The 288,358-nt window shown below is 43.0% G+C and overlaps 5 protein-coding genes and 2 long non-coding RNA genes across 11 annotated transcripts in view; 3 read left to right on the forward strand and 4 right to left on the reverse strand.

The window, feature by feature from the left end:
- Window positions 1-2,545: 2,545 nt before the first annotated feature.
- Window positions 2,546-11,256, reverse strand: LOC139826498 (uncharacterized). The gene is made up of 3 exons (XR_011736597.1): window positions 8,814-11,256; window positions 4,427-4,501; window positions 2,546-3,286 (listed from the first exon to the last, which is right to left on the reverse strand). It is a non-coding gene; the product is annotated as an uncharacterized lncRNA (long non-coding RNA).
- On the forward strand, window positions 4,796-8,685 carry LOC139826499 (uncharacterized). Its single transcript, XR_011736598.1, has 2 exons — window positions 4,796-4,969; window positions 8,466-8,685. It is a non-coding gene; the product is annotated as an uncharacterized lncRNA (long non-coding RNA).
- A 60,508-nt stretch (window positions 11,257-71,764) lies between the features above and the next one.
- On the reverse strand, window positions 71,765-218,265 carry ARHGEF28 (Rho guanine nucleotide exchange factor 28). Of its 5 annotated transcripts, none has more exons than XM_071802036.1 (36): window positions 217,964-218,265; window positions 210,654-210,697; window positions 191,086-191,233; window positions 188,981-189,271; window positions 176,833-177,016; window positions 174,641-174,821; window positions 171,261-171,330; window positions 167,168-167,214; window positions 165,523-165,583; window positions 145,237-145,367; window positions 143,819-144,120; window positions 141,111-141,255; window positions 139,729-139,840; window positions 115,566-115,605; window positions 114,832-114,955; window positions 113,482-113,614; window positions 113,048-113,103; window positions 111,557-111,608; window positions 110,856-111,003; window positions 110,630-110,751; window positions 108,888-109,028; window positions 108,173-108,423; window positions 107,141-107,263; window positions 106,632-106,749; window positions 105,678-105,932; window positions 104,627-104,703; window positions 103,764-103,942; window positions 102,992-103,077; window positions 102,260-102,442; window positions 99,454-99,585; window positions 98,670-98,755; window positions 95,098-95,136; window positions 94,961-95,008; window positions 92,699-93,178; window positions 89,210-89,510; window positions 71,765-72,870 (listed from the first exon to the last, which is right to left on the reverse strand). In XM_071802036.1, the coding sequence occupies exons 2-36, from the start codon at window positions 210,684-210,686 to the stop codon at window positions 72,710-72,712; spliced, it is 5,040 nt and encodes a 1,679-aa protein (XP_071658137.1). In that variant the 5' UTR covers window positions 210,687-210,697; window positions 217,964-218,265; the 3' UTR covers window positions 71,765-72,709. The 5 variants fall into 5 exon arrangements, with proteins under 5 accessions (XP_071658137.1, XP_065716490.1, XP_071658138.1 ...); XM_065860418.2 differs by having other exon boundaries at window positions 188,978-189,271; XM_071802037.1 differs by lacking the exon at window positions 94,961-95,008 and having other exon boundaries at window positions 188,978-189,271.
- A 9,018-nt stretch (window positions 218,266-227,283) lies between these two features.
- Window positions 227,284-239,348, reverse strand: UTP15 (UTP15 small subunit processome component). The gene is made up of 12 exons (XM_065860641.2): window positions 239,130-239,348; window positions 236,335-236,427; window positions 236,066-236,250; window positions 234,743-234,921; window positions 233,803-233,928; window positions 233,072-233,207; window positions 231,884-231,968; window positions 229,578-229,727; window positions 229,284-229,385; window positions 228,946-229,079; window positions 228,378-228,436; window positions 227,284-227,941 (listed from the first exon to the last, which is right to left on the reverse strand). Exons 1-12 carry the CDS (start codon window positions 239,217-239,219, stop codon window positions 227,718-227,720), a joined length of 1,563 nt encoding a protein of 520 aa, XP_065716713.1. The 5' UTR covers window positions 239,220-239,348; the 3' UTR covers window positions 227,284-227,717.
- A 28-nt stretch (window positions 239,349-239,376) lies between these two features.
- On the forward strand, window positions 239,377-248,662 carry ANKRA2 (ankyrin repeat family A member 2). Its single transcript, XM_065861252.2, has 9 exons — window positions 239,377-239,473; window positions 240,464-240,865; window positions 242,870-243,028; window positions 244,579-244,644; window positions 246,687-246,784; window positions 246,932-247,057; window positions 247,450-247,516; window positions 247,608-247,688; window positions 248,100-248,662. Exons 2-9 carry the CDS (start codon window positions 240,577-240,579, stop codon window positions 248,153-248,155), a joined length of 942 nt encoding a protein of 313 aa, XP_065717324.1. The 5' UTR covers window positions 239,377-239,473; window positions 240,464-240,576; the 3' UTR covers window positions 248,156-248,662.
- Window positions 248,663-265,479: 16,817 nt separating this feature from the next.
- BTF3 (basic transcription factor 3) lies at window positions 265,480-273,037 on the reverse strand. The gene is made up of 6 exons (XM_065861704.2): window positions 272,873-273,037; window positions 272,526-272,594; window positions 269,572-269,685; window positions 269,174-269,375; window positions 266,361-266,417; window positions 265,480-265,842 (listed from the first exon to the last, which is right to left on the reverse strand). Exons 1-6 carry the CDS (start codon window positions 273,017-273,019, stop codon window positions 265,796-265,798), a joined length of 636 nt encoding a protein of 211 aa, XP_065717776.1. The 5' UTR covers window positions 273,020-273,037; the 3' UTR covers window positions 265,480-265,795.
- Window positions 273,038-282,977: 9,940 nt separating this feature from the next.
- The window catches only part of FOXD1 (forkhead box D1), a 7,104-nt gene continuing 1,723 nt past the window's right edge, over window positions 282,978-288,358 (forward strand). Inside the window, exons 1-2 of the mRNA XM_065861605.2 lie at window positions 282,978-284,328; window positions 288,353-288,358. The exon at window positions 288,353-288,358 is cut by the window's right edge and continues 1,723 nt beyond it. Of these exons, the coding sequence (XP_065717677.1) occupies window positions 283,056-284,306 (1,251 nt within the window). The 5' untranslated portion in view covers window positions 282,978-283,055 and the 3' untranslated portion in view covers window positions 284,307-284,328; window positions 288,353-288,358. The remainder of the gene's footprint in view (window positions 284,329-288,352) is intronic.

Here is a 288,358-nt window from a genome sequence, read left to right on the forward strand (position 1 = left end):
CTACAAAAATAACTTCCCAACTTTCTCTCATCTCACCTTCCTGCAAATGAGACAAACAGCTGTCATAACTTCTTCAAAACACAGGTAGCACCAACAAAGGAAAGATGACACTTGGCTGTCCTGCTGTCATAGCTAGACCTCACTCTCAGCCTGCTGTCACTGAATTACATTACACTGGCAGGGTGTGCTCAAGCGTCTCTGAACAACAGAAAAAAAAAATAATAAAAAAATTCTGCTGCTCGAGGAAAAGGATGCAATTACTTCCTGGCACAAGATATGTGTGACATGTTCCCCTCCACCCCCGCACCCACCCACACAGCCCTTGTTTCCTTCATGGCATTGAGTAAATTGTCTTCTGCCACATCCCCTCCACCTGGAGCAATGAATCTTCCCCTGCTGCAGCAGCCCCCGGCACACTCCCTCATACCCTCTCTATTTGCAGCCTCTCACTCAGGTGCCTTCTGCACCCACTCTTCAGGCCCAAATGACCACACAATGTGCCTCAACTTAATAGCTAAATCTATGGACAAATGGCTACTGACAGCTGTCAGTGTGTATAATCAAGTAGGCACCTGCTACTGCTTGGCTTTCAAGTTGGCTGTGGTCTTCTGCTTGTTCAGGAACTTCCAGTGGGCTGTGAAAGCCAGCCCATGGTGGTAATGAAAATCAGAGGGGTGAGGGAGTATGTATACAGAAATAAATATTACCCTGCTTTTAACAATCAGAGGGTCACAAGGAGTTTTCTGCAAAGCAACTCGATGATAAGATATCCTGTGGCTAGAATGGGAATATTGTGTGAAGAAGCTGCTTGAAATTATAATGTGGAAAACACCCCAGATGCCATACAAAGCTGAGATATAAACCATAGGATAGCTTTTAACTGAAATCTTAACCATGTTAATGTGTGGTCCTGAAGCACAAAAAATTTGGACATAATGCTCTGTCATTTGCCATTGAGAATTGATGTTCAGTGTAGAAGAGGTAAAGCTACCCCCTTGCAGAGGTCATACCAAGGTGCTGCTTGTCAGGGCACCAAAAGCCAGTGCTTTCCAGCAGGAAGGCAGAGGCCAGGTGCTCAGACACCAGGACCAGACTGTGCACCGGAGTACGAGCAGACACCTGCGTCAGAAGCAGAGATGCCAGAGCTCTTGCTTCAACACCAGCTCAGGTGAGGAGACTGTTAGCCCAGCAATGGCCCAAGCTGATAAAACCTTCCAAAAGTTAGGGCTTACTATTTTGACATGGACTCCAATCTGACACAGCTAGTGAGCGACAGCCCTGCACAGCCAAGCCTGCACCGTCCCGTACTGCCCAGTGCATCCCCAGAGCTTTCCCTGTCCTCCCAGCGCCAGTCCTGCCATCCTGCCATTCACAGTGAGCTGTACTCTGTGCGTGACACACTGAAAACCATGTTCATGTGCTTTTCTTTCCATTTCTGAGCTGCTGCTACTGAAGAAAAATAGAGCTGTAAGCACTTTGCACTTCGGAGAATTCTGGTTATGGGGCCAAATGACTGGGAGCACACTTCCTGACTTCACCACCTCTTGCCAGCATTCCTCGCTCCCTTGCCTGCTGGGTTGTTGTGGTTTGGGCTTTTTATTTGTTTGGTTTGGGGGTTTTTGTTTGTTTGGTTTGTTTTGTGTTGTCACACCACTAAATTTCAATGTTAATCCCTACAAGGAGTAAGAACAAACAGCCTGCCTCCGTAATTCACTGATCATCAACTCGATAATCACCTCATGAAAAGAAATTCAGTAAGTGCATTATTTCTGTCCTAATGAAGTCCCGTTTTGGTTGAGTTAATGGCAGTGCACCCTTAGCCCACCTTTGGTTGTCCTGACCTTTTCAAGGTGCCCTGTCTTGGAGACTGGCAACTACCCCAAAGCAAAAGCACTCTGGATAGACCTCTGCAAACCTGCACAATGAGGAGTTCTACAGCCAATCAATAAGCCATCAAAATTAATGTTCAAGACATCTCATAGGAAACATAATTAGTTTTGTTATAACATACATGAACTAATAGTTGAGTGTCATAAAGAGATGACACTATCCTCAGAGGTTCCAGTGAAAGCAATTATTTAGCTGCTGTTATAACCAGCAATATATGCTGTGTGTGACATAGCTCAATGTTTATATTTCTGTAGCCACATGAAGCTTGGTGTTAATTTTTTGAGGTCTTCCTCTCTAATCACTTCTCCACAGCACCCAGCAACACTCTTGTGTGGATCACTGTTACAAGCACTATCGTGAGCTAGGAACTATTTTTTTTTTAATTGTTGTATTAAAAAAGGTGGTACTTTAAAAGTGCAAGAACTAAGCTTCATTTACCTAGCAGCTAAGGCTGAAAATTATAACCTATATGAAATGCCATTAATGTCTGTATGTCTGTTATTATTATTTCTTTATATGCATAAATGCGCATAAACATATGCACATTTGTATTCATTTAGTATCTTGTGAAAAGAAGCAACTCCTTCAGCTTCAAAGAATGTTCTGATCCACACCAGCCAAAAAAAGTTTAATTTGGACAAAATCCATATGCAGTTCACAGCTGTCCCAGTTTGTTTCAGCAAGAGAATCCAAAATGCCAGGTTTTCAATGGTCTTTCTGTACAGTTTCCCCACATAACAATATGCCTGAATCAGGGTCAGAAATCTCTGAATTTATAGCTTCAGTTTAAGCTTTTTGTATGTGTCTAACTTAAACACAGACCCAAATTGAAGGAAGCGTAAGAGGTTTTCTTCTTCTCAAGATGACAGAGTTCTCACAAATTCAACAATTTCTCTAGTATTTTTATTTTGGAATGAAATCTGACAACACAGATTTTGAAATTTTGATAGGATTAAGTCCTTGTCTCAATTCAGATCTGAGCCTTAACCTACACCAACTTCATACAAAGTCACATTCAAATGCTGCCTTATGTCAAAGAGGAACAGAAATGTTTTCCAGTCCTAGTTTAGGACATTATTCCATCCTATCTCACAGACTTTTGCTGTGATATTCATTAATGCTCTGACTTCTCTCTCTGACTATTCCTATAAGCCATTTCAGAATAGCCCCGAAACCTGCTTTGCTATGAAACCTCAGGCAAGTTTCCTCATCATAATGATGGCATAATAGATTTCTTTTTATCTTCTCTATGACGGGAAGTAGCAGTTATTATTAATGATGGTTTTGTGTTGTGCTGGCTTTCTAAATAACCTTTTTATCTGATGGTGGACAAAAAGTAGCTCAAAGTATGATATTTCATTTGAGATCTTCTGATCAGAAAGGACTAAGTTCCAACCTGCAACACACAAATAAATAAATGGAAACATCAGTAGAAGTGAAAAAATACTTTGCACTGCTAGAAAACATTTTACCAAAAATCATTAGCTATGTATTTATTAGTATTTATTATTATTATAATTTGTTGATTGTGCATAACTTTTCTAAAGAGCATCTGGAAATAGAAATGGGCCATATACAGACAATGCATAGTTTTTAATTCCTAGAATTCAAGAACCAAAATCTACAGGGCACTATTTCTACAATTTCTATTGTTTGTCTGCTGGGAATCTTGAAAGCGAGCATTTGACAAAGAACCATTGTGCTATCTTAATTACAAGTTTAAAACAAAAGCCAAAGAAAATTTCTGGCAGCACTCACAGTGACAGGAAATTCAAATGTCTTCAAGCACAGAAGCCAATGAAGCTGCTGATACTGAACTCATTTGGCACAGGACTTTGTTTTGATGTGTGTGAGATGAGCCTGAGGCTGGAGGTGACTGTGTCAAACAGAATGAAAGACAAGGAGCAGGAGGAGGAGGGTGAGGATGAATAGAGCACCAAAACATGCTTTTTGTGTGAGTGTTTGGTGAGCATTTCCATGCCCAGCCTGCTGCCTCCCTGCACCTCCTGCATCTCTGCACAAGTCGTTTGTCTTTGGGCATGATGCCAGCCCTGAGCAGAGTAGCTGGGACTTGCCCAGCAGGAAATCAGCATTTCCTGATGCCCGTTGGGCAGAACATGCCCACACGCCTGGCATAAATTCTCCTTCTTTCCAATATTTGCCAGCTGCTTGCAGAGACTGACACTGTAATTTTACTCCCTTTCCATGCTTCCTCTGCTTGACACATGGTATACCACCTCTTCAAATTGTTAATCATCAGTACAAATTCCCTCTGGCTTTCTCTCAGTTTTTTTAAAAAGATCCTGTATTTTTTGATCTAGCTGCATATTTATTCTTCCTGATCTCATTTGCATTCATGCACATACACAAGCACACATCAATTTTACAACCACTATTAGCATCAGCTTAAGGTGAACTCTGGCAGCCAGACAAAACACAGCCCATTTTGATCTGCCAGGCTTAAATGAGCAGAATTGATTGAACTGAAAGCAGTGACAAGAAGATAACATAACAGATTGGGAACAAAATCTCTTACATATTGAGTAAGCTGAGATTATTGGGGACCAACCCACTTGGAAAACGAAAATGTGCGGAAATCCAATTTGCTTCCCTGAGGTGGAAAAAGAAAATAAATGTTAATTTCACCATCAGAGAGCTATTCAGTCCTTTACTCACTTTCAATAACTTGACTCAGGTATAAAACATTTCATTTTCTATGGCCATTGTGTTCTTGATACTGCATTTACATGCTCTACACTCTGTCTTGGCTACAACTAAGCATTTTCTCTCCTCACAAATAAAGCAACTACATGGTTCTTTCCTTCCTGAAAGAGACGGACAGCTGAAGGACTATTTGAGCTGAATTAGCAAGCTTAACTAGTGGCTCACAGCAAAGTGAGAAGGGCTTTGCACAGGCAGGCTCCCTTCACACTGCTTCATTCGCAAGAACTGGCAGCAGTGTCCTTCACGGAGCTCCCATCCGCTTTCTGGAAGGGACACAACTGCAATGATCTGTGGGCCATTTCTGCTGCTGAACAAGTAAAGCTGGCAGGGCACAAGAAGGGCTGCACCCTGAAAGGTAACTCAGCTGGCACATGCTGCCCCCTTTACTCATAGGAAATTTGGAGGGCACCCAATGGTAGGGTGCTTGCTCTGGGCCTTGAAGATGGAGGGGTTTAAGGAGGTGCCATTCCTTTTAGGAAAAAGCTGAGCTTCTAGTAGTGGAGGAGGTCTGCTGAATTAGCATTTTAAAATATTATTAGTAGAACTGCCCAAAATGAGGCGTTGATCCCTCTGCATATTCCATGTATGGACATTGTTGAAATGCTGTCACAGCAGCCATAATGTCAGCGTCCAGAAAATCACGGTTCCAAATCCTTGAATGACCAGATCTTAGCAGACCAGGAAAGACGACCAGGTAATTTTTGTGTTCTTCAAATGCATAAATATATTGCTTGTATTGTAGGGAGCAAGTACTGCTCTTGACTGGGCTGAAACCAATGAGCTTGCATTTCTGTAACATAAGACACAAGATCCTTGAACTTTTTCTCTGAGTCAAATCCTATTCTGCTACTTTCTGCTACTTGATGCTTTTCTTCAGCCTTGAAAGAGTCAAATTGTTCTTATAGGGACAGTGATAAATGTAAAATTCAGGTAAGAACAGGTTCCTTTACCTGAATTGCCCTTTTCCACCTTGAATTGCCTCCAGTCTGTCTCAGCCTTCCCTGGAGGAGCAATCAGCCCTCAGCGTTGCCACTGACTGGCAGACCCTGCTGTTCCCCAGCTCTCATGCCTTAATTCCCACCTTCTGCTAATCGCTGTCTTTCCCAAGCTCTTCAACAGCAGAATAATACATGCTTTGCAATTTGGTTTGTTTATGTCTTTAATTAAATCTTCCTGTTCTGCCGAGCTAATCTCACACTTTCTGCACCCTGCAGATTAATTTGCTGTTCATTTCCACAGCTCTCTGACGAGACAGGCTCTTTTTCAGGTCTGTGATATTGCTTTCATGGCTAATTTACTTTCCTCTGTTAGAATAGGAATTTTATGAATCTACTCACATTGCAAATCCGCTTCACTGTGTTTTTAAGGATTTCCAAACTTCCAATAAACAAAACTGTTCCTCTCTCTCTCTCAATTTAATAAATTTTACAATTTTCTACAGCATATTTTACAGTGCACTTATGCAAGAGTATCTGTGGCAATATGTATTTATAGGACACCCATAATTCTATAGCATTGTAGCATTACCCAAAGAATGGGTCTGGGGAAAATGAGGATGAGAATACAATCACCTACTTCTCTGATTACTTCTCACAGTTTATAAAACACTTGGTGTCCAGACTCTAACTTCGGCGGGAGCAGAGGGTTTGCTCTGCAGCCAATGAAAGCAGGTGGAGCTCGAGCAATTCCAGTCCTTTCATCTGTGTGCAGTAGCTGGGACTCACTCACAAGTCAGAAACATTTGGCTTCCTCGGAAAGAGACAAAGTCCTGCTCTCAAAGTGATGCTCCATGTTGTGTTTTCCAAAACAAACAAACACAGAAGGGGCTGAGGTTCAGCCTGAATCACTGACCTGGCATCGAGCATAGTCCCACGGTTGTCACCGGCCCAGCAGGGAGTGCAACCAAGTTATTTAGGGATTGGGATGAGCAGGCAGAGGCAGGAAAAGGTGAAGATTTCTTAAAATCTAATGTAAAAAGGATCTACACCCGCAGTCAGGCCAGGAGAAGAGCAATTTTTCTCCTGTAGTAAGAACTGGTGATTTAACTCAAACACACTGAGGGTCCAGCAGTTGTGACTGCTGCATAGCACAAGGCAGAGATACAGCTCAGGTTGTGCCATTCCTTCCAAAAATTGTCACAAAAGTACATTTACTACCTGTTAATAATATTTTTTAAAATGTGAGATTTTGTTCAAAATAGAGGTGAGGGCTGGTGACTTTGGGCAGGACTGTGGAAAGGGTAACAAGCAAAGAAATTCACTGGCAGACCAGAGGCCCAGGAAGAGCACAGTATGTCTATACAGAATCCTAAGCTACACAAGCTGTATGTGCTACATGAGCAAATGCTTACGTGCCTCTAAACAATCTTCTCCTCAAGAGTTCCCCTGGAGCTCATAATCTCAGTTTATGAGGGTAAGGATTCAGCACCAGTCTGTGAGTTGTTGTCCTTTTGATTCCTGCCACCTCTCCCAGCTGGGCTTTCATGGAGAACCTGGATTTCCAGAGGCTCAGCTGGTACAAACTGAAGAGGTAAACGGGTCCCTCGTGGGAGGCTAAAGACCGAGGGCCCTCCTGGTGCTTGGGAGTGTTGCAGAAGAGTGAGACCAACTTATTCAGTGTCCTAAGAGCTGCCCCAGAGGTCAGCAATGTTGGTCAAGACTTGCAGTCAACAGCCATCCACCTGCTCTGCAGGAAGGCAAAGCAGCCGTTGTGAGCAGCACCTCGGCAGCCGAAACCGGCCAAGTGCTGGCAGCCGTACAGACCCTGTGCTTTCTGCTGGTACCTCACCCCCTCCGGCCACTTGTGGTAGCATTCGGTGCAGGGACTGGCTTTATAGTGAAGTGGTTGACAATGGTTTTGCAGGACTTAATGGTAGCTGTGCTAGTGCAAGTATCTCTCCTGCTTGGCTGCTTTGAAACATCAAGCGTTTGCTTGCAGTGGGTGCAAAAGTCCTTGCTGTAGCACTGTCTGCCACAGAAAGCTAGGAAAGGTGTCAGAGTGCAGCAAGGCTGGGATAAAATCCAAAGCTTTCAGCAGATGAGAGATCTGTAGTGCCCTAGACAGTGGCTCCAGGGGTCCCTCATGCCTACAGGGAGTCTGGCATCAGCCTGTTCCACTGGACAGCACTGCATTTACTTGCCCCCTTGGCTCTGCAAGGTCTTACTGCTGAAGAAACCGCCTTTACACAGCTAGATTTCACTTCTGTTCCTAGCCAGAGGCATACCCCTTCGACACTTCACATTTATAGGCTGAAGTGCTGCTGAAAAGGTAAATGTTCAAGGATTCGGTCACTCGTTTGCCTGGGGTGAGAATGAGGTGGCAGCTTTTGCAGCCCCGTTCTGGCCATTTTCTTCCTGTCAGGGTGTAAATGCCAGCTGAGGTCTGGCACCTTGTTTTATTGTGTGAAGACTGGAAAGAGATTTCTCAATTATCTTTAAATTAACTGCCTCTTGTCATCATGAGCTCCCTGAGGATGGGTGCGAGGGTTTGCTCAAAAAGGTTTTTAGGCACCTGTCTGTGTGTCCACTATCTGGGCACCCAACAGACTGTGCCTGCCGTTTCTCATCCCCAGGTTTAAAGCTTTAATTAGGAACCTTTTGCACGTCCAGTCTTCACAAGCACCATCTGGCACGATACAGAAAATATGCTCTGTTTTCATTACTGGTAAATCCTAGGAAAGCCATTTGTGCGCGTTAGAGGCAGGGACTGGAGGGGCAGAGGATAGGCGTAAAAACTTCCAGAGCACTGAAGAGTGAAAAGAATCTAAAGGAAAAATGAAACCTGCATCCAACCTTGGGTTTGCACTTAGAATATTTATGAATATTAAGTTTTGCAAACGTTTTCGTTTTCAGGACTCCGGGATATGGACGTGCTGCAGCATGCTGGAGCATGACCACATTTACCACTTCCCAAGCCAGATCTGGAAAATATGAGGCTTCTTATTTATGGCTTTGCTTTTCAGCATGCATCATCATCGAGATTCAACATTTTGTTTCCTCAGAATTCACAGCCACACAAAATATTTTGTTACAAGTTAGAGTGAGTCTGATTAAATGCAAATCCTTGAACTGACTCTGTTGCAATTTCATAATATACTGTACACAGAAATGTCTGTAATTTTTTCATATTAATACATGCATCTTCCCTTTCTCTCTCTCTTCCTTGTGGATTGCTAAGGTGTAAATCATCATTCTACATACCCAGTTGTAGCTACTGAGACACAACTCTGATTAACAAAATGGTGAATGATGAACAGGGCAAAATTTTGAAACTCTGTCAGAAGGTTGTTGCCCAAGGTTGCCTGCAGCACCTAAAAGAGAACAATGACATTTTCCAAAGCATGTCTTATAAACATTGCAGATGAGGACCACCACAAACTATGAATTGTATTCATAATGCCTCTTTCTCTAATAGTCCACTGTTGAGATTAATTGCAATTGCTTCAGCCCTGCATGCCACAAAAAATACATGGCAATAAGACCGAAGTGCATCCCAACCGGAGCTGGGTGCTAGAAGGCCAGAATTATCCGTGACAAACTCAGGGACAGCAAACAGCACAATGAAAAAAACCACTCAACAGGTCTGTCTTCAGTGTTGCAAATTGAGCAAGAGGAAAATCTGGAGTTTTAACAGCTCACTTCTCCTTTAATAAAAGCAGCATAGTCCAACTAGCAAGGTAAAAGGAAATACAAATAGGAGAAGTGAAGTTTCATGTATCTGTACCAACTCAGCTTTTAAGAGATAGAAAACGGCGCAGAAACTTAGAAAAATAAATAGCACTTACAAGGAATGGTGGCAAAATAAAGACCCAGTTGGATTAGGTTTCTTACTGTGGGAAGTAGTTTAATAGGTGTCTCTTCTTGCAGTTCATATTGGACCATTATCTCTGCATGGGGCTAGTGAAGACAGCTTTTGGATGTGTCAGCTTTCACAAAAAGTAGCGCAAAAGTTCTGTTTACTAGTAGTCATTTTGTGTGGCACCTGCAGTGCAAGTGGAAGCATTTAGGCTAAATTACAACTGAGCACCAGTTTCTCTCAAATTTCCTTCTGCTTGCGCCTGTTTGTTTGGGTGTTTTTTGTTGATCTAAAATCTGGTGTAATGTTGCTGCACTGCTGTATTTTATGCTGGAATTGGCTGCATTTTCACAACGAAATTACAGAGGACTGTAGGGTCATTAGCCTAATGTATGCTGAAATATTACTAATGTTTAATTTGGTTTGAATTTTGGATGCAAATTCCAGTCAGTGCTTATTCCATGGGAACCATTGGCCTTAACCCTCAGGGTTTAAATCCCCAGGTGATAAGAAATGCCATATAAACTTTAGCACTGAGGAAACTGAAACACACAGGGCCATTATTCTTTGCGGTTGCACACAGAGAAGGAGGAGCTACTGTTTTCTCATCCTTAATTTGGTTTCCCAGGATCCCCTGTGGAGTGGTGGGGAACCACCACAGACACACCTGGGGTGTCCAAAATTCACCTTTAGCTCCTGCTTACCAAGCATTTGGAGGGAGGCTTTTCAGAAACTCCCACTGAGAGCAATCGGGAGCTGGTGGGTGCCTGTTCACTCCGTTGGGAACGCGTCCTTAATTGCAGGCAGTGAATGTTCTGGCAAATCTGCCCCCCTCTCCTCCCCTGGAAACTCTCATGCTTTTGAACTCCCTAGAGACAATTACAGGTCAAAGTCTTTGTGGCCAATCCTGACATTACGGTTTCAATGGATTTTGCCTGGGGGCATTAACGTGTTCTTCTCTCAAATCTAGCTGAGAGAACGTTTATTAGCTTGTAACTGTTGTTTTGTTAATCTAGTGAATGGCTCTTTAGGAAACAACAGAGCAAATGCTTATTAATGGTGAAAGCTTCATCCATTATAAAGGACCATGCCTCCAAAGAGATCAGAAGATGGTGGAACCTAAGAGGAAATGTTACTTTATTCAAACCCATCAGTATTAACTATTTGCCATATCACAAGTTTTGTCGGATCCTCGGAGAAGGTAAATGCCAGCATCTCACAGGCCCTGCTTTTTCCATAAGTAGGGACAGTAAAATGGTTATTGAAATCAGTGGTTTTTTCACTGAAATCACATTCGCTGCTGTGTTTGGCTAGAATACTGCACTGCACAGATAAATTGTTCTGAGTTAAATGCGGGCAGAGAATTGGATTTCCTGTCAAGGATATTCTGAGAAAATATCATAATTACTTTTTAAAAGACCTAAAATGTACTAATGTCGCCTGAAAAAGAAAAAAAAAGAAACATTACTGGAATGTACACCATTTTCGTAACTCACACAGCACTTAGAGTACTCCTAGTTCTTCTAATAGGAACAAATAAAAGTAAAATTGCTCCTTACCTTCTACTCCAGTATGTAATTTTGCATAAGAGTCTCTGATTTATCACACTCTAACATAATGACTCAGCTGCATTTCTTTCGTACATGATTCTTTTCACCCTCAAGAGAAAGAGGAACCAATGTACTTGCTGTGCAGAGACCTCTTTCAGTTACAGCCACTGAACAATTATCCGTACCTCATTAGCTTTTGTGGTTCCTTGAAAGCAGAAAAATCCAGATTTTCTTCTCTCCATCTGCCACTGTTATTCAGCACAGACGGCTGAGTAAGAAGCAAGTTGCTTTAATTTGAACAAAATCTTCAGCGCAGAAATCCATGACTACTAAAATGAACGTCCAGATTATTCTGCTGCTCCCAAAATGACTAACTTGGAAGCCAAAATTCATTTGTATACTGGTAATAAGACAGGCAACTGCTTTATTTTCTCCAGGGCTTTGGGGGGTTTTGTTGTTGTTTTTTGTTGGATTTTGCTTTTGGTTTTTAACAGTGGCATAAGTAAGACACTTGTGTGAACCCTAGAAGAGACAAGGCACAGCTTGTGCCACAGATGGCTGGCAGGACACATTGCACTCCTCCTACTCCTGAATCCTGAACTACAGGCCTTTTGGTAGCTGGAAACAGGGGCATGAAGAGTGTGCAATGGCCCCAGCTGAAAAGCTGAGATTATAACCCTGTCTATATTTAGGCCACGTATATAAGTGAATCAGGCACCTCTGAGTTTTCTGAAAAGCATGGTTGGCCAGCACCAGGGCTGAAAGGGGAAGTGCAGCATGTGTGTTTTTTGGCTGCAGGCATGGCCAGGCATCAGACAGCACCTACTGACCATCACAGGAGATGTAGCATATGTCTGCACTGCACTGGGAGGTGGGTCTGCAGCACCCAGGGCTTTCCAGTGCCAGCGCTGATGTACACTAGCAGCAGAAATGACATTTAACAGACATTGACTCAGTCTTAGAAAGCCCTTCAAAATGTGCTTCTGTATGGGACTTAGGCTTTTATGGTCCTTCAGCACATTAAACATCTATGAGGTCACTGTAAATGAAACAAAGGATCATTACAATATATTTTGCCCTCTCTCTCCACATTTCTTGAATTACACTGAGTTCACTCCAAGTAAGGTATAGTAGCACTGTGAGTTAGGAGGACAGTTGGCATATGCATTCCTAGATAAATTTATTATCAACACTCTCAATGGTCTCAGTATAAGACTCGATGTCATTGGCTAGAGCTTTTCTCTGGAGCATCAAGAAAAACGGTAACACTGTTCCTCAAATGAGGCATTTCACTACTGGTAAAGTTAGTGCCTTTCAGATCTTGGTATGCAGCTAGGCATAGCTGTTTAAAGTAACTGTTGAATGCTCTGGATCCTTCCTTCTGAGCAGGTGAATACAGCAAACATCCCAGTAGCAGTAAATGTTCCCAATACAGTAAGGACCAACACATTACTCTTTACATGCCAGTTTCTGGTGAGGGATGGTCTCCTTGGGATGTACAGCTGTCCTCCAGCTTATTGTGCTATACTCCTACAAAATCTAGCTGAGAATAATTTCACACCTGCCTTTTTCTTCCATACGCCTTTAACCATGATCAGTCTTATTTAGGACCTGGTTGAGTAAAGTGTGTAAGAAACTAGTTATTTCAAAGCAGACATATATTGTCATTGGTTTTAAAGATCTGAGGTAAAAGTCAGCTGAACAGGCCTAGTAAAAATATTCATTTGAAGAGGATACAGAATAGTTACTAAAAAAAAAAAAAAATTTCGACAAAGTACAATGAAAAGGCAAAAAGATGAAAGTATATCTATTTTTACCCTTTAAAAAAGGAATTAAACTGTTATATTTCTGGAGTTATAGTTAATTTGCAGAATTTTCTGAGTCAAGAAAAGCAGCTATTCTCATTGTTTGCTGAAGATTAGACTCTCATCTAGCAGAATGTTACTATGGTGACAGCTGCTCAAGGAAATATTGTAAGAGACAGTTAGATATTTTTTTTTAAGTGAACAAGATTTAACCTTGTGGGGAGCAGGCTTAACCACAATGACTTAAATAAATTACTCCTGTAAGGCTGAGCTGGTGAGTGAAAACTGTCAGACTCTGAATGCCCCCTTGTCACTTGTCCTCCATTACTTGCTGGCTGGCTGAAAGGGTAAGATAAAGTGATGCAAGAATTGTTAACTACTAAATACTGGGAAAAAAAAAAAAAAAAAATTAAAAGCTTTCTCACCCTTGCAGACTGTTGGAGCTCTTGAAGATTGCTATAGATATATTGGGATCTTTCTGTGACACTGCTCTTCACACCATGCTTAGGGAAACTGCAGCTGAAATGACTCAAGAAATCCTTCTCGGTCTTTCCAAACTGCAGCTTTCTGGATATAGACAGCTCCTTTTACCCACCTCTCCAGTCATAAGTTTTAACATTTCTAATAAGAGTAGCAGGAGACTAGGTATCAGTTTCACCAAAGTAGCACAGCTCATGGTTACCATATTTATTTTGTTTACCCAATTAAATGTTCAGATGCAGGTAAAAAATCAGCAGAAGCAGCAGCATTGCACTGTATATGACAGAAGATATGCAATTAGTTTGTCTGTCTGGAAGCTAAGAGGATATCAGTAATTGCTATCAAAACCAGAATTCACATGGAGATCATTACAATTCAAACAGCTATTTGACCTGACTTTTAAAAAGACCAGAATAAAGTAGCCTGATTGGATTCCTGGGGGAATCTAGCATTCAGCTGGGAGAGGCTTTAGCTTTGTTAACTATTTAAGCACTGGCAAGTGTTTAAACTGGAATAAAAAGGTTTGAATTTCCAGGGTCAGCAGGCCAGTGCAGAGAGTGCATTTTTAAAAGAAAAGCATGCTTTATAATGCAATTAATAGAATTCAGACCTTAAGGTGGCATCTGTTCCACTTATTCCAAGAAAGGTATTGCAGAATATCAGCAAATTGCCTTATTTCTTTGTTTGACTTCATTTGAAAATGTGTCTAATTGTAAGAGTCCCTGGAGGACTGCCATCAGGTACAGCAGTCATATGTTATTCTCCTGGGCTTTACTTTGTATGAGAACCATGAGATGCATTTCACTGAAACTGAAAACCAAACCTGCCCTATGAGTGTGACAGCCACACATTGTCACTTTCGAGTATATTTGTATTACCAGACAAAGCAAACTCTTGTGCAGTCCTAATTTATTAAAAGAACCACTAAGTCTTGTCTATTAGTATTTCCTTTCCTTTAATTTTAAGTTATATTACTCTAGTAAGTTTGCAGAGAAGTAGCATTGCTGGAGATACATTTTTAGGACATAGTGTGGCAAGAACCATAATTACATGGACATTAAATTTCCTAATCAGCTATGTCATTTCCTCCTCTTTTTGAAACATTAATCTCTGGCTTGTTTCAATATCAGTTACACTGTAACTTTTTATACACAACCTTTGATCTGATCCACTGTATATATAGATCCACTGTAAGTCAAAGGCAGCTTTAGGTAACCACAGAGTAAGCTGCTTCTCCTTGCATGTGCTGTAAATGCCACAGAGCCTGTATAAATCAAGTAAACTACTGGACATTGTCAGGATTTAGGTTTGTGCTGCTTTTCTCACTATTTCACACTTGCAGAGATTATTTCCATCTGAAGGACTCAGCCAGCAGTTAAAATAAACAGCATTAACAAATCATTACAAATTTGTAATGGAAAGTAAAAAGCAAAATAAACATACCTTTTTTTTGTTATTATTTTAGAAATCTTTAGTTTGGATTTCCCAACCCAGCTGGGTTGTGATCACTTACATCACCTATTTCAGGCTCTGACGCAGATTTAGCTGCACTGCAGAGACGGCAACTAAATAAACAACATGCATTTATAACCTGGCCTCTACACCAGAGCTTGTGGAAGACATTAGTGTGAGAAGCCTGTGTGTGGGATCTGAGGGTCTGCGCAAGTGAAGATCAGAGAACATTTTCAGAAATATCCAGTATGTTGTCTGCAGGATCTGTTTCGAAAATAGACACAGGTACCTCTTGCCTGTTAAACTCTGTGTAACAAGGTACCAGAATATCTTCTCACATTTTTACCTAGTTCTTATGGTGACAAACATTGTATAAGAACAAAGTATAAGACAGTCCACTTGAACTGGTGTTACTGAAAGTGTTTATCCTGTTCTCTCAACTGAATCAGATCTGTTCCAGGGCAACTGGAAACTGTTACAATGTCCAGCCAAAATTTCTGTGCAATAATTGACACTAGTAAGTCTACCAGCGAAAGTGCTTTATGTGGAATGAACTATGACTGAAAATAAAACTGTAATACCTTCATTTTGAGTTATTCTGTAAAGTCTAGCTAGAAATTAAAAAATAAAGGGTTGTTTTTCAAAGCAATCTGGAGTAGTAAAATCCTACTCCAGCGAAAGTGCTGTTCAGAGCCTCAAGACAGTGCTTTTCCTTTTTTACCCTTTGAAGATAACTTCTACTAATCTTTGAAAAGTGTCCACCTTGGGGATTATGGTAGTTCAGATGTGTGTGAGCCTGCTTGGAAGCTGCAGTATTTACCTGCTAGTCATAAAAGTCTTGAAGAAAGCTGAAATCAAACACCCAAAGAGTAGGAAGAATTTTGATTGCATTTTTTTGGAGATGAGATAAATTACATGCAAAGTCATAATGGGGAATGGGCTTTCTGTGGTTAACTAACCTTATATCAACAGCTTTTTCTCTTGTAATCAATGGCTAATCCTGCCAGTGATGTTCATAACTCATTATCAATAATTTATTCTTCTGAAAATTGGATGTAGAGGGTCAGCTTTGTTCAGCATTTTTTTTTAAATCTCTCCTTCTGCGTTAATTGATCAAAGTTGCCTCTCAGTCAAGCTCTGTGTTCACAAGAAAGTACAGAATAGCCTCCTGTCATAAAACATAAAAGTATCTGACGTTTCTCCTACCTGAGAAAACAAACAGCTTATGATTTTAGAGCAACACGAAGCCCGAGGCCCGAGACATGAACTTCCTTCTGTGTAGTTTCAATGCTAACCACACAGCATCTTCCTCATCTTCCAGGATGGGGCTGTTCAGATGCAGCTGTCAGAGCATAAGACTCCTATCCTTCCCTTTTGTCGTCTCAACCAGAGTCATCAGGAGTTAAAGTGAAGGGCACTGGCTTGACACAAAGAGCTATGATTTTCAATTGTTATCTTCAAAGCAGGCAGCATCTCGTCACCTGCTGTCTGTTTTACCTGCCAATTAAAATAAGACACATTCACTTTGATGTTTAAGGTTGGCCAGCAGCATAGCTTCTTCACGGCATTGTTCACAGTATGAGGAAATGTTAAATTCAAAGCTATTTGGTGTTTATTAATAGAACAAAGGAAAACACACCCATGTCTCACTTCTCCGTGTACCTAAAACATTTCCATGGCATTGCTGACCTGTGAATTGCCTTTTAAATAGCATCAGTCACCTGACCTTGAGGACAGTGAAATGCCACTGCAAGTTAGGAGCTGTTACTCCTCAGGACCCTTTTCCCCAGCCTGAAAGGGAAATATTGTCACTTCCAGCACCACAAGGAAGATGGAACTTTCTGAACTTCTCCAAATACTGACATGAAATGGAAGAGCTGCTAGTCGTTTACCTTTTCCAGATGGTACTGCAGCTGCAAGGTTGCAATCAATTTCACGGCACAGAACAGATCACATCATTTATCCCATGTGAGCTGCTGGTTGCTCAGCAGTTTCCCAGCCTGGCCACTTAGACACACATATGAGAATTTTGGATGGCAATTCGAAGTGAAAATTTCCAGGTATATTAGTAGTACTACTTAATGGTTGGATCCTTATTTATATTTGCTTCAGCAGAAAAGCTGTATCCAGGTATGGAAACCTTTGATGAAAAACTGGTGTTGTCCCTTAAAGGCATGTCCCTACATAGAAATAAGAACTTGCATGGGATCTGTAGCACACCCACATGATTGAGGAATGACATGAGGTTCTTTCAGAAGGTGCTCTTTCCACTAACCACAGCCTACAGCCAATGCAAAAAATTCTGAGGGTATAGCATGGGGGTTTGTGTTTAGAGGATACCAAGGGCCAGCAGTGCTCAGGATACCAGAACTTCAGCTGTGGCCAGCACTACGGATGTTAGTGCAAGGACAAAATTCTTCCTATGTTCTCTTTCTCCTGCACACATGTGAAACTTAATCAGTCCTGACTGAATGGCATCAGCTGATTGTTGGAAACAGACAAGCACAAGGTAAATCTTTAGGTCTCAATCTCACTGTGATCACAGCCTTTAGGAGAGCATTATCCATCCTTCCTGTGTCCCATCTGGGAGAGAGAAATGCCATGTTAATTTCTGGAATGAAGCCTTCCCTACATGTTTTAACCTTTCTAGCAAAGTTCATGCTAGGATATTTGCAACCTTGGTGTCACTGCAATAACTTTTCCTTTGAAATCTTCAAATGAAAGGAAAGAATTGATATTTTATGCCCTTCAGCTCTAAATAGCAGATTTAGAAAATGAGTTCCACTTAAACAGCCTAATAGAAAGCATTTGCTACTTCTGTCATATCCTATTATGATTATCATAATTTGATGTGTTTGACTTGCAGTGGTCCTTAAGGAGTCAAAAAAGGAGAAGGCACCCCACTGGGCCTCACAGTGCTCTTGGGTACAGCACACGGGTCTTTGCTGCTCCAAGTGTTCTATAATCTAAGTCATGTTTCCAAAAATAGCATAAAATGTGGTGCTCGAAGTTATGGTGGAAAATCAATAACTATTATATTCCTCAACACAAAGTGCCTGTAAAGAAAGATCACACTTGCTCTGTACTTACTGTTCCCACTCTCAGGTCCTGAAACCTCAGAGCAAGCAGCACAGTTTTCCATGAACTTCAACTCACCTTCTGCATTGTACGGCACATGAAGCTCTACTGTTAAAAATATTGTCCAAATCTGCCTTGTGTAAGAAATAATGGTAGTTCCCAAGTATATCATATGTGGATCTAGCACCTCAGTTTCCAAAATGCTGCATGATGGGAGGATGAATGAATCTTTACAATACGCACAAGATATGTATACTACATAAATATTGTCCCTTATTCAGTTAAGGAAGTGGAGACGTTATAGAGTTAACACAAGTGGTCTCCAACAGGTCCACAGAACCATGGCTCTCACAGTTTAATGATAAAAATGGCTGATTACCTTGGAGGAATCCCAGTTCTTCATCCAGAAATTTTGGGAACTACTGATCTGTCATGTTTGTGAGAAAGATCTGATTTTATTTAGAAGGAGTTCAAAGAGAAAACAACCTATGTAAAACTGCTGTAGCCAGTGCAACAAAACAATAGGGTTTATTCTCTCTGCTCTGTCACAGATGTGTGAGGATCTCTCCTGGTATCTCTTCAGGAGAGGAAGCAGATCTCTCTCACAGCATTTCCTATTCATCACCTCATAACACAAGTACAAAATGATAGGTATTTCTCCAACTGAAAATTGTACCCGAGTCATTAGGAACAGGAGTTCATTATTATCTCTACAGTAAAACATAGCGGATATCATTAAAATAGCATCTTTACCTGCATGATATCAGAGCATCTTGTGTTTCAGTTCTAGGTAGAAATCAAGTTCACTGCAAATAGTTTGGATGGTGGATTTTACTTTTTCAATGTAATGCCCCTTGTGAATATTTGTTGTTATCACTATCACTTGTACTAGTTTCCTCACAGTAGAAAAAACAAGTAGTTGTGAGATAACCTGGGAAGTTCCATGTAAATGGAATGACTGGGAGAAGCAGGACATTCTAAAATTCTTGTCTTGCCATCCCTGCTGCATGTTGGACGGTGAAAATACTGAGTGGGAATGGGCTGACTCAGGGACTCCAAAGTCTGGCCAAAAGAAACTCTCTTGCTAGGCAAGACCTCTTCACTAGTGTGTCAGGTCACTAGGCCCATAGCAAGCAAACCTTCAGGATTGGAAAAAGTACAAAAATCCTGCATAATGGAAATGTATCTGCTCGTTGAGAAGCCACAGTCAGATTGTGGTATTTGTCTGGCTGTAGGGAGAGGAATGAGTACAAAGTGACTGCCTGCCTCTCAGGCAATTAGTCGTCTTCCCTTTTCTCTTATTTCTTGTTAGGGTGTTTTTAGTTGCATTTTTATCTTCTTTTGGCGGACTGTAAATTGCAGTGAGAACCCTCTCACTGACCAAATATTTCAGGATGGAGACAGCAGGAGTAAATCCATACTTCCCTCTTCAATCATTTGCACAGTGCCATGCTTCAAGAAAATGAGACAAAATAATAGCCAGCCCTTGTGATCCCTCCTCCTGACAAACCCTGCAAGCCACTGCCACATTCAACACAAGCCATCATTTTTGCTCAGTTTCTCTCTCGATATAAGCTGTTGCTTTCATACCGTGGCTTTCACAAAATGAAGCATGTGGCCAGTAAATAAAGGGAGATCCTTAGCATTGTACCAGCAGCTCTTTCTCCAATAAAAGATGCTGTATGCAGCCAGGAGAGAAACACAGCCAGCCCAAATGGGTTAGACCAAAATCCCACTGCATATCTGCCTGTCTTCGCTTCTGGTGGGTGGCAGGACAGCGGCACAGCTCTTGGTGCCTGCCCTGCGATGCTCACCGTAGCTCTCAGGGCATATGCTTCGCTCTGCAACATCACCCGTTTCAAAGCCAGTGTGACACTGATGCACCGCAGCCCTTGAAAGCATGTTCAATGGTCTCATTTTTCACATCTTACACTGTTGTTAGCATCCTGTGGCCCCTTCAGTATTTATACTGACTCTTAGCAAGGCAACCCACTGCCTCTCACCACCTATAAAAGCTGCAATAATGGAGAAAGCAGAAGCCTCATGACCAGCTGCAGCACCAGGACTGTTGGCTGCCCTTTGTTCATGGCCCCAGGGCAACCCTGGGATTCCTCAGCCTCCCCAGTGCTGGATCAGGGGTGGCAACAGCATGTAGCCACCTCAGCAGGATGCCAGGTGTGGGGGTCAGAAGAACTATATTGTTCAGCAGTGACAAAACATGAGGAGCTCTGGAGCATAATTCAGAAAAAAAAAAAAAAAAAAAAGACATTATTTTAGCACAATAACCTCATCACATTATTGGGATAAAATTAATATCTCCATTCTTAATTCTCAAAGAGAGTACTGCAGAAACAGATGCTTCAGCTTAGAGGACAGTCTCTGTCCCCCCCAGCAAAGCCCAAGGAAAAAGAAGTATATTTAAAAACTCTTTACAGTCAAGAGATTCTTGAAAAAAGCTATTTTAGCCTGAGCACCAGAAAGCCATAGAACAACGCAGAGGATTACCTAATCTATATCCACTGCCCAAGGTGACAGAAAGACTGTTCGTGGTGAGTTAAAGAGAGGCACCCATGATGCTCTTAGTGGCTTTACCAGCATCCCAACTCAGAGGTGCCTCCCCACAGAGGAACATCAGAGAGCAGCCGCAGCTCTGCCAACATGGAGGAGCTCCAGCTGAGGAGGTCATTACCTGGTGTTTGCATTGGCTATGGTCATCCAAAAAGGGAGAGGAGCTCGACTTTTCATTTTCTTGAGTATCTGGGGAGAAGAAATGAGAAAAAAATATGGGCAAGCAGAACAAAGCTCTCTCCCAAATCTCCCAGCTGGCAGATTTGACAGGAGAGTTAAGAAAAGGAAGAAGAGCAACCAGAAACTGGGAATCCCTGGAGCAGACTTATAAAATGTCTGGAAAATATGCTGTCTTGGCCTGAAGTGCTCCTGCCTCCCACACCTGGTATAAAGAAGGGAAGCCTGCCAGGAGCTGTCTGTGCTGGAACAAGGTGGTGGAGGATTCAAGATTAGCTACTCAGAGATGGGTAAGGATGTTTCTGACCATCCTAGAACTGCTGGTTTTCAAATGAGCTGTTCAAACAGTGCTGTGGCTGGCCTTTCCATGCTGAATCTCAGGCTTTGCTGCTGTGACTTTGATCCTCCCTCATGTGGTCCCATGCAACATGTTTTCTCTCACAATCCATGTATGAATAAAATGTGAAAAGATGACTCTTGTCTTCACACTGCATTTCTTGGCTAGATGTAGATACTTTGGTGCAAGTCCAGCATTTGGTCTGAAAGAACAACCCAGAAGGAAGAAAACAAGAGCCATGGAGTAATAATACTTCGCATTTCCATAATCCTCCAATGTCAGTCAATGGCTTTCAAAGTGCATGTGAACGAGATTCAGAGATTTGCTGCTACATGTTTCTTCTTCTACCAACCAGCATTATTCTGTTATCAATATTCTGCAGGCAGCTGCTCTCAGCTTTTGTATGTGTGTGCCTACATTGAGCACCACCACTCCCTTCCCTGGGTATGGCTGTAGTCAAGCATAATTATGCAAATAAAACGTGTCAGCTCACACAGCAGCAATCTCTGAAAAATGAAATTCCTACACTTGCCTCTTAGCATTAGGAAGATCACAACTCTTTGGTGTTTGATCCTGATCTCACTCTTCTTCCCTGCTAATGGAATTTCCTTGACTTCAAAGCAGACATGATTTACGCTGGAGTGAGATCCTCATATGGCCCCGCGAGTGTAAACTTCTCTCCAGCAGTCACACATATGCTCTCCTGGTCCAGCAGGGTAATAATTGCTCCCAGACCAAGTCTTCCACTCCTTCCGTAGCTAACATCCCACTGAAAGCTTATTAACAGCAGTGAGTATATGTGAATCCTTCATTTTCCAGTGTCTAACACTGAATCAGCACCAGTAGCATTAACCAGCAGGCCAAATCAGAGCAAAAAGTACTAGGATGTCAGATTTTAAACCTGGCCTCAATGCTGTGAGATCAGTGCTCATTTCTAGTGGTAAGCTACAGGGACAAACACATGAAAGAAGTCTTAAAATGGCTTATTATCACTGACATTAATTGCAGTTTCCATCTCAGGAATTATTGATATGGTTAAGCATTATTATATGCTTGTCAAAAAAAAAAGTCACCCATGAATTAGTAATGGCAGGAAAAAGTAGAAGCTCCTCCAGGTAACAGCAGGATAAAAGTGTGAACAATTTTCTTTCCAAGTACATTGTTTACAATGTTGAAAGAGTCAAGGGAAATCTTTTATCCCATTATCTCAGACGTATGAATAAAGACAGGGCCATTAATGAGGTGGATAAGAAAAGCTGGTTTATTACTGTTTTCCGAAGCTGTGTTTCCTACACTGGGAGTAGGCACATGGCAAATTTTAGCGAGTCATAATACCCTTCCTTGTGAGGAAGCAGGACATACAATATAAAGCCAAATCTTTATCAGATAAATTATTTTACAAGTGACTGAGTACCTGCATCTAAATATTTGGTTTTCTTTTTAAAAAAGAAAAAACCTTTAGCAATAGATGCTGATTAAATTGAAGCACTGGAGTATCAATTTGAGACAACAATCTAGATTGAATCTGATAGCTGGAAATTTCCACAATGAAATTTACACCAACACCATTTTCGTAAAATCAGCATGACAGCAACACAGCAGGCTACAGGAAAAGGACAGTAAGGAACAGCAGAGACTGATTGTGAGGCTTCATACTGCAATCATGGCCAGATGAGCTTACAGGCAGCTTTCCAGACCCCACATTATGACACACAAAGACAGAAGAGCACTCCATTCCCTGGGGCAACAAGCTGCCTCCCATTTTTTGCAGGGAGCCACCAGACAAGAGTGTGCAGAGTTTCCCTGGCACAGCTGATGCCCTGCCAGCTCATACTCTACCTTATGCTGTAGTGACTTGTTCCCACTCCAAGAGCTACTTTGAGTGTGAACTGTAAAACAAGAAAGGTTGTCTGCTGCCTGCATGAGCAGCATACCAGCATTTTCACATCTTTGCAAACCATGAGAGATCTTCTGAGGGGAAAGGACAGCTGAGGAGTTGTTTGCAGGCAGGAGATGACAGGAGTGGGCTAGCCAGGACTCGCTGCTTCCTCCACCCAACCTCTGCCAAGAGTGCTGGCTTGCTGCAACCCAAAGCTGGTAGGAGGGGAGATCTTCCCCCAAAACTTTCAGGGTAGCACCGTCCCAATGTTGTTGCTTGGTGAACCCCTAGCCTGGGAGATGCACTTTTTCTCCTTGAGAGATGGTGTGTTTCTCTGACACCGCAGCTGGCACTGGTGTGGGAAAATGAAGGATTCATGTATTTGTTCTGGCTGGAAAACAGTGGGGAAAATGCATGATAGTTGGTGGGGGACAACAAGCACAATACTACCTCCAGTGTTCTCTGCTGGCCTTTCCAAACTGGATTAAGTTAAATGGCAGCAAATCATCAGATCAAACTCTATGCATACTATAAAATATGCATAAATGTTACCTGCATTAAAGGATAGGCAGATTCCATAACACGCATAACAGGGAATAAGCACAGGATTAACGCAAGCATGGAAATAAATATTAGGATTTCGAATTCTTACTTTTGCCTTTTACACACTAACAGTACCCTAATTACCTCATATAGCCCAGCTCATAAACCAAACACATTAAGCAACCAATTTTGTCAAACCTTCCCACTATCCTAAAGTATCTAGTTTTGATAAACCCTAATGGTATCACTTTCTCTGTTTTTCCACAGTGTTTGCCAGTGAGGAAAGGAAAACCTTAACTTCCAACTACAATAGCCTTGTCAGCTTTTAAATAAGATTTCCACCACTCAAAGAGGTTAGAATTCAGCTTTCTAACATTGCTGCAAAAGCAGCGTCCAGAACCACAGTACACTGAAGATTCAGCTCTGTGCTGTGGCATAGTGTGGTGGGTATTTTTTTTACGTTAAGGGTCTCAGAAACCCCATGGAATCTCTGGGGTAGCTCTACAGAATCTTCAGAAGGCAGCTGAGAAAAGCAAGACTGTGTCAGCAGGCTGAAGTTTGCTATATAGGCATCTGTGCCTTCACTGAAAACAAACAAACAAACAAACAAACAAACAAACCCCACAACAACAATGACAAAAAGTGAAAACCACTGGTATAGCACAAATATAAACTACAATGACTTTTTTGTCTTAGTGTGCATGCATCTGTTTGTTTGCTCTTTAAGGCTAATAATAATCTATGGTTCATGTCAGAAATTAGTGCAGCATAAACTATAGAGGACCAATTGTTTGAGTTTTGTTGACACCTGCTTATTTTGAGGGATTTCAATGTCTAGGACACTACGTGTGACTTGTGCCTCAGGCAAACAGCATATGCTAAGGGGGGATGGAGCAGTTATTTGGCTGCTGAGAGTTTAGCTTGCTGTTGGAGTGATCCAAGTGGTTTGAGTTCAGCTAGCCTAATGTTGAACTGGATTCAATACCTGAAGAGAGCAGAGATTCAGAGGGAAGCAAAAAAAAAGCAAAATGGACATATTTTTGGACACAAGCATTTCTTTTCAGCTAAGCCTCAGTTCATCTACAGTACAGACACAGCAACATTGCAATGAAGCACGTGGAGACCATGAGCAGGTATTCACTGCTGAAATGGCTGCCTCTGCCTTCATGGACTCATCTTTGCCTTGTTCTCCTCGCTGCTGCTGCCTCCAGCTCCCTCCTCCTGCCCCACAGAAGCCGGAGCTGTGAACAGCCCCCTCTCCATCGGCGCAGCCTCCAGAAGTTGGGCTTGCAGTCAGTCTGAAGTGGGCACTGTGTCAATCAGAGAGTTAAAAATAGAAAGAGGGCTGGTTTGTTTTCCTCAGTAGTCTATAAAACCTGTCAAAAATGAAATGGCTTGTTCTTAGGCTAATGTTTGCGCACCTGTATTCCTGTGCAGGGCAGGTAATTGCTGAAACCCAGGTTTGGTCTCTTAGCCTACCTATTACAATGAACCAAGCAACCCATGATAAGGTTGTTACATATTTTAGAGCAGGTGTAATTTAGGACACAAGGAAGGAAAGGACAAGCTGAATGTCAGAATTCACACCTCTCTTTGTTTAAATCCCGGTACAGAGGAGCTACTCGTGCAAATACTTCAAAGCATGTCAAAGTGTGAGCAGCTATTCAGGACCAGCTAGCACTGTATTATTATTGAATAAGTAACAGCATGTTATCAGGCAATATTAATGTTGGATGGTGGGTGGCAGAAAGCCATTATGGGCTTTCTTGTTATTAGTTTGCATTGAATGACTTTATCCCCAGCAATGCAGAATATATTATTTTGCCTTAAGATGCAAAATGCCCTCAGAGACACTGATGTGTTTTATTTGTGCTATGGTCCACTTGACTTCTCTGTCCTCCTCCTCTCTCTTCTGGTGTGTCTTTAGATGTGCCTGGTGATAGGGATGTGGTAGAGGGTAATGGAGGGGAAGAAAGGATGAGGATTTAACAGTCTTAGACTGTGTAATCTCGCTGTCCAATTCAGTGTGCTACCACTCACTCAAACTTTGATATGATAATTAGCTACTGGCCCATTTGTAGCCTGCTCTGCTCTGCTTAACTCACTGGAGATTTTGAAGCTTGATGCTGGTCTCTCCCTCTCTCATTACTGCTGCTGCTGTCTGAATGCTAACTTGCAATCACCATAAGTACGAGGACTGGGAGAGTCTGGGCACGCAGAGCCAAATCAATCCAAAGGTTATTTGTATCACATTAAATTTTTCCTGCCATTTGCTATATACAACAAGAAGAGGCTCTCAAATGAGGTAATGCACATGGAAGGCATTGATAATATATTATGACAGGTATAGTAAATTAATTTGAAGACTACTATAAACAGTGTGAGAACACATTTTATTGCAGTTTCATCTGTGGAAAGATGGCAAAAATATCTCTTTTCTTGGTAACTTAAGAGACTGTAGTTGCTTCCAAAATACTTTGATGAAAACTTCAGCTTCTTAGACAAGGGAGACTCCACTTGACTGGCCAGAGTCCAGCAGAGCTTGAGCAATTTAAACCAGCTGAAACCATGGCCTATAATACTGTGTTTACACCCTCAGCCCTGGAGAACATTTAAACAGGATAGATCCAAGTTTCTGCAGCCAGTGGAAACACTAACATTAATGTCAGAGCTAAACTGAGCCATTAGCCAAACAGAGTTGATTTGTTTTAGATGAAATGGAGGCACATACAAGTCAGATTTTCAGTATCGAAAGCACAGGTTTCAGTAGTGAACTAATTAGTGAGGCCAGTCAGGCCAAAGAGTTGTGAGGTACTTCAGCTGAAGGAGATCTACAACTTATTTTCAATAAAAACTGCAAGGATCTCTCTGGAATTCATTTCACAACAAAGGAAGAAAAATTGCAGGAAGGGGCTGTAGACCAAAATACATGGAGAACCACCTTAGAAAGTCCAGCACAGCGTCTACTTGGAAAGGAGGAAAGAGCTAATCAGCAAAGAAAATTTCATTTTGGAGGCCAGGAAGCACAGGGCTGGAGTAAACATTGCCAAAAGTCAAACCCAGTTAGAAGTTTGCAGAGGAAATTAAATAGTAATAATAAAAGGAAATCATAAAATGTTATTCAGTTATTGAAACACAAAGATTTTTAAAGGAGAAAAGCAGTGATGTTTTAATACTGAGAGGATTAGAGGCGGAGTAGGTCTGTGAAAGTGCTAAATGAAACTCGCCCTTGGTTTTCTGTAAGAACATTAAAATCTGGAGAAAAGCAGGATAGATATGGGATGAGTGTCAGGAAATTGAAAGTATCTCCTCAGGGGAGAAGCGAAACTCTGAGAGCTGGATGCACTCAGCCAGTGGGGAGCAGGTTCCTCACCACAGGACACTTGGAGACCTGGCAGCCACTCCAAATAATTTTGTCAAGCCATTAAGGAGAAGGATGCACAAGACTCGAGAATAGCAAATATAGTAACCATAATTAAGAAAGTGAACTTGCATCTAAAGGAGCATTACCTTGATTGCAATAGTATGCAAGAGTACAGGGCAAAATTTAAAGGAAAGGACGAATGAATGATGTGATGATTAATGAAGAGGGAAAGAAAGAACAACAGCCTGGGCCTGCCAGCTAGAGGGTACCAGGCAAGCCTAACTAACGCCTTTCCTGGCAAGAGAGCTGATTGATTGCTTTAAGGAAGGCAATCGCAGCTGAGTCCTTGTGCTATGGGAAATCAGTTAAAATAGAGGGGAAAAACAAGGAAAAACACATTAACTGTAGCAAGACGGTAAGAAATGGCTGTAAAGGGAGATGATAAGGGGTAGTGCTGAAGGAGAACTCAGAGCATTTCCCAGGAACTGAGGAAGAGGGATGTTTTTAGCTGTTCCCATCAAGAACTATGGTCAAAAAGGTAAGTGCATGTTAAAGAAATTTGTTGATTAGGTCCTTGCAGGAGACAACTTGGCACAAAAAGACATCTGAACATGGTACAGATACATGGAGTAATAGTAGCAGTGTGAAATTTAGCACCCATTTCCAGATCATGCCTTTAGTATCTAGCAGGAGGATTTCTGCTGTAGTCTGGGAATTCACCCAGGGGATTCAGCACTACATTCCTGCAGTAGTCTGGGGCAGTGACAGAGATGGAGAAAGAACTGGGAATTTTATTTGCCTACAGGAGTTACTATGAATCACCAGGGTGATATGGCTGTACAAAATGCAAATGAGATCCCAGAATTTGTTAGGGGAAGTACTTCCAGCAGATGTAGGGAAGTGTCCACAGACTTACACACCACATTGATCAGTGTTACTTGGAATATCAAGAAAAAGACTAGTAATCAACATTCAAGAGAGAGAAATCCATATGGAGGAGGTAACACGAAACACCCTACCTCATGTCAAGAGACTGGGAGAGTTTAACATGCTTAGAAAATGGAGGCCTCTAGTATGCTTGAAATAACAATGCATTGGTTAAGCACAGGATATAGCCCAATGTGCATTTTGGGTTAAAACCAAGTATCCTTGCACATAAGTTTTCCTAGGGATCAACCCTCATTGTCTAGTTTTAATTTCCTCAGAAAACCTTGGAGGTGGTACCAACGTGAGGGAGGGGTATGCCTGATGGTGTCTATCTCCATCTCTGATAAGGCTTATCCTATTTTCTATCAAGTTTAGACTTACCTATCACACAGGGAAAAAATGAACAGACACCTTTGCTTTTAAGTCTGTCATCATACCCTTCTTGGTACGTGCAACCAGAGGCCTGTCTTACAGAAAGCTAAAGGTAGGAGACAGGAATGCTACATTAAGGGCTATATCCAAGGGTGTGCTTTCTTATTCTAAGAAACTGAGGTGGGGAGACTTTGAAGGAGTTTTTCACATAATAGCTCAATTTCTAAAGTACTTGGCCAGGTGATGAGTGAGGTAGGCTGAGTACCCTCTTCAGCCTAGAAAGCTCAAACCCATTTTTTACTACATCACGTAAGAGAGGGTCCTAACCTATTATATAAGCTGCAGGTGAATCTTGGGTATGGAGATAGTCCACCTTGTGTTAAAGCTATGCCACTGAGCATCTCAAAACTAAATATTTGTGAGGCTATGAAGGGAGCAAGCAAGAATGAATGCAGCTTATTAAGAGCCCTTGACTGAGAGGAAGATAGACAGGCAGAGCAAACATCATGAGCCATGTTCCCTTAAGGAACTGGAATAAATAGTAATTTAAGTAAACAGTGTGCTTTTTCCTGGAGAGAGGATTGCAGCCAGTCATGTGACCTTTGTTATAAATGGGTGTTAATTCCTGAAAAGACCTGGAGGAGAAATACTTGTGTTCTTGTCCATAAGATCACATGGTGAAATGAGGTCTGGATCACATCCCTCAAAGGACTTACATGTAAGGATGCACAGCTGATAAATCCCAGACACACATGGGTATGTAAATGGGTGCCCATCTGGCCAGCTTATCTGTCAGTCATCTGGGTTAGCCCTTCAAGTGGAATTAATCCCACTTGGTCAACATGGGGCATCAAGTGGAAGCTAGTTCTTTAGGTGCCCCCACAGTCAGTGAAAGGAAACAAGTGGTTCAGCACTCCTACCCAGTGTGTTCATCCCACACCAAGGCAGACTGGACTACTGTCTTCACAAGTATCTCTGCTGGTTACAGACACACCTGGATAGCCAGCGTAGATGACAAGTTGTTTCTCAGAGCTAATATCGGGTGGGACAAATCCTACCATGCAGGGCTTAGCACACAAAGTCCTGGGGACTTGGGCTCCTCTGGGGTTCAGATGCTTTTGGGAGCATCTGGTAAAAGGATGGAGAAGGAGGATCAGCTTACCTGTGAGACGCTTCAGGCCAAACAGCTGTGGATCAAAGAGTTTAATAGCTCCATTGACAAAGATGATAGATTTTTGCATGTTTAGCAAATCTAATCTCTTGATTTAACTTAGAAAATTTACAAGCTTTCCTGGTGCACTCGGGGGAGCTTGCAACATTTGTGATCAAATTAAGCCAATGGAACATATGTGTTATGAGTGCCAAGTAGTTCAGATGTTCCTTTCTCTCTTTATTCCATTAAATCAGCAGAAAAAATAAAAGTAAAAAACTACCATTAAGATTCAAAAACAGAGCATTCAAATTCCAGGAAATCTCCTAAATCAGAGATCCCACTGCAGAAATAATTCTGTCCCACTTATCTTTCCAGTTTCTTTAAGAAATGTTTATCATCAACATGGTGCAAGACCACAGAGATAATAATTGTTCTACAGTTGGCAACATTCATTTCAGGAATACCTTTCCTGTTTCAGGGCTTGATTTCTCAACCTGATTTTTTTCATTAACTTTAATGCTTCACTTTTCATTATCCTCCCGTTGGGAAATGATTTGACACAGTAATTAGGAATGCCAAATTGCCGTAGGAGTTCACTTACCACACACCTACTCATTTTCCTGTTTGCATTTGTGTAACATGGCTCTGCACATGTAGTTAAGCAAAGAAGAGTCCAGTAGGCCCACGAATAAGTCAAATACAATGAAAGAAGCAGATAAGCCAAGCTAACTCCTTATTGCCAAGTAATTCTGAGCTTCTTGGACCCATCAAATGTTTAGAAGGAGCTGAAGTGCATTAACAAAGAAAATGCTATGAAGGAGCATTAGGGGGAGTCAAGCTTACTCTGCATCCAGAGGGCAGCCCTGGTGGCCCCAGGATGTTTCAGACATAACACAGATACAGCAGTCCTGGGAAAAGATGCAGCTAAAACCAATCTCCTGGGCACGCAGGACCCCTGCACTCAAAGACCCCCAGCAAGTGAGCCCGCTGCCTACACACACCTCCGGTAGCCACAGGCAGTCTGTGCAGGCTGCCCCTGAGGTGGGATGGCGTGGGAGGCATGGTTGCTCTGGAGAGCATTTTCCAAGGTGTTAGAGAGCTTTTGAGTACAGAGTTTGATTGAAAAAGGCCCATCTTACAGAACACTTCACAGGGAAAAGCAATAGCAAAGGCTCAGCAGGGTTTAAGATACCTCTGGTACCAGCTTCAGAGATTCCACACTGTGAGGAGAGGCTGAGCCAATGCCCAGGATAGAAAGAGATTAGCCACAAACCTTTTGTGTGGGCATAGGAATACCCGGCATTGCAAAGGTGTCATCAAAGAAGGAAGAAGCATCTTTCACTTATGCTTCTTTAAATTTTCACCCTGCAATACTTGTGAGGTTGTTCTAAGCAGCAAAACTCTTGTGCCTTCTCTACCTCTTGTGCTGAGGTACAGGCCTTGCACACCCTGAAACACCTCCGGTATTTATGACACATTGTTTAACTGAATGGAGCCCAGGGCCATGGCCATTTCATAAGCACACACATTTCTTCAGAAGGGATAGTAGGCTTCTAGGAGTCAAGATCTGTGAATGTTTTCTTGAACTGCAAGTGTGACTGTAAGACCAAGGATGTCATCATGAGAAAGGAGACACAGATTTAGTGCTGTGAATTTTAGCTTCTGTCTGGGGTGAGACATGAGGTTTTCTACATGTCAGAGATGTCAGGCTCTGTGAGCCACATTGAGTTCATTATTAATTAGGGCATTTGAATGTGGAGCTAGATATGCATCATCTTTTCCATAAATTCCAGAAAAGATCCTAACTAGAACTTTGATTTGAGCTTGCCTCCAGAAAGCTTGTTTTTTGTCTTCACCATCTAAATTCAATTTTGTATTTATTCAGTTGTTTTTTCCTACGTGCTTATGCATACACATGCACATATATATTTCTTTTATGCCCTTTTTTAAGAACTGCCATCTTTTCGTAACTAAAGATCAGGATGTATGTCTGCATTTGATAGCTCACAACTGACGAGCAGACAGACTGGTTATTTTTATTTCTATTTCACTAATCCCCTAAGAAAGAGAGATTTTACTACCTTTCCCTTGAACCATCTTTTCTCTTTACTTTTGAGCTCTCTGCCAGTTACAATCACATTTGACAGGGACAGAAAGTCTTAGTTCCTAGTTTTGTTAAAATCAGGAACTCCTTGGAGGAGAAGATTAATTTCTCCAGTGAAGGTAAGAATTCAGGGCATCAATTTCTCTACCAGCCAGTACATCTCACCTGAATGCCAACCCCCCAGGCTATCTGCTGCTGGGGAGTGGCAAGGACTTGAGAAGGGAGGACCTGGGGGGTGATAAGTGGAGGGTAAAGGAAGGACCTCTAACCTTTCTGGGGACCATGACCATGAAGTGTTAGTGGTGTTGCTCTGAGGTAAGGGTAGGCTGTTCTTATATGCTGAAGTTCATTTTTAGGATACACTGCTCATTTAATTCAATAAGAAACATGCAACAACATAGCCACATTATAAACATGCAAAGAAAATGGTATTGCACTCATTTCAAGGACATGTTAGTGTACCTGAACATTTCCCAGTGAGTGTTTCCACTCAGCCAAACAAACGCCCATTTATTTTGGTAGTAGTAAGAGAAGACCAAGGGTATACCACTTTGAAGTGATTTTTCTATTTCTGAATTTTGCCACTTCTGCATCTTCCTGGCTGGTTAGATTTACATAAAAGCACCTGGTTCCTGTGGCTAAACTGCTAATTAACAAATATCCAAGCCATCAATCTCTCTCTTTTTTATGTATTTCTGTGGAGAAAAAATAAAAGACTTCTCATTGGTCACCTGATTTTAGCTATTTTTAAAATGAAATTAAGTGCAAGGGTCTCTTGTGCTCCTCTTTTGTAATGGATGGCAGGAGGACATTGCTGGCTGGTAGATCTGTTTCATGTCAAGTCTCTTACAAACTGTACAACCCAATGTTAAAGAGATCAAAACTACTTTTTAGTTCTTTGTGTGAAAACGGGTGTGTTCACACTTGCTCCCTCTGATTGATGGGCTCAAATATTTTCTGTTGCTGCCCATAATGAGCTCTGATACAAGTCTAGGCATCAGCTACAGCACTAGTGCTCTTCAGGACAGAATTGCTGTATTCCACATCATTCGGACCATGAGCTCTTTTGCTCTTAGCAACCTGGAGCCCAGCACAAACAGTTTTGTTTCCTCCCAGCAGGACAGCATTTTTCTGTGGACACATAACAGTCCTTCCACACAGCCACAGAGGAGACCTGTCATGGTCAGCTGCAGCATTTTCCACAGTGATATAATTAATGCTGACAGTAGGTCCCATTATTAGCGATTGAGCTAACTCTACGGGGAACAGGTGAAAGGCAAGTGCCGTGATTTTATCACAGCCACAACATGAGTATAATCACAGTCCTTTTTTTCTTCTCTCTCTCCACTCTGCCACAGTTTCATTATGACTTTTGAAGGCCCAATATAGGGACATTTGTAGCCTGTTTGGTCTGAGTTAGTGATGGCTATGTAAAATGTGTGACAGCTTATTTTATTCTTAGTAGTGGCTGAAATTCACTTTTGTTCATAGACATGCCCTCACATCAGGTCCCAGGCATTCTCCCTGGTACACACATCTCTGGCTGTTCTTTTATGTGCTGCATCCTGCCAAGCATGAGCACCCAAAATCATGAGTCAGGCCTCAACACTGTGTGAAAGTCTCCTAGAAAAAACAGTAGTTCTTGGTAATTTTACTCTTAAGGAACTTGTGGGGACTTATGGCTTGCAACCTCTTGTACAGAAATGTAGGAGTGTTTTTCTTATGTTCCTGTGAGTCAGGTTGCCCCAACCCCATACAAGCCCAAGCATCCTGCTGTTTTCATTGCATCCTGGTCTGAACCCAAACTAAAGGCAATGGAGAAGCACTGAAACCCCCCACAGCGCTTTTTGCTCTGTCCTGCTCTGAGGATGAAGGACAGTGGGACAATATGATAAATTTTTACCAGAGAAGGCTAGAGAGAGGATCCTGGGCTATCTAGCTGCCAGATAATGCTGCCTTGGCAACATGAAGTTTCATGGGTAATGGCCTGTGCTTGAATGACTTCAAGAAGAGATGTAATCAGCCATTCAGTACCTTTCTTCTTTCCATTAAGTTCAAAGTATCATATAATCACTTCAATTTTCTTTCAGTGGTGATAAGGCTCAAGTATAAACCACAGATCCTGAACTCTTAGTCATCCTCCATGTTTTATCCTGGATCTATCTTCAGCCATCGTCAGGTGCTGTCTTTCTGCCTGACCCCATATGGAAACAGGTCTCCAAGGAAGGTCAAGTATTCACTTTCGTACTCCTCTGTGCTGAAATGCTTTTCTTGGAAAAGCTCCCCAGGGCTCCAGGACTTGGCCTTTCAGAGTCTCCAGAAGGTACCTGACCACACCAGAAAGGACATGGTGGGTAGCATCGTGCTGGCCGGGGGCTCCTCCATGCTTCCTGGTTTTCCCGAGAGGACGTGCTTAGAGCTGAACACTCTGTTCCACAGCACGGGCTGCCGGATTCGGGTCCTGGCAATGCCGGAGAGAGGCACAGCAGCCTGGCTGGGGGGCTCAATGGCCACGTCGCTCACATCCTTCCAGCACACGTGGATGGCAAAGGGTGAGTACCAGGAGCACGGTGCCACATACGTGCACAAGATATTCCAGTAGGCAGATGGGGACCATGAGCTCAAAGCATCCCAGCAGTGGGAAACAGCTCCTGCTGCAGCAGGAGCATCTCCCAGACATGACCTGGCCCCAGGCAGAGCTGCAGCAGCAGCAGAGACTGAGAGCCAGCTCCTGCGCTGCTGCAGAAGTGTGAAGTCAATTCAAACGCTCCAAAAGAAGTAAACAGCTTTTCATTTACACTCCAGGTTATTTCTGCATTCATCACTCTAGGAAGCACGTGTCCGACCAGGCCGGCAATGCAACCATGGCTGGTGCTGTGAACCATCTGGGCACAGCCGCTATGCAGCCAAACGCCGAGGCCATGCACATCCAGAGCATTGCGGCAACGCTGGCCTCTGAACGTGCTGCTGGCAGCTGCTGGCATGAGGAAGGGGTCTTGCCCCAGCAAAACGCTTCTTCCAGCAGCAGGGAGGGAGCCACAAGGCTGGGAGGAAGGAGCTGGGAGGACAACGTGCCCCCACCATGGCAACTTTACTGCAGGAGGTGATTTCTGCTCTTGGCACTGAAGCAGCTCAGCACTGGGTACAGAGTATGAGCTGGTGAAAACCAGGGAACTGACTTTGCTCTTTGCAGTTCTGGTATAAGGGTCATTTGATGCTTCAGGGAGCTGATTCAGCACATGGAGCAGGCAGAAACGAGCTCACCTGCTCTTGCTGCTGCTTTAGTGAACTGACTTGGCTTAGCAAATAATGAGAGGAGAAGAAGTGGGATAGGGGAAGCAGTGGGAAAGCACTGCCTGGCTGTCACAGCAGACTCCTTTCCCCATGGCCCCCCATGCCCACCTTCCCAAGGGACCGAGAAACCACGGGACATCACCATGAGCATTAAGAGAGACAGGACTGGTGGTGGGAGGCCAAGCAAGGAGCCTCCTTGTGACACAGGAGGGCCAGCTGCTCCACAGGAGCATCCACCAGGAGAGGTCAACCCCTTTCCTTAATGAGACAAGGGAGCTGGACTTGACTCGTCACCTGCACCTTCCCCACAGTGTCCTCACACACCTCACCGATGCAGCATAGAGCAGGATCCTGGCTGCCTTCACCCTCTTGAGCACCACAAACTTCCCTTGTATGTGTCCAAAATGGAGTCCACCAATGCTACCACATTACTCAGGTCAAATATTTCCAATTCCTACTGCATTTCTCTCCAGCATGCAGGAGAACTGAGGATCTCAAGTTCCAGAAGCTCTGCACAAAACTATGTGGACATAACCCTTTTGACACTGGACATGGGGCAGCATTCTAAAACGGATGAGGACCGGGTGGCCTCCTGTGCCCTTAGGGAGAAATTGGTGTGCTCTGCTCACTCCCTGAAATGCCTGTACACCAATGTGCGCAGCATGGGGAATAAGCAGGAGGAGTTAGAATCCTATGTTCGGTCGGGAGATTATGATCTGGTGGCAGTTACAGAAACGTGGTGGGACAGTTCACATGACTGGAATGTGGTCATGGATGGCTACGCCCTTTTCAGGAAAGACAGGCCAGCCAGGCGTGGTGGTGGAGTTGGTCTCTATGTGAGAGAGCAACTGCAATGTACTAAATTCTGCCCAGGAGCGGATGAGGAACGAGTTTAGAGTGTGTGGGTCAGGATCAAGGGACAGGCTGGCAGGGGTGATACGGCTGTAGGTGTCTATTATAGGCCACCAGATCAGACTGAGGAAGTTCATGAGGCCTCCTATGCGCAGCTGAGAGTGGCCTCACAGTCACAGGCCCTGGTTGTTGTGGGTGATTTTAACTTCCCTGATGTTTGCTGGAAGGACCATTCAGCCAGCCAGCCACAGTCCAGGTGCACTGCTGGATCTCATCCTCACTAACAAAGAGGGCCTCGTCAAAGCAGTAAAGGTTGAGGGCTGCCTGGGTTGCAGAGACCACGAGATGGTGGAGTTCAGCATCTTGTGTGGCAGGAACAGAATAGCAAGTAGAATTGCAACCCTGGACTTTAGCAGGGCTAACTTTGGCCTTTTCAAGCAATTGCTGGGGGAAATCCCATGGGCAAGACTGCTTGAAGGAAAAGGGGCCCGAGAGAGCTGGATTGCATTCAGAGATTGCTTCTTCCATGCTCAGGATCAGAGCATCCCCACATGTAGGAAGTCGAGGAAGGGAGCCAGGAGGCCTCTGTGGTTAATAGGGATCTGTTGGGTATGCTCAAGCAGAAGAGGAGAGTTTACAGGTCATGGAAGCAGGGGCTGGCCACTTGGGAAGAATATAAGGCTGCTGTTAGAGGATGTAGGAAGGCAGCTAGGATAGCCAAGGCCTCCTTAGAATTACAGCTGGCGAGAGGGGTCAAGGACAGCAAAAAGAACTTTTTCAAATACATAGCAGATAAAACTAATACCAGAGGCAATGTAGGCCCACTGATGAATGAGGTGGGTGCCCTGGTGGCGGAAGACACAGAGAAGGCAGAATTACTGAATGCCTTCTTTGTCTCTGTCTACTCTGGTGGAGGCTGTCCTGGGGAACCCTGTACCCCTGAGACCCCGGATGAAGCCAGGTTAATGGAGGAGTTTGCTTTAGTTGATGAGGACTGGGTTAGGGAGCAATTATATAGTCTGGACATCCATAAATCCATGGGTCCAGATGGGATGCATCCCCAGAAAAAAGCACAGGGCTGGGGACCCCCTGCTCACCCCATAGCACCATGGCGTTGGTTCATGGGATATTAGGAAAAAATTCTTCATGCGAGGCTGGTGAAGCACTCTGTTCTTTCTAAAGCAGGAAGGGACACAGCCAATGTCTCTGTGCTGCAAGTTCCTATTGCAGCCTTCAACTTGCTGAGTTTCTGCAGAGCTCAGAAAGAAGAAGCCCAATTTCTCTCATTTTGAAATTCAGCTTTTCAGCTTTTTCCAAGAGGTGGATGGCCCCAAAATGCTATGGAAGAGAAAAAACTAGGAGTTAATTCCACCTCAGATACTTTCCATACACACCCTGGACGTGGTTGGCCTGCAGGTTCTCATCTTGGAAGGCAGCTCAGGAACTTTTGTCACTGCTCTGCTTGGCCTGGCTTATTTTCCCCAGCAGGATGTGGCGGCATGAGCATTGTCATTTTGGACGCTGTCCCCAAGCTCTTCGGTTGAAAGCCCACCTCACCAAGTTGGCCAGCCTGCGGCCAAACTTTCCCTCGCCTCTTCTAGACAGGTGGATCCCTTACCTCTCTAACTGCTTCTAGTCATCACAAATATCCCATTGTCAGCCAACATCCTTCAGGACGGTAACAGCCACCAAAGAAAACACCAGCACAGGTTAAGGAGCTACTGGGCTCCGAGGGAGGTGTGGGGCCAGGGTCTGTGCCTGGGACTCCCCACAGGCAGGGACATGGCTGCTCACACCTGCCCTCTCTGTTCCCACAGGCCTGCAAGAACTAATTGCAGCACAGGATGCCAAAGCGCACCAAGGAAAGGATCATCTGGCTACAGGTGCTGGCCCGTGGGTGCTGGTGGCCCAGGAGCTGCCCAAACTCCAGGCAGCTCCTGCTGGGGATGTGCCCAGGGGACCCATCACCCCACAGCTCTCCATGGGCAGTGAAAGGGGTCAGGGGTGCTGAGACTCCCATACCCCAGGGGTGAGGATGGCTGCCGGGCATGACAGGATGGTTGGGAAGAACCGCTCAAGGCAGCATGGAACTATAAGTGGTTGGCTTTCTGAAACTGGTGAAAAGGCAGGTTAGTACATCCACAACCACCATTGAGGGGGCCACCCCCATCCCTGCTGCGCAGCCAACACCAGAGTGCCCATGCAACCGAGGTGCGATGTCACGGCCCGAGTTCCATCTGCAGCGCTGGTGCCCGGCAACGACCACAACACAGCGACCCTCTCCAGAACCCGCCACAACCTGTCTGCTCTCCCCTTCTCTATTCCTTCCTGCTTGCCCTGCTCCCGTTCCAGCCCTTCTCTCCCATTCCCATTGCCTCAGCCACTCAACCCAACCCTTCTCACCTACACCCTGCACCTCCGTCCCTTCTTTCTTCCCTTGCTGTGTTTTTCTACAAGGAGACCGCTACTACTCGAGGTCTCGCTCCATGGCTTTGGGCACCTCCACTGCCCAGCCAGGCTGGAACAGGCACCGCGAGGATGGCGTGGGGTGGGGAACCCACTCTGGGGAGCTCACAGCCCAGGAGCTCAGATCGTCCTCTCCACCCACCCCTGCAAGGCCATGGGCTGGGAGAAGCCCTTCTGGGCTGCTCGTCCCCTGCTGAAATCGAGCATCCCTGTCTGGGGGACACGTCTCCAGGGGAGCCCAGGGCACCCTGGCCTTGTGCTGGAGGGATGCTCGGCGGGAGCAGGTGGTGCTGCCCAGAGCCTGAGCCTGTGCCTTCTCTGCCACTTTCCAGGCTGGAGCCAGGGCAGCCCAGCCCTGCCCGGAGAGCAGTGCGGAGCCAAAAAAAACACCAGCACAGGCTAAGGAGCTACTGGGCTCCAAGGGAGGTGTGGGGACAGGGTCTGTGGCTGGGTCCCTCCACAGGGCAGGGACATGGCTGCTCACACCTGCCCTCTCTGTTCCCACAGGCCTGCAAGAACTAATTGCAGCACAGGATGCCAAAGTGCACCAAGGAAAGGATCATCTGGCTACAGGTGCTGGCCCGTGGGTGCTGGTGGCCCAGGAGCTGCCCAAACTCCAGGCAGCTCCTGCTGGGGATGTGCCCAGGGGACCCATCACCCCACAGCTCTCCATGGAGAGTGAAAAGGGTCAGGGGTGCTGAGACCCCCATCCTACAGCTCTGCTGGGCTGCACAGGGCAGGACCAATGCAATTTCTGCTTGGCTTTTGCCTTAGGTTACACCACACTGCGCACAGCACTGACTTCTTAAAGGGAAGAGACAGAAGATGGACCTAGATTGGAAAGACCAAGAATACATGGAAGTGGATGAGCAGGTGGTGGCAGAAGAATACATGGAAGTAGACAGAGGGCTGAATGATGCAATGGAGGTTGATGAAGGTGTAGGAGAAGCTATGGAGGTGGATGGGTAGTAGACCTATTGAAGATGGGTTTGGCACCAGCCACAAAGCCAGGAGTTAAGATGCATTATACATTTCTGGCTGCCCCATTTCCTCCCAATGCTAGAAGGGAGGAGAAGATGACTTGGACAACACTTGAATTCACTGGCACCCCAGGGCTTTAGAGTCTTCCTTGATTCTACCCAGGATCTGCCTTGCGCTGCAATTCGTGCCCACATGGAAGAGTGGCTGTGCTGTACAGGGGCAGAGCGAGATCAGAGCCTACAAAGGGATGGCCATCAACACTGAGGTCAACTTCAGCTACTGCAGCAACCAAGTGGAGAAAAACCTTTCCGAGGGGTGAGGATGGCTGCCGGGCATGACAGGATGCTTGGGAAGATCCGCTCAAGGCAGCATGGAACTATAAGTGGTTGGCTTTCTGAAACTGGTGAAAAGGCAGGTTAGTACATCCACAACCACCATTGCGGGGGCCACCCCCATCCCTGCTCGCAGCCAGCACCAGAGTGCCCATGCAACCGAGGTGTGATGTCACAGCCCAAGTTCCATCTGCAGCGCTGGTGCCCGGCAACGACCACAACACAGCGACCCTCTCCAGAACCCGCCACAGCCTGTCTGCTCTCCCCTTCTCTATTCCTTCCTGCTTGCCCTGCTCCCAGTCCAGCCCTTCTCTCCCATTCCCATTGCCTCAGCCACTCAACCCAACCCTTCCCACCTACACCCTGCACCTCCGTCCCTTCTTTCTTCCCTTGCTGTGTTTTCTACAAGGAGACCGCTACTACTCGAGGTCTCGCTCCATGGCTTTGGGCACCTCCACTGCCCAGCCAGGCTGGAACAGGCACCGCGAGGATGGCGTGGGGTGGGGAACCCACTCTGGGGAGCTCGCAGCCCAGAAGCTCAGATCGTCCTCTCCACCCACCCCTGCAAGGCCATGGGCTGGGAGAAGCCCTTCTGGGCTGCTCGTCCCCTGCTGAAATCGAGCATCCCTGTCTGGGGGACACGTCTCCAGGGGAGCCCAGGGCACCCTGGCCTTGTGCTGGAGGGATGCTCGGCGGGAGCAGGTGGTGCTGCCCAGAGCCTGAGCCTGTGCCTTCTCTGCCACTTTCCAGGCTGGAGCCAGGGCAGCCCAGCCCTGCCCGGAGAGCAGTGCAGAGCCAAAAAAAATATCAGCACAGGCTAAGGAGCTACTGGGCTCTGAGGGAGGTGTGGGGACAGGGTCTGTGCCTGGGTCCCTCCACAGGGCAGGGACATGGCTGCTCACACCTGCCCTCTCTGTTCCCACAGACCTGCAAGAACTAATTGCAGCACAGGATGCCAAAGTGCACCAAGGAAAGGATCATCTGGCTACAGGTGCTGGCCCATGGGTGCTGGTGGCCCAGGAGCTGCCCAAACTCCAGGCAGCTCCTGCTGGGGATGTGCCCAGGGGACCCATCACCCCACAGCTCTCCATGGACAGGGGTCAGGTGTGCTGAGACCCCCATCCTACAGCTCTGCTGGGCTGCCCAGGGCAGGACCAATGCAATTTCTGTTTGACTTTTGCCTTAGTTTACACCACGTTGTGCACGGCTCTGGCTTCTTAAAGGGAAGAGACAGAAGATGGACCTAGATTAGAAAGACCAAGAATACATGGAAGTGGACCAGCAAGTGGAGGAAATGGAAGTAGACAGAGAGGTGGACGAAGAAATGGAAGTTGATGAAGACCTAGGAGAAGATATGGATGTGGATGGGTAGTTTGAGAAATACAAAGGTGGGTGTTGAAGATGGGCTTGGTGGGGTGGGGTAGTCTAATAAAGAGGGAGTTCTGTCGTTTGTTCTATTTAGCATGCTTGTAGTATTTGGTTTGTAATATTTTCAGGGGGTTCTTCTGTAAATATTTCGCTGTAGTTCAGGTTTTTTTCCATATGTAATTTGTTGTAGTTCGGGTTTTTTTCTGTAAATATATTTATTCATGTTTTTTCAGACCTGTGCTCTCTGACTTTTTCTGGTATTTGCAGAGTTGTGGTTTCCGCTCGCTCTGGGTTCCTGGGGCTGGAGGTTGCTAGGGGTGCTGGCACGGCCACTCTGGGGACAGAGGGGTCCCACTTGCAGAGCTCAGGGCACTGGGCACCACTGGAGTTGGTTCATGGGCTGCTGGAAAGTGGTGTCCCCAACAGCAAAGCTGTCACCAGCAACAAGTAAGCTCTGACATGACCAAGCCCTGCATTGATACCATCACAAGAAATACAGAAGGACTCATGGGCAACGGGGAGGTTGCCTTGGGCATAGTGACCATGAAATGATTGAATTTTCTGTTCTCGGAGAAGTTAGCAGGGTGCTCAGCAGAACTGCTACCTTGCACTTCTGAAGGACAGACTTGGACCTGTTCAGGAGGCTGGTTGGCAGAGTCCCATGGGAAGCAGTCCTGAAGGACACAGCAGCCCTTGAAAACTGGTCTCTCTTCAAGAAGGAAATCTTAGAGGTGCAGGAGCAGGCTGTCCCCATCTGCCTAAAGATGAGCTGGCGGGGAAGAAGTTCTGGCCTGGCTGAATAGAGAGCTGTGGCTGGAACTTGGCAATAAAAGGAGAATTGATAACGAGGGAAAGGCTGCGGTACTAAAAGTCTTCTTTGCCTCAGTCTTTGAAAGTCAGAGCAGTTGTGCTCCAGGTACCCAGCCCCCTGAGACAGGAGACAGGCTTGGGCTGCAGAATGAAGCCCCAGGAATCCAAGGGGAAATGGTTAGCGACCTGCTACACCACTTGCACACCCACAAGTCTAGGGGATCAGATGGGATGCACCCAAGGGTCCTGAGGGAGCTGGCCAAGGTGGTCACTAAGCCACTTTGCATTATCCATCAGCAATCCTGGCTAACCAGGGAGGTCCCACTTCACAGGGAGTTGGCTAATGCGACGCCCATCTACAAGAAAGGGTGGAGGAAGGATCTGGGGATTTGTCAGCCTGGTCTCGGTGCCAGGGAAGGTCATGGAACAGAACATCCTGAGTGATATCACACAGCACATGCAAGAAAACCATGTGATCAGGCCCACTCAACACGGGTTTATAAAAGGCAGGTCTCGCTCCACCTACCTGATGTCCTTCTACAACAAGGTGACCCACCTAGGAGATGAGGGAAAGGCTATGGATGTTGTGTCATTAGACTGCAGTAAAGCCTTCGACACCATATCCCACAGCATTCTCCTGGAGAAGCTGTTAGCTCCTGGCCTGCATGGCTGTACTCTTCAGTGGATAAAGAACTTCTCCCCGGGTAGTAAGAGACAGGACAAGAGGAAATCGCCTTGCGTTGTGCCAGGGCATGTTAAGACTGGGTATTAGCAAAAAATTCTTCACGCGAGGCTGGTGAAGCACTCTGTTCTTTCTAAAGCAGGAAGGGACACAGCCAATGTCTCTGTGCTGCAAGTTCCTATTGCAGCCTTCAACTTACTGAGTTTCTGCAGAGCTCAGAAAGAAAAAGCCCAGTTTCTCTCATTTTGAAATTCAGGGGGTCCCTGTGCACAGAAGGGTCCCACTTGCAGAGCTCAGGGCACTGGGCACCACTGGGGTTGGTTCACGGGCTGCTGGAAAGTGATGTGTCCCCAACAGCAAAGCTGTCACCAGCAACACGTGAGCTCTGACATGACCAAGCAATTCCTTTTCATTTCAGGACATCCCAAATAGATGTTCTATTAAAAAATCTACTTTAAAGCAATTATTTTTCTCATTTGCTGTAGGTTTATAGACTGAGACTATGTCCAGGCTATTTTTACATTCACTGCACCAGGTAAAAAGCCCAATTATTTACCCTACTTGAGGAAAAAATAAAATAAAAATTAAATTAAATTAAATTAATATAAAATAATAAAATAAAATAAAATATATCTATATATATTTATCTTTAAAAGGCATTTACAGGATATTGCCAAAGACTCTTCTCCCAGTCACTATCTGGTCAGAATCTGTAGTGTAACTCAGAGTTAGATCCAGTAAAAGCATTTAGGCCTGCAGTTCAATTAAGTGCAGTTTAATTAAGTGCAAATTAAGCAAAATTTGCTTTATTCCTGCATTTTATATTGAGCAGCCATTGATGAAACATAGAAGCGGGGTTGGCAACAAAGGCTGGGATTTTCCATTCCCTGAGTCCTCATCACAGGGCACTTCTCTTGATCGCAGGTGAAAATCAGTTCCTTTGCCTTTCAGCAGCAATAGGCACAGGGGAACAGGAGTCCCACCAGATTTCCTGTAGCCTAGAGCAGGGACATCAGCTGGGACAGTCTCTTTAGATGTGGGAAACAAGGGTTCATACCTTTATGAAGAAAGTATTAAGCACCTCCTTCCTGTGTGAATGTCCTTCCCACTTGACTTTCAGTAAGTTTGTCATTTAAAGGTGGGATCACAGTTCTGGATGGTTTCTTCACTGTGCCTGAAAGCCTGAGGCACTGCTGCCTTGCAGGAACTCACTCACATGGTGATGTTTTGCTGGCCCAGCCTCCCCTCAGCCTCTCAGGCTGCTGGACCCCACAGCTCCTGCACCAGACCTGCACAGGGCAGCTGCTCCTGCACCCCAGACCCAAATGAGAGCTGGGGCTGTGCAGGCAGGTGTTTTGGCTCATCCTTCACCCAGTAATCAGAAAAACAAGCACTCACTGATGTACATAGCAAATGTCCTCAGCATGGCAGTGATCCTGCATCACTTTGAATGACACTGCTCTCCTGCCTTTCTTTGCTGCAGCCCACAGGAGGTATTTCCACATCTATCTCTGATGCAGCAGTTGAAATGCCAAAATATGGTCCAGCTGCCCCTCTCCCTTGGCAATCCTTCCCCCACTGTTGGAACACACACAGTGCGTTGCTGCTTGGGCTGTGCCTCCTCGCTCAAAGGGAATATCTGGACCCCAAGGCTGTGCCCTCACCTTTGGTGTGGGAGGCACCACGAAGGAGCTGCTGGGAGCAGCAAGAGGCATGTCGTCTCCAGGGAGCACGGCAGAGGGGACAAACCCTCTGCTCTTAAGCTCATTGTCTAATGTCAGGACACAGTCATAGCTCCAAAGTGAAATCAATCATGTGGTAAGTATCTCCAGCATCCTTGCACACACGTGTGTGTATACATGCATGCTCACGTGTCCCTGCATACACACACTTTTTATTCTTTACTCATACAGGTACAAACTTGTGCACAGCTGGTGAACCACAGTAGCTAGAGTACACCCCAAAAATGAAATATAGATATGTATCCACTTTTCAGTGACTTGATCATACAGAGAATGAGGAAACTTCTTGATGTGTAACAACTTGACTGGACGTGCAGCAAAGACATAGAGCGCTTGCAAATTGCTTCAGAGTGGTGAAATCAAGTATTACAGGTAGGACTGGTAGCTCTACCCAGTCTTAAAGTTATCACATATATCCCATTGCAAGACCCTGTTCTTAGTTCCATATATACCAAATTTTGATCATGTGGACTGATATTTACATGTACCAGATGTTTGCATCATGTTTCTGCAGTACTGGTTTCTGTAGTTGTAGAAAAAAACAGTTCTGGCATTTAAAAATACAGAACTAGGGAAGATACGTTGCTTTGCCTTTGTTTAAAAAATTTTCTTAAGGCCTTTGCTCTGAGCATCTCAGGATGTCCTCTCATCTTTGGGAAAGTTTTGGTAAGCTGAATAAGACTGCAGTCACCCTACACCTTTTCTGCCATGCTGTGAAAACATTTCCAAATTTGTCCAGATTGTAAGATTAAAAAATCACTACTATTGAGTGGAGACCTTGATTTCATCAATTGAAATCCTGAAGACTATTCAAGCAACATCTGGCCTGCATACATTGTGGTGTGTACACACCTCTAGAGTTCTTGGGTCTTCTGTCCGCTCACATTCAGTGTTCAAGTGACAAAGTCTGGTGGGGAGTACAAAGTCAGCTTTCCTTTTTGCCTGCCATGATCAGGAACTCGAAGCCCTGACCACTGGACACAAGCAAAAAAAGCCAATCTCCACCCAGCTGTGCCACACACACCCCAGCACCTCCTCTGACCCTTCTGGGGACAGAAGGGACCTGATCAGGCCAAGGAACCTGCTTCAGCTGAGGCAGCACCAAGGGACACGTGTCTACAGGAAAGAAGGGCCCCAGCTCTTGGGGGCACCACAGATATGCTTGCTCATCTGGGATCTCACTCAGACGCATCTTAAAAGTACCTTTCTCTCCACAAATCACGGGTAGAAAGCCACTGCATATTTCTCTGATGTTTAAGCACCTTCCTCTAAATTACAGTCTAAACGTCTTTGTGGGAAGTTTGTAACTATTTGTTCTCATGCCAATGCTGTCTTTAAACAATGAGTGTCTTGCTTAGGTGTTTTTTCTTGGCTACGTTTGTAGACTGCTGCAATCCTGGTAGACTGAGCAAAGACAGAGCTGGGATGAAGAGCTCAGAGGGAGTTTCAGCACGGGGAAAAAGCCTCCAAAGCAGAGATGGGATGAATGGCATAAGGTCTAATCCCCAAACTGGAAGTCCTTACTGATTGTCCTCTACTGGCTACTAAACATTTAATCTTCTGCCCAAGGGGACAAAAAAATAAAAAAATAAAATAAAATAAAATAAAATAAAATAAAATAAAATAAAATAAAATAAAATAAAATAAAATAAAATAAAATAAAATAAAATAAAATAAAATACAACTCTAGCCCAAAAGCAGTGGGCTGTATGGAAGACTCTGTTGACATCTGGGCAGCAAATAAGCAAGCACAGCACAGTACAAACTTCAGCTACATAGTCACAAACAATTTTTTTCAAAAGCATCCAATGTGCAGGGTAGACCAGCTTCAAGGGTGAAACAAATGTTATTCCAATCATAACACAAAAACTCTGGCTATAAATAGTCTAGTATTCCATGTACTCCAAAGCAAAGGTCTAAACTTAGGAAATAGTTCTGATCCTAATCATTCTGTGCTTCAACTTGCCAGTTCTAAGATGCAGATAACCCTCACCATCATCCTACAAAGCTAGTGGGAGGATATATTCATTGTTTGTGAAATACTGAGGCTTCATAATGGAAGATACCACAGAAAAAACTATGAAGCAGTTAATAACTTCAACTTCGAGGTAGGATTTATTGGGATGAGTAATAAATAAGGTATAAAGCCTCATATTAAATAGCAAGGGTGGAATGAAGCACTATATAATTGCTCACTAAGGGGACTCATCTGCCCTGTATACTTAATGAGGGATAGGTATATGGAAAAATTAATATGTGACCTTCTTAAAAATGTGCATCCTGTATAAGGTGTGAGAGCAACAGAGGTAAAAGCATACAGGAAATCTTCATTCTGGCATTTCCTACACTTTGATTAACCTTGATTATGTGCTTTAGCACAGCTACTTGTCTGTGTGTGTGTTGTGATGCAAACATAGAGGAAAAAAGATACCTGCACATTCACCATTACTGCCCTTTTATTCATCTGGAAAGCATTATACAGGGTTGCTGCATAAGGTAGCTCAGGTTTCCAATACAATATCCTGGGTTTCGGTGCTTGTCCCACAGAAACATGTTCCAGACTGGGTCTCAGCTTGCTCTGCAAAGCAGAGAGTGAGAGCTGCAAAGCTGTAGACTTTGTTAAAGCCCTCTCACAGAAATGAGACATCTGCCCACAATGTATTTCTGAAATGCTTCAGAAAAAAGAATGAACTGTTAAAATTAGCATTTTGTCACTAGCTGTTCTGCCAGCAACTTTCATGGTGCTGGCTGCCATCTCTGACCATGGTGGCTTTGCTGCAAATGACAATGACAAGTGCATGCCTCAGCTGTGAAACATCTGAATATTTTTTCCCCTGTCCAGTTATGGAATTGACATTTTCAACTGCTCATTCTGAGTGAAAACCTGTGAAGGGGTGAGCAATGTAGGTTATTGATCTGTGCTCCCTGCTGTGCCCAGATGTGATGGCAACAGATGGGGCCCAGTTTTATCTCACCAGAGTGTGGCATCCCCTCCAGCTAGCACAAGCACAGGCAAGAATATGGATCAGGGCTGCAGGAGAGCATGATCTGATGGCTACTGAGATTTGCAATATCTAGAAGATGTCCCGTAGCTGTATGGTGTCTCCTGCGTATTGCTCATCCCGACAGAGCTGTCAAGTTTAAAATAAAAACTAAAATGGAGTATGCTATTTAGTTTTCCATTAATACAAACTACATGCATTAAGCATCAAGAAGGCCAAATATATAACTCTTCATGCACATACATATACATATATACACACAGACATATTTATATATGTCTCTATGTGCTTTATGCATAGGACAATAACAGCACATAGCCTATTAAGGAGGTGTCCATGGTTATGCAAGAGGCCAAGGACATGCCTGGATGGAGCAGGCAGGTTCCCTGCTTCCCAGTTCAGCCCTGTCCTGAGGACTATGCTATTTAGTATCATGGGAAACCAGCTTGTAAATGATACTGGCAACCTGCAACTCAAGCAGCCCACTGTAATTAAATGATGACTGTCTCCTCTGCTCCAAAGAAGGACAGAGAACTTCAGCAATGCACAAAGAGGAAAACGCTCACCCTCTCGCTAGCACACACAGGACCTCAGGAGCAACGATATGGACACAGTTGTCCGAGTACACAATGCTAGCTCAGGTTTCCAAGGCAATATCCGGAGCTGAACATGCTGATGTCTCAAAATACAGGTCCCGAGCAGCCTAGTGCAGTGGTATAGATTCAACATTGTGTTTAAGGTTATTTTTAATATATCTCCTTTACAGTTGTTTTTTGCCCTTTCTATTTGTTCTTTTGTGCCAGAATACGTATTTTATGTGGTTTCTTTGTTTTCATTCTGAATTTTATAGTTGTGGCTTTTTAAAATTATTATTATTGTTGAACTTCCTGCTCTGTTGCAAGTTATTAAATTATTCCTGTTTTTACAGAGTGGCTTGCATGGTTTCCTCTATCTCTCTCTGGAGATCAGAGTTTCAATAAATAACATTTCACATGGCTCTTACAGTGTTTCTCTTTTTTTTATTTTCTACCCAGGAGGTGAAGAAAAATAGATCTGGAAATCAAAGAACACATCCAAAGAGATAAGTAAATGTGGGAAAGAGCCACATTCCCTCTGGAACAACAGCATCATTTCCCAGTAACCCCTGAGCAGGTCCTTCAGGAGCAACACAAGAGATGAGGCGTTTATAACAGTTTATACCTAGCATCACTCTCTCTCCTTTATTTATGAGTTGCTGGTTGTGGGCATTTATTCAGTTTATTTCTGAGCAAGTTCTTTCAAACTTCTCAATAATTTATGTTTCAACAGTGAAAACTGACATTCAAAGTACCCCCATAAATTCACTAATGACACTTCAGCTTTTGAAAACTGAGACCACAAAATCCTTCCAGTGACACAATTTAATGCCAAACTCATAACTTCTTGAGATCTTTCTGAGACTTCCCTGGACAATTTTAATTGTTTAGCCTGGCTGACTGAGCCCTGGACAAGGAAACAAAGCCCTCTTTTAGAGCCGTTTAAAGCTTTGACTGAGGACCATCCATACCAGGATGCACTGCATAGGTCTGTGCTTTTGTGGGCCTCTCCTAAGTCCTTTTTTATTATCTCCATCTCGGTAAGAAGCCCTGGCCATTGGCAATACAATGTGACTTTGTGTTGCCTCTCTTTCCCTCAGCCTCAGATGCAGGTGAGGCCATTCTTGGCAGCTGCCAATTCAGATGACGAAGCCTCCCTGACACAATACAACACATCATCTCCACAACATAGAAGTTGTGAGGAAAATAAATCTTTGCCCTGACTGATTCCATCAGGTATATTAAAGAGATGTATAAAGATATAGCAGGCTGTGTATGAGATCTCTATGCTGCATATTGCTTGCAGTACCTAATAAAATATGGAACATTTAATTACAGTGAGTGATTATTCTAATTTTTTTGGGACCCCTAGAGCTGTGGTAATTTAATGAGGGAAGGTTTGAAAAATGATGCACGAGAGCAGAAATTATGAAACACACTGCAATAAAAAAGTCTGCTACCTAAGCAAAGGCACTGCAGTACCTTTAAAAGAAACCTCCTAGTTTTAATTCAACATAAAGGCATCTCCTTCAAAAAGAATGACATGCTTCTGGACTAAGATACAACAAACAGCACTGGTTACACTTACAGGTTTCTCTGTGGATTTATTACTTTTCAGGATTAAAGCAGACTCACCAGTAAAATCCAGTGAGATGTGATCTCTGGATTTAATCAAAACTTACTCAGTTGAAAGTCTCCTACAAGGTAGCCTCACTCTGTTATATCTCCTAAGCCTTGCTTATGCCTTTAGATCATCAGGGTTACAACAAACGTGTCAGTTACTGTGCTATCGCACACGAAGATGTTTTAAAGGGGACTTAAGTGAGATGGAGCTAAATCAACCAGCCCATTTGGCTCTTGTGCAGAAGAGTCACAACCCTCGTCAGGTCTCTGAGAAGGGTATGAAGGTCTACAAGCTGGGAAGGACATGGAAGACCATATTACAGTCCTTTGCAGAGCATCCACACTGATGTGGCAGCTCTGAGGAGATGGCCCCAGTGGCAAGGCAGGAACGAGAGTCATGGAGGATGATAACACTGCATTCACCTCTCTCCTTGGGTGAGCTTACCTTTTTGGTCTCCCTTCAATTGCAAAATACCACTAGCTGATGACAACTGCTGAACAAGAGCACAGTCTGTTTCTTCACAAGTGATGACTTGGCTTGTGCACATTAATCTACCTCTAGGTATGCAATGTTGAGGCAGGGCAAGAACAGAAGCAGCTACAATTGCTTTCAAATGCCAGTTTCTCATTTAAATGTGGTAAAGCTATGCATGCTTCTGAAGTGGCGACTTACAAGTGAGACTTGTAATGACTCAGCTTTGCAAGGAATGATGCAGCTGTGATGGCAGTTGTCCAAATATCCTTAATGTTCTTCATCTAGCTACTAGGAGATCTAGTTCCTGTTTCCCAGGGGTTCTGCAGACATCTGGGATCTCGACTGTGCCTAAGGACCAACCTCTTAACCCTGAGGACTCTGGCATACAACCACAGTGCAACATCTGCCCAAAAGCCCCTCTCCTGTGTTCCTCAGTTCGAGTCCTGGCTCTTGAGTGTAAGTACATCCTCACCCAAAAGGCTGAATCTTCTGTCCTATGAAATCTCTTTGTGAAGCCTTGAACAGAAAGGCTATATAAATAGCCTTTGCAGAGACTGTGTAAAGACACTGCTGTGTTTCTTTATGAAATAAAACACAAGAGACCAGATGTCATCAGGTAAAATAACACAGTCCTTCAGTGTAAAATCCCCCAGTCCAGCTACCCTCTCCTCACTGACCCTTGGGACTCAATCAGTCTAATTTCTCCAACACAGAATGAGACCCTAAGCTGAGTTTTCGTAATCACCAAGTTGATACCTGCCTCTGGTTTTAGATTCCCCAGTGTCACTTACAGTGATATTTTCCAGTTTGCCTCTCTTTGTCTTGAGGTTGGAAATTTTCTTGAGTCCTTCAGACAAGAGGAAGGGCCACCTCCCACCAGCTTTGGCAAAAGCACTGTCCCCAAGCCTTTCACCACCTATAGGTGATGATAGAGTTCATGCCATCACCTCTGGCTCCGTGCAGACCTGTCCCAGCTTGCCTGTTTGTGCAGGTTACTTAGGTAGTGAAAAGTACAGCAGTTCCTGGGGCAAAAATCTCATTGTACCTGTCAGGATCCACCAGCTGTTCAAGGGGGCTCCCCAGACTGCCACAGCAGTTATGGCATATTAACTGCATCTTTGCCTAAAAGGCCACAGATTCCAGACATCAGTGGGGTTTCTTAGCCTGGCTTTGTCATTTGCCTCTTGAGTGGGATGTACATAGTTTAACTGATATATTCAAAAAGGTAAATATATATATTTTTTTACAAAGATAGCACAGCTCTACACCACAGGCAGTTCAACATCTAGCTGACCAAAAGATGCTGTTAAAAGAACCTGAAATTGCACTCTATTATCAGAGAAAAATACTGAAGCCACTGCAATGTTTTTATGAGCTATTTGCGTTTTGTTTTGTTTTGTTTTGTTTTTATTACACTGAAAATATGTGTGAGACATGATCTGCTAGATCATATCAGATATATTTCTGATTTGTTAATGTATATCTTATTTTTATTGCACTACAAAAATGGCAAAGGGACAGCATTTAACTTTATTCTTGCATTAGGCTGAGGTACTTTTACCTGTATGCCCACAAGCATAATGTAATTGTACAGACTAGCCTTTTCAGGAACGAGTTTCAGTGAAAAATGCCTTGTCTTTTATACAAATAAAGATCAATAAGCTTTCTCAGTGTGAGTTTGACATACAAGGAAGGTAGATACACTTCAACTGCACTGTTAATATCGCTCTATGGTTATTTGTTATATGTGTTATTGCAGCTCTTGTAAGCTGCAGTCCCAAAACAGGAGCTAGCACAGACAAGCTTTATCCCAAAGACCTGGCAGGCCAAATATAAAAACAAGAGACATCGAAATAGGTGATAGAAAAAAGAAGACGGTGCTGTACAACATCATGTAGGCTGGTTGCATCTCACTGGCAACCTAACATCTGTCATGTCTTTGCAGGACACCATGGAAAGGGGGAGTTTTAAAGAGGTCTAGCCAAAATTTTAGCTTGGACTGAAGGAGGCGGTTCTGCAGCACAGCTGTAAGCTCAGGAAACACTGCAGAGCTAACAGGGTTAAATTTATATTCCTGGCTAGGACTACTCAGAGATAAGAGGCAGGGAGAAACAAGATGGCAACCAACAGCAGAGCTGTACAGGGTACCACAGAAAGTTGACAAGGTATCATGAGCATCCCTTGAAGTATGTACCTTGCTGGGTAATTAGGGGATGACAAATTACAAGGGAATCAGAGGAGGATGTTCTAGTTGCATCATTAGTGTTAAGACATATTCTTTAAATGAAAAATGTTGTTTAATGGGCTATGAGGTAGTTTGTTCTAAGGATGATCACCTCCTGCAGATTTGTGCCAGTAGGCTGTATGATCAGATACTCTCTACACCAGTTTCAGGGTGATTACAAAACAGGAAATAAACTGCAGAGAGAGGCTGATTACTTATTTTTAGCATTGCTACTTAAACTGGTTAGAACGGCAGAATGCACTTATTTTCTAAGAGGGGTTTTCCTATGATTTAATCTCAAACAGAACATGTAAAGTACACACCTATTGGCCACCACAAAATCTTCTTTCTGAGCCCCACAGTGCTCCCTTTTCATCCAAACTTTACAACCTTTGTAAAAGCTTATCAACAGGTTTCACGGTGTTGTAATTTTATAATTTAAGATCTTGAGTGCTTGGTATTTGTTAGTCACAGGCTTCACTGAGGTAAATTTGCTTTACCACAAGGAATGTACATACCCAGACGATTTCCTCCCACCTTTCCATCACACGTCTAGGCAGGCACGCAGTTTTGGAGATGTGGAATTAGTCATGTGACACTGCCCATGGCTATTAGAAAATAACTCTCACATCTGTTTTTTTGGCATCAGACAAAAAATGCACTTACACATCTGAAACCTGGCTCCTAGGAACATTAAAGGTGTGCACAGTGTTTAAATCTAACTGCTGCTGTTGAGGCAGCTTTTGATGTTTCTCTTTCTTGGACTTCATGCTCCAGCTGAGTTTTCCCTCTAGTGAAAGGAAGCCTCACCCCCAACATCAGGGCCCGCTCCTATTGAAGTCAGAAGGGAACAGGCCATTACCTTGGGCTAGAGTCTCAGACCGTATAAATCTGCATCACTTTTGTCTCTGCTATATGGGAGATATGCCAATTCACACTGGTTGCAAATCTACCTTTGCAGGTTCGTACATCACTTGCTCTGCAGTTTGCTGAATAAGAACAGGAAGACCCTCTCAGAGGTGATGGGTGCAGTCCTAGCACTGCATGGCACGGCTGTATTTACCTTGCAGTGCTAGACAAGCTGCAAGCCAGCAAGAAACTGACGTCATCCAGGAGTAAAAATCTACACGAACATGCCAGTTTTCTGCTATATCAAAAGTAAGGGCTTGCACTTCTCTTTCAGGTTCATTCACTCCGTGACATGCCAATGTTGGTAGACTTTAAAGTCTCCCATTTTTTCTGTGAGGATCAGCAGTTTCTCACCTCAGGGTGGGATGAGTAATCAAAGCTTTGTAAGCATGCCATACCATTTACAGGAGATATAATTCATACAGAAACAATATATATGATCATGGATTTGATTTCTGAGCTTTCTGCAGTCCATAAGAAATTAAATAAGAGAACTAACGTAAATCTCACCAATCTGATGTGACATGTTTCACAGACAGAGCTCACTCTTCCCAAAAGTGTAAATAACTGTGTATGATACAACCAGGTGAAGGAATTGCATTTAATATCTAAGAATAACTACTGAAGGCCTAAGTCTTAATGTATGCCCCATTGATAAAGCAAACTCTATAGCTGTCTCCAAGCAACTTTCTGCCCACTTCAGCAGCATTTGCAATATAACTTCTAATTTTAAAATACCATGCAATAAGACACTACAGTCAGTTACTCCAGCACAACTGAGACACATAGTCTGTTGACCACACCCTTCCCTCAGACCCAATGCTTGGGTATTTTTTCCCTGCGTATTTCGTGTCAACTCTCAGCATTTGCATTTCCCCTGTAACAATCCCTGCGGAATATGTGTAGTGGCAACAACTCAAATTACTTCAGACAAGCCCTAAGAAAACTAAACAGAACTATGGTAGAAGTGAAGACTTGTGTCCTGGTCCTTTATGATGACTTAACCACATGCAGTGCACGTTTTTACCCTAAACGTCCCTCTTCAGTTTTTCCAGAGGGGGAGCCATTTTCTCCATACATCTGCCTCATGTGGGAGTTCAGTCCCAGCTTCCAGAGTAGCACAGAGAGGGACAATTGCTTACTCAAGCTGGAACAAACCCAGCCTGGCATGGCATGAGGGGCTGGAAAATGGTTTGTAAAACCAGGAGTTGACTGGACCGAGTTAAATTTTTTATCACTCCTTTTCAGGCTGTGTCAGGACTTCGGTCCCCGTGGTAACGAGTGGCAACATTCCTGCTGACAATCTGCAGGGCACAGGCTTAACCCAACGAGGACCATAACAGACCATTCATTTCCTAAGCCAGCAATGAAATACAAAGACTGAGCCACTTTGCCATGTTGTCACAAGTCAGGGGGAGGAGGGGGGAAACTGATAAATGCATTTAAAGAGCACCCACCCATATGGAAATAAGATGTAGAGGTGCTGGGCAGGCACGCATCCATGCTGCCTGCACATGGGTTAGAAAAACGTTCAAACCCTGCCAATACAACCCAGCACTTTTGACTCAGCTCCTGATATGTGGAAAATCTTTGTTATGGATTGAGTTGAATTCATTCCTGGAAGAAAGAGGCCTCTGAACTATCAAGGACTCTTCCTGAGGCTCTCAAAGGATCTCCTCCTCCTCAGAGATATCAGTAAGATTACAGAATCATAGAATGGTTTGGGTTGGAACGAACCACAAATGCAGCCTAGTTCTAACCCACCTGCCATGGGCAGGGACACCTTCCACCAGCCCAGATTGCTCAAAGCTTCATCCAACCTGGCCTTGAACACCTCCAGGGATGTGACATGCACAGCTTCTCTGGGCAGCCTGTTCCAGTGCCTCACACCCTCATGGTGAAGAATTTCTTCCTTATTTCTAATCTACATCTACCCTCTTTCAGTTTGTCATGCATCAACAAACCAAGAGTAGCAGAAGAGATGCCCTCAAGGCCTTATGATCATCAAATTACAACAGTATTTTCCAGGATTTTTTAGTCGCAAGTTATCCTGGTGAGGAGGGCAAACTGCTGCTAGGCTTCTTTGCTGCCATAGTATTTGTTTGTAGGGCTGTGGCAAGCCCTGCTTCGGCAAACAAAAATTATGCCAAAGCCTGTACTGAGTAGAAGCACAGCCGCCTGTCCTGGAGATGACTGACTATGAACTTAGTCAGCTCATCCCTGAACTGATCGTAGACTTAGAGCTCTTGGTCTAAGCCTCCCCTAATGCCTTTCAGCTGGGTTGGAAGAGCTGAGGATCATGTCTCCTCTTTGTGGAGTCAGGATTTTTAACCTGCTTTTGTCTTCCTTGTGGCTACAACACTGTACAGCATCTGGTTCACCCTGGACATTCAATATGCAGCCACAGCGCAAAGTCTGCAAGGCAAAGAAACATCCAGGTACCAAATTTGCAAAAGAAGATTGTGGTATGGGACCCAAGCAGGCAGTGGTTCCCTGTTTGCAGTGTCACAATTTTCAGTTTGGGGTGATGTGGGGGGAGATGTTTGGGCTGGGTTTTTTGTGCTCAGGAACAACCCCACCACTGAAAGGGCACAGTTCTGCCCCTGATTCCTGCTTTTCAAGGTATTAAACGGAGGTATGCTGCCTTGACTCAAGCAATTAATCATGTTCCTTAAACATTGTCGACAGAGGCTTGTTTCTCATTAAATCACCTGAAAGCAGATCTACTGACAGTCCCAGGAGGAAAATAAAGAAGAAAGGTATTTGTTTCCAGACACAGTTCAAAGGCAACAAAACTAAGAACTGCTGAAACATAAACAATTATCGTTAATTTTTTTTCCACAGCCTGAGATAAATTCCCCAAGTGATATCCTACTGAGGGAGAGCAGCTATTGAGATAGTACTCTACTATTTCATGCCTTCCACATGGGCTGATAAGAGGCAGCTTGAGAAATGGCAAATTAGTGGAACAAAAATCTCACTCTCAACTCCAGAAATACAGATGGGCATGAGCTCATAGAGGTCAAAGATACAGTTACAGGTTTGTACCAACATAATCAAGACCGGCCTCACAGCTGCTCAGTGAAGTATGACCAGATAAACAAACATGGATGTGTTTAGCCAACAGATGATAGATAGATAGATAGATAGATAGATAGATAGATAGATAGATAGACAGACAGATAGATAGGTAGACAGACAGATAGAGCAATGCATCTGCATTTCACATCCCCTCTCTGCCAGCAGGACCAGCCGAACCAGTGCAATGCTGATCTGACTTAGCAGGGCAGTGAACAGTCAGAAGCATCAGCTGTCTTCTGTAAACATCAAGTTAGAGGCTTGATGTTGGCTACAAGCCTGGTTGGTTTTTTTTTTGTTTGTTTTTTGTTTTGTTTTTTTAATTTGTTTATATGTATTCCCCCCATATAAGTGAAATGCACCTGTTTTTGTGAAAAGACACAGCTGCACTTCCTCAGTCTGGTCTTTGAATTCCTTGTTTCCCAGACTGTACCTTATCTCTATGCTTCCTGAAAAATTGCTGCAGTCTGACATGCCAAAGAGCTAGGCTGTGATCAGGCAGATAGGAGAGTCATGGGAAATCCATATGGAAGAATTCTTGGCTGTTAGCCCTTCCATGGCCTCAGTAACTCCATTACAACTTTCCTGGACCCTTGCTTTTCTAGCATACAGTATTTGTGGCCTTCCAATGGCTCTGTGCTTGGGAAGGGTTGGCTGCATGGCCATGTGATGAGTATGACCAGACCTCTGAGATCAGTCACGGGTGTTGCTGAAAACTTTGTCACTGAATGGTTTAGTAGATCACTGCTTCCTCAGCTCCCACCTAGAAAATGGAAATAAGCCTCCCTTGCTTCAGCAGTTCCATCCATTGGCTCTGCAGCAAGACCTCCAGATAACCCTGAAGGGAAATTGATGATGTCCCTTTATTTCCTGCAGGCAAGAAGCACTGGTTGGACACATGAGGAATGGGGAGGACAATCAGGAGTGAGGCAGACACCTCCCCTCTCTGTCCTTCTGCAGTCACAGAAGGACTGAAAACACGAGGTCCCAGGTTTTCCTCTAGCTCATGGATGGTTGAATGAGACCTCAACACTAAACCACTTTCTCGTCTTTCTCCCTTTCTCATCTTTAGTCCACTTCGGCCTGGAGGGGAGAGGCATGCAGCTATATTGGCCAGACTCCCATGAATCTTCAAAGTTTGTGTTCCAAATAATTTTTCCTGGCTGTCAACAGGAAAAGTCACTCAGATCCTGGTACTAAATTGTCAAAATAAGCAGTGACATTTAAGAAGCTGAACAAATGGGTGCATCATCCTCAGATGTGACAGATGTGAGACCTGCCTCCCTCAGTCTTTGTTCTTTCCTTGAGCAAGGCTGAAAAAAAACCCTAACTTTCAGGATTAGTGAGAAAAAAGCATACTGAAAATACCAAATACTACATCATCTGAAGTCACTGTAGCTCTAACATCCTTCTCTTTATACCAAGGAATACCAGAGGTGGTTTGATTTTCCAAGAAATTTTACTAGTTGCTCTCAGTTTGTCAGAAAGCTCGTTATCCACTCTCTGCTATTATTTACTAATCAGCTGCATCCATTCCTACAGTTCATACTTGAAACATCAGACAAGAACAATTCAGTACCCAAATGATGGAGTCTTACTGGCATGCCCTTGACCCTTAGCAGTATCTTTCAGTGCCCATGTGCTGACCCCAAGGTTAGAAATTGCACATTGTGGAAGGAAAAGCCTGCAAAATTTCTCCCTAGAAGCCATGCCAAGACTCAGTACAGCATCTGGCATTTGTTTCGCTTCACAGTGCTAGATGCAGCTCTCAGGCTCTGTCTTTTTCAATTGGCCCCAGTAGCACTGGCCAAACACTTTAACCTCCTTGAGAAAGAAGCGCCTTGCATGCTGGACATCTGTTCATTAAATAATAGGATTTCATTCCCTTCTGCCAGCTCCAGATGGGAGCTGACGACCTCCATGCCGCTTCTGGGAGGTAGGCGCTCGCCTCCCCTGAGCCATGGCTGTGGGCAGCAGTCTCGGTCAGCCCCACCGAGTCAACAAAAGAAGAACCAAACGCCCCTACCCTCTTTGTCACCCCATGTGTGACACACTGTGTGGTCTGGCAATGGCTTTTGCACCGCTACTGATGTGTCACTGGTAAATAAAGGGACACCTGTGTGTCTGGCTGGCACCTTTCCCAAGTCCTCACAAGGGCATTTGTCCTGGGCCTACTAAAGCCAATGTGTCTTCCCCTTAATTTCAAAGCGCTTCTTAAAAACCTTAAAGAAAACCACACGTAACCTCAAACAGTGCAACTGAAAGAACTTGAAATTCAATCCTCTGCATTTTAAAAATAATTAGTAGGATTTAAATGATAAAAAAGAGACACAAATTGCTTTGAATATTTATCATAGTTTGTGTGCCAAAGTAACTACTGAGATCACACATTTTCAGCAGCCAATTCTGTGTTAGCTAAGATTTTATTCTACAGCTTTGATAAACAACTGAAACAATGTGTACTCATGTTTATCATGTTTCAGATCCTCTGTGCCTTAGGTATTATTTCTAGACAGCATATGAAGCCAAGACTTTTGTTCTTCAGTCCAAGAAGAATATTTTAAGAAAAAATACTCGAGCCCATCTCCTGAACCTACCACCTGCAGAAGATGAGCTAAATTGAAGGTGAAACAAAACAAATAATCCCGAGAAACAAAACTCCTTTCTGGTGTTATAATTAAGGTAACACAAGTATCATCCCCTGCAGAAAGCAGCAAGTGTGTAACACAATCCAGAGTAAAGAACAGTGACCGCTAGAATTGTATTGATAGAAAAAAAATGTGTAATTGCAGACTATGGAATTTGAAATAAGAGTAGAAACCTGGCTGTTCTCAGCAATAAAGATCTGTTATATGCCTTCTAAGGCAGAATAAGATTGAAGAAGGTGGTAAAACTGTGGCAGGATGCAAACTCCCCTCTCTCCCCCTCCCTCCTTCATCATGGAAGGAGCAGGCACATCTCCCTCTCTCTCTGCTGTTTGAGGCTGACGGCTTCTTTTGTTTGGCCCCAGAGCACCCTGGCCAGGGCCGTTAGGAGAAGGCAGTGCCGAGGCGCCAGGGAGCCGCTGGGCGCCCACAGACAGTGTGGGGGATGTTTGGAGGCTTCAAGGGCACCCACAGCCAGTGTGGGGGTGCAGAGAAGCTTCTGGAATGCCTACAGTCAGATCTGATCAGCCAATAGAAAATGGGACTCTCGTCGAGACTCCGCTCCTTGTGGTGGAGCTGGCGGAGCATTTGGAGCGCGAGCGAGATGCTGCCGCCGAGAGCCCCGCCTGGGATGGAGACTCCGCTTGCCTTGCTGCCACAGGTGGGAGTAAAATTTCTCCTTGCAGGATTGCGAGTGTATTTACTTTCCGTGCACATATGCACGTGTACTTTCTGTGCTCAATATGAGCACGTGTAAAATTAATCCTTGCGTAATCGCGGGTGTATTTTCCTCCTGTGCTTCCACATAAGCACATGTAATATTCCAGGCACATTTGCATGTGTATTAACCCTCGCAGGCTTGCGAGTGTATTATAAATTTACCCTCGCAGGATTGCGAGCGTACACTTTCCATACTCACTATGAGTACGTGTATCTCTTTAAAATAATCCCACACCATGTTCAGGCAAGTGTGTACTCCTCCCAGACTCAGAGATGGCTCCGGCATTGTTTTGGTGAAGCCATGTGCATGCACTCTGTGGACCGCCTGTTGTATTAGTTGCTGCCCCTTAATAATTTTCCTCAACTGGTATCTGAACCTGTATTTAAGTCACTTTCAGAGGGCTAAAACCCTGTTTCTCACCGGTTTAATAAAAGTTGTTTTGGACCCTGTTGTCCCTTAAACTAACGTAGGGGTGCCTCCGTGACAAAAACCCAAATGAAACACTGAGGCTGTAGTGGAGCAATCCAGATGATAAAGCTTTTATATGCTACTAGGCAGGATACCACCAAGGATGGAGATGCCACAACCTCTCTGCACAACCTGTCCTGTCATGGTGAAGGCTTTTTCCTTTAAATACAGTAGGAATCCCCCTTTGTAGCTATTTGTATCTACTGCCTCCTGTCCTTTCACTGTGCTACTCAAAGTCTGGCTCCATTTTCTCTACAACCCCACTAGGTAGGTGAGGGCAGCAGTAAGGTTCGTCAGCTCAGCTCTCTCTTCCGTGAACTAAGCCATCCTGGTTTGCTCAGACTCCCCTTGGATAGCCTCCACTCCATCCCCCAAAATTCCAGTTTTACAATAACTGTCTTGCACTGAGTGACAAAGCTGGACCTTAACATAGCCTCACAAGTACCCAACAGAGGGAAATAATTTCTTCCCTTGACCTGCTGGTGATGCTTTTGCTGTAATAATATGGTTGAATTTGCGGCTCTGCCTTTGTCACTGAACGGGTACATTGCTGGCTCAGCTCGACTGGTCCAGTAGGGCTCACCACTCCTGTTCTAGTTCCCCAGCGCCTGCAGCTGTCTTGTGTTACTCCAGCACAGATGCAAGACTTTGTATTTATCTTTTATTGACAAATGCCCTGCTCAATTTGGTTTCAAGAATTAGAGGAAAACACATATCAAAAGCCTTGATGAAGAAGTGAAGTCATAAATTCAGTAATAAGTCTAGGAAAAGCAATTAAGGCATAAATACAGAACATGAATACCCATTCCTGCCCTATTCCTGAGAAAGCCCTAGGCTTTTTTGACCTGGAACATGCAAAACACCTTAACAGCATCCAAGCTCTCTTTCAACAAGTTAGTTTGGATACCACAAACACTTCAGATGCAGCTGTATGGCACTCACTACAGATCATTCTCCCTGCCAAGGAGTTTAGCACACATGGGGCTTGAAGTTGCCACAGCTACATTTTGTGTAGCATCCAAGCTGGTTGATTTATACGTAGCAGAAGGCCCTTAATGGTGTTGGTCGGTGTAGGCATATTCCAGTAACTTCCAGATACAAAAAGATCATTTAAAGAGTTATCATTCAGTTATTGTTTCATTAATGAAGACAGACAATTAAGGATCACAGGGAAAATAAAGATGAATTTGAAGGTCAGAAAGGGAGAATGGTATGTGATGATCTAATAAGGAATTGTAGGAAGAATTTCATGTAAATATTGTAAAAACATACCAACATTTTTCTGTGTATTACTAATGAAAGGGGAAAATAGTTTGTGACAGAAAAAGATGGCAAATAACTGTAAGATCAGCCAATAACATAAAAAACACCAGAGCCAAGGAGCAGGGATCAGGGGCAAAAATGTATTTGAGAATCTACCTAAAAGTAAGAAAGCATCTAAATTACCATTGAAATCAAATAGCTGGTAATTAAATACATGTATTCAGAAATTATTTATATAAGGAGTAAGATATTAGGAAAGTATGCTCTGGATGAAACTATTCTATGTCTCTAGAGTGTCATATCTACGTGTACTTAGAGGAATGGTACAGGTTTCATTTGCTTAAAGGATCAGGACTGTGGCAGAGACGAGCATATTTGCTTGAACTAAATTCACCTGAATGTCATCACAAATCTGGGGACACTCCTGCTAGATGGTTCATTTGATTTCTGACTTCTCCTAGTGACATGGTAGCTAAATCAATACTTCTAGTCTATTTCAGTCCTTCTTATTTAAAAGGTTATCTATGTTTAATTTAAGCATATTCATTTAATCAAAACCATTCAGGCATTTATGCTGATTTTTCAACTTTCACTCAAAGATTTATTTTTTCACATTGTGGATTAGAGTCTACTTTTCTTTCTGCAAAAAATGTTTTCTAAATCAAAGTAAGAACAAGCAAGCCTCTCATTAGCAACAAGAAAAACAGAAATAAATCTAGACTCATTCAAAAAGCAGGCTGTAATCTTTTCTAATTATTTCCATAACCTTAAGGAAGCCACATTTCCCAAGAGAGCATCTGAGATAATCCTTGAATATTAAGAAACGAGTGGAAAGTGCAGCAGATTTAGCAGGCAAATTGGAGAGAGAAAGAAAGGATTGAGCACCTGGGAAAGAGACATGCTTCAGCACTCATTAGACCGGCTGTTATTTCTCACAATCTGGAAAAAAACATCCATCACGTTTCATTCCTCAGTCACACAGATGATTCAGAGAGTTTTACACTACAAATAATACTATTTCAAAAAATATTTCAAGTGCCTGATTGTTATATGAGCAGCAGACTCAGGTATGAAATTGTGCCAAAAATGCTTATAAAATAATTTTAAATAGTATCTAGGATGAGAATTGTAGTACAGAAATATTTTATTTAATAGCTCTCAGCAAGTTAACATCCTTTATTTTGCCCTCTATGCCTTTAGATGAAAATGCTTAATTTTGTCTTAATAGTAGGAGTGGTAGGAACACATTTTCTAATGAAGAAATACTGGACTCTTGTCCTTTTAAAACATGCAGCTGTTGAGATTTTGCAAAATTTCTCTGGTAAACATTGTGAAGACTATTCTTCCACTGTAGAAAATGTGTGCCGTTTTGAGAAGCTGCTTTTTTTCAATTAAATGCTGCTAGAAAACACTATGACCACATTTGCATTTCTTTTTCAAGCATCTACTGTGTCAATGCAACCAGTTACTCACAAATCAACCACGTCTGTTCTGGAGTACTGTATTCCCGCATCTTAAAGGCTCAAAAAAACAAGTTTGGGTAACGTTTTATTCCATTGGACAGCTTATGACATTTTTCATCCTTCTTGCTTTTGAATGAGGCTTTGAAAATTCAGGGCTGTCCATCTCCACACATGAAGGTGAAGGAAGAATGAGAGCAGTGGCAGAAGCACAGATGCCCACCACCACACCAGTCTCCTTCTTTGGAGGATGCCACTCCTATTTGTGGTCCCTTATCCCCCCAAAATCTTCACCATGAAGCTCAGAGCACACACTGAAGACCTAGGCACTATTTAATGTCATCTCAAAGATTTTAAGCCCTGCAATAGCAATAGAACATAGTGAGAGAAAAGGTGTTTGAAATGATGTTTCAGTGCTTCTTTTGATCTCAGCAGTACCCAACAGACTTGAGTAAAGCAGCAAGGAGGCCTAAATTTTACATACACATGCATGTGTATAAGTCATCCCCTTTCTCTTTGCATGCATAAATTTATGTATGCATATAAGTGTGCCTAAAAGCTATGATATGTTTGAGCCTTCTAGGCTGACAATAAATGCTACTCTTTCATCTTAAGCAATTTAACAGGTGAACCGGCTCTTCTGAATTCCTAAATTTTGTACGAACAAGGAAGGAAGCTTGTGTCTTTGATTCTGGCATTTTCATATGAAACATGATGGCCCATCTAGGAGTTGAATTCAATAGTCTCTTTTTTCTTCCTTTTTTAATCTGTATTTTTAGCATGTGTAGAGGCATCACTTTTCATATACCAATAATTCATTTTACCTGAAAAGCTGTCACGCATAAATTAAGGTGGGTATCTCCCTCTTGCCTTGCTTCTCACCCCACACATGCACACATTAATTACAAGCAGAAAGCACAAATGACACTACATGCTACACAGCATCTGTTCGGGCCTTAATTAATCCAACCTTCAAGCAGTCCCCATGGCAACGATGCTTAACAGACTCCCCTAACTTGGAATATTCAATAGTGAATCTTGCGCTACATATTTTATTCAAATTATGGCCACAGAATTAATTCTGTGTTAGCAATGTAGTGTCAGTGTTGATGGGAACGGAACAAGTCCTTGCTCTACTTGACCCCTCCTCATGTATTACCTCATTAAAATGTATAATGGTGCTCAAACTAAGTCGCATTAAAGCAGACACGCTCTTTTTCAATGCCTAGAAAGAAACCCATTACCACTTTTTTATGTTTCAAAGAAACTCTTGGGCTTCAGAAAATGAATAGAAATATTTTGCAGTGCTGCATCTGCAACTCATAGGCAATTACGAAAAAATCAGTAGCAGAAAGGTGTTTCCTTGGTGTACTACCTATCTCTCTAGTACTGGTATCTTATCAGCTTAGTCTCCAAGCATGAGTTTTGGCAATGTGCGATCCCCATTATTTAAATGTTAGTGGAGGCTAAAGTAACAATGACTGTTACAGCTAATGGAAGCTCATTTCTTTTGTTAGGTGGGCAAGGGACACCCATTCTTGGTTTTTGGCTGCACCCTCTCCAGCTATGTTGAACGAGGCACTAGACTGGATGTCTTCACCATGATGGTGACAGGATGCTGCCAGCCGGGTGGCAGGACCCCCTGCTTCCCAGGAATGAAATGCTTGTCTAAGCCCTCCAATGAAGGTAGTCCTGATGGCCGAAGTCCAAGAGCCAACCCAGTCTCTCCCATAGCCAGCATGGCATTTGGATGTTGTTTGAACAAAACCTCTTAGGCCAGCTTCAAATAGGGAAACACAAGCTGTCCCTGCTGTTTTCCATTTCACGTGTGCCCAGCAAGCCTCTTCCCTGGGGACAGCTGTGGGAAGGGGCTGGCAGAGGACCACTGTGACCCCAGGCCAGGCTCCCTTGGTGGGGCTGGAGCGGGGTGCTACACAGGGCCAGAATCACATGTACCATTTAGCATCCTGTAAACCCACAAATTATCCCTGTAGAAAGAAACAAACAGGAAAAAAGAAATCAACCAAAACAAACAAAAAAACCCCATAACAACATGACAAGTGACTTGAGAAGAGACTTGGGTGCAATGACAGGTCAGGAGGAGGCAGGAGCAGGTGGCTTCAGGATATGACTGTGCACCAGTGACAAGTGGATGGAGGACACATTGTCTTGGAAAAAACCTCTGCATGTTTGTATCTCATACACTGCCATATCTTTCCTCTGGGTATTGAATTACAACTTTAAACACTGACAGCATGCACACACAGAGATGAAAAGAATTATTTTGCTATTGTATGCAGACAGCTATGAAGGAATGTACAAATTAAATGTTAATCTGAGTCCAGGGATAATCTAATTATTGCTTCCTTTTGAAGTAAGAGAAACAATATTTACTGTCTAAATTATGGACCTCTAAAGGTAAAACTTGCTTTGAAGATTAAACAACACACATGTTGTTAGTTATTACAACCATACTTGACCGTTGTTGCTTTGTAAAGTTGTAAATGAATATTGAGTTTTCACAGAGATGTTGCATTTCAGAAAGCACAACTTCATATCCTTGTCCAATGTCTCTAAACAGTAGCTAAAATGGCAAGGTAACAGCACCAAATATATGAGAACCTGCTTGTGTGATACGTGTAATGCACAGCTACTCTGAAATCCAGGAGAAACCCCCCCTTTTAGCACACAGGGGACACCCGCAGCATGGGGAAACTGACCTCACCACCATGGCCATGGGCCAGGCCTGAAGGCCAACTCTCCACACACTCACAGCTGCCCCTGGGCACATGTGCCCAGGTTAGATACCCAGTGGAAAGGGCCCAAAGAATTCTGGTTTTGTGTTGCAGGAGGGCGGTCATGGCATAGTGATAGACCTGAAGCCAAAACCTGGCACCTCCGGGAGAGTATAGCAGCTCCAGGAGGACCAGACAGTGCAATCTCACAGGCATCCTCTGCCAGTTGTGGATCCTCGGTCCATGAAAAAGCTTTCCATGGATGAAGGTCCTGCTACCTGACTGTGAATTGCTATACCTTGTTAAACCCAGTTCATCATATTCAGCTTTACTTCCAACACTAGAGCTACCCAGTAATTTAATTCTATGCTAAACCCCAATTAACAAAATGCCAAATCAAAAATAACATATAATTGCTATAATAATGTAATTTCATAGACTGCCTATAGGGATTTTTTCATCAGTAACTCCCTGAACACTGTACGAAGGAAGCAGTTTCCACTATCTCTTGTGCTGTTTATTTCCCCAATTACTTATTCTTGAGTCTGTATCTTTTTGTCTGACAGTTCATAAACTGAGTTTGAAAAACATCGCATTGAAGTGAAATATTTTGTCTCAGTCTTTCAAACTTGGATTCAGGTCTTGATGTTCCAAATATCTGACGGACTTTTTTTATGTTCAGGCCCATCTCTGTAATTACCCCAGAGCCGCTAACAGAAGTCGCAGAAATAATAGGTTGTAAACATCTGAGCAAAATTTAGGGAAATGTTTCTGCTTATCAGAAGGCAATCAGGTGAGCACTAATTGAGTTAAATATCATTAAAATTATAGATGGAAGGACTGCATTCTGGGGAATTTCAGTTGCCCAGATGTTCTGAGCTCCAAATTTCCCAGAAGGAAAAATGTTTTGAGTTTGGTGTCTGTAAATCGTGCTTTGCTAGTCATGTTCAGAACATTCGAGAATAATGTTGAAGCCCTAGCCTTCACATGGGGTTTTTGGTTCATGAGACTCCAACGCAGTCCTGCCTGCAGGACAAGCAGAAGTGATGAACCCCTTTCAAATACATAAAACTGCTTTCCTTCTTTCAGCGGTCTCACACAATGCTGATATACTGTGCTTGAAAGTAATTTCCTGATCTCTTTGGTGAATTATGTTGTAAATCAAATTATAGCAGCTGGAATCAGAATCAGAAATTGAACTATTTCTACTGTGCAAACCGAGATTTCCAGTAAAACAGCTGATGCACCCTAACCTTTGTCACTAATTACTTCATATTGTGAAACACCCTTCAATGCTTAGCATTCATTTCACATGCCAAGAGGGGTTTCCCAGTGCTATAAGCCACCTTTCACAAACTGTACATAACCATTCGACCTGAAGACAGGTACTGAAGAGGATGAGAGCCAGACGGGTTCTTCACTCGCTGTGCACCAAAGCAAGGTTGAATACGCAGCCAGTCCCTAGCACAACATGTGGCATCAGCTTCAGCATCACTAAATGGCTTGGTCCTCCCACAGGAAGGTTTTCTGGATTACCAAGACGCCAGCACCACCCTGTTGACAGCCATGTACCAGCCCCAGAGCTGGAACCTTTCCCAACGCACACACCGTTCCTGTTAAGGGCCATTCAGAGGAACATGCCTCATAGCTCACCTGCAACATTAGGGAGCACCTGTAGTTTATCGGGGAGTTCACCCGCATCCAGAGATCAGCCACAAGTAAGCTTTGTCTCCTGTACCACTATTTCACCTGATAGTAAAAAATTCGGCTGTGCCAGACATAGAAAAATATCAAACATACCCTCTGGTCTAGACCTTTATATGTTTACTGAGGACTTAAAACTAAAGAAAATTATCCTGGTAAGTCTTCCTACAGAAAGCCTGGGAAGCAATTGAAAGGTCGCCTGATATGCTGAAGATGTATGCCACAACCTTCAACAGCAGCACCAGTCTCTTGTCTTAGGGCCCAGACATTTTGCACCGCTGTAGTCCAGATATCAAATGAAGGACAGTTGAGGCCAAGACAACATTTCCACAGTGGGACTGAGTCTCCAAAGCAACTGGAAGAAGGAAGGGGTTCTTCCTCATAGATGAACCTATGTACAAGCTTTTTCTGTCCATAGGGCATCTAGAAGCACTCCCAGACCCTAAAGTAAATCATTGATTTGACATGGCTTCAAAGGAGGCCACACCTTAGCTTTGGATCCTTCAAGTCCTTCCTTCACTTGTAGCATTGCCACTGTCTGGCCTTCATTGAAGTACAAGATGTTTTGATATTACTCAAGCATCAGGCACTTGGAGATAATTTTATAGTCTGTGCCACCTTGTCAGTTCACATGTTGGCTGCACACAGGTTTAAAATCAGACGACAGCTGATCATGTTGGACTTTGAAAAAGAGAGCAACATCAGCAGAGGAGCAATTTCACTCATTCTGATGTTTTCCTTTTCACTGACAATTCCAGTACATCGTTCTGAAGCCTTGCTCCTTACACCTACAGGACATCAGTAGCAAATAGACAACAGCATCAAAAGCTGGAGAGAGGCCCCAAAGGATGAGAATGGTTACCCTCCACTGACTGAAAGCAGGACATCCTCAGTCAGTCCTATTAAAGCTATTTTTGTCCTCTTAGTTGCCTTACTATCTGGATTGGGCTTGGTTTGATGAGTTTATAATTGTCCTACAATGGCTTCTTATAGCATTCACTCAGCAATTCTAGGACAACTCTGTGCAGGTAGGAAAAGAGGAAAACTTTACCTTCCAGGCATTACTAACTTCACCCAGGAGTGACATCAATATCTCATGTTTCTTGTACTACTTAGGAGGAAAACAAGTAGCTCTACAGCTTGGCCTGAGCATCTTCAATGGGATAACCATGAGGAATCCAAGCATCCTGCTTGTTCACTTGCACAAGAGAGCAAGGGACTCATGCTGGTCTTGACAAACCATCTTCAACTTATAAGAGTGTTCATCCATGCAGGGCTATGTTGTTAGCAGTGATAAACCAGGTTAGTTACAGATTCACACTTCTGCACAGCTCCTGTAGGCATGATTTGACAGTTCTAAAGAAAGCTGGTAAGAAAGTTCCCTTGGGTCTGTTAAACAGTCTCCATAGAAGAAATTCTTTGTTTCAACTTGCATGCTTCACAGTCACTTTCATAAATACTTCAATCTCGCTCCATCTGGCACTGGAGTTCAAAAATATGGCATCTAACCAGTTCTCAGATTATCAGTCTAACAAAAAAAGCACAGTGTGATAATTGCTGATTTTTGTTTTCTTCTCTAAATGGAAAAGCTTGTTGCATGAAAGAGCTTAGAAAACATCCCATGGTAGGGGACACTCTTCCTGCCTTCTTTATATCAAGAATGCCTTTTTCATGTTTCTTTTCCCTTCTGGTCTCCACTCAGGCTATTTCAAGACTCAACCTCAGACCTCAGCAGATGCTACAGACATCCCTGGGGCTGAACCCTTCTAAGTAAGGTGTGGGAACATCCTTATCTGAGACTGAAACTGAGACTGAGGAGAAGAGGAAGGAACTTCTGCACAGCTAATCACTAGGATAGGAAACATAGCTGCCTGGGAATTTGGGAGCCAGCTGCTGACCTCGATAGAGCTGCTGCCAGCACTGTTCTGCATGTCAGTGAAAAATGTTGACATTCCCAGATGAAGTATCTGGACCAATTCACCACCATGGCCCACAAACACTAGCAAGATCCTCCACAATCCTTTGGTGATGTCCTGATAGAAGCAGCCCAGTAGTCATTGTCCATTGCACTTTCACAGAGCAAAGGGCTGTATTAATGAGAACACTTTATTTTAATGCCAGCAAGGTTATCCTTTGAGGTTTTTCCTTTATACTGAAGAAATCAAACACTCTGGTTTCACATCAGCCTGCCAAAGGGAGCCTTTATGCAAAATTCAAGCCATTGAATTCAGGCCATCTTCACAGCCTCTTCTCAGAACCTGGCAGCGAGATGGGAAAAACTTTTTGAGGCTAACAGGTGGTTGTCCTTACGAGTAAGATCACCAAGATTTACAGCTATTTCTGTAGTGCTTCTACATACAGATCTTTACTGGGGATGAGAAAAAAATAAATACATCCATGTACCTTGGCAAAAAAAAAGTCACAATGCGACTGCAATTCAAAAAGCAGACGTCCAACCTCTTACAGAGTGATAATGTCCCACAACGTGTGCTGTTTCTACCTCTATAATATGAACTGGATGCAGTGAAGGCTTTAGACAAGAAGGATTTCGGCCTGGATTTCTTTTCAGAAAGAATAGTGATTGGGAGGTATCAGAGCAGTCACACTATTTCCCCATTTGTCATCAAATGCACAAGGCAAACTGCTTCAGCCACAGCTCTCCTTTGCTTCAAAATGCAGTCAGAACAAGTTGTACCCGTTACTTACCACAACAAAGCATCTTTGCTTTCCTCTGAATGAGCCCCACTACAAACACAATTTTACCAGCATTATGGTACATTGCTACAAAATTTGCACCAACTTGACTGAGATGCAGTGAAAAATCTTACTTTTTTAACGTAAATGGGTGGCATTAAATTAATGCAGCCCACAGGGCATTCTAAGTAAAATGATTCATCTTTCTTACATGGAAACATGAACGCTTTGGGTTTTTTTAATCACTTCAGTAAACAATGTTTTGGGAGTTTTGCTGCTGAGAGCCTAATCTGTATTTAATTTAGTCATTTGAAAATTACACGGATGAGCTTTTTGAAAAATCTCTTAAAAATACAGCTAAATGTGTTGTTTACCCTATTACTCAAATAACAGCCAAGTGGAGCATTTGCTTTATTCTGGCTTCATTCTGCAATAGACTGAATGACAAATCCAAGGTTCTGGATCCAGCCCACTGTAAGCTTGAGTCCTTTATAAATTACTTCTTTACCATCGTATAAATTTCTTGGAAAGACAAACAAACAAACTAACAAAACAAACAAAAAACCCCAAAAACCTAAACCAACCAAACAAAACAAAACAAAACACCACAAAATACGAAACACCAAAGACAAAGCCCACGCTGGCAGTACAGCAACTGCTCCTATAATTTCAACACTGAAATGAATGACTAAATTTGACTTTGAGCTTTCAGAGGAAAGACACCTTGAGAAGCACAGTAAAAAAAGAAAACACAATACAGGGGTTGAGTTAAAAAAAAGAACAACAGGCCTTGTGAATATGTCCACTACAAAACAATGTAATAAAGGTGACAAGGAGAACTTGTGAATGTATTTTTCTAATTAAAGAAGAAGATGAACCTTTAAAATATGCCTGTCAGTGACTGAAAATGCAGTCTGTTAGTATGGCTGAGTCTCACTAACACTGCATTTAAATTCTGCTAAGTATTAACAAATGCCTAAATAATGGACAAAGTTCGTGGGTGCATAATACATCTTGTTATAAAAAGCACCTGCCAAGACCATACTGGCCTATAGTTTAAACATTTTCTACAATTAAAATACCTAAATCTAGAGGCCACCTGTTTCCTGCCTTTGCCTTCCTCAAGTGCCAGAAGTTTTACTGTAAACACAGGTGAGCAAAACAAGATGCTGCCTGATGTTAGGGGACTCGAGGAATTTGCACAACAGCTGAAGTCCTGGCCAAACACTTTTTGACTTACAGGCCCTCAATTAAAAACTGATGAGAGAAGCAGTATCCTCTCTTTCTCTCCCAGTGGCAAGATGCTTACACGGGAATTCCCACACCGGGCTGGGACAGCACCTATCCATCCAGCAGCTCAGATTTGACAGTAACCAGTACCAGATGTTTCAGCGAAGACATAATAAAATGCAGAGAGAGCAATTGTGGAGAAAACTACACAGTTTTTCCCAATTTCCCGCCAGTCCCTAGGCAATGCATGTATGCCAGGACATACTGTATCCCAAGAAACTGGTCTGGTTATTCAGAAATTTGCCAAAAAGCTGTCCAGATGGCAACACTGCTTTCATTGTTGACTTGTAAAACAGAGAGGTTGTGGACTGTCCTTACTGTAGAACCTCTAATGAGAGGTTGGATTCCCATTTTAATTTTAGTCTAACTATGGAATGTAAAGAAAGTAAGATGTTTCCTGAAATTCTAAAAAGGCTTCTTCTCTTATATGGTAACATATTAATGAAATGCTGTCAGGTGAGCAGGAGTCTTGAAGGCCAGAAATAGAAATTGGAGAACACATCTGCAGGCTCAGTCTTTCCCTGGTGACACTGGCACACTGACTAATACCAGCTGGGAATTGGGACCTGCTCGTTGAGAAAGTCAACGTCTCAGCTCTTAACCCAAGGTATCAACCGAACAGCTTGTCAGGTAGCCCTGTCAGGTGCAACTCAGGAAGCACTGCTTTTGAATATTCCCAGTAGCACACCAATCCCTGGAAGAGAATCCTCCACACCAGGAGACCCTTCCTGACAAACATCTACTATCTAAAACCCTGCTCTCTTGCAAGAGATTTGGCACAATTCAAGACTCAGGGTAAAATGAAATCCATATGATGCTTGGGGCTTATCTGAACAGGCAGGGGCAACCCAGTGTTCCTCTACCCTGTGAGCTGGGCTGAGGAAAGGCAGCTCTGGTCCAGGAGCTGTGCAGCTGCATCCCTGCTGCGACGCTGCAGATCCCATCAGCCACCCTAAGCAGCACCTGGCCAGCCCAGAGGGCTGCCCATGCCCACCCGAATAAGCACATCCTGGGTTTTGCCAGCTGTGGTGCCTGGGGCACAGCTTTGGCCGTGCTGGAACAAGGCAGGAGCTTCTGCAGCAGAGCAGAGTGCAAACCAGGCAAGGAGATTTTTTTTTCCCCCCTCATATTTACAAACTTCTTTGGAGGACCTGACAATGAATCAAAGTTACAGTTTTGTAGTGATATACAGAACATTTATTCAGTTCGACAGAAGTGTACAAATATTTCTGAAAGATAGAAAGGCATGAAACAGGTCCTGGTTTCTTATTGCCTAACACAGAGATGACTCTGTGAACCTAAAAGCAGGAAAATAACTGGCTCCTACATGGGAAAGCAACAGCGTTAGAGATGAGTTCAGTTCACTAACAGCCTACTATTCTTCCCCTTTCTTTTGACCACTTTTTCTTTTGACCAATTTTTTTACCAGATTTCGTCTGGTAAATTGTAATGCATAAGGGCACTTGCTGAAATGAGATACACTTATAATACAATAACAAACTGATTTACAGCATCTCTACACAGAAACTGGCAGTAGTACCAAAATGATTCTAAGTCTTGGGACATAAACACAATTCTGCAATTCTGTTGATACCATGAAAAACATCTTCTTCTGATTGGTTCCTGAGCCAGGAGACCTGATAGTTCAGAGTACATACCATAGAAAGGGTACATACCATAGCAAGGACCACAGCCATCATTCTTACATTGCTGTCTTCTCATGTTATATCACAATTGTTAGAAGGTTACTGATCCATACTTTGAAATCTCAAATAGCAGGCCCACCTCTCCTAACTTGCCCTTTTAAAAAGAGGACTGAAGAGAAAAATCAGGACTGGTATTCACAGCTTTTGGTGCCATCTTCATGATTTTAAAATGTTACATATCCCCTGACACTCATTGCTTCTTCAAAGCATTTGAAATAATGTCATAAATTAAAAATTATAAACCAAAGGCTTCAAAATAACTTAATTGTTATATTTATCATGGGGAGAATTTTGCATTGAATATTTAATACGATCCTTAAAACCATTTAGTCATACAGAAAGCAACTACAGATATTTAGAAAACGAAACACAATTATATTTCCAAAGTGCTACTGAAATTAGAAAATAAGCCTTCAGAGGTAAACAATCTTCTCCTCTACTCTGTCTCCACTTTCAGTGTCCTGCAGGCTCTCAGGCTGGTGGTTCAGCAGCAGTGTGTCAACCCGTGGCGACTGGATGGATCCATGGTTTGGAACGCTTGCTTGGGGACCCTGGGTCTGTGATGCATTCAGATCTGTAATGCACAAGAGAAGGACATGTGACAATGCATCTTCTGCCACGCCTGTTCCACCATAAGGTACAAATTCTGGTTTTTTTTCATTAGCACCATTTTCTAGCTTGCAGCATCTGTCTAGAAAGGAAAACACTGCTATATTACAAGTTATACTACAGACCAGTAAGAGGTACCTTACCCAAATTTACTGAAATCTGTTCACGTCTTTCCACTGTCATCCAAGGTTTTGGATCACTGCTACTATTTTTACAATAAAAGAAATTTACACCCATGCTCTACTAACCAGACTCACAGTAAAGGAAAGACATAAATGTTGTCAGAGTTGGGCTGGAGGGAAACATACAGCTCATGATTAGTACCTTTATTAGTACGATAATCCAATTGTAAAATTAACATCGTTCCCATCATTACAAAGACTTTTATTTGCAAGCTTTCATTTTACAAATGAAAAATCATTAACTGAGTAAACCCAGATATAAGTCTAGCTGATTGGCACTTGCAGTCTGTAATAGATGTATAACCTTTCAGCTTTTTCTGATAAGTTTATCTGTGTTTCTTGGAGCAAACAACTTACCCTCTTCTTTTCTCAATCCTTTAGGTATGGTACAGAGAGAATACTTGCACACAAACAGTAAGAAATTATTTCACAAGGATCTTAATTTGTTCTCTTTCCAATTTTCTCCTGTAAATGCAGAGAATCCAGTACTTTTAGTCCCAACATCAAGGTTTGATGGCTTTTGTGATGATCTACAGTCTACTCAAAAAAAACCATAATCATGGTTGCGTTTTCTCTCCACCCAGCCTTCTACAACACTTCAGGCCCTCAGGAACTACATCGTAGTAGTTGTTTTTTCTACATCTTTATTTCTACAAAGCAATTTTTAACATAAAAACAAGCTGCATAACAAGGGAGCATCTATCTTTGCACCTAGGGATGAGAAAAGAAAGTCTGCAATGGACAGGCCGCAATACTTGTTCCAGTCTTCTCACTATAATCCTGGCCTGACCTCTGCTATTACATGAGGAGGGTTAACTTTTCATTCTTCCCTCTGCAAAAAGAAGTAGAGCTTGGCACCCCTTCCAGCACCAGCATGGGTAACACCAGAAACAAGCAAACCCAGCACTGGCGTCCTTTGAGCCTTGGTCATCCATGCAGAGAGCTAAGAAGACATTTCATGCCTGCTCTGGTCGCTATCCCTTCTCATATGTATGTGAAATGAAAGCCTGTTACAAAGGAGATACTTGTTTGTTTTGTTGTTGATGTTGTTGTTGTTTGGGGGTTTTTTTGTGTGTCTTTGGGGGAGGTGTTTGTTTGTTTGTTTGTTTGTTTTACACACTGTGCTGCTCTAACCGGTGACAGTTTACAGTGACACCTGCCCACATTTGGCATTCCCCTGATGCATGCGGCTTTCACCAGGCTTGGTGAGCCAGGAGTCTAAAGCAAAACAAGCTGGCTGGCACCCTGCAAAGCCCAAGCTCTCCGGCTGCTCCCTGCCGCAGGGCACGTGGAGTGGTGGGAGAAGATTATGCAATGGGCATGTGGGAACATGTCCTATCACCGCCTCTGCCTTCAGCATAATTTCCTCTTTGATATTCACACAACTAGCCTCAAACAGGTTTGGGGTTTTTGCTTCCACTGCAAGCCACGTAATATGTTATACCTGCTGCTGAGGCTGCAGGTTCTGTGGCAGGGGCAAGGTATTTATAAACAAGTGCTGCTTGATCATAATGGGGTGAAACAGAATGTTAAGAAAATTAATCCTGAATCCCCTTTCTTTTACTATTTTTAAAGGATCAAGTTTTGGTCTTGATGAAAATCTGGAGTAAATCTTTATTGCAGGTGAGTTATTAATACCTGCAATACGTAACACAGCAGGATTTGACTCCCTGACTTAATTGAACAGCCCTTCCTTATTAAAGTGGACATTTGCATTTATTTCTTTTTGATCACCATATTAGAAAAAGATTACAATTTGCAGAGACAGATTCAAGAAACTAGAAATGCCCTACATCTGCTTTTCTTTATGGAAACTGGATACTTCAGTTTTATTTATTAAAAAGAGCCCTACCAGCGGAAGGTCATCAACCTCTGAACATTTCTATTTTGGGGTAATTTTCCCCACATTAATATTCCTTTTAAGTCCTGTGACTCTATTCACCTTTACAAAATATTGTGCATAAGAATACCAGGCAGTAAGCACTTATTTGAAAGATCTATTTCCAAAGTTTACGAAGTACATAATTGGAAAAGCCTAATTACAAATTTGAAAAAACCTAGAAAAGAAAGAAAAACACCTTACATGCAGTCATTTTCCACCATCAAAACTAAACAGTAATTGCTTCACCAATTAAAACAGTAGCTGTCTCCAAACCATTTCTCATTAACTGTTAACTCTAAGCAGCAGAGCTGAGTAGTGGAAACTGTATTCTGGAAAAACAAAATCAGATTCTGTCACTATTGAAATAAATGATTTATTACTAGTTTAGTTGCGTCTTGGTTTTTGGTTTTGTTTTTGTTTTTTTTAAATTCTGTTGCACCCAGAGAACCTGAACAGCAGGGGAACACCCAGGAGGTGCGAGCCCAGCAGCTGCCACCAGTGTAACGAGTGGCTTCTCAGGCTGGAAAGGTTGTGCTGAATCCAGCTGAGAAGGGGCGTGCCTGTTTTTGGCTGCACTTCGGGTGGCACACAAGACAGGCTCTGCCTAATAAAAGCACAATGTGTCCCGGGGCTGGCAAACTCAGCCTGCCGGTGAGGAGGGCGCCTGCTATCTCCTTACCCAGTGCCATGCTGGAAGCAGCCGAGCCAGGAGACCAGCCGGTATCGCAATGCACCCCGAGAGCAGCTGCTCAGGGAGGGTGCAAGAACTGCCAGAATTGGTAATAACAGCCTCAGGTGAACAGAGTGAGGAAAGTGGACTGATCCACCAGCCAGCACTGGTTCTTGTTAGGCAGAGCAGTGACAGCTGACAGGATGCCTCCCCCAAGGTCCCTGGTGCAGCACAGGGATATGGGCTGCTCGGCCCCAAGCAGGAGAATGGTGGGAGAAATCCTCCTCTTTAAATGCTCTACCAAAACAGGGAAGAAACCTCCAGCCTTGAAATTATCAGCTGCTGCCTGCTACAAAACTCTGAGAGCTGAGCACACTCAAAAGAAAAAACTAACAAACAAACAAAGAAACCACATTATCCGTGTAAATAGCAAGGCAGAGGAGGGCTGGCAAAGGTGGCTGCTACCAGAAAGTGGCAGCTGGAAAGCTCTGTCGTGCTCCCCGGGCAGCTGGGGCACCCACGAGAACCTCCCCAGCCCCTCTCCAGGCCTGTTCTCTGCTGCGCTATGGCTGACTGTCAGAACTCGGTATGGATCAAGAGCCAGGTAAATAAGGACCATCAGCTTTTTACGAGCCTTCTTCGTTGTGACTGTAACTCACCTGCCAAGATCAGCCACAAAATGAGCTTTGTATTATTCCCTTTCTTTAAATTCAGCATTTGCTTATCCCTTCTTCTGCTCCCTTCCAACCTGCCGAGTGATGCTCGGGCAGGCTGTGTTCAGCTCAACAGCGCGCCCACCAGACCAGCACCCACATCACCAGCACTCAGCAAAAGTGCCCCCACTGCCCCTGCCTGGGCAGGGCTATGCCCGCTGCCTCCATCCTACACCCCCTGCACAGAAAGGACAAGCAAAGGTGACTGTACCTGGCCACAACCTTCCTCTTGCTCATTTACACTTAAGGAACACAGTTTTTCTTTCCTGTTTACTTAAGTGCAGAATATATTCCCAGTTTTCCAAAGCTTTAATGAGCTGTAGCTCAGACCTTTCCACAGGGTCTTCTGTGAGACTCCCAGGTCCACGGTCCCACTTCTGATGCAGCCAAAGGCTGTTGACATCTCACCGTACTCCAGCCCTGGAGCTTATGTGAAAACTGAAACACCTTTAACTGCTTCTCAGTCATGCAGAATTTATTTCTCCTACACCAACCCAGGTAACTCTTTCCTAAAGAGCCAGAGCCAGATCCCTAACTGCACCACGTGTACCCCAGACAAAACAGGAGACCAGAAAAATCCATATATTCAATGTTGGGCTGGTCAGTCTCCCCAGCAAAAAGGCTTGAGGCTGGATGCGTAGTATTAGGTGATCTGTGATAGCACTTCAGCATTTCGGGGCAATGTAGCCTGTTCAGCCTAGCAGTGTCACACCACCTAAGTCCAACGTTTTTGCCTTTTTATCTCAGCTAAGACTGTTTCATTAACTAAAGAAAACCCAGGCATTCCTTATTGTCTCCCCCACCAATTGTCCCAAAAGGAGTTAGAGGCTGTTTCTACCAAATTCTGGATTAAAAAAAAAAAAAAAATCACTAATTGCCCCATGCACACAGACACATACTGCCAAATCCAACATTAAAAACAAATCCAATTTTTCCTCGTTTTCCGTGAGTTTAGCTCCACTACCATGAGGACAGGCATCAGGAAACTGCAGAGAAACACTCTACTCTCCCAAAGTAAAAATGCTTTTCTAGGTAACTTAAATACAACAACAGCAGACGCCAGGCCTGCAGCACGTGGTGGGCACAGCTTGCACTGGACTTTCTAAGGACACCTCAGTTCTCCAAACCAGATCGGGATCCAAACTCAGAGAAACAACAGCTCCTGGCTAAAAATGTGCTAATGTTATATGGGAAACAGAAAAAAAAAAAAAAAAGTGGCATTCTGCACCCTAACTACTATACCCTTCCTGTAGCACTAAGAGACAGGATTAGTGGCATCACATAAACTGCTTGGAAGGTGAAGTACAAAGCGATGGAATTTGCAGGAATCTGAGATCAATACATACCAACACAAACACAGTGTCTGCTCCTGAGGTGAGCGATACAAAAGCCAAGTAAACAACTCATTAGCCACAGTGATTCTCACCTTCTCTCTGTTGTCATAGGTTGTAAGCACTTCCACATCACATAAATGCCAGGGATTCTCCCCTTCAGCCCTCCTCTCTCTCCCCCATGCATCAGAGCTCTCCAGGTGAGCCTGGAGTACCCACAATGATTATGGGAAGGACAGGAAGGCACTAGGAAACACTCTAGGCAAAAAAAAAACCTCTTTCAAGCCTGTTTTTAATAGAAAGCCCTGTTTTTCTCCTCCAACTCTGGCCCTAATTTCACAGCATCACAGGATAATTCAAGTTGGAAGGGATCTTAAGAGAATTCTGGTTCAAACTCCTGCTCAAAGCTGGGTCACCTCTGAGGTCAGGCTGGCATGTTGGATACTCCAGTTGTTTTCCTTCCAGCTGTTTACACACACACACACACACACACACACACACATAGGAGGTTTGGGGGGAATTCAGCATGCAGATTTTGCACTGAGTTAATTTGCTGTGACTTTCAGAGATCTGTGTCACATGTTGGCCCTCTTTACAAATAAAATTTCATTAAAAGGGGAGTTCTGCCACTTTTAGCAACAAATATGTTAAAGATTCTCAAAACAATTACTCCTCTTAAAATAATATATAAAGTTACGTTTTGCTTTTACCATTTTTTTATAATAACTGGTACCAGTTTTTATACGAAGTTCATCTGGACTGACAGCTGACACATCAACTTCAGGTCAAAGCTATTTGAAATGGCAGAGCTGCTGCATTTAATCCCCCCACTAGCATTCATGCATAATGCAAGGCACAAGCAGACACCTAAAAACCAGTGCTAAGTCTACCGGGCCTGGGATATTCAAAGGAATTCAAGGGTAACAGGCTCCCATTTGCCATTACAGTTCAGTAGCAAAGGGCAGACTAACTCCCATGGGCTCCACTGAAAGTTCCCACTGGCAAATCCCACCACAGCTCTTTCTCTCTAATGATGCTCCCAGTGGTTTCCAGGCAGATTCATTAGCCTCTCTCTCCCTTTTCTTTTGGTGAAACACACTACGATTAGTTTTGATTGCTTCTTTCAGTGCCTACTATGACTTTCCCAGCTGGTGATGGATTTTTCCACACAGCAGGTTCAATTGTTTATGGAGCTGATGGCTGGTGGCAGAAAGGCAACACCACTCAGCAGCACGGGACCTGCCAGGCAGCATAGCCCGTCACCCTGGAACAGCCAGGATGCAGCCACTGCTGCCGCCATTTGGTATTGAAATGGCATCTACAGGCTTTGAGGATCTGAGCACAACTCCCAGCAGTTATTCACTGAGAGTCTTAATCTCAAGTACCATAGAAAAAACAGGACTTTGCACCTCAGTAAATCTGGTTTCACAGTGGGAACCAAATTTGGTACCTGGTCTCAAAAAACACTGGGAAAAATATTTTGATCCTGAAGCTACCAAGGAAGGAGAAGCCTAATCCATTTCCCAGCTGACTGTATATGGCAGGAAATCAGTTTGGAAATTTTAATGCTGCTATTTACTTTTAACCAGCCCAAGCCCATGAAAAAGCAGCAGCTGCATTTCTTAGGCAAACAAGTACCTTCACAAATAAGAAGTCTTTTCACAAAAAGCAGATAAGCAATTAGATCACAATAGATCCTACATTAATTAGTCTCATGAGCAAGACAGAAAACAAAAAGAATTCAAAGTCAATGATGAATAAGGTCTGCAACATCTCTCTCTTCATGACTGTATTTTGGAATTTTGATCACAGCAAAACTACTGCAAATGCCATTATTCAGCATGTTTCTGTTCTTTGTTTAGTTGTTGGCCTAGGTACTAAAATGCAATTCAGTTTTCAGGTTTTGCCTCATAATTGTTTAAAGAGGTTTGATCTAGAGAATTTGGACCAAATTCTTGGCTAAGACAAAATTTGCATTTATTCCACTGAAACTGCTTTTATCATAAAGCTTCATAAGGGTTCCAGCTCATTTATCTGATATTTGTCTTAAACCTTCAGGTTTTGGAGTCACTTTTCTTCCACTGAAGCCCAGCAAACACACTATTTCTAACACTGGCGTTATCAAAGAAAACATTTTAAAAGCATCTCAAGCTCAGACACTGCCAGTGATGCCACTTCAAAATCAAGTTTATAGCATGCCCCTAGGCTGCAATAATTTAAAATTTTAACTTGCTACATGGCTATGTTATCGGTTGTGTTGGCTTTAAAGCACACGGCTTCTAAACTATTTTTGGCATGCTGGTTTTTAATGCATAACAATAACAGAGACCTAAAAATAGGTCTGACTTGAAATCATAAATTGTCTGTGCATTAAATACCCACAGTCTCACCTTGGCAGGGCATACTGCCTGCCAGCTGTCTGTTTCTGCTTAATATTAATTTATTTAGGTATGAATTCCCTATTAAATTGTCTTTGTGCTAAGCTTTGAAGCTTTAGATGGTCAATTACAGACACACACATGGTCCAACAGGTATTCTGCTAACAGCAAACACATGTTTTATTGACCTACTTCTTTTCCAGCTCATTAAACACAGCTGCACTCAAATGATCAAGAGAAAATAACCATAAAACCCCAAGAACACCCTTCCTACAAAGGATCACAAGGAAGGCGACCAGCCGCCGGCACGGGGCCACTGCATGCCCATGCAGGGCACCTCTCTGGGGGCAGGGGCGACCCGTCTGTCTGCTGACGGCAGCAGTGGGGAAGCACGGGAAATCTCCTGCAGCCTGTTCCTTGGGGTGTCTGATGTGGGTGCATCTGAAGTGGGCTGCAACGGCTTCCCCCAGCCCATAACCCGCAGAAGACATTTGGCCAGCAGGCTGAAGTCACAATAAACTGTGGTCAGTGGGTAGCGCTCCTGCTTGAGTGTTTGCTGGAGAAATGGAAGTCTCATAAAAGTTACAGACCCAACTAGTGTTCCCAATATCTCCACAGACGATGAAGTCAGCCCCCCATTCTGCCACCAGCCTGCACATCCCCACGCCTCCTTTGCCCTGTCCCAATTTGCACCCTGAAGGTAAAACACTGCAGTGAAGCTTCCTCTCCTTCCCTCTTGAACAGACGAACAGTTAGCATTAACCCTGAAAAAAGACTGTCTCTGGCACATGAATTCACTGCCTTTGAAATAAAAGGGGACATTTACACATCAAAACTGTTCTTTTGAGCACCCTGTTACCGCAGACAGACATTATTGTGCTGATTAATCTTGCTTCATATTTTATGGTTGGTTTTAATGTGCCTTTTTTTTTTTTTTTTTAACTACAAGTTTGCTTTGAAATAAACATTAAATCAAAGACCTTGGCAAACAATAGGTTTTGTCCCCAGCTTTTGGCTTGTCTTTCAGGTGCAACACAAAGGAGTGTGCTCTGGACTTCAGCAAACATTTTCTTGAGTAGCACTGGGCACAACCCTCTTACAAAAGCCAAAAGAGGGAGGTCATTTATAAAACACTCTCACGTCTCCTCCTAAACACCTCAGTTTTATGTGAAGGCGAGATCCATCACTTCTTACTCATAAAAGCTGATGAGATCAAAACTCAAAGTAACTGGCAGAGCAAGTCTAAGCCAATATATAGAATTGCCACAGAAGCAAAACATGAGGCAAAGCACCTGTTTCAAATCAATTACATGCTAATCTTGCCCTTTAATAGAAACTGTCTCTTAATGATTAATGCAGGAAAAAATACGGGCATTGCTAGAAGAGTATGCAGCTGAAAGAAGCCTCTTATCTGGCAGTCACAGAGATACTTGTTCTACACCAAGCTCAAAAGTCAGGGAAATTGTGACTAATTTTCGACTGCAGTTTGAGTATTAGCACAGCCATCTTAGTCTGGTTGCAGTTAGATTGGCAGGAAGTATATGCACTGACGTTTGCTTCTTGCACTCATTAAAAACAACAGAAAAAATTGAACAGTTGCACATTCCCCAAGTTTGCATCATAAGCACAGGATCACAGGGTGTGATCAAATATTCTGAAATGGATGCCCTTTTTAATTGTTTGCTAAATGTTCTGTGAATGTATAACTGCTGTGAAAACAGTTTGCATAAAAGCTAAAGGGAAAACTGTACATCAAAGCCAGAAAAAAGCACAATTATCAAAGAGGCATGTGCCTTCACCCCTTCAGCAAAGTGCTTTCCTTGAGTACACAGAACGTACTTGGATCCACTTTCCTTCCTTCTGCTCCCATTTCTCTCCACTATGGGCAATACTGGTCTTACCCTTAAGCCTGAATTCATCACCACCTACTTCCACCTTGCCTTTGCTACAAGTTTTCTCCATCTCTGGGCCCGCAACTGTGCCTCTGTAGACCCTGTCTCTGCTTTGGTCCAACTCCCTCTGGTGCCTTCACCATCCCCTTGTCCCATGTGCTGAAGCTCTTCCCTGGTGCCATCCCGCTGCTCCAGAGGGTGGGCCGCTTCCTCACAGCAAAAAAACCCAAAAGTGATGCAATGTTTTAAAAGACAGTCCTCTCCTCCTTTGGTTCAAAACTGCCCTTCTTAGGACCTTCATCATACTTGCAGTTGCCGCTGCTCTGTAATGGCAGGTTCCTTTGTATAGCAGCCAGCTTCTCTGCAGTTCTTACTGTCAGCAACAACTATCCTGCAATTCTCAACCTCAATTAAAAAAAGAAAAACAAAAATCCCTTTTCATCCTTGCCAAATATACTAGCTTCCCTGTCTGTCATATATGCTGTAACACGGAATATATTCAATGACTCTTAAAGGCACGTGGGCTTCCTTGATTTTTATATGTCAGACCCTAAATGAATACAGCCAAATCACATCCATTTTTGTATTATTTATGTTCCACCTCTAGAACAATCTTTGAAGGGACACTTGCAGAATCTTGGCAGGTCACTATTGGAAATCTTCCTATTTGATTAAACTAAAAACAACCTCCATACCAGCACCAAGGCTTCTCCCCTCTACTACTCCAGCAAAAATTTATAAACAAAGGATTTTTTTCTATAGTATCCAGGGAGGCAGAACAAGATACTCCATGACATCTTCCCCAGCAATCTGGCTACAGCCAGTATAATTTATGTGGAAAGCAATCGAGTGCTCCTGTGACAAATGCCAGTAAAAGACAGACAGACAATCTTCCCCAGTTTCTCAATACATATTTAACAGCAGATGCTGCTGAGGAGGTTTCATATTACTAAGACTTCATTACTTTTACACAACATGCTACAGGCTATTTCCCGGAATAGGTAAAGTGTTATACTAAATAATTAAAATGAGATGGTACTTTTCAAAATAAGCCAGACAGATACACTTGGTGATTCAGCTACATGATTTTACTGGGTGTGTTTTCATACTCAATATCTTACAAAATTCGATCATTCATAAAAAACTTCTCCCAGCCATTAGTATGCATTATTTATTCATACTTGTGCACCAATTTCAGACTCTTAACTGCATTACAAAAACGTACACAAAACATTTTTAATGTACTAAAGCAGGGCACCTAACCAGGCCTCCACCCACAGATCACATTACCTGAGGAAAACAAGGACATCCCAAGGTTATCTTCCTGACATCAAACAATTAGCAAGACTCTGTTGTTTTGTCACTGCTTTTCCTGAGAGTACACCTCTTTCCCTGCAGACTTGCTGCCAACCTTACAACCCTGCACAACCCTGAGCTGGAGCTGCTTCACTGCAGACCAGGAGAAGCAGCTGTCTGGCAAAAGACCCCCTTGCCGAGGGTCTTCTGCTACAAAATTTGCTCCTTTCCCTCATTCTGCTTCCCTGAAACTCAGATCTATTGGTACAACCTTACCTAAGTGAAGAACAAATCTGTGTGTAAGAGATGATGGTCCAAACCATTGTAGTCTCACTAATACCAGTAATTCCACTGAGTGCAAAAAGCACCTCACTGAAGATGCTGGCACCATTAGTATAAGCAAAATGAAAAAGATCTGGCCATCATCCTGTTGTTTAAGAAGTTTGCAGGCAATGTAACCTGGAGTATGGTGTGCTGATTTCCACAAACCCCAGTGGAACCTCACTAGACAGGGATGGACAATCTCTCTGCTCAATTCATTACCTCAAAGATGTGCACTATTCTAAACTTCCCTCCTAATGAATAAGCTCTAAATGAGAAGATATTAGAAAGAATAAAATCAATCAGGCATTACGCAGGCAATTCTGTACTTACATTCATGTACAAAATTAAACCAGAACATCATTAACTGCCTTAATTAAAAGGTTAAGTAATACTACGGCATTTACTGTGGTTATGTTCAAAAATGAGAAAAAGTATTTTGAGATGAGAAAAACAGTAACAGAAGTACAAAACTCTAGCACCGCAGAGCTGAAAAGCAAGTGTTACTTGAAATATACTAATTACAAATGACACATAATGACATATTTTTTTGCTTTGGTATCACGCTGCCATGTGATTTAATCCCTTTTGCCATCTGCTTTAAACAAATGGCACTGTTATTCCCAAGAGGAAAAAAAGTACTTCCCCTGTTGTTCACTTCCACCATGTATCCCACAGACACTAATGTCTTAAGGCAGGGCACGAAACTCCATGTTCTCTGGTATGGAGAGGTAAATCTGCCATTATCTGTTGCAGAGTTAAAAGTAAGATCTTACTTGTTCTAATAAATGAATGCTATTTTGAACTTAGGAGATGAGGATGCTGTTGTTACCTTCATATTCTTATACAGTTCCATTTCATTTTGTTTTAATTGTAACTTGAACACTGAATGAGCTCTGTGCTTACCTATGCAGTCATCAATGCTAAAAGTAGAAGAAATATGTTGTAAACAGAAAGGGTAACTTGGAATTAATTGCATGCTGTATTTCTTAAAAAGGAAGAAATTGTTACAATGAGGGTGGTGAAACACTGGCCCAGGTTGCCCAGAGAGGTGGTAGATGCCCCATTCCTGGAGACATTCAAGGCCAGGCTGAATGGGGCTCTGAGCAACCTGATGTAGTTGAAGATGTCCCTGCTCATTGCAGGGGGATTGGACTAGATTACCTTGAAAGGCCCCTTCCAACCCAAACCATTCCATGATTCTCCATTTGGCATTTACTCAATTAAGGAAGAGAGAAAGTTTGAAGTATCACATCTGCTCTGAAGGCTTCTTGACAAACCAGAAGCTCCACAGTCATGTCATCTTTTTACTTTTATAAACCTTCGCTCCTTCCCTCTTCTCAAGTCAAAGAACAACAGAAAGAATTTGCTCACTGTGAAGGGCAGTGAAAAAATGGCACTATTAAAAATATTGTGAAATACACGAGAAAAACTCAAAACAGGCAGAAAAGCATCTTTACATGCCAATCCACAAGTGCTAAGGGGTTGGCCTGCCACTAGCTACAAAGGATGCTGTCTAAACAGGAGACATGTAAAGTATTTGCCGTATGGGGTACAGTGACGGTCCAGCTCAGAAGACAAATGGGTAAGATGTACTCAGGAATTCATGCAGCAGCAATAGTACAGAAATTAACTTACAATCATCATACATGCAGAACTGTGATGACCTTTTTTGTAGGACTTAGTAATTATTTAACAGGTTCCAAGCCATGAAAGAGATCTTACTCAACAAAGTCTTCAATATGGGATCCTATTAATCACCTCCAGTGCTGGCCACAGTAGCTAAGCTTATTTAAATAAGGCTCAGAGTTACTGAGCTTTGGCCGTTGCCAAAACACTGTGCTGACTTGGAACCAGAGGGAAACAGCTTGTACATCTTCAGACAGCTTTTTAACACTGTAGTGCAAAGTATATTTACCATGCTTTTAATCACACTTGCATGAGCTTCACATTGTATACCCCTTCTGACTGCAACAGGTTCATCTTACACAAATATGAGAAAAGAGCCAGGCCCACACAGCACCATTCTCAACTTCCTTGATGCAAAAAATATGCATATACTTTTTATAGAATACAAATTTCCATCCTTTAAAAAAATACTAAAATCACATGAGTCAAACAGAGCCCTATTTTTTCTCCCTGGTTTTGCATTTAGCTGTTTATGGAGATCATAGGTATTTCTATGTCCCCCATAGAGTTTTAAACTGTATTTTTTACTCTGTCACACATTAAGATCCTTCATGCTAACACCAAAAATGTTGGGGGAAAAAACATCCCACAATGAAGTTCCAGTGCAGTTTTCCACATGTATCACTTTTCGACTCTATTCCTGTAGTACAACATCTGAATTAAAGAAATGAAAGGCAGTATCAGCAAACAATGCTGTTGACTTCAAAGCTTAAAATAATTAAAATTGCACTGATTCCTGAAATCAAAGAGGTGAATCCATAGGTAAATCCTTAGGCATTACTCTAGATAGTTAACCTGACATGTCAATTAAATGCAAGAGTAATTTATTCAATTCTCAGTCTAGTCTGAAACAAAACCTATACTTCCCCTGGTTCCTAATTAGCCAAAGTACTTGTGTTCTTTCATGCAGGTAATTTCATAACCATTAGTGTAAAGCATTAACACATTTTTCTTTCAATCATACTTTCCTCCTGTTGACTGACACACCTTCTCTAGCGAGTGTACTTGTGCCAGTTTCAGCTTTGTGGGAACTTGCCCCAAGGTCTTTAGTAAAGTTCCCTCCCATACACGTAAAACAATGATATACAACCATGATGCTAGCTATGTGAAGAGACATGCGTCTTACCTTAGAAAATATGAATGAAAAATTATGCACTGGAGGAATGTAGCCGCTTCCATTTGAGTGTATTTATGAAGTGCAATTGCATAGTACTTAACATACAGTAGAATGCAGCATGATTAGCTCCTTGACAACATGTTCAGGTGGTGCTTCTCATTAAATAATTTAAGGATGGTTTGACAGACCAGACTTCTTGCAGGATGCCTAATCAAATGCAAGAAATTCCTTTTCTGGATACATAAAACTTTTGTGGACACAAAAACTTACTATATACAAGATCTGACCATGTATATACCTGGTACAGAGCTATTTCCAGTCAACCATACTCAGTATTTGTTTCTTAGTTCAATTTTGACTTCTTATTTAGGAATGTTTTTTGAAAGATGATTATGAGACTTCTTATATAGAGCTGGTTGAAAAAATGTGGGAAAACATCGTGAAAGATTCAGACACGTGAAATATGAAAAGTTTCTTCTAATTTTCAAATTCTTTCTAGTCTTTCATTGCATCTCTGTTGGTTTTAATTCACAATGATCAGGACTGACTTTATCCTGCAGAGGTGACAGGAAATAGAGGTGCAAGGTCAGAGATCTTCTTAAACTTTGCTGAGGCTTTGGAGGTCATGTCTTTCAGGGGGAAGTCTAGCACTCTTCTCATTTCTCCCTCCCCATACAACAGCTCCTGATGCATGACAGAGGCAAACTGAACTGCACAGACTCATGCACTACAGGATCAGAGCATAAAATACTTGTCACTCTCCAAATCACAAAGGAGGCTGGAATATGACGGCACATCACTCTGGGGGTGCTCCCAGCCCTGCCTGCTCTAGCAACATGCTAGTGGGCTTCACAGAACCATCTGCACCCATCGGGATGCTGCAAAGATTTGCTGCGCTGCTTTGGCAAAGGCACCCTGTGACTCAATCAGGGCAGTAGCTGCAGATTTTCCAGACACGACTTAGCCAGGGAGACTTACACTAGCTTGTTACTCTACCTCTTGTGCAGATTTTGTAGCCAAGTGCTGGTCCCCAAGCTGCTGGGGCTGCACTGGTGCCCTGTTATCAGGGCAAGATAAGGATGTCTGCACAAGATGCAGAGACAGCAGCTGAACACAAAGCTGGCCTATTGTAGGTGAAGGGTATCTTTACACACAGAAGCTCTGCCAGCTTATCTTAGAATCAGTGCAATTAAACTGGTGCAAGCCAGTTTAATTAAACCAGACGCTCTCATGTGGTCTCAATAGAAAGTATCCTGGTTAGCTTGCATCTGAACATTTGCCAGTGCAAGCTAATCCACTTCTGAGAGGTTTAAACCTACATATGTGTTCCTTTTCAAATTTGCACTAGCTTAGCTGACCTATTACTAAAATGACAACTTCAGTCAAACTAGAACAAGTTTCACCAGGCTAATTATTTAGGCATTTTTAGAAATATTAATCTCTTTCACTAATCAGCTTGGTTTGCTGATTGTGGTGATGAGACTAGCCTGCCCTGCCTTTGATTATAAAATGCTATTTTGGCAATCCATGTACTGAGGACTAGGAAGGCTATAGTGGATGCCTGCTTAATACATTACAAGGAGTATTAACAAGCAAGTTCCTTAATCAAAGACTATTTTATTTAAACAGCTTCAAGATTTGATGTAGGACAATTAAAAACCATCATCCTTGAGTATGCTTTCAACTTCTGATCCTGCTGCCTGCTGTCCTCTGCTGTGATGTGACCAGCAAACAGCTAGTGTGAGGGCAGAAGTCATCCTGCACTGCCAGCTGCAGAAAAACAGGAGCTCAGGCATTGCTGCAGTGCTGACTACTGTGACATCTCACTTGAATTTCACAACTGTGCAGGAAAAGCCCACCAGATTACTTAATCTATTACACCAAAAGTGCAGCATTTTCCTCTTAGACTTTTAGCTGTTCCGTTTTTACATGCTGTTCTACAACTCTCACAATACTGAATGAATGAAGACATCAAGTCAGATCAAAACTAGCATCATGCAAAATGAGAACTAAATCTCATATGGGTTAGAGTTTCTCCTTCTTAAGTCCTTCAGGGAATTTTCAGAGCAATGCAGTGCTCAGAAAAGTGGCCTCTTCCACTCATTTTGGTAGCCACAGTCAATAACTGCGATGCAATCTACTTATCTTTGGCTAAAGAGTTCTGGCCAAAAAAAAAAAAATAAATAAATAAAGAAAAGTAATGCAGTAAGAGCTATTTTTACTAACATGGAAACTTTTTATCAAAGATCTTATTATCCCTTACAAATGATGTAATTCTCTTTCCACAACTGTAGAGTCTTTCAAGTTATTTTTCATTTCATTCTCAATGAAGAAAGAAGAGGGTGTTTGATCATCAGTTATCATTTTAAGATGGTAAATTAAAAGCTATTCTAACTAGAAATCATCAAGTAACACACATACATTCTAAAACAGCTGATAAATGTACCTGGAAACACCAAGAGCGACATCAGCTTGGAAAAAAATCCAAACGAACAAAAAAACCCCACAAAACAAACAAAAACACCAAAGCAAACAAACAAACAAACAAAAAAACCCCAACACTGGGAAAGGATTTGCAGAAATCAACATTCTGAGTACCATTATACAGACACAAATAGAGGTTTGGTTTTGTGGGTTTTTTCAAAAGCTTTCTGTGTTTCTATTCTGCTTATTTTCTCACCTATCCTCAACAAGCTTGCAAAGTAGCATGCAATTGTTTTAGCAAAATCTATTGCTTCCACTGCTACCAAGGTGTCTTAGTTCCTAGGACTATTCATTCTGAGAGGTGGCAAACTGCCTGCACTACTTGTTAATTAAATAAAGTGTTAATTACCATTATTAAAGGCATCCTTGTTGCTTTTGCAGGAGATAGACATCTGCTGGCAAGGACCAGTGGATTTCCACAGTGCACTGGTTAATGCTGGCTGACAAGAAGTGTCCGTTTTGACATCCACCTGATTTTCATTAGTCTTTGCTGTATCAGAATTCGAGACGTTCAGCCCATACACACCATCCGCATAAACAAGAGAAGAATCTGATCTGCTGAGACTGCTTAGAGACACACACACTACAGCTTCATTTAAGTAGAACGTATTTTCGCCATGTAAGCTGTTTGATTGATTATGTCCCATTATCTGCAGAAGGGGAAAAAAAAAACAGAGAACATAATTTTCGATTTCGTCCAGCACCAGAATCATAGAATCACAGAATATCTTGAGTTGGAAGGGACCCATAGGGATCATCAATGCCAACTCCCTGTTCCTTGCAGGACTATCTAAATCTAAACCATATGACTAAGAGCATCATCCAGAAGAATCCTTATAGCAGGATACCTAAAATTAACTGCCAGACAGAATGGGGATTCATAGCAAATAGTCATCTCATTTCCCAGAACTTAAATAGTTTGTGCATTCAGGAATAAACAAAAATAACCTAGTACATTTTGTCTTTGCTCTCCTCAAAACCGAGAAAAACTAAGTAATAACTGTGAAATAGCAAATAACAAAGGGTCTCTACCTGGGAGGCACTGAGCTCTGCTGAGTCCTTTCAGGGGGTTAATATTGCCCGATGGCTCAATGAGGTACCACTTTACATATGTAAATTCCCATACACTGCAATCCAAAAACAACATCGTATCTCACGTAGACATTTAATTATAAAGAACTGGACTGCAGCAGTCAAACCGGGGACGGCAAACAGCTTCCAGCAAGCAGCCATGGCTCTCAGGGGCTCAAAATGCAAATCCTGCCAAGCCTACAGGTATTTTATCAGGGCAGAGCTCACAAAAAAAGTAGGAGTAGCAGTGTGAGTTACTACAATATTTGGCCATACAAAACTATCTAGGTAGCTGGCTCAGTGTAATGGCAGAAATACTGGGCTGGGAATACTGCCTGACTGGCAACCATTCAGCCAGCTCTGTGCTAGTGGCAAATACAGGACAAAAGACAATCCCAAGGCCTGGAGTATATCCAAAGCCATGTATTTTACTTGAAAAAAAAAAAATACAAGTAGTCTTACACATTAAATATTAGATCACCAACTACTACTTTTGACACTCAATATTTCATCATTTTGCCTCTCTGTCTCTATGATGATGGCCATCCCTGCATCAGGCTATCATCCTTCAACCTCCTCTCCTCAAAAGACTTCAGAAATTCCACCCATAAAGCTGACAGAGAGGTTCGGTTTTGGCTTTAACATCTACTTCTTAAGCACTGCCAAACACACCAAAATTGTACTGCAAGCTATACTAGTAAGAGCCTTAGTTGTTTGGGCTGGGCAAGCATATACAGATAAGTCATGTTCAAAAAAGCCAGATGAAAAGGGAGAGGTTAGAGGTCAATCCTTCACCCCTTCATGCAAGCACAGAATTAGATGTTGAATGGTCACCACTCATTATGGGTCAGTTACCAGCTGAAAAACTAGGGAGGAGATGGCCTGAAGAATGGCTCTATAGATTTTCTTACGAAAATGAAAACCTGAGGGGAAAAAAAAGGCTGTTTGGGTCAGTGAGCTTCCCATTTATGCACAAGCCAGGCAAAATGTTTTGGTTTTCAGGTATTTTAGAGAACAGTAATGGAAATCAAGACTCTACCCACCAAGTCAAGGACTAGAGGCCAGATTCCACCTAGCAGGTGAGCAACAAAACAGCTGAGTTCAGAGTCACAGAATCACAGAATGGTTGGGGTTGGAAGGGACCTCTGGAGATCATCCAGTCCAACCCACCTGCTAAAGCAGGTTCACCAGAGCAGATCACAAAGGAATGTGTCCATGTGGGTTTGAATGTCTCCAGAGGAGGAGACTCCGCAAGCTCTCTGGGCAGCCTGTTCCAGTGCTCTGTCACCTACAAAGTACAGAAGTTTCTCCTCACATTTAGATGGAACCTCCTGTGCTTCATTCTGTGCCGGTTGTCCCTCAACCTGCTGGTCACAATTTTCCTAATGCACCCAGCCTCTATCCTTCGCCATCAACAAACACTTGTTTTAGTATTAAATGCCTAAGCAGCCTCAAAGCTGCTTTAAATTGCATCACCTAATAATGACCATCTCCAAGGAATTATACAATCAGGGATGGACCCACACACCAACCCTTTCCCCTAAAGGGCCACTTTTTTCAGGAGAGCAGGACAGCACACATTGTTCACAGGAGCCTGGTGTTTCCCACTCCTGGACCAGCCCGTGTTCCTCACTGGAGACAGGGCCATTGTCCAGGAGCAAGGACAGCCACTGAACACATCACTAAAACCTTTATATATCTCAAGCATTACAATAACTTAGCTTTCCTACAAGAGGTGAGAGGCACAATGTATCTAGCAAGCACAGCAGCAAAACAAAACAGAGTCTCACACTTAAAATTTCCATCTCAATTTAATACCCATTGGTGTATTTGACTTCTGTAGGGCACTCAGCTTAACAGCATGGTTGAGATAGGAAGGCACCTCTGGAGGCCATCTGGTCCACCTTCCTGCTCAAGCAGGGCCACCTAGAGCAGGTTGCCCAGTACCACATCCAGGTGGCTTTTGGTTATCTCCAAGGATGGAGAACCCTCCACTTCCCTGGGCCACCTGCGCCAGGGCTCGGTCACCCTCACAGGAAAAGTGTTTCCTGATGTTCTGCAGGTACCTTCTGTATTTCAGTTTGTGCCCATTACCTCTGGTCCTGTCACTGGGCACCACTGGAAAGAGCCTGGATCCACCCTATTTACACCCTTTGTTTAGGTATTTATACACGTTAGTAAGAACTCCCCATGAGCCTTTTCTTCTTCAGGCTGAACAGGCTCAGTTCTTACAGCAGAGATGCCCCAGTCCCTCAGACATTTTTGAGGTCCTTCAGTGGACACACACACACACTCCATCTCTATGTCTCTGTGGTACTGCGGGCCCAGAAGTGGACTCTAGGTGTGGCCTCACCAGTGTTGAGTGGAGCAGAAGGGTCACCTTCCCCAAACTGCTAGCAATACTTTGCCTAATACAGATGAGAAGACCATTAGCCTTCTTTGTGGTAGGGCATATTGTTGGCTTATGTTCAATTTGGTGTCCTCCAGAGCCCCCAGGTCCTTTTCTGCAACACTGCTTTCCACCTATGTGGCCCCCAGCATATATTGATGTGTTAGGGTTGTTCCTCCAAGGGGCAGGAATTTGTATTTCACCAATTAAATTTCATGAAGTTCAAACAAAGCTCTTGGATATGCCTGAACCTCAGCTTCCCACATGTTCACTTGTTAAATTACCAGCCAAGAAAACCCAGGCACACTAGTCTATTCATCAAGGAAAGCCCCTCTAGGTCTGCAGTTGGGGATATAATTACGGCAGGGAACCACACACCTCATAGCTCCCTGTGGATGATAACAGACTAGTTTGTTGACCGTGCTTCCAGTGCCAGAGGAGCTTCTTCTGCATTTTCACACTGTTTCTTTCTCTCTCCACCATTTTCTGGCCCTCCTGGAGTCTCTCCAGGTTCTGCTGGTACTCCTGCAGCTGCAGCGCCAGCTCTTGCCGGCTCCTCTCCAGCAGCTCCTCCTGCCACCCGCAGTCTCTCTCCCGCTGCCCCAGTTGGTCCTTCCTCGCCTTCTGCTCCCGCTGCCGCTGGTCACACTCACGCAGCCACCGCTGCTGCTCTTGCTGGAACTGCTGCTTAAGTTTGTGTATGTTGGCCAGCTCCACCCTTTGCTTTTCCAAATTCCGGTATTTTTCTTGTTCCAGAAGGAGGTTTAGCCGAGAGCTGTGGCCCCGACAGGCCTTCTCGTTCTCTTGCAGGAGTAACCTATGGAGCTCTCTGTGGCTGTCCTGGGTAGCAAATGCTGCCTAGACACAACAACAAAATCAGACACAAATGTTTAAATGGTAGCATTAATCCATTTCTGTATTTTTACATAGAAGCATTATGTTAAAATGCTCCACCCTCCTGTAATATCAGCATTTAATTATTTTGGGAGGTTATTCCTCATGCAAGTAGAGAAAATTCTGCATTCATGCCTTGATGTTTCTCAAAGCACTCAACCATTTCAAGCACTTTTAACAAGGCTCCTGGTTTACACTTAGTATTATTAAATATGTTTATATTACAGCTGTGCATATGCACTTCAGTTACAGCTGGGGTCCTGTTCTGTCAGAGGATGTTAAGACACATAGGAAAAATGATTTCTCATAGTTAAAGAGGGCATTAAGGCACTGGGAATGCTACATTCAACAAAGTATTCCTAATACAGATGTGGTTTGTACAGATAAAACAGTACTGTTTCCAGTACAGCTCACTACAGCCCTAAGGCTCTCCTTGTTAACCTAGAGTAGTGCAGTCCTACTAACCTCAGTCCTACAGGCACCTGCCAACACAGCCATGTCATCAGGACCGTCCTGCTACATGCACCTGACTGAGATATCTCTGCCAGCAGAAATCTGCAGTATAGTAATGATTTTGATGTTTCAGTAATGTATTTTTACAATAGAGAGCGCTATATTCCATCCTTCACAAGGATGTTGTGATATTGTTTGCATTAAAGATAATGACATCCTCCAATAACAGAGAAATAAAATGCTGGGATTAAGAAGAAAGAAAAGCAAGAAAGCCCTAGAACTGCTCAGGCACTTATTGCACAGCCTATCTTCAACAGCTGACATGTGAATCTACTTCAGTAGACATTCCCAGAGAATTCCCACAGTCCCGTTACCCCATGCCATCCTCCTCAGAAAGAGTTTTTCACTTTATGCAATGTGCAGTTTCCAGTGTTCTTGGCACTTCCCCCGATACTGTGTCAGTTCCAATAATTTGTAAACAAGGCAAGGACAAGATCTTCTGCTTGTTTCTTTGCACCTATACTATCAGTTTATGCAAATTTTCATGGTCTGAACAATAAGGCATGATCTGAAGCCTTACTTTACTACCTCTATGGTGATAACCTGTTTTTAATTTTTTCAAAAATTTTGCCTGAATTACAAGCTTTTTATTTTACTTCTGCAAGTGCTTCAATCCATTTAACTTCTAATTCCAGCACTATTATGAAGTATGTTAATGCCAAGAGGGCCTAAAAATTAAATATACTGAAATGAAACATTTTTAAATAAAACTATAAAACTGCACCTAAATAAGAAAAAATAAGTTAAAATACTCAGAACAAAAGAGGCGAAAGCTTCAGACTAAGGCCCTACAGAATATACACAACAATTAACTGAGATCAAAATATCTAAAATGGGTTGATTTGCTACCTAAGTAGCAGATGCACTCTTTATTATTAGCCAGGAGAATATTCTAACAAAACACTAATATTTTTCAATATTTTGAACTGTAATTACTGAAATCTGTACCCAAAATGACATCAGTTCAGTTAGAACTATAATTTTACTTCCCTCCTAGACTTTTGGACTATACACAAATCTTTTTTTGAGGGAGAATTCATCTTCAACCAAGCATTATCCAGTTCTTAAATCTGTCACTGATGTAGAATAAAAATATATTACATGACAACTTATGCAGCAGCCAGTAGAGATAAGTCTCTACTGACATAATGTCTAAAAGTAGGGCAAAATGAAAACACATCTTAGGGAGTAAATTATTATGACTGATTATAAAGTTAAGATTGGAGTAGTCACCTGTAGGCTGTACAAGAGACGGGTTAAGTTCTGGATTGCTTGTACAATCTAGAAAATAAAAGAGAAGGATTTTCAAAACTTTGACCACTGTTAACTAAATAGTTATTGCATACTGTCTGGGGTTTAAATAAACTCACCTCTGTCCCTGTAGATCCTGGGAAATTCATACTTCCTCCCTAAAATAAACACATGTTGTTTAAAAAAAGTAGTTTTTTACTTGAGAATTGTATCATCTAGGTAATATTAAAAAAATACTAGTGGAGACATTAATATTGCTCATATATGCAATAGTGAGTCAAACCTTTTTAGGGGTATGTGAAAAAAGACAGAAGCAATAACCTACAAAGACTAATAATTCATCAACACTGGAGTTTCCGTGGAAATCACTAGAGATTCTAAGCACAACTGTAAAAACAAAAATATTTCATCCACAATTTTAATCCTCTTGTGACTAATGCTACATAGAAAAGATATTTCCATTCATTCTTTGTTTACTTGACAGTTTTGAAATACAGTAACCAGACTTCTGTATATATAGCAGAGTGGGTTTAGATTACTTATAGTAGCATGAAACAACACAAGACTTCAAAAATAGAGGTATTAATGTAGCAAGAAGATAGCAGAAGTCATGTGAGTGGGTCATGGTGAATGCCTCTGATGTGCTGTGAGGAGCTAAGCAAACCTTGGGTGTCCACTGTACTCTGCAAAACATATCAGTGTAGTTACTACTGTCCACTGCAGCAAGGCTCAGCCATTTCACACTTCCCATCCTGCTCACTTTTCCTGCAAAGCCTTCTAAATTTATGGGGTGAAGCCACCCATAATCCCCTCAGCATGAAGAACAGCTCCTCTGAGAAAGATACGGTAAAACGGTGGAGAAATAAAACACAAGCCCTTCTGAGACTACGCTGAAAAGACTTCCTGTATGATTTTTTTCTTTTTTTTTCCAGAGGAGTGGAGGAGGGTTTGGGGAATAGTTACTGTCTCTCTGACTCCCCTAAGCTCTCTACCCAGTCTCGTTTTCCCCCACAGAGAGCAAAGCAGCTGCTCCATGTAGCTGTGATAACTGCAAATGAAAAAGGCCAGGCCCCAAAACACAGCTCGACAGACAAGTTGGGGGGAAAAGGTGCACCAGCTGTGACATTTCCTCCACCCCTCTCTCTCTCTCTCATTATGTCTCTTCAGTATTTCCCTCCATTACCCCTCCACATCTTCACCTTCTCCACTTCCCACTGCACCCATGAGACATGGAACTGCCCGGCTCTGCCATGGGAAGAAGAGGACTTCGCACAGATATCTCTGCGCAGCACAAGGACTGACTCAAGGGAGCTCCGCTTTCCCTTTGCTGCACAGGCATGATGAGCAGCAGACAAGGAGGATGAACGGGGCCAAGAGGAAGAAAAAGGAGAAGGAGATGCTGGCATGGTGAAGAAGGGTGAAAGGGTACAAAGGAAAGCCCACATGCTAAACAACTGTAGGATCAGCTGTTCCCCTCCCTTCAGTTTTTGAAGCCCTGTTTCACTTAATAATGGCAGTGTAGGGAGACTAAAGGCTTAGCTGGCTTGGTCATCACCAAGGGTAGCAAGTGGCCAGCCCAAGCACCTGTGGTCTCCTCACTGCAGCACCACTTGAGTGCTGGGGGATGAGCCTAAGGTACGTTAATCGAGCTAGCCAGGGTGACAGCAGCGCTGCAGCTGCAGAACAAGCCCTGTTAAGTCCAGCTAGGTCCGAAGCAATATATCTAGCGTTTTAACCTGTGCTGCAGGCCACCGCCACCTCCCTGCCACTCTTCACTAGCACCCTGGTTCAGAGCAATGAGCAGCAGTGGAGACCAGGGTCGGATCCCAGGGCAGGCTGTATAAACTGTACCTCAGACAACCCCCCAGGGATGCAATTACAAGGCAGACGCAGGGTGGATGAGTTGGGCAGCACTTGGGACCTCACATGTTGCATGGGCTACAATTTTCCTTCTGATGCTTTGTCAGCATCTAACCCCCAAGGTGAGGGCTTTCATTCCAGCTTTCCAGCTCCTGGTTTCCCAGGCTAGCTGGTCTGACCGCAGTGCTGCTACCCCACAGCCCCAGGACTGTACAGGCAGCATCTGAAAGCAGACAAAACATCCTCTGCCTTTGAAAGCCCTTGTCTTCCCTGTTTTGTTTGTGTGTTCTGCCACCTCCTGGTGTGATTCTGACATGGTAATATGTGACAATGAGTCTTGCCCAAAAAATAGGCCAGATCAGAGTAACAACTTAGAGTGGAAGAATTTGCTGCAGATCCTTCTAGTCCAGACGGGGTTCAAAGCAGGGCTAACTTGAAAGTTAGATGGGGTAAGCTCCGGGCCTTCTCTAGTCAAACCCAGGCAACCTTAGCCTCTCTGGACAGCCTGTTCCTGCTTGATCACTCTTGCAGTGGCTTATATTCCTTATGTACAGCCAGAATTTCCCCTGCTGCAACTTGTAATCTTGGACGCTTATCCTTTTGCTGTGTACCTCTAAGAAAAGCCTGGTTCTGTCTTCTCTATAACCTCAATGGCAATGTTTTCACGTGGACCTACTAGAACATTTAATGGACTAGATCTGAGCATTTCTATCTTCTACTAGGTTATTTTATGTCCCCTCACCTAGCTTTTGTGCTCCCTCACCTGGACATCTGTTTCGACCCCATTTTATCCACATATGCTCTTCTTCCTACTCCAATTTAACACAGCAGTCTGTAAGTAAGATGAGAACTGAACATGAGGCAAGATTATAGGGAGATCAGTGTATTAGCAAGAGTCTTCCAGAAACAGCCAGAAAAAAAAACCCAAGGTTTCAGGCACACAAGCTGTCTTTCAGATCTCATGCAAAGACACTATGGTAATGCTAAGTATCTCCTTTTCTAGCAAACTTTGCTTTCAATTTCAAGTCACATATCTTCTATTTCTGTATCTCCCCTTTACTACTTTTGTGCTCCTGCTTCCCCACCTAAGGACTCCACAATTACAGTTTCGTTTCACACATTAATTCATACTGCTCTTATTCCAACACTCTTTGCTGGTACCTGAAATTTGTCCTTCCTAATTTTGCCCAGAACTGACTTCTGATTCTGCTTTTTCTGCAGATTTGCTTATGAGTTATAGTACTTTGAAAAAATAGTCAGTTACTCTTCTGTTCTCTAATTGCTCAATTTTTTTTTTATTCCAAATTCTGAAGCAAGCATGTAAGGTAATCTGCCTTATTTTATGTGCATGTTCTCAGGATGAAGTTCTTCCAGTGCCTAAATCTTCCTTGCATCAGTTGAGGTTTCTGCCATTGCAAGAAACTGTCTTATCCTGTGGACACGAGGAGGGAGTAGAGGGAATTCTGTTGTCAGCTCCATAGAGGTGGATGTATAGAATGATGACAGCAAAGAACCAGGCTCTTAAGTGTCCCATACAAGTGGCACAAAAACATTGTGGTTGCTATTACAATCCACCAATCTGTAAGCCTGGCAGGAAAATCATTCTGTGTTTGGATTGTTTATGATTGCTTTTTTAAAATTCATTATTAATTGTGGTGACCTCTATTAAATTCAGTTGTCTGGAGTTGGATGAAATGTGCCTATCCCATGGTTTTTGTTTTGCAGCAGCCTTTAGATACCACATAAAAATTTGGAGAGTAGTTATATTCCCAGTAGTTATATAGCCCAGAGTGCTACATGCAACACAGGAATAAAAAATTGGTTAAAATACCTTATACTCTAGATTGGCACCTGCCACTTCCTTTTCAGCACTGAGATTAACTTCAGATGATTCTTCAACTTCTTTTATTTCCGCATCTAGCAAACAGAGCCCCAATAAGATGCAAGAGAAAGGTATCAGAGCAGATTCAAACTAAATAAACGAAGGGCATGCTTTTTTACAGCTACTCATAGAATGCTGAAAATAGAGATTTTATGTAATTTGGAATGACATACTGGATACTAGGCTTGCAAAAAAAAATTGAATAAATTAGCAGAATTACTAATAAATTAGTAGTGTTTCACTTGTCAAAGTTTGGAGACAAGTATAGGCATACCACTAAAAATACTGTGCAGCAATGGTTTTCACAGAACTTTATTTGCATTTTTCTTGCAAGAAATTCATGCTATACCTTTTATAGATGAAATTATTGCAATATCAATCCTGGTTTTCAAGATTTCTGACAAACGTCAGTTGGGAAATGGCCTGTACTGCAATATAGGTTTGATGTGCAGCTGAGCAACAATTATGAGAAAGCATGTGGAGATATGCAAATTTGACTCAATAACACTGAATGCAAACATGTGCTATGGAAAAGCTCCTGTGGATGCAAACAATCCATTTACTTCAATGAAGGTATATGACAATTTATACTACCTGAATATTTGCCCAAAGACAACTTTTATTACATTATTTTCTATTGATTCTACCATGGACTGAGAAAGCTTTTCAAAACACAATCAGGTAACTATTATTCTAGCAGTCTGAATATGTAAAAGCATTACATTTTACTCACCATTAGGAAAAGATTCCATGATTTCATTGGCATTAAATCCGTGCTTCACGCTTAATTCCTCAATAGTTTCTTCTGGTGATCTGTCTGTTTCATTCACTTGTGATAGAGTTATAGCAAGATGGAGACTTTCAACTAGAGGAAAACATGCAAAATTACAGAGGTCCCTTAAATAGCTCCTTAATGCATAAGTCAATGACATAGAATCATAGAGTAATTTAGGTTGGAAGGGACTTTCGGAAGTCATCTATTGCAATGCACTACTCAAAGCTGTTGCAACTAAATTGCATCACTCAGAGCTTTGCACACACAAGCTTTTAACATCTCCAAGAACAGAGACTTCACAACCTCTTTAGGCAACTTGTTCTGTTTTTGACCACCCACATGCTATGTATTTTTTCCTTTAATTTAATTGGAATTGCCCATCTTTGAACATGTGCCTGTTACCTCTCATCCTAGCACCATGTGCCTCCATGGAAAATTTGGCTTCTCTGTATCCTCCTATTAGGCAGCTGAGGACAGCAATGAGATCCTGCCAAGCCTTCTTCTCTCACCGCTCAAAAGACCAACTACCTCAGCCCTTCTTCACACATCATGTGCTCCAGTCCCCTAGTCACCCTGGTACCATTTGCTGGATTTGCTCCACTTTGTCAATGCCTCTATTGTCCTGGAGGGCCTAGCACTGGACATGGCACTACAGATAGGTCCCACCAGGTGGAAGGAGAGGAAGGATCACCTCCCTCCACCCACTGGCAACTCTCCTCCTCGTGCAGCAGCCTGGGAGGCAGCTGGCTGCCTTTGCCACAAGGGCATACTGCTGGCTCATGGTCAAATCTGCTGTTGAACAGAACTGTCAGATCCACTTCTGCAAAGCCATTTTCTGTCCAGTCAGTGTCCGGCCTGTACCAACATATCGGATTACTCCATTGCAGGTGCAGGACTTCACACATGTCTTTGTCAAACTTCTAGGGGTTTCTCTTAGCCCATTTTCCCAGTTTGTAGATGTCTCTCCAGCATGTTGATCACCCCCTCCTGCTATTTGGTGTCAGCCATGAATTCACTAAGAGTGTACTCAGTCCCTTAGTTAACTTTATTAATAAATATATTGAACAGTATTGGTCTCATGATCCATCCCTAAGGGATTTCCCTAACAAAAGGTTGCCAGCTGGACATGATACCAGTTATCACAATCCTTTCAGCCTTGCAGTCCAGTCAGTTTTCCACCCAGTCATGCCACCTGTATCTCACCAGTTCAGCTGTGAGGATAGTATAGCCAACAGCAGACAGTGTTGAAGGCCTTGCAGATTTCAAAGTAAACAACATGCATTGCTCTTCTCTCATCATAAAAATGGTCAGGTTGACCAGACACATTTGTCCTTGATGAGTCCATGCTGGCTGTTCCCAGTCATCTTCTTGTCCTTCATGTGCTCAGGAATCGTTTCCAGGAGGATTTGCCCTATCACTGTCCCAGAGATGGAGGTGAGGCTGACCATTTTGTAGTTCCCTATATATTCCTTCTTGAATAGCGGTGTCATGCTTGCCCTCTTCAAGTCATTAGGAACATCTCCTTATCCTGCGACCTTTTGAAGATGACAGAGAGCAGCCTCACAACAACATTGGCCAGCTCCCTGAGCAGCCTTGGATTTATCCCATCATATCTCACAGATTTGTGTATATCCACTTTGCTTAAGCACTTCCTAATTCTATCCTTCTCTGCTGTGAGCAATGATTTTTTTGCTGTTGAGTCTGTTATTAGCCCAGGGACTTAGTATTTCTGTTCTGGAAAACGTCTCCCACAAATTGCTCGCAGTGTAAGCAACTGTAAATTCCTAACAGTGTGCTGAAGAGTCCTGAAATTCAGGACATCCTCAACAGCAACATTAGCATGACAGAAAGTAAAAACTAAAAGTGGGCAGAATAAGATCAGTAAGTATAGGCTGCCATTTTAGCTAAAATGAAATTTACTATTGCATCACTGACTTGGATTCCCTACCCAAATTTTATCAATTTTATCAATAAAATGTTCTCTGACTGCATAAAGGTGAAGGAAGCCAACCTGTGCCAATTAATCAGTTGTAATGAGGTTATTGGCCCATAGTTTTCAACCTAGGTGGTGCCAAAATCTTGTAGTCCTTGTCAAAGAGCGTACAGCCCAAGCTGCATATGGCTAAATTTACCAGAACTCTTTTCTGCTAAGTTTAGTAGGAGTTTAGCTGAACTTCCAGCTAGGCAAGTTATCCACAAATACCTTACCTTTCTTCCGCAGATGGCACTGTAGGTAGCACAAGTCTATAATCTCTCTGTTAGATAGTATGCAGAAAAAACACAGCTCCTACAGCAATTCTGGCAGGTGTTTCTTGGCAGATCTGCCAAGATCATCTGCAGTTTGGTCTGCCTATGACCCTCGGTCATTCTGATCTGTCATCAGATCAAACAAGCTAGGTGAAGGTCAGGGACTAAGTGCAATATTGTACTGCATCCTGTGATCTGCTTCACAAGGCCATACTGCTATGAGGATAGCTAAGGAAACAATCCTCAGGTGCAACCTAACACCATGTCTCTGCTTGCTTATATCTAATGTTACACATTAAACATACCCTTTATCTTTCAATCCGGTGGGTACCATCTTGTGCATGTGACAAGTGTAAATTTGAGAGACTTCTTTTCAGTGCCCTCTGCCAAGTTTTGACACTGTCAGTTCTTAAGATTGGGCAGAATCATAGCACAAAGCAATACAGCTGTATTTTGTTACCTTGAAATATCTGCTCATGTGAAGAGACACCAGTCCACTCTTTCCCTGCAAACTCACCTTCTCTGAGTGCTGCTGCCAGCAATGAAGCAGCCTGTGGGGTTTCTCCAGAATCAGGTTTGATAAGGAGGTGAGGTTCCACATGAACATCCTCAAAGCCACTCATAACTCCCAGTTCTGCATAGATATGCAACTTATCCTCCAGACAACTACAGATCTGCTGGTCCTGGTTACTCAGTGATTCTGTAAACCAAAATGGAACACTGTATTAATATTTAGCATCTTGCAGGCAAAGTGCATTCCCCATTCACTCATCTAATCCTTATGCTACACAGACAATGCTAACTTGAGCTGGGAAACTGAGTTGGACAACACCTTTTCTAAGTGGCCAGGAACCAAATTCAGCCCATAGTCCATCCTGATGAAAGCTGACACAGCTCCTGGCAGAGGGCAGGGCAGTGCCCTACCCTGATGAGGTGGCCTTGGCTCCGCTCAGCTACCTCCTGTTGCTCTCACAATGAGCAATGCTGATACTAACCTGGGAAATTCATTTTATTCTAAAATTATCCATTTCCTCCCCGTTTTTTTTGTACTCATGGCAATTAAAAAAAAATATACAATGGTTTCTCCTTCATGAAACTCATATTAAATAATCAGACCTCCCCAGATTTCTCTGCTGTGACTCTACCTATTGAGCCACTCTGAACCCACAAACCCGTATGGACGTATTATTAGTTCATCCTGAACTTTCCGGATGTAGGAGCTCTCAGAGTGGCAGGAAGCGTACTGCACCTTGACATTTCTGAATTCTGGATGCTTTGGCCTCAGCAATACGTCTGTCCTCATCAGATTCATTCATTTTTTCTTCTTCCGGACAACTTCAAAGATGAAAGACAAGAAAACAAAGGGGGCTAAAGCAAAATCTGCACATCGTATATTCATCTTGAGAACATTGTTGCATTCATAATAAACAGAACACAACACCAACACCAGCTTCTGCTACAATCCAGAAGCATACCATTTGTCTGCTTCTTTAAAGAGTATCAATTGGACAAAATCAGACTAAATTACTCATTTTAAGCCTGGTAAGACTGCATGGTGCAGTGAATAGACAGCTGGCACTTATACAGGTTTGCTGTGCTAAGCATAAACTTGGAAGCCATGAGGAGCAATGCTTTCCCTACCATTCTTAAGGAGTTAACACCGAGATAACTGGTATGATTCTGTGATTTCCCCAAAATGGGTGTGTGGACACCTGCAGGACTCTGGGAAGCATGCAGTCTCAAAGGCAAAAATAAGGTAACCTTACAAGGGCTGGTAAGGACATCTAATGGGGAGCAGGAAGAGTCTACTGATTCACTAAGAAACCAGAAGTAACACTGAGAGTTCAGCAGAAGTGACGGTGAGGTTTTGTGGGTCTGTGAATCCTCAGCTCAGACTAAAACCCAACCTCACAGGATGGATTCAGTGCAACACAGTAGAGAGCATGCTGCCACAAATATCCCACCCACCTCCCATCTGTTTCGGACTACCAGTATGAAAACTAAAAAGCCTTTTCCTCTACCTTTCCACTGCATCTTGAATACATCTCATCCAGTTGTTACGTTCCTCTTTGGAGTTGGTATGAACCTCATACATTTCAGGTCCTGCAGAGGAAGCGCTAATCAGAAACATGCCCCTTTCTTCATTGGCCACTTCTCTCACTATGAGTCTCTGAAGGGAGATAACAGAAGGCTTCTGGTCCTGGGGGAAACAGGCACAGCACATGCGAACAACAAATTACTCTCTTATAAAACATCACACTTATAGAAGAACATGATTTTTAAATAATTGGACTAATTCTAGTCCTGGTATCGTCAGACTATGAATGTTCTCATCAGTTTTAAGAGGCTGAAAGATGTGAGTATTCTGACATCTTTTAAAAATATTTTTAAAAATACATCTTAGTATTTATGAACAAGTAAAACACTGAGTATGTGCTAAAAGTCAGTCCCAGAGGCTCAATGATACTGAGGCACAGTATCCATATAATGTTTGTATTTACATAGCTTAGGAACTTTGTCCCATGACCAGTGTGTTTACTACTACACTTGCAGTTAAAATTATTCTTCTGCTTTGTTTTACAGAAAGAGAAGATAAAATTTATTTTAGATAACTGAAAGAGCCTGCTCTACTTCGCACCTTCATAATCAGATGAGGCAGAACACTAAAATGTCATTGCCATCTTTATCCATCTTCCTAAAAAAATATTTTATTTTCAAAATAAACTACATTTTCGAAATACTGCCATATTACCATTCTGAATACACAACCAGGATTTAAAAAAAAAAAAAAAAAGGTGGAATAACCTAGGAAAGGACAGAACATTTGAGAAATATACAAATAACTGAGCAATGTGTATATTCAAATATCTGACAGTATACTTACAACAGCTGCAAAGATGTATTTTTGATCTTTTTCTTGTAAGAACAGCAGTGCATCGGTAAAAAGCAGAGCTAAGGTCTCTTAAAATGAGAAAAGGAAAATAATGTTTTTTAATTGAAATTATTACAAGTACAGTTCTTCTTTTATCTTTAAAAAGGGAAAAGCCCTGATGGATAAGTGTCCCATGGAATCCTACAGTAAACTCAACAGGAAGTATCTGGACCAACCCATGGTCTGAATGAAGCAACTGCACATCAGCACTTTGTATCTCCCAGGAAAGACCACACTTCCTGCCACCTGCCCTCCTGCAGCACTGTGACAGAGCGCTGGACCAGGGAAAGAAGAAACCCTCACTCCAATGTCACCCCAACTTCTCCAAGCCACTCACAGGCAACCTGGCAAAGACTACCCCACAAAAATTTTGTTTTGCCTATGCTATAACATATACTCACAGCACAATGTAACACTGATAAAAGTATTTCTGGAATAACAGTGAACAGATAGCTTTATAAAGTTGTACAGTAAATATTAGTAAGGTCCAAAAAGCCCCATGTTTCTACATGTGTTTAACAACATGTGTTTAACGACAAAAGTCAAATTCTGGGCCTGCATGTAAAAATTGGGCTCCAGCCAAATGTGACATCAGATTTTCTTTTCGATGGCAGATGTCCCAGTACCACTGAAGAACAGCACATGATTTTTCAGACATTATTTTCAATTGCCAGTACTGTGAACAATATCAATGTACAAGTCAAGGATCTACATTATGGGATGAAACTGCAAACTGCAGGAACTGAAAGGACGGACTGGAAGAAGGTTGACGGCTTTGTATGTGGACTTGTTTTCTTGCTGAGATATACAGAGGATTACACACAAACCATGGCAGCTTCTGGGACCACTCTTCTAACAGTTAGTGGCATATTCTCAACACCATCACCACAGAATTTGTGTTTGCAATACAGTGTAATAAACTATTTTCATACTTAAACCAAATAATCTTCATATGTTATTTCCAAATAAAAAGTTAAAGGACTTCACTGCTTGTATGGAATACCTTTGAAACGACCAGTCGCTGTCTTCCAGTACACTAAACCTTCATGAAGAAGTATCCTCTCTTTCTTCATCAAATCTTGCTTCCTAAAAACATGGCCATTTTTCAGCTTTGTATATGTTTTGTTTTCAGTTCTACTGAGGATTTCCAACAGCTTTTGCTTTTTCTCATATTCGTTCACTTTCAAATCTACTGCTGCAATCATGTCCTTAATTAGACAAAGGGCTTTGCAGAGGTCTTTATGTTCTTCTGTTCCTTCTGTATGAAACAAAAAACAATAATATGATAGTAGTCAGTATATTAAAAATAAGGTATTGTTCCTTAATTTCTGGAAACAGTCAACATGATGCAAATCTTAAATCGATAAGTATGACATTTTAAGTTGAACCTGGCAACCAATTTACTAGGAATACTAGAGGCATCTACCTTTGTTTGCCTTGCCTACTAAAAGATGCCATGTACCTTAGATTTATTTCTTAGTCAAAACAACACGTTGAATAGTTTCTGACATATTTATGAGCTGTTAGTATTTTTAAAAAATTACTGACTAATTATATATTATATTACTATCCTGGCTAAGTAAGAAACCACTTGAAACAGTTATTAGTATTTCTAAAATGCTCTAGGAAATTCCAGAGGTCATTCAAGCTTTGTTTGAAAAACTGAAGAGACTTTATGGAACATTTGCCTAACCCTACTTACAAGAGACTCCACGAGAATTCATTTCAAAGAAGTTACAGATGTGTGGTTGGAATAGTGCAAATCTTCTCAGCCCAGCCTTCACAAAGACTATATACACCAAACGCACATACTGCTTGAACAGTAGATATTTACGTTGCTCTGGTTCCTTACAGAGCAGTGAATTTTATCTTTTTTTATACTGTGGCAGTACGTATTCCTTATGCTAGAAACATGCTAGAATTCCAGACACGAAGCAACACTTTAGCTTTTATTCACCTTTTGAGTATTGCAATATCCTTTCAACCAGAACAGGGTATTTCGTGATTCGCTGGGTGACAAGCAGAATGCACTCGGGGATTCCTCGGCGTCGCGCCAACAGGTTACTATTTCTCAGCTGCACGGATATAAATATATACCTTAAGTAGTAAATGCATATTAAACCACCAATTGACTAATAAGAAATGTGACCTAAATGTGTCAGAATAAGCTAAAACAAAATGCTGGGTTATCTGAACCATCCCCAAGGAACAGTTGTTACCCTGAGGGATGAAGTGTACTGTAACAGGAACATGTGTGTAATACACACTGTAAGCCAAAACTTTCTTAAATTTGAAAGAAAAATGTAATTTATCCGCTCACTGGTTAAGGAGGAAAAACTTTGTCATTTTTGTTAGCTATTAAAAGTGAGTTACTGAATATAATTTTAATCCTAAATCTGAGTAAAAGCTACATATCTTCTGCCTGATCATTCTGTCGATAGTGATCATGTTTCCATGGAAACTTACTTTAATAAAATTCTGGAACTTCTTGTTCTGTTGCAACTCTTTGAAGAGATTAACAGCTTCCTTATGATGGCTGCAAAATTCTCCATATATTTTCTTCATTTTAGTTGCATTCTCCTCTGAAAACTGAAGAAATTAATAAGTGAATTTCACTCTACATTGTACGTAACAGGAAATTGTACAGCTTTAACTCATTTATTTTGTACAAATACAGAATTTTTAACTTTTATCCTACTTCTTTCTCAGGTTCTCTGATTTTCACTAACAACGCCTGTCACTACGGAATGGTCCTTTTTTAGGAGCAAGAAGAGGAACAGAGGCTGGACAGAGCACAAGTGACCTTCACTACAGTTTTGCCAATAACAGCTAGAACAATTATTACAACAGTAGTTCCTTCACCTTTTTGTAAACACTATCTGTTAGAGGCTTACTTGCACTTATCCGATCTCCACACCGTTTCTAGACAACGTGACGGTTTAGCTGCTTTATTTCAGTGAGTGAAAACTGACTGACCAAAGGTGAAAAGCCACACGCTCCTGATTGCAAGGCTATCAGCAAGCAAAGTTAGCTAGCTTTTCTCTGGCCACCATAAACACCCTGTGACCATCCCTTCTCTAATGAACAACAACTTAAGATGCACTATGCCAGATGACTACAAGAAATGAACGGGTATTATGTTTTCCAATACCGGTCAATTCTTCACACTTCTGCTCAGCTGTTAAAAAACTGAATCCATTGCTTCCATTTTTTGCAGTCCATGGTGTGATGGGACTAGCCTTCTACTGTGATCAAGTTCATCACTTTCATCATCACTTGTACCATAGGTAGAAATGAATTCCAAGTTTATCACAGTTATCTATTAGTAATGATTTTCTCTCATTGCTATTTCACCCTGCAATAATCTGGAAAGGACTGCTTTTGAATTTTATGAGGCAAGCATCGACCTCTTCCCACACACATAAGTTTCCAAGTCAATAAATTGTTTAATTTCGGAACCCTGAGCACATAAAGGATTAATAGAGCTGATGACTCTACCTGCTGCACAAGGATGTCTCCAATTCTGCTAATAACAAAATTACGTTCACTCCCTGCCTCACATGATTCCTGCCGTCTCTCCTTCATTCTGCAGAAGAATTGCCTGTGGATCTCCAGTAGCTCATCTAAGCAAGGGAATATTCTGTCCACTGTGCTGTGGTCTAGCTGCAGTTCTTCCTTCATTCCTTTCCTGAATAGTTCAGACATAATGAACAGGGTATGGATGTGATGCACTTCTGTTTGCATCAGTTCTGCAGTACAAAAGAAAACAGCATAGTATAGTAATCACCTGAACATTTTGCACACCTTCAAAGATAAGATAAGATTTTTAGCAACATCCAAATATATGGTCATAATTATTTTTTCTGTGTGAGCCTCAAATCTATTAGATTACATCAGCAGGAAGACTTTGTCTGGTTCTGGCACAGTTCTCTCAGCTGCACCCCACTAAAGAAGCTGGGGATTGGATGAGATCAGTTCCAACCTCAACCATCCTGTGAACAACACAGATCAACACAGATGTGTCTTTGCTAGTCAACACTCCCCATTTCCTTAGCTCTAGGACACAATGTAATTTGTGACAAAAATATTCTTTGAACCTTCTTATTTTTCTGAGTTGAGGCATTCGTTCTTCTGGACATAAAACGTGTAGGTTCTCTCTCTGTATTCTAAGCCAAATTGCTTTTAAACCTACAGAAAGCTTTAAAATACTCACCAAAAATTACATCCTGCCTCCTGATAACATCCTTTTCTTGCTCACTACAGAATATTGGATCCACAGCAAGACTCCAGGATTCTGCCTCAAACTCTTGTGCATCTGTGCGGAGATCAGTCCACTGAGACAAATCCACTTCATCTAGGATAAAATGTATATCTCGTAAACACCAAGCATATTAACAGTAAGGAAAGTTTCTTTGCACATGCAGATCTATTCATAAAGTAAGAGGAACACATCGCAGGGATGAACTTTATACAAGGCTTCCGCAAACATTGGCACTGGCTTTACAACAGAGGAGCTTGCCAGATGTCAATATCATTACCAAAGTGTTGAAATGTGGACATGACAGCAGGGAAGGAGAACAAAAAAAACCCACCCTTCTCTTCTCGGATTAAATCCTTTTTATATTTCTTTGCTTCAATAAACTTCACAAAATTTAACAATCAAATCAAACATTTTCAAAAGTAGCTTTAGTGTTGGAGGGACACCAACCATTTTGCAATGCCCAGTGAGCGAACACCCTTAAGCTTTAAATTTCAGTCTCACACCCAGTTACAAAAAAAGCGTATTTCTATTCACTTCACAAGGCTATGCAGCCTGTTTTAGGAAGGCAGTTCACCAGTGGGAGGTAAGATTTTTGGGTTATTGAGGAAATACAAGTGATAAAGGTTTACATTTTGCAACGTACACTGTCATTGGATTAGATGAGCGCAGAAGTACATTCCTCTTCTGGTTCTACAGGAATGCGAAATACATTTATCTCTGTTATTTTGAAATGGTAGCACTGTACAAAAATGTTCTAAAAGTTATCGAAGAGTTAGTTAAAGGAAGAAAGGAAAAGTATTTTAAGACTAATGTGCCTGATTGTATCATTTTCATCACAGTATCACAGTATGTTTGGGATTGGAAGGGACCTCAAAAGATCATCTAGTCCAATCCCCCTGCTGGAGCAGGGACGCCTAGGTGAGGTTGCACAGGAACACATCCAGGCAGGTTTTGAATGTCTCCAGAGTAGGAGACTCCACAACCCCCCTGGGCAGCCTGTTCCAGTGTCTGTCACCCTCACTGAGAAGAAGTTTTTTCTCAAATTTAAGTGGAACCTCTTGTGTTTCAGCTTGATCCCATTACCCCTTGTCCTATCATTGTTTGCCACCAAGAAGAGCCTGGCTCCATCCTCGTGGCACTCACCCTTTATATATTTAAAAACATTAATAAGGTCACCCCTCAGTCTCCTCCAAACTAAAGAGACCCAGCTCCCTCAGCCTTTCCTCATAAGGGAGATGCTCCACTCCCTTAATCATCTTTGTTGCCCTACGCTGGACCCTCTCCAGCAGTTCCCTGTCCTTCTTGAACTGAGGGGCCCAGAACCGGACACAATATTCTAGATGGGGTCTCACCAGGGCGGAGTAGAGGGGAAGGAGAACCTCTCTCAGTCTACTAACCACCCCCCTTGTAATACACCCCAGGATGCCATTGGCCTTCCTGGCCACAATGGCACAGTGCTGGCTCATGGTCATCCTGCTGTCCACCAGGACCCCCAGGTCCCTTTCCCCTACACTGTTCTCTAATATGTAATTTCACAACCTATACTGGAACCTGGGGACACAATTGTAATTATCAAAAATAGGTGCTCTTTCTTCTAGCAGATGAAGTAATTTCCTATAGCAACTAAGGAGTTGTTCTATTTTGCACTTTCCAATACAGGTTATGAAATGCAACACCTGCACAATACTTCTTACCTTCCATCATAAATGGATCCATTGAAGGAAAGGTCCCTACTGCTTGTAGCATCTCTTCAGACCGTGACTTGGACCTCCAGGTGCCAGTTTCAGAGTCTTGTTCAGAAAATGGCATAGATCTTCTGTAGCAGGAAAAAAAAAAAAAAAAAAAAACACATTTATTTAGTGGTTCTAGTTTTTCTAGAAATGCTGAATGGTGTATTCAGCATGGTCCTCCAGGAGCTACCTTTCAAAACTGGCACTGGGGACACTTTTGGACAAGAAAGGGGTCTGTTGTGAGGCTTCCCTCCTTCCAGCAGACAGTTCAATCGGCACAGGGGAAGAAGGATGCACTAGGGAGACCACTGTCTGTGAAACATCTCCAGGCAGGGAATCTGTGAGGCAAAGCACAACAGATTTTGACAAACAATATAGAGTATGTCATCACCAGCATAGTTATACTGCTATCTGGTGTTCATATGGAACTATACTGGGTACCAAGAATAACCATTTGCTATGGTACAAGACCACGATGCTTTCTCACAGAATATAAAGATAAGCCTATAGGTAAAGTGGAATAGCTCTGGCATGGATGTTATTAAGATGAAAACAATCTCAAATCACCCCTGTTTTAAAATTGCAACCTGAACATAAGAAATCCAAATATTTGTGCATACAGTAAATGACATACTCAAACGCACAAGGCAGAACTGACTGATTTTGATTTTCATTCTCATTGAAAACAAAATGTAGTAAAATTGCCACTAATTTTAGTAGGACAAGTTAATTCAAGAGTAATTTATTTAAAAAAATCCTATTCATATCTGAGATACACACACGTTCTTACAGACATTGGAATGAAAAACAGAAACACACAAATGAAGCAGGAAAGTTGATTTTTAACTGAGGTTTAACTTAGAAGTGCTAGGTTTATGCCTCCTAACTTACTTGTTACAGCAGCTTGAGGTTTGCTTTTAAGATGGTACCTCTCCTGGAATTTCTGAAAAAGAAAAAAATAATTTTATAAGATTGCAATGAAATCATAGCTGATAACACACAGAACAGTCAACTCACTTCTGTATAGTCAACTCACTTCTGTATATCATCATGCAAAAGGGCTTCAAGCAGGTGATTCTGTATTATGGTCCTAATTTCTACAAATACCTAATAAATCCAAGTTTATTGGTTTTTGGTAGAAAACAATATTCAAAGTAGAATGATATTATTTATATTACAATATAAAACCAAATCTGTTTATTCTAAACCAAGTCACTGATTTACAGCATTCTACCTTCTCTATATGAGTATTGTCTTTGAAGGCTGAAAGAATAGATGTTCAAATTCAGGGCTTTATATTCAAATAAGCTCAAAGTATCTGTGGCAGAACACTACCTGAGGAAGCCTGTGTACCAGAGGCAGAATCAATCCTCCTTCCAAAGCAAACTTTTGCAAACCATATTGGCAAGATGGGCTCTCGTCTGCTCTTGACAAATGACTCACCAGCTCCAGTAATTAAAACTGCTAGTTCAGCTGTCCTGATTCCCTAAAGTTGCCCAGAAATTTGTGCAAGGCTATGACATCGGATTTATAACCAAAATATATAAAACCACCTGACTTACGTCCAGTTTAAGGCTTGTTTACCCTGAAGAGTCTGTATGGGAATACATGTTCCCTGCAAGCCACCAAGATGCAAAACCCAACTACACCAGAAAGACATACTCCACTAATTTGAAAAATGACCTGTATTACTGCGGCACACTTCTCTGCAAGTCACATGTATTCCATGAGGGCAGAAGCCTTACAGGTCTGGTTTTGAAAGCAATGTCTTTGTCATGATAATCTCACCATTCATGTATTCCTACTGAAAAGAAGGCAGTATCCATCAACTCTAACAATGATTTTGCCCTGCCTGAGTGGCAACTGAACACTGGGAGCAACTGCCCAGGCAGGCTGTAGAGATTCCTCCTCCAAAGATTTTCCTGAATAGGTCAGACAACCATCTGCCCAAATTTTTACCTAGAAGTGCACCAGCCTGAAGGTGAGGAGGTGGACTAGGTCACCTCCCAAAGTCCGTTCTGTCTCTGCTTTCCATTATTGAAAACATACAGTATGCCCCCTTCTACACAATGGGGTATTCTGTGGTTTTGAGGAGCCTTTCTTTTCAATTCCTTTGTGCATTCCTCCAGGCACACCATTTCACAACTGAGCTTGCAAGTTCTTCAAAACCAGAAATATCTCATTTTAGACCCTGTTCTAAAAATTGTTCAAGCACTGTGCTTGCTCTGTTGCTCACATCAGACATTTTTACACCCTTGCAGCCCTTTGCATACAGACACTGGGTCTGTGCAGGCTGCATGTACTTTCTTGTTGCCTTCATGTTTACAGAACCCTTGGAAAGCAGATATGCTTCAGGAAGAACAGGGTGGTACACTAGGTTACCTTGGTGCACACAGGAGCACACTCCTTGCAGCTTTTGTGTACAATCACGTTGCAATCTGAAAGAGAAGGCACATTTCAAAGCCTAGCACCAAACAGGGTTCCCAGCCTGCATAACATCGTACTTTGAGGCTTCACCTTTTTCCCTCCTCCATGTCCACTTCCTAATGTAGCCCTGGGGATGATCTGATGTTACAGTCTCTGGCTAGGAAGGAGGCTTTGCCTAATGTGCTCTGGCTAGAAGAGGGCCATGGTTGCTTCTGAAGCTGTCGCCTGTCCTCCTTCCTCCCTCTCCCTTGCCAACCTCCACTCGTTACATAAAGGAGGCACAATCAAATCTAGGCAAAGCTTCTTTTAGAAACAGAACACTGAACAGGAATCTCAAAGCAGGATTTGGAGCACTGTAAGTTAACACACAAAAGCCAGCAACTACTTACGAGAGCACTGCAGTGACTCCTTTCCCAGGAGAGCCTTTTCACAGGCCATACATGGGATAACTCCTGGGAAGGTCCCATTTGTAAAACTGTGCCTGTTCAGTTTCTCTTTATCTTTGGTATCTTTATTTTTTGTCTTCATCCCCAACAACAAAGGCAGAAAAAAACAAAGAAAAAAAAAGTTACATGAGAAAAGAAAATAAAGCGATTCAATTTTAACTCTAAAACATTCCCTTTTAAAAGCAAATTATTTTAAAACATTAAACTCTGTCCTAGAAGACCTGTAACGGTATACTATATTATTACATCCAACATTGTTGAAGTTCTGAAATGATTCAGGGATTGCTTTCACTGACAGCTAAGTCAACAAGCATTATCAAGGAAGACTGGCAGAAATACATTTACAAAGCTTCAAAAAAGGAAGGGCTGGAAAATAAAGTTTAAGAAGTGTTACTGACTCACTGCACATGCATATATCAATACCTACATCTCCCTGAGGCATACATGCAAACTTGTGCCTCTGCAGCTAAAGCGAAAGCTGCAGTGATGTAAAATTTAGATAACTTATCTGGTTATTCTTTAGGATACCACACAGACACAGGCTAATTTATGGCTGCTGGACTAGACCTATATGTTCACAGCCAGTTCTGCCACTCTTGAAGGTATCATGTCAGCCAATCATCTTCACATCCATGTATGTCAGGATATCCTGAGGCACAGAAGGGTGTACCAGAAAGCCTGCAAAACTGCTGAAAGGCCAGCTGGAAAGACGCTGCAGGCCAAATCTATCTCTGTGTTCTACCTTTCATAGTATATATGTCTGACTGTGCAGGCCTCAATTCTGCAACTCTTCAACACTAAGCAGTGCTTACTCATGCAAGTAGTGCCATTAACTTCAAATAAGGCAAATTCAACTGATTATGTGCCAATGTAAAAGTTACAGACTCAATTACTTATGAGAGTAATTGCTACAACAGCCCTATACCTCTTAGTTTTATTTAACAGAAAATTATTTCTCAAAGGCAAGGCAATTCCTGTATTTAAACTTCGGCTAAATTGTCAAATGAGATTATTGATCACATCAAAAAATGGCAAGAAAAATACCTGATATTGTTCAGCTAAGGCTACTGTTTAAAATGAAAGCTGGTTTTTAATATGAAGTCCATTTCAGAGTATCCTGCAGAGATTTTAAATTTAAAAAAGAAAGATAAAAGTTTCTTCCTCTTACTTATGTGGTTTTGTGTGAATAAGCAACAACTTATCTTTACATAAAAATTTAGATTCTCACCTATAATATATTTAATCTCAGTGACATAACTATATGTAATAATACAGACATAAATCCCAAATTACCTTGCACTTATTCCGTGTGCTGGTCATTCTGTTCATCAAAAAGCTAAAAGTCCGACTCACTTTACATTTTTCAGACTCATTTTTTGAGGGTACAATATATTTATTCCATTCCTCCTCCTGAATCCTGTAACAGAGACCAGTGAAAAAAATCTCATTTCAGCAGGAACAGTCCCTCAAAACAGAGCAGAATCTAGATGGTAACTGTTTGACCTAACATTTACAATTATACGTATTATTGTGGGTTGAGCAAGCATTATTAAAAAGAGAGCAGTCCCTCTCCAGGGGAGTAACACCAGCCCACAGTGTGCTCTGAATGTGCAATGTGTTACAAGCTTGCCTGGATTACAACTGGTATCAAAAGCCTTCTTGCTTTTATTACAGTGTTTTGAATGTCTCTTCAGATGGCTCCTATAGTGGACAGGAATTCCTACAGTGGACAGGAGCTCCTACAGCAAACAGGAGCACATCCTTATCTCCATGTCCTGTGGTGGTGCACAGCTAATCCCCACTGCAGGATGTGCACAGTAGTGACAGCACAGAGGGGCCCAGTCTGAGCTCAGCACAAGGTTTAAGCATGGGCTTACAAATCCGCTGGGCTGGGAGCGTTTCCCTAAATCACTGCTAAAAAGCCCACTGTGAGGGCTGCCAAAGCCTCTTCCCCACTCTGCTCCCCAGATAGCATTCTTGAGCAGACCCACTCCCAGTGCCTGAAAACACAGGTGTGTCAAGCGTACCTCGTCTCTCGGGACTGCTCGGGCAGACTGTATGCTCGCTCTGCAAGACATAAACAGTTGCAAGGTCATCAGGTTTATTTCAAACACACGACTGCCACCAGGTCATTAGCTTGTCACTAAGTGCTTGCACTGTCATTTGAAAATTAGGAAAGCAAAAATGTATATACATTAGAAGCACCTTTTCCTAGGGTAAGAGCACTACCAACTAAGCTTTGTTTAGTACATCGAATCTGCCAGAGCTGAGATGGATATCAGTGAACACTGGTCTCCGCAAATGGTCTGTTTTCAACAACAACAAAAAATATTTGTTTTTCTTCACAACCCAGACTTGATTGATTCACACTTCATTTTGCTTTTCACATAATTTGTTGTAAAATACCTTAATGAAGATCTTCTAACCTTTTCAATGCCCTGTCTCATGCAGCTTTATCTACAGTACTAAGAAATTTTAAATGTCTTATGTGACCATTTAGACCTAGGCCAGCAGCTAAACAGCTGCTATCTCACCTTTCCTTCCTTGCAAGAGAAGGAAGCAAAAGAGGAAGGAAAAAGGAGGGGGGGAAATGGAGGAAGGACTCGTGGATTAAAATAAAAATCAATTTAATAAAACAATAATGAAGAATGAATATGAATGCGACAATCAAAAGATGCAAAGCAACACTCAGTGACGGGAACGCACATTGCCGGCAGGGGGCGAAAGAGGGAAAATACGGCAAGCGCAGGGGCTGCTGTGAAGCACTGCTCCTGGGGCACCCGGGGCAATGGGAAACGGAGGAACCGGGTGCCGGGAAACCAAGGAACCGGGTGCCGGGAAACCAAGGAACTGGGCACCGGGAAACTGAGGAACCAGGCGCCGGGAAACTGAGGAAGCGGGTACTGGGAAACCAAGGAATTGGCAACCGGGAAACTGAGGACTTGACACCAGGAATCCATGAAATTAGACACCAGAAAACTGAGGAGTTGCCACCAAAAAAAACAAGGAACCAGGTGCTGGGAAACCAAAGAGTCAGGTACTGGGAAACCAAGCAATTGGGCAAGAGGAAACTGAGGAACCAGAAACCAGGAAAACTAGAAGTTGGCACCAAGAAACCGTGGAATTGGGCAGCAGGAAACCAAGTAGTCGGCACTGGGAAACTCAGGAACTGGGTGCCGGGAAACCAAAGAATTGGGCACCGAGAAACCGAAGAACCAGGCGACAGGAAAACAAATAATTAGGCATGGGGAAACTGAGGAACTGGGCACCGGAAAACTGAGGAACAAGGTGCTGAGAAACCAAGAAATTGGGCACCGGGAAACCAAAGAACTGGGCACCGGGAAAATGAGAAATTAGGCACCAGGAAACTGAGGAACTGGGTGCCGGGAAACCAAAGAACTGGGTGCTAGGAAACCAAAAAATTGGACACTGGGAAAATGAGAAACTGGGTCCCAGGAAACTGCAGAACTGGGTGACGGGAAACCAAAGAATTGGGCGCTGGTAAACCGAGGAACCGGGTCCTAGGAAACTGAGGTATCAGGTGCCAGGAAACTGAGAAAACGGGCGCCAGAACACTGAAGAACTGGGCACCGGGAAACCGAGGAACTGGGTGCCAGGAAATTGAGGAACCAGGTACTGAGAATCCAAAGAATTGGGCGCTGGGAAAGTCAAGAGTCAAGCGATGGGAAACCAAATAATTGGGGGCTAGGAGACTGAGGAATTGGCACTGAGAAACTGAGGAAACGGGTGATGCGAAACAGAGCAACCGGGTGCCAGTAAATCATGGAATTAGGTGCTAGAAAACCAAGGAATTGGGCACCAGGAAACCAAGGAACCAGGTGCTGGGAAAACAAGGGACTGGGCACCGGGAAGCCGAGGAACTGGGTGCTGGGAAACCACAGAATAGGGTGCCGGGAACGGAGGAAGCGGTTGCTGGGAAACCAAGAAATTGGGTACTGGAAAACCAAGGAACCGGGTGATGGGAAACCAAGGAATTTGGCACAGGGAAACTGAGGAACCGGGTGCAGGCAAACCATGAATTTGGCGCTGGGAAACCAAGGAACAGGGCACTGGGAAACTGAGGAACCTCGTTCTGGGAAACTAAGGAACCAGGAACTAGGAAACCAAGGAAAGAGATGCCAGGAAACAGAGGAACTGGGCACCAAGACACTGAGGAAGTGGGCAACAGGAAACCAAGTAACCGGGTGCTGGGAAACCTAGAAACTGGGTGCCAGGAATCCAAGAAATTGGGCACCGGGAAACTCAAGAACCAGGTGACGCGAAACCAAAGAACAGAGCAGTGGGAAACCGAGGAACCAGGTGCTGGGAAACCATGGAATTGGGTGCCAGGAAACTGAGGACCCAGGTACTGGGAAACCTGAGAATTGGGCAACGGAAAACCAAGGAACCAGGTACCGGGCAACCAAAGAACTGGGCGCTAGGACACCAAGGAACCAGGTGCCAAGAAACCGAGGAACCAGGTGCAGCGAAACCAAGTAAAAGGGTGTTGGGAAACCGGGGAACTGGGCAACGGGAAACCAGGGAACCTGGTACCTGGCAACAACAGAATTGGGCACCGGAAAACCGAGGAACCGCGTGACAGGAAAACACAGAATTGGGCAACAGGAAACCAAGGAACTAGGTGCCAGGAAACCGAGAGACCGTGTGCCGGGAAACCATGGAATTGTGTGCTGGGAAACCGGGGAACTGGGCAATGGGAAACCAAGGAATCGAGTACTGGGCAACTAAAGAATTGGGCGTGGGGCAACCAAGGAACCAGGTGCCGAGAAGCCACAGAATTGGGCAACGGGAAACCAAGCAACCGCATGAAAGGGAAACCACAGATTTGGGCACCGGGAAACCAAGGAAATGGGTGATGGGGAAGCAAATAATTGGGCGCTGGGAAACCAAGGAATTGGTCACCAAGAAACCGAGGAACTGGGTGCCAGGAAACCAAGGAATGGGCACCAGGAAACCAAAGAACCAGATGCTGGGAAACCACAGAATTGCGTGCCGGGAAACCAAGGTACTGAGTGCTGGGAAACCGAAGAAACGGATGCTGGGAAACAAGGGACCTGGGAAATGGGAAACCAAGGAACCAGGTACCGGGCAACCAAAGAACTCGGCGCTAGGAAACCGAGAAACCGGGTACTGGGAAACCAGAGAAGTGAGCACTGGAAAACTCAGGTACCAGGTGATGGGTAACCACAGATTTGGGTGCCGCGAAGCCAAGGAACCCGGTGCTGGGAAACCTGGGAACTGGGCAACAGGAAACCAAGGAACCGGGTACTGGGCAACCAAAGAATTGGGTGCTGGCCAACCGAGGAACGAGGTGCTGGGAAACAGGGGAAAAGGGTGCCGGGATATCACAGATTTGGGCACCAGGAAACCAAGGAACCGGGTGCTGGGAAACCTGGGAACTGGGCAATGGGAACCCATGGAACCAGGTACCTGGCAAGAACAGAATTGGGCGCCGGGAAACTGAGGAACCACGTGCTGGGAAACCTGGGAAGTGTGCAACGGGAAACCAAGGAACCGGGTATCGGGCAACCAAAGAACTGAGCTCTAGGAAACCGAGGAACCGGGTGCCAGGAAACCTAGGCACCAGGTGCCAGGAAATCAAGGAAAACGGTGCTGGAAAACAGGGGAACTGGGCAACGAGAAACCAGGGAACCAGGTACCTGGTAACCACAGAATTAGGCGCTGGGAAACAGAGGAACCAGGTCCCAGGTAACAGAGACCGTGTGCTGGGAAACCATGGAATTGTGTGCTGGGAAACCTAGGAACAGGGTGCTGGGAAACCGAAGAAACGGATGCTGGGAAACCAGGGACCTGGGCAAAGGGAAACCAAGGAACCGTGTACCGGGCAACCAAAGAATTGGGTGCTGGGCAACCGAGCAACTAGGTGCCGAGAAACCACAGAATTGGGCGCTGGGAAACCGAGGAATTGGTCACCAAGAAACCAAGGATCCGAGTACCAGGAAACCAAAGAATTGGGCACCGGGAAACCAAAGAACCAGATGCTGGGAAACCACAGTACTGGGCACCAGGAAACCAAGGAAACAGGTGCTGAGACACCAAAGAACAGAGCACTGGGAAACCCAGGAACCAGGTGCTGGGAAACCGAGGAACCTGGTGCAGGGAAACCAAGGAAAAGGGTGCTGTGAAACCGGGAAACTGGGCAATGGGAAACCAAGGAACCGGGTACCTGGCAACCACAGAACTGGGCACTGGGAAACCGAGGAACCGAGTGCCAGGAAACCACAGACTTGGGCTCCGGGAAACCAAGGAACCGGGTGCCAGGAAACCGAGGAAACAGGTGCCGAGAAACCAAGGGATTGGGTGCTGTGAAACCAAGGAACCGGGTGCTAGGAAACCTGGGAACTGGGCAATGGAAAAAACAAGGAACCAGATACCTGGCATCCACAGAATTGGGCGCTGGGAAACCAAGGATCCAGGTGATGGGAAAGCACAGAATTGCACGCAGGCAAACCAAGGAACCGGCTGCTGGGAAACCATAGAAGTGGGCGCTGGGAAACCATAGAAGTGGGCACTGGGAAAATCAGGAACCAGGTGATGGGAAACCACAGATTTGGATGCCGGGAAACCGAGAAACCTGGTGCTGGAAAACCTGGGAACTGGGAAATGGGAAACCAAGGAGCCAGGTATCAGGCAACCAAAGAACTGGGTGCTAGGAAACAAAGGAACCAGGTCCCGGGAAACCAAAGAATTGGGTGGCGGGAAAACAAGAGACTGAGTACCAGGAAATAGGGGGAAAAAAGTGCCGGGAAACCACAGATTTGGGTGCCGGGAAACCGAGGAACCGGGTGCTGGGAAACCTGGGAACAGGGCAATGGAAGAACCAAGGAACCGGGTACCTGGCATCCACAGAATTGGGCGCTGGGAAACCGAGGATCCAGGTGACGGGAACTGCGCGCCAGGAAACTGAAAAACCAGGTGCCAGGAAACTGAGGAACCGGGTACTGGTAAAGCATGGAATTGGGTGGCCGGAAAATGAGGAACCGGGTGCTGGGAAACCTGGGAAGTGTGCAATGGCAAACCAAGGAACCCGGTATCGGGCAACCAAAGAACTGAGCGCTAGGAAAACAAGGAACTGAGTGCCGGGAAACCGAAGAACCGGGTGCCGGGAAAACAAGGAAAACGGTGCTGGCAAAGAGGTGAACTGGGCACCGGGAAACCAGGGAACTGGGTACCTGGCAACCACAGAATTAGGCACCGGGAAACCGAGGAACCAGGTGCCAGGAAACCGAGAGACCGTGTGCCGGGAAAACATGGAATTACATGCTGAGAAACCAAGGAAGCAGACGGTGGGAAACTGGGGAATTGGGCAACGAGAAACCAAGGAATCATGTACCAGGCAACCAAAATATTGGACACCAGGCAACCGAGGAACCAGGTACCAGGACACCACAGAACTGGGCACTGGGAAACCGAGGAACCAGGTGCCAGGAAACTGAGGAATAGGACACCAGGAATCCGAGGAACCACGTGACAGGAATTCAAAAAATTGGGTGCCAGGAAACCGAGGAATTCGTCACCGAGAAACCAAGGAACCTGGTGCCAGGAAACCAAGGAACTGGGTGCCGGCAAACCAAGGAACCTGTTTCTGGGAACCTGGGAAGTGTGCACCGGGAAACCAAGGAACCAGGTACTGGACAACCAAAGAAATCGGCACTACGAAACCGAGGAACCAGGGGCTGGGACACCATAGAAGTGGGTGATGGGAAACCATGGAAAAAGGTGACGGGAAACCACAGATTTGGGGGCCGGGAAACTGAGAAACCCGGCACTGGGAAACCTGGGAACTGCACAATGGGAAACCAAGGGACCGAGTATCAGATAAACACAGAACTGGGTGCTGGGAAACCAAGGAACCCGGTGCTGGGAAAGGACAGAACTGGGTGCCAGGAAAGCGAGGAAGCGGCTACAGGAAACCAAGGAACTGACTGCCTGGAAACCGAGGAACCGGTACCTGGCAACCACAGAATTGGGTGCCGGGAAACCGATGAACCAGGTGCTGGGAAGCCTGGGACCTGGGCAACGGGAAACCAAGGAACCTGGCACTGGGCCACCAAAGTACTCAGCGCTAGGAAACCGAGGAACTGGGTGCTGGGAAACCATAGAGGTGGGCGCTGGTAAACTGAGAAACCAGGCGAAGGAAAACCACAGATATAGGAGCCAGGAAAATGAGAAACCAGGTGCTGCAAAACTTCGGAACTGGGCAATGGGAAACCAAGGAACCTGGTACCAGGCAAACAAAGAATTGGGTGCTAGGAAACCAAGAACCAGGTCCTGGGCAACCAAAGAATTGGGTGCTGGGAAACGGAGGAACCAACTGCCAGGAAACTGAGGAACCAGCTGCCAGGAAACCGAGGAACTGGGTGCCGCAAACCACAGAATTGGGCGCTGGGAAACCAAGGAATCTGGTGCTAGGAAACCTGGGAAGAGGGCAATGACAAACCAAGGAACAAACTGGGCAACCAAAACAATTGGGTGCCGGGAAACCGAGGAAACGGGAGCCGGGAAACTAAGGAACCAGGTACCGGAAAACCTGGGACCGGAGCAAGAGGAAACCAAGGAACCGGGTACCGGACAACCAAAGTACTCGGCGCTAGGAAACCGAAGAACCGGGTGCCGAGAAACCGAGGGAACCGGGTGCCAGGAAACCATAGAAGTGGGCACTGGGAAAGTGAGGAACCAGGTGATGGGAAATGACAGATTTGGGCGCCGGGAAACTGAGGAACTGGTACCTGGCAACCACGGAATTGGGCACCGGGAAACCGAGGAACCAAGTGCCAGGAAATCAAGGAACCAGGTGGTGGGAAACCTGGGACCTGGGCAACAGGAAACCAAGGAACTGGGTACCGGGCAACCATAGAACTTGGCGTATAGGAAACCTGGGAACCGGGTGCCGGGAAACCATAGAAGTGGGTGCTGGGAAACTGAGGAGCCAGGTGACGGGAAACCTCAATTTTGGGCGCCGGGAATTCAAGGAAATCGGTGATGGGAAGCCTGGGAACTGGGCTACGGGAAACCAAGGAACCGGGTACTGGGCAAACAAAGAATAGGGCGCTAGGAAACAAAGGAAGCAGGTCCCGGGCAACCAAAGAATTGGGTGCTGGGAAATGGAGGAAGGAGGTGCCAGGAAACTGAGGAACTGGGTGCCAGGAAACCGAGGAACCCGGTGCTGGGAAACCGAGGAACCCGGTGCTGGGATACCTGGAAACTAAGCAACGGGTCAACAAGGATCCAGGTACCGGGACCAAAGAAATCAGCGCTAGGAAACAAAGGAAGCAGGTCCCGGGAAACCAAAGAATTGGGTGCCAGGAAGCCGAGGAATCAGGTGCCAGGAAACCAAGGAACTGGGTGCCAGGATACCGAGGAAAGGGGTGTTGGGAAACTGAGGAAGCGGGTGCCAGGAACCGAGGAACTGGCTGCCTGGAAACGGAGGAACAGGGTGCTGTGAAACTTGGGAAGTGGGCAACGAGAAACTGAGGGACCAGGTACCTGGCAACCACCGATTTGAGCGCCGGGAAACCGAGGAATCTGGTGCTAGGAAACCTGGGAACTGGGCAATGGAAACCAAGGAACTGCTATCGCACAGCCAAAGAACTGGGCACAAAGAAACCAAGAACCAGGTCCCGGGCAACCAAAGAATTGAGTGCCAGGAAACGGAGGAACCAGGTGTCAGGAACCAAGGAACCAAGGGCCAGGAAACCACAGAATTGGGCGCCGGGAAAACGAGGAACCAGGTGCTGGGCACCCAAAGAACTAGGCCCTAGGAATCTGAGGAACCGGGTGCCGGGAAACCAAGGAACCGGTATCTGGCAGCCACAGAATTTGGTGCCGGGAAAACAAGGAACCGGGTGCCAGGAATCCGAGGAATATGGTGCTAGGAAACCTGGGAAGTGGGCAACGAGAAACTAAGGAACTGGTACAGGGCAACCACAGAATTGGGTGCCGGGAAACTGAGGAACCGGTACCTTGCAACCACAGAATTGGGCACCGGGAAACCGAGTAACCACGTGCCGAAAACCGAGGAACCAGGTGCTGGGAAACCTGGGACCTGGGCAACGGGAAAACAAGGAACCGGGTACCGGGCAACCATAGAACTCGGCGTTAGGAAACCTGCGAACCGGGTGCCAGGAAAACACAGAAGTGGGTGCTGGGAAACTGAGGAGCCAGGTGACGGGAAACCACAGATTTGGGCGCTGGGAAAAACAGGAAGCCCGTTGTGGGAAACCTGCAAACTGGGCAACAGGAAACCAAGGAACCGGGTACCAGGCAAACAAAGAACTGGGCGCTAGGAAACCAAAAACCAGGTCCCGGGCAACCAAAGAATGGGGTACTGGGAAACTCAGGAACCAACTCAGGAAATCGTGGAACCGGGTGATGGGAAACCAAGGAACCAGGTGCCAGGAAACCTGGAAACTAAGCAACAGGAAACCAAGGAACCGGGTACCGGGTAACCGAAAAATCGGTGCTAGGAAACAAAGGAAGCAGGTCCCGGGTAATCAAAGAATTGGGTGCTGGGAAACCGAGGAACCGGGTGCCAGGAAACCAAGGAACCGGATGCCGGGATACTGAGGAAAGGGGTGCTGGGAAACTGAGGAAGCGGGTGCCGGGAACCGAGGAACTGGGTGCTGGAAAACTTGGGAACCGGGCAATGGGAAACCGAGGGACCGGGTACCTGGCAACCACAGATATGGATGCCGGGAAATCGAGGAGTCTGGTGCTGGAAAACCTGGGACCTGGGCAAGGGGAAACCAAGGAACCGGGTACTGGGCAACCAAAGTACTCGGCGCTAGGAAACCGACGAACCGGGTGCCAGGAAACCATACAAGTGGGCGCTGGGAAACTGAGGAAACAGGTGACAGGAAACCACAGATTTTAGCGCCGGGAAACTGAGGAACCCGGTGTTGGGAAACCTGGGAATTAAGCAATGGGAAACCAAGGAACCTAATACCGGTCAAGCAAAGAACTGGGCACTAGGAAACCAAGGAACCAGGTCCCGGGCAACCAAAGAATTGGGTGGCGGGAAACCGAGGAACCGGTACCTGGCAACCACAGATATGGATGCCGGGAAATCGAGGAGTCTGGTGCTGGGAAACCTGGGAACTGGGCAATGGAAACCAAGGAACTGCTACCGGGCAACCAAAGAACTGGGCACGAGGAAACCAAGGAATCAGGTCCCGGGCAACCAAAGAATTGGGTGCCAGGAAACTGAGGATCCGGGTGCCAGGAAACCATAGAAGTGGGCACTGGGAAACTGAGGAACCAGGTGATGGGAAACGACAGATTTGGGTGCCAGGAAACTGAGGAATCAAGTGCCAGGAAATCGAGGAACCAGGTGCTGGGAAACCTGGGACCTGGGCAACAGGAAACCAAGGAACCGGGTACCGGGCAACCATAGAACTCGGTGTATAGGAAACCTGGGAACCGGGTGCCAGGATACCATAGAAGTGGGTGCTGGGAAACTGAGGAGCCAGGTGACGGGAAACCTCAATTTTGGGCGCCGGGAATTCAAGGAAATCGGTGATGGGAAGCCTGGGAACTGGGCTATGGGAAACCAAGGAACCGGGTACTGAGCAAACAAAGAATAGGGCGCTAGGAAACAAAGGGAGCAGGTCCCGGGCAACCAAAGAATTGGGTGCTGGGAAATGGAGGAAGGAGGTGCCAGGAAACTGAGGAAGCGGGTGCCGGGAAACCAAAGTACTCGGCACTAGGAAACCGAGGAACTGGGTGCCAGTAAACCTTCGAACCTGGTGCCGGGAAACCTGCAAACTAAGCAACGGGAAATCAAGGAACCGGGTACCAGGCAAACAAAGAACTGGGCACTAGGAAACCATGGAGTCAGGTCCCGGGCAACCAAAGAATTGGGTGCTGGGAACCGGGTGCCAGGAAACCGAGGGACCTGGTCCCGGGAAACCACAGAATTGGGCACTGTGAAACCTAGGACTCTGCTGCTACGAAACCTGGGAAGTGGAAAATGAGAAACCAAGGAACGGGTACTGGGCAACCAAAGAATTGGGTGCCAGGAAAATGAGGAAACGGGTGCCAGGAAACAAAGGAACCGTTACCTGGCAACCACAGAACTTGGCACCGGGAAACCGAGGAACTGGGTGCCAGGAAACCTTGGAACCAGGTAATCCTGGACAAGAGGAAACCCCGGACCTGGACAAGAGGAAACAAAAGAACCGGGTACCGGACAACCAAAGTACTCGGCGCTAGGAAACCGAAGAACCGGGTGCCAGGAAACCGAAGAACCAGGTGCCGGGAAACCGAAGAACCGGGTGCCGGGAAACCGAAGAACCGGGTGCCGGGAAACCGAAGAACCGGGTGCCAGGAAACCTGGAAACTAAGCAACAGGAAACCAAGGAACCGTGTACCGGGCAACCAAAGAACTGGGCTTTAGGAAACCAAGAAATCAGGGCAACGAAAGAACTGGGTGCCAGGAAACCAAGGAACCGGGTGCCAGGAAACTGAGGAACCGGGTACCGGGAAACTCAGGAAGCGGCTGTGGGAAATCAAGTAACCGACTGCCTGGAAACCAAGGAACCGGTACCTGGCAACCACAAAATTGGGTGCCGGGAAACCGATGAACCAGGTGCTGGGAAGCCTGGGACCTGGGCAACGGGAAACCAAGGAACTGGGTACCGGGCAAGCAAAGTACTCGGCGCTAGGAAACCGAGGAACTGGGTGCCAGGAAACCGAGGAACTGGGTGCCAGGAAACCATACAAGTGGGCGCTGGGAAACAAAGGAACCAGGTGACAGGAAACCACAGATTTTAGCGCCGGGAAACGGAGGAACCCGGTGCTGGGAAAACTGGGAACTAAGCAATGGGAAACCAAGGAACCTAGTACCGGTCAATCAAAGAACTGGGCACTAGGAAACCAAGGAACCAGGTCCCGGGCAACCACAGAATTGGGCGCCGGGAAACTGAGGAACCGACTGCCTGGCAACCACAGAATTGGGTCCCGGGAAACGGATGAATCAGGTTCTGGAAAGCCTGGGACCTGCGACACGGGAAACCCAGGAACCGGGTACTGGGCAACCAAAGTACTCGGCGCTAGGAAACCGAGGAACCGGGTGCCAGGAAACCATAGAAGTGGGCGCTGAGAAACTGAGGAACCAGGTGACAGGAAACCACAGATTTGGACGCCGGGAAGCTGAGGAACCCGGTGCTGGGAAACCTGGGAACTAAGCAGTGGGAAACCAAGGAACCTAGTACTGGTCAATCAAAGAACTGGGCACTAGGAAACAAAGGAAGCAGGTCCCGGGCAACGAAAGAATTACGTGCTGGAAACGGAGTAACGAGGTGCCAGGAAACTGAGGAAGCGGGTGCCGGGAAACCACAGAATTGGGCGCTGGGAAACCAAGGAATCTGGTGCTAGAAAACCTGGAAAGTGGGCAAAGAGAAACCAAGGAACGGGAATATGGCAACCAAAGAACTGAGTGCCAGGAAAATGAGAAAACGGGTGCCAGGAAACAAAGGAACCGTTACCTGGCAACCACAGAATTTGGCACCGGGAAACCGAGGAACCGGGTGCCGGGAAACCTTGGAACCAGGTACCGGAAAACCTGGGACCGGGGCAAGAGGAAACCAAGGAACCGGGTACCGGACAACCAAAGTACTCGGCGCTAGGAAACCGAAGAATCGGGTGCCGGGAAACCGAGGAACCGGGTGCCGGTAAACCTGGAAACTAAGCAACGGGAAGCCAAGGAACCGGGTACCAGGCAACCAAAGAAATCGGCGCTAGGAAACCAAGGAAGCAGGTCCCGGGCAACCAAAGAATTGGGTGCTGGGAAACTGAGGAACCAGGTGCCAGGAAACCAAGGAACCGGGTGCCGGGATACTGAGGAAAGGGGTGCTGGGAAACCAAGGAAGCGGGTATCAGGAACGGAGAAACTGGGTGCCTGGAAACCGATGAACTGGGTGCTGGAAAACTTGGGAGGTAGGCAACGGCAAACGGAGGAACCGGGTACCTGGCAACCACAGATTTGGGCGCAGGGAAACCAAGGAGTCAGGTGCTGGGAAACCTGGGAACTGGGCAACGGAAACCAAGGAACTGTTACCGGGCAACCAAAGAACTGGGCACTAGGAAACCAAGGAATCAGGTCCCGGGCAACAAAAGAACTGGGTGCCAGGAAACCGAGGAACCAGGTGCCAGGAAACCGAGGAAGCAGCTGCGGGAAACTGAGGAACCGGCTTCCTGGAACCCGAAGAACCAGTACCTTGCAACCACAGAACTGTGTGCCAGGAAACTGATGAACCAGGTGCCGGGAAACCTGGGACCTGGGACACGGGAAACCATAGAACCGGGTACCGGGCAATCAAAGTACTCCGCGCTAGGAAACCGAGGAACCTGGGAGGTGGGCAACGAGAGGTGGGCAACGAGAAACCAAGGAACTGGTACTGGGCAACCAAAGAATTGGGTGCTGGGAAACCAAGGAACCGGGTGCCAGGAAACCTCAGAACCAGGTACCGGGAAACCTGGAAGCTAAGCAATGGGAAACCAAGGAACCGGGTACTGGGCAACCAAAGAATTGGGCGCTAGAAAACCAAGGAACCGGGTCCCAGGAAACTGAGGAACCTGGTGCCAGGAAGCCTCAGAACCAGGTGCCGGGAAACCTAGAAACTAAGCAACGGGTAACCAAAGAACTGGGCACTAGGAAACCAAGGAATGAGGTCCCGGGCAACCAAAGAATTGGGTGCCAGGAAAACGAGGAACCAGGTGTCTGGAAAATGAGGAAGCGGCTGCGAGAAAACGAGGAACCAAATAGCTGGAAACAGAGGAACCGAATGCCTGGAAACCGAGGAACTGGTAAAAGGCAACCACAGAATCGGGTGCCGGGAAACAGATGAACCAGGTGCTGGGAAACCTGGGAACTGAGCAACGGGAAAACAAGGAACCGGGTACCAGGCAAGCAAAGTACTCGGCGCTAGGAAACTAAGGATCCGGGTGCCACGAAACCATACAAGTGGGCGCTGGGAAACTGAGGAACCAGGTGACGGGAAACCACAGATTTGGGTGTCAGGAAACTGAGGAACTGGTACCTGGCAACCACAGAATCAGGCGCTAGGACACCGAGGAATCAGGTGCCAGGAAATCGAGGAACCAGGTGCCGGGAAACCTGGGACCTGGGCAACGGGAAACCAAGGAACTGGGTACCGGGCAACCATAGAACTCGGGGTTAGGAAACCTGGGAACCGGGTGCCAGGAAACCATAGAAGTGGGTGCTGGGAAACTGGGGAGCCAGGTGACGGGAAACCACAGATTTGGGCGCCGGGAAACCTGGGTACAGGGTACCTGGAAACCTGGGACCTGGGCAACGGGAAACCAAGGAACCAGGTTCCCGACAACAAAAGTAGTCAGCGCTAGGAAACCGAGGAACCGGGTGCCAGGAAACCTCAGAACCATGTGCTGGGAAACCTGGAAACTAAGCAACGAGTAACCAAGGAACCGGGTACAGAGCAACCAAACTAGGAAACCTCGGCACTAGGAAACCGAGGAACCTGGTGCCAGGAAACCGAGGAACCGGATGCCGGGAAACCTGGAAACTAAGCAATGGGAAACCAAGGAACCGGGTACAGCGCAACCAAAGAAATCGGCACTAGGAAGCAAAGGAAGCAGGTCTCGGGCAACCAAAGAATTGGGTCCTGGGAAACGGGGGAACGAGGTGCCAGGAAACCGAGGAACCGGGTGCCGGCAAACCACAGAATTGGGCGCTGGGAATACGAGGAATCTGGTGCTAGGAAACCTGGGAAGTGGGCAACGAGAAACCAAGGAACTGGTACTGGGCAACCACAGAATTGGGCGCCAGGAAACCAAGGAACAGGGTATCGGGAAACCTGGGAACTAGGTACCTGGAAACCTGGGACCTGGGCAACGGGAAACCAAGGAACTGGGTACCGGACAACCAAAGCACTCAGCGCTAGGAAACCGAGGAACAGGGTGCCGGGAAACCTGGGAACTAGGTACCTGGAAACCTGGGACCTGGGTGCTGGGAAACCAAGGAACTGAGTACCGGACAACCAGAGTACTCGGCACTAAGAAACCAAGGAACCGGGTGCCGGGAAACGTCAGAACCAGGTGTCGGGAAACCTGAAAACTAAGCAATGAGAAAACAAGAAACCAGGTACCGGGCAAACAAAGAAATGGGAACTAGGAAACCAAGGAATCAGGTCCCGGGCAACCAAAGTATTGGGTGCCAGGAAAACGAGGACCTGGGTTCCGGGCAACCGAGGAACCGAATGCCTGGAAACCTAGGAATAGGTACCTTGCAACCACAGAATCGGGTACCGGGAAACAGATGAACCAGGTGCTGGGAAACCTGGGAACTGAGCAACGGGAAAACAAGGAACCGGGTACCAAAGTACTCGGCGCTAGGAAACTAAGGATCCGGGTGCCAGGAAATCATACAAGTGGGCACTGGGAAACTGAGGAACCAGGTGACGGGAAACCACAGATTTGGGTGTCAGGAAAATGAGGAAACGGTACCTGGCAACCACAGAATTAGGTGCTAGGATACCGAGGAACCGGGTGCCAGGAAATCAAGGAACCAGGTGCTGGGAAACCTGGGACCTGGGCAACGGGAAACCAAGGAACCGGGTACCGGGCAACCATAGAACTCGGGGTTAGGAAACCTGGGAACCGGGTGCCAAGAAACCATACAAGTGGGTGCTGGGAAACTGGGGAGCCAGGTGACAGGAAACCACAGATTTGGGCGCCGGGAAACCTGGGTACTGGGTACCTGGAAACCTGGGACCTGGGCAACGGGAAACCAAGGAACCGGGTTCCCGACAACAAAAGTAGTCAGCGCTAGGAAACCGAGGAACCGGGTGCCGGAAAACCGAGGAACCGGGTGCCAGGAAACCTCAGAACCATGTGCTGGGAAACCTGGAAACTAAGCAATGGGAAAACAAGAAACCAGGTACCGGGCAAACAAAGAAATGGGAACTAGGAAACCAAGGAATCAGGTCCCGGGCAACCAAAGTATTGGGTGCCAGGAAACAGAGGACCTGGGTTCCGGGCAACCGAGGTACCAAATGCCTGGAAACCGAGGAATAGGTACCTTGCAACCACAGAATTGGGTGCCAGGAAACCAATGAACCAGGTGCTGGGAAACCTGGGACCTGGGGAACGGGAAACCAAGGAACCGGGTACCGGGTAACCAAAGTACTCGGCGCTAGGAAACCGAGGAACTGGGAGCCAGGAAACCATAGAAGTGGGCGCTGGGAAACTGAGGAACCAAGGGACGGGAAACAACAGATTTGGGTGCCGGGAAACTGAGGAACCAGTTATTGAAAACCACAGAATTGGGCACTGGGAAACCAAGGAACCGGGTGCCGGGAAACCAAGGATCCAGTTCCGAGAAACCTGGGACCTGGACAACGGGAAACCAACGAATCGGGTACCGGGAAACCATAGAACTCGTCGTTAGGAAACCTGGGAACCGGGTGCCAGGAAACCATACAAGTGGGTGCTGGGAAACTGAGAAGCCAGGTGATGGGAAACCACAGATTTGGGCACCGGGAATCCAAGGAAGCTGGTGCTGGGAAGCCTGGGAAATTGGCTACGAGAAACCAAGGAACCGGGTACAGGGCCCACAAAGAACTGGGCGCTAGGAAACAAAGGAAGCAGGTCCCAGGCAACCAAAGAATTGGGTGCTGGGAAACGGAGGAACGAGGTGCCAGGAAACTGAGGAACCGGGTGCCGGGAAACCACAAAATTATACGCTAGGAAACCAAGGATTCTGGTGCTGGGAAACCTGGGAAGTGGGCAACGAGAAAACAAGGAACTGGTACTGGGCAACCAAAGAACTGGGTGCCGGGAAACCTCAGAACCAGGTTCCGAGAAACCTGGAAACTAAGCAACGGGAAACCAAGGAACCGGGTACCACGCAACCAAAGTACTCGGCACTAGGAAACCAAGGAACCAGGTGCCAGGAAACCATAGAAGTGGCAGCCAGGAAACTGAGGAACCAGGTGACGGGGAACCACAGATTTGGGCGCCAGGAAAGTGAGGAACTCGGTGGTGGGAAACCTGGGAACTAAGAAATGGGAAACCAAGGAACCTGGTACCGGACAATCAAAGAATTGGGTGCTAGGAAACAAAGGAACCGGGTCCCGGGCAACCAAAGAATTGGGTGCCGGGAAACCAAGGAACCGGTACCTGGCAACCACAGAATTGGGCATTAGGAAACCGAGGAACCGGGTGCCAGGAAACCGAGGAACCAGGTGCTGGGAAACCTGGGACCTGGGCAACGGGAAACCAAGGAACCGGGTACCGGGCAAACAAAGAATTGGGCGCTAGGAAACAAAGGAAGCAGGTCCCGGGCAACCAGAGTATTCTGTGCCAGGAAACTGCGGAACCGGGTGCCAGGAAACCAAGTAAGCGGCTGCGGGAAACTGAGGAACCGACTGCCTGGAAACCGAGGAACCGGTACCTGGCACCACAGAACTGGGCCCTTGGAAAAAGAGGAAAAGGGTGCCAGGAACCAATAACCAGGTGCTGGGAAGCCTGGAACCTGGGCAACGGGACACCGAGCAACCGGGTACCGGGCAAACAAAGAATTGGGCGCTAGGAAACAAAGGAAGCAGGTCCCGGGCAACCAAAGAGTTGGGTGCTGGGAAACAGAGGAATGAGGTGCCAGGACTCAGGAACTGGGTGCCGGGAAATCACAGAATTGGGCGCTGAGAAACCGAGGAATCTGGTGCTAGGAAACCTAGGAAGTAGGCAACAGGAAACCGAGGAACTGGGCACCTGGCAACAACAGATTTGGGAGTCGGGAAACCGAGGAGTCTGGTGCTGGGAAACCTGCAAACTGAGCAACGTGAAACCAGGCAACTGCTACCGCACAACCAAAGAACTGGGAACTAGAAAACCAAGGAATCAAGTTCCGGGCAACCGAAGAATTGGGTGCCAGGAAACAGAGAAACTGGGTTCCGGGAAACCGAGGAACCGACTGCGTGGAAATCGAGGAATAGGTACCTTGCAACCACAGAATTGGGTGCCGGGAAACCGATGAACCAGGTGCTGGGAAACCTGGGACCTGGGGAATGGGAAACCAAGGAACCAGGTACCGGGTAACCAAAGTACTTGGCGCTAGGAAACCAAGGAACTGGGTGCCAGGAAACCATAGAAGTGGGCGCTGGGAAACAGAGGAACCAAGGGATGGGAAACAACAGATTTGGGCACCGGAAAACTGAGGAACCGGTTACTGAAAACCAAAGAATTGGGCACTGGGAAACGAAGGAACCAGATGCCGGGAAACCGAGGAACCAGGTGCCAGGAAACCTGGGACCTGGACAACAGGAAACCAAGGAACCAGGTGCCGGACAACAAAAGTAGTCGGCGCTAGGAAACCGAGGAACAAGGTGCCAGGAAACCGAGAAACGGGGTGCCATGAAACCTCAGAACCAGGTGCCAGGAAATCAGGAAGCTAAGCAACGGGTAACCAAGGAACTGGGTAGCGGACAACAAAAGAATTGGGCACTAGAAAACCGAGGAACCGGGTGCCGGGAAACTGAGGAACTGGGTGCCGGGAAACCTCAGAACCAGGTGCTGGGAAACCTAGAAACTAAGCAACGGGTAGCCAAGGAACGGGGTACCGGGCAACCAAAGAACTGGGCACTAGGAAACCAAGGAATCGGGTCCAGGGCAACCAAAGAATTGGGTGCCGGGAAACCGAGGAACTGGGTACCAGGACACCTCAGAACCAGGTGCCAGGAAACCTGGAAGCTAAGCACGAGGAAACCAAGGAATCAGGTCCCGGGCAACCAAAGAACTGGGTACCAGGAAACCGAGGAAGCGGCTGCAGGAAACCGAGGAACCGAATGCCTGGAAACCGAGGAACCGAATGCCTGGAAACCAAGGAACCGGTACCTGGCAACCACAGAATCGGGCGCCGGGAAACAGATGAACCAGGTGCTGAGAATCCTGGGAACTGAGCAACGGGAAAACAAGGAACCGGGTACCAGGTAAGCAAAGTACTCGGCGCTAGGAAACCGAGGAACTGGGTGCCAGGAAACCAAGGAACCAGGTGCTGGGAAACCTGGGACCTGGGCAACGGGAAACCAAGGAACCGGGTACTGGGCAACCATACAACTTGGGGTTAGGAAACCTGGGAACCGGGTGCCGGGAAACCATACAAGTGGGTGCTGGGAAACTGGGGAGCCAGGTGACGGGAAACCACAGATATGGGCGCCGGGAATGCGAGGAACAAGGTGCTGGGTAACCTGGGACCTGGGCGACGGGAAACCCAGGAACCGGGTACCCGACAATCAAAGTACTCCGCGCCAGGAAACCGCAGAACTGGGTGCCAGGAAACAACAGAAGTGGGCGCTGGGAAACTGAGGAAACAGGTGACGGGAAACCACAGATTTGGATGCCAGGAAACTGAGGAACCCCGTGCTGGGAAACCTGGGAACTAAGCAATGGGAAATCAAGGAACCTGGTACCAGGCAATCAGATAATTGGGCGCTAAGAAACCAAGGAACCGGGTCCAGGGCAACCAAAGAATTGGGTGCTGGGAAACCGAGGAACCGGGCGCCGGCAACCACAGAATTGGGCGCTGGGAAACCAAGCAACCGGGTGCCGGGAAATCGAGGAACCGGGTGCCAGGAAACCTCAGAACCAGGTGCCAAGAAACCTGGAAACTAAGCAACAGGAAACCAAGGAACCAGGTACCAGGCAACCAAAGAACTGGGCACTAGGAAACCAAGGAATCAGGTCCCGGGCAATCAAAGAATTGGGTCCCAGGAAACCGAAGAACCGGGTGCCAGGAAACCGAGGAAACCAGGTGCCAGGAAACCTGGGACCTGGGCAACAGGGAACCAAGGAACCGGGTACCAGGCAACCATAGAACTCGGGGTTAGAAAACCTGGGAACCGGGTGCCGGGAAACCATACAAGTGGGTGCTGGAAAACTGAGGAGCCAGGTGACGGGAAACCACAGATTTGGGCGCCGGGAATTGGAGGAACCAGGTGCTGGGAAACCTGGGACCTGGGCAACAGGAAGCCAAGGAACCGGGTACCGGGCAACCAAAGTACTCGTCACTAGGAAACCGAAGAACTGGGTGCCAGGAAACCATGGAACTGGCGCCGGGAAACCGAGGAACCGGGTGCCGGGAAACCTGGGACCTGGGCAATGGGAAACCAAGGAACCAGGTACCGGACAACAAAAGTAGTCAGCGCTAGGAAACTGAGGAACCGGGTGCCAGGAAAGCTCAGAACCATGTGCTGGGGAACCTGGAAACTAAGCAACGGGAAACCAAGGAACCGGGTACCGGGCAACCAAAGAACTGGGCACTAGGAAACCAAGGAATGAGGTCCTGGGCAACCAAAGAATTGGGTGCTGGGAAACCGAGGAAATGGGTGCAGGGAAACCGAGGAACCAGGTTCCAGGAAACCAAAGCATTGGGCATTGGGAAACCAAGGAATTGGGCACTGAGAAACTGAGGAATCAGCACCAGGAAACTGAGGAATCGGGTTCTGGGAAACCAAAGCATTGGGCTTTGGGAAACCAAGGAATTGGGCACCTGGAAACCAAGGAAATCAAGGAACCGGATGCTGGGAAACTGAGGAATTGGGCACTGGGAAAGCGAGGAAACGAGAACTGGAAACTGAGGAACTGGGAACCAGGAAACCCAGGAACTGGGCACCAGGTAGCCAAAGAATTGGGCACCAGGAAACTGAGGAACTAGGTGCTGGGAAACTGAGGAATCAGGTGCCGAGAAACCAAGGAGCTGGGCACTGGGAAACTGAGGAATTGGGTGCCGGGAAACTGAGGAACCTGATGCCAGGAAACCAAAGAATTGGGTCACCGGAAACCAAGGAATTGGGCACCGGGATAACGAGGAACTGGGTGCTGGAGAAATGGTGAACCGGGTGCCAGGAAACTGAGGAACTGGGCACTGGGAAACCGAGGAATTGGGTGCTGGGAAAGCAAAAAATTGGCACCGGGAAACCAAGGAACTGGGGACCGAGAAACTGAGGAACCTAGTGCCGTGAAACTGAGGAATTCTGTACCGGGAAACCGGGGAAATGAGTGTCAGGAAACGGAGGAATCTGGTGCTGGGAAACTGTGGACCTGGACACTGGGAAACTGTGGAACCAGCATCGGGAAAGCGAGGAACCGGGTGCCGGGAACTGAAAGAATTGGGCTACAGGAAACTAAGGAACTGGGCACCAGGATAACAAGGAACCGGGTGCTGGGAAAACTGTGAACCAGGTGCCAGGAAACCAAGGAACTGGGCATTGGAAACCAAGGAACCAGGCAGTGGGAAACTGAGGAACTGGGTGCTGGGAAAGCAAAGAATTGGGCCCTGGGAAACCAAGGAACTGGGCACCAGGAAACTGAGGAACTGAGTGCTGTGAAACTGCACTGGGGAACTGAGTAATCGGGCACTGAGAAACTGAGGAACCAGGTGCCAGGAAACTGAGGAATTGGAAAACAAAGGAACTGGGCACTGGGAAACCGAGGAACTGGGCACCAGGAAATTGAGGAACCAGGCGACGGGAAGCCAAAGAATTGGGCACCAAGAAACCAAGGAACTGGGTGTCGGGAAACCAAGGAATTGGGTACCAGGAAACTGAGGAACTGGGTGCCGGGAAACTGAGAAGTCAGGTACCGGTAAAGCATGGAATTGGGCACTCGGAAATTGAGGAACCAGGCACAAGGAAAGCCAGGAGCTGGCACCAGGAAATCATGGAAATGGACACCAGGAAACTTAGGTACCAGGCACCAAGAAACTGAGGAGTCGGCACCGGGAAACCGAGGAACTGGGTACCGGGAAACCATGGAATTGGGCACTGGGAAACCAAGTAACTGAGCAACGGGAAACTGAGGAGTTGGCACCAGGAAACCATGGATTTGGGCACTGGGAAACCAAGGAGTCAGCACTGGGAAACCATGGAACCGAGCACTGGGAAACTGAGGAATCAGCTACTGGGAAACCATGGAATTGGTCATCGGGAAACCGAGGAATCGGCACCAAGAAACTATGGAACTGGGCACTGGGAAAGCGTGGAATTGGGCACCTGGAAACAGAGGACCCTGTCACCAGGAAACTGAGGAGTCAGCGCCAGGAAACCATGGTATTGGACACCAAGAAATCAAGGAACTGAGTACCAGGAAAGTGAGGAGTCGAGTAGCAGGAAACCATGGAATTAGGCCCTGGGAAACCATGAAGTCAGGCACTGGAAAATGGAGGAACTGGCCATCGGGAAACTGAGGAGTCAGGTACTGGAAACCACGAGCAGGAGAGGGACCACACAGGGCCAGTGGCCATCAAAGAAAGAGGGCAGTCCCCAACAGCTTCCTGCTGCACAGGACTCCATGAGATACTTTTCAACAAATTGTTTAAAAAGCAAAATAAAAGATAAGTAATTCAGCTGGGCTGTTGGGGTCGCAGGAAGGAAGATTGAGACCCCTCTAATTTTCAAATTAGAAGTCATTCCATTTTGCAGAGATTTTTTGCGAAGCTGCCATGGGTATGGTTCAGAAAGTTACTTAAACATCTGCCGAAGTCGCAGCACCAGCCTATGCCTTATTTAAAATTAGACACAAACTTAAATAATCTTCACTGAATCAGCATGTCTTCAGACAAATGTAGACTTCAGCTTAGTGAGTGCTAGAATATTTACCAAAGAAGCGGCGAGACTAAAATAGCATCTCAGCTAGTTGCCAGGAACAATCTGTAGGGCAGGATGCTTTTGGAAGAAACAAAGTCCATGTACCCATGGGAGATGAAGACAGCCTCACGCAAAAGAGCACCATGGGGTTGGCATTGTGGTACTTACTACAGTGGTGGAGCAGAGACACCGACTTAGAAAGTGAAAGAGCCTGAAGGAGGGATCCACCACTGCTCATAAGCACACCATCTACAGAGCAGGGACAAAGCTTTTATTGTTACCGCCAGGTAATACCTTCTCAAATGAAAGTAGTAAATTGTTTTAACCCTGAGCATACTGAAAAGCTGCCATCAGAAATGGATGGTATTTCTCACTTTTTTCTTGTATATTTGCAAGAAAGACCAGCCTGTTGCTATCCTGCAGTCATCTGCTTTGGCTTATGTTTAACTGCAATGTACAAGGTCAGCTGCACCTCCCTCCTGCATAGCCAAGCCCTGAGCAAGATGTCCGAAGCAGTAGCAGCTGGACAGAGAGGAAGGGGCAGGTTTTCATTGCACAAACCCAGACACAATCCTGCAGAGATCAGGATGAACTATCTGACCTAGCTTCTCAGACTAAGCTCTGGGGCTTGTACTGTACCCACATGAGACTGCTTAAAACAAGTGCAGCTATGCCTGTCTCACACAGAAATCACCACTGCCAGCTGTCAAATGCTTTGTTCAAAGCTCCCATTTCCACAAAACACTGGCAGGGGAGGGACAAGGCAGGACATGCTGGTGGCAGGGAAATGCCAGCAGGAACCTCAGCAGACCACCACCCTCCCTCTCAGCAGCACACTGCATCTGCGGTGCAGGCTGCAGAACATGTTCCCAAAGCATGGACAGGACAGGGTTTCCATTCCCTCCACAAGACAGGTGTATGTTCAGCACTGACTGTCCTGGGGAAGAGAGAATGGAGAGGACATGGGCTTGAGCCCAGAACAGGACAGAGCAGGTAACGGTGTCTGGATGAGACTTAATGGGCTGTGACACCAACAGTCCTTCAGCTGACAGGTTAAAGGAATTCAGTTTTAGTTTGAAGAACAAACCACAGGGCTTCACTGATATGCAGTCTTCTCCTGTGACACACTTTCCCCATTTTTTTCTGTCTTGTTTTGTCAAAGACTTTTCACCGAATCTGTAGGATAAAAACGGCTACAAACACATTAAGTGATGTGGAAAACCAGCACAGCTACATGCGGCAAGCTGCAGCACAGAGTCCTCCTTGGAAAGGGACATGAAATCTTACAGTGAATTCGAGAAACAATAGACAAATTATTTGCTGCACTGCTTAACACAATTTCTTAAGGAAAAAAGATGTCTGCAGTCACTGTATGTATGCCCATCAGCTTTCTCCACCTCACCTTCCCAACAGCTTTTGAATTTGTTAACTGGTTTCAAAGTTAATTACAACATTTCCACAACTTTTGTGTGTTTGCACATTCAGTGTGACAGAATCACAGAATGGTTTGGGTTGGAAGTGACCTTCAAAGATCACCTAGTCCAACCCCTCTGACATAGGCAGGGTCACCTTTCCCTAGGTTGGGTTGTACAAAGCACTGACCAACCTGACTTCGAATAATTTCAGTGACGGGGCATCCACAACTTCTATGGGTGTCCACTCCATTAGGTTCACTGTAACTCACAACCAGCCAGCACATGTCCTGCCTCTTGCTCAGGACTAATGGAAAGCTAAAGGTATACTGGAAGTAGAGACAAGCTGGAAGTATGGCAACGGACAGGGTTACAGGCACAGAGGCCAAGTTTCTTGAAATGCAAGTCATTTTTAAGTTATGTGATTGATATGAAAAAGCAATGTGTATGTATTTCACACTTTGCGTGGTTTTCAAATATAACCCATACTCTCATTGCAAAGAGTGTGAGTTGTCTTCTAAATATGAAACCATGTGTCTAGAAATAAAGCATGTTAGAACCAATTTGTAAAAAATTACAGGCTTCTTACAGAGATTCCTCCAACTCCACTTGATGGAAAGGCTGGTTTTGCTCTGCTGCCTGTCAAGAAGACCACAGCCCATCCATGTGCCAGAGATTCCCTGGAACTTACAGGAATCTGAGGCCATCCACCTTCTTTGTCTCCTCTCCTGTGTTGTCGTGAGCCTCCTCACTGTCTCAGCCCAGCACCCAGCAGGAGGCTGGGGTAAGGATCTCCTAAGAAGATTGCTACCCTTGCCTGCATTACTTCTGACTGATGCTCTTGCTGTCCCGGTTCACGTACCATCCTGAGGATGAGCTGCTGTATCAGGAAGGGTATGATGGACCAATAAATGGGGGAAGAGCAAGGGATGATGGCAGGGGTACCTGAGGGCAGCTGAACCCTGCTTCTGCACATGTTGGTGAGGTCTGTGTATGCACAGACCTTGTGCACACAGGCACCAAGGGGACAGGGTAGGCCTGAGTAAAGCCATCAGTGCTGGGACCAAAGCAGGCAAGCAAGGGAGGAGGCTGTGCAGATGCAAAGCCAGAGAACTGACCTTCATTTGAATCCCCAGCTGCGAAGTCCTGAGGAATGCGAGGTCTTCTTAATAAACTTTTGGGCGAGGAGTAGGAATAGGACCGTGACCGAATGCCAGACCCTATACATTCCTACAAGAAATTGGAGCAAAATAGAACTTGCACCATTTTAAAGTGCATCACCAACAGAAACAAAATAAATCAGTGACAGAATTTCTGAAAGACAGATGACCATATGCATACATTTTCTTGGCTTCATTAAAGCTTTAAATTGAAGTACAAATTTTAACAACTTCATTTGAATTCTTAGGAAACCTGTTATATTTCCACCATGATAATTTTTTTATATTACAGGTAATAATTTGCAGGTGGAAGTTAGACTAAGAGAAAGCTTACATTATTCTTCAGTTTGGTAATAAGCACCATTCAAATAATGTTGTCAACCACTGTATCAATGACGAAGCTATCTTCTTTTACCAAGAGAGTGATGAATCTTAGTACTTTAATACATCAAGAACATTTCATGTAGATTAACGCCCTGCCTTGGTAATTACTGATGTCAGAGTTTCCAAACAAAGGAGGTAGCCTCTTTCTCTTTCCATTCTTCATTCTCTTAATTGTGTTTGAAAAGGCTTTCTGATCCCCAAATATGTCAATTGTAAAGCTCGAAAAGACATCCCGATTTTTTAAACATCATTTACATTTCAAAAGAGTCTCCTCCTAAACTGCTTACCTTATTGCTTTTAGAAGTAGCCCTAACATCTAATTCAGTGTTTGTGCCAGACTCTTTTTCTCCCTTTATGTAATCATTTGGTGAACGTACAATAAAGCTCTACAACAGCAAGAAGTCTATCTAATAAAGAAACCCTATGAATAAAAAAAATACTCCTATGTATGTGTCTGAAGATCCTAGAAATGGCACCATGATCTAAGAAAATGAATGGAGTCCGGACACCTTAGAAAATCATATTTAGGAGGAGAGATCTGCACTAATCAGTGTAGCAAACCCAAATGACCCTTCCTAAGTCTAGGAGCAGACAAGTTTTATACTTTACAAAGCTGTTATTCCTTTACATAACTACAGCTGGTTAAACATTTACTTATTAAATATATTTTGGTTAGAAAATGCTGATTCACTGAATCTAAGATATTTCCTTTGAAATTCTTCTGACAAATGATGCCTTTTTCAAAGCAGATCTCTGATGGAACCTTCCCAGGGCTGCTGCTAAGCCCAGCCACAACTGAGGAGCTCCAGCTCCACAACAACAGCATGCTGTTCTCTGGAGGAACTAACACCCAGCACTTCCAACTGGGAACTCTTTTTTCCCTTCAAATATTTCTCATATGTTTTTAGTGATTTACTTAAAAGGAAAACAATGTAAACCAAAATAGTGTCAAATACCTTGGGCTGCAGACTCGTAGATAGGTCTAATCCATCTCCGCTACATGCCATGGCCTTTGAAGAGCCAAGGGGAGCGTATGGAATGTGTGATCTCTCTGAAGCACCTCCACTTCCACCGTCTACTTCAAGGTCATCAAGACTTGAACTGCAGCAGACAACAAAGTCTTTAATTCCCATGAATTCTAGTAATAATCCACCTCAACCTTAATGCAACAAGCAAAGATACTGCTGTATACTCTGATCAACGAAAAACCCAAACCACCATGATTATGTCAGTCACCTCTCAGGCTTGCAGTCACCCAGTCAAGGTACTCAGTCCTCTGTACAGGACTCACCTGGCCTAATCTTGTTGAACTTCAGTACAGATGCTACCCACAATCACATAGATTCCCACCAGAGCCTCCACTGCAGGATGACTTTCAGATCCATGTTCAGCATCTCCCTTAAAATGAAATGTTTTTTTCCACGCATGTACCTGCCTGTACCTGCCTCTCTATATAGACAATTAGGAGAACTGAGACAACTACCTCAGATTTCAGTATTAACATATGTACGTTTGTATGGATGGTTTTTTGAGTGTATGCATTTAAAAGACCTGATGATGGCTGTTCACAGACATCTCTCTGTGGTCATCTCAAGGATGAAAGAGAAAACTAACATGGAGATGAAGGAGGGTCCGCTTACTAATCTCATATTCATTTCAAAACATTTAAACTTAAAAACATACAGGACTATAAAGAGACTGAAAAATGTCCAGCTAAATCAACACTTCAAACACCTAGAGACTGTTTGACCAGCAAGGGTTCCTGAGTGCAATAAGGTTTCTCAGCAGAATCAGAGTTTCCCAAAATGGGTCTCTTTAGCTACAAGGGCAAGTTCATGGTCTCTTCACAGTGACTGGAAGGAATGGTTGACTGCTTGCAATAACATTCCAGCCTTACAACATAAAACTTTAAATTATGTGTGGTATTTCTAAATAGCCAGAGTTGCTACCAGAAAAAACAGCACAACAATTCCTTCACACATCACTACAATTCACTTTATCAAACGGCAAACCTATCAATAGTGTCCAAAACTACTTCCTTATTTTACTTGTGGAGACCATTTTTCACAATATTTCCTAGTAACAGCCCATGCGATATTCCAGAAATAATTATTTAACCACATTATCAGTTACTGTCACATTTCAAAACTGGAAATGTGTTGACATGCCTATGTCAACAGACAAGCATGCCTGTCTTACTGGGGTAACTTACCCTAGAAATTTTTCTGACATAACCAGCTGGTTTAAAGATCTGCTAAGTGACTTGCCACATGACCTCAGATCCTTCAAGGAAGATGCTACTGGAATTACATACTGACAGTCTTATTTGATGTGCAATATTTGCATCACTTACAGTTGACATATTAAGTTCAATCACATCTCTTCATATAAACTCTTAAAGGTCATATATAGGTACCTGACCTAGGTCTTGAAAAAGGTGGGAATACTTTAAAAATGTATAGTAGAAAAAAGCTTATGACAGAGAGGCAGATGATTATTTCTAGTAATCTACATGTTATCCCCATAGCCAGCAAAAATTAAAGGTTTGTGAAAGAACAACTCCTAGTCTGACATTTGTGGTCCTATCTGTGTTAAAACATTTCTCTTAATAGGACTTCATAGTTGCGTAAGAAAATCAAAATTAAGGCAGAGAAAGTGTTATTGCCCACTTTCATTGTCAATGGACAGATGCTACTGCTTCTTGCTGTGTTTACACAGATCTGATGTCCTACTTCCAACTAGTCTAAACACTCTTAAAAGGTGGGGGACAGATTAAAATTTCCTCCTATAGAAGAAGGAGCTGATTTCATGCCTCTTCTATCCAGAGAAACTACAATGCCTTTTTATCAAGGAAATTCACTAGTTGTTAAAAACAGAAATCATAGTTTCACCTCCAAAGCACACACTTCATTCCTGAAGCAAACCAGTTTCCAGCACAACTTAAAGCCATCTGGAGGAGGGTCCTCAGACCACTGACTGTTGGCAGCAAACCTCGTGTTCCAGAAGAAAGCAGAAAACCTCTCAGAAACACAAGCTGTACTGTGCACTGTGTCTTTTGAGGTTAAAAAAAATTATAAAGTGTATATATATATATATATGTATATACACATATATATACATATATAATATATATATAATGTGTATATATACACATATATATACATATATATACACATACATATACATATATATATATATACATGCAATCAGGAATAAGTTGCTCCTTCCACAGGCCAGTGCAAAGAGTGGAAAGGTCCCAGAAAGTTCTGCAGATTTTGGACTATTTTCTTAATGGAAAATATAACTGAGGAAAATGAGGGTGACATTGTGGTTTCTAACAAATATGCGACAATGGAAAGTCTTACACCAAACAGCTGATTCTTTTCTTTTTTAAAGACTACATACAAAAAAAAAAAAAAAGGAACAGAAGTATAAATTGTGTTAAAAACTAATTTACTTGGAGGACACTTTTTCTTTGTAAAAAATGTCTTCGTAACTATTTTATGAAAAAAGATCATTACACCAACTTAAACATCACTGATGGAAAACAGATTATTACTTTGGTAATAATATTTATTAATCAAGATTCTGCTTCATCTTTTTGAAATAAAAGGTTATCATAAATAATCCTTATCCTGGTCATATCATCAAGTCAATTCAATACCTTTTCTTTTTCATTTCGGCATAGAGTTGTCCTCGATCCTTAATGAATCCAGGAGTCTTGAATGGAAGATATGAATCTACTCCATACGAATCTGAAGGTGTAACAGTATGTCTTAAACCAGCATTTTCTCCAATTTTCACTGGCCTTTGATTTCCCTCATTAGGAAGATATATATATTGGTCATCCTCCTCAAGGGAGGGAGACGAAGAGCTCTTAGCCATCAGGACTGAGTTGGTGGGATTCAGACGGTTTTCGCTGCTGACACCATTTCCATGAATGTAATTAGTCTTTAAATCTCCAGCCTGCAGAGGAAAAAGTGAATGGTGGTAAGAGGCAGTAACAAGATGTATTGTCAGGGAATAAGGATGAGAGTATCTTGTAATTTCATTCGTGCTTATATGTTTTGCCTTTTTTTCCCCCTATTGCTTTTTACAGCACATGAATTGAAGGCAAGCTATATGGTTAAGAGATCCTAGACCCTGCATTACTTTTTTCCCTAATTAGCATAGTAATGAATTAGTGTTTGCAAGTCCACGGATTTTTCACTCACATTTATACCTTTTGTTAAAAGTACCAATTCATATCTCTATAGGTTTTATTTAATTTATTTATTTTATTGCTGTCTATTTAGACACTGAGTAGTACTGAAAAGTCACACACCCAAAAAAAACACTCAGTCTTCAAAAAACACCTGTACAAAAGCAAGAAGAAAGGAATGACTGCAAGCCTTTCCAAAGTCCTGGTGTTTCAGACTGCCAACTTCCTCCTCACCAGCTCACTTTAAAAGTGTTTTCATTCCCACTGTAATGATGTTTCTCTCAGTAAAAGACAGAGAGAACTACTGGCATTTCTACAGCAGCCCATATTTGCATTCAAAGATATGGTACATTCACTGTGCAGATGAGATGCACAAAGGCAAATGCTCCATGCCAGTTGTATGACATTGACTTCACCTTTTCAGCAATGTCTCATTTTTGTTGAACCTATAAGCTCAGCTATGAGCCTTTAATTAACTTCTGAAATTAGCCAGCATCAGCAAATTTGTCTCTTTTATGAATGTACATAGAATTCAGAAAAATCTGAAGTAAACACAAGCAAGTTACATTGTGTTAATGATTCTTAAAAAGAAGCAAATACCCTTCAGCTCACAAGCACATAGAAAAGACAGTAAGAGCTGCCTTAGAGTTCTCCCTACAGGCTAGGGAGAATAATGCCCATCATCAACTAAATCTGTTGACCTCATAAATGGTTTACAAAATACAACTGAGAAGAGTAAGGTATTACTGTTTTTATCTTAGATCTTGAATAACTGGCCACACACCACTGCTGACAGATCCAGAAGATCCTACTATCACAGAAATAAGTTACTTTAACAGAAGATGATGAAATGTTTGCCAGAAGTTCCAACATCAGCTTACTTGGTCTACTACCATGCAGTTTGCATATACTTCGTCACTTCCACTCAGCGTGGCAGAAAGTCTGGTTGCAGCAAAGAAAGTAGGTGGAGCCTTGAGTTTCCTGAGAAGATCAAGGGTAGAGTGTCTCTGCTCTGGAAAAAAGAAATCGTGCAAAATATGCCATTAAATCTCAAACCATTTTCTCTTCATGTATATATAGTGTCATAAAAATGCCAAAGTTAAACATTAAGCACCAGATCTTAGGATTACAATTGAAGTAATATTTGTGTGGCTGCTCAAAAACCTGCGCATTTCCTAATTACCTAAGACTTGCTACATGTTCCATGAACCCTATGGTTGACAAGACGTTAAAAGGTACCATAGAATCATTAACATAACTTAGAATTAAGTGCTCCTGTATCTTGGTTAGCAAACCTTTCTATTTTGCACCCAAGCTAGAACTCTGTATAGATCTGTCATTGCAGAAGTACACAGGACAAGATTTATGGGCTGAGATCAAATATGCATGATTCTGGCCTATACATTAAATATCTAACATCTAATACATTATGTGAAAGGAATACTTTCTATTGCAGTCAAATAATGACTCTACTAAGGCATTCTACCTACTGGGAGCAACTGAAATGTTAGGGAATAAACCTTAGCTTATTGAATTACTGGGTGTGCTGCTTCTTATAGAACTTTTTCAGAAACTGCTTACACAAAATTCATTTAGCGTAAGTAAGTTTGCTTAGCATAACTTCTGCAAGCTGTGAACCTTCAAACTTTCTGCCTTGTTAAGGAAAAAAGGCCTCAGAGTTTTCAAGCTAGAAGATAAGAGGAGTTGCGACCCCGGAGATAAGCAAAGGAATAGAACAGCATCTATTATAAGAGAAGAGGAAACGTAAGAATGTTTTGGCTTGCCAGGAACTTATTTTTCCTCAGCCACAGGTGCAAAACAGCAACTGAAGGTCAGGACTTTGATTGACAGCCCGCCTGACAAAAATGATGAGATCTAATGAAGAACTGTGACACTCCAGACCCTAATTTTGCAGTTGGCCCAGAGTGACATGCAGGGGGTGAGGGATTGTGGTGGTATAATTGTCCAAGGTTTTTTTCTGCTGACAGTCTCTCTTATGGAAGCACCAGCCTGAGCTGCTCTACACTGTACCCTGAAAATAAGTTGTTTGTTTTAGAAGAATTTCGGGAATCTATGCCTGAGTCTGGTAGTCTGCTACAGGAAACCTAGGGAAACTGATGAAGCAGATTACTGTTCTTAAAACTACAAAAAAAAAAAAAAAAATAGAAGCGGGGGGCAACAAAATAGTAAGAGGGATACTAATAAAACAGTGCCTTTACAGACTGACAGTAATCAATCGAGATCTGTCCCAGGAACATGCCTGGGATGAAGACTGCATCTCATCTGCTTTTGGTACTGAAATAAGAAGTTATCAGTTTCACCAGAAACCATTAACAGAAGTTCAGAGTTTAGCTTGCAATGATGTGTTCATGATTGTAAATATTATAAAAAGCAGCATGGGCTGACTCTTTATTTCATGGCTTTGAGCAGCAGAAAATCTAACCAACTGTTACAGAAACACTGTCTGTCTGTCCTGCAGGCCCACTTCTCTTAAAGCTGCCTTCCAGTATGAAGAACATGCACCAGTCCAGTATTTCAGTTGGTAGTCAAGGCCTAATATTGTATTCTGATTGTAAAACCAGCAAAATTTGACAAAGTAGAAACCAGCCTTCCTCTTGACTGTTGACAACATAATTAAAAAAAATAAAAAATAAAAAAGCACACAGTCGCAATGTAATTTTCTTTTTTTTTAAGATGCTGTAAGTCAAGCATTGCCATTGGAAGTGAACTGAGATAGACTAGCATAAGAATGATGTGATAAAGTCTTATGCCCAGAAAAATATCTGCAATGAAAATTCTCACTAAACGTCATCCCAATTTGTTCATTATTGAAAAGTATTCCAAAAATCCTTCTTAGTCTGCACCAGAAATTTATTTTCTGCAAAGGTGGAAAGCAAAAGACACCACTAAAGACTTGCCTCAGACTATATTCCTAAAACAATTAAACTGCTTTTGGAAGATCACAGAATCATATAGCATGGTTTGTGTTGGAAGGGACCTTTAAAGATCACCTAGTCTACCCACCCTGCCATGGGCAGGGACATCTCTCACTAGATCAGGTTGCTCAAAGCCACATCCAAGATTCTTATGGCCACAAGATTGCAACTAAAATTATAATGTCTAAATGACACTGGATTAGAAACTACACTTGCCAAGGTCTAGGGCATTTGTTCCTTCAGAAAAAAAAAAAAAAAAAGTCTTGAACCACTGCCAAAACTGCAATGCTACACCACAGCTTTTATTTAAGATGCTATCTCATAAAGCCCAAGAACAGTAAGCTCTATACTTAAGAGAAAACTGGAAATTCCCATTTAGAAATGGCACACCATGAATTATTTGGTTTCTAGTCATAGCAGGCCTTGTAGGACCTCATACCATTAAAAACATCCTCAGGCTTCTTGTTTTGCTTCTCCCTTCTGCAAGAATTTTAATATGATTTTAGTGACTGCCATCTTGGGAACTGCTAATGCTACGAACCATTTCCTAATGTCTGCTAAGATCCAGAAGACTTTGTTTATAAATATTAAAAAAGCATTGTTTTCTAGAGCAGTTGAGACTTTGCCAGCTAAAAGCATATGGAAACAGGATTTGGCAAAACAGGCAGTACTTCCTTGTGGCAAGTAAAGCTTTCCAAAGGTTGGTCTTAAACCAATAACCATTAAAAAAAAAAAAAAAAAAAAATCAGATTCTCCATTGCTTCTTGTATGCTTATTAACCTCCCTGACACAGGCTCCCTCTCATACATAAAGCCACTGAGTATGGCTGGCAATGGTGGTATTTGGCTGCAAAGGTTCAACACATAGCCCTTGAAAAACAGACCAGGCGTTAGGGCCTCCCAAATCATGGTGTAAACCTGAACCTATGGAGACAGCTTCTTAAATTCAGCAACAGTCCCCACAGCTGGGGTCCCTACAGTCAGTTAATGGACTGCACTTTGAATTACACAACCCAAGCCAGAAACAAAAAATCACCCTATTACTTTGCATTTTTATTTATACAGCAACTTCTAGTACCACATTTTACGTTATTATAAAATTCTGTAAGAGAATAAAAACCTAAGTAACAATTTTTGAAGAAAGTTGCTGCAAATACAAGAAGATATATCAGAATACGTTATCTGCAGTACTTTACATCAGTACATTTGAGAAGAAACTTCTTCTCAGCGAGGGTAACAAAACACTGGACCAGGCTGCCCAGGGGGATTGTGGAGTCTCCTTCTCTGGAGACATTCAGAACCCACCTGGACACCTTCTGTGTAACCTCATCTGGGTGTTTCTGATCTGGCAGGGGGATTGATGGAATGATCTTTTGAGGTCCCTTCCAATCCCTGACATTCTGTGATTCTGTGATATGACCATACTGTACCTCCTTATTCTCACTCCTCCTCTGCCCCGATTTCAAACCTCCGTGAAGGGACTACACCAAACTAACTTTGTAACAACAGAAGTATTTCAAGACTTTGTTGAATGCAGGGGAGAGCATGACTGATTACACATTGACTGTGCTAGTAACTTATTTCCACCCGTCAGGCCAGTATAGTTTAAAAAAATGACAAAACCATCACAAACGTCCACATCCCATGCTGAATTCCTATAGCCCCACTAATTGCCTCCAGCCTGCCTCCCTGGCTACGAGTCATATCGGTTTCATGATGACCATCAGCAGACCTTCCACCAGGGTACAATGGCAGCAGGCCACTGCTGGCTGCTGCACTGGGTACCAGTAATAATACACAGCAAGGCTGAAAGATGTGGAATATCAACAAAATGCATTTTCAAACAAAATATCTCAGAAATCTCCCCTACCCGTTCAAAATTATTATCCTCGTTGCAGATGTAGAACTCCAGCATGGTATAGGGAAGGAAAGCTAAGACTGCCAGGGCAAACTCGCACCTCTCCTGACGCTGAAGGTGTCCCAGAGAGTTTTAGCTCTGAAAGGTGTCAGTAATGGACTACAAGATACTTGCTAAGGTAAAAATGACCCAAATATGACACACCAGAATTGGCTCTGGTATTGAAACAAACCAGCAAGCACAGCTCAACAACCTGATTCTCCTGCCAGAACTGAATGCTCCCTGGCTGTATATTGTGCCACGGCCACAGAAAAATAAAAATAAAGGCATATCTCTTTTAACAGGGCCTGTGGCTCTCTGCCATCTGCCTGGTAAATAGACAAGAAAGATGAATGCATTATTTAGATATAGGTGAACAAAAGCCACAGTGCTGGGAAGGATAATCTCCAAACATGGATAAAATAAAAGACCTTGACCAATTAATAACTAGGCACAAACTCTCTGTATCTTCAAAGTCATACAGCAAAGGCTGAAGATTTTATGAGGAAAAAAAAGCTTATAAAAATACTTTAACTTCAAAAAAAACCCCACATGATCATCATAGCAATAACTCAAAACATACTTAACGTTGGCACATGAAAATGTACAGCCTTGAATGAACTGTGTCGGAAAATGGCAAGAACATGAGACTGACTGTTTTTCCACAAAAATCAAAACTTAAATCATTTTGTGAGAGAGCACACAGCAAGAGAAGTGAAGTACATCAACGTGACCAAACTGAGAGCCAGGAAATATAAAATTCCCTTCTCTAAATACAATGAATAGTTTTCAGACAGCTCATCACATTTACCCCCAGCAATGCGATCAGGGGTTAATGTACAACTGGAAGTAACAGAGCTATGAAGTCAGCAAAAAATGCAGACAACTAGGTACACTAGTCACACGGGACTGCAGAAATACTCCTCTAAATCCACAACCGGTAACTTGAGTTTGGGGAAAGAACTCCACAAATTCCTGGCAAGGGGCTGACCAAAGTGACATGCATGTCTGTAGATGTGGACCATACAAGCAGTTTCAACGGCTAGCTGCATCCCTAATTCAGGAGTCTTAGTACTTCATTCAGACAGTGCAACTACTCATGACAGCAAAATTTAGCAAGTATGTAAGAACAGCACATGGAATGTAAAGCAAGGCTGGCTTTCAAGTGCTGTTCTCATAAAGCCAAACATTTAACTGCTCTAAATCTATAGAGTGGAACTGAAAGCACTGCATTTCCGACATACTACGTGGAGAGGATCAGGGGTCTGGATGCTAGAAATCATATCAAGTATGTGCAAAATGTGCTCCTAAAGTAGCCACTGATAAACACTGAGGATAAAGGCACTTCTTAATCATTGCCTTTGATCTTTGTTACCTAAACCTGGACTGCAAGAAAGCATTCCCATTCAACATGAGATTCACAGCCTTGACCTTTCCCCCTGAAGCCAGCACCTTGCCTACTATGTAAATGAATACAGAACAAAACATAAGGTGGTGTCTCATTTTATACAACAGAAAACAGAAAAAGTACTTTCCCAAGACAGAGGACACTTGGTTTCAGTTCCCACCTCTGCTTGATTGGACTCAATACATAATTCCCACCTCTCAGCACAGCAGGACAGACCTGTCAGAGCCAGACACTCTCAGCACCCCTGAGGTTGTTAAAGCTTCCAAAAAAGCTCTGAGAGTCACCATCACTACACAAGTAAGACATTACAGCACAAGGATTAGGAATACATCTGGAGGGAGAGGAGAAGAGACCTAGCTTATGGCCATTTAACACTGAATAACAACATAAATACCAGTAGGGGTCTTGCAGCAAGCAACAAAATTTAGGACCCCCCTGCCCAGTCTCCAGCCCAACCACTACAACACAGTCATGTTCACATACTCTGTTGAGCCTAATTGACCTTTAATTATGCCAGGCACAGGCAGGCTCAGCGGGAGGGAAGGAGCCACCATGCACTGCCCCGAAGACACACAGCCTGGCTTGGCTTCTGCTGCCCCCAGGAGCTCAGGGGGAGGGCAGAGGCTCCAGCACCCAGCCTGAGAGGTCTCCAAGCAGGGACAAGAGCTGACCTTGCTGTATGCAGGGAACTTAAAACCTGAAAACACTGACGCATATGGTGCAAAGCAGGGTGTGAGAATTTCCACTGTGGAGTCTCCCATCGGAGGCCTGCACAGCTCCCCTGTCTCCCAGTGGGGGCAACCCCAGATCAGGAAACCAAGAGGCTGCTGGTTCAGTGGGGGAGGGCGGGGGGCTGACATTTCATTGCCTGGATCAGCTGGAGCAGCCAGCACAGGTACACAATGACTTCATGACTTTCAAGATGGGGTGGAAGAATCCCGCACCACTTCCCATCAGGCACTACAGGTCTCTTGCTCACTGAGATCTGAACTCCTGCATGATGGAAATGCTGCTGCGAGGTACATCATGCCCCACACCTGCATGCCAGGAACAGCTGGCCATGTGCAGATACTACCAGAAAAAATATCCCACAGACCACGAGGCTGCTGTACTCTTGCAGAGGTACTCCTCCCACGCCATGGGCAGCCGGATTTCAATTCCCCAAGCACAAGCAAACCCTTTGACTTTACCACTAAAACATGCACATGCACACAGAGCATCTTCTTGTTCCAACAAACTCATGTATATGCTCAGCTGTGCATACAACCCACACGTGCTGGTACACTGTCAACTGTGACAGGGAACAAGATGCAGTATTATAACATGCTAACACCAAATATGTATATACTGCTCTACAACAGGTAAAGTATAAAAAAAAAACAACACACACCTAAATAATATTTTTTTAAAGCTAAATAATAGGATGTGTGCACAGCTGCAGCATTTACAGATAAAACAGCTCCTCATGAGAGATGGAAAGAATTCACACCACACAACTTGCACCCCATTTCATTTTTTCATTTTCTTCGCACATTGAATGTATGTGCCTCCATACACACTACAGAAACTTCTATGCACTTTAGAAACAATGGGTTTCCTCATTAATAAAAGTAAAATGTTCAGAAACTGTTCTGCATGTTAAAATGTGCATTCTGCAGACACTTTTCGCTCTAAAATTAGGTCAAAGTCTCAGCCTGTGTAAACAACATGATTTTCCCAGCTCATTGACTTTAGTGACACTGATGGCTCTTACTTCTTTTATTTGTTCTTTTCCCTTTCTGAAACACAAAAAAGCAATTTCATGGAAGAAAATACAAATCACATTTTTTGCCATTCTCTCTCTTGATTTCTTTGCTTCTAATCATAGTAAAAATTCGTCTTTCCTCATTAAAGCTTTCAGTGACAATTCTTCCTAACATAAACTTGCTAGTCAATGCCTTTCAACCTCCTTAAAACCCCCTTTATCATACTGGCAACATTTATAATCCTTACCTCCCAAAGACTTCTCCAAAAAGGAGTGCATCGTCTAACTGTGCAAGGACAGTAATTGACCCTGTCACCAAAGAGCAACTGAGCTTTTCTTTTACAGAAGGCAAAAGATTTCCTTTTTCATTCTGGTAGGATTTTTGTACATAATTTTTAAAAATCTCTGTTAGCCACTGAGGCATATTTGAATTACCAAATTCCCCCTAAATGAAAACAACCATAACCAGCAGAGCTTTTCACAATCACTGCAGCGCTGCTCTGTAAGCTCCCAGTGTATCTGAGCTGCACAGTGAGAGCTACACATGCAACCAGAAGAAAAAAATTTAAAGTTCTGAGTGAGTATAGAAATTAAAAAGAAAAAAAAAATTCAAACCACATAATTTGGAGAAAACATTTTCTTCTTACTTACATTCCAACACCATTATCTACAGAAACATTATGAACAGGAGGTAGACTTTTGATAGAAAGCAAGAAAATCTACCTCATGTGAGCTGTTTACAGCCACTTGCACAGAACCAGACAATAAAAAGGAGGCAGAGCTATTAAGCAAGATTTAAGAGAAGATAGCTTTTTCTACCTGGTTTGGATGCCCTTCTTCGAATCCTCATTTTAGGTAAGGAAGGCCAAGAGTAATTAAAAGGTGAGTCAGAGTCTGAGTCCATTTTTATTATGTACAAACAGAAAACAGATTCCCAAAGTTGCACTTCGTTGTTCTCAATAGCAAGTTAAGTCTAAGAGTGATGTAAAATAAAGGAATGGACAAAGAAGGATCAAATTGCCCACTAAACACAGGGGAGGGAGAAGCTGTAAATGTTTGCTCTCTTCAGGCGTCCAGGCATGTAGATAGATCAGGCTGCAAATATTAAGGCAGAAGCAAAGAGGTTAAAGTACGAGAGCTTCGAGTGGAGCTGCTGAATCGTGGTCCAGAGCAATTTGAAAGGTCACTGTGTGCCAATGAATCATTAACTCACCTTTCCATTTTGATGTAAATGAAAACAATAGGAGCCCAGTAAGGAATGAGAAAATATATCTCAAAAGTAAACAAACTATTGCAAGCTTTTTCGAGGCTTTGTTTTCATGTTAAAAGTGGGATTTATACAGACTCTCAAATTAAGGACAGGCAAAAAGCTGGAATTAAAGAAACCAAAGATTAACAGTAAGCTAAGGGCTCTAATCCATTCGCTGTTGTCTATATGGCTGCCAAGCAATACCTCCCTTCTCAGCATTTACAACTTTGGCAGACTTTGGGGTGTCGCGTCTGGAAAACCAGCGATAACCCAGTGAAAAGTCTGTTGCTCCCATCCTTCTAGCTCAAATGAGCTTAAATCTTAAGTGTTACAAAGAAAGATTACATTGTCATTAGACGACCTCTCTTTCCAAAAATATTTAGTCTGAATAGTATTTTCTCCTTCATGCAGTCACCAAGTTAGACAGTGAATCATAAGGATTTTGTAGAGCTGGCACCTTTACAGCTCTGGTCTAACCTCACAGCAATGGACAATACAGCTAGTGATTAATTTACAACAAATCCTCCATTCTTATACAGTCTCCCTGAACAACTCCTAGGCAATTAGTATTCAGTAGGAACTCATTATCCCTTCCCCCAACATCTTTATACCACACAAAGTACATTTTTTTAAACAGGCTCTAATGTGGCTATACAAGAGCTAATACAAAAATAACATGTCCACTGTTTCTTAACCAACTCCACCAAACATTTCTTTTAGTTACCCCACAATGTATGGGGTTTTGTATTCCACATAAAGGAGGGGAGGGAATGTGGATCAGCTTAAATGTCAGTTTTTGGAAGATGATGACATTTGAGCTTGTTAACATTCCTTACTTCACTTCAATTATTTTTCAGGCTGCTGAGGTCTGCAGCGCTACTTCTGTATTATGTTTCAAGCGATTCCTCAATGCACATTTTAGTCAAAGATAACAACATACTTGTTGAAAGAAAATAATGAAATTCAAATGCAAATTTAATTCAAAACCTATTAGAAAAATATCTATCAGGTTTTCAAAGATAAAACAATTATTATATAAGCACTTCACAAAGTGCACAAATTACATAAAACACAGTTGAAACACATCATTGTTCTGCCCTTCCCTTAACTGAAGTTCTGCCAGCTTTGTTAGGCCTGAAAATAATAATTTGTCCCAGACACTGGAAGCCTTAGACTTTCACTTTAAATATTAGACACTCCCATAGGCTTTGTTTGATTTATATATATAGTTAACAGCCCCAGGGAATTACAACAGACAATAGATGACTGAAAATACAGAGAGGATATAAACCCATGCTTCAAGCATCCACTTCAAAATATCTCCACTCCCTTGAATGTCAGGTTCAAATTGCACTGATAAATCCCTTGGGTACCAGGGAATGCAGGTGCTGATGTACCCCTTCCCATCTGCACGGCATCTAGGGTCCTCGCCTACCTTGAGCTGTGGCCACAGTTCAAGGGAAGAGGAAAGGATAGCGCATATTTGTTGGATAACTTGTTCACTTAGGAAACTGCTCTGACACAAAAGATTTCCTCTTAACACAACAATTTTCCCTACCCAAGTGTGCTCTCTCGATCAGCTGGTGTATTTAATGCCAACCCAAATAAAAGTCTTCATTTCAGACATGTACAAAAGGCAGAACAATCCATGGGTGAACACTAGTTTGCATTTTAAAAGGGCTGTACGTTTTACACCAGTTTTAATTTTTTTCACTTTTCAACTATAGCAATTTTTCCTTTGGTGTACTTTATGAGAAATGGTAAATTTTGCTTACTTCCATGATATTTCCATTTATGCATCTTTTCTCTAAATTAACTGATTCTGGCTTTTTTCACTTACACATTCAACAAAAATTCACTCCTGTTGGTCTTCCTGGACTCCTGTTTAGTCCAGGGAGGGATAACTAAAACTGAACAGAACACTCATAATGCGGAAATGCAGCTGATGCATTTAATGGCATTAAAATATTCTACATGCCGAGACATTTACTTTTCTGAATGACCTCTTTATGCTGCATAAATGTTTCCACTGATTGCTCAGTTATTGCCTGATCCTTCAAACTAGCAGAATTACTTTAGAACCTTCTAATACAAATGAGTAATTGAAGATTGTTAAAATAATTTTTCAACAGCAGCCCTATCACATAAAACTTGGAGAATCCAACTATTAAACCTCTGCTGTGGTAAAAACCTGATCATCTACTCCTGCCGTTTATATTCTATTTCTTGGCCAAGCTCTTAGGCTTTTCACCCACTTACTGCAATCTCCCCTGAATAGGATCTTGCACAGCAATTTGTCAATGACAGTCTGAAAGCACAGATAAATTATCAACCTTAACCTCTATTTCTGAAGGGTTAATTGAGTATAACGTTATTTGCTCTGTTCAGCCCCCATGAAAGATTATTTTTTTCTAGTTTGTAAAACTCCTTTATGCAGCATTGAAAGATCTCATGCTGCTTTTTGCCATGAAGAAGAGCTTTGCCTTACAGTCTTTGGCTAAGAACATTTTTCTACCCCGCTCTTGCACTTCGTGGGATGATCCAATCCACTTCTCACCTGCCACTCTTTGTTTCTGAAGTGGCAGCATTTCAGTGGTGGTATTTGCATGCATCTGGCACAGAGATCTGGCAGCTTATGAGATAAAAGGTACTTTCTATCTGGAAAACATTAACCTTACTTTCCACTGAAAAAATGTTTCCAATTATGTATACCAAGGTATAGATGTGAAGATAAAGAACAAATGGGGTTTTTGTGTGCATTACCTAAGGCTAATGCTTTTGATAAATAATGTAATGCCTTAAATTCTTTCATCCAATGCTTGCCAAAACACATTCGTATAATATAAATGTTTTACAGAGATATTACAGTCTATTGTCTGACCATTCCTTCAGCTTCCGGCAAGACGGAAGGAAGCAGAGGAATGTCATCAGCATCCGCGGTCTCCATGGAACAGTACTGCTGGCTCTCCAACACACTCAGAGGACACCCTTGAGGCGCCAAGCAGGTGACTCAGCTCCCTCACCCCAAACCCCACTAAGCCAGCTCCATAGCTGTCGTCTCTCTCTCCACAGACCAGAAAGAGACAAACCTTCGGGGCCAAATGCACCCCCTCAGCCCCCCCAGATGGAGAATGAAGGTACACAGCACGGAAAACAGGGCTACGGACCCCAGAAACAAGGCTGGAGAGGGTCACTGTTGGATGCTGCTGCTCTGGCAGTCTACCCTGACATTAGGGATGAAGTTGATTCCCTCCAGCTTGGTTCTGCCCCAGGACCAGCAGAGCCTGCAATCATTTCCCAAAGTTGCAGATAAGGCTCTGACAAGGAAAGATGGTGTAAGAATAGCCAAATGCTCTTCTCCACCAGCGTCTATGACCCACAGGCACACATGGCTTTCCTACCTTCTTTACTCCGTTGTTTTTATTAATTAGGGCACATCTTCCCCCAGAGAGGATCAGCCAACATACCCGGACATTTTGTAGGGTATCTGCGTTACCCTACATTAGACTTAAAGGTATGTTGAAAACTCAAAAAATGTGAATTAAAAGCAACTAAAAGCAAAACAGTATCAGCCAGATCCCACACACGCAGAACCTTCCAACTCTAATGCTCCTTCCACCTGCCCACAATGACATGATGGCTGTGCAGACTACTGGCAGCAACAGCCTCACAGGTCTCATATGATGCCTTGTCATACATGTTATTTTTACCACCTCTCTTCCCTACAAAGGGCCTGGGTCTTTCTTATGGAAGTTTATACTGGAACAGTCAGAAAAACTTTACATCACTATTCTCCCCAACTCCCTTTCCCAAATCGCTGATGAACTGATCATTGAGAAATGCAGAACATAGCCCAGATCCTTAAGATCATGGCAGACAACCTCCCTTCCTTGTGTTTATGGTCTTCCCTATTGCTAAATTTCTAATCAGTGATTCGTGTATTCATTTTAGGAAACTGGCTCATTTATTTCCTTATTTTGTAAACAGAGATCTATTGAGGCAGTCTGGGATTTAAACTGTTGAGCGGTGGACCCCAAAAGGTCCTGGCAGGCAGTCACTGTCCATCATCACTGCCAGATGCATATATCACAGTATTTTGTGCATTCCACCTCTCTCATCAGCACGCCACCGCGAGCGCTCTGTCCTGCATCACCCACGGGGGTCAGGGCTGGGCAGTGAGCAGGGCAGGGGAAGGAGGAAAGGGGAGTTTTTTGCACTGCACCCTTCCATTGCAAACATGCCTGCTTTCCACCGTTTCAACCCTGATGAAGCCACAGGTTTCAACAAGGTGAACAATCAGTGTCACAGAGCCTCTTCCTCACACTACCAGTTTAAAGAGGCAGATTTTGCTCTCCCAGAAAAGCATAGCTCTCAGTGAATTCAGGTATCAAACCTAGGCACGTTCTGACACGAGATTAAACAGCCCTGGCCCCTCATCCCCTTACCTTCACACTCATACCTCCCCTCATGCAGGTGTTCCCCACTTTTCCACTCAAACAGCTGATGATGAAACCCACCACACTAAAGACCCCTTTTCTGTAACAAGTATCTCCTGTAGAAGCTGTGTAGACAGACACCAGAAATATAATGAAAAATACAAAACAACAATGCAGTACTATAAATTTGAGTCTTTTTTTTTTTTTTTTTTGTTACTTATTTGTGCAGTTTCTTGGACACTGGCCTGGAAATAAACACAGAACAGCTGCCGTCTTCACAGACACCCTGCTGAGAGCGACAGGCCACCCCCTACCCATCTCTGTTCTACACAGACCACCGAGCTTACTGGAACACTCCACAGTCATGGCAAGCTGCAGGAGAAGCAGAGTCAATTTGTGTGCACCGCTTTCCGGGTTGCTTTAAACGAGGCTGCCAGTCCAAGTGGTTTTATGCTCCCCTGCATTTACTTCCAGAAGGATGTAGCATTTACCATCCCAAGACAGGGCATATGGAATCACAGTGCTGCTGTAAACCATCCAGACTGAGGGAAAAAACATGCCATTCTAAATTTATACCTAAATCCTCACTGTTCCCCTGCAGGTATATTGCTAATTAAAATTTTAACTATGAAATTAATTTTTAAGGCTGTTCTTTTAGTGTTTTAATGAAACCAGGGTGACAACTACAGTTAGAACAGCTACAGTGAGAGTAACATTTTCATGCTAAAAACATCATGTTCATGATATTAAATGAATTATGCATTACCCTACAAAGACCTATTAGCAATACTTACCTCTTTTGAAAAGCAACTGTTTTTAAGTGGTGATACTTAAATCTTGTTTCTTTGATAAACTGAAAGAGCAATTCACCTTTGAAAGTTTAAGAGAAATAGCTTTGCATAATCTATAGTAACAGAGCACTGGAACAGGCTGCCCAGGGGGGTTGTGGAGTCTCCTTCTCTGGAGACATTCAAACCCACCTGAACACCTTCCTGTGTAACCTCATCTGGGTGTTCCTACTCCGGCAGGGGGATTGGACTGGACGATCTTTTGAGGTCCCTTCCAATCCCTGACATTCTGTGATGCAGTAGTACTGTAGAATGCTTGGGGAACACCCACAAAACTGGGAAGAAGAAGGGATCAGAGATTCTACAAAACTGAAGCAAAAACATATGCACACTGCACTATCTTGGTCCTTGTCCCAAACTCTTTGTGTTACCCAGTTCACTGTTCCACTGTTGGGATTTCACAGTGTTCCTCCAGCTCGGAGCTCTCTGACGTCTGGTTCATGACTGATTGCAGATTTGTTTTTCTCTCTTTCTCTCTCGTTTTTTTTTGTTTGTTTTTTTTTTTTTTTTACCAGCACCATTCACTTGATGTGGTTTAGATAACATGCTCAGTGTAGGATAACAAGATCATTAATACTACTTTCACATGACAGTGGTCTGTATGCTCTGACTCTTGAAATGACCACTGAGCACTTCCAACAAAGTACATAAAGATATAATTTGCCTAAACGCTCTCCTTGTCCACTATCTATTCACATCAAAAGACTATCTGGGATATGCAGTACAAATGCAGATGGAAAGCTTTTCGCTGTTTGTCTTGTAACCTGATTAAAAGCTCCCTTGAGTTTATTTGCAAAAGCCTGAGAATTAAGGGCTAGAGTCAATAAAATCCTCTTCCTGGTTTCAGCACCACGGAGGCTTGTGCAAGCCCCAGCAGCACGGAGAACGCACATGGCCTCACATGAAAGCAAACCCAGAGTTTGAATTGGACCTCGCTTGCACTGAAGTTTCGCCAATGACTTGGTTGTTGAGTCTACACTTATGCTGACAGCCCATGCTGCCAGAAAGCTCACCAAAGACCCATCTCCTTAAAAATCTAATTTTCCATGTTTCAGGGAATACTTCAAGGGAAGGGCTGCTTCTCAAGGAGGATGAAAGCTGAAATATGTGTTCATGCACTTTCAAGACTATGACTGTTTTCTTCACAATGTATTTCTGGAATATATTTCACATTTAAAGAGTAACTTGACATGAGATATATCCCAGAATGTTTATTTATGTTAGCGTGAAATGAGACTGGGCAGAAGACAGGCAAAGAGCTTATTTAAACATCAGGAAAAAAAGAGCCCGTTTTTGAAAGATTATTTTGTTGAGCAAATTTGTTTTGGATTTTATTCAGAGAAGGAGGACAAGTTCTGGGAAGGCAGACAGCATATGTTTGTAACTTGTTCATTTTCTTTCTGTCTTCCTTTTGAGGTTAACTTGAATTATAATGTCTCAGAAAATCAAGAGTAGAGAAAACTCCAAGAAACAAGAACAGGCTTGGTTTAGTGTCTAATGCTGCTTTTTTCAGATTTCTCCATGGCTTTTTAATTAAGCTCAGCTCAGGCTCACATCCCAGGAACTTTTTACTTCCTACATTTCCTGTAGTTCTCAACTATTCTACAGGCTTCAATATTTAGTCATCTATAGATGCTCCAAACAAATGGAAGTATGTTTTATCTACTGAAATGAACTATTGCCATGTTCAAATGTTGTTTAAAAGTTTTTTCTGGCAGGACTCTGACAGAACAACCCCAACTTAAGCCTCTCTTCTGCAAGATGCAAGGAGCCATACAAAGGTTTTGCAAAAGTAGAAACAGCAACCTATATAGATCTGTGAAAGCTGCAGCAAGAAGGGGCAGAGTGCAAGTGCTACAGTCATTAGCTGCAGCAATAGTTCTGCAGCTTTCTTCAGCTATTATATTTCTCTGCAATTTTCCAACCACCCACCTTTCAACTAAAAATGCGTTCTTAAAAAGCCTCACAAATAAAACTTCCGGAACTTCTTCAGAAGAACCAATCTGAGTATTCACACATCTCCAATCATCCAAGTATTGCAGCGCATCTTTCTCTCCTCACTCTCCATTGTCCTCCTTGTTTCAGATGAACAACTGAGACACAGGGAGATTTGTGACATGCCCAAGGACCAAGTGTATATCCATTAAAAGAGCAGAAACTGAAAAAAAGGTCTGCAGCTCCTGGACTAGAGATGTTATGACTTGATCAGGGAAAGACAGGACTTAGAGCTGCCAGGAAAACATAAAAATTACCAGAAACAGAAAAGATCTGTATAGCCTTAACCACAGGACTCTAGGAACTGTCTCAAATAGGCAATACTTAACATACAACTTTCACTTTTATCTATCCATAACCAAAAAATTATTTCCTGTAGTTTCAATATCAGAAGAGGCACACTTGACTCAAAACACTTCCAAATGCAAATGTTGTGCCCATCAAAACCAAAAAGTAAACCAAAACTAAAAAAGGAGTGAAAGATCTGATCTCAATCAGCAGAAAAACTAATCATTCCATAGACCTAACAAAAGTTGTGTAAAGGCAGGACTCCTGACAGCAGGTTCATGCTGTTTTCTACCTTAAACTACTTTTTAAAGTCTTACCAACCACAGTAAGGAAATCTAATTAAAGAACAAAACAGCAACATTGAAACCAGATTTTTCTGCAGATTACAGTGCAGCCCTAGTGGTTTACACAGAGAAGATCATTATGTTCTGTTCCTTAAACCGACCTCCAGTTAAACTGGGATTTCTGTGGAACCATGAGAATCAAAGGTCAGGGTCTACTAAACATCTTTTATAGCTGCCCAGTCACATACAGCAAACTGCTAAAAATTTGGCATCAGTATTTTTATCTCTCAGAGTGCAAAACGTGGCTTTCAAAACTTTTTCACCACCAGCAGAGCAAACAGAATAGATTAGACAGACACCACTAGGTCATTGGCACTGTAACTAGGAGAGCAGGGAAAGTATTTTGAAAAATTAACATCATCCTGCCTTCCTAAAGTTTAGGGGAGAGAAGCTGTATTTCCTTGGAAGAAAAACTAGAGATTAGACTTTTCTTACTTGAGAAATGACACTTTTGCAGCTTTATAAATGGCCTTGTGAACATCCTCCTTCCAAACCAGCAATGCAAAACAGGAAGGAATTATAACTTTTATAACGCATGCCCTGCTAACACCGTCACATGCCCAACAGTAACAGCATTCAGCTGTCAGCTCCTAGACTCTCTCCCAAAACATACCGGGTTGCTGACTCTGAGGATGACAATGGCTGGCAATAATACATATGCTTAACTTTGAAAGGAAAAAAAAAAAATCCTTTTTTTTGTTGCTTTCCATTTTGTTTCTTCCATTCACTCTCCCCAACTGGGTATTTGGATTGTCTCTCAATATTTCAAATGTGTTTTCTTTCAATGAAAAAAATAAAAGTCTCTTTTTTTTTTTTTTCCTCCTTATAAACACAAGACATATCTCTAACAATTTCCAGGGGAGACTAAGGGAGCCATGGGGGCTGGGGAGAAGATTGGCAGGTGTGACTAGCACTGAACTCAGGAGTCTCCAAACAACCCTCTTTCAGCCTGGTCTGGTATGCTGTTGTGCCCCACAGTTTGCTCCTATTCCTTCAGTTCCTGAACACAGCAAACACAAGCTCACATGACTTCTTATTGGTCCATCCTTACCCCAGCACTCACACAGGAGGGACTCCAGGGGCTCTCCAGCGATCCTGGAGGACGAGAAGCCTCTTGGGCAGCAGAGGCCACGAGGAACAGTTCTCAAAATTGAACTGTAAGACTCAAACAGTGCCTAAGGCAGATGGGTTCCAAACCAAAGATGAAGAAGACATCCTTTTAGCATCCTACCAACACTTTCAAGTGTCCCTGCAGAGATATTTTGTTGGGTGTGGGGAAAGAGACAGAACAGTCAATATGCTTGAAAGAGCAGGATGGGGAGGAAAACAGAGAGCAGGAACAGGACAGACCTTCCATGAGTCACCACTTCTTTAAAGGTCCCTTCCAAGCCAAACCGTTCCATGATTAGACTGATTTTTTCTACTTACTTTTTTTCTAAAAGTAAGAACCACATGGGAAGAAGTGAGAAGCTGAAGCAGGGGAATTTTTACCCATTCAAAGAACTCTCACATTCTGCCCTAGGAAGTCCTCTTTGATTTACATATACAACTTCCTAGTGAGATTCCAGAGTCTGCTCGTTTCTACTCGTTCTTCTTCACTCAGCCCCCTTTAGCTGTTTTTCCTCTTCCTCTCCCCACCGACAACCACTTCCATTTCTCTCTTTATCCCCCACTGTGTGCTCTTCACTCCAAAACACTGCCATTTAACCATGCTGCCAAACAAACATTTCTTTTAAAAAGTAGTTTAAAACAATTCAGGGTAATAGAACTACAATATTCAGCAATATGGCTGTACAAGTCAGTTTAGAACATGTACTGATTTTTACATTAAAATAAATCAATAAAAACAGTTTAAGTCAACTTTAAAGTTTCTGGTTATCACCAAACTCTATATCCATCCTTCTTTATCCCTACTCACTTCCACTTTTTATTGCACACCTGACCACCCACTCACTCCACAGCCTGCCCCTCAGCTCCATCAGATCTCACACATAGTGCTGACTGGAAGCCCTCTGGGCCCTGCTGCAGTAAGTGGCAAAATCCCACAGGATGTCTATGTTATGAGCGTTTCATCCAGCTTCAGTGCACAACAGGGAGATGGCCAAGGAGAGCCAAGAGCACAGCTGGCAGCAAGTCCATGCTCCAGTCCTGACACGGGGTGACCAAATTCTCGCTTACAGCGACTAACTTCTAAAACAAGCAGATCCAACTTGGCTGCAGTTTCTCCACAAACAAGTCAACTTCTTAAATGTACTACAAGGCAACTGGAATTTCAGGGAGAGACAGAGAGGCTGGTTCTTTCTCAGGTAAGAGCCGCAACAGGGTATTTAGCTCAGTTTAATATACACTGAGCCTGCGCTAAGGTCAAAAGGTATGTGTACAGACACATGTATTTCTACACATTTATATCCATATTTTTAATTTTACTTTATACATATGCCTCAGAAAATAAATCAAATTTTAAGCACCTAAATCTTCTGCCATCTTGTATGCAAACAACCTTTTTTTTTTTTACCCAAAAGCTCCTCTAGGAATCTGCAATCTACCACTCCAAACTCCCAGTATGAACCACGGCCAAAGTCACTTGGTTGTTTCCTGCAGAGGACTCAGTTTCTGCTGCAGCTGCCTATCGAAGCATCAGAGAGGAGAGTGAGCTGGTCTGAAGCCAGAAGACCTGGCTCCCATTCCAGCTGTCACAAGCAGCGCTGTGCAAATGATGCCTTAGAAGGAAAAGGCATTTCAGGGCTAAGAAAAAGAAATACCAGGGTGGAAAGAAATTTCAGGGTGGAAAATTTCCACTCTGACAGCTTTTAAACTACCTTATGTTCCCTCCAGATGGTGTAACTGAAATGGAGACTGGAGCAGATGTGGCTTCAGATTGGCAAACCATAATCACTCCCCAAAGGCCCCACACCCTCCTGTGCTAAGATGCAGTCCAGTACTTTGGTCTTGCTTGACAAAACAGATTTGATTATATGGGCACTAACATCTCATGTACATGCACTGCATTTTTGTGCAAGACAAGGACTGCTACACTGTCTTACACACAAAAGCACTAAAGTCAGGATAACTGAATATTAATGTTTTTGCTACTACTCTCAATTTCCCTTTGCAGCTCCCATATTCCTTGGAGGGGAGAATAAGACAAACACGATGAAATGGCTATAGTGCAAGCATTTGGCATAACGATGACTAGAAAACAGAGAATTATATTATTATTTTAATAAGAGATTATTAAAAGAATTTGACAGCTTCTTATCTTACAACTGCATCTCTGAGCTTACATCAGCTCACCTCCCTCTAACACATACTGCTCCAATTCATGCATATATAACCCCTCCCATTTCACACACACAGACTGCCTCTTCATTTTGTAGCTCTCAAAGTTTGCACATGAGCTGTCTGAATGCCAACATCTGGGCTCCGCTGTTCTGAGCCCAGCACTGGACCACAGACAAATGATGCCAGCCTGTCATTCTCTGCCTGGCACAGCAGTTCCCACTGGCAGAGCTTAAGTTACCCATTGTCTCTTTCTGCCTTGTTGTGCCTTGCATGAGCCCGTTGTTGCATGTTGTTATTGGACATTTCTGCAAACTTGAAAATACCTTTCCATTTGAGTTCCATTCTCTAAATATACAGTCTAGTGCAGCTGTCTATATTCTCCTACCAGCCCCACAACTCACCACTGCAGCATCTAAATATTTCTACATGTGCCAATTAATCTTCAGTCACATATGTTGGCTCTATCAGGAATTATTTTCAATATTGTGTTCATACAACAGCTCATATACTACTGAAAAATCCTCGGATATCATGATACTGTTACATACACCATCTGTCTGTACTAGAGATGCTTTGAAAGAGGTTCGCTCTCTGACATAGATATAACTGATTGATCTTTTGCCAAGCTACGCTGCAGTGTCAAGGGCCTTCACCTCTTCTAAAGAAACTGCTTTGTGTGTATTTTGCATCACAGTATATAAAATAGCTTTTTGAAAGTCAAAATGATTAATTACTTCTTACCTACACCCAACAGGACATGATCTTCATTTTCTTTAGAAGGAACCACTGAGTCTTGGAAAGGCTAGAAACAGAAAACTTGAGCTGTAACTTTGAAGACAGTAATAGCATTTTTGCTTAATTGCACGCTCTGATATGGGGTTTCAGAATTCAGTTCAAACACTGCCAAGCAGCAGTCATCCCATTTTAGCCATTTTAATAAATGTAACAGATATGGCATGCCATCCCCTGACTCTAAGATACGAACATGAACCTTTTGGACTCAATCTCTAAACCAAAGAAGAGACCAAACCATATTTCACTTTCCATGCACACCCCAGTTTTTGGCCTGCTCTTTCCTTACAACGTTTAGCTGTGCCCTAATTGGCCAATACACAGTGTTTTGGAGGAAAGAGACATACATTTACTGGTGGACTTGGCAGTGTTAGGTTTACAGCTGGACTCAGTGATCTTAAGGGTCTTTTCCAACCTAAATGATTCTGTGATTTTATTTCTAAGATTCTCTAATGCCTGAGCTGTTCAGACCTACAGAAATACCATAGGTCAGTATGTTTTTTATAGAGTGAACAACGGCCTTTCTGTCAGCTTAAAGCAAGACACAGTCAATATGGTACCAGAACCCTTTCCCCCCAACAAGATTTGTGAGCTGCAACACTCTGCCCCAACATGGATTTCCAGCATAGACTCCAAAATGCTTGCATCCTGCAGTTATACATTTCTGAGATGACAAGAGCAACATATTAATCCCAAACAAACAGTCAATCTTCTACACATCTGGCAACTAAAAAAATCCCAACAACCTAAAGACATAATTGCTTTTATAATAATGACCTAACAAAAGTGGCAGTCAAAAAACATTCCTCTCAACTCAAATGTCATTGGAAAATTCAATAGTTATTATCTATGGAGAAGATACCACCTTTACCAGATCTGCCAGATTTTACCAGATTTTGTTTCCCTCAATCATCTAAATCATTATTTTAGCTTCATACACTGTTTAGCTAACAATCAAGCTCCTATTTAAAAAGGTGATTAAAAAATAAAACACTGAGACCAAAGATTTTTCTGGTTTTGTAAACAGATACATATAAATAAAAAGCATAATATAAGACTAGAGATCAAATACAACTGATTAACTGTAATGGGACTTTTCACAAATACTGGTCTCCTCAAAAGCTCTTAGACACCTCCATGTAGAAGGCAATGGAACATGCCGTATTTTCACATCAAGCACTTTTCCCAGCTAAGGACTCACAGTTCCCCACAAGGGCAGATATAATCATCTCAAGGATGAAGCTTATGCACATAGGAGACAGGTTGTGTCCCCCTCCAGACCGGCAGCTGAGCTGAAGGCTCCCTGAAGGGACTAAGTATCACCACAGACACAAGAGTTTTCCACTCCAAGAGCAGAGATTGCTTCTCAAACCCAGCTTTCCGGCCCACAACCACAGAAAAGGTTCCTTCAAATAATAAGCATCTACACATGTAACTGTTCCTGGAGGATAGGAACAGGCAGGAAATGTTGTCTGGCAGGCATTAGTCACCTTATTTTTTTGTTAGCTCTGGGAGGTGCTAAGATAGCCAAGCAGAGGTTGCTGCTTCTCAACCTAAATGAAGCTTAGATATTTGTATAAGGAGAAATCTGTACCTTCATATAATCCTGGGACAATTCATCAGATGTCAAGTTCACAGGACCTGTAAAAGCAAAGATTTCTGCCTTTAATAACAAGCATATTCATTTTGGGTCTGCTGTGGTCCCTGATGCTAGTCTCTCTCTTTTTTCAACAGAAGTGGGGACACAAGGAGCAGGCAAACAGGCAGTGTGAACAATGGCGCTGGGCAGCCCATGCATCTCCCCACAGCGGTGTTCCCGTGGGCAGCATGTGAGCTAGATGCACAACAAGTGCTATGTTATTGTCACAGTTATGTTGGGGCTAGACAGACACAGCGCTCTGTCAGCCAGCTGCTGACTAACCCTGACGAGCTCAGAAAAACAGCAGTTCCAGTGCAGTGCGTCACACCAACGCTCCAGAGCAACTGGGTTCTGTTTTCCTCCTACAGGGCTTTCATGTGTTTTCTGAAATTAGACCTTGCATTTTCACACCAAAAAGTAAAAAAAGTAACTTCATTTCTGTTGCTCTGTTTTTAATGGTTTCTTCTCAGGGCTGTGGGGGTGGCACAGCACATGGAAACGGAAGGCCATACTATGCAAGTTTTGCCCGAACATGGCCTAAAGGATAATTGTGAAAGAGCACAAGAATGCAGATGAACACCAGCATTCCCCAGGCTTACAGGAATATTATTATTCAGTAACTATATTTTTAAAAATAATTATATAGCCAGAGTTATGCTGGTAAATTTTTATTAAAATATTGAATCTTTTAACTCGAGGTTCACGTCTGTTCTCAGATACCTAAATCCCTCTCTATTCTCCAGCACCCAGTAAACTATGTATGATTCAGCATACAGCACAGAGTGGTCTGGGGAACTGCCTTGAGGAACATGGGGCTTGGGAACTTCTGTCCTTTATTGTCACTGCACAAAGTCTATACTTAAGCTTAGAAAATATATCAATGTATCTTTGGAAGAACAATTCAAAGACAGGTGCCTATTACCTAAATCACAAAATCTTCAACAGCAATGACCTCATATAACCTGCAGATCTCTTTGAAATGAAATTCTCGGATGCAATCATGGGCCTATTGCAATCAATGTGCCTGTTGTCCCTGACCTCTGCAGCACCCCTGGATACTGGGCAGAGCCAGGTCTGGGTCCATGCCAATCAGTATCTCAATCACTAATTTTTAATTAATCCACCTTCTTTAATTAACCTTCCTTAGCAATCACATATATATCTCCCTTCGTGTTCTAACAAAGTGAGTGCAATCACAGAACACGAAGTCACTATGGCCATCAACAAAGCAACCCAGCCATCATCTTTCAGGTAGAAGGAACAGACCATTTCTTTTGTAACTCTGCCTGCAGAAACTTACTTTAAAAGCTTGAGTGGGAAGCTTTCAGATGAGGAAAAAAATCTGAGTTTTTTTATCCTTGTTTCCAGAAAATGAATGTCCAGGTTCTTCTAAATTTTTTTTTTTTTTTACAGTATGGACATGCAATCGGCATTACTATTATGCAGTATCACAATTCACAGAAATAAAAAGCTGTTTGCTCTATAGCTAATAGTTACTCTGCAGAAGCAAATTGCTTATCCTCCAGGTGATTGTACTCAGTCAACTCCTGGACATGGAACTTCAAGGTCAGAAAACAGACGCAAACTACTGAATTAGCCAAAAATATTACCTATTTTACCTTTTGTTCTGCATCCTCACTAGATAATGTATCACTTCATGTATTTGAATTTAATTAAGTTGCTATGGGAGATTCACTGCTAAGCTAGTAGCATTGCCTTACACTGACCCACTGCTTTCAAATGATTGCATTTCACAAGAAGCAACATGCTGCTATAGAAACTTCTACTAGATAATAGCTCAGGGCTTCTGATAGCATTCTGTTTTAAAGGTCTGTTGATCTTGACTTTAGGCCCACCCAGAACTGAGTATTTATTACTTCTTAGAATGGCAACAGTTCTAAAATCTGAGGGAGATCCTTTCATGACACGAATGAGCCAAATTAATGTCCTGAGCTTAGCAGCCACTTTATAAAGGAGTTCACTGAATGCAACTGAGAATGTCATAAAAAGCACTCCGTCAATCATTTCACATCATTTCAGCTTCTAGCAGCAACAAGTTCAACTCAAATTCTTTTAGTCTCCTGAATGCTGGCCAGTGGAGGTTTTAAGATAGGCTACTAGTCACCAGTAATTATCATTAATGATTTTTCAGTACCTGGTTGTTAGCAGAAACGGAAAAAAAAAATAATAAAAAGTCTCATTTACAGAAATATAGTAACCAATGACAATATCAAAACAGGAGAAGATAAAAAAACTTTGCTGCCAATCAGCATACAAACAATAGTCACAGGCTGCTCCTATCTACAAGCAGATAACACAGTGTAAACGTGCAGGTATAGTCACTGTGATTTGTTTGTGTAAGTCTTGGACAGTGCCAAAATGTGGCATACTTTTCTTGCTGTTAAACTGAAATGAGGGTCTTTTTTCAAACAAAACAGGCACAAAATAACTCTGATGCATAAAAGCACAGAAGTGTACAGCTTTGCTTGAAAACACAAATAGGTAGGTGTGCAAACACCTTTGTGCCCATGCCTATATCTATGCCAAATATATTTGGCATAAAGAGAGGATGAGAAGCTTTACAACCAGAATCCAAAATGAGACTAGATGTCCTGAACTGGTGATTCTCTCTCCGGGCAATCAAAACACACTGATGTTTGTTATCTGTTTATCTCAAATCAGCCCAAATTAAAACTGGGTTTAGTGAAAAATATCAAAGTAGTCATCACCTAGAAGTTGTATTACCCAAACTATTGCTACATGTAGCACTACAAATCTGGACCATTCACTTCTCGTCCCCGTGGAGCAGCATGAAGATCATGCTGGTCAGAGTACAGCACTCAGATGAACACCAAGAACCAATACATTTGCACACGGCATCACCAAAGACATTCACAAGCCTTGTATGGCAAACTGCTGCTTACAGTTACAGTAACAGATGCATAGTTTGCAACTGCTAACAACTGTTTATCATTTCTTTGCAAATTTACCTTCTAATGGCAGGACAGTTGTTGCCTGAACAGTGCTGGAGAAGCTGGGTATATAATAAAACTCCTTTTCCAGTAGTAACAACAGCAACCTGCATGTCTAAGCATGAGCTACACAATGACTGCATCCCCATTTTATCCATTCACTTAAAGCTACTAGCTGATGCCACCTGGAACCACAGTCCCATTCCTTTCGCTCAGTCTGGTCCTGACCATATTGAAAGCTTGTGCAGGTGCTCACATTACTGCTGCCCCCAGCACAGCCACAGCCATACAGAGCCTCTCACAGAGCCCACCTTTTTCAACTTATCACTTCATCCAAATGTACACTATAAGCCACATAAGCAAATGGTCAACCGATAAAAACTTTTAACTAATAGCTAACAATCATACATAAACACCCAAAGTGTCATACTTCTGATGCTGAAGAATGGCCTTTTTTGTATTATTTTATTCTCAGCTCTAAGAGATCCTTCCTCTGAGTCGCACAGGGATGTATTTTGGTAATGAAAGAGCATTCTCTTCAACAAGAACAGTCTGGCAATTCTTACACAGGTAAACCACCCACCAAAATACTGAATGTCTAATTGAAATACATGGGAATTTTGCCACTTTAAGAAGTCTGGGCTGTATCCCAAAACTATTCATACAAAATGTTACTCTTTTGTTAATCTGTCCTATCTTTATTAAGTTGATTTATTTGGCTTTACTGGAATTTGAAGGTTGGAGCTTCATTCAGTTAAACACTGCCCTCTCCTGGAACCTACTGACATGTTTCTGGTTGTCACAATTAAATTCATCAAGGCTTTTCTAATCATTACAAATGCCATAATATTTCGTGAACAATTTCAGTCTGACATTGGGAAACCAATGCTCTGTAGGGAGTATCATGATTTACACAACTCTCATAGTGTATGAGTTGTGTATTCCACTGTTGTCTACTTACAGACCTCTAATGTCAGATGAAACATGATCTTCCCGAATGAATAAATAGTATATGAATCTGTGCCAACTTTCCAGAGCTTTTATAGGCTGTAACATTACGGAATAAAAAACTGTACCTTCTACAGAGCTTGTACTGCAGGGCATTTTGGGACCTTCCACTGTCTCAACTTGGTTTGAATTAATACTCTATAAAAAAAAAAAAAAAAATCAAAATGACAGTAACTGTATTTGATGCTCATGACATTTATCTGAAAACTCAAAGACAAAAATCAAAGACTAGCAAACAAACATGTTATAAGCAACACTAAAATGACTGACAGAGATTCCACAGAGTATTTTATTGGTTGTCCTCCAGGGGAAAGCAACAGCAATTCCTCAAGAGTGAAACCGATAAAATATTTTCAACTCCAGAAAGAAATTAATTCCTGCATAAAACAGACAAGGGATCTAAAGGGTCAGATTTAACATTTGTACTTCATTGTGTATAACCTTCTCTATGAGAAAAGCAGCACAGTAGCTATTCACAATGGCTCTGTTCAGAAGCTTAGTTAACCTTGAAAGTAACCCTATATAAAGCAAGCAATTTTGATGGATAGGCAATACAAAAAAACTAAACTAGGACTAAACACTGTCTATATGGTAAACCCAGCCTGGAAGGCATGAGACATTCCCTCCCTGCATCCATGCACCCCTGGGCAGGCCGCATCCTTGCTCAGGTACAAACACTGAATATATCACTTCTGCTATCAAAAGGAACAGGTGGGTAAGATCTGTTCCTTTATTTTAGCAATTACCTCCAGTGAGTATAAGAAAAATGAGTGAAGGCAATGGCTCCTCTTGCATAGTTTCATCTACAACTCTGTTTGCTTCTAGTCCTTCCCTTCAGTTATGTTGTCTGTGTATTTGTCATCTACCAGAGCAGCAGAGAAAAGGCAGGTAACCTAAGTATGAAAGAAGTCAGGGACAGCTCTGGGCCAAATATTGCAGCCAAACTGATTTGAAAGCCGTGCAGCTGTCAAGGTAGCTATATCTTCCACCTTAGTAGAGATAGTTGCATTTTCATCTGCAGGCCTCTTGGTGTACAAGACACTTTCCTACTCCTGCACCTACTGGGCAGGAATAAATCAACCCCTCCTCGGGAAACTACTAAATCTGTCCACCACCACCATCAGTAATAAAATTACTTAAATCATCATAAATTACCTTGATCATTTTAGATTATTATATTGGTTTGACCTTTCTTTTTCTTTATTGCCCTGACACCATTTCACATGTGTCCCCATTAGTCCCCATATTTCTTCCCTTGTAGATGACCCCTTCCCTGCCCTGGCTGTGCTGCCCGCAGCAACACAAGCAGCCAAATAGATCACCTCCACCTGCTGCTTAGGGCTCTGCTGGAGCTGCATGATGAGCCACAGTGATTTCTGCCCCGGAAGGCCGCACTAGGCTCAAGCAATACCATGTTCTTCCTCAGCAGCTTCTGAAATCTCTCCTCCATATTGCCTAGCACAGACACAAAACCCATGGGTTTACACTTTTTGAACTGCGGAGCCTGAAGGTTTCCAGTGAAGGCATGGCTCCTGTACGAGTAACTCTAGCTTACCAACAGCTTTTTTGTTTTAACTTTTAACTATTCTTTTAGACTTATACAGAATAGTCATGCAACTAAATGGAACCCACAAACTGGGGACTGAAGAATATACTTGAGAAAGACTGGGATTTTGTTCCATGAAAAAAATGCAAGAACAGTTTGTGTGGCTCCCTGAGTCATCCATTTCACACACACACATCCACAGCTGGATGTCACCACAACTGAGACAAGCTCCTTCTCTTTAGTCCGTGTCTTTTTGACCCAAACATTAAAATACCAATGTGGTCATTTCTGCAGTCTCAAGATACAATAAACTAGATGTACAGTCCTAGTCTGCTGTAAATGAGCAGAATAATCAAGTACAGCAATAAATTCTACTTTTATTCAAAAAGACAACATATCTTGAAATCTCTAATGTCCACCTTATGCTTTGGATCAAACTAAGGGATACAAGCCCTTGTTTCAACGCAAAAAAAAATAATTTTACCTTGGACATAATACATAGTCTAAACATGACAGTTTGATCATCCTCCCACATATACTTTGGGATTATATCTGATGTGTAGGAAATGAACTAAACCAAACCATGTCATCATCCCAGTTATGCTGGCTTATTTCTGCTGAATTAAAAGTAGGGTAACACTGATGCTGGATAGAGGGGAATAAGGTCCCCACAACAGAGGATCTAGACTGCCGCAACTAGAGGAATGAGCAAAAGGGAAACCCAGAAAGGGTAGCAGGCTTTTCCTGAAAATACCAAGCACATAATTTTGCAGTTTTTGTCTCTGAGAGCCATGCAAATACCTAACATATCTAACTTTCTTTTTCCATTTCAAAGACTTCAAGAAGAAGAAGGCTTTGATAGGTGTAAGAAAAAGCCAGTGATATAAATAACAATGCATTCTTCATTACAGTCTTGTTTTGTTACTGGGTTTACTATTGTTTCCATGGAAAAGCCACACACATATTGTAGGTATTCTGCAAGTTACAACTAGAGAACAACTTTTTTTGTATTGGAACAAATAAAAATCTTGGCAGTAACTGCACAATATTGTAAGGGAGGCTACATTATGTATAATGGCTACACAAGAAATCACACCTTAAGGTTTTTGTGTTTAACATAACATGTGGATCATGTTCTAAGTTAAAAAACATACAGTGTGCAACAAAGATAACTCAAGGAAAATCTAGCACAAATAAGGAATCATGCTGAATTTTAAGTCCAGAAAAGATAAAATTTTAGTGTATTGTTATCTTTTTTAGATCACTAGTTTTATATAGTCATGTGGTCTCAATTTAAAAACATGAGAAAGCACCTGCATTGCTAATAGAGAACTTACACTTTCAGCTGTTCTCCTATTTACTTAAATTTACACATGCCCTGAAGAATTTCACAGCAGTGCTCCAGATACCTTAGAGTAAAATAAGACCCACTACACCATAATAAAACTCATCTCCAGCAAAAGTCTCTACTCGGTATTTCTGGTGTAAATAACAGACTAGGGTTGGTTCTTGATAAAGGCTCCCAGGCACTATACTGCTAGAAAGAAGAAAGGAACTAAATGAAATATGTTGAAGTACCAACATTAATACAATGGCAACACAATTAAAGACACTGAGATTTCAGTGAAAGATATTCACTGTAGAGTCCACAGTGATTCAAAAACAACTTGGGAGGTAAAGGAGGCTTTGATAAAGTTCTCAACAACTCTTAAAATCCAACTTCAGGCATCCAATGAGCCACACTTCACAAAGTAGAAGCCCACAACAGTAATCCTGCAATTACGTTGGCTGTTACTGAAACAGGCAGCTTAAATAAAAAGGATAGTAAGAAGAACAAATTCAGCCTGGAAATTACTGGGGAAAAAATGCTTTGACAATGCCCTGAGATAGATAGATACCTACCTGGTAAAGAAGAGGTCTATCCCAGAAGTATTTTCTGAATAGCTTGATGTCCGACTCCAGCAAGTGCTGTGCGGTGTGGCTAAATGTCAGTGTCAGAGTTCCTGATGAATGAACAAACTGCACGCAAGCACCCTCACTGATCTCCGCTCTCGAAATGTCAAGTGAGTGACTGCCCTGGAAACTGGAACAATATGCTCTTTAAACCAAAGCAGATGCTCCGAGCACAGGTAGAACAGAACACAGCCACAGAGAGCTTCCCGCTCCACTCTGACGTAGCCCATCAGGATTCCAATGCATTAACTGCAAAAACCAGAGTCAGAAAATCTGAAACATCCACCAAAAACACAGCTGGGCAAATAAATACTTACCAATGACTCCACTCAGGACTAAGAAAATGCAGCTACTTTTAGACATCTTTGTGGAAAAAACAAAGGCAGCTCTAGAAATGATGGTTACTCACTGGCAAAATAAGTCAGAAGGAGAAAGCAATAACAATACCTATTTCTCCTTGTTGCTGTAAATTATCAAAAGTACCTTTTCCTGTTAATGTTGTCATATATTGCCGTAGGACACAACCAGCAGCTAGCAGGTTTGTTATCTCAGGACAGTGAAAAACAGAATCTCAAGGGAATACTACATGTTTTGACATTATAAACGAGACATTCATAACGTAATGTACTGTAGCAGTGTCTGAAGTTTGTTGGGTTGTTTTTTTTTTCAAACTGAAGTGTGGATTAGTTTCACATAAACTACATGCTGCATGGAGTCAGAACCAAAAGAGCTGCGTACCAAAATAGATATGTAACCCAATTCTTGCATATTTCTATTTGCACAGAAAAAAACAACAGTGAGAAGGGGCTTCTGATGCTGAGCATTTGGTACCCCAAAACACATACACACCCCACACAGCTCTTCAGGTCCCTACAGAGGAAACTCCAGACAGCTGAAAAATACCAGAAAGCACTTGTTCTTTAAGTCATTTGTCAGTGTGGCAGGTCTCTGGCAAAAATAGTCATAGCTGCAGCAGTGGCTTTGTTGCTGACTCTCCCCTATATTTTGAAACCTGAGCTTTACAGAAGTCTCAAGATCTGCCAAGGCTTTGTGAAAGTCTGGTCATATGGTTCTGTTTAAAACAATATATTTCTCTCTACATATATATATATCTTAAGGGATGTTTTTACTTGTTAGCAACATGTCAGGATCCAGGTGCAATACTGCTGGGAGGGGTACGTGATGGTATGGCTGGTCCTCCATCACTTTACACAGAGCACACTGGGCTCGCAGAGGCTCCCAGACCCTCCCCTGCCATTACATGCTCTCTAGTTATTTACAGGATACAGCACTACCATAAAACTCTCACGACATTTCATCACTTAAACTGTCTCGATATTTAGTCACATTTTCAAAACTCGGACTATACAAAGGAATGACTAATTCCTTCTCAAAAGATGCCTGTTTTGCTTTCCTATGTCCACATGCAAGCTGTGGCAATGTCACAGAGCCAGACTTAAATGCTACTGAGCAGTAATATTTGAAGTTATCTAAAAAGGCCGATGCTTATTTTTTGCTATTTTAATAGAATTTCTATTTCATTATACACTTCTACAAATGGTATGTTCTATCATTGAAATTTAGTAAAAATCACCTTATTTCAGAAGAGGGAATATAGTGCCCTTCATCTCACTTTGTTAGTATGGCACTGACAAGAGGAGTAACTCCAAACACACAAAGGGAGTCGCTCAAAGACAATAGTTTTAAATCACCCTCCAAACAAAGGTGTTCTTTAACGAGCCTGGAAACATGACTACATGTTAATTAGTAACTTCCTTTTAGACATCTCAAAAATCAAAAATTATTCAATACTACAATACAAGCTCTTAAAGCTAAAAGTTAATGTCAGGCACCATTTATTAGTCAGTTTGAAGAGAGAAACTAAATAATATCTGACAATAGCTTAAAATCACACAGATGCATATGTCAATGCTAACACTATTAATTGACTTGCAAATGTAATGAAGGATGCACATCATGAACTTCCTTTAATTGTAAATGCGAATTTACTACTTAAAATGATAATAATGGCAAAAAGCAACAGAAAACAACACAAAATAGACAGCTCTTTCAAGAAAAGCAACACATCCTTTAACTGATGGGATTTTTTTTCAGAGGAAGCAGCAAACTGTTATACTCACTTTGTGAAGACTTCAACAAGTCTGGAGTGCCCACTTTGTAAAGCCATATCTAATGGTGTTGCTCCATCCTCATTAGGTAATGCTAATGCCAATGACCCTCCAGGCTGGGCTGCTAAGAACTGGGAAAGTTTAACCAAGCCCAATTTCATCACAAGGTGGAGAAGAGTTTCTTTGTGTTTAGGCTCTGAAAAAGGACAACAAACAAACAAAATCATGAGTAACAAAACCCGTCATTTTATTTGCTAGGAAGCATCAAATCAGACTTGTTATAGTCTGCAGAAATATTATAGCTCAGGTTCAGACTTAAAAATGTACTTTGGCAGAATCTGTCTCTCACTGAAATCAATGGTTAGGTACTTAGTTGCATCTGTGGAACCAAACTAGGATATGAAAATATCTAATTTCAGTCATTGAAGAAAACACTTTGAATTAGATAATCTCAGTATTTCTCTCTTTATTTGTATATAGTATAGCATTCAGCAGATGACTCAATACACTGCAGAAGATAGGAGGCCATTTTCCAGCTATTTGCATTGCCTCAGCAACAGAAAACATCTGGTAGCATGGCCAAGTATGAGACCTTGGAAAATGAAAAGTAAAAATAAAATTTAAAAAAGGTGTGATTTTTCTGCAGGCTGTTTATCAGAACAGTAAGAGATCCTTAGCAGCATAGCAAGCCATAAGCTAACACACATGTGGGTAAAACACACATGATAACTCTTGTGTTACTCTTCTCAGAAAGGTGACCTCATCTGCCAATACTTCCTCTCCACTTCTTAACACATAATCGTCGAGCTTAACAGGGTGAAGCTTCAAATAAAAGAGTACACAGTGACAACTGAGTCACTAGATGATGATTCTCCACTCAAACCCTTGCCTGATCTTTATTCAAATACGGTTTATCTGGCTACATACATTCTCAAACACAAATCCTCTGCAACTGAAAGACAACAAATAAAATTAAGCTCAAGTGTCACTCAGCCTGTTCCTTACACTGATATTTTGGTATGAGGTTAAACATAAGGGTACTTTCACAAGGATCAAGTACTTAAGGGTAGTTACTCTACAGTTCTCAGAACAACTGGCTAAAACCTATTAGGTTTCCAATGATTAATTAAATTCCATTGAAATTTATCATCCTGATTCAAATAATTTTTTCTTCCCTATTACCCAAACAGTTCAGAATATGTCACTGAAAATTATACACTCCAGTGAAGGAGTGAAGGAAAGGTGAAGCTCCTGAAGCATACGTAGGTAAATGCACACATTTGTATAAATTTGTATAAATAATACAGTTAAAATGAACAGCAAAGGGCTGTCAAATTTCCTCTCTGCATCATTATTTACAAGACTAAAATGTCTGAAACAAAGCAATTTCCTAGTAGAGAGACCAGTTATGTAGCCAAAAAGCTAGTAAACACGTTTTTCAGAAACATTCATGCATTGAGCAAAGGTATCATGTAGTTACATGCAAATACAGTGTCTCATGGCTGACTCATATTCCATTGAAGTACTCCCTCTGAAAGCATCAGGAATATTTGCTTTATAGAATCATTAAAAAGAAAACCTTGAAAAGTCCTGAAGATGTCTCTAATCAATTCCTTGCCATCAGGCAGGATCAGCTCAACCTGAATCGCTCCTGAGAGATGTTTGTCTCATCTGTTCTAACAACTTCCCAATGACAACAGGCAATCTACACGAGGGATAATTTCAATCTCACAGTTAGAAACATTTGAAATGCCTAACCTAGCTCACCTTTTCTCAGTATAAGCCTGCTGCTTCTTGTGCCGTCTGAAATAGGTATGAAAACCACCTCATTCCTTTCCCTTCACCTCTTTCTTTTACATAATTGAAGGCAGCTGTCACGTCTCAGCTGAATCCTTCCTCTCCAGACGTCATAATGGGAGAGCTGTCTTCTACAAAGCTGAAGCTTTTGGAATGTCCTCTCAGAGCTGGGGATCAAGATCATTAGCTTCCTTTGAAAATGCTGGACTCAAAGTGTTACAATACTTAAAACAAAAAAAAACAAACAAAAAAAAAAGGCGTATCTACCCATCTCATAAAGCCACAATAGCAAGGGACTTACGCACCTTGCTCTACTGCTCCCCATGGAAAATTACTGTGGCATCTCCACTGGTGATCAGTTTTTGCTCTGGATATTTGATGGCAACCCATCCAGACTTTTTACCTTTCCATTTCAAATGGAATCAAAACTTGCAGACAGAGTCAACTCCCAGAAAACCATTCAATAAATGAAACAAATTCCAGACACCAGATTAAAAGGGAACATCAGGACACAGACTCTCACACAGCAACAGCCAGCAAACCTGCATGTAGCACCTGAAACCTTTATTTCACTGCAGTTCTAACAGAAGCAGACACATTTACAAGATGAAGGGAGGATTCTTTAAACCACAATGTCACTGAACATATACACAATATGTACCACCTAAGTATTTCCGGAACACATATAAAATGTCTCCCATTATTTAAAAAAAAAAAAAACAAAATCACCTTCAAACTCCCCTCTTACTTGTGGCTAGCCAACACATAAACTGGTGCATTAGCTTACCCGTCCAACACTCAGTTTCTACTCAGGTTTTGGGCAATACAATTACTTCTTGGTCTTCTCATTTCAGATCTAGGCAAAAACATGTCCAGTTGGGCATACAATCTGCTGCATGATCCCAGGCCACAGAGGAAAGTAGTGAACTACATTTTTTTCCTCAAAGGTCTGCAAAATATTTCTCATTTCAGCCTTTGGAGACAATGATCATTGCTGCATTTCAGTTACTATCACTAAAGATCACGCAGTCCAAACCCCCTAACATGGCCAGAGACAGCTTTCACTAGATCAGCTTCCCTAAAGCCCCATCCAAACTGACTTTGAACACTTCCAGTAATGGGCCATCCACAACTTCTACAGGCAACCTGTTCCACTATCTCACCACCCTAAAAAACGTATTCCTTATAGCAAATCTAAATTTAGCAAATCTAAACCCTTTCAGTTTAAAACTGTTGCCCATTGTCCTGTTGCTACAGGCCCTGGTAAAAAGTCTCTCCATCTTTTTTTCAAAGCCCCCTTTAAATATAGAAAGGCTGTAGTAACATCTCCAGGCTGAACCAACTCCAACTCTCTGAGCCTGTCCTCACAGGAGAGGTGTTCTATCCCTCTGATCATTTCTGTGGCCTCCTCTGGACCCTCTCCAACAGGTCCATGTCTGTCTTGTGCAAAAGACCCCAGAGCCGGATAGAGCACTCCAAGTGGGGTCTCACCAGAGCAAAATCCACAAGGTGAGTGCGTAGCTAGCTAAACCCAGTCCATAGGGAATACAAAGGCATGAGGACCTAACTCCAACCCACAGCTTCAAAGTCCACCCAAACACTACTCATCAAACACCTTGGTCTGCCTGGATCAGAGACCGTCTTCTACGGAGAAACATTTAAATGAGCACGGCTCAGGCTTCCCAAAACCTGTCCAGAGATAGTGGAAATGATGGCTGATGTGACACTTCAAAAATGGAAGGCCTCAGTTCAACTTCCTCCTCAGCCAGATGGGATTTGAACCCACACACATCTTCACAGTTCCTCAGATCACACATCTGCTGGGAGCAGACCCTTGCCCTCTGCTGCAGAGTAACTGAAAACGGGTCACTGCAGGAACGCCAAGGGACATGGGGCAAGAGGAGACCAAGAAAGCCGCAGCCTGACTCTAATGCAGCAATCGGCTAAGAGAAGTCTCTGATTTTTGGACATTGATGCATTTTTCATGTCATGAGATGTGAAAAACTATACTGGGACCCCAGGTGTCTCACTTGCTCGGAAAATGCCCTAACCATTCAGACACACTATGAAAATGTGTGCCATCATCTTCCCTTTCCCTAGCTGTGCTTCTGAATAGAGATCAACAATATCATCTGTGCTTTGCACTGGCCCCAGTGCTATTTCTGTACTTAGAGAGCCTCCACTGCAAGGACTCAGCAGACTCTAGGTTATGCCACCGGTCTGGACCCCAGCAGAGCACAGTGGGGTGCCAGGTACCAGCATTCCCGTGTCTGGTGCATTTATACACATGTACACTGGGGAGTTACAGTTTAGATGCCCAGGAAATGTTGTGGTCCAAAACACATACCCCAAACAAACATTATGCATTTCCAGATTAAAATCTTCCTTAAAGCATGAGCTTTCAGATTGTTCCTTGGTCTGGAGTACTTAAATTTTGCTGAAGTTCCACTTTGGGTATCAAAGTGGATTCTTAGGATGTTTCCAACTAGGCCATTTTTTCTACGTATGGTGTTAATAAGCAGTCAGCACATAAGCCAATCTAATTAAAACACATTAAAATATATCAACCAGTATTAGGCACAGTAAGCATCTGATTAGGTACTAACCACATCCCAATCCTCAGATTAAAAATGCAGCAACAAAAAGGCTTTACCTTGAATCCTACCCTCTCATTAAAACTTTGGCCTGGGGCCACTGGATTTCAATGTGTATTTTAATACTGTAAAAAAAAACAAAGTGCCAGATAAATTTGCTCTAAGCAAAGTGAGATTATCACTTTCCCCTTAGCAAAAAGGGAGCCCTTAGGAAAACTTTCCTAAGCAGGGAGAGCCTTCTCCGTGTTCCAACACTGCATCAAATCATTCGTACTCTTCAGGTAGCCAAGTCTTAAAAACAAAGCGGTATGAATAAGTTTGCTACAAAAGAACCTAGTTTTAAAAATAATTTAATAAACAGCAATTAATCTTTGTGGTCTTAAAACATCTTCTGCAATAATAACTCCTATTATCTCACCACAAATATTCCAGTAATTAATTTTTATCTGTCCAACCTAACAAATTTCATCTAACCTTAGCCTAGATTTGTTCATGGCTAGCTTAAATGCATATGGTAGCAGAACCACTCGGCAGGTCAATCAGCTGTTTTCACCACTCATCCACTTTGAAACAGCACTCACATTCCTCCCCGTCCTTCATCTCTACAGACAACGTGTATTCTTGGCTATTCCCACTTGGCTTGCCCAGGAGTGAGCAGAACTTGGCGACATAAAGTAACTACTAATAGCTTCACGATATTAAAATTTGAAATACACCCTTTTAAATTTAAATTAATAAACTGAAAGGCAAATACATCCTTTCAATACAAGGAAAATATTTTTCGCCACAAGTACGTTAAACAATGGGACAGGTCACCAGAGAAGTTACAGACTGTCTGTCCTTGGAGGTACTCAAATCCTGACCCTGAGCAACCTGATGTAACTTTGAAGCTAGTTCTGCTCTAAGCAGTGGGTAGGATTAGACCAACTCAAGGAATCCCTGTCAGAAAAATTCTGCTGTGATTCTACTCCATGATCGGCAATATCGAAGTAGAAAAAGCAAAAAGGTGTAAGGCTTTTAGCTAGACTTGCCTAAAATGAAAAAAAAAAAAAAAATCACACACACACAATAAAAGGTAAATTTCTGAAACTAATTTTTTTTAGCATTTTTTTTCTTCAGAACAATTTCCAGTTTTGGTTCTTCTCTGTCAGTCACCACGTCCTCTTATAGCTCCACACTTCGACAGAACAAATGGCATTTTCCCACAGTTTTCACTTCACTTTCTCCTTTCCTTGAGAAAGATTTCAAATGTAGCAAAATGGAGAGAGGGAAAAAAAAATCAAGAAAGAAAAATAAACATATTATGAAAAAAACCCCACATAATTGATTCAACTGCATCCAGTGGCAAACAGGAAGAAAATCAGGAAAAAAAATGAAAACACAAGGCTTCTTTAACATATTCGTATGTAATTGCTATAAAACACCCTCTTCCATCAAGACATAAACCAAACAATTCCTAAGATTTGGAAGAAGCACTGCTGGCTGATTCATATAGGGTCAGCTACTGCAAGGCAGGTGGTGCTGTAAAAGATATGCCCTATCAAGATGTTGTTTTGCATCACATCCGGATTCTCCAGCCAAAACACTCTGAGTTACACAGAGCTGAGCCAAACACAGTCTGTTTTAAACATTAAATAAATCCTTTTGTTCTTCCTTGCACCTGAATCCCTTCCTATGTCCAAAACAATAAACTAAAAACAAATATTTCTCTCTGACATAAATGACTAAGCCTTTTCTGGGCTATGAATCTCATTCATTTCCTGGAAGGACACTAAAAAACCTCAAGACTTGTGACTTGAAAAGCAGAGGGAGACATCAAAACTGGATGATAAATTCCAGCTTTTCCTGGCTTTGTACTTTTATGCATTACTGTTCACATTTTCATTTTTCCTTTAGGTATGAGATAGTTTATAAGGCCATATTCAGGGCATTCTGCTGCTGCAAAAACACACATAGGAGCTTAACTCATACAGCAAGTGGTTTCATGCACAGACAGTGGCCGCAGTGCACAAAGTCAGGTATGTGACAGCCCATCTGAGGCTGTGGTGGTATCTCCCCTTTTCACTTATTGAATACCTGCAACATCCCCCTTTCCTTTAAGTATCCCCCCCCATTCATCACATCTAAAACCTGGAAGCAGGCATCAATGCTGCAGAAGAAAAGTAGGAGATGGGGGAGAGTTAAGCTCCATGGCAAGGATGGACCTTAAGGAGTCCTTCCCCAGCAGTTTCAGCAGCAGGGTGGTTAGAGGAGGCTCCAATCCACTATTGCCATATGGTAAAGACTGCGCATGGTGCCACCACCTACAACAGCAGGTGAAGTTTCAGTTGCCTTTACTGCTTGAGTGACCCCAGCAAAGATGCAAAACACTACAGGAGATGTTTTCTGTTAGGAGAGGGATACTCCTCATTCTTTTGTGCTGCAGCTGAACACTTCCTTGAGCTGTTTAAGACACTTGTTTATTGAGCACCACTGGTATGCTCAACACCAGACAGAGACACTCTCTTAGCCAGGAGCAGAGAAATACTCTCCAGCCCCACACTGACCTGAAGCTGGGGTGCAGGTCAGGCCACAGCTTCATACCCGGTCTCTCCAGAAGCAGAGCAGGATACAAAAAACCTCCCAAGCCCCACTACCTATATATTGCCTTAAACAAGAAACCTCATCTCTTGTATCTCTTAAAGTACTTGTTTTACTGTCACTCTGCATATCACCATCTCCTCCAAGTGCTTGATCCTTGTCCTAAAAAGCTCCTTTGTGGTCGGGGCAAAACATATCCTCCTTGCTATTTCTACCACAGACCAAAAGATGAGGATCATCATTCAATGAGGACTCACAGGTTGAAGCATGCTTCCCAACATCTTGTCTTATGCCACAGATTTCTTGGTCAGCAGCAGGCACTGGAAGACAATTCTCTTGCCTCCTAATGCCCAGGCTAGCATCCTTCTCCCTTTGCCCTATACAGTTTCCGATGGCGGAAAATTCTACAAGGCCAAAGATTTGTCTGTTTCTCTGGCCCCATAAACTGGCTAACCAAAAATACTACCTCTCCTCACAAGTCTCACCACACCCAGAAATATTTATCTGCTGTTCCCAGTGTTTTCCTAATTCCATGAAAGAAAACAGGCACTTTGTCCTCCTCTCCATTTCCTTCCACAGGAAAAAAAGAACTCTAAAATTCCAACTGAGGAAAAGACACAGAATTTTCTTTAATTTAGATCAAAAATACAACATTTACCAGCCAGGTTTGAACTCGGTCAGCTTAGCAGGAATGTGTTTAACATCAAGTGGAAAGAGTAACAAGATTTACAAAGAAATGGACAGGGAGGGAAAGAAAGTTGAAAATGCCATGGAAAATGGAACTGTGTTCCCCAAAGGCAGACTATGAAACAACAAGGTCGGGCACTTCAGTCCACTCCACAGGACCTAGTCCTAGAAAACAATTATGAAGCATTTATGAAACAAACCAGAAATTCTCTTTCTTTGTGAAAGGGAATTAAACAGCTATAGACACTGTTCGCTTCCTTATGATCCACAATTAATTTTCATTATTCAGGCTGTAATTTTATTGCTTCTACTAAAAACATTAAACCTACAAGGGTACTGCTCTTGCAAAATAACTGTGAACAGTGACTAAGGCAGCAGCAACTGTTCCTAATTACCAGCATACTTAAGTCAGCCATACCACCTGAACGCATCATCCCAGCAATGCCCTTAAAATAAACAGAAACTGAGATGCCCTCAGCTGCCTGTACATAACATCAACTCCTTGCAAGGTCCACACTCCTGTGCTCCCCCTCCAACAGCCAAGGGACATAAGCCTGAGTGTTTCAAGGACAAAAAGCTTGCAATGAATTTGCTGAACCTATGCCTTAAGGCCCCTGGTGGCTGCCAGTCCTAAAAGACTCATCTAACTTGATCCTACCAAGAGAGGAAAGATTACTTTGAAGCATTTCTCTCACCCAGATTAAACCACTCCACCATTCTTTCTTCTTTTCTTTTTCGGTACAATGAAAAATGGTGGGAAGATTCTTTTTTTCTTGGCCAGCTGTAACAAGTTATCTGGCTTAATATTTAATATTGATTAGCTTCATAAACTGAATAGTTCAGTTTTCAAAAGCAAAGTATCCTTTACAAAGGATCAACAAGACAAGCAGCTTCTTCCTCTCCCTCTTCCATTTTATTCAAATCCATCAACAAATAAATGTCTAAGCACAGCATCTGTGTCAGGTCCTCAGTTCCTTCTGGCAACAAACTGCTTGTGGGCCAGCTGATCGCAACATCTGGCCAGTTTTTGTGAGCAGGCAGCTCCTGACTGCCACACAGGCACTTATTAAAGTGAGAATTACCAAAAAGTTTGTGCTTTCTTGTTTCTTTTGTTGAACTTTAAATAATGTGGCTAACAAGTCCTGACCTGAGCAACTGCACTAAATTCCTGAATTATGTGCAATGCTCTCTAGACAATCCAGGCTCACTCTTTATCCAGCCTTTTTTATGCCTTATAAAAGGAACAGAAACACTTTTTCTGAATACTAAAACTCCTAGGAATAAATTATTCTTCTATCTTTCCATCAACTTGTATGTCTCTAAATCCTCATAAAAATGAGTAATGTCCAAAAACACCAGATGGTGCAATAATTTTCTCCAGAAATGTGTCACTCAAAAGTAATGTTTTTCCAATAAAAATAGCCCAGTAGCTAGCTCTGAAGACTGACAGAATCTCACAAACTTGAGGTCCCAACTAGTGACAGATAATAGCACCCACATTGTTCACAACACCAACACCAAAAAGAACATCCTGACACTATCAAAGCACCATTAGAGCTTTGGGGCAAGGAGTTGAAGAGACAGCAGGCAGGGAAAGAGAGAAGAGAGCCTCACCCTCTTTCTAGCTCCTCATAAATCCCCTATTTCTCTCCCAGTTTGATCTTTTGGAGGGTAAGGAAGAAACAAGGTGCTGGGACAACCCTTGATCACCTCAGGGTAGAAGATGAAGAACTTTCTGCTCCTCCTCCTCTCATTTGTGCTGGGATCTGAAACCCTCCTGCTCCAGTCCATCCCCTTCTCCCTCCTCTTCCTTCCCTTGCATTGCATACAGCTCCCTCAGCTACATGCAATCTTTGGCTACGCTCGGCCTCTTGGCTTTGGGTACAAAAACACAATGACGAGATAATGGGGACAGCACAGGGAAGTAATATGAGTCAGTGCTTCTCAGAGTCAGGTGAGAGCAGAATATGGCTCCAAAAAGAATCAAAACTATACTTTCAGGAAGGAGAGAGAGAGGATACAGGAGCAGAAGACAAAATACACAAACTGCTTAAAGGAGACCAAAATAGACCAACTTGGGGGGGGGGGGGGAGGGGGGGAAGAAAAAAAAAGAAAAAAAAAAAGATACATTTTTAAAGACCTACGCAGAGATTTCTAAAGTAAAATGCTGAATATTGAGTTCCTGCAGGGGTGAGATACATGCTTGCCAAGCTGACTGTATACCCTCTGAGATGACAACCTTCCTTATTTCTGTACATACGCATAGAGTCAGGTATTTTCTTGCAAGCAGTGGACTACAAGGACCTCACAGACATATGCCCCAACAGGTCACAACTTGTCGAGATCTGGCAGGTTCCCCATGACCAGCCTGCACTAATGGAGACACAGCAAACTTCCACTCAAAGGCCAGAACCCATTTTATCCTGATTCAGCCCCAGCCTCCTCTGTTGCACCCTACCACGGCACTGGCAGCAAAATATTTATTGTGCTGCACGTACCCTAGCTGAAGGGAAAAACCCATCAACACCAGGCCCAGCCCAAGCCTGAAGCCTGGACCTCAGAGAGAAAGACAGAAGAAACAAACGACTTGGGCTGAAGGAGAAGCACTCTGGAAAGCTTTTGGTAGCCCCCCACTCAACAAGGATGGCCAGCAAGCATTGCCCAGGCACAAATGCATTGAGAGGTCTTTGCTGTGCATGAGCATCACTACCAGGCCCCAGGAATTCCAGTCAGTTTTTGGTTTACTCAGAAACAAGGGAAAGATCCAAGCTGCATTTAGGAGCAACAACTGCGGTAAAAAGGGAGAAGTCACCTCATCAGTGCAACAGTGCCCATGAAGCAACCACTAATGCAGCATGCTCAAGACACATTTCAAACATTCACAGAGACTTTGTATAGTGACTGGAGCACACATGCCTGCTTTTCTGCTTTATTCAAATATTTTTAATGTGTAATGTTCAAAAAACGAAAAGTGAACAAAGTATGAAAAAGACATAGAAACAAAAAAACCTGCAAGTCCTTTGAAATTCACATGAAGACAACACACTCTTCCGTATAGAGCCGAAAATTAACAATTAGCATAACTAAAAATTAAAGGATTTTGCTATTTGGATAGTAGCTGCCTTAGCAGAGCTTAGTCTGGTACTGGCTGAGCTGATCTCCAACCCAAGAGAAACTTTCCCATGTTTCAAGCAAGCAGGAACCCAGATGGCTTTGTCTGGGCATCTCTCAGTACCTCTGATAACCTGCTGATGCTTCTGGGTTGGGCTTCAGCTGGTTTTGACAGAAAGCTTAGACAAGTCTATGAACAAAACTACAGCTGATTTCTTCAGGCTTTGAATCAAGGTCTTCATTGCTAAGGTCCAACAGCTGTTCCAGCACTTGCACAATGTGAACAAATATTTACTACACACCAAAATGAAGCAAGTAATGGCTTGGTTGCTTTTTTTCTCTCCTCTTGAAAGAGCTGTTTACAACAGAGAGGCAAAAACCATGCTTAAGGAAGGCAGTAGCAGATTTCAAGCCTTCTGTCATTAAGAATTAGAAAGATTTAGGACAGGAAAAACACCCTTAACCAAAGAAACGGGCTAAGTGCTGGTTTTTTACTTCACAAAAGCTTGCATGAATCTCTTTTTCAGTTTGACTTATATGCAAGCTGCCTGTCCTCAAATTTTTAGCAACTTAAAGTACGAAAAGGAAAACAGCCAAAAGTACCAAATTTTCAATGAAAAACATGTGAAACCATCAAGTTTAACATTATTTCCAACCTCAGCTATAAATCAGTTGGGTCTGCAAAAAAAATCATACTCCCAGCAAAACGTAACTACAGTTTTCTGTTTGCAATTAAACCTGAAACCAGGAAAATTCCACCTGATCTTTTTACAAAAATTTTTAATAGCATACTCTAACATAAAGTTTCATGTGTATTTTAGCCCACTTCCTCTAAAACAAAAATTTTAAAAGCTATAAAATTTGCTTAATGATACTCTCCCCAAAGAATGGTCATACTCATAAATAAAGCATAAACACTGACAGCACGGTGATGAAAAATATGTTTACTCCGTACATCAGAATGCCTACAGTGACACATTCTTCTGTTTTATGACTGTCTGCGTTTTGTCTGTGTAATTAAAATATCTCACTCGGTTAGAATCATGGCAGAGATACTTCACTGCTACAATTCCTGTATTTTTTAAACAGACAGCTCTTCAATCTTGCAAAGGTAGAGTCTATTTATAAATAATGAACTGCATTCAGAGTGAGACAAGTCACAAACAGCTTCTGGAGAGACTTAGTTACAACAGCCATTATTATTCTTTTTAAACCTCTGGCCACAAATTGAATCTCTGATTAGCCCTCTCATACTTGAACAATTTTTCATCATAACCACAAAATAAAGCACAAGTGTTGAGAACCTGGGATAAAACGGTGAGATACTCTGCTTTGAACTGTGCACCAAACCACTGTTAGAAGCTTTCAAACTTAAAATACAATCTTACCACCTTCTGAGCCGCTTCCAAGGATGTTCCATGTTGATGGCAACTCTTCATGAGCAATGGCCATCATCAAATCATTATCCAGGGACTGTAAATCTTTTATCCTTAGACCAAACTTATCCAGCAACATCTTGGGACTAGCAGCAGTGACATGTTCAGCATGATCGACCAGAAAACGAGACAACTTGGAAGACAGATTCTCTCTGAAAGTGACTGGACAGCTGCCGAGGACCACAGGTGAGTATCCCCTTGTGTACATTAACACAGAGACAGAAACTGCCTCTTGGCATCCATGGCCTGTAATTATAATGTAAATTAATCATTTACATTAGATTTTCCTCATTTTTCCCCCCTTTAAGAGCTCTGATGACTCATCCAGAATTACTTTATTCTTCCCTCTAATTACATCTATTTGTCATAGGGCATCAACCAGCCATTTCTGGCAATGAACTTGGATTCTGCTAGACTGTGAACTGCCAGTCCTACCAATTATACTGACATAATTAATTCTAAAACCAGTCATTCTAGGTCAAGGTTCTTTAGCAACAATGGAAAGAAGAGATAACTACATCAGGATGAAATCCCACAAATCAGAAGCCTGAAGGTTCTTGGGTAAAAATTAAGAACAATGAGACACCCATGAAAAGACTGGCAGAAACTCTGAGTAATATCTCTACTTATTAGCACGCATTTTGTACCTATCAGTGTCCCCATGTAGGCCAAAACCTGAAAGCTTTTAACGAATGTATGTTTTATGCTTTTAGCAGACTTAATTAAATGTATCAACTGTCTAACTTACAGCTGGAGCCATTGAAGTCCAAGGGCATTTCTCTCTCAAATCCCTAAAGCACCTCATGCATTCCTCATGCTCCTTTGCCATCTAAGGATGGATGTCATACATCTAAAAGAGGTGCAAGCTGGAGAGCTAACCATGACATACTATAGATACCAATCTAAATTTTCCACAACAGCCCTAAATAACTACAAATATATATGCAATCTAGTAACCGCAGGAGGAAGCATGTACTTAACACATCTGCAGCGGTTTTTAAAGTGTTCTCCATTCACTTATTCTTAATTTGGCCACTATGAAACAACAGAAACAACGGCAGGGCTATATGTTAACCTTACACTTTTATTTTCATCTGTTCACAGTTTCTGTTTGAACAGACAGGTGATTAAGTGTTGCCTGTGGCCTCCTCTTTTAATTCCTAGCCAAGAAGCAGTCATTTAACAGTGTCATTTTAGGCTTCTTAAGAAAAAAAAAAAAAAAAAAAAAAAAGATTGCATATTCTCCAGATGTATTCCATGACAATCTTTCAATCTTTTACCATTCATGGGATTAAAGAAGCCACCATGTAACAGTGGTGTATTTTCCCTTTTTGTACTCACTGGTTATTTTCAGACTCCAAATCCCCTTTAGAAAACAAGAACAAATAACAAGCAGATCCTGCTGCATAGGTACATCGTGTCTACAGACTTCTATTCACAAAAGCGAAGAGGTCACAAAGCACAGCACAAAGCTGACAAGCAAGGTTTATATTATGTCCACAAGAGGAACAACGTTAAGACACTGAGACAGCTGAGGCAGCACAAATTGCCCCTGTTTGCAGTGAGGCACCCCCAGAACGGCTCCCCTGACACATCTGCACCGCCTGTAGCTCCAGCAGAGCTCAAAGCACTGCACACTTCCACCATGAGAGGCCTGCAAGCTGGGCTGAGTGCTGCACCCAGGGAACACTTAGACAAAAACATGACTTTTGCAGGTTTTGGGATGCCTGGAGGCAAACAGTTATGGCATAGAACTAATTCAGGTTAAAAATGATGCCATCCCTTAAGTCTGCACTTCAATGCACACTCAACTACGCAAGCCCTGCCCCTAACACTGTCTACACCTGACATTGTGCTGATGTGGGTTGCTATAAAAGTCAGACTTAGCTGTGGTCAGTCAAACTCAGCCTGGATCTAAAGGTGACCATTCAATTCCTGCATTTCCTCCCTTGCGGAGCCATAAAACAGAGATATACCATATTGTCTAGCTGTGCCCAGCTTTGAAATGGGGGTGGGCTATAGCAGAGAGATGAAAAATGTAAACGGGAGCTAACACTCACCTGGAACAACGGACCGAAGAGCATTGTCACTAATTCGCTCAGCAAACATTATGTGCCTCTTCATGGATCCATCATAAACAAAGTAAAACTCGGCATCCTCTGGGAGGTAAATATCTTTGTCAAATTTTGCATTTATAGTCACTTGTCCCTGAAAAATGAAAGCAATTTCAGAAACATCCAGTAAATTTCTCATCTCCAACAAACCCACTGATAGATACTTCACATACAAGTTTATTATAACCTTCTCAACTCTGCTATACAGAGGATGTGACGCAATGACAGATCTGCAGTTTTCTACTTCCACTTAGAAAATAACAGTTTTTATGTCTGTATGAGCAAAGGTGATTTTATAAATTGCCTTTTAAATAACATCCTTTAATTAATTCCTTCATCCTGACCCATATAACTGACTGTTAATTTAAAATGCATCTGAATAAGTGAGTCAGTCAACCTCAGTATTTTGCTATTTACAAAAGCATTCTTTGTGTTAAGAAAAATAAAAATTCCGAAGTGGCTGAAATGATCTTAGACTCAGTTTACAAATCAAAAGTACTGATGTAATTCTACAACTGACTCTGCCGGTTTCAAAGAATACTAGTTCCCAGACATCTGCCCATGGTTTTCTTTATAGTAAATAGAAAGCAACCAGCCAAGAAAAATCTGCCATACAATAGCTTCAGAAAAGAACAGGAAAGGGATCTGAGAAGTAGCAAACAATAACAAGTGTCTGACATGTCTGAGGAAGGAAATTTAGATGCAGTTGTGTTTCCTTGAAGAGAAGGACAACGTGCCCCATGACCATCCCTGCCTGCCACAGTTGTTCCAAATAAGACAGAATTGCCCCAACATCTGGTAGATAGGGTACTTTCTGGAAAACACACTGCAGAAGAATATCTCAGTTGTTTGTGTTTCTGAAGGATGCCTACCCTGCCTCTATTCAAAACTTACCACCAGCTCTAACTACATCAGCTCCATAAACAAATTTGGTAAAAACCTGCACCAAAGCACGACACAGTGGCGCAGAAATTTCCGTGGCTGAATTTCCGTTGTGCCCCTGATCAGATTAAGAAGAATCAGGCTCCTTCCTACATTCATTATATAGTAAACATATACTTTACTGCAGTGAGAATCTTGCCAGCCCCCACAATGTCACATCATCGCCTGTCTTCCCCAAGGACATCTTCTTCCTTGCTTGCAACAATGCAAATCCTGTACTTGTTTTTCTCTTAAATACAAGTAGGTCTATTGAACTAGGGGTGACGAGGCAAAGGCTGGTTTCAGGCATAAAATCTTCCTTAGATAGGATTGTTCTCATAAGGATAGATACAAGTAACATTAGGAGCTCAACATAGACTGCATATGTGTCTGTCATCCCCAGAAACTGAAACATCTCTTTTTAGTAGTCTGAAGTATTATTGTAACTAACGTTACAATAGTTACAATAACTAGTTAACTAACACTAGTGTTTTCTCCTATTTCTCTTTGTTTTTTTACACTGTTATACACAGAATTGCTTTTCTTCTATTATTATCTGTAATTTATCATCACTCTTTTTTTATCTTTTTGTTACTTGTGAACAGCACTTTCCATCTATTGTGTATTACTATGAATGGCTATTTTGAGGAGATAGGAACAGGATGAGCCCCTGAAATAACTACAAGCACTCCACAGACAGCTCCAGTGGGTGCTTAGCTGACAGAAGCCTGGGCACAGGAGCACAACAGAACTTCCATACAGGTCACAGCTCCCAAACCATCTCTATACCTTCTCGATCCCTGATGCTGAGGGACTATATAACCAGCCAGTTTTCATTCTTTCTTTGCATCTGAAAAAAGGGAGATATTTTGTGGCAACATTTCTTATTTCATAAGTCTACTCTTAAAAACAAACACATACCCACAAACACACGCACAAAAAAAAAAAAAAAAAAAAAAGCTCCAATTGTATCCATTGGCTTACACTTATCCTTTTTTAAAATGTTAATCCGGACTCACAGGAACATCTTAAACTGATAACACTGCCCAACATATGGGTATGAGAGACAATTTCTCAATTCCTTGTCTTATAACGAGTGAAGGAAAAAAGCAAAAGGCTAAAAGATTCAGTGGGAAGCTCATGGGTATGATAAAACACATTTTTTTCTTAAACTACTCCTTTACAGCCCTCCAGAAGAAGAAATTGCTGATAATTGAAGCAAGGGTTCTACAGATAGAAGGCAAACTGGCAGCTAGCTTGTATCTGGTCAAAAAATTAAGCGATTAATTTGGAAAATCCCACTTGATCCAAAAAGAGGGTTAAACCCTGTATTACTAGGGAGGAATGAAGGAGAACAGAGAAAGTTACTTTCACAAGGGAATATTAAGCTGTACCTTTTTTGATGCCGGATGACTACCACACCTGGCATTAGAATCTTAGTTATTTCACAAAGAACACACTCCTGTCGTCACCTCCAGCACTTTCCATTTGTCTTCACCTCCATTCTGTCTTCAAACATTCCCATTTTACATTGCTCAATTCCACCATCTTCTTCCCTACTACCACTACTAAAATATGCATCATTTTGCTGTTCGGGTCACCACAAATGCCTTTTGCTCTAGATTCCAATTATCTTTTTTTATTCTCACCTATTCCTCTCCAAAATACCCTTGGTGCAGTTACGTCATCTCCCCTTTTCACCACCTGAAAGTCCTTTACACTTGCATCCTGTAGGGCTGTCCTATGCACGGACAAGAGTTGGACTCAATGATCCTTGTGGGTCCCTTCCAACTCAGGACATTCTATGATTCTATGATCCTACCAGTGCTGGAGTTCACCGCTTTGCTTTGATGCCTTCCTGTCTCTCCTCTGCTTCGCACAACACTTATCCTACCCGGCCATGCCTCATGACAGCAACACCGCTGCCTGCTCTCTCACAGGACAACTTCTCTTCCACCAAACATCAGCCATTCTGCCCTCCTCATTCTCTCCTCTGAGCTATAGCCTTCTACCTAGCTCCAGATCTACACACAGCACAGCCTATCTCACCCTGTATTTGGGAAGGCCAACCTCCATGGGAACTTTGATCTTTTTAAGGTAAGATATGCTAGCTACCCTTCTGAAAATATATCTTGTGCTAACAAGAATGCCATTGCTGTTCAAAATGTATATAATACTCCACTTCAACCTGAATATTTAAGCATTTCTTCCCTCAGTGCAGAATTACACCTTTTATTGCCATGTTTGAATACAGAGCAATACTTCCAAGAAAAGCACCAGGGATCTATATGATGTTAAAGAAATGGTGTTCATAGGGCAGTGTGGAACCAGAAAGAAGAACCTCATACTATGTTTTATCAATCCTTTACTATATTTGCTAAATCTTTTTTTCAGATTTTAATATAGTTATTGTACAGTTAATTTAATTACTAGACAGTATGTTGCATATGTAGCATATAATCTACATCCTCAAATATATGCGTTAGTTTAAAAAAAAAAAAGATGCTATAATGCAGCCAGAAAATATCACAAAGAGATGTGACTGATGGAGATGGCTGCATCCACAACCCTTTTGCACTGCTGGCTCAGATGTGTTTATTTAGCAGACCAGTCTTTCCCATTCTTACAGCCACTTGCACTTCCCTCCAAACTTTGCTGGTAGAGGGTCATTCATTACACATATGTGAATAAAAATACCACTGAACTCTGAGAATACTTTTACTGCTGCAGCAAGAGGTGTCCCCATGTATGACCATGCACACATGAAGGATGCCTTCCCATTTCTTTTCACAGCTGTGAAATGAGCTGCAGTGAGACAGCACTGTAGCATGTTGCTCAGTTAGTCTGCATGAAGACAACTTTGTTACAAGTATTCATTTTTTTTTTCCTTCAAACAAAGATCATCTACAGTCAATTCTAGAATACTTCCAGCTAGAAAAATTATTGGAGATAGTGATGTTGTTGTGAGGCTGCTTCTCCAGATTCTACAGTGGGAAAAGGCAGAAGGATTCAGCCAGCTCCCAAGCCAGACCAAAATGCAGCCTCTCGGGGTGGAGAAGGAGGAAGAGGATGTGACTTCAGTTTTTTTGCACTCTGTTTTGCAATGTATGACTTTACTTGCATTTAAATGCAGATCACTCAACGGAATTGACTTTACCATGCTATGAGTTCTGCATAGAGGCAATCTACTGTCTTATTGAGAACTACCTTATTTGAGAAAAGGGCTTATTTTATCAGCTTAAATCCGAGGGATAATTTGTATCGTTCCATTACATCCATTCCCTGCAGAGGCATTTATTTCCTGGCTCCCTTGGGCAAGACCAGCCCAGGAAGCAGATTGCAACAGGAACTACCTGTGCAGATCTTTGCAGAAAAATGGACTTGGAGAGCAACAGAAGTGGGAGCAATCCCAGCTCCATCTTCCTCCTCCTTTCCTAGCAAGGCATGCAGGCAGGAGGAAAGTAAGCCAGATCTTGAAATGAGACTCAGCAACATATTCCTCCACCAAAGCAATGCCTCTCTGCTTCACAAGGCATTCCCAAGAGCTTTGTGGGAGATGCTACATCTTTTTAACAGAGCTGTTTCTTGTCAGAGCCTGAGTGCTCAACCCAGGCTCTCAATCAAAACATACACTGACTAGACTTATAACAATTAAATAGTGTAAGTAATCAACGGTGAAACACATTATGAGGAGTTCCATGAGGAATTCATAGTCACAGAAGACGCTTGTTCAGTTTCACTCTCACCACACCTGGGAAAAGCACTTCTCCACTGCTTCGCATCCCATTCTGCAGGACACAAGCAAAGCAAAGTCTGCAAAAACCTTTGGCACTGACCCATCACTAAAGCATGAAGAGACTAAAATTACAGTTATCAGCATTTAAAATTAGGTAGTTAAGACCTAATTCACATGTCAGTAGAAAAGAGAAAAAACAATAGAAATGAATTATGATATATGCACTACCTGAAATGGGGATGCTGTACTAGAAAGGACACTTCTGAGTCCATTCCAGACATTAAAGCTGGAAACTCATCCCAGCTAGCAAATTTCTTCCAAAATAGTGTGTTTTTCTAAATACAGAATCAATTTAGGCTTAACACTTATTCTCTAGGTACCAAAACCCAAACTAGATAAGTCACACAGGCACCTCATCTTTGGAAAATTGGCCAAGTGACCTGAATACAGAGCAGCTGTGAGAGCATGGGCCCAGAGGACTCCACTCGGCCAGATTCCCAAGAATCCACCAGTTGCTAGGTGTCTTTGAAATTATTTTCACTAGTTCATTTCTCTAACAACAGTTCAAACCTCTCTCACACTCTTTCCTCTCCCTAACAAGGTTATTTATATCCAGATGAACCTGGAAAAATGTAGCGGGAGTTTTAGGTTTATATCTACATTTATGTATGGTTAAGCATGTTTCTTAGGGTCCACATAGACCTCAGATAGTTCAATCCCCATTTAATCAAAACAAAGGGAAGGATGTGCCCCTTCACCAGCTCTAGCAAATAAACACAGCTTGTGGTCACAGCTTGTTTCTCAGGTAGATGCTGGGAAAGGTCCTTGCCCTGGAGTTCACACAGTGTTGATTCTGATGGACTTGTAAAGGAAGTAAATTTTAAAGTTAAGGGGGACTTACTGAGACTAGCCAGCTACTGTCTTACATTTACACCTCACTGTCTCAAAACAAGTACTTCAGCACTGCTGAACCACCACAGGAACACACATGGAAACTGGAGATCCCTCAAGCATCTTCCAGGCCTGTAACAGTGGAGAACTTAAGCCAGACACACCAGCATCTGACTGCAAAAAGGTACCAGAAATTGTACAGAAGAACATGGGAGAAACCCTCAGTCCATTGAAGCCAGGAGGACTTTTGCCACCAATGTAATGACAGCCAAGATTATTACTGCAGCCCCTGAAATAACCTTTAATAGATTTATTTATTTAGTTAGTTAGTTAGTTAGTTATTAAAAAAAAAAAAAAGTATATGAGAGTATCTGGGAGAAGAGGCTGCAGCTATGGGGCCAGTAAAGAGAGACTCCAACCTCACTGTAAATGCATTAAACCTGTTGCTGAGCAAGTGTTTGGCAGCTTTGACCTCTCTGGGATCCATAAAGGAAAGCATTTTAATTACCAGTGAAAACACTTCCCTGGCACCAGTGCCAAGGAGGAGATTAGGAAGGTTTGTGTTTTTAACAGGATTTATAGGTCTATGCTCTCTTTCAACATAATCAAACAGGTTTCTCAGACGTGTGTTTTCCTTTGGTTTCTCTAAGGCGCTCGAGAGCTGACGGAGATGGATGAGCAACAGCAGAGTCCCCTGAGCCACATGTGCCAGGTGGGGAGCAGCAAAGACCTGTCCCCCCACAGCCTCAGGAGAAGAGCTCCTTAGACCTTAGGTGGGCTTCCAAATCCAGGCCATTGTGCTGGCTAACACTGAAAATTTAATGACTGGTCCCTATCCTTACATACACAGCCTGGGTAAAACTATTTTTCCAACAGCCTTTTACCATAAAAAATAATTATTTTCATTTTGAGATACCCTTAGCGCAGATTGTAAAGTACACTAAAAAGGTCTTTAACAAACTATATAAGCAACATAACAGTTTGAGAAATAATGTCTTATTCAGTGTTTTCAAGGATGTTATATGTAAGTATAATGGTATAAAAAGATTCCACACATGTAATTACATGCTCTAGGAAAATATCTACGTGCAGGAGTGGAAAAAAAAAAAAAAAGTCCTTTGTCGCCAAAAGGCAAGTCCCAACATCTCAAAGTAAATGTGAATCCCCAAGTATTGCCAGCAATAATGGAGCTTTTCCCCTCCTCTATGTGAGCTACAACTAGTCACTACAATTTAGCATCATGTTCCTTCAGTACTCAAAAGACTAACTTCGGAATATCTTTGTATTTTAAGATTAATTGTTTAAATGTATTTTACTCGTGCTTATATAAGACTAATAGCAAGATATTTTCCCTGAGCAGCCACGTGACCTTTGCAATAAAGCTTAGCTGCAACTTTGAAAAATCATACGCAAAAGATGCTAAAGAAGCAGTAGGGAAATCACAAATAACAAGAGTGGTTTAACACAAAACAACTATACTTAAATAATTAATAACAAGGACAAAGTTATAAACGTGCCTTTCTAATGTTCAATCATGTTTTGATAACATTCACTAGGGATTTCTCATAGCCAGACTGCAGCAAACATTTTTGTGGACTTGTTTAAGTAAGTGTGTGCCCTATTTAAATGCAATGCAATGGGATTCAAGGCTAAACACACAATAATACAACAGTTACGCCCAGGGAAGGAAAGCAGTAACAAGCTGAGAAACAAAGTCAAAGATAACGCTGAACATTTTTTTGTAGGCATTAGCTTTCTAACTGCACAGCTAATAACATCTTACACGAAAATAGGAGGGTTTTCCCCAGTTGAATTATTTAAGAGAAGAAGAAACTGAGTATAATTAATTTATTTTCTATCCAGAGTAAAAGAAGTTCACCATTTATTGCAGGAGAATGCTGAAGTGCAGCAAATGTTCTCTGTTAACATCCCTGCCTTCTCACTAAGGAAAAAGTCGGAAAACTGGAAGAAAAAGAACAAAAACAAACAAACAAACAAACAAAAAGGACACACACAAAAACATTAGTAATGAGAGAAAATAATACAAAGATACACAGAACCAATATTGAATTTCCCAGACCAGAGCACTCTGGAGCAGCTGGTGCCATGCCAGACGCTGCAGGCAGACACTAGGAAGTCCTGGACTGGATCCTGTAGTAGACGGGAACTGGATTCAGTGATGCACTGATTGGAACCAGGATGAGGATTGCAGGCAGCAGAACACACAGGGTTTTCTTCAGCAGCCGGTCATCGACGAAGACCCTCATGATCCCTCAGCTTTAAACTGGGTACGACGTGGATGACATGGAATACCTTATTGGTCAATTTTGTCACCTGTTCTGTCTGCCCCTCCCTGCAAGTACAACCCTTGTACAAGCCCTCACTTACGGGACATAAGAGGTCTACCAGCGACCTTGGCAGCTATAGCAATAAAAGACAAACATGGGCCTTTTCTGCATACCGTTCCTACCACTAGGTCAGTAAAACTGTATACAGCAGTTGTTATCACATCAGGGGCAAACACTGCCTGAAAAACATGCAGCCAACTTCAGAAAAATGCAGTTATTTGGAAGAACCTAGCTGAAAGCAAAATTCACTGACAGAGAATGGATCCTGTTTTATCCAAAACCAGGACACAGAACAAGCGTAATTCCATATACAAAGTGGAGACAAGGTATGTGATGATATGGTCACATTTAGTATCAGACATTGCCCAAAAGGCTACATATAGATTTTTATAAAAATCGAGTATGTACATGTGGTTGTTTTTTGAAGAGCCATGTCCTCTGCTGATTTACCAGGCAAAACAATGGCCTTCAGCCTCTGCACCTGTACACAAGACACCATCTGCACACGGGAAATGTGCCACAGCAGATTCTCCAAACAACACTAGCTTTACACAAGTATTTGTAGGTACCTCTGCATGAGACAGCTTTGTGAAAAATGCAGAGGAAGTATTTGCGCAGAAACCCCTCGGCACAAGTCAGAAGCATCTCCTCAGCTTTGCTTAGGGCAAGAGAGCACAAGGGAAGCCCAAAACTCGCAGATGAGGAAGCTCTCTGTTCTTGTCAAAAGAGTGAGAAAAAAGGGTTCAGTGATCACTTGCATCCCAGAATATAATCTGAAGGATGCTTCTAGCAAAGTCCCAGCACAACCTTGAAAAGAAAAGCACTAAGAAATATCCAAATGAAGATCAATAAGCTGCCACCTTTTGCTATGAAATATCAGCAAGTTCACCACTTCGGTTTAGATGTGGTACCTTTTTAAAAGGAAAAATAAGTGCTGGCAGAAGATATTGCCACCTCTTTGGCTGCTAAGTAGCACAAATAAACTGGAAAAAAATGAAGTGTTCTGCTACATCCAAACCAGTGACAAAAGTGCACTCCAGGAATAAAGAACAAGAAGGGCGGAAGAGATCCTAAGAAGTCAACTAGCTGACTCCCCTACCTCTAGGCGGGATCAACACTGCCAAAGTTATTCCTCAAAGATGGCTTTTGTCCACCCTGTTCTGAAAACTACCCCTGCACAGTCACTAATGCAAAACACTGGGAACTTCTACCCACCCAAACAATTCCCTGCATGGCCTCTCCCACTTACCACAGCTGGCACATACTTTAGCTTTTTTCTAAGGGCCTGACAAGTCTTCAGCCTTGGTTAACATGAGAGCTGGGTGATAACACTGTCCCAAAGATGGGTTCTTAACCCAGTCTGCAATGACCACTCCACACACAGAGTCAAGATCTTTGTTTACTTACAGTTTTGTGCAGAATGGAGTGCTAGGCACTAATCCACTAAACTAGCACACCTCAGTTTCCCAGACATCAGTTATTTATACATTGGTGTGTATTGAATGCCACCTTTCTGATACATATGCATTCCTACTTATATGTTAATTGGCTAAGAGTCTTCTCACTTTCATTTTAAAATACAGTCTCTTAAAAATTAATTGCACATGTTCAGTGGGTAGGGGTCTTCTTTGGGCAGTGGGCAAATTCCAGAGTAGGGGTGTTGTTTTCATATTATAATTAGCTAGTTCACTTTCAGGACACCAATTAGTGGAACTTTGCAGACTTACCAAGTTAGTTTAGATAAGGATGCTGACATTCAAGGATATCTGTCCATTGACTTAAATCCTTCTGACCTTCTAGTCATCACAGACATCCAGTTACTCATTATCTTCAGTATATTCCTTGTTTCTGTACAACTGCTTCCATGCACAAATTGAGCTCTTTGAGGACTTCGGAGCTGCATTATCTTTTTGTTTAGAAGAGAAGGAGAGATGAAGGGTTGTGTGTTCTTTTGCTGGGTTTTAATAGGAGATCAGCCTTAAACACAGGCAAAAGAACAAGTTTCTTGTTGAGAACTGCAAGATTTGGCCCTAGGAAAAGGATTCAGAATCCATCAGAATGGGGGGGGGGGGGGAAGGTACGAATCTAAAATACAGTTTATTTACAGGAAAATCAAATGTAATTCCTCTAAATAGAAGAAACCCATAACAGGTAATGACGTACATATGTATGTAGGTCTTTATGTTGCTCTGCACTGTTAAACTGCCTCTAACATCATCCACCTTAAAAAGAAACATGTACTAGGCATATCAATGCATTGCATTCAGTGCACATGCAACAAGATCAGGTGTTCCCAGGTATTTACTTTCTATAGCATCATCTTACCACTAAAAATGCCCTCTTCAGTCCTTAATTTACTGTTGCACCCTCCCAGTCACCCCTTCACTTTATGCTTAGCTTCTGTCAGCTCCTCCTGTTTGCATTACTGGAAAGCACCATCCCCAAAAAGATGTCAAGCACAAACACAGCAGGAGGTTACGGTTCACCAATGTTGCAAGGGAAGCCTGGTACAATTTTAGGCCACCAGCAAACAGCATGGCATGCAGCAAGGAGGTGGTCTGAAAAGCATGCTGTGATGCAGGTGTCACGTAAATCTTCCACACTGCACTGTTATACTGGTATATAGGGTGATGGCAGGGCAAAAAAAAAAAACACTAGTAGAGTGCTGAAGGGATTAACTCATAACAGAAGATCAAAAGGCACATAAATAAAGCGTAACTTGAACAACTAGCCATTTCAGTAATATAGTCTAGCACCAAACACAGAAGCTCAAACTCTTCATACAATCACAAGTAGGTGCTGATCTCCCTCATGACTTGGCTGCAGGAATTCAGTCAAGCAAGAGAACCCCAAAATGACCCTTGCAAATCATAAAGATGAAGAAAATGAGAGCATCCACTAACCTCTTCCTCAGCATAGGGTGCTAAGTGATAAAGTTGAAACAACATTTATCTCTCATTTAAAGGTACAGCTGGCAGCAGGACCATTTACACATCACCATAAGCAACATCCAGCCACACTAACTTGACCCACACAAGATCTGAGCACACAGTCTCATCTCTGTTCAATTAGTGACAGCATACAGCACAGAGCTTATGATGGCTTTGTACTTTTTATGCCTGCTGTATGTCAGCAGCAGGAAAAGAGACAGTACCTGATCTGGCTGGTGCAGAACTGATCTACGAATGCTTTTAAACAATCTCAGAGCAGAGCAAGTTTATATCAAATCAGCACGTTGAACCACATGGCCATAATCTTCTTTAATTTGTCACACATGGTCTTAAAGCTGTGTTTAGTGCGCTATCCAACTGACAAAAGGTAAGGTAGAAAAAAGTTCCATGTGGCAAAATGATCAATACTTGTGGAGAATGGGGCATCATCTAATTCTGGAACTCATAAATAAAAATAGCCTGGATGTCTTTATCAAAAAGAAGAAATAAAATAAAACTTAAAAAAAAAACCAAAACTTTCAAGCACCACACAGTACCAAAATGTATGAACATTCTTTCTGTTCTGTCATTAAAAATGTAATTCAGTGTTTTACTGTCAATGTCAACACAATTTATGTTTGTGCAAAAAATCCAAGAGGGGAATTAAGAAGGTTGGGAATCAGCTGTTCACATATGCAGGTCAGAAAACTTCTGCAATAAAGCGTATTAATAGAAAATGAACATCCATTTTGACATGCAATTATTAACTAAAACAAATTAGTTACCTCTTTCAGTTGACTCGCTTTAAAATATATAAATGAGATTACTTATTATTCTCATATCCTATGTGACATCAGGGACCGACTGTTGCAGACACTACGCAAATACATGTGAGCACAAAGTCCCTGCCCAGAGAAATCCCAGTCTAAGGACTGAACAGAAAAACAAAACACACAGACTGGCCCAGCATATGGCCAACCCTACCACAACAGCAAAGGGCTTGAAACCGCAGGACAGGCATGACAGGCTAGAAGCTGTCTTCTTTCCACAATGTGCTGGCCAGACGAGACTTAACACATGGCAAAGGCAGAAAATCCAAAAGCTGCATTTGACCATGGGGAACTTTGTCTCTTTCCACCCCTCTTCCCACCCCAACTAATCTTAGTACACCAGGGAGAAACTGGGAAGGCAGACAACTTGGCAAGGTAGATGACGAACTACTCACTTTGGGAGCAATATGAAAGTCCTACTGCTGCTTCCTTCTAATACCATAAAAAAGCATATTGGCATCCTGTATCAGTTTGAACTTTGCATCAGTCACGTAGAAAACAGAATACATTGTTGAATTATTTCTGTTAAACCTGCTTCCCACTTCAAACCCACCTGAAACCCATGCATTTGTGAAGAAGGTAGCAATTACAGGTCATTTGTCCCTCTAGCTCTAACTAGGCGTACAAATAACATACTTCAGGAAAAAAAAAAAATAATTATTCTTGTCAAACAGGATGATTCACAGCTTTTTAACTTCTTCACTAAGTGTCTTCAGAGTCCTCTGCCTATGAACCTCTGAACATTTTTCAGCAGATGTGCTTAAAGTATTCCTGAATATAGTGCTAGAGTAAAAATAAAACCCTGTTTATATAACCACCTTTTGCATGGATCTCAGTGCAGAACTGAAAATTTCAGAAGCATTCAGGGTTGTGCGAACATCAGAGCACACTTTACCTTTGCCTTCAGCTGGAGCAACATCAACCAGCACCAAGCACTTCCAAAAAGTCTCAGTTTTGAGGTAAAAGAGCCCAGACAACTAGAAGTTACTGACAGACTACAAAATTAATCTAATTAAGTGGATATACATTAAAACTCTCTTTTCAAACTTAACATTCTATCACCCTTTGCTTTCTGACCTTTTCCAGCAGGACTTTGACTCCTAATATGAAACATTTTGGTTTTAATTTACTCTGAGCAGCCATGCACATTCTGAAATTGGCATGAAGTAGTTTATGCAAATGTACAGTATGAGAGTTTGTAATTAGTTTTCCACCTCCATGTTACTGCTGTCCAGTGTGAAGAAGGTATAACAGTACCAGGTCTAATTCAACAGACAGGCATGAAAGCCAGCAACGGGGTAAGGCAGGATGGCCCCTGGCAGCTGGAGGGGCAGAATTCCTTTGCTTCATTCCTCAGCCAGTGCCTACTGGCTTATGTCTTTGACTAGGTAATGAAATGAGCTTATTTGTGAACTAAAATGTTTTAGAATTAATTATATTTCACCATGTTTCTCACTCACAGAAGTCCAGGTAGTTACATTGTCCATCAATACAGCAGACTTTGCTTTGAAGAACTTTAAAATTTAGCCAAGGAATTTGCTGTTGTCTGCGCCCTTTGGGTAGGAATATGTCCTTTGTTTCACTTTCTCCTCTCGGCTCCTTACTCAAATAGTTTCTACTGCCAAGGTAGCTGTGAAGAAGCAGTTGCGTTTTCAACTGGGTCCCAGGGAATTATGCCAGCTCATCCTTGAAGAACCACAAGATCCCAGATAAAGAAAACAGTGAAGACGCTAATGAACCTGTCTGTAGCCCAGGTGTTTGCCCAAACACTCCTGAGGGAGGGTATTTCCTTTGAAAAATATAACAAGAGATCAAAAGAACTTTAAAATTGTTACTTAATGACAGGAGGAAATAAAACAGCAAGGATTCAAGGGATAATTAACTGAGGTTGTAATGTAGACATGCCTTTGTAGGGATAGGTTACAGGTATATTGTATGTGATAAAAAAGCTGCCAGACTGTCTTTTTTCTCACCCACAGCAGCATTTAATTCCCAGTTCTGCACTCCTATTCTCTCTTCAGAGGCAAGCTCCTATCCCAATTCTTAGTGTGGAGACAACAGGGGAGCCACACTGTCATCTCAACTTACTCGGAGCAAGTCCACCTGGAAGGCCAGACACGGGCCACAGGTTACCCTCACTCCTCCTCCTTCGCTGCTTCCAAGGCTGAGCTTCAGCAACGCAATGGTGAAGGGAAATGGTGATGCGGACAGGGTCCAGGTTTGCACATGCAGGGAACCAGTGTGTGAATTCAGGACACGTTGTCTCGAGTGCTCCAAACCCTCACAGGAACAGCCCTTGGCCTCGGTACCTCCTGCTTCCCTGCACGAGGAGCGGATAGAGCTCAAGACAGGGTTTCTCTGGCTACCATTTATGCTCAGAGAGGAGAGGCCTGCAAATACAGATTAGATGCACCTCCCTCTTTCTCTGTCTAAAGCAGCTATACTCCTTTCTTTGAAACCACAAATGAGATGGGATGCACCTCCCCTGAAGGGACATGCCATAAGCAAACTGCATTAGAGGCAGTTTCCACTTACCATCAAAGCAAAACGAACTACCACACACAAAAATGTTCTTCATACGGAGACATATTTACCTTCTAAACGGGTTATAGAGGAAGGATGTTGCTACATTCTAGCACTAGGATCTGAGAAACCCAGACAGGGGTGTGTTTCACCACACGTTTCTTAAATTTTAGACACATTGCTGCATTCACATCACATCACACCTTCTTCGTAAATGAAGTTAAAAACATCTCCTGTCTACAAAAGAGCACTGTGAAAAACGATGCACTACAAACATCACCAGGCACAGACATTATTACAGTGATGGAAAACATAGGCTCCTAACATAGATGACATTAAGCCAATATCACATTTCCCAGAGCAAATCACCAACCCAAACAGCAGAAAGAGCAAAAAACAGGCGTAACCATAAAAACTTCATAAAGACCATTAAGAGGAAAAATGCTGCAGAGAACAAAAGTCAGGGCAAGAGAAACCCTGGAAAATCCAGCCCAGGGAAAGACCATTGCCAAGCTTATCTAAGGTGGGAGAGTGTCCAAGGCACTCAGATGTTCTGCAGCTGTGAGCAGCTTGGTGCTACATCCTACCCTCAGGTCTCCCAGGTCCAGCCAGAGGAAAATCTGCTCAGTACTCACTGTTTGTAGGAATACTTCGATACATCAGTGTTAAACAGTGAATACACTAGCATTGCTCCCCACACTTCACCAAAGCAACTGTAACAGAGTGAGAAACAACTGCAACTCCAAAGAAGAGCAAACCGGCAGAGACACTTTACAGTGACAGACAAGGTATAGCAGAATACAAGAGAAGTTAATTAAGCTTTGACCTCCAGAGCTTTTAGCCAACTTCCAGTTGCTGTAAGCAGGAGCACGTGACATCTGAGGAAAGTGCATTTCAAGAACGAGTAAGCAATGTACAGTACAGGACCAAGTGGAAGTTTTATTTTCCAGAAGATTTTGAGTCTTGTAGCTCAGAGCCCATGTCCTGCCTCTTCCCGGAGAATTAACATCCAAATACTCCTTTGGAAAGACAGAATTGACACATAACCTCCAGCATCTCCTTGGGAGATGCCATCCCTCTGATGTCTACAGAGAACTGCTGTGGATATCCTCCATGGCTCAGCATCTCTGTATTCCTGCCTGCTGCTCCCATGGGAAACCTTAACCAGGCTCTCAAAAGAGAATAATTTACAGACTTCTGAGATCACTTATTTTCTGCTTCTGAAAGCTGACTACCACAGTATGCTTGCCTCATGGCAGCATGAAATTTCTTTGACAATGTCAAATATCAATGTTAGTGATCAATAATATTTCTTCAAAACAAACAAACAAAAAATCACCTACCATTAAATAAGAAGGAAGGCTTTTCCATGGGAGAGATTTGTTTTTCCACACTGGCAACTATTTCAATAGGAGGAACAACTGCCATATATAAATTCCTTAATACATGAAAAGTGCTTCATCAAATACTTTGCCTTTTATCTTTCACAGATACACTTTTTTTCATCTACAACAAAACCAGTGGCTGCCTGAAGACACTATGGTCTTACTCTGCATACGGTGTTTAATACACCTAATGTGAAATTAAAAGACTCAGCTTGCTTCTTTGCTTACTGAAAAAACTGGATAAATATAATTTTATTTGTTATCAGTTAAAAAAGTGTAATTTAGGAGGGCAAAAGTTATTTAAACTCAAGTTCTACCTATTGAAACAAAGTATTATTAGCACTGAAAGAAGAGACAGTATGTATGCTGTTTCAGTTTATCCTTTGCTAGTAAATCCTGAAAATTAGACTGACTTGTAAGGAGCAATTTTACGATGTGGTTAGCAGTAGTTTGCTGTCTAGAAGCCAGAAACAGACTCCTTAAATTAAAGTTAAAAGCATGCGCTTGCAATATTTAATTTTCTGATTCATTACCATTTACTTTTTAAACCATGACATTTACGTGTCTTGTAATTAGATTTTAATCATATTGCTCCATAAAGATTACATACAAGGAGAAGTTCAACAAAATAATGCATTTTTTATCAGACTAATTTCACAGAGATTTTTTAATTATATTTCACAAAAATTATACTACCCAGCAAGGTCCCTGAGCTTTCCAACTTAGTCCCCTGTATGTAACAAAAAAGAAACAGCCACCACTCAGCTGACCAGATTACACATACTGTTTTATATTTGCAAAGAAATTTAGTACTGATGAAGTGTGTCAGTTTGAAGTAGTGGTGCTGTATGGATGCATCCTCCAGATGTGTAACAGCTGCTCACATACAGCAAGTCAACAAAGGACCTTGTACATAAAGTGTTTAAAAATGCATATTATAAACACAGAACTGCAGTAATTCTCAGATAATTCGACATGAAGGACAAGCCTCTTAGACAGACATTCTTGCAACAAAGAAGAGTGTAAAATCCACTTGATACAGATGCTAAACATGTTTGAATACAGTGTGAAAAGCATCCTAATTTTGGACCCAGCATACAGATCTCTCTTTCTCACATACAACAGAAACTTACACTTTCATAGAGGCTGGAAAAAAGGGATTACTCCCTACCATTTCCATTGAAAGATTTTTCTGACAGAGTGAAAATTACTTAGAACTAAAGCCTGCTTTATTTCTGTGGAAAATAATGTGCTATAACCGTATGCTGACATTTTTCAAGCTGTATGTGAACAGTATGCAATTGCCACAACATGGTATTCTGCAGTTCCACTGTGCCCTTCAAAAGGGACTGGAACATATCAGAGAAATACCTGAATTCACTGCACTGCAAATATTTGTCACGTTTCCTCAGTCTTCCCAAAAGATGCTTTCCCAATCCTTTCTTATTGATGAAGATTCAACAGGTTTTAGATAAGCTCAGCTGGCTAGAAAACTGCTTAATGAAAACTGTCTAAGGAACTGCATGATCAGAAAGGACTTGCACATCTAATTTAAATGCCGAGTTGATTGTATTCTCCAGCAAAGTCATGCAAATAAAGCAGGAGCCATTGGAAGGAGTTTCCAGAACTGGTAAAGTAATTTGACTTAACAAAGAGAAAAAAAAAATGCCTTGAATCAAGGACTTTTTCAAGAGCAACGGGGCTCTTTGACCTTCTGAGATCCACTGAGGAATACTCAAATTGAGAACAATACTATGACAGGTAAGATTATGAAGCTGCAACACTTTCAGACACTAACCCATCAGAGCAACTACATCAACCTCATATGATCAGTTAAGGTCTGGCAAGACCTCCCCATGTTTTAGATTGGGCTTGAGAGATGACCTTGAATCTTTCTCAGTCACCCTAGGGTGTATGCATAGTCCCTTCCCATCCCCTGTAGAAGCCATGAAAGCTTTACATACCTTTGTTCCCACATACACACATATACAGTCACCTAAACAAAATATAGGAGGCTGTTCAAAAATTGTGGCAGTCACCATTTCTGGGAAACTCACCCCAGATGCCCCCACTGCAAGTCCATGTTTCACCACTATCCTCAGGCTTGGTAGGACACTGGGGACCCAGAGCAAAGACACCACCTCCGCCTGCTCCCCTCACAAGGAAACAAGTTGGTGACTGCCTAACAGCAATCCAAACCACTCTCAATGGGTTTCTAGCAAATTAGGAGAGCCTCTGGGGTCTATCCACCTGGGCTGGTGAGAGGCTGCAGATCACAACCAGCAAGTTACCAAAGCTCAGGTCTGGTGCAGGCTCTCTTGCTTGTGCAAAGCTTAGGGTGAATGTTCTCACCTGAAATCACATTCTCACATCCATGACTCTACAAGTGACTACTACACACCAATCCCTCTCTGGCTTCACCTGATGAGTCCCTAGTTCATAAGAGATTTATCACTATTAGTCCCAAAATGCATAGCTTTGTAGTATGCTCTTATGAACTGAAGTAAATAAAAGGTGGGAGAACCTTATCTTCTCACATAATAACTAAATTCTCCTCAGTACTATCCAACACCTCCCAATATTATGATGTCCACAGATTTCACAAGCCTACATCTGGTTCTCAGGATTATAACCAAAATATTAAACAGAACTGTCCTTAAGTATGATCCTTAAGGAGCACCACTTTCTCTCTACCCTAATAAGTGTTGTTGCAGTATCCATATATCCTTATCTCTTATATTATATGAATCTCCAACTCCTTTATCTTACATAAGAATTTCCTATGAAAGACAATATCAAATGTTTCATTTTCAGCAACCTGGATTAAGCCCATTGCACTGCCCTTCTCTAGGTGCCCTGTTATCATGGAAAGATATCAGATCAGTCTGACACAGCCGCCTATGATAAAGGTACGTTGCATTTTACCCATTACCACCATGTCCTGGTTTAATCTTTCTGACAAAATTTGTTTTTAAGATGTTGCACCACACAACCAACATCACATAACCAGGCCTCACAATTTTTTCTCCCCTGCAACTTTTAAAGATATCGCATCTAATTTTTTACAAGCCTGAGGTTCCCACTCCCAAGCTGACAAATGCAATGGAAACTCATGCTAGTGCATTAGTAATCTTATGTTCCTTCAGTACTCTGGGGTACACATTATTTGTACTCCTCCATTTTCATCCCCATCTTGTCACAATCAGTAGGTGATTGTTTTCTTTCTGGTTTTGTTTTACCTTTTACTACCATTCTGATAACCACACAGTGCCCTCCCACTTCGTTCCTTGATGCCAGCATTCACGTACCCCTACTACGATCTCTCTCACTGCAAATCATAGCAGATCAAAAGAGACAATATAGTTTATAAATAATGACTAGACTGCCCAAGTTTTAATCCTCATACTCACATCCCATTGAAGGCAACAAGGAAATAAAGTTTATCCAATGTATGTCCATACTTCTGTTACTACCGATTTTTGAACTCTGAATTCACCCATTTTAAGCAATTACTTCAGGTTTGGCAAAAAAAAAAAAATTTCATTACAAACTTCAACTTACTAATTTTGACATAACATACAGTTTCCTGCTTTGAGGAAGTGAAGAGAATGGCAATTTGGCATTTTACAGGAAACAACCATAAACTGTGAGAGAGAATGGTGTCTCTTCACAGGCAGTAACTCTGCTTTTGAAAACTGCAATTCAGACTACTAAAGGAGAAGAAAATAATGATCATAAGGGGAAATAATTTTAAATGTACTTCAGAGAACTGAGCCACAGTACAGAAAACCATTCTTCCCACACATGCCCGCATCAGACAGCAACATTCAACAGCCTGCGTCTCAAACAACCAGAGAATGGTTTCTGGTTTCATTCACCCTGCTTTTGAATGGGCCATTACCCAAATGAAAGCAACTCTCCGGGCAGAAGCCTTGTGTTGTAGAACTTACATAAAGAGGTACTTCAGTGCAGCTCAACTCCATTGTCGCACCATCTAAAAACAGAACAAACCAGCAGAATTATTACACACTGCATCAGGAGGCATTGATACCATTACACTCCATGCACACCTGCAAGCTAAGTTGACAACTTCCAGAATTAAGGAAAGAAAAAGGATATTAAGCTTACCAGCTATCCAGTTGCCCTAAATATCCCCAGAATGACGAAACGCTGGTGTAATGATGCCCGTGCAAGGCTGGAGGAGGGGTGGCTGGTCTTAGTTAACATGCTGTGTGCTTTTCACACAATAGACACAGTAAACAAAATAGGTCAGGCTGAGCCCAGCCACAGTTCCAGCAAATCAAGTAGCAGGAATCGCGGTGCTTATTTCCAGATGCAAAAAAATTAATTTGAACTCAAGATGTAGTTGTAGCAACTTGTACTCCACATCAATAACTCAAGTGTCTGGTGCTGGTTTTTTAGGAACTTCATATAAGATAATACCAAGGCAGGATGCCTTCACTATCCTAAACAGCAAGCTACTGATACAAGTCATCACTGGAATTACTATAATTACAGTCATCACAGCAACTCTGTTTCCTACTATTATATTTCACACTCACTACATCCTCAAAATTCATATGCTAAAAAAATATTCCTGTCAAATGAGAAAAGCATACCAGATGCAACTTCATGTCTTTAAAACTGCAACGTGGGCTCAATAACTATGCACAAGTTGTCTTCTACTTGCTGAAAAAAGCTACAGAAAAGGAGAGTTTTTCTTAAGAGAAGGCTGTTTCAGCTCACATGTGGCCTTGCTGTAACAGCTGAACTGTTTCCAAGATCAACACAGTTCGCAGCTCATTGCTGGTTAATGCATAGGTACAGCCCCCTATGAGTCAAGTAGGATCAGAGAAGTTCCTTGCCTACAAACTGCAGAAATTAAATGCACAGCTTCAACCAAAATGAAAAATGACCCATGCACCATCCCAGTACCCACTCCTTTTAAACCACAAATTTGTTAATACACATCTCCTGATGCCAGTCAATTCATCTGCATTCACAAGCACCTACATTCTTGCAGCTTGACTTCAGTATGATTTTAAAACAGAAGATAAAATCCTTTACAAAATCACCAGCCACAAATGTTCAGCCAGAAAAACAACAGCCTTTCATTTTGTAAGAAAAGGGTGTCAAAGCAAACATTAATCCAGCCAGCCAGGTCAGCAGCAAGATACAGATTAAGTCCTTTCTTATTTTCTGCGGGGGCAGGAGGTATCCCACAGCTGACTCCAAGCTGTCTTGCTTTGACAGACAGAGACAAAGCTCTGCAGTTTCCAGAAACAGCATCCTGAACCCAACCTTAGGAGCAGCAGCATGGGAAGTGCAGTCCTACTCGTACAGAAGAAAACAGGGTTACAAGAGAAATTAAGAAACCATAATATTAATTCTGTAGGGAGAATTTCAAAGAGGAGCTTTTCACAAGTGTCACCTTACCGACTGGAAGAAGCACATTAACTTCCATGCCAGATCCGTCACCAACTCACAATTACTGTCATACACAGATTATGTATTAATATATACAGGGTATCGCTTTGTGGCTGGCTGAAATGAGAAACATGCCAGCCAGCCGTTGTATATCATTGCTTTATTCTATTGTATAAAATGCCCTCACCTGCAATGGTTCTCCCCCTTTAAAGGAACACATCCAGATTAAACTCCACCATCTCTTCTGTATGAAAATATGAGCACACTCAAACCATTATGTCATGCCAACAGAACAAGACCTATGCCTGGTTACTTTTGTTCCGTGACAAGCTTGACCTCCAGAGCCTCAAGAGACATATCTCAATATCTTCCTCCTCTGTAAGGATGAGAAAGGTAGATATCCAGCCTAGTCTACCTATCCTACTGCAAGTGTACATTACAAGGCACAATTTAGCCCTTCCTTTGGGGGATTGTCATTGCACCACCAATAAAATACCCTTCTTTTGTATTTGATAATACAAACACAAGTCACTGGAGAGATTATGCCATCCTGACTTCAGTTCCCTTCACCCTTTGCTTGCGCCATACTGTGGATCCCCTAGGAGCTCGTCCGTTTGAAGTACTAGGTGCCTAGCTCAATATGGAACCTGGATGAATAAATATCCTGAAGGTTTAGCTCAGTTGAAGCCACCAATGTTTTCCATACAGCACTGCCTAGAACCACGATGAAATAAGATCAATATTTTCAGCACGCTCTCCCCTTACAAACCAGCTTATGATGGTGTTTCCCAGATAAAAGGTGTACCTAATGGTACTCTTTTTGCTTCCTGCAGACGCACCAATACATGTCAACACACAGCAACAAGCGACCTCCTGCGTTTCTCACACCCTCAAGAGTGCTGGTTGTTTAGAAAAAAAGTTTTATACAAATGGCTCACGTCCTTCCTCCATCTGGGGCTTACTGTAACTCAGCCTGGCTGCTGGAAGTGGCTGGGAGGGGCAGGAAGACTAATAGGATGCACGTAAGGAGGAAGTACTCAGCTCTGACTACGGAGCAGCTCTGTGCAAACTACATGTCAGACTGAGGGCCTGAAAGAGACACCATCACGTGCACCCTACTGCTCACCTTAACTGTACAGCAAAGACCTGCTCAGCTCCCCAAAAAGCAGGGTCCAAGTGGTGTCATGCAGACAACTGCTCCCAGGTGTTGAGGAGCAGTCCTGCTCCGCACAGCAAGAGAAGAGTCAAGCTGCTCAACATCAGGTATACACATTATTTCACAGAGCAACACCTGATCTCTTCCTGTGACAGCTATGCCTCTGACACAGAAACCAGCAGGGCAGGCATCCAACAGACAAACAAGTCCAGTTTCAGGCATTACCCACAAATATTGAGATTACAACAATGTCAGCAGTAGCAAGATTGATCTATGCACAGAAAAACCCCTTTCCAGCATTCAGTCTAGCAGTAAGTTTAATGGAAGCATTTGTTGTGCTGTGCTGCAAGCCAGAGAGACTTGAAGCATACATTTCGATCAGGCAGGGGTAAATATACAAAAAAGAACAAAAAATACTGCAAATTATTTTGCTTCTCTTTTTTTTTTTTTTTCAATCTACAGTCTCACCTTAAACCTAGTGTCAAATGCTGTTGTCAGTCTCCTGACGAGCTCAAGTAGTTGAAATGAACATCAACAAGCATTTTGGGTATTACCAAAGATGCAAGACCTTTCAATAATCCCTCCAACACTTTTCCTCAACCAATATTTTATTTATTGGTTGCCAATTATAGGACTCATATCTAATTTCTTTCAAAATTAAAAATTTTAGCATTTTATAGTATGGTTTTCCCAATTACAAAGACATGTTAGAGGGACCACAATAAGGAAATAAATCAATGGAAAATAAAAACATCAGGTATTGACTTAAGTGTATTTTAATGGAAAAGACATCAGTTATCAAACTTTTTTACTCTGTACTCACTGAAGAAATTAGATAAGTGAAAGCATTCTCTAAATCTCAGCAGAAAGGCATTTCTATTGGTTCACAAGGTGACCCTTCAGCCAACACTGTGACTACTATTTGGCTGTGCCAGCACCTACTGTGTATCATCAGCTTTTTCCTAGACATAAAAGGACACTTCCTGATCATACAGCAACTTTGCTTACAACTCACAACGTGACTTTCTCCTCTTCCTTGTAAATAAAGCACATAACCATGGGAGAAAGACACAGAGAAAGTGAACAGGACTCTGGCTTTGATGCTGCTCTGTGATCCAGGAGCCACTTGTATGGAGTTCATTTTTCCAGAGCTCTGCTGTGGCTGTAATGAACTTCCATGGTTCATTAAACAAGAGGAGAGCACAGTTTGTGCAAGCCCTGCAAATGGCTGCAAAGTATAAGCAGTGGTATAAAATATCTACTTCATACTTCTCTTCCATGTATCAGTTCAAAGGTAACAAAACACAAGATCTGTGGACTCTACTCCTTATGTTCTCCTTTCAGACCATAATCACACACATCTGGGACACAGACCACTACTGCTCTTTCAGATATTGTAAAGCAACTTACTAAATGTCAAAACTGCCCAGCTATGTAAATAAACTTTCAATGATGTTTCACAGGTGCTTAGGAATTCAATTCTTCCTTTTTAAATTCTATTTATTTTTGGTGATGTTCATATTGAAATTCACATCTGTAAAACACAGAGAATTACCATATTACCACCATCAAGACAAGCATATTAAATTTTTATTTCTGATCAACTGGAGCAACAGGAAAGCAAGGGTGTGTTCCACCCAGTGTCCACTGGAAGGTGGGCAGGAATCCCCAGAGTATCATTTGCGATGTCTTAAAATGTAACATCTTTGTCCAAGTAAAATGTCTTGGGCATCGTAAAAGTCTAACAGCACGCGCATATGAAGAGGTCCTCTACCAAATTCTCTTGCACTAGATGACTGCGTTGCACATCATCTTTATCACTGGTTTATTATTATTTATTGTGCACTAGTCTATAGGAGGCAGGTGCTACACCAAGCTATAGGACAGCCTGTAAGATGGATATAAATTGTCGTACATACTGTGTTGATACTTCTCAGATCTTAATAGTCTTCAAAAAAACAGTGAGATTCTAGTGTGGTACTCATAGACCAGCCAGTTTCCACTAATAATGTTCATCCCACTGCTTCCTCTCAACAAGCATGGCAACTGCACCGAAGTATATTTTTGAATTTACAGATTCCATCTGAGTTACGTTATATATGTATACCTGAAAGCTTTCTCACAGCTTCCCAAGCACCAGGATCCGTGCTGTGCAGCAATCAGGTCTAACATGGTATGGAACATTCTTTTACATGCAGATCCTTGCCCTGGGCCAGATTAAAAGACCTCAGAAGAATTAAATGAAAGAAAAAAGTAGCAACCTGAGAACACACACATAATAAATAGCACACTCCCAAAGTCAATTTTGCACCTTTACAGCCAAGGCTTTTGACATGATCATCCGTTTTTACATTTGTCTCTCTCAAACATCTAGAGCAATGAGGATAGGGAGGGGGGAAAAGCAAAACGCTCAGCTAGCAGCTCTGCAAGCTCGTTTGTTTACTGCCTTCTAGCAGTATCCAAACTGAAAGGTAAAATAAACCCTCGGCTATTAAATTTATCAGGAGGCACTTGCACTGGTGTTGATTACTTCATCACACATTAGTTGCTCTTGAAGCAAGTAGACAGAAGAAACGCAGAAAAATGCCTTTAAAAATAGCTCTCTTTTCGATAATTTGAGATAAAAAGAAATTTAAATCTTCCTCCAGAAACCACTAGCCCACTCGCAGCTACCAGATTTCTTTGATTTGTTAAAGCCACAAGCATTTTGTATTCCTTAGCAGGGAAAATATGTAAAGAGTCTCCAAAAAAGGGTGAATTTTTTTAACCTTTTAAAAATAGGCTGACAGTTTAAAACACAAAAACAACTCTAGAAAAATGCCTCTTAGGCAGGAGCCTGGTCCTGAGGTATGCATTCTTGTATTAACATTCTTAAGGTAGCAGGTTTTTTTCAACTAAAAATAATCTGTAAGTTTGTGAAAATTCTGTAATTTTTGAAGAATTTCAGCAGACAACATAGAGGAAAGTTCCAAGAACATTCCTGAGACAGAGGATAAGAAGATACTACAGATGTAGTAATATTCAAGCTAACACAGAAGAGAAAAAAAAAATGCTCCAGTCAAAAAGTATGAAAACTTCTGGTGCAAAAAATTACTTCTGTACCTTCGATACTGGGGCACAAACACACATGGTGACACAAATCCTGGTTGCTGTTCTAGGCAGCACCTTAGTGTCTAAAACACCTATTTGCAGAAGGCACAGAGAAAGTATGTTCCTGTCCTGAGACTACCGTATTCACCATCTATAAATGGAAAATCAAGATGTGCAGGTGCCAAGTAACTTATGCACCACCATGCAGAGAGCTCGGTTTTGGGTGGCAAAGCCAAAAATTGGAACTGGATCTTCTGAGTCACTATATTAGTCATAGGCTATCTTTCCTATATCCTGGTGCAAATTCTCCTTCAACACCTTATTCAGATCAAAAGAATGTCAGGACATTTCACTCACTGTACCCTTCTGAAATGACCCCACAAAGGAACTATTCTCCGCAGAGACAATGGGAACCTCTCCTGAATAATAGCAGCAGTTTCACATTGAGAAAAGGAATATGCCTCCCTTGTATTACATAACAAAATGTTTGCAGAAATGTCTAATCTACAAGTCAACTGAGAAGGCCAGATTAGTTTCCTAGAAGATTATTATTAAGATATGTCTACACTATCACTTTGTTGCAATGGATATTCAAACACCATTTTGGAAAAAGAAAAACAAATATTTAAGTACCGAAATAATCTAACCAGATTTTGTCCTGTCAATTTTTTCATACCAAATTCACAGAATACAGTTCAGTTTTTCGTTATGTGGAAAAATCCCTCTTACTCAAATAACTCCTGAAGTCCTACTTCCACAAGTGTGGCAGAGATCAAATTATAAAAGAAAAAACTTGTGTAATCTGTTGGACTTTCTATTGCACTTGTATGCCTTATAATGATTTATGAGAAGAGCTACGTGCATTTTTGTATAGGAGCAAATACAGAGGCAGGAATAAGCCCACAAAAACGAAGAAGGGTTTTAGAGACTTTTTTCTGTGTAAGAATCACTGTGCAAGTTGAAAACTTGAGGAACTCTAGGCCATCGCATCAGTGTCCCAACAAAACGCAATCAAGAAATGCTTTGGAAGTTCTTTATCAGAATTTTACTGTTAGGAAAGTTTTCATTTCCTTAACATTTTTCAGTTGCTAAGTAAGTTAAACTAAGGAAGTTCAAAACTTCTTTTGCTCCGGTTGAGAAAGGCAAGAACTTTCATGATTAATAACAAATATCCTCGTCTACTAATAACAACTGAAAAAAACCACGAGCGGCTCTTACGGCAAAATAATGAAAAAACAAGAAAAAAAAATAATATAAGTAAGAAAGGAAAAAAAAAATCCTCCTTCTCCCCACTTTTGGGATTTGGAAAGGTAACTGACAGCCCACGGAAAACGTCTTATCAGGAGACGAGCGGCGCCCGCCCTGGGTACCGCGCACAGCGGCGCCAGGACCGCGACCCAGCCGGCAGAACGACAACGCCGCCGCATCTCCCGGAGCTTGACATCGCTCCCGGGAGAAGGGCAAGGGCAACCCACCGCCCCAGCGCAGCGGCCCCGGCCCCAACGCCCACCCGCCCTGCGGACTGTCGGGCAGCAGGTGCCGCGGGCCGGGCTCCCGTCTCCGCCCCGAGGGCAGCGGTCGCCTTACCTACGCGGGGTGTCCCGGCCAAGTCTCTGCCGCCGCCGTCCGCGCTGCCGGGAGAGGAGGCGGCGCTGCCGCAGGGGCCGCGCCTGCGGGAGCCCGGCGAGGAGCGCTCGGCCCCGCGGATGCACCGCCCCCGAGCCCCGGCAGCCCGCGGGGCGAGAGAACAAAGCGGCGCTGTGATGGCCACAGGCAAGGGGAGGGTGGTGCAAGGCTCTTGGGCGCCACTGACAGCGGTATCCGCGCTTGCTGGATGGAGCGGGCGGGAAGGTGGAACCCCCGCGGGGACCCCTCCGCGGCCCCGACAGTTCCTCGATCCCGGGAGAGGGAAGCACCGGCAGCCAGAGCTTCTCGGAGGGGAGCGCTGCCATCTCCCGGCCGCAGCGCGGCTGCAGGGTGCGAGCCCACCGGCGGGTCAGGCGGGACCGGGAGCAGCCCCCAGCGTCCCCGCACGTCAGCCCGAGCCTTCCCCACCTCCCCGGCCCGCCGGGCCGCTATCCCGGAGCCGCAGCACCCACCAGGGCGCTGCTCATCCGACGGGTCGGTTGCTCACGCTACTGCCCAGTCACTCCAGGCATTCTTCATGCGGCATCGTACTTTGATCCCGACAAACCGCACCGTATTTTGACTTTTCAGCTGCTACACATATGCAGTACGTAACTTCAGCTGTTCTTAAAATCTTCGTATAATATTGACAACCTGTTTCACTAATACAGAGTACTGAAGGTGGAGTGTTGAGTACCAGATGAGTAAGGACATACCAAGCTCCCTTCTGCTTGCTGCAGACGGACAGCATGCTTTATTTGTAACAGTAGGACTTCAGCACAGTCCTATGGGGACTGTGAAGCCGTGGCTGTAACACTGTGAAGGTGTATCTTTCCTTAATATCCCAAATATCTGGGAAACAGAGGAAAATAAAGGTAATCAGAGGAAGATTTTTAAAAGAAAAAAAAAAAAGCTGAATCTGCTCAGTCTGGCATTAGAGCTCAAGTAGGGTCTAAGTATTAGTGTATCGAGTGGTGCTGCCAGTTTCAAATCGACTTAGCCAATAGTAAAAATATTATCCAAGTCCTCCGAGAGCATCACCTGAGGTGAAAGCATGCTCTATTGCCATACCACTTTTCATCCTATACTCATTTCCTGTACCCACAAGGATACTTGCAGGTACTGATTTTTAAACTGAAAACCACTTACAATGAGGCTAGTAAACACATTAATAATCTGTGTTGACAGTTTAAATAAGTGGTACATAGAAAACAGCCACACAATTCAGACCAACATTTTCCTTAGCTGATATTCAAAGGCCTACGTGTTACCTGTTCAACTAACAGAAAAGCTGTAGCCAAGCTGGTAAATACACTGGAAGCTCCTAGTTACAAGCACAAGACCACAAGCTGACTCACATTTCACAATCAAAAATTCAAGCTTCTCAGTTACTGTCTTCTTATCAGATGTCCCTAACAGGTGTCCCTAACACAATTAAACCCCTCTAACTCACCTTCACTGATCTAAATGCATTAGGGTACCTCCCTTAAGGAGAGAAAGAAGCCAGCAAAACCCTATCACTACCCCTTGTGTTTTGTCAGCTGTTTCATGGCTTTACATGGTGTATGTTCATATCTAAAGTTTGAAACTTTCAATGAGTTTGCTTTGTGTGGCTGATTACGCAGACAAACATTTGTGCAGAGCACAAGGAAGGAGGGACTTCATGTGCTATACTTGTCAGAACAAGTCCACAACTCTGGGATTGCAAAGGTAATGCATATGCTGGCTATAGTGTGATCAGGACTTTGGAAGGTTAAATTTGCAAGGAGGAAAAATAAGAAACACAGGTTGAGGGGTTGCAAACAGGTTAGGGCTGGCTTGCAACCACCTTACAGCTTTTTTCCTCTACATCCAACCCCAGCATACTTTACTGAAAGCACACATTGCTTTACTTTAGTTGCTATATGCAAGCTATCCAACTGCATATTATCCAAGAAAAGACCAGCCTAGGTGCATCTGCAGCAGCTGTAGACCCTCAGCGATTTCAATTTCAATTTTTCCTAATTGAAAGAGATACAAAAATAACTAGTTGAGAGTTCTAATTTAATTTACTTGATTTCCAACATTCTGTAGCATTACTCTAAGATACTGGCTTAGACCACAACTCTGGAGAAAACCATCTCTTGCATTTCTGTCACGTAAACAAGGATTTAGTTAAACATTTTGTATGTGTTTGGATTATACATGCAACATGACAAGTTTTGCTAAACTATATTCAAATATCAAAGAAAAAAAAGCACACACTCTTCAGAGACTGTCTTCAGATCACACAGAAGATCCTCACATCAAAGTAGTGACTAGTGCCCAGGACTTAAATGTCATTAACTAATGTTTACTCAGTTTTTCATGATGTGCAGAACCATTTCTGTGTGAATATATCAGTTATTAAAAACAGCTTAAAGCAAAGAATTTGTGATTTTACAACTGTTACCTTAATAAGAATTGAACTGTTTAAATGAATGCTTTGCTTTTAACACACACATGGAAGACATAATGTTACAAAATTGAAAGCATCATAGGCAAAGAGGCAGTGAGGTAGTTCCTTGAGCTTACTACTACTTACTTAGTACTTACTACTTACTACTTTTCCTCCTACTCCTCTAATTCTCACCCCTCACCACATCCCAAGCAACACAGCTTTGCAAAATTTCTGCAAGTGAGCTTCTGAAATTACAGTCTTAATAAATGCTTACTAAAATAAGTAAAATGCTGAAATAATCATTGCCTGAACAGCAAAGGTAGTGTTAGAAGTCATGGTAGGGTAAGCTCCAGAAAGCAAAGTAACTTTCATTAAAAACATTTAAAAAAAAAAATACAAGCCACTCTAAACCATCATCCATCACTGTTGCTACAAATAGCTACATAGGTGAGAATTAAGGTCACAATTTACATTCAAATCCTTTTTCAAGGCAGTGTAAAGTACATGCCTTTTCCTTCATTTAAAAAAGAGATTTTAAACAAAGAAGTATTGAAAACTACATATGCAGGGTTTGTTTCTTCAGTTTTGCCTCTTTTTCAAGTATAAAAAGTGACCTTTGTTGAAAATTTGATCTGTAGCTACAAAATTCGTATTTTAAATCATAAACTGTGGTATCCTATAAAATCTGCTGGTTTTCCATAAATCTTCTGACTTCTTTGTTTTTCAGTGTTTCAACAGGTTACGTTACAGGCTCCAACCATGGAATGTCAGTGAAAGGTTGACTGTGGTTAACCAGAGCAACCTGTAAATGTTTCAGCTCAGTACTGCAGCTGTAACCTTTGCACAAACTCTGAGCTCGAGCACATACATAAATCAAAAATCAAATATTTAGCAAGATGTGCTTGTGTTGCACAAGCATTCACAGAGCCATTCACAAGCATTCTTAGAGCCATTACAAATGCTTTTTGTTTGCTTTTAAATGGAGAGACGTGATATAGTCTGAAGACTAATGATGGCTATTTGCTGACAAAAGCAATGCCAAATTCATCATTCAGGTGGACTTCTGCAATATTATGTGCTTCATCTGGGCATGGTCAGAAAAAAAAATTGGATCTATGAAGGAGTACATTGTATTTGTTTGTTTGCTTGTTTCCTTTTAAGTAAGGGATGTCTCAGGCCTGCTTTTAAGTTGTCACGGAGGCACCCCGAGGTTAGTTCAAAGGACAACAGGGTCCAAAACAACTTTCATTAAACCAATGAGAAACAGGGTTTTAGCACTCTGAAAGTGACTTAAATACAGGTTCAGATATCAGTTGAGGAAAATTACTAAGGGGCAGCAACTAATACAACAGGCGGTCCACAGAGTGCATGCACATGGCTTCACCAAAACAATGCTGGAGCCATCTCTGAGTCCGGGAGGAGTACACACTTGTCTGAATACGGTGCAGGATTATTCTAAAGAGATACACGCACTCATAGTGAGTACGGAAAGTGCACACTTGCAATTCTGCGAGGGTAAATTTATAATACACTCGCAATCCTGTGAGGGTTAATTTACTTACACATGCAAATGTGCACGGAATATTACACGTGCTTATGTGGAAGCACGGGAGGAAAATACACTCGTGATTGTGCGAGGAAATAATTTATACACGTGCTCGTATTGAGCACGGAAAGTTACACGTGCAAATGTGCACGGAAAGTACACGTGCTTGTATTAAGCACAGAAAGTATGCGTGCAAATGTGCACGGAAAGTTACACGTGCTTATGCGGAAGCACGGGAGGAAAATAACACCCACGATTATGCGAGGATTAATTTTACACGTGCTCATATTGAACACGGAAAATTACACATGCATATGTGCACGGGAAGTGTAAATACACTCGCAATCCTGTGAGAAGTTTCACTCACAGCCATGGCAGCGAGGCGAGCGGAGTCTCCATCCCGGGGAGGGGGCGGGGCTCTCGGCGGCAGCATCTCGCTCGTGCTCTGAGAGATTCGCGACAATGGGCGGAGTCTCAACGAGAGTCCCGTTTGCTATTGGCTGATCAGATCTGACTGTGGGCATTCCAGAAGCTTCTCTGCACCCCACACTGCCCACAGGCACCCAGCGGCTCCCTGGCGCCTCGGCACTGCCTTCTCCTAATGGACCTGGCCAGGGTGCTCTGAGGCCAAACGAAAGAAGCTGTCAGCCTCAAACAGCAGAGAGAGAGGGAGATGTGCCTACTCCTTCCATACTGAAGGAGGGAGGGGGAGAGATTGGGGTTTGCATCCTGCCACAGAAGTGCTCAAACTTTTTCCTAACACAGCCCGCTCTTTCACACTAGGGTCAACTCACATTTCAAACCTAAAGCAGAAATCCTTGGCAGATGATCTGAAAGCATTGGGAAACCTATTCTGCATCTAAACTTCAGATTCTAGGTGTGTATTGTTTCCGTTTACTGTTGGGAGCACATGAACTGATTTATGTTGTCTCAACTCCAGAACTCCATCAGTGACTAAATAAAAATGGCAACTCTGTAAGTAGGAACCTATTTCATTTGAGGACGGCTGGACTAGGCATGTACTTCGAGATCATAATAGTATTGGAACAACTCTCTTGTGATGGCTCATGCATTAAGTCGTGGGGGAACTCAGCCTAGTACATACACAAGAATATTTCCAGCTTCTTTTATGTTCAACTATTTCCCAGCACTTCCAGCTGCATCAATCAGAAATTGGTTTATTAGTGACTTCAGTATTACACTTATACATCCTTGCCCATTCGCATTTTACTGTTTTCTCTGTCAAATTCTTTGTGCTTTGTATAGCAGCCTTTTAGCAACTGCCATTACCAGCGCATCTTCACAAATATTATCACTCAGACCCTTCTATTAAAGAAAGGTTGGTGATGCACAATGCCAAAACTACTCAAGAACATTAATATTTTCTGCAACAAAAAAGCTTGAGTACAAATTTTGCATTCAAATATCCTAATTATCTTGTTTGGAAAGACAAGTTTATTTAAAATACCTGTACTTAATCAAGTAAACTTCAAAAATCTAACCCAAGCTGTCTTATTTCATATGCTGTTGGCACCCTGATGGGATCAGTGATACAGACGACCTGGTTAGAACGGGAAGGACACTGAACGGAAGATGTCTGCTCGAATACTGAGCAAGAAAGTGCCTGCCAGCCTGGGAACCAGAGCATCCTTGAGGAGCATCTTCGAAGTGCAGCTGGGCACCAAGAAATGGCAGACACCCTGAGATACCATTGATAAGCACAAAAACAAGCAAATGTAAAAGCAACTTTTCATGTCCAAAAGTGAAAAATAGTCTGGAAAAAAAAAAAAAAACAAAAACACACAGGAAAAAATCCTGAGAAAGTAGGAATTAGTAAATGCTGTTGGCTGTTCCAACTGAAAGACCAGAAAAAAGATTGAAAAATAAAAATTGGTCCCACAAAATAGAAAACATCATTATCTATTGGCTGTCCCATGTGGTGGCATCCTATCCCCCCTTTTGTCTCTGCAATACAAACATGTCTTGCTTTCTACCCAAAATGAAGCCTCTCCCTATAAGAACTTTCCATGCACCCACCCTTTTCTACGAGATCTCCTAGATTAATCAGATTCTCTCTGGGGACACCTGGCTGCTCCAGACTCTGTAATGTAGGTCACCTTTGAAGCAAGACCTTGTCCATTGTTGGTTAGTCCCACTTCTGGGATGTGTTTCATTGGTCCCAATTCTGTGATCGGTTTATATGTGAGCTTATATGTAATTAATCATATATGCTGCTTTACTAGTCATTATTTTGTAATAGCCTTTAATAATAAAACATCTATTTGTTTTGTTATTGGTCTTCAAACAAAACCAGCTCAACTGCAGTGCAACAAAAATAACAGGTGTAATATATAATAAGGGATAAAATAATCTTTAATCAGATCTAAAGAGAAAGCCAGCAACAGCAGATGAAATCCAATACCTGATCAATCCAGATCTCCAAGAGCCAGAGATAACCATCATCTATTTTCACTTCATTTGATAGTGAAAAATATACAGGAAAAAATAGAATTGTGTGTAACAGTTTCTTCATAAGAGCAGCTATTTGTAAATTCAGGTGGTGATGCAACAAATCTACCAAATCCTAAGTTCCCTTTCAGATGGGGAAATGGCATCATAATTCACAAAGCAGTTGAGGTCTGGGAGCTCATCTAGTAGTCATCCTCCCCATCCACTCCCACACATTCAACTCCCTGAGCAGAAAGGCAAAGACACGGTTGACAATTTAATACCCCCATGGTTATGTTAGCACTCTGTTCCTCCTGCCAAACTAAATGTGGAACTACTGCCTCTCACCCCGTGCTGGAGGGAGCATCCTCTTTTTCTCAGTGTGTACTAGTGACACAAATCCAAGGCTTACTCATAGAGAGAGGAACAAAATCAGTTGTGTGCAACTGCTGATGAGACCATGTTTTGCCTTCGAGAGATCAGAGAGGGTCAGAATGACTTCCCAGAGAGAGCACACAAGGGAGCTCTCTAGAACTCCATTCCCAACCTTGTTCTGGTCTAACTAGTTAAATCTGTCAGAGTCATAGAATCATACTGGAATCAACCAGATAAATTGCTTCACCAGGAACAGCCCTGCAATGAGTAGGGACATCTTCAACTAGATCGGGTTGGTCAAAGCCTTGTCTAGCCTGGCCTTGAACATCTCTAGGGTCATGGCATTTATCACCTCTCTAGGAAACCTGCTCCAGTGTTTTACCACCCTCATTGTAAAAAAAATCTTCCATATATCTAGTTTGAATTTACCCTCTTCTAGTTTAAAACCATTAGCCCTTGTCCTTTCACAACAGGCCCTGCTAAAAAGTCTGGCCCTATCTTTCTTTTAGACCCCTTTTAAGTACTGAAAGGCCGCAATAAGATCTCCCTGGAGCCTTCTCCTCTCCAGGCTGAACAACCCCAACTCTCTCAGCCTGTCCTCACAGCAGAACTGTTCCAGCCCTCTGATAATTTTTGTGGCCTCCTCTGGCCCCTCTCCAACAGGTCCATGTCTGTCCTGTACTGAGGGCTGTAGAGGTGGACACAGGACTCCAGGTGGGGTCTCACCAGGGCTGAGTAGAGGGCCAGAATCACCTTTCTTGACACTCCTTTCAGTGCAGCCCAGGATACCATTGGCCTTCAGGACTACACATGCACATTGTCAACTCATGTCCAGCTTTACATCGACCAGTATCCCCAAGTCCTTCTCCACAGGGCTGCTCTAGATCCCTTCATCCCCCAGCCTCTATTGATATCAGTGGTTACCCCAACCCAGATACAGGACCTTGCACTTGGCCTTGTTGAATCTCATGATGTTCACATGGGCCAACTTCTTGAGCTTGTCCAGGTCCCTCTGGATGCCATCCCGTCCCTCAGGTGTCAACTGCACCACTGAGCTTGGTGTCATCTGTAAACTTGCTGAGGGTGCACTTGATCTTATTGTCTGTGTCACTGATGAAGATATTAAATAGTACTGGTCCCACTATGGACTCCCAAGGGACACCACTTGTCATCAGTGTCCATCCAGACACTGAGCCATCCACCACTACTCTCTGGATGTGACCACGCAGCCAGTTCCTCATTCACCAAACAGTCCACCCATCAAATCCATACCTCTCCAATTCACATCAAACTAGTCTACTATTTTAATCTTCACTTCTTCCTATGGTTCTGCTAGCCAGACATCAAACTTTGAAGCACTACAGTGGATGCATACTTTAGACATTAATATTGTTAATAAGAACTAAGAATATGTTTGACATCAAAGTCAGTGGTTCTCAAGCCACAGAACTCCACGCTGCCAAGAGAAATACCCACCTTCAACTCCAAGCACTACTGAAGGGTCATGGAATACTCATTTTGTGTGAAGTCTCCTAAGAGAGATTGCCTGATTAAGTTACACAATTAAAAGTAACACACAGATTTCCTAAGAGAGAAAAGAAATACAGGTCTATTAGCAGAAATACAATAAAAAGAGTAAAGTAAGCAGCAAGGAAACTGGCAGTTTGAAATTCGCATGAACATGCTCCTCATTATTACCTATTATCGTACTAAGTTTTCAAAACCAGCACATCCCAGTAGCCAGGAACATATATTGCTGACATATTACTTTAAGGGTAGACCAGATACTGTTCCATACTTTTCAAAGATTGTTAAGATTATAGGTAGAACTTGCAAAATTGCTCATGTTATTTCTACCACTGACATTCATCTCTCACTGCCAAACTAAAGCAAATTCCTTTTGCAGGAAATTCATATTATATCTCAAATAAATTCCAAGCCAAGGGGGAAAATGCAAGTCACAGGAAAACGGCTAAGTACGAAGTTCTATCGTACTGTCACCCTACATGTGTTGAGCAGGCTTTGGAACACCCGTCTTCCTGAAGTATACCATCCTCCTTCAGCCTTGCTTGAACTTAAAATAAAACATTACCCCAGCATTCAAATACATATTGATAACAATGTAGACTCAAATTGCATCTACTGTACATTGAAAGTGATAAAATTACACAAAAAATTAGTTCTTTTACTTCACTGAGGCTTTTGTCACTGATGTGCAGTTTACTTATGCACTACATTAATTTAATTTGAATTAATTTCCCTTTAGAAGTAGGAAACATCTATTTGCTAGAGAATTATAACTCATAAATGCATACGCATTGTTTAAAAAAATTGAACTTTTAAAAATATACATAAGTAGATTTTTTCTATTATACTATACAAAACAAAAAATAACATGGACTTCTTTTCTTTAGTCATTTTGCTGTTTCCTATGAATTTTATGGAAGTCTGAAATAGAGATGAAGAAAGGAGAGAAAAAACAAAGTGGTCAAGTTTTATCAAATACATACATGGTTTTATTCCTATGTCCAAGTATGTGAGATGGGATCTTAACCTTAAATAAGGACAATGACACATTAAAGTTGGGCAAACTTCAATTATATTCTAGTAAATAATAACAAAAAATTGTTTTCTAAATCAAATGATGACTATTGTATGCACAAAACATTCCTTAAAAGTTACATATAACTTTGGAATAAAACTTTAAAATTCAATTGTTTGAAAAATATTGCATGGAAAATTTTGAAAAAGTCCTTCTTTCTCTGTCTTCAGTAATCCAACCTATTTGGAAACACAGTTTAGAAGACAGACCTTCAACACAGAGGGGCTTATTTTGAAAGTCACTATTACAAAAAGTTACCAGAAGAACAGGTCATGTATTTCAAGTCCACATTATTTTTGTGAGAATTTGTTGTGATGGTTGTCAGTCAATTATTCGTATTTGTTTCAATGGTCTCTGTTAGACCATTACTTTTGTTCTCTTCTGGATAAGTAGTACTTTTCTTAGTAAAAGTAGCAAACAGTGTATCCATCATTCCCAAAACTTCTAGTAGCTCCTCTTGATAGTCGATTTCTTTTCCTATGGCTTCCTGAAGTTTCAAGAATTGTCTATCGACAATTGCCGATTGCCCAACCACAGGCTGATAAATGTCTGTAAAGAAAAAAGTCGCTTAAGAATCCACAGATCTATAAAAACATGAAAATGGTCAAACATTATGGACAATTAAGACAATTTTAGCAGTGTTCTGAAAACAGTGTTAACGATTGGCATGTATTCGCAGTAAGTCAAACTAACAGTTGTTTTTATGACCCCAGATACTATTTTTACCTCACTGGAGAAGCAGAAGTCACTTGTACTGTATAAGTACACATAGTATCAAAGATACTTAGAGACCATGAGGAGCTTCCTGCAACCAATGCAAATCAGATACTGACTGTGATCTGGCAATACCTCTTTTTGGATCGTTCTCTTGACACCGAGTTCATACTTTAAAAGTAATGCATAAAAGTTAGGTTTCTTTAAAATGTAGCACCTTTTACCTTATTCCCAAGCCAGCTCTGAGTATCTTTTTTTGCGTTGTACTTACCAGTGATCATATCTGCAACAGTTACCAGTACAGGAGTAAATCTAGGCTCAATGACACGTCTGCAAAAATAGAAGACATGTCAGTTTTACTGTTTTTTGCCAGATGCACTCCTTCCATCAGCATGCACCTTTCTCAAACAGGTACATGGACAATGTTTTCTTTGTCAAAATGTGGCACAGAACGGCAGTAAGAGATGTGAATCAAAAAAGCTCCATGAGATATTTACCCTCCTCTTCTCAGGAAGGCAGGGGGGGTTGGAGGACTGAAAAAAGCCTCAAGTACATGAAGACATGTGCTTCATCAAAGAGACAGAAAATAACAGGGCAAGGGTAGAATATCTGACAATGTAAAATATACTCTCTCATACAACCAGCAAAATTTTTTGGTGCTAACAAGTAAACAAGTTCAGTCCTAGGAGTGATATCCCAGACCTCGATATCAGAAAGCAGAAGGCATGTGAGATTCAAGAGTACCAGTGCTCTACCCATGATCTTTTGAGATACTGTGGCAAAAGTTATTATGAAATATAGGTCTCAAAATAGCCAGAGAATTCAGGTTAAAATAATACCTTGCCACAAAGGTAAGAAGGAGATTAATTTGCTTCTCGTCTCGGCCTGCAAGTGCACTCCTCAGTGTTCCTCTGCGATGCAGTTCCTGCATGACTGCAACCGTAACTTCAGGAGTATGAAGCCTGATGGGTGGCTGGACATATATTAGAAGAGTTTAGTACCAAAGCAACATCTTTACACAGAAAACAGGGCTGATATAAACAAAACCAAAATGGAACCCGCACAAGTTTGATTCTTTTCTAGGTACACGGTGAAATAAAATTAGCTTGACATACAGAAAAAATCCACATCAGATGACAGCACATAACTCTTGATGAAACAAAACCCAGTGCCTCACCTCCAGTACTGCATCGAGGGCCTTGGAAGACTGAAAGCTCTTCAGCATCTTGTCATATTTCCTCAAAACGCGTTTTACTGGTTTACTGACACAGAAATCTTCCTGGAATTGAAAGACAAGTTCAGAATAAGACAGATACACAGAATGGATTAGACATATTATACTACCATTAACAAGCTTATATGTCTTTGTATCTTCCCCCTTTTCCCGTTCTTCAACTTAGCACAAACCAAAAAAAAAAAAAAGAGAAATTTTGAGGAGTGCCTCAGTGTATATTTTCTCACACTCCTGTACCTGTTTTGGCATATAAGTTCTTCCTTTCACATGGGTTCTATATGCTGGTTGTCTCTTCTTTTGAGACTCTTCTTTCCTTTCTTCAGGTTTTCTGTGTTTAACATTTAGTACTCCATTGGTCATGCCTACGACTATGGTTTCATCTTCAGGCTAAAATGAAAAAATCACAGAGTGAGGAACCTAGTGTTTTATTTGATGATGCATGCTCTACCATACAGATTTTTACATTTTTATGCTTCATGCTAAGGCTCTAATCACACTATCATGGAATAACTTAAGTTGGAAGGTCCTGTGGTCAACTACCTTATTCAAAACAGGGACAGCTTCAAGTCTATAACAATAAGCAACATTATTCATCTAATACACTTTTAACAAATAGTTAGAGGGACTACAGCCTGACTACAGAAGCAAGCTTAAATATGCATTAACATCCTTCTGTAAGTATAATCTATGACTGTTTGTTTGTTTTCAATGATGTATAACTGCCCTTAGCTATTACATGCTATATATAATCGACACGAACACCATCTGTGAGAAAGCGATGATGGAGCAGCAGGATTTTGAGAAACATGTGAAAGTTGCTCAAAATACAAGTTACTGGTACAAGTTTTACCTATATAGCAAAGGTTGTACATATTTGATACTAAAGTTTATAATTTTAAATGATACACTGGAGAAAAACACTGATTTCATATATAAAATAGTGAGTTCTGACCTGTTACTATTATCTTAACAGATAATGCTATAAAAACTTCAAACATGAGCCAAATGCTCAACAAGAAAACAACAAAAAAAGACCCCACAAAGTGTTAGGAATTACTACAGAAGAAATAAAAACTAGTAAGTTATTATGCCACTGAATAATTTAATTGTTTATCCACATCTTAAACCCTACATGAGTAATTCTCAAAACACACTAGTGGATTCAGAATAGAAGAATCAAAACCCCTGAGACAGAACTCTTCAGCAGCGGAAAGAAGACAATTGAGGAGGGATATGATAAAAGTATATAGAATTATGACAGGTATGGATGGAGATCAGCTGGTCAATGTCTCATTTAGGGGCATCAAATGAAGCTAATGAAGGACCAAATGGAAGAAAACGAGGCAGCTGTTTACACACCAAGCAGCAGAAATGCTGAACTCCCTGTGTAGGAACACAGTGAAGGCTAAAAGTTTGTCCAAGGTCAAGGAGAGACTGAGCAGGTTTATGCAAGATAAATTCTTTTACTTACCATATGCACTTGCCCTGTTTTCAGTTTTCCATAGGCATCTACTTACAACTATAGTTGGAAGCAGAGTCTTGAGCTACACCAACCTTTAGTTTGGCCCAGTAGAGCCATTGTCATATGACAATTTAAAACTCAATGGTTTTAGTCAATATGAAAGAAATGATCATGTTTCAAAAGACATGTACACACTATGGGTATCTCATGTTTCGCAGCTGCTGTGGAGGCTTAAAGGGCATGGGGTCTTCACCTCAACCAAAATAATTCAAAACTCGTTTAGCTCTAGCTTCCTAGTGAACAAGGCAGGAAACGCAGGAAGGAAAACACCTCTTCCATGCACATCTTAGGTTCCAGGAGAGCAGGACAATAGTAAAATTTCAAACGTAGTAAAGATCCCTTCACAGTCCCTTTTACGTGTTTTTCAGACACAACATAAAAGGGCGACTACATGACGACAACATTGTTTTAAAATATAGAGCTAGCCTCCAAATTTCTGGCCAGCAGGTCATTTATCTATTAGAATTCAAATGTTTCAGAGAAATGAGAGTCTTTGCTTTCTGTTTCCAAGACAATAAGACACACGCCCTGGCAGACAAGTTTGTTTATGCTCATGCCTCATTCCCTCTCTTTTCTTCCTCAGGCCAATCTGATGCCAACAACTTTTAAAGTAAGTTCACTCTATTATAAATTTATCAACAAATTAACTACTTTTTATTTTTATCACTGCCACACAAAAGGACTCAGAAGGTTCATGAAAGGCAAAAGATTAGTAAAATCTTATTAAAGCCAAAGGGCTACCCTTCCCAACTGAACACGTTCCCTATGATTTATACTGTCCTTGATAAACACATATTTTTGTACAGATGTAATCAGGTTACACCTGAATGTATTATGTACTATGTTTAAAACCTCTTAATGCATTTTTTACTCAGGAGGAATATATTCAATCATCCTACTTTGCATGTACAGCATTATTCTGAAATGGGTACTCAATAGCAATAAAAGCAAAAAATAATTACTTCAGTGACTTACAGGTATCAGTAATTACCCTGCCTAGAAAGATTTCTAATTTACTTACTGACAACGCAAGACTGAGGATGGACGTTGCATAGTTAAAGCTGTGGACTACTTTGTAGGAAGTAGTACTGTAAATCTTCACATGCCTACATGGAAGAATAATAATTAAAACCTTGTTAGTCACACCTTATTGTAAACACTTTACAGGAACTCCATCACTCTTAACTTCTATAGATCATTTAAGGAAACTGAGTATTTATGCAAAGCATTCTTCAGACTGCCACTGAGCTTCTTGGTTATTACCTCTCCTGCAACAGAAAGCTTCTGTCAAAAGATACACAAAAGTCAAGAAAGGATTACTCTCACCCAAAAAAAAGCTGAAAATGGGGCAAGGACAGAAAAAGAAATTGAATGCAGATGCAGTGACTATCTGACTTTAGCAATGCTCATCAGGAAACAGTAAGACAGCACTTCTCCAAAGTCGTTCCTAAAATTTAAATGTAAGATCTATTGACAATTTCTGGAAATAAATCCACAGATATTCTTGGTTGAAGGCAGGAAATATTTAACAAATGGGAAAACAAAACATTATTTTACAAGTATGAACTTCAGTCTTGTGAGCACTGAATGACAAGTGTGATCCTTCATCTTATATTTTATAATCATAAAGCCTGAGGAAGCCTAGGAAGTACAAGAGGGAGGGAGGAGAAAGGGAGGGAGCAGACTGCTGTCATTTCAGACCACTTCATATTTCTAACGTCTCAGAGACAACATATTGAGTACTGGTACTCAGCAACTCAACCCAAACAAATGAAAATGCAGGGAGGACATATTTCACCTGTTCACCTTGGTTACAGAAAGCAACAGCACAGAGACACAAAAATCAGGCTCTGTAAAGGTGAATACTAATACACTTTCAGTTATTTGAAATGTATTAAAGTGTAGTTATTTTACAGAGACTGCAAAGGTTAGTTCAGAGATTCAGAAAAATGAATATTCAAAAGTTCCCTACAAGCATTCCCAAATGACACATGCAACCCTTACTGACATCCTGGCTAATAAAAGGTTAATGGATACAGCAGTACAGACCTTGGCTCCAACACATGTTTTCAAGTAAGCTTTATCTCTAACAGGTAAAAGTGTTTAAGCCCCAAAGACATGCACATATTTCACACTGGCATAGAATTACCTTCAAAGCAAAAAAGTCCTCAAGAATTTAAATCACAACAAAGCCACAAAATATACCAACCTGTCCAAGGATCCTGACAATAACCTCTGGCCAGAGCTATTCAGGCATAAACAAGTTACAGTTTTATGGTGATTTTTAAGTGAAACTAGTAATTGTCCGCCTTTTAGTATATCCCAAACTTTGACATATCGACCGCCTGTGAGAAAGAAGCACAAAAAACAGTTTGACATACATACACATTTATGCTTCTCTGGAGAAGTTTTCACATTGATACAATGGCTCCTTCATAAAACAGTTTTCTGTACCTACTCACCATCCCCACCCATTACAACTGCCTCTGGGGACAAAACACACTACAAGCCTGCTCTTTTTTTAGGCCACTCTGCAGGCACAGTTGAGTGATTCAACACACTTTTTATAGAAAAAAGAAGAACATAGACACCACTGGGTTACAAGACTTCTGATACAATGGTAAGAAGATAACAAAAAAACCTTGTCAATCACCAAGAGAAGGTAGTCCCACCACTTCAAAATTTAAGTATGTTCATTCCTTCACTTTAGCATAGGGCTAAAGTAAGTCTGTTGGGTGGTTTTTTTGATGAACCACAAGAAAATCAAATCAGAGACAAAAATACCCCTACTTTCACCCTCCAAATCAACACAGATTCCTAAAGAAGATCTTGCATCACCCACTACTTCATTACCAAATGAAAACAACATACAAGAAAGCAGCAGCTGAAGTATTTCTCAAATTAGGGCCACAGAAAAGAAATTTGATTTTACTGAAGTACCTGCAGATACTAGAAGTCCACCAGACTGGAATAGAAGCACACTCTCCACAGGGTGGCCATGTTCTATTGTCATGACACTACTTTTTGTTCGTGCATCAAATAGTTTCACGGTGTGATCATAGGAACCTGCAAACAACACCATAAATAGCTTCAGTTTCCTAGTTTCAATTACTTCAAGAACTAGAACAGCCACATCCTACAACCTAAAGGAGCTCCTGCCAAATGGAAACATTTTTAAGCCATACACTGAGAACACCTTGTGGTTTACATTAATTAATTTACAGCCTTCAGGCCGCAGAAGTCTTCCAATTCTAGCCCTAGCAACATGTAAGGCCTTAAAAGTAATTTAAGACTTAATTTTATTTCATTCCATTAATCAACTGTATTTATATGAAAAAAAGAGTAGGCAACCTGGTGAAACCTTGTCTCTTTTGGCTCCTAAAGTAAGGAATACTAATTTTTTCATAGCAATTTACCACAGACTAATAGAAAGCTACTGCTAGGAAAATCAAAAGCAATTAGTTTCAAATAACTCCTCATCTGACACATTATTTTTGAGTCTGCCACTTTTGGGCTGTACAAACTACAATGGAACTACTGTCTTCCTCTGGAACCCTGACACAACACTTAAGTCTGGCCCAACTAAGGGACACATTAACAGGACTTTCTTAAAACTTTAGAAGGACAGTCAGAACAGTCCAATTAACTCTAACAGGCTAAAGCAAAAAGATGTTAAAATTAGTTAACTCAGAGTTTCCCTACCAATATCAGTGTCAAACTTAAAAAGCAAGCAAAAAGGAAACAACAAAGCAGGCATTGAGTAGGAAGATAGATCCTCCATGTTTAAAATATAATAAGCAAGATCCTACTGTACCAAAAACTATCTGCATTTTTCTTCAATTCAATCCAAAAGAAGCATGTATGAAAAAGAAAATCAAACCTGTTATGAAGACATCTGCATTCACTTTACTTGCACAGCCGCATCTCACATAGTCAGTATGTTCACTGTATGAGATAATTTCTGTACCATTTGGAATATCCCACAAACTTGACGAATAATCATCACCACCAGAAAATATTCTGTATTTATCAGACAGGAAGCCCACTACATGAACAGCTCTAGAAACCAAAGCCCACAATACACAAAGTTAAAATATATACTTGTTTCCAGAGCAGCTAGTCTTCATGAAGAGCTTATTAAGATATTCTCTCTAACTTAAGAGTGCAAAGTATTTACTTTTGGAAGTTACAAAGCCTCACTTTAGAGGTTAAAAACACTTCAGTTTTTATATTTCCAGCCAGAAAAGGGTCATGCTGATAGATGCTTACCTACGCACTGATATGATCTGCCTTAAAGGTTTTACAGGTCTACTAGTTGCTCATTCAAAAGCTGTAAATTCTGCCTGCTACTTAGAAGTCTGCGCACTAGCACTGTCCTTTAGAAAAAAATTATAATAGTGAGTTTTAAGTATGACTGCGTCAGACACTTTTCTTGTCCTTTAAAACCACTATTTATATCTGTATTATTAATACCATCGTAACATCCCGACAGAGAATGACTTTCACAGAAAACAGATACCCTAAATCTTATTAGAGTTTACCTAGTGGTTAGGACATAAGATAATATCACATCTATAATGACAGACCTAAAATAGAAACACTCTTAAGGTCTGCCTGTACACTTTCCAGTGAAAGGAGGTTTCTTGTTGTTGCTCTACACAGATAAAACACGTATTGCTCTTCCATAGCACAATCTGTTTAATCTAAGGATTATTACTGTCTTCTCCTCACTGGTACATCAGAACCCTTCTTCTAACTCCTTCCGGACCCCAACCTCACCCCACAATCAGGCACTTGTTCTGTTTTGGTTTTTTAAGGGGTGCCCAGTCTTAATGGTGTATTTCTTTAGTGTTTTTGTTCAGTCACATTTTAGAACTCTTTTCCTGTCAGCATCAAATAAAATGTGCTTATCAATGCCATGTAGTCATGAGACTATGTCTACACAACATATTAACAGACATCTACCTGAATTAGAAAATGTATTTATTCTTCCATTTACTCAATTCATATCTAGAATTTTTTTTAAATCCAATTTTGCATCCAGTTTTAAAATGTAATTTTCAGTAAGATCTACATCATACAGTTGCAAGCAATATATTACAGATCAGTGTTATTCAGTTTTCAGCAACATGTAAAGCAGACACATGTAAACACATGAAACAAGCCTATATACACAAAGGAAAAAAAAACAAGGCTGTCTTACTTAGTAGGACCATCAAATTGTCTCAGTGGTGCTCTTCCACTAATGTCAAAGAGGCGAATGCTACCTTCCTCACTGCCAGCCACAAGCAGATTGCCATCATCACGGTATGTGGCACAATAAGCAGCATCTTTGAACCGAGAAAACGTTTTGATTGGCTCCTGAGAGTAGCGGCCATAAATGTGGATCTAGCAAAATAAGACGACATTACATTCGATCATATGATACCAGCTGATGGACAATAACACAAAAGCTTCAAAACAGCCACTTACCCTTGAGGAGGCTGTGACAGCATAGTTATATGGAGGAACTGGGGAGAAGTGGATTTTATTTACTGCACCAAATTCCTTTATCTGAACAGGTGTCTGAAACAATTGTGATAAAGATCATTAAATACCCATAAGCACACCATCAAAAGTGAAAACAGCAAAACAATACCTGTTCTTCATACTAAGAGATTAAAACTCCATTTTGAACCAAATTATTTTAAAATACAATCCTATTGAGTTTATCTTCCGCCAGGCTACGTCTGCTAATTTTTTTCCAATTAACACATTAAAACTGACCCATTAACTACATGCTTTGAGTAAAAAAACATAAACTCATGAATGCTTAAAAATACTTGGACTAGCGGCACGAAAGCAAAAAACTAAAAGGCAAGAAAGAAATGCAAATGCAGGGGAAGCAAGGATGGGTATGTTGGAAGAGCACAGGCACACTGCCCGGTCATGTACAGGTCGGGGCAGGAATGCCAAGGCACAGCTGGAGCTGAGCTTGGCACAGGACGCAAACAATAACAAGAAGGGCTTCTACAGGTACCTCAACCAGAAAACAAGGGTCAAAGAAAGCACAGCCTCCCCAATGAACATGACTGGCAACCCGGTAAAAATCGGCAAGGATAAGGCTGAGGTACTCAATAATATTTTTGCTTCGGTCTACACTGGCACCCTCTCTTCCCTCTCCTCTCGAATAGATGAGCTGCAAGACAGGGACTGGAAGAGCAAAGTCCCTCCCACTAAGAGAAGATTGGGTTCATGACCACCTGAGGAACCTGAACATACATAAGTCCACGGGACCTGATGAGATGCATCCCAGAGTCCTGAGGGAACTGGCTGATGTAGTTGCTAAGCCACTCAGCGAGGTATTTGAGAAGTAATGGCAGTCAGGTGAAGTCCCTGGTGACCAGAAAAAGGGAAACATCACACCTGTTTTTTTAAAAGGATAGAAAGGAGGACCCTGGGAACTACTGTCCTGTCAGCCTCACCTCTGTGCCTGGGAAGCCCATGGAACAGATCACAGAACGTTAGGGATTGGAAGGGACCTCACAGATCACCTAGTCCAACAGAACCTCCTAGGAGCTGTGCTGAGGCACATGGAGGACAGGGAGGTGATGCGAGACAGCCAGTGTGGCTTCACCAAGGGCAAGTCCTGCCTGACCAACCTAGTGACCTTCTACTATGGAGTAACTACATAAATGGAGAAAGGAAGGGCTATGGATGTCATCTATCTGGATATCTGTAGGGGCTTTGACACGGTCGCCCACAACATCCTTCTCTCTAAATTGGAGAGTTATGGGTGTGATGGGTGGGCTGCTCAGTGGATGAAGAACTGGCTGAATGGTCTCATCCAGAGAGTATTGGTGAATGGCTCAATGACAGGATGGACACCAGTGACAAGGGGTGTCCCTGAGGAGTTCATATTAGGACCACTACTATTTATTATTATATTTTCATCAATGACATAGACCAGGGGTGTCAAACTCATTTTCACCAGGGAACCACATCAGCCTCACGGTTGCCTTCTGAAGGGCCAAATGTAATTTTAGAACTGTATAAATGTAATTTTAGGACTGTATAAATAGTCCTAAAGTTTTCTTCAGATCTTTGAAGGTAACCATGAGGCTGATGTGGCCACTGGTGAAAATGTGTTTGACACCCCTGACACAGGCAGTGAGATCAAGTGCACCCTCAGCAAGTTTACAGATGACTCAGTGGTCCAGCTGGCACCTGAGGGACGGGATGGCATCCAGAGGGACCTGGACAAGCTCAAGAAGTTGGTCCATGTGAACATCACGAGATTCAACAAGGCCAAGTGCAAGGTCCTGCATCTGGGTTGGGGCAACCACTGATATCAATAGAGGCTGGGGGATGAAGGGATCTAGAGCAGCCCTGTGGAGAAGGACTTGGGGATACTGGTGGATGAAAAGCTGGACATGAACTGACAACGTGCATGTGTAGCTCTGAAGGCCAATGTTATCTTGGGCTGCATCAAAAGCAGTGTGGCCAGCAGGTGGAGGGAGGTGATTCTGCCCCCCTACTCAGCCCTGGTGAAACCCCACCTGGAATCCTGTGTCCAGCTCTGGAGCCCTCAGTACAGGACAGACATGGACCTGTTGGAGAGGGGCCAGAGGAGGCTACAAAAAGGATCAGAGGGTTGGAACAGCTCTGCTGTGGGGACAGGCTGTGAGAGTTGGGGTTGTTCAGCCTGGAGAAGAGAAGGCGCCAGGGAGATCTTTTTGCATCCTTTCCATACTTAAAAGAGGCCTATAAGAGAGATGGGGGCAGATTTTATAGCAGGGCCTGTTGTGATAGGACAAGGGCTAATTGTTTTAAAATAGGAGAGATTCAGGCTAGACAGGAGGAACAAAGTTTTTTCAGTACAGGTGGTGAAACATTGGCCCAGGTTGCCCAGAGAGGTGGTAGATGCCCCATTCTTGGAGACATTCAAGGCCAGACTGGATGGGGCCCTGAGCAACCTGATCTGGGTGAAGATGTCTCTGCTCATTGCAGGAGGGCTGGAGTAGCTCAAGGTCCCTTCCAGCCTAAACTAGTATATGATTCTATAATTCTACGACTCTGAAAAAATATTCTAGGATAATAACTATGTCTGTTGGTCCAACGTGGGGCACAACTCAGCCTCGTTTCCCAGGAAGCCGTTTAACAGGTTCCAGTGCGATACTCGAGAACCGCTTCTGACCGAAAGCCGCAAGAGCTGGCAGAAGCAGCTCTCACGGACCAGAGCGCAGGGTCCCCGGGCAGGCCCGCTGCCGCGCGGCGCTACCTCCTACCTTGTAGCCCCGCCAGTACAGCGTGTCCTGCGTAATCTTCTCCCCGAGCTTGGGGAACGCCTGAACCACCACCGGCTTGTACGTAGCCATGTCTGACCAGGAGCGGCCGCCGCCGAGCGCTGCTCCCGCCGGCGCCCAAGGGCCACGCTGCGCCCGCCGCCGCGATGGCGGGTCCCACGCCGGCCTCCGGGAGACACACCGGGATCGTGTGGGTATGACGTCATCAGGAAGCGACTCTCCCGGCCAATCGACACCGCGGCGAAGGGTGAGTGATGCTCTCCTGCCCCGGGGTGGCGTGACGTCACTTCTTCCTCGACATCAACGGCCGAAATGGCGGCGCCGAGGTGAGGCGGGGCTGTGGGAGCGGGACCGTGGGCCCGCGCTGCTGGAGCGGCTCCAGGAGCGCTTCCCGGAGCGCTTCCCGGTCGTCCCCGGTGGGAGACGCTCTGCCGTGTCCGTGAAGGGTGTCGCCGCGGCCCGTTCCCGTTTTCGGCGGTCTGCGGTGCGGGGAGGGCGCTAGGAGTGGCTGCCAGGCCGCGCTGCCCGCCAGGCGCTGCCGCGGAGTCCAGCCTGACGCTGGGTTTCCCGCGGTGCTGTCAGAAATCCCCGGTGCTGTGAGATGTTTTGCTGTCATCGATCGAAAACAGATAGACTGTTTTCCTACATGCGTCGTAGAAATCATTGACAGCCAACAGTAGGACAAGGGGTAATGGGTTCAAACTGGAACACAAGAGGTTCCGCTTAAATTTGAAAAGAAACTTCTTCTCAGTGAGGGTGACAGACACTGGAACAGGCTGCCCAGGGAGATTGTGGAGTCTCCTCTGGAGACATTCAAACCCACCTGAACACATTCCTGTGTAACCTCACCTGGGTGTTTCTGCTCCAGGAGGAGGATTGGACTGGATGATCTTTTGAGGTTCCTTCCAATCCCTAACATTCTGTGATTTCTCTCAGGCTATGAAAAGACATACAGTCATAAATGTCTCTTAAACTTTTATTTCAAGTCTAATTTTGGGCAGTTAAGTCATCTTCTTATAGCTTGTTCCTATCTTAATAGAAATGTGGTTGGTTGTGGTGGATTTTTTGTTGCAACCACGCTAATATTCTGAAATGTCTTTTAGATGAAGCTCCTACTGCTTTCATTGTGGAATTGGGCTTAAATATCCATATAATAAAATCCAAGTGGAAGATTTGGTCAATAGTTTGTGAGGGCAGGGAGACTGATATTTTGGTAAGATTTTGACTATCAAAACCAAATTCTGTAAGCCAGGTTGTATGTATTGTTTATGCATTATTTCACCAGAGTTTTGTTAACCTGTTTTGCCTGTGTTTAGTTGTAGGTAGTTCAAACATCAGCATCTCTAGATACAGCTTTGTTGGCTGGAGCTGCTCTTGGCTAGAAGCTATGAAGAAACATTTTGCATAAAACTTTTACGTGACTGAGGCCATGGCATCTTCAGCAAACTTAGATGCTGGTGCCCAGTTAATTGTGGAAGAATGTACCACCAGCTACAGCCTTCCATCCATGCCAGACATTAAGGTGGAGCATCAGCTTGACTCCAGCACTGAGGAGGGCCCAGCTCAGAGTGTCGCCATGGGAATGAAATTCATTTTGCCTAACAGATTTGATATGAACGTCTGCTCACGATTTGTGAAATCTTTGAATGAAGAGGACAGTAAAAATATCCAAGACCAAGTTAACTCTGACCTTGAAGTGGCATCTGTGTTATTTAAAGGTTGAACTTTATGGTATAAATTGTTATGTGTGGACTGTCTTATCCTTTTTAACTGTTATTTTTCTTAAAGTCTCTGCTTTATATGTGTGCTGATCAGTAATAGTTTTCCAGCATTTGTTCGCTTAACATTTTTACTGTATGCTTAATGGATTATTGATGTAAAATCAATTTCCCCAAAGATTATTTTTTAAACCATAGTTTTTTTTAAACTGAAAAAGTAGGTGTAAAAAAAGTCTCTAATTTAATAAGAGCTGATGCTATTTATGAAAACAAGCTTCTTTTTTGTAGCATGTCCTGCGATATCCTACACATTGCTGAATGTATGTATCTTTACAAAATGCTAGTGAAAGTCCTATATGATCATTTCAACTTCAGTAGCTTTCTGCAGCATGTTTTGTCTTTTCACTAGTATGAAGACAAAAGAGGTCATGCAGTTGACTTTTATCAATATGGCTGTACAAAACCTATAGTTGTAGTGATTGGCTTGCCAGTTCAGCTTACACTATTTGAAAGCAATATTGCTGCAGTTCTGGATCTCTGCAGTTAATGTCCAGCCATTGCTAGGCAGCTCCTTCAGACTTGATCTGTGCTTTCTCATGGCTGAGCCTATCAATAGAGAACAGAATTTGGACTTCCATCTATTTCCCCTTAAAAATTGTGGTTTCCAGGACTCACTGTGGTATCTTTTCAAGAGGTTGAATTTGTCCCATTTTGTGTAACAAACACAAGCTTATTGTGGATTTTGATGATTTTTCTGATTCATATTGTTTGGCTGCAGTTCAGCCATTGTAATTTTCAAACTTTTTTTGATTTTCAGGCCGTAAGTGCTTACTAGTGGAGCTGCAGACCTGAACGTCAAAGTTAGACCCATCAGTGATAGGGTTGTTTTTCTTAGGTAACATTTGTGAACCCCTTAGAAGTAGTCCTGCAGATCCAGGGACCGCAGGTCAAAAATCCCTGGTAGGTCTCTTAATTTGGTCATGTCAGCTGTAGCTATTTGATTGGCAAACAAAATATAGTTTAATTTCCATCTTGTTACCCTCTCCTTTTAATTGATTTTCTCACCAAATTTGTGCTTGGGTTTATGATCATGAAGTTCTCTATGGTATGAAGTCAGTGTGCAAGTTAATTGCTTCCAGTCATTGATTATTGCACAGTAATGTCAAATCAGTTTAGCCAATAATGGAGTCTAATCCTTCAGTATGTTTTCCCGGTATTTAATCAGTTATCTTCTTAAAAATTATTTGGTTTCTCAGATACTTCTCAAAACATACTTGTGAAAATTAGAAGCCAAGATAAGGTACATCTTTTGAAATTAAATTAGGTTAGATTCTAATAGAAAGCTAGAAAAGTTAATACAAATGAACACAGCAGCACTGAGTGACTTCTTGAAATCTAAGTGGTGACCTGCTGTTGCATTTTATATAAGTTAGTGTGGAATATCTCTCTTCCTGCTGGATACATATTTGTAAGATATTCATAATGTCGTTACAGTTTTATCCAACGGGAGCAGAAAAAGTCCTGATGAAGAAAATGAATGAAGGATGTCTCCACCCATGCAGTGGACTGGTTAGAGAGTGGGCAGAGCGGTCAGCTGAGCAGTTACCTGCCTACATGGCTGAGCAAAGCTGCATCACATTACTGCACTGAACAGTGTTAGTGAGGGTGTGACAGGCTAAGTGAAGCCATCCCCCCTGATGAATCCATGCCAGGCATGTTGAAAGTCCAGACAAAGGCTTATCTTATTTAGATACCAACTGGTCTCTGGGTGATGTTACACCATACCAAACATGTTGGGTAGCACCATTGTTTTATGCCAGGAATGAATACAGTCCTTTATTCAATTCTCACACACTGGAAAAAAGCGTATGTCACAAAACTTACTTAACATGGATTTTAAAGATCCTTTGGTACTGTGGCTTTCTTGTTCAACTTGGAGTCTGTGGCTTGCTTTGATGCTCTTACTAGTACTAAAATCGTGTTTGTTTTCTTTGTTCGATGTAGCTGAATGCAGCATCCACACTTCTCCTTCCCCTGGTATCCAAGTAAGACATGTTTATACTCCATCAACTACTAAGCATTTCTCACCAATAAAACAATCAACTACCCTAACTAACAAACACAGGGGAAATGAAGTTTCTACAACACCTCTGCTTGTAAACTGTAAGTATCCTTCTGCCTTATTGTTGATAATTATTTTGTGAAGTGTATATTAGATGCTTCACAGATTTTTATGATATTTTTACTTTGGTGTTTTAATGTTCTGTGATTCTGTGATTTTGTGAAACAGTAATATAGGAAGAGAACATTGAGGTAGTCTTGTCTAATTTCATGTGGTCCCAACTGCAAAATAGTAATCCATCTGCTGTATTGAATCCATGACTGAAGCATTTTTTCCAGAAAAAATCCAATTCTTGATTTAAAAAATATAGATCAAGTTTTAAGTTATTGTGCTGGAACAGGCTACCCAGGGAGGTTGTGGAGTCTCCTTCCCTGGAGACATTCAAAGCCCGCCTGGACACATTCCTGTGCGACCTCACCTAGGCGTTCCTGCTCCAGCAGGGGGATTGGACTAGGTGATCTTTCGAGGTCCCTTCCAATCCCAAACAAGCTGTGATACTGTGATACTGTGATATACTTGTTTTCAGCACTTGTGGATCCTGTAAAATTTGTTAAAATTAGATGATTGGTAAGTGCTACAGACTGCTGCAAATATCATGATTGTCACGGATGCCGAAAGTCAAGGAGGCAGTACTACATATGGGGTTTTGTTATTCTTAATTATCAAACATTTTCTTTGTAAATTATTATCTGTAATTTACTTAATCTATAAATTATTTCCTGTATAAATTGTAAGTCCAGTGTTTTAACCAAAAAGGTTGCTTACATGGAGAAAGCTAATCTGAAGCTGCAACACAGGCCTCTGAACAAAATACACAGTCTTTCTGAAAAAAAAAATCTACCTTTCAAGTAGCGAAGAGAACAGTGAACATTTACATTTTGTGTAATCATTAGCTAATTTTGTTATTACATAATGTGGATAATGTATTATATATTCCATTCTGAGCACCTTTCAGACTTGCTCCCAGTTGCAGTTATCAAAACCATGCATCTGTGGAGAGTTTACTGTGCAAACAGGGATTTTTTCTTCATAATCTCTTAAGAATTATGCTGCTTTTAATGTTTGGTACTTTTTATTAAAAATAATTTTTTTAAAAAGTCTTTTTTCTTTACCTGTAGATGTCATGTTGTGTATAGTTTTGTAATGTCTGATCTGTGGGATTTATTGAGCAGTATGACAGGTCTCTTGATGTCATGTGATCTCATAGATGTTATTTTTAAACTATATAGCCTTAAGTTGTCAAAAGATGCTTATTTTCTTTTGATAAGTGTTCTTAATATGATCTTGAGTTGCTGACCAAGCAGCAGAAAAGAGAGCCTGTTGCCTTGTAAAGAGTCAGTGTAGGAAGTATCTTCACTTTCTAGTATGATTTATACATTGGTTAAAAAATTGTCTAAATCTGTTAAACTCTTTGGAAACTTTTCAGTTTTTAAGATAAAGATTCCAGTTAAGAGTATAAGGTTAAACCTGTCTACACTCTCAGATCCAAGTTCTGTACTGCTCAAGCAGTTGGGCATGTTATGCCCAGCTCTAAACAGAGCACAATGAAAACTGATGTGTGTAACACGGGGTTTTGCTTCCCTTTTTTCAGCTTTATCAGTTCATCAGCTGGCTGCTCAAGGAGAAATGTTATATCTGGCCACACGTATTGAACAAGGTGAGACACAGGGAGGTTAAATGCCTTCCTTTTTCTTTGGGGTATTCATAACCCTGTTATGCTTGACTTTTTCCCCAAAGCTGTATTTTTAAAAAATCCTCGATTGTGGTATAAATTGGAGGATGTTTGAGGTATCTGTTCTTTGCTGGTGTGGACTATTATTTCACATCAGTCTTTTATTCACTTGTTGCTATAATTTATATTTTAAATTGAACATTAGCATTAACGGGAGTTGTAGGTAAATCCCTTCCTCCCCATGCTCCCCAGCTGTATAGGTAATTGTGGAAAAGAGAAGGGAGAATCTGTTTGTTCTATCAGAACAGGTTTTTTTTTTTGTCTTGGTAATTTTAAACACATTTATATTAATACTGATTTTCCAATTCTATTTAATCAATCAACATACAGAGCTATATGTTGGTCATTTAAGCTATAGCTCACACCTGCAGTATAATAGCGCTACTCATTCTGAGCTGTGTGATAGTCTTCAGTATGACATTTGTGTGTCCATAGTACAAATACAAAATTTCAATTCTACATAACATATTGAATTGAGTACTTTTAATAGTATATTCTTACTGTATTGTTAGTAATCAGCATCAGCAATGCATCTCTGTTCAGATGTTTACTGGAAAGCAGGTGATGAGTCACCAAGTCTATATACTTTGTAATGAACCATGTATATGGGAAGAAAATGTGTTCTGGAGTGTCAGTAACAGTTACAAAGGGACATTGTGGTGCTATGATAAGCATGGGATTTTTTAAGTACTTTGATATTTTAAAAAAAAAGTCCACCTCAACTACTTCACTCAGCCTTGTTCTTCTTCCAGCTGCACTAGGAATAGACCTTAATTGTTCCGTAAAAGTGAGTTATAACTGGAGTTATACCATCTATACTGTTTTACAGGCTAATCATTTACAAGATTCTGTGGCTCACTCTGTTGAAAAAAAAACACTCTTCAGTGTAATACAGAACAGCTCTTTATTTTCAAGCGGCCCTTCTTTCTTCCACAGTTTATTGCAGGGCAACAATAAAAGTGTGGCAGATGCTCTCTATTAACCCCCCCACACACTAAGGAAAGTGAAAAGGTGGAAAAGAGAGACAGACTTACAAGATGAAAGGTTAAAAAGGTTTATTAATAATAAAAATAATGATAGAAATAATGCAAAATATACAAAACCAATATTGAATCTTCTTGAGTAGCAGCAGCAAGTGGCAGACACTAGGAAGTCCTGAACTGGATTCTGCAGTAGACAGGAACTGGATTCAGGGATGCATGGACTGGCACCAGGATGAGGATTGCAGGCAGGGGAACAGGCAGGGTCCTCTTCAGACACTGGCCATGGACCAAGACCCTTATGATCCCTCAGCTTTAAACTGGGTATGACGTGGATGACATGGAATACCTTGTTGATCAATTAGGGTCACCTGTTCTCTTCTCCCTTCCCTGCAAGTACGACCCTTGTACAAGCCCTCACTTATGGGACATAAGAGGTCTACCAGCAACCTTGGCTGCTATAGCAATAAAAGACAAACGTGGGCCTTTTCTGCATACAATTCCTACCATTAGGTCAGTAAAACTGTAGACAGCAGGTGTTATCAACTCTGGGGCAAACACTGTCTAAAAAATGTGCAGCCAACTTCAGAAAAATGCAGTTACTTAGAAGAACTTAGCTGAAAGGAAAATTTGCTAACAGAGAATTGGTCCTGTTTTATCCAAAACCAAGACACTTTCCAAAAATCATGCCCAGATTACAGACAACTTGTAGCATTTCTGAGTAAAATCAGAGCTTGATTTATGGGTCTTAAAAAAACATAAATCCAACTCTGAGATTCTACTTTTTTCAGTTGGATTTTTTTTCTTTCTCAGAGAGATCTGCAACACCGTTGAGACAGAATTTTGTTTTCAAAGTTAAGATGAGAATGACTTCTGGGACACACTGGTACCTCAGTCTATTCCCCATGGATACATCAATGTATTTCACCAGCTTATACGGTGCATTAGTGAAAGAGATTGCTAAGCTACATATTTTTCTTTGAACAGAAAATGTTATCAATCATAAGGACGAAGAAGGATTTACCCCTCTGATGTGGGCTGCAGCTCACGGGCAGATAGCAGTAGTGGAATTTCTCCTCCAGAATGTAAGGAAAAAACCACAAAATTTATTTATTTATTTACTTTTTAGTTCAATTTGCCTTCCTAAGTTTGTCAATGGTGCTATACACGTAAAAGTTTTAAAGTACTGTGTAAAACTTCAATTTAAAAAAATGTTGTTGTTGTTATTTCAGGGTGCAGATCCTCAGATTTTGGGCAAAGGGCGAGAAAGTGCCCTGTCACTGGCTTGCAGCAAAGGATACACAGATATTGTCAAAATGCTGCTGGACTGTGGAGTTGATGTCAACGAGTATGACTGGGTAAGACTCTCGCTTGCATTTATGTCAGAGGGTACTTTGATCCGAAGTCTGAAATAGGGCACCGCACCGGCTTGTGCTTGAAAATTGTTCAACCTCTTCTGAAATATCTGAGAGTTTCAAAACTTCCATAGGATAAGGGAAGTTTGCCGTACTGGTTCTGACTTCTTGGTAAAAAGAGAATGAGGCAAACATGGAGTCCTTGTAGGAAGGTGAACCTACAGTCTAAACAGTAGACAAGAAAAGATGTAAGTTGTGAAGAGCCGAAGCAGAACGTCATTTTTATAAAACTTGTGAAGTCTCTTACTGGTACATAGAAGTATACTGTTGTGTAAGGAACTGAGTTGCAGACTGCTCAGTCATTAAGTATCTAAGACTTTTACCTGCTTTTCCAGAATGGAGGCACACCTCTACTATATGCAGTACATGGGAACCATGTGAAATGTGTAAAGATTCTCCTTGGTAAGTAGACTGTCCAAACTGAATTATCAGTAATAATGTACTATTAATTCTCATTGTCAGAAATATGAGTTTCTTTTCCTGTTTTACATAGAAAGTGGTGCTGATCCAACTATTGAAACAGATGCTGGCTATAATTCCATGGATTTGGCTGTAGCTTTGGGATATCGGAGTGGTGAGTACTGCAAATGTAAATTATTTTATTTTTGTTTTTGCTGCTCCTTGTTTGTGTTGCTGCTGTAATGGCCCAGTAGAGTTTTTGCAGCTGTAAGATTCCTTCCTGACAGTCCTAATACACTGAAATGTATCGGCTCAAAATGGGTAGGAGTTTCCATCCCTGCCTCAGCCAAAGAACAGATCATCACCTGCGAAAACAATTATCTGCCTTACTGAGTGTATTGGTTTTGCATTACATGAGGCTTTTATTTTCTGAAGGGATGCAGACTCTCTTTCCAGAGTGAATTTTTTCCTGTCTGTCTGTTATTAATTGGTTGTACAGGATGAGCCAGTCAGAAAAAATAGTATAACCCTAAAGATGTGCAAGAACATTGAACACTGATTAACCTGATTTTTTTCTCTGCTTTAGTTCAACAGGTTATTGAGTCTCATTTATTAAGGCTCCTTCAAAATATCAAGGAATAATGGTTCCCCCTTCTGCAGGTGTCAGTTTTTGGCTTAGAGATTTGGACTGCTTTTTAGCCCTGTAATCAGTGAAGAGGGTTGGTTGGTTTTTAGCTTTACGTCAGTTCAACTATTTGCTGTTTTTAGTTAAGCTTTTTAATATGCTTCCTCTTATTGTTGTTCACAGAACTATGTGATGTCATCCTTTTCTTAAATGTATTTTATGTAATTTTAAAAGAAAAAGTTGTTGTGCATGACAGATTTTGTAAATAAACCCAGTTTTGACTATTTAAATGTTGTGTATGAAGTGTTCTACTTGATCATGTCATTGATAAATATTCACAGGAAGAAATTTCTTTAGATATTGCAGTATATCACCACAGAAGATAGATGTCTTTGCTGTTAGTAATTCCAAAATGCACACCACGTGTGATTGTTTTAAAGATGCCTCATGAATGTTACTGTGTCAGCTTGTAGCTTTGTCCAGTTTTTAATAAGATGGTAATAAATTGAAGGACTCTGATGGTAGTTTAATTCATATCTGATTTCTTTCCACTTGCTTCTGCCTTCCTGTTGTAGTCTCGAAACAACTAGGCCTGAGTGTCCCAGGTAGAAATTTCTCTGGTACAAGTAAGCCTAATGGCAAGCGCAGAATTCCTAGCTCCTAAATATCCTCCCTGCCAAGGCTGAAAGCAGTCATCAGCTGTATGGGAAGAGAAGTCAGACCCTACTGCATTCCAGCTTTCTTCAGCTGAATTGTGGCCTTTCGATCACAGAATGTGGAAGGGACCCATAGGGAGCATCAAGTACAACTCCGTGCTTCTCAGAGCACTACCTAAAACTAAACCACATGACTAAGAGCATCGTCCAGACACTCTTTGAACTCTTGACAGGCTTGGTGCTGTGACCCCTTCCTTGGGGAGACTGTTCGAGTGACTGACCACCCTCTCAGTCAGAAACCTTTTCCTAATGTCCAATCTGAACTTCCCCTGATGCAGCTTCATTCCCCTTCCTCATGTCCTGTTGCTGGTCACCGGAGAGGGGAGATCAGTACTTCCTCCTCCACTGCCCACCTCAAGGAATCCGTTGGCTGCAATGAGGTCAGCCCTCAGCCGCCTTTTCTCCAAGCTGAACAAACTTAAGTGACCTCATCTGCTCCTCTGAAGTCTTGTCATTGAGGCCTTTCACCGTCTTTGTCACCTTTCTCTGGACACACTCTAAGTTTGATGGCCTTCTTATATTGAAGCTCCCAAACCTGCACAGAGCACTTGAGGTGAGGCTGTATCAGCGCAGTGGAGAGTAGGTCAATCGCCTCCCTCGCCTGGCTGGCAATGCTGTGCTTGATGCACCCAGGACACCGTTGCCCACTTGGCTACCAGGGGCACTGTTGGCTAATGTTCAACTCGCCATCAACCCAAACCCCCAGACCAAACTCTCAGATCTCTTTGTGGGGCTGTCCTCCAGCCCCTTGTCCCCCAGTTTGGTGGTGGGACGTCCCAGTGTGGCAGGTTAATTAAAACAGCAATTATGATTTTGGAATCAGTTGAAAGATGAGGCAATGTTAACTGATTTTCTGGGATTGCTGCATTTAATCAAAGCTACACTGAGTAATGGGCAGTGATAGTTTTCCACAAATAATAGACAAGCTTTTGAAAGAGACTTTTCAGAATCTTTTGCACTAGCAATACATATGGATCCCTTGTGTGATATTGATGTGTTTCCATAAGCATTTATCCACTGTATCCAGTAGAGGTCTGGCACCTATTCAGATATATAGAGCCCAAATCCCCACCTTTCTTCCCCACTCCATGGGCAGTAAGCCCAGTCTCCAATTTACTCTCCACCTAAGGATCACAAGACATGAGTGGACTCAGGGAAGTTACTGTATTCCTTCTATACCATCTCTACTGTGTTTAATTCTTCTGTTTGAAAATCATTCCACACACAAAGGAAATCAATACTGTTCAAAGTGCATGCACTGTGATCCTGATCAAAGGTACTGGAAGGCTGGGGAATAATCCAACCAATTTCTTTGGGTCAGAGCCAGAGAAATAATGAATTCAAAATGCTAACTTTGTTTTTTTCTGAGTGACTGAATATACAGTAAGGGAAAATGTAGGAAAAAAAAAATGCAAACCTACATGGATTAAACGTAAATTTGTGGCCAAATTCCTGTCTGATTCTGGACTGAAACATCTGCAGTATATAAAAGGTGTAAATCAGATCAGATTTAACCTCTGAAATATTGTTGGTGTGAGAGCCAGTCTGAAGATCCATTTATTTTACAAAGCTGAAATCTGAATGAACCTTAAGGGAGGTGAAGCAAGAAAATATAACTGACCTTGCAGGTGGTGTTGAAATCTTTGCAGCACTTAAGTGACTGTTATCTGTCTCTCAGGCTTTGACATTTGTATTTTTATGTAGGGTTTATGCCAGTTTCACTGTACCATGCGTGATTAAATCAGATGGAAGAAACAGTAAATTTTATATGCCTTGGAAACGAGAGAAAAATTGTTTCATAATCAAAATCTAGAAGAATATGTCTTATTGTAAGTCATTTTAAAATAAAATAAAACAAAGTGGCAATTACTGTAAAGTTTCATATTAGAAACACTGAGATTTAATGGCGTTTGTAAAAACAAATGTTGAACTTCCATGTTTGTTGAAAAACAATTCAAATAAAATGCAAACTGTATTTTCTTGAAATATTAAAACTTGAGCCACTTCTGATCAATTTTTAGGACATCTTAAGTATACACATGCTGTATACACATAAGGAAGATAATGTCCATTTTTTTGTATTATCTGTGTTACAGTTAGGTACTTGTTCTAAATTATGAACATTCAATATCTGCTTTGTATTTTGTCTTGAACTTCAATCAACACTGAGTTAATATATAGGAAATAAACTGACCGATAATCTTAACTGTTGCCTGAAAATGTATCCTAGAAAATGCATTTTTGGATTATGTGGGCCAATAGAAAATGGATGATGGTATGACTGGCTGGGTAGATGAAGGCAGAGCAGCAGATGTTGTCTACCTTGACTTAAGCAAGGCTTTTGACACTGTCTCTCGCAACATCCTCATAGGCAAGCTCAGGATGTGCGGGTTGGATGAGTGCACGGTGAGATGGACCATGAACTGTTTGGATGGCAGAGCTCAGAGGGTTGTGATCAATGGTGCAGAGTCTGGTTGGAGGCCTGTAGTTAGTGGGGCTCCCCAGGGGTCAGTACTTGGTCCAGTCCTGTTCAACCCGTTCACCAATGACCTGGATGAAGAGACTGAGTGAACACTCAGCAAGTTTGCTGATGATACCAAGCTGGAAGGAAGGGTTCACACACCAGCAGGCTGTGCTACCATTCAGCGAGACCTGGACAGGCTGGAGGACTGGGCAGAGACGAACCTGACGAAGGGCAAGTGTAGGGTCCTGCACGTCGGAGGAATAACCCCGGGCACCAGTACAGGTTAGGGCTGGGCCCGTTGGAAAGCAGCACACCAGAGAAGGACCTGGGAGTTCTGGTGGACAACAGGTTGACCATGAGTTATTAATGTGCCCCTGTGGCCAAGAAAGCCAATGGTAGCTGGGGTGCATTAGGAAGAGTGTGCCCAGCAGGTTCGGGGAGGTTGTCCTCCCCCTCTACTCTGCCCTGGTGAGGCCACATCTAGAGTACTGCATCCAGTTCTGGGCTCCCCAGTTTAAGAAAGACAAGGAACTACTGGAGGGAGTGCAGCAGAGAGTTAAAAAGATGATTAGGGGTCTGGAGCATCTTTCTTAAATGGAGAGGCTGAGAGAGCTGGGTCTGTTCAGCCTGGAGAAGAGAAGGCTGAGAGGGGATCTTATAAATAAATATCTCAAGAGTGGGTGTCAAGAGGATGGGACCAGGCTCCTTTCAGTGGTGCCCAACAACAGGATGAGGGGCAATGGGCACAGACTGAAGCACGGGAGGTTCCATCTGAACATCAGGAGAAACTTCTTTACTTTGAGGGTGCCAGAGTCCTAGAGCAGGCTGCCCAGAGAGGTTGTGGAGTCTTCTCCTCTGGAGACATTCAAAACCCCCCTGGACACATTCCTGTGTGATCTGCTATAGGTGAACCAGCTTCAGCAGGTGGGTTGGACTGGATGATCTCCAGATGTCCCTTTCAAACCCAGCCATTCTGTGATTCTGTGAAAAATAGAGGAATGTAGATTAAGACAGCAAAATGTAAAATTTCTTCCATCTTTTGCTGTAGAATTTCAAGCAATTGTCAGTCAGTCATCACCACACATCCCACAAAAGTGAGCACAAAGGTGAAGATAGTCATCTTCAGAAACCGTTTCCTGCATCAAGAACCCCTTCTATAGCGTAACATTATGCTGCTAAGTCAGCGAACGTGGAATTGAAGCTTTCTGTGGCTCTTGCAAGGGCCCTGCAGGGAAGGGCCAGCAGTATTTCTTAAGCTATGGTTCAGACACCCTGAGGAAAACTTAGAGTTAGCAAATGGAGATTAAAAAAAATAAAAATCTATGAAAAGAAAAAGCTTCACTCACTGCAAAAAATTACTGTCAAGAAAGTAGAGACAACAGTTGGTTATGCAATATTAACAGCATGCTTCACATACTTTGTGTTTCTTGAGACACAATGATGAATTTTTGTTTCTCTTGCTGCAAATTCTTCTCAGTATTCAGTTTTCTTTGTTTATAATGGTAAAAACTTTCAAGCCCTGATTCAGCATTGATAAGCATTTTGAAACGTCAGCCTACTGATTTTGCTTTGGTGAACCACTTCTGTAGCCTCTGATGGCATGGAGAAGACACTAGGAGTTACCTTCAAATCACACGCATGGATCTGAAGGCAGCAGTGTTTCCTTGCCATGGCATGCCACAAGACCAGAGGAGTTCGGAAATTTTGCAGTCAAAATCTTAACTCCAACCTGATTCTCCCCATACCTTTCACTGAGAGCTCTTACCAATGTAATTTCTTATGGGAATGTTAATAAAATATTTTACATTTGAACTAGAATGACAGCATACTGTATTTCAGGATGTTAACAAACAAGTTGCTTTTCCTGATTAACTATTTTTGCCAAATTCAGTGTGCAGTGTGTAATCACAGATGTCATGAACTCTGCCTCACAAAGCAGACTGCCTAGCACAGTTTCAGGTAGTAAGAACAGCCAAACGGTTCAGAGCTGCAGAAAGTCTTCGTCTCATCCATTCGCCTTTGACTTTGCAGGGTATTCTGGTTTATTTAACACAGTGAGCACACAGCAAACAAACTCTGGTCTTCAGTGCAGTGAGTATCACATTTGTCAAAACTTACATTCACTTACAGCTACTGCTGGCTGTGACAGCTCAGAAATCTTATAGAGCAAGACAGATGGGCTTTATCTGCCTGGTAGAGAGGCAAAAGAAAGCTAAAGAAGCAAGCAGCTCTGTTCATAGAGGGCAATAATATAGCTGTAAAATAATACTATCAAGGAGAAAAGAAATCCACTTTATAATTGCTCAAAGAAGTTCTTTCTCACAGGAAATGGCTGAGAAACTGGGCCAACAAAGACAGTGAAGAATAACCATACACAGATTGTTAATATTCAATTAAAATAAGATGCTATGAGTAAAGGAATTCTTAAAGGAACTGGGACCAGGTACCCCCCACTCCCAACCTCTAGTAACATGGTGGGCATAACTAACACGATTTTATAAGACAAGCAGCCGTTCTCTGGGATCGAGCAGATCACGTTTGTTCCTTTGCCCCTCATCATCAGTCCCTGAAGTCCCTGTGCACCAAGCAGACAAACCAAACAGGGTCCTTCTTCCCTTCCCTATTGGTCACAGGTTCCTGGGCACCAGGCCCATTACTCCCTTGTCAGCCCTGAAGGTCCCAGCAGCCACCTAACCTGGTGGTGTTGGTGCCCCCACCATGGAACAGAGAAATGTAACAGCTCCCAGGGCACTGTCTGTAAAACCGAGTAGTTGCAAGTCCTAAAGGGGAGCTTGGACCAGAACGGCTGCTGGACAGTGAGACTGGGACCCCTGGGTGGCCAGGGATGCCCCCCACTACCGTCTGCTTCCTCTGAGGACTGAGGGAGGGACTCGCTCGCTTTTACGTGATTTTTGAGTCTAAATTATGATTGTTACATTAATAAAACAAACCACATGTTAAGATCCAACCTGATCTGCAGAGGGTCTAGGTCACTAGAAACCAGAAATGAAGTTCTATTATAAATTCTGTATTATGCTACTTACAGCTTGTACTACATTGATTCTGCTTGTAGAAATCATGTGCTCTTCTAATTGTAACTTCCTGTTAAGAAAATAAAGCTTAAATTATAACTATGATTTAGTGCCATCGTAATTCTGTCAAGGATCTCTAAAAGAACCTGTCTGTCCCCTCAGTGTCAAGTCACAGAAACGTAACTCTAAATCTATACATTTTCATCCAGACAGGATTCAATCAAGTGAGCAATTAATCATGTACAGTGTTAGCATTACTATTTGCATGTAAATTTGATGAGCACTTTGCAACACTCTTCCCAGTCTGTTCTGTTTTTCCCTGGAGATGTTACTAGTTCCACTCTGTTGCCTTCTTTGTTTATCTCCCTTGTACTTTGAATTCCCCACTTGCATTTCTGAGACAGTTACAGAAAGCAGCAGCCTCCAGTCAGACCTTCCCAGGGCAGAGCCTCATGTCTCTTTAGCCTCCTGTGGGCTTTTCCTTAGTAGAAGAAAAAAACAAAACACAACTGTATCCTGCACCGCCTCCAGGCACGCATGGAGCTGAGGGAACAAAGGGACTGAAGACAGGACCTCTGCTCTCCAACTTTCCCAGGATCCATGCAAGGTGATCACAGGTCCCCATTGTGGCACCAGACGCAAACTCTGTCCCAGGGCCATGACACAAGGCTTCCTCCATGACACTCTTTTTCAGAGAATTCAGAAGTTGGTGTCCCAATGGTACTCCTGCAAAAATACCATTACTCAGCTCCAAGGAGATGGAAATCAGCTATTGAACCTTATTCTTAGTCGGCTGAGAAACAACATAGACAAACTTCTACTCATGGCATGCACCAATTTTGGATTTCTGAAGCTGTTTTACTGTGCCTTGGTCATACATTCTTCCAGTAACTTTTAAGCAATCTTGAAGTTCACTTCAAACCCTTATGACGCTACTTATCTCACAGCCTGAAAAGATAGCTGTAAACTAAGTCCAGAACTACCACTTATTTTCCACAACTGTTTTGTAACAGTAGTTGGAACAGAAAGTGCCAGGAGTAACCATGAAAGTTTATCCTAATTCTATAATAGGTAACTTGTTCCGCCTAAGCAGTTCACATTCACAGCTCTAGCTAATCCCTAGCATGAACCAGATGCAATTCCATATTCTCATAAAACTGTAAAGCATAAGTGGTAGGAGAAAAGAGAAAGACTGTATATATTGGGGTGATAGACTAAAATCTGTTCTGCATTTTTCACTGGGAAAATGATTGTTAGGGACATTCCAGCAGAGTTTTTCCTGAACACTGTGGACCAGACTTTTTTTCCTTTACAACAACAGTATAAATCACTGGAGTGCAGACACAGCTCATCACTAGAATGATCATCATTAGCATTGTTATAGCAGTTCCGCTTGCACGCACCTCCTGCTGAGCAGCACATAACGCTTTCAGGAAGTACACTGCTCCATCTGGCAATGAATGTATAACTGGGTAAATTAGGAATCCAGTCACTTGGAACTTTAAAGATCAAAGATATTGTTAGGGGTTAGTCCTAGGAATGATGTCTGAATAGATCTTTCTGTTGAGGTTGATTTGTCACCAAATTAAGCTAGCAGCTCTCCAGGCATACAGGACTGTAAAGCATGTCAGTCAATCTTCAGCAGATGAGCAGTGATGAAGCCAACCATGCATGCAGAAATCAGCGGGAAGGTTGCCCCACAGAAAAGGAGGTGTAAACTGGGCACAGCAACGAGGTGGATTACAGCTGTGGGACTGTGCTGTACCGCCTGTCCTTTTCCTGCAAGAAGCATCCTAAGTAACCTCTGTATAATCCTCTGGAAAAAAAAATACTGACCTGCATTGTGGGGAATATTATTTTGATTCATTACGTAAACCAATTGTTCCTTTTTCAGCACTGATATCAAAACATGCCAAATACAGCCACATGGCATGATTTTTTCACAGCCCACAGGTTTTTATAGCACATCAGCTTTTCTATTTCAGAAATACAAAATACAGTTTACAGTACAGTACAATTTTTACAAAAACTCTAGTATATATGACTTGCAAGTATTTCAGGAGGACCTGTCTTACCATTCAATGGCTTGACTCAGCCCTTCTATACTATTGTCAGCTAGAGGACACTAGATGATGTGCAATCTGCAGGTGAACTTGATGCACCAGCACTTAGCCAGGTTTCTAGAACAGTTGAAAAATGGGCAAGTGCTGGCTAAAGCCTAAAAATCCCTGCACCCTGCATTTGTAGCCCTTGGACTACACCTAGATTATCTTAAATGTTATAACGTAAAGGACTCAAAATACTGTTGTTTCTGAAAACGCATCACAAAACCAGCTTGCTTAGCTATTCTGCATCTGCGGTATAACGTCTGTCCTGAGTACAGGCTAAGATCACAGACATAGCAACATGACCATTGTGTCTAAAAAGGCTTTTGTTAAGAACCGTTATGCTTTTCTGCTCACAGAAAATGTGAAGGTTTCAAGAAGACCTCACAGCAGCCTCACAGAAAACACATTGGTGAATTTCTGAAGGCTCAAGTCCTCCTTGGAATTTAACTTAAAGCCTGCTGTAGTTTGTCTGTCAAACATACTGTATTTCCTGATGAAATTAGAGAGCTACAGAGAAGGGACATAATTGAATAAGCAAAAGTAAAATCAATTTCATGTTTTGAAACAAATAATAGTGCTTAATTTCCAAGGTAGGAATGAAGTAGGACAGTGCTAAAATATGAGGACCAAACAGAACAGGAATAGAGGGCCTGTTCTACAAATGTGAGGGGACTGGCATTCTGAAGCAGAAGGACAATTCATCTACTCTACAGCTCCTGACAGAGGTCAGCCTAGACACCAGTGTGTACGTGCATGAGGTCACATCTAAGCATGTCTGAATTTGGTATGCTGCTGGAAGAAGATGACTCAGTGAATCCTGAGACCTGTAGGCTACTCCAGCTTCTACAAACAGTAAAAAGCACACACAAAAAAAATCTTAAACATCACCACCCCTGGGCAGGAATTACTGGAGCATGAAAAGCCGCAGATGTACATGGGGACTGTTTATCTAAATGCTGCCCCCAACGTAAGCTAAAGGCAAACCCCAGTTGCACGAGCTGGCTATGCTGGTTTCATGTTGTTTGGGGACTAAGCCAGAAAGAACTGCATCGTCTCCTGATTCCTAACACTAAGTGGTGCGAAACAGCCAGAAGGGAAATAAATGAATTTCCGTATAACTCCTCCCTGCTGCTTTGGATGCCAACTGTCCCAGGGACAAAAGCCTTTGACAGGCACCTCAACTGTTCATTTTTTCATTTCATCTAGTTTTTAGTTTAAGTATGAAGCCTACAAACACTTGCATTCACACTACCTTCACAGGATCAAGAGCCTTGAGGCAGTTGCTGTCTCTCACCACATAAGACCTATGTCTGGTGGGGGCAGATGAACCCCCTAATGATAAAACAACAAAATGTGAGCTGACTGACCTGTGAAGGTCACCTGAAGGTGAGCCAATCAATGTTAGAAACCAGCAGAGGTCCTTAGAACGTGGCTGATCATAATAAATATTGTAAAATGGTCCTACCCACTAAGGTCTGCTCACTATGTTCCACAGCCACATTGTTCATATAAGTGGCTCTAACGAGGCATCACCACTTTCAACTCCTGCTAGTCCTGCAGAGGCAACAATACTGAAGAGATAAAGAACATCTTAATCACCACGTGCATTACCAACACCATTTTACTGTGACTGCCAGTTACACTCAACAGGTGTGTAATGCCACCAATGACAATGTCAAACACTAATGTCACAGATCTAGCATAGATTTTGGCCCACACAACCATCTTTCCATTATCTATGTCTTCCTGCACAGTCACAAGTTGTGAGTTCAAGAAGCACTCTTGGATCTCAGCTGGGTCTTTTAAGGTGTCAGTGATGAATAGTTATTAGGAACTCATTGTAAAACAGCAGCCCACAAAATACTACTGCTGAGAGAAGATCTGACCCTCAGGCCATACTCAGTAACCTCTGCAAAAGCCTGATGCAGCTGCTGGAAATAACAGGAGAACACAAGAGGACCAGCCACAGTTCTTAAGCTGTGGCTTAAACCCAGAGTTCCTCCTGTTTCAGTAGATAATTCTAGCACCTTCAAATCTTGTTTAATCTTATTGCATCATTTTAAACACAGCTTGGAAAAAAGAAGGCTTCAGGGAGACCTTATTGTGGCCTTTCAGTACTTAAAAGGGGCTTATAAGAAAGATGAGGATAGACTCTCTAGCAGGGCCTGTTGCAACAGGACAAGGGATAATGGTTTTAAAATAAAGCAGGGGAGCTTCAGAATAGATATGAGTAAAACATTTCCTACAGTGATGGTGGTAAATACTGGAGCAGGTTGCCCAGAAAGGTGGTAGGTACCCTGTCCCTGGAGACATTCAAGATCAGGTTGGACGGGGCCCTGAGCAACTTGATCTGGATGAAGATGTCCCTGCTCATTGCAGGGGTGTTGGACTAGATGACCTTTGAAGTTCTCTTCCAACCCAAACTATTCTACGATTCTATGATAATAAGCAGGTGCAAACATCTGCCACAAGTTACATGTTGGTTGTGACGTAGGAGACTGCTCAGATATACATGGCTGAAATTTCTGAGATTCTAGCACAAGCCTAGACATTAACAATTCAATAAACAACTGCAGAAGTCCCTAAATAAAGAAAGTAAGATCTCTTCAACTCAACTCCAGGTGCCTTCTAAAAACTGGGAGAGTAGGGCAGAATCCATATCTTCATTTTTCCAGTATCCAAACTCACCTAAACCAATACTCAACAGAAATGCACAATAAAGACTTCAAGTGCAGCAGTTATTTCCAGCATTACCTGCCAAAATCCTGCACAGCACACCAAATCCCAGAGAGTGTGAGGAAAGTGTTGCATGATCAAACTGAACTTCAACCAGCCCAAGATTGGAATAGCATTAAGATGTCTTAGTGTTCTGCCTTCTGCCTACATAGGAAATAATAGACATACACTATAAAAATAAGGATTAGTGTTTCTATAACTCTAATTAACCTATGATTTGTTCAGATTCATTAGTAATACAAAAGGCTGGGCTGCAACTTATCTGTGAAAGAATTATTAATCCCTGCACTACACAAATCCTGTTAGAACGGCTCATTCATTGCCACGATACCTTCACTGCAATGTAAGGGCAATAAACAAGTTACATTGTTGAATCTATTTCTCACAAAACCAAAAACAAACAAAAAAACATAAACAAAATAAACAAACACACAAATTATAGCAAGACAGTACAGTAACATAAGCTGTCTTCCTTCTAGTCAGTAACGTCATTCTCTAATGATGATCAATACATGAAGGCATAATAGCAACAGAGCAATGAAAGACTTCACAATGAGACACCAAGTAGCTTATGCTACCAAAAAATCCACAGCTTAAAGTTTACTAGAATACACAGAAATAGTTATAATCCTGGTTCTTGCAGCTTCTAGATGCACCCACTTCTCACCCATTTCTAAAGTTATTCAGTTTGACTCACAGCCAAATTCGCTCATGCTACAGACTAGCTTGGCTCAGCTGCACTGTCAGCTCCTTTTCTGTAAAACAAACCTCTCTCCCAGAATCCAGTCTCTTACAGGTCAGGATCTTTCAACACATCTGATGGAAAACATCTTCAGCAACTTCCCAAATTACTGAATGCGGCTGAAGCTATAAAATGTAAAATCATAGAATGGTTTTGGTTGGAAGAGACTCTCTTCTCCAGGCTGAACAACCCCAACTCTCTCAGCCTGTCCTCACAGCAGAGCTGTTCCAGCCCTCTGATAATTTTTGTGGCCTCCTCTGGCCCCTCTCCAACAGGTCCATGTGTTTCCTGTACTGAGGGCTCCAGAGCTGGACACAGGAATCCAGGTGGGGTTTCACCAGGGCTGAGTAGCGGGGCAGAATCACCTCCCTCCACCTGCTGGCCACATTGCTTTTGATGCAGCCCAGGATATCAGTGGCCTTCAGAGCTACATGCACACGTCACCTCATGTCCAGCTTTTCATCCACCAGTATCCCCAAGTCCTGCTCCACAGGGCTGCTCTAGATTCCTTCATCCCCCAGCCTCTATTGATATCAGTGGTTGCCCCAACCTAGATGCAAGACCTTGTACTCGGCCTTGTTGAATCTCATGATGTTCACATGGGCCAACTTCTCAAGCTTATCCAGGGCCCTCTGGATGCCATCCCATCCCTCAGGTGTCAACTGCACCACTGAGCTTGGTGTCATCTGTAAACTTGCTGAGGGTGCACTTGATCTCACTGTCTGTGTCAGGGGTGTCAAACACATTTTCACCAGTGGCCACATCAGCCTCATGGTTACCTTCAAAGGTCTGAAGGTAATTTTAGGATTACTTATACTGTCCTAAAATTACATTTGGGCCTTCAGAAGGCAACTGCGAGGCTGATGTGGTCCCCTGGTGAAAATGAGTTTGACACCTCTTGTCTATGTAATTGACGAAGATATAATAATAAATAAATAAAATAATAATAAAGAGTAGTGGCCCCAATATGAACTCCTCAGGGACACCCCTTGTCACTGGTGTCCATCCTGTCATTGAGCCATCCACCAGTACTCTCTGGATGAGACCATTCAGCCAGTTCTTCATCCACTGAACAGTCCACCCATCACACCCATAGAATCACACCTCTCCAATTTAGAGAGAAGGATGTTGTGGGGGACTATGTCAAAGCCCCTACAGAAATCCTGATAGACGACATCCATAGCCCTTCCTTTCTCCATTTATGTAGTTACTCCATAGCAGAAGGTCACTAGGTTAGTCAGGCAGGACTTGCCCTTGGTGAAGCCACACTGGCTGTCTCGCATCACCTCCCTGTCCTCCATGTGCCTCAGCACAGCTCCTAGGAGGTTCTGTTGGACTAGGTGATCTGTGAGGTCCCTTCCAATCCCTAACGTTCTGTGATCTGTTCCATGGGCTTCCCAGACACAGAGGTGAGGCTGACAGGACAGTAGTTCCCAGGGTCCTCCTTTCTATCCTTTTGAAAAAATAGGTGTGATGTTTCCCTTTTTCTGGTCACCAGGGACTTCACCTGACTGCCATTACTTCTCAAATACCTTGTTGAGTGGCTTAACAACTACATCAGCCAGTTCCCTCAGGACTCTGGGATGCATCTCATCAGGTCCCGTGGACTTATGTATGTTCAGGTTCCTCAGGTGGTCATGAACCCAATCTTCTCTTAGTGGGAGGGACTTTGCTCCTCCAGTCTCTGTCTTGCAGTTCATCCACTGGAGAGGAGTGGGAAGAGAGGGTGCCAGTGTAGACCAAGGCAAAAATACTGAGTACCTCAGCCCTCTCCTTGCCCATTTTTACCAGGTTGACAGTTGTGTTCACTGGGGAGGCTGTGCTTTCTTTGACCTTTGTTTTCTGGTTGAGGTACCTGTAGAAGCTCTTCTTGTTACTGTTTGCATCCTGTGCCAAGCTGAACTCCAGCTGCACCTTGGCATTCATGCCCCCACCTGTACACCACCGGGCAGTGTGCCTGTGCTCTTCCAATATACCCATCCTTGCTTCCCCTGCATTTGCATTTCCTTCTTGCCCTTTAGTTTGAACAGCAGGTCTCCATTCAGCCATGAGCCTTCCTTTCTTGATTTCTTACACCTGGGGATCACAAGCTCTTGTACTCTCTGGAAAGCATCCTTAAAGAGCTGCCACCTCTGTTCTGCTCCCCTGTCCCTGAGGGCAGTTTGCCAGGGGGTCCTGTTGACTAACTCCTTGAAGAGGTGAAAACTTGCTTTCCTAAAATTCAGGGTTCTGACTTTTACTCTTCACCTGACACACATCCCTCAAGACTAGTCTCAAAAGGAACAATGAATAGCTTAGAAAAAATCAGGAGCCACATTGCATATATTTATGTAAGCCAAAGATATGTTGAGTACATGTTAGTACTTTAAAATACCTAGCTTTAAAATCTCTCTTCTTTCCAGATACAGCCATCTTGTCAGTCACTTATGGCTGTAATGTAGTCATCAACACAAACTTCTCGGTAGGCTTCCCTATTTGTGTTGAACATTAACTCTCCAGTTTTGTAACTTGTTCAAATCCATTCTCACAAACAGCATGATCAACCAGCTTAGCTTCCATGCTCTGGATTCTCAATGACTCCCCACCACCTTCCACCAAAAATAACAGCTTCCCCCACTCACCTCCCACCCTGTTATATCCACACACACAAGTGCTCTTCCTGGACACTGTTTTGATCACATCTTGTTTTTCACCTAATTCTTCCACTGAAAACAAATACAAGCTTTTATATTCAAGTGTCTTCCAGTACTCTTATCTGTACCATAATGGGACATTGAAGTTTTCAGCAGAGATAGAGGAAATCCCTTTAAGGAAGGTGAAATGTCTGTGTGATTTTCCACCCACAAAACACACTGGTAGCAGAATATTTCACAGAGCTAGATGAATTTCCTCCACATGCCCAGCAAATCAATATAGTAAGATACACAAATATTGATCGGGTATTTGAGGTACTGAGCTGTGAATATTTTAAACCAAATGATCTTCCTTAGTCATATATGTTAAATATGCACTGCTAATTATGATAAATTCTCACTGGGGACACTTCCTAAGAGACACAACCTGAAACTCACAACACACCAAAAAACAAAAGAAAAAAAATCCCATCTAATAACTCAAGAAGCCTTCTAAAGCTTTAAAAACAATGTTATTTTAAAATCAGAGTAGGCAGGTTCTTGTTTTCCTATATGCACCACACTACCTTAATAAAAGATGTAGTTTCACCATCTTCCAAAAGGATTGTAACTGGGTTTTTCTATAGCATATACTAATTTTAAACCAGAAAAAAGACCTAAAACATGAGGTTAACAATTATGAAGATATTTCTAAAAATCTTGTAGAAACTATGAAAAAAAAAAATCTCACCACTGCATTGGAGTCAAATTGTTGCAAAGCTTGATCTGACAAACGCAGGACATTCCCCCAGCTTTTTAAAAATAAAAAGCTCAAACAAACTTTTGTTTCAATAGAAATGTAGGCATCTGTTTTCATTTCTCCATTGTCCAAGATATTTGGAATGGAGATACAAAGCCATTTTCCTTGAGCAAGACTACAGATGTGCATCTGTAACAGCGTAAGTACAGTACGGTTACATAGAAGTTCAAGCTAATGAGAAACAAACACAAGTATTTTCAGTTTCTAGCAGTTAATGATGGACTAGAATGACCATAACTAAATTCCTTACTAAAAGAAAATAATCACAGCGTTGAGTCCAAAGCCGAGCATTTAACTGTTAGACATGAAGACTACTATAAACTTCCAACAAGAGAACTACTTCCATTTAGAATCTGCTACAATCAAGAACATATTTTGATCATATCTTCATCCTTAGTCTCAGTTCAGGGATGCAGAGACATGCCAGTATTTCCTGACTGGTAGCATACCTAGCATGCAGACTTCCACAGACAGGTCACATGGCTGCTTATCACTGGATTAGCATTATTTTGCATCTCAAAGATACTGTTTTACCAAGCATCTTATTTTTTTTAAGCACCAGGTATGTCTGTCAGTAGGGAAAAGGCTAACACTGTCTAAATCACTTAAGCAAGACACTATGTCACTTCATAAGGCAGAAACCAGTATGAAACATCTCATAAGCAAGGGCTACCTCCAGTGGGTTAAAGGATGTATTTCTGAGGACTTAAGAGTCACAGAATGGGCAGTACATTTATTGATTTCTCAAAAAAAAAAAATCAGCACAGATTTATTGACTTGACAGGTCACAAGAAGCATGGTAAACAACTTGGCAGAATTCAGTTTTCACTGCTTACAGGTCAACTAGCTTGAAGTCACCATCCTCATTTCAAAACTCAAATTTGCATAATTTAGTTTTTCTACATGATTGCCACAATTCAGTAAGTGCACTTTATTTATTTGAATTAATTCAATGTTGAAAGTGTCATTTACTGATAAAATACTTGCAAACTGAGACAAGTAAACTGAAATTGTTACTGTAAGTTCTTGCACCTGACTTCAGCCATGACATGCTCATGTAAGACTCCTGTTCTATCTCAAACCACAGGAGTTGCAAGGGTTGAACAATTAATTCCTCCACTCTTTCCCAACAGCAATGACTTACACCATGAAAAACATGCTTGGCAAGTCAGACACAGCCCCACCTCTTCCCAGGCACAAGTTTGCAACAGGTATAGCCAAGTTTTACCCTGAATTTTATGCTGCACAAGTCAGGACACATTTCCACTTCCAGAAGTACTTGCTCTAGAGACAACCTTAGAAGGCTGCTAGTTGAGCGCTCTTCTATCCTAGCTCAGCTTGTTACGGGAAGTGATCTACCATTGACATCAAAGACTACCAAACATGAAATTTAGCTCTCATGCCTGGAAGCTCCAGCTAGGCAAATGTCAGACCGACATTTAAAAAGTATTCCTTGTGTCCAACAAACAAGTTCTCCTCTCCTCTGAAACACACAAAAGCAATAGAAAGAACATATTCCTGAAACATCCAAATATGATTACTGGTTAACAGATCTGGAGCTGCTAAATACAGACTTAATTAAGAGCCATGATCAATTCTATTAAGGCTTTTTCCCATTCCTATACTTCATTCCCTCCCACAACTGACATTTTCAGATAAGTAAAATTAGAATACTGGGAAAATATTATTTGATTAATTAAATACTTACACCCTAGAAATACCTATTAAACACTCCTGAAAATAAAAATTTAACATTACTATGTAGTTCCCCCAAGATGTCAACAGCTTGCCAGAGTTTTTGCCAAGTTCTCTCTCAACCTGCACTTTTTATGTCATGTTACACCACAAATAATTGTTTATAGAATACAGATCTACCTCTTTAATTCAGTAGATTATAAAGAGATTTAGAGCATAAGTAGCTCTGATCTACAAACACTGGGAATTCACCCAGTAAGTCTAAAATGCAACATTATGCACAGAAAAAAAAATTTAAAACCAGTTTTCTAACACAGAAAAAGGAAGATGCTCTGCAGAAAAGCATGACCTTCTATCATTGTCTAATATTTATGTTTAATACTTATGGTCTTCTGGCAAGAAGCCACACCAGAAACTTTATTTTATATTTTTATTGTATGCCAAAGTTCATTAAAGATAGAGTTTTGCTTGTATACAAGTTACTCAAAAATTGTGTCTAGGCAGAAATTCATTAGCAATCTGACTTATTTTAAAGCACACATTTGTTCAATTAGGCCACAAAAATAATATTGTGTACAAGCAGTAGTTAAAGAGCTGCAGGTTCAAGGAGTTTCCAAATATTACAGATCTTGAGATCTCATCAGAAAATAAGATAAAAGCAGTCACAATATAAAGTAGCAGCTCCATATAGCTTTTTCAAGTTTTAACTTTATTCAGAAAGTGACACTTAGTTCAGTTTGCCTCATTCTTTGAAGCTTCATCGAAGTTTTCAACCAGATCTAGAAAAAGAAGAATATTGAAATTAAAGTTCAACAAACATTCTGGCTTTTTTTTTCCCCCAAAGTTGTACTTCATATCAAGTGCTACAACATAAAGATTTCAGCTTCTAAAATACAGACCAAGTAACTTTTTAGAGCTTCACAGTTCATTCTTCTTGTTAAATCAAGTAAGTTTTAGATAGTTCATTATAAAGCACAATTCTAAAAGCATTTAACTTCACTACAGCACAACTGGGCAAAATTATACTGAAAAGGTAGTTTATTCCCACCCTTCTTATTGAATATTAAATAATTATCTTAGCCATAGCTATTACTTCTACACAGGAAAAAAATGCTCGCTCAAATGAACAGTCCATCTCAGTCTCTCACAGTGTCTCAACACCATGAAATAACCTGCCCACAGAAACTCTGTGACAGCAAGGGACTAGTCAATACTCTTATCACCCTTGGCCCAATCATATGCTACAGGTTATCTATGAGGAAAATTCACTTTTACTCCATTGCATGTTTGTTCTTACCTGGAACTTCATCATCATCATCTTCACCAGTAGCAAGTGGTGCTTTTCCATCCACAGCTGCAAGAGCAAGTAGTTCAAGAGCATCAGTCAAGCTCACCATAGGTATCTTGACTAGTTGTTTTGCTTTGTGTTTTTTTGAAAATATTATTAAAGAGTCTGAGCTAAACTGCAATGCTTTATCCAGTTTCCCTGTTGAACAAAAATCTTCAACTAACTTTTGTTGCTGCTAACACTCAAACAGCCCAGTGGGGAAATGTGAAGATGAGATGTTTACTGGTCACTGCCTACAGTTCACTGGTCACTACCTTGTACCTAAGTATACTGAGTGCCTTGCAACAAGTCTTAAGGAAAAGAAAGGATCTTATGATCTTAGGCCTGCAGCTTCACAATTACACACACGACCAGAGGTGCTTAAAAATATGATTGTTCCCTGGCAAAGTCAGAGGAATATGAAACTGGATGCACAATTTTATACTTAGGTGATTTAGGTAACTACATGTTCTGGTCCATATATCTGCTGACTGAGTAGTTTCCTAACCATTCCTATTGTATTTCCAGAGCTAGTGAGACTTAACCATGTCCGCTGTGGCAGACCAATGAGCACCTCCAAAACTGCAGCAGTATAATGCTAAGAATAGCTATCTCAGGTCCCTGGGTGCCTGTGCCACTACTTTTACTGCTATTCTTAGCTGTACTACAAGGGTAAGCTGTCTCATACTCTGTATAACCTCAGTTTTATCCTAATTAATCCTCCTCAGTTTTCAAGAAAAGCATGAGGACAGACGGGTTTCTACTTGACCGGTACCCTGATGAATGCATGAACTTTGGTCAGTAAGGGCTTGGGACAAAGTCACTTCTAACTCTACTTTGTTTTTTAACAGCAGAAAGCAGTTACAACTGAAGAACATCTCAGTGTCAAATGCAACATTTCAAAAGCAAACCATGTTATTTCCTCCTAAATTATATGCATTCTCTCTCATCCCCAAGACCAGACTAAGTTTACTTCAGCACCTGTAAATACAATAATGACAGACCATTTACTTTTTGATGTCAGCCTTCCAAATCTAGCAAGACAATGCTGAATGGAAAGTTTAGTGTAACTACTCTGGCATCCACCTAAAGTGGAAAGGAATAGCCATCTGCTAGGTCATACAAAGCAAGCACTTTAAAACAATCATCCCTAATATTAAAACTGTACAATTGAGCTTATCCAGAAAACACTCACTTTGTTATGAGAAGAGAGATCTTAGGGAATCATTTTAAATCCTTGAAGCTGCTTTTTCTTTCAAGACCTACTGCTACAATGGAGCCACACTGGTAGCTTTAGGAAGATTGAGCTCCATGGAGAAAGAAGCAGTTTACTCCACCTCCTGAAGACTACTTCTAGCAGGACTTTTTCAGTGGGCAGTTGACAGGAGGGAAGTATCATCAACTTGAGGAATGGAAATACAGCGTGTCTTGTTGGCAGCAAGTACAAGAAGAAAAAAATGTAAGAATGAAGCTAAGAACTACCACAAACTGGACACAATGATACACTACGTGCTCAGGATATTCCATACCTCAGAAGGAATGGACTTGAAAGAGAGTCCAGTGTAGGGCAACAAAGATGATAAAGGGAGTGGAGCATCTCCCTTATGAGGAAAGCCTGAGGGGGCTGGGTCTCTTTGGTTTGGAGGAGGCTGAGGGGTGACCTCATTAATGTTTACAGATATATAAAAGCTGAATGTCACAAGGATGGAGCCAGGCTCTTCTCTGTGACAACCAACGATAAGACAAGGGACAATGGGTACAAACTGGAACACAAGAGGTTCCACTTAAATTTGAGAAGAAACTACTTCTCGGTGAGGGTGACAGAACACTGGAACAGGCTGTCCAGGGAGGTTGTGGAGTCTCCTACTCTGGAGCCATTCAAGACCTGCCTGGATGCCTTCCTGTGTAACCTCATCTAGGTGCTCCTGCTTCGGCAGGAGGATTGGACTAGATGATCTTTCAAGGTCCCTTCCAATCCCTAACATTCTGTGATTCAGATATTTCATAAAATTAGGAAGACAGTACATGCACGACACAAGGAGTTTTCCCAGCATCAACAAGCCTGTGTTTCACTCCAAATTCTCACCCTTTAGCAGCAGCAGTTTTTCCAAACACTACACACTTTGGTCCCTTCTCCACTTTTCCCACACAGTTTTGGGAAGAACATATGGCCACGTTCTTTTACTAATTTAAAGATGGAATTAGAATTTGGTTTATCTAACAATGTTCCTGATAGTCCTGTTCTCTACACTCTTCTACACACAGAGAACTGTTAACATACTCCCTTACAAATACTTCGTAATTTACTCCTAGCTATCAAAAAGTCCATGGAATAAACACCTTCATCACACCTGTGAGGCAGCAAAGCAGTTGCAAGATGTCTGAAGTAACTCTCTCCATTACTTGTGTTTCCATTCAAAGTGTCAAAACAGATAAACTCAGAGTATGTATTTTCTTAAAACCTAACTCTTATACCTAGTGTTAATGAATGAGGTATGTCAAAATATGGTAGCCACACCAAGAAGTAAACTACCATGAAATCAAGCCTGGCTATAGCTTTCCAGTGCTAGACTGGCTGCAAGATATGCTGACAGGTGCCCCTGCTCTATTTGGTTTTACTCTTTGTTGGATTTGAGCTATAAATAACATCCGAGAGTCCCATTTCTTTATAGGCATTTTATAATATGCTTGTAGACAGCGAGAGAGCAATGAATTTCACCGCTGCTACACAAATAAGCCACATGTCAGCTGCCAGCATGAAATGCATTCAAGTTTCAACTTACGTTGCTTGGGTAGGGCTTCTGCCAATCTCCTCAGGCTGGTCAGACTGTCAGCTCCAAGCTGGTTTAAGATGCTAGGAAGCATTTCTGTCAGCTGCTTTGTCTCAGCGTGGCCGGTGATAGTGAAAGTGTTAGCAGCCAGAGATGCCTGAACTTTGGGGTTATTGAAGTGAATGACTGTTCCTTGGTTGGTAAACATGTTTACCTGCAAGAAAAAAAATCCAGTATTTGAACCAGTATAACAAGATTTTTCAATTTAACAGGAAAATGCAGCTCCTAAACCTCAACAAAGACCTACTGATAATTTACAGACAAGTTTAATAAGTTACGTACCAGGAAACTGATTCTGATACATTTTATATTTCTACATAAAAAAGTATTTTCTCCTTTTAAGCAATTACCTCTTCAATTCCAGAAATATTGTTGACTCCCAGTTTCTTCAAAGAAAACTGAAGTTTCTTGTCATCTGCTGTAGCTGTTCTGTGGACAACCTTCTTCTTTCTGCGGGCAGTACCCTTTCCAAAAACAAAACAAAAAAGCTACAAATTAATACTTAAGTTGTTCTTCACAAACTCTAATCCTCAGAGCCGTATAACTACTCTGCAGCCATCTACATATTAACTTAACATACAAAGTCTTGCTTCTTTGCTACAGCGCACACCACCCCACCCCTGCAACTGCACTGCAGCAGTCCTTCCCTTGCTATAAACCAAGCTTTGCAGAAAAGCGTGAGGTTTTAGGAAGCAATGCAGCAGGGAATGTTTATTCCACAATTCTCATAGGGATTCTGCAGCATCTTAGAAAATAAAAACCGCAAGCTTAACCTTATCTGTTATCATAACCATAAAACTGAAGAATGAGCACAGTTTTAGATAATTTCTGAAGTTTATGGATTTTTCCTTAGATCACCTTTCTTAAATTGTAGCGAAATTTTTATAGTAGTCAGAGGCCATAAGTTATGCATGCATCATTAACAAATGAACGTGAGAAAACTCAAAATACTCAACTTTTATTCCAAACAGACATCTCCCATCTGACTGAATTACACATGCACATTTGGGGAAAATAAGTGTCTTTCAAATATGTTATAAGCAGGTTTTTAAAAAATATTTCTACATAGTATTCCAGACTACCCTTGTTTAGAAAGCAAAACAAGCAAAGGTTAAGGTCCCCTACAGACAAAGAGCTCTACATTTTTCCAGGGAAATAACTGTCCCATATTAGAATATATCTACACCTATGAAAAAGCAGAAAGTGTCATTCTATATTTCCTTCACAATCAGAATGCTTCAGTAATATCAGACATAAAACATCCAGGAACAGGTGAAACTAAGCTCCTTTCAGACACACTATAACTATTAATCTAAGTCCTACTCCAGTTGCTCATCTGCCACATGCTAGCAATAAGAGAATGTGCTGCTGCACAGTTGTATAAATGGCTGCAATACCTTTTGAGGTAACTGGCAGAAGTTAGAAAACCAACTGGACACTAACAGCTCTAACATAATCCAGTTACAAGCAATGAGGAATGTTAATGACTAATTCACATGAAACTAATGCTTGGAAGACTACAGCTCAGAAGTTTAGTAGTTTGTTTAGAAAGCTTGATATCTTTTCCCTGCTACTGTCAGGTTTGCACACACAGTAATGTGAAAATTACTAACCTAATAGAAACAGCTTTATTTTAGTCCCTTAACTACCCAGGAATAGAGCTACATAAGACATACATTAAGTCTTTCTGGACAAAAAACTGCTCAGTTAATTTCAAAAAATGAAGTATTGAATCAAAAGCTATGTAAGGAACATGTACCTCCTTTTTATCCGTATTGAACATAGATATCAAACCTCAAACAATCTAATTTAAATGAAGAGCTGCTGCTTTCACCTCTGCAGATTTCAGCTTCTAAAGATTGAAGGTTTTTACTAAGCAAATTCTACCCTAATCATGCTTAAACATGCTGTTCACACCCTCCTACCTCTATATTAAAGGGGAGTGGGTACAGCAGGCCAACAATGGAATACTTCAGACTCATCTGCCACTCCTCTAGATAGGTTTGGAAGAAGAGCCATGACATATAGCTGTAGCAATATTCTACACAAAAATCTCAAATTTCACATAACAAAGTACTACAATAGCCCTCGACTTAAACATAGTATTTAGCTTATTTGTAAGATCTGCAGCCTTGCAACATCATTTAAACCTTCCAACAGAGGACACGTGCAACTTTTTTCACAAGAAGTGACTCTCCCCTCTTTCCTTCCTCCACACCCATCTCAACTTACAAGGTGACAACACCACGAAGAATCACAGTAATAATTTCCACTTGTAAAACAAATTTTAAAAGACAAGTTCACACATTCAAAGTATTTCACAGGCCAATTTTAAAACTGAACGACAGTATCATGAGCATATTCTAAGCTTTGTTTTATGTCTCTAAAAAGCCCATATTGACAAGAGAGCTGTCAGAGCTGTAGTCTGAATGTATGTTCTTACGTGACAAACATTAAAAGCCTCCATAGTCAATACACACACGCTAATAACACAAAGACTATCATCAATATAATATAGCAATTCTCTGCTTAAATAGTAACCCATACAAAAAAAATACACAAAATCACTAAGTCAATTAATTACTATGTTAACCCTGACTTAAGGCTGTCTAAATCTCCAGCTAAAGGCAAAAAATGATTCAACACAGAAATGAAAGCTTCTGGGAACTCTGTCAGGAAGAGTTTTGTTGAACAGTTTGTATTCTAGAATATCGTGTATATTTCCTCAGGCATGCAAAATAACTAATTCTTGCCTTAAAATCAACACTGTAATTAAAATGTTTATCAGCATATGACTATACTCAACGTACTTTCTAAATTTTCACTAATCACACAACTACATATGTTCAGATGCCATAATAAAATATAAGAGCCTTCCAAGCATGCTACTCTACAAGCGTATGAAAAGTACAGATTTTCCAGCTTTATCCTAAAAGGCAAAAAGCCAGCCATAGACACCTTAAAGATTTGTGATAAGAGTCTGTAATGTAACCACCTACAATCTGCTATGAAAACTACACGCGAGCTCAGTTGCTGGAAGGTTTACTCATGCCAATCCTACGTGCCTTATAAGACAGTTCATACAAGAACACAGGCTGCAAGACTACTGTAATACGTAACCAAAAACCCGAACAGAAAAGGCTGGAGGGTGAACCACTACACATGGCTTCTACCGGGCTGACTCTAGAGGTCCCTGCAGCAGCTCAGCTTCCACAACGTGGGACTGCTCCCCGCTCCGGTCTGCGGGGCCGCTGGTGCTCGGCCTGGTGTGCCGGCAGGGACACGCTGGGGATGCGGTTCCTACCTTGCCCCCGATGCGAACTTGGGCCTGCAGCTTGGCGAGCTTCTCCTGGTTCATTATCGTTTCTTTCATCTGCGGAAGCAATAAGAGCGCCCGTGGAAGGCGGATCAGGCAGCGGCTGGCCCGGCAGCAGGAAGAGGGGCCAGGCGGATCCACAGCGAACCCTCATCCCATCCCGGTCCCCATCAGAAACATCCCCAGCCCGGCACCGGGCCGGACGGGGCTCTGCTCCAGGGCAGCGGCGCTGAGGTGCGGCTCAGGCCCAGCCCGCCACCGCCTCTCCTGCCCCCACCCGCTGACCCGCAATCCCCAGCCGCAAAACCACCTTCCTCCCACCGTCCCGCTCGTACCTTCTCGGCGCTGTGGCGGCGGTGCCGGAGCGGGGGAAAGGCCGGGGGAAAGGCCGGGACCGCAGGCGGGGCGCTGCACCAGGCGGAGCACGCGGGCGACAACGAGATGGCGGCCGGAAGAAAGGGCCCGCGCGCCCCGCGGCGCATGCGCGGCCGCGCGGGCCGGCAGGGGGCGCCCCTTCTGCGGCGGCGGGGCGGGGCCTCACGCGCAGAGGGGCGGGGCCGCCGCGCCGGTTGGTGTTGGCGGCGGGGGCCGGGCCGGGCCTGCCTGCGGCTGCACCGGGCCGGGGCTGGGGAGGTGCTCGGGGCTGTGCCAGGCCGTGCCCTGTTAGGGTCCGCTCTGCGCCGCCGAGGCGCTGCCTGTCACGAGCCAATTCGTCCGCGACCTGGCATTACCTATTTAGTTTTCTTCTTCCCAGGGAGCGCGTTACTCGTGCAACCCAAACCTCTTCCCCACGCCCGTGGTTTTCCCGTTCTGAGAACGAATGACACATCTTCAAGGCCCTAAGTCAAGCAGTTGCTGCTGCATTTGAGTGTTTGTAAATCCTGTTCCTCAGGGCAGGGGTCATTCACAGCCCACCGTTTTGGTCCTCCGCAGGTTAGCGGAGTGTTTTGTTTTGCCCTCACTGAGGAATTCGGTGACTCTAGTCTCAACGTTTGTCGGGAACTTGTTAGTCCATCTCCAATGAATGTTAAAGCTAAGCAGTGTTTGCAGAGTTTGGGCCAGTGTTGCAAAGCAGGGTGGAGGAGGAGATTTATGGGGAAAGAAGCCTCATGTTCCCGTCAATGCTACATAAACATGCTGGCTGAGGGACGCAAGGGAAGAGGAGCTGTGTTGTGCCATGGTCCTGCCCCCACCGTCACCACACCTGAACCCAATGGGCCTCCTGGCATAAGTACAAATAGTACTGGCCTTGTTATCTCATCCTGTATTTTAGTGCCTTTTAAACCAGTTCTTCTCTGGAATATCCGCAATAAACTGTTCCCTTTGTTCTTGTTTCTGTAAGACTATGTTAATAATTAATTTATTATTCTTTCTTGACTAAGCTTAAGGTTCCCATGTTAGGCAAGGCTTTTGCAAGGTATTCCTTTCCATGTGTGTGTAAATGTTATTGGCTCTTATGATACCTCTCCACTACACTGGAGTTGAAAGTCATTATGTACGGAAGATTTTGATCACTTGAAACTGGGACTTTTGTAATGATTGGGAATAAATGATAAACCTGAAACTACTCAACTGGTGATGATAGAAGGTCTCAGGGATGTGATGATTCAAAAGGTGCTGCTGAAGAACAGCTAACAAATTAACATCACAGCCAAAAATTAGAGGATGATCAAACATATATAAAGGATGGTGGCGGGACCTGCAGAAATTTGGTCCAGTATATCTGTAAAATTGGAACAATGAATCAGTTTGCTCAGAAAAGAGTGAGGTGGGAAGAAGCCCATGTTACCGTGTCTAAACTAGCAAACGCATATCAAACTCAGAAGGAACAAAATGGATTTGGAGGAAGAGGGAATCTGGGGAGGACAGAGTTTGTTCTGAACTAAAAAGGAAGCTTATAAATTTATTGCAAGATGAAATTGGCAGTGTACCTACAGCAAAAGAGAATAGAGCCAAGGTGAAAACAAACAAAACAAACCAACCAAACTGAATCACTGCAGACTATTGAAGGTAAAAACAATAAATACTTCAGCTTCACATTTATTGTAGTCTACCATCAATATATAAGAAAGATTTCAGAATTGCTAGTACAACTGATAATTACAAACATTCAAAATATTTTAATAGGATGAAATACTGAAGTGAAAATGAGTCACAGAAAGTTTATTCCAAGACAGAAGCTGTAGGAAGTGCATCCCAGGTGTCAGCCTAGGATTAACTAGGCTGGAGGTATGATCTCATATTTCCTCAAGTGAGATTTCAGAGACAAATAATGCTGAAAACTATATCACTGAGTGGTATCAGGAATCAACTGAAGCAGTTCAAGAGCTGCAGTTTAAGGGACTCTCTAAGGTTTGGTTACATTTCCTGGATCAAACAGCAAACCTTCAAAAAACACATTCTACACCAGAGAAAAAGTATTTTAGAATGCTAAAATAGTATTGGCTTGCTTTTTCAGTCCTTTTTGTGTATTTGTATAATGGGAAACATAAACCTAAGCCTGGATTTAGTTGTAGATGGAGAACTTATGTTGAGAAATGAAATAGTGCCAAAGCGTATTGCACTGAAATGGAGCCTGAGCTCAGTAAGCATCTTTTCAGTTCTGAAAAAGGGTTACAGTTAGGATCTCAAAATCATGAAAGAATACACATTGCTAAAGCAAAGTTCATTAGCTGCTCAGAAGCATCGTAGGGGTGGAAAAAGACCGCTAAACTGTTTACTTGGGAAAATTGTCTCCTAAATTATGTTTAAATGAAGAAGAACTTGCTGTCCAAATTCCAGTCGAAAAGCTCTCCTGAAAAAACGGCCAGTGCTGTGTAACTTGTAATAGAGTATATGTAGAATATAAGTTACTAGGTTATTCAGGAAACAAATCACAGGTCATAAAAATAAGTGGTCAGTCTAAAGTGAGGTAATATTTGTCCTGATTGTCAGTGACCACAAAGAACACATGTGTTTTCAGGCAGTGAAGGAAACCTCTCTGATACTCAAAATATCATTAGGAAGCATTTTTTCAAAAGAGTGCTGTATTCAGCAGTCAAGAAAGCAGAAGTGTATGGCACATCAGCAGGGCACCACAGGAAATAATGATGTTATCATTCCTAATGTAGCTGCTGTGTGACATAGGAGGAAAGCACTAAGTTATTTGGAATAATATGCTTATATGTTAGTGATTTAATAGAGGAAAGTAGTGACATTATGGGATACAGGAGCAAACGTGTTGTGATAGACACGAATGGAAAATAAACTATCTCCAAAAGTCCAGACACAAGACTCACTGAAGAATTGTTAACTTTTTAAGAGATACTAAATATATAAGCATTGAATGGGAGCCCAGGAACATTGAACCTAAGTGCAGTCTTGTTTTTATCTCATATATTACAGTGTTGTACCACATACCAGTGAGTTGTATGGAGTAATCCATAATAGACTTCCGTGTCAGGGAAGAGAGAGTGCTCATCAGCAAACAGGGTCCTTTCCTTACGATGCCTGAAACTCTTACACTCAGCAACGCAAAATACCTGGGCTTGAAGCCACATCACAGCCTCTCATGAGCTGTGGGATGCCTCTCTCTGTTTATAACATCCCGCAGAGGCTGTCTAGAGAGTAGCTGGAGTTGTGCTACATGAAGAATCTCCTGCCTTCACTGAACATGGTTCAAACGGGCTTTGCCGAATACTTGGGAGTTCATGTTAATTGGACTGGTAAAGCCTCGCCTAGAAAGGCTCTTGTGCTAGTCTTATTTAGCAATGAAGATCTTGCTAGAGAATAGCTGAAAGTCAGAAGTCACCATATTTGTCACTGGCTGTGTGTGGAAAAGATGGTACCTTAAATTAAAGCACAAACGTAGGAGACTCAACCAAACAGATTATTCCTGTAGACATCCTACACACAGAATCCTGTAGACATCCTATACACAGAAGAGAAATTTCTCATTTAAGCTAAAATCACAGAAATCTTTGGACCCCTGCTAAGACAATCAGTTAAAAGGCAGGAATGCTGTTAAGTCACGATCCAAAATCAGCATAGTCCCACCCAAGGATGAGACATTCAGCCCAGGATGAATCAGGACTAAATTTGCCCCTCTTTAGGTGTGTAGCTGTCAAAATACCACCTTGGACTAATGTCTTGACAACTGTGAAGGTGTGATTTATTCTGGATTTTGCCTTTGGCTTTCTGGGCCTCCTGATCCCACTAGGTGCTCGGCAGGAGGTAAGAGGTAAGCACAGGTGGCCAGAGGTGGGGAGGCAGAACAGGGCAAGGGCCTTCCTCCTTCTGCAGCAGGTAGCTGTTATTTCTGCTCAAGCGCTGGCAGGAATGCACCACACGCTAAATTTTTGATGGAAAAAACAATCTTCTCTGTCTTTGATCACAGTACAGCTTATTGCCAAGGGTTTCTAAGTGAATGAAGAGCGTACCTGCCAATATTCACTGCACTTACGAATGGGTTCATACTTCCTCGGGGCTTACTTGCATCACTACAGAATTAAATGGAAAATATCTCAAATATCTGAGACATGAGTTATGGCATCTCCCCCTCATTTGCCAGAGCTTGTCTACAATGAAAAATTCGGTGCTTATGTGGAGAATGTTAGAAAGGTTTTCAATAGTCAGCGTAGTCGTGAAATCAATTGTAACCTAAACAAACATGATTTGTTTATATGACAAGTAACCTGCTACATCAGCTTTGATGGCCAGTGCTACATTTTGAAAATAGATATCCCTCCACTAGCATTGGGAATAGACACCAACATAAAAAAGTAGAAATAATAAGTTGAAAAGAAAACCATAAAAGCAAATTTAGGCACTTCGGACTGTTCTGGAACATTATTGCAGTAGTCAGCCTGAGCTGAACATGAAAAGGTGAAGAGAATGGCAAAGATTGTCACGGGTACAGAATTACTTCCATGCTAATCCAGTGATTCTGAAGCGAACACCTCAGCCTGAAAAAGAGCTGACCAATGAAAAAAAAGTATGATAAAATCTACAGAGCCAGGAGCGGCAGGGAGAGGGTGGTTAGCAACAGTTGTTGTTTGCCTCTTCTAGTACAAAAATGAGAGTGCATCGGATTAAATGAGCAGGTGACCGGCTTAAAGTAAACAAAAAGAGGCACTTCACACTACACATGGTTAGAGCTGCAGAGCATTTCACCACAGAACATGTTCACTGGTGTAAACGTACATGATTTCAAAAGGTGACTTGGCAAATTCACACAATAAATTACATAACAGGCTATTAAATTCAGATGTTATCACTGGCTTAAAACAAAACACAAAACAAAACAAAACCTAGATTTCTTTCAGCTAGGAAATTTACACACTTGTTCTGTTCCTGCATTCTTCCTTAAACATCTGGTATTGGCAGATGTTGAAGTTAGCTTATAACGCTCTGTGGGTCTTGGTCTAACCTGGTATAAACTCTCCTCGTGTTGTGTTAGATGAGAAATGCAGGAGGGTCCTGAGAACACTTAATTGCATTTTACAGTAATTAAAGCCCGAACAGTGCCTTAAAATAAGTTAATTTCACCTGTCACGGCAAATGTATTTGCCCTTCAAGAATTATAGAATGAAGGGGGGAAAGAAAACAAACAAATAAACAAAACAAAACTAAACAACACCACCAAACAACAACAACACACAAAAACCAAACCAAAACAACAACAACAAAAACAAACCAACAACAAACCAAATAAGAAAAAAACTAAGTTCAAGGGTGAGAGGGGGTGGAAAGGTCATTTCCAAGAGTGAGGAACTCTATTTCAGCAGTAGACATGGCAGGAAATGGCAGGAAACCTCGAATTTTCCTTCAGCCTCCTTCAGCTTTTCAGGTGACTGCTGCAACCCCTCACCAGTGAGCTGCCTTTTGGCCTGGTCACACAGACCCTGTTTATAATCCCAACCTCTTCAGGAGGTTAAGACAAATGTTATCTTATCCCAAAACTAAACAGCAAGGAAACAGGGGGATAAACTCACAAAAAAGTGCATCTAAAATGGTGGTCACAGTGATACTGGACGATGCACGCGACAGCTACCTGTGCAGGGGACACCACCATCCAGTTTCATGGACATTGGTGAAGGATTTTTTCCTTCCATGACACAAGCAGCTCATAACCCAGTCCAATCTTTGGCCAAATGAACTACATTGACAGAAAACGTAAAGTATTTGTAAAATGGTTTTATTTCAATTAACAGAAAGTCTGTTCTGCAGGTAAAACTCAAGTCTGGGTGTGCGACAAAATAAGTGCAGCCTTTGGTGATGGAGTCTTGCAAGGTGCAGGAAGTCCAGGGCAGGCTCTTCAGCTCCAGCATGTGTAGGTGGTGGCCAGGATCTGTGGCACTTTCCACAGGCTGCATCTATTCAAACACTCAAAAGATCACCCAGGCAACTGACCTGTGTGGAGCTGGAGAAGGCTCTGGAATCCTTCTGCATGGTCAAGGTCAGCCCTGGAAAACCCAGAGCACCTCAGCCAGTGTGCCAGTGTGGCTGCAGGAAAGTGCCTTAAGCTGCGCCTGCAGTGCTCTTTGACTTTGAATTCAGGGGCAGGGAAGGTCTTTAGGCTCATCTATCAGGGTGCACTGCTCAGTCATAGACCTCCCAGCTGTCAGAAGGATGTGTGGTCTGGGGCACTGTGGGTCTCCCAAGGGACACTGTCCCCCAGAACCCATCAAAGGGAGATGGTGGTGGATCCACCCAGTCTGGCTTCTGCCCAGTGTCCCTGAAGCCACCATCCGAGCCAGGATGCCCTGGCTTTCTGGGGCTTTCCTGTCAGCTCCAGCTGCAGAAAGCTGCCGAAATACCCAGTCCTTCTCAGGTTTGGATCTGAGGCTGCGGCTTGGGGAGAAGCTCCTGTCCACTGTCGAGCTGTGGACACCAAGATCTGAGCCTTGTTGCTGTGAGTACCATGGACTTAGGTGATGAGCAGGAGTCACCAGGACTGCTTGTATGCTTTGATCAGTACATGCACTGCATTGATAAAGTGTGCGGTGTTCTATATATGCATGCAGGAATTTTATGTGTAACATATTATTATAATTAATATTAATAACCCTAAGCAATAAACAAATAAACCCCACCTGCATAGCTGTATTTCACATCTCATTTCTGTCCTCCTCTTGTTTTAGATACGCGTTATGTTACATCATTCGCAACCAACAGGAAACCATGGAAGGCAGCCCCTGAGGTCCTGGGCCCGTGGTGGCCGTTTCACGGGTGGGTGTGTGGCAAATGAGGACGGCAGCCGCGCTCCCGCGAGGAAGACTGCAGGGCGGCAGAGCCCCGGGGCGGCGGTGGGAAAGTGGTCAGGGAAGTCCCAGCCTTCCCATGGATGGGAGTTTCTCAGGTCTCCTCAAAACGCTGCTTTTCCTTAGCGTCTCGAAGTCCCGTCCGGGAGTGTGGGGGGTGCGGGATGGGCTTCCTTCGCGATGTGCTGCTTTGGGCGAGGGGCCCCGCCGGGCTCTCTGCCTCTGCACACAGCCATGCCGGAGCCGGCCGGACCGTCCCCGCGGTGGGTGGTGTCCTCAGTGCTGCCGGTAGGTGGCATCGCCCGCCCGCGCTGAGCAGCGCCGGAAGCGCAGCGGGACCGGCCCCGGGAGAGTGCCGGGGCAAGACCCGCGGCCCCGGGGGTCGGCGGGTACTACCTGGGGAAACGCCGTTCATGCCTTGTGCCGCCACTCCTCGCCTTCCTTTTTTCTCTTTCACGCCGTTTTGAGAAGGCACCTGCCGGGCTGGGACGGGAGCAAGCGAAAGATGCGCAAAGACAAGTCGCGATCTCTAGGGGCTACGGTAACGCCAGGTCTTAATTGTCCGCACTGGGCTGGCTCAACTGCCCCCCAGAAAGCAAGACCCTCGATTCCCCGCTCCGAGACGGACAAGGGCTTACATTACTGACCATGTCTGCCGGGGGGGATCCTCAACGCCCCGCCACCATCCCTCCGAGGCCACCGCGGCCGGGCACGTCCAGGAGGACACTCACCCCAGCCGGGGCCCGCCCGGTACGCCGGGGCTGCGGTGCTCCCGGGTGCTCCCGGTGCTGCCGAAGAGCCGCCGGTATCACACTCTCACTGAAACACCAGTGCGTCCCGACTGGGTGTTAGCAGGAGATTGCGGACAGATCCAGCCTTCTGGTTCTGCTTTCTTGGGTTTTTGCACAAAAAAAATTAAACCACACCGTTCTTCCTATTTGATAAAGTGAATTTTGGTTGCAAGATGGTTTTAAACGTTCATGCACATCAGAAAGTACCACAAGAAGAGCAAGGATAAAAGGAACAAAAAGAGAGTGAAAAGGAAAAATACTAGCTTTGTAAAAAGCAGAAACCTCTCGGAGAGGAAAAGTCCTTTCTGCTTTCCTTTTAGTAACTTGCCCTAGGACTCAAAACTAATTCAAATAGGCATTTTTACTTCCTAGGAATTGTAAATCTCGAGCGACGTTATCAATCTTTCTGCAGGAAAAAAAAATTAGTAGTCAGTTACTGGGTGTAAGAGTTGGGTTTTTTTAATTATTATTATTATTTATTTATTTCTGTTGTAACTTTTGGTAGTACTGTCCTGCAGGCGCCTTAGTAGCGAACAAAATGTAAATAGGATTATTTAGAAATAGTAGAAAGGATTATGTTGTAAATCCGTGGAACTGAGTTTGAAACAAGATGGCTTGAAGCTCTGACTTAGGACAATATACTGAACATGCATTTCAAGAAAACGATGTGTGTGAGTTGTTTGAGAAGAGAGATTTCAGCAGTAAGGACGCTAGGCATCAGCCCGTCCTTCTCACGACGATTTCTGCCTGAGCATGACATGGTCTCCTACAAACTCCCATATCAATCGGATCCTGATCGTGGGTTATCCTGTCAGAACTAGGACCGATGCGAATTTTCGAAGAGTTTCTTTTTAAGACCACGGTAATTGCATTTGTATACAAGTTTGGTTCCTCACCAAAACCCGCAGCCCCCGCATAAAGGGGGTCCCAGCTCTTCTGCTCTCCTCGGGTGTATCACCTGAAACTGCGATTTAGTTAGGAAGCAGTACTTCGTGTCGCTTTTCTTGGGGATGCTCTTCTTACATTCATAACAGAATTGGCATTTTAAAGGCCAGTGAATTGTATTACTTTGCATATGAAAGAGATAACGCTAATTCTCTGTTAGTGTTTCCCATAATGGAGGAAGCTGCTTCACTCAGTTAAAAACAATAGCCTTACAAGTAAACGATTAGATTAGCGGGGTTCTTTGAGAGCTTGCGAGGGCGACATCGAGAGATGTTTGATTTCATTTTAAAATGAATTAAACTGTGGAGCGGGAAGAGGAAAGTGAGGGGGACGTGTCTCTAAACCGTCCCGCGGACAGAAATCTGAAGTTTATTAACTCACCATATCTCTCTGCGGCATGATTTTGAGGATAAAGAAAAAACAGCTTCTCGCCAAGTCCCCCCCGGCCGTCCCCGCCGGCACCCCGGCAGCCGGGCTTTCCTGCAGCCCCCGCCTCAGGCCGGGCCCACGCCGCCCTGCGCCACGGGGCGCCGGACGACGAAATAGCGGCGGTGCGCCGGAATCTCGGCGAAAAGACGCTTTTTCTCCTTCCCACGGGAAACGGGACCCCGATCCTGGGAGCAGCCCAGGCAGACGCAGAGCTCCCAGCACCCTCCGAACGGCTCCTAGGAAGATGCTCCAGAACTTGGGGACAGACTCATTTGGTGTTGGTGTTTGCTTGGAGTTTTTTGTTCGTTTGTTTGTTTGTTTATTAATTTTTCCCGTTTTCTTTACCGGCGGTGTGTGTGTGCGTTTGTCTTTATTTCCCCCCTTTTCCACGTAAGACGGCCCCGCTCGCCCCGCGGTCCCCCAGAGTCCCTCCTGACGGGGCGAGGGCGGGGGAGGATGGCGAGGCGCCCCGCGGTGGGGAGGGAGACACGGCGCCGCCCGGGGCCGCCGCTCGCCCCACCACGCTCTGACGCTGGGAGCCATGTGATGGCCCCCTCGTTATAAGGCGGGGAGGAAGGCCGCCCTCTCTGGGACTCGGCCCCAGCCTTTTCACCGTCTTTCCTAAGGCCGAGCAAGCCGCCCCCTCTGCCCTCCCTCCTCGCCAGCCTCCTCCCCTCTTCTCCTCCCAGTACTAGGCGCGCTCCCTCCTGCCCCGCATCCATTAATGTCTGGGGGCTGAGGTGAGAAGAAGGGGGAACAGACTTCCAGGCGCGGCGGCACAGCCCCCCCCGCCTCCCAGTCCCCGACCTCAACCAAAAAAACCACAAAAGACCCCCCAAAAAAGGGGAGGGGACAAAAAAGAGAGAGAGAAAAATCAAAAAAGCAGCCAAAAATACCCTGAAACAAACCCCAAACCAGCCGCGGGAGCGCTTCCGCGGCGCGGCGGCGGCGCTGGGGGCCGGCGCGGCTCTGAGCGGCCCGCCTGCCCGCGGCGGCGGCGGCGGGGCGGCTCTCCGCGGAGCGGCGCGGGGGCCTGGCGGCAGCGGGGAGCGCTCCCGCCCGCCCACCGCGCCGCGCCGGCAGCCACCAATGCGTTGCCCCGCCGCCGCGCCATGACCCTGAGCTCGGAGATGTCCGAGGCGTCGGCACTGGCTGAGGAGACCGACATCGATGTGGTGGGCGAGGAGGACGACGAGGAGGACGACGAGGAGCCGCAGCCCCCCCGCCGCCGCCGCTCCTACGCCGAGGACGAGGAGGAAGAGGACGAGGAGGATGTGGGCGACCTCCACGACGATGCCCTGCTGCCGCGGTCGCCCGTGCGAGGCGGAGGCGATGGTGGCAGCGGGGCGAGCGGCGGGGACGGTGCCGGCGGTTCTCGGCCCCCGTCGCGGGGCGGCCCGCAGAAGGCAGTGGCGGCGGGCAGCGGCGGGGCGGGCGGCGGCGGGGCGGGCGGCGGCGGCAAGAACAGCCTGGTGAAGCCGCCCTACTCTTACATCGCCCTCATCACCATGGCCATCCTGCAGAGCCCCAAGAAGCGGCTGACGCTGAGCGAGATCTGCGAGTTTATCAGCGGGCGCTTCCCCTACTACCGGGAGAAGTTCCCTGCCTGGCAGAACAGCATCCGCCACAACCTCTCCCTCAACGACTGCTTCGTCAAGATCCCCCGGGAGCCCGGCAACCCGGGCAAGGGCAACTACTGGACGCTGGACCCCGAGTCCGCCGACATGTTCGACAACGGGAGCTTCCTGCGCCGCCGAAAGCGCTTCAAGCGGCAGCAGCTGCCGGCGCCCGAGCTGCTTCTGCGTGCCGTGGACCCCGCCGCCTTCCTCCCGCAGCCCGCGCCCCAGCCCCCGCAGCAGCCGCCCTGCGCCTATGGACCCTACGGCTACGGCTACGGCCTCCAGCTCCAGCCCTACCACCCCCACTCCGCCCTTTTCGCTTTCCACCACCCCTCCCCACCGTCCCGTCAGCCTCCCGCCGCCCCCGGCAGCGCCCCCGGCGCGGCGCTGCCCCCCGCCGCCGCCTCCGCGCCGCCGGGCCCCTTGCTGCCGGCAGCGGAGCTGGCACGGACGCCCTTCGGCTACGCGCACCCGCTGGGCCCGGCGCTGGCGGCCTCCCTGCACGCTGCCAAGCCCGGCAGCGGCGCGGCGCTGGCTCGCTCGCCCTTCTCCATCGAAAGCATCATCGGGGGGGGTGCCGGCCCCGGCTCCGGTCCCGGCCCCGGCGCGGGCAGCAGCTGCGCCTCGCAGTCGGCCGCGGCACCGGGGCTGGCCCGCTCGCTGGGGAGCTCCGGGGGCAGCCTGCGCCCCGCCGCCGCCCTGCCCGCCGCCTCCGGCTTCGCGGCACGGATCTCTAATTGTTAAGGGTTTGGGAGTCTTTCCGAAGGTAGGATCTAGGTTATCTCCTTTCTCGACCGCTCGGATGTCTAGTGGACGCCGCCCGGAGGGGTTGCGGGCTTTGCGCGGGGATTGCGCGGTGGGGCTCGGAGAGAGTCCGCCGCGTGTTTTTGCAAAGCCTGGTCTAGATGCTGCACAGGCAGGCGGTCACGCTCTTGGAAAGTTACTCGTTACTCCTTAAAAAGAAAAAAAAGAAAAAAAAGGTGATATGGTGATAAATAACGTCTCTAAACCGTTGAAGTTCAGAGATTCTCAGGTCTAGGAGCTTGAATACAGTAATGTACGGGAAAAAAATAAAAAGACTTGAGGGAGGACAGCAAAGCAATACTTTTTTCCTTTTAGTACACTTGTCTCATGTACTTTTATAAAAGAAAAGATTAACATGTTTACACAGAAGAAACTCAAGATTATAATTTCTTATTTTAACCTGTGTTTTGTATTATAATAGACTTATGGAGTTTTTTTATTTCGTACTTTATGCGTATTCTTTACAAGGAATATTGTTAAAAAATTACTGGCAAGTATTATTGTACCATTCTAATGTAAAATTTTTACACGTTTTCGAAAATAAAAAAATTAATTTTCAAAACAAAAAAAAAGGCAAAAACCAACCCAAAGACCAAAGGAGCCCAGCCAAACAATTGGCTTCATACTCTTCCCTCTGTAATACTTCTCCCTTCTTTGGGGCACTGATTTTTTTTTTTTTCCTTCGGGATTAATAGCACAGCAGCCGAGGAATTTTACAGCTTGAAATCTGTTATGACTGAATTTGAGCGAGAAGAAGAAGATCAGAATGTGATCTTCACAGTCAAAGCATTGTTAACGCTAGCAGGGAGTGAAAGACAACAACAACAAAAAAAAAAAAAGCAAGGACAAAAGAGGGTATAAATAGAAATAGATCTGTCTCTCGCGGGAGTAAAACCCAGTTCTGTAAGGCACCAATCACAGGATTGATTAAAAAGCCGGTTTTAAACTATTTTTGTACTTTTGGGTGTGTTCTAAATCACAACTGCTTCACAGTTGGCTTTCCGAGAGGCCCAAAAGAAAATACTACTAATAGGGGGCACGTACTGAACTTCAGAGAGGCTTGTCCTACACTCTTATGCTTCTGTGACGATAATAGGGACATGTGTTTCTACTTTTCAATACATATAATACAAAAAGAGCATTGGAATATACTCGTGTGACGACCTGATTAAGTGCACGAGCTATTGAAGTAAGGATATGTAAATGTACGGGAAAAACCGTGAAAGAAGCTTTTCTCATTCTGAACTCCAATCTTAACATGCATAAGGTCCATGGATATCTATTTCATAAACTAGAATGATTTTTTAAGCAAAAAGTGTGTCTCAAGTATTCGGAGCTTAGGCATGAAAAGAGAATAGCAGGTTTTAGGAGCAGATGTGTGTGATTGCTTGTTGTGGAATAGGAATACGAATTTTTCAATTCGGGGAGGCACTTTTCAAATACGACTATATTTATTACAATTTAGTAGATTCAGGGGTAAATTGTGTGAATTTTCTGGGTGAAAAAAAAAAAAGGAGGGAGGGATGTGTTTTAATGTTCTTTGGAAGGAAGGAGGTTGTTGGCTACGTGCTTTTACATATCTAAATACCTTGTCGCCTTTCTGTTAAGTATTCTCGTAGATAGGAAAGAGATGTTTTTTTCTGTTTTGTTTGTAGCAACGCAGGTTTAAAGTAACAGTTTTAAATAAGTGGAAAAACTGAATATAAAAACTCTACTGGGCTCCATTTGCCGCCTGCAGCTGGAGGGCCTATTTGAGTGCCCCGCGTTCCTTAGAGAATAGGGATGTAGCCTCCCGTTTAATTCCTAAAGTTAAAGGGAAAAGAACTCAGAGGCACCACATACGTGCCCGTAGGGGAAAGCGCATCCTCTTCACGAGGGAAAGATTAGCTTTCTTTTCCCGGTCCCGGCCGAGGGATGCGCCAGGCCGCCGCGCCAGTCCAGCACTGGATACAGAGTCCGGCTTAAGCGGCCTTCGGAGTTGCGGCTAAAATCAAGCAGGGGAAAGTTTTGCAAGGGAGAAAGGGTGCTGTAGCCGTGAGCACGGCGGTACCGGATTCCCCGCAGCGGGATGCTGCTTGCCATCGCTCCGGTTCCTGCCTACTCGAGCAGTGGCCTAGGTCGAGAAGCCGTGGGAGTCCTTGTGCTGCCCCCATGCAGTTAAACGGTAAGAGCAGGTTCCGACGACCCGGTATTTCTTTCTCTTGGCTTCCCCAAAGCAAACCCCGTGAAACCCGGCGACCTCCCGTGAGTGCAGGACGACCCGGTCCGTGGGGGTGGTGGGGTCCGAGTGTGCATGCCGTCCTTCCCTCGGGTCTCTTCACAAGAAACCCTTGCTCGAAAATCTACGGCAAGGAAATTGCTCAGTCACTTGTTCCTTACACGCGTTATGCTGCTCGTCTGCATCCTGTCAGGACAGGGCCTTCACCTGGAAGTTCGTAGGCAACCTGGCAGGAGCAAATTGTAATACGTGGTGTAGTTCTTTTTGTTTGGTTGGTTGGTTTGTTTGGTTTTTTTTGTTTTGTTTTGTTTGTTTTTTGTTTTTTTTTTTTAAGCATTGAGGAAAGGGGTCAGGGAAGGAGGCTGTGGTGCTGAGGGAAAGACCTCTTCGTTTGCTTTCTCTGAGTCCTCGGGGAAGCCACCCGGCCGAGGCCCCGGAGGCCCCGGAGGCCCCGCGGCCCCGGTTCCTGGAGCCGCTGCGCCGGAGCAGGTGCCACCAGAAAAGGCGCCGGCCCCGCAGATCTTTGATGGGCTCGCAGCACCTCCGAGCCCCGGCGCCTCATTCGCATGCAAATGGACTGCCGTGCCCCCACGGCTTTCAGGGCGAACAGGGAGGTACGTGTAGTCCTCGCAGGGACAGAGACCGGACGAATAATTCCTCCAGAATAGGCTGGACCCTAATAAACAAGCCGGTGGGACAAGAGGATGATGTCGTCTCCTTCTCCTCCTCCCAGCTACAAAGTGTAGATTCATTAACCCGTCTCTTTTTCTCATCATGTCCCCGTAGGGCTGAGAGGCGAATTACTGGAGCTGAATTGGGAGGGGATTGCTCTATATGGGGGCTAATGTTTCAATCAGTTCCTCCAGAAGGACCACACAAAAAGAAACTTTAGTTTATGGTGCTATTATGCAGAGTTTTAATCTAGGGATAGATTTAGCCAAATGTTATCTATTGGGAATTTAATGAAGCCCTTATGTATTCAATCGCTTTTTATGCCACACACAGTGTCTCTATCCAGAAACGTTTCCTTCTACATATTTCTTTGTTTCTGTTGGGTGATTTATATATTTTTAATTAGGTTTTTTTAAAAAATTTCTTTCCAAGCATCTTGTATAGCGTTTCTCTCAAGAAGGACTTCGTTAGGTCCCTTCCCACATCCCGTATAAGTTTCCCCTTCCCTCCCCCGTTTCGAAGCTGACTAGTTTGCACATCCGCACCCGGCGCCCTTCCCGCCGGAGGGCTCCCCAACTCCTTGCGCGGAGAAGCCAGACAGCGCGCGGTCTCTGCCGTGACCAGCGTGGGCTGCGGGCGGCAGCTCAGGCCGGGTGTCCGGCCGAGAAGTGGGGCCCCCGTGGCCGGGTCCCCGGCCCTGAAGCTGATCTCCCAAACCTTCCCCAACCACAGCTCCTTCTGGTCATGCATTCGCTCCTGGGCATTTTTCTGGTGCAGCGAGGGGCACCCCCGGAAGCAACGAGGTGTCGGCTGGTGCACCCCTCGTCCTTGTAGGCTGGTTTCAAATGCCCCATCCCTGAGTCGGGACGTTAAAAGGGTCTCACCTGCTCTCAGCTGCTCCTTTTCTTGAGGTGCGGCTTCCAAGGGCAGAGCGCACAGTCGCCGAGACTGAGGCCTGTGTGGGGGATCTGTTGGAAAGCGGGTCTGATTTAATGGCCCCTTGGCAGGACCCTTAGGATCCTCTCCGTACATAATACTTTCTCTCATTACTCACTGGAAGTATTTCAGTATTCTCCGACAATATTGTATTTGACAGAAACCA

Source organism: Patagioenas fasciata, chromosome Z, assembly GCF_037038585.1.
Source record: "Patagioenas fasciata isolate bPatFas1 chromosome Z, bPatFas1.hap1, whole genome shotgun sequence".
NCBI lineage: Eukaryota > Metazoa > Chordata > Aves > Columbiformes > Columbidae > Patagioenas > Patagioenas fasciata.

What these genes read in the sequence shown, in the direction of transcription:
- ARHGEF28 (XM_065860418.2), bottom strand. Translation starts at nt 210,686, where the DNA reads ATGGAGTTGAGCTGCACTGAAGTACCTCTTTAT. An exon ending in CAGAATTCAGAAATGTCAAG is followed by an intron (nt 102,443 to 102,991) that starts GTGCAGTACGCT and finishes TTTGGTTTACAG; the next exon opens with AATCACTGAGTAACCAGGAC. An exon ending in CATCCACAGGGAGCTATGAG is followed by an intron (nt 89,511 to 92,698) that starts GTGTGTGGTTCC and finishes CCCCTTCTGCAG; the next exon opens with ATAATGGGACATAATCAATC.
- UTP15 (XM_065860641.2), bottom strand. Translation starts at nt 239,219, where the DNA reads ATGGCTACGTACAAGCCGGTGGTGGTTCAGGCGTTCCCCAAGCTCGGG. An exon ending in TTGTCAGGATCCTTGGACAG is followed by an intron (nt 231,969 to 233,071) that starts GTTGGTATATTT and finishes TCTTCCATGTAG; the next exon opens with GCATGTGAAGATTTACAGTA. An exon ending in CTTCTTACCTTTGTGGCAAG is followed by an intron (nt 228,437 to 228,945) that starts GTATTATTTTAA and finishes CTATTTTTGCAG; the next exon opens with ACGTGTCATTGAGCCTAGAT.
- ANKRA2 (XM_065861252.2), top strand. Translation starts at nt 240,577, where the DNA reads ATGGCATCTTCAGCAAACTTAGATGCTGGTGCCCAGTTAATTGTGGAA. An exon ending in AACACCTCTGCTTGTAAACT is followed by an intron (nt 243,029 to 244,578) that starts GTAAGTATCCTT and finishes CCCTTTTTTCAG; the next exon opens with CTTTATCAGTTCATCAGCTG. An exon ending in TGGAATTTCTCCTCCAGAAT is followed by an intron (nt 246,785 to 246,931) that starts GTAAGGAAAAAA and finishes TTGTTATTTCAG; the next exon opens with GGTGCAGATCCTCAGATTTT.
- BTF3 (XM_065861704.2), bottom strand. Translation starts at nt 273,019, where the DNA reads ATGCGCCGCGGGGCGCGCGGGCCCTTTCTTCCGGCCGCCATCTCGTTG. An exon ending in ATATTTCTGGAATTGAAGAG is followed by an intron (nt 269,376 to 269,571) that starts GTAATTGCTTAA and finishes TTTTTCTTGCAG; the next exon opens with GTAAACATGTTTACCAACCA. An exon ending in AGAAGCCCTACCCAAGCAAC is followed by an intron (nt 266,418 to 269,173) that starts GTAAGTTGAAAC and finishes TTGCTCTTGCAG; the next exon opens with CTGTGGATGGAAAAGCACCA.